General features: G+C 41.6%; 5 protein-coding genes and 1 long non-coding RNA gene across 13 annotated transcripts in view; 1 reads left to right on the forward strand and 5 right to left on the reverse strand.

The window, feature by feature from the left end:
* Nucleotides 1–11,139: 11,139 nt before the first annotated feature.
* ints2 (integrator complex subunit 2) lies at nucleotides 11,140–34,242 on the reverse strand. 2 transcript variants are annotated; one of them, XM_037748983.1, is made up of 25 exons: nucleotides 33,841–34,242; nucleotides 31,117–31,427; nucleotides 30,837–30,975; nucleotides 30,044–30,146; nucleotides 29,740–29,853; nucleotides 28,546–28,676; nucleotides 26,453–26,623; nucleotides 25,298–25,518; nucleotides 24,963–25,088; nucleotides 24,661–24,732; nucleotides 24,014–24,128; nucleotides 23,477–23,545; nucleotides 21,922–22,056; nucleotides 21,638–21,814; nucleotides 21,117–21,231; nucleotides 20,266–20,370; nucleotides 19,246–19,410; nucleotides 18,057–18,258; nucleotides 16,532–16,657; nucleotides 15,713–15,914; nucleotides 15,225–15,506; nucleotides 14,468–14,575; nucleotides 14,129–14,234; nucleotides 13,609–13,785; nucleotides 11,140–11,870 (listed from the first exon to the last, which is right to left on the reverse strand). In XM_037748983.1, exons 2-25 carry the CDS (start codon nucleotides 31,410–31,412, stop codon nucleotides 11,689–11,691), a joined length of 3,639 nt encoding a protein of 1,212 aa, XP_037604911.1. In that variant the 5' UTR covers nucleotides 31,413–31,427; nucleotides 33,841–34,242; the 3' UTR covers nucleotides 11,140–11,688. The 2 variants fall into 2 exon arrangements, with proteins under 2 accessions (XP_037604911.1, XP_037604910.1); XM_037748982.1 differs by having other exon boundaries at nucleotides 33,836–34,242.
* Nucleotides 34,243–36,529: 2,287 nt separating this feature from the next.
* On the reverse strand, nucleotides 36,530–131,144 carry med13a (mediator complex subunit 13a). 3 transcript variants are annotated; one of them, XM_037748102.1, is made up of 31 exons: nucleotides 130,707–131,144; nucleotides 130,482–130,591; nucleotides 121,511–121,745; nucleotides 105,874–106,042; nucleotides 83,619–83,764; nucleotides 76,157–76,357; nucleotides 75,857–76,051; nucleotides 75,585–75,747; nucleotides 73,771–73,881; nucleotides 70,315–71,067; nucleotides 66,355–66,571; nucleotides 62,821–62,851; nucleotides 62,103–62,224; nucleotides 61,690–61,780; nucleotides 59,531–59,739; nucleotides 58,795–58,991; nucleotides 52,593–53,515; nucleotides 51,499–51,666; nucleotides 50,022–50,245; nucleotides 49,596–49,785; nucleotides 48,628–49,054; nucleotides 48,250–48,481; nucleotides 45,859–46,050; nucleotides 44,787–45,010; nucleotides 43,066–43,208; nucleotides 42,789–42,947; nucleotides 40,583–40,771; nucleotides 39,917–40,059; nucleotides 39,532–39,696; nucleotides 38,514–38,614; nucleotides 37,518–37,650 (listed from the first exon to the last, which is right to left on the reverse strand). In XM_037748102.1, exons 2-31 carry the CDS (start codon nucleotides 130,545–130,547, stop codon nucleotides 37,518–37,520), a joined length of 6,519 nt encoding a protein of 2,172 aa, XP_037604030.1. In that variant the 5' UTR covers nucleotides 130,548–130,591; nucleotides 130,707–131,144. The 3 variants fall into 3 exon arrangements, with proteins under 3 accessions (XP_037604031.1, XP_037604030.1, XP_037604032.1); XM_037748103.1 differs by lacking the exon at nucleotides 130,707–131,144 and having other exon boundaries at nucleotides 36,530–37,650; nucleotides 130,482–130,547; XM_037748104.1 differs by having other exon boundaries at nucleotides 51,499–51,663; nucleotides 130,482–131,144.
* A 20,344-nt stretch (nucleotides 131,145–151,488) lies between these two features.
* Nucleotides 151,489–153,559, reverse strand: LOC119475360. The gene is made up of 3 exons (XR_005203774.1): nucleotides 153,403–153,559; nucleotides 153,030–153,120; nucleotides 151,489–151,863 (listed from the first exon to the last, which is right to left on the reverse strand). It is a non-coding gene; the product is annotated as an uncharacterized LOC119475360 (long non-coding RNA).
* A 22,676-nt stretch (nucleotides 153,560–176,235) lies between these two features.
* rnft1 (ring finger protein, transmembrane 1) lies at nucleotides 176,236–182,473 on the forward strand. Its single transcript, XM_037749226.1, has 9 exons — nucleotides 176,236–176,422; nucleotides 178,002–178,465; nucleotides 178,540–178,616; nucleotides 178,709–178,809; nucleotides 179,127–179,280; nucleotides 179,400–179,558; nucleotides 179,656–179,721; nucleotides 179,808–179,909; nucleotides 181,379–182,473. The coding sequence occupies exons 1-9, from the start codon at nucleotides 176,397–176,399 to the stop codon at nucleotides 181,511–181,513; spliced, it is 1,284 nt and encodes a 427-aa protein (XP_037605154.1). The 5' UTR covers nucleotides 176,236–176,396; the 3' UTR covers nucleotides 181,514–182,473.
* A 713-nt stretch (nucleotides 182,474–183,186) lies between these two features.
* rps6kb1a (ribosomal protein S6 kinase b, polypeptide 1a) lies at nucleotides 183,187–195,321 on the reverse strand. Of its 3 annotated transcripts, none has more exons than XM_037749250.1 (15): nucleotides 195,075–195,321; nucleotides 193,748–193,791; nucleotides 192,468–192,553; nucleotides 190,837–190,905; nucleotides 190,023–190,170; nucleotides 189,762–189,819; nucleotides 188,297–188,397; nucleotides 188,025–188,115; nucleotides 187,821–187,911; nucleotides 187,588–187,695; nucleotides 187,440–187,502; nucleotides 187,208–187,285; nucleotides 187,015–187,122; nucleotides 186,387–186,499; nucleotides 183,187–185,723 (listed from the first exon to the last, which is right to left on the reverse strand). In XM_037749250.1, the coding sequence occupies exons 4-15, from the start codon at nucleotides 190,852–190,854 to the stop codon at nucleotides 185,489–185,491; spliced, it is 1,212 nt and encodes a 403-aa protein (XP_037605178.1). In that variant the 5' UTR covers nucleotides 190,855–190,905; nucleotides 192,468–192,553; nucleotides 193,748–193,791; nucleotides 195,075–195,321; the 3' UTR covers nucleotides 183,187–185,488. The 3 variants fall into 3 exon arrangements, with proteins under 3 accessions (XP_037605178.1, XP_037605177.1, XP_037605176.1); XM_037749249.1 differs by having other exon boundaries at nucleotides 183,187–183,406; nucleotides 192,468–192,588; XM_037749248.1 differs by having other exon boundaries at nucleotides 192,468–192,588.
* Nucleotides 195,322–205,381: 10,060 nt separating this feature from the next.
* The window catches only part of LOC119475565 (vacuole membrane protein 1-like), a 66,582-nt gene continuing 59,596 nt past the window's right edge, over nucleotides 205,382–212,367 (reverse strand). For 2 of the 3 annotated variants that reach the window (XM_037748395.1, XM_037748396.1), the window contains exon 11: nucleotides 208,067–209,516. In XM_037748395.1, the coding sequence (XP_037604323.1) occupies nucleotides 209,228–209,516 (289 nt within the window). In that variant the 3' untranslated portion in view covers nucleotides 208,067–209,227. Of the gene's footprint in view, nucleotides 209,517–212,367 lie in introns of all 3 variants that reach the window. The other variant, XM_037748397.1, reaches the window with a different exon arrangement.

Raw genomic sequence — 212,367 nt, forward strand, 5'->3', positions numbered from 1 at the left:
CCTCTGGGTTATGTATCCCAGCACAGTGGCATGTCACCGTTCAGGCAAGCATCGTATGAGCCATAAAACTCCAGGCAAAGTGCTGCTCGCTTGCCCCCCTGGCAGTGTCGAGAGGTGTGGAAGAGCTATCTGTTCTCACAGGGGAAGCCACAGAGAAAATAGGGCACCGCTGTCAAGACATGGGAGAAGGCACAGAGGACCTGCGTAGGATTAGGCAAGCAGGCCTCAAGCTGCCAGACTGCACCAGCTATACTGTACATCGCAGACTGCACTTAAAAATGTGCTCAAACTACCTTGTAATGTTAACAGATGGCACCTTTTTGCCGTGCTTTCATTACATCTCAATTCAAATGTCCCCAGATGGAGCTTTTCAGCTCTGTGTTTGATTCATTTCCTCTGAGTGCTCTTACAAGACGACATTAGCACAGTCGTCTGGTAATGTGAGAAGTCAGCCATTTCGACTCGTGACAGCAGCGTACAGCCGTTGTACTGCCGTGTCAAGGGGTTTCTGATCCCTTCATTATTAGCTGCAGAACACAGAAGAAGGCACATGATTATACAGCTGCAGAGCAGAATGGCTTCACCTCACAACAGGAAGCACGTTTTTTTTAAGCCAAGGAAAAAAGCATTTCGCCATCCTGTCGGAGGACAGGGAAAGGAGCTGGCGGGATGGGGCGGAGGGAGCAGAAAAGATACAATTTCACAGCTGAGCACGCCCGCTTGGTTCTCCGGCATGAGCGGGGAAGGATTTCACACCTGAGGTAATAACGGAGCGGAGGTAGAAGATGGGATCAAATTTTTACACTGCTACCCGTCTGTTTCTCTTCATCAGGGAAGACGGTGTTGCCCTTTACAAAGTCTTAAAATAGCACATGCTTTAAAAGAGCAACACAGTGTCTTACATTCACTTAACTCCACTTGTGCTCATTTTTCTCCCTTTAGCCCTTATTCATCTGGTGAGATTACTGCGTGCAAGGGTGTTACAAGTATTGTTGTGTCACTCTAATAACTGAATTGAATACGTGTTGTGTTTCAGGGTTTTTTGTAATCACAGAAATTCTTTACCTTTAATAACCAGAGAAGCCTGAAGCTTGTTGGTTTCATCTGCTCTTTGTCACATAGCCTAGATGAACTGATCAGTAGAGATATTGTTCTCAAAATGACCAACAAGTGAGTTTACAGTCAAGAACAAAGTGGTGGTGGTGCTTAAAACACATCTTGTGGCTGCACTGCATGGCCTGTTGAGGCCATTGAAAACATTTGAGGCAAGAAATAGGCATTACAGTAACAGAATATTGATTCATATTTGATCAGCGCTGCCTAGTTTGACCGTTTGATCAGAGTTTGCGAGTGATTGACAGCCGGCTCTCATACACGGCAGCTGGACGGCCGACTCCAGCTCAGCTCTGACTGGTTGTTTTCCTCCGGTCTGTGAAAACTTGCAGATACAGAAGTTTTAGAAAAATAACTTTTTTTTAAATCATATTTGCTCCATTTCTACCCACCGCAGCTTTAAGGGACTGAAGGGATTGGCACCAGATGAGGACTTTTGGACATATCTCACTGTGAAAGTGATGCCTTCTGTGTTGTCCTCTAGCAATCTTATCTCTGGGAATAGGAAAGCAACAAAAAAAACACAATCCAACAACAAATGCAAAGTACATCCCCATCAACCGACCAACAGGTACAACTGTGACAGTAATAAATTGCTTTTGGGTGAATTTTCCTTTAGGATTCCAATCTTATATGCGAACAGATATTTCAGACTCAGAGATTTCCTCAGTTTAGTATTTCCACAATTGATGACCTGAAGCAAAGAAATGTACACAGACACACATACCTGAACATCCTTTCTCACCAACAATAACGCGCTCATGACCACTTTCATATTCTCCACTCTCATCCTTCCATGCTGCTCCCTTTCATCGTTATGCAGATACCATTTCAGCTCATTAAGTGTCAGTCAGTCAGGAGGCTAAACACAGTCCTCAGCTGAGGAATCAATCTGCCATCTCTACGGGCCCACCGGCGAAGCAACACACACCTTATAGCTGCAGCGGAGGATAATCAAAACCCATAATTGCTTTTTAAATCACAACGTTAATGACAAGATCTCTCGATTGTAATGCATTGTAATCACGCCATTAATATGGATACGACTGCAGCATTGGGAGCCATCTGTTTGGCTGAGGCAGCGCTGGACCTTTTCCAACAGACATACTCATTTCAAGGACTGTATTTTGGCCAGCGATCACAGGCAACATAATCAATGTGAATGCCGCCACCAGCGCTAGGAAACGAGGGACCCAAATTGATCCATCAATCACCTATTCAGACAATGTTTATTCAGCTTTGCCTCACTTCGCAGTTATTCACACTCGCAAATGAAAGCTCAAAAAAAGATGGCAAGGACTGGAGAGCAATAGCGCGGCACAAAAACAGGCGCTCTTTACACAGGGCTTTAGTGTTCGCTTTTGGTGGAGTAGGTGATTGCCTTGGGTTACCTCTGGGTGGAATCAATTATACAAGCTTTTTAAAAGGCCCTCTTTGGTCTTCACAGGAATGCGCGAAGCGAGCATGCTCCCGAGGTATCTAGCATTATTCCTTTTTATGTTCTTACATCAAACTTTCTCTTTCTTCTCAAACTTTTCCCGTACTTACTGCTAGAGTGGAAATGTGGGGCATTTGAGATGTTATTGCAAAACTTCAATTGCCCCCCTCCTTCCTTCCCTCCCTCTTCTTCCCCTTATGACTAATGTATTTCCAGTACAAAAGCATATGTTGCTTTTAAAGAAGCTCTGCGGCAACTCCTGCGTGCTGTCGCCGTGTTTGTGGTCGCTCGGGGGGAAGGGGGGCAGGAACAAAAATACTTTTTTATTTTGCCTTGGGGTGTTTCTGACAGCTTCACTTTGTGTTTTAGCATTAAAGGAATGAGAGAGCCAAACCCTTGCTTTGTTGTGACATGGGTCTCTCTGTGAAAGTCTGGGAAGGCCAGCGGCTGGAGAAACGGGCATATGGGTTATTATGGGAATCCCAAGGGGAAGAGAAAAAGTGGAGCCACATTTCACAAGTAGAGATGCTGGAGAAAAAAAAAGCATTTGCAATTTAAATTTAAGACTCTGCGGTTTAATCAAAAAAAGAAAAAAAGCATGCTCTCAAAGAAATCAACATATCAACAAGGACATTTTGCCAGGCACAGATGCTTCATTGCCTCATTTCTTTTACTGAATGTGTACAGTGTTTCCTTAATTCCAGTGATATAAATAGTCCAAGAGTCTAGACAGGGAAGACTGTGGGATGTCGATGTAACTGCTCCCTTGATGATGATGATGAATGCCAGACAGACTTTATGTGAGGGTGACTTCAAACACATTTTCCTGGTTCAGGCCTGTTAGTTATACATTGAAGAAAAGCTCATTTGACGATAAAAGCAGAAGCAATAGGGACCCTTAACTTATTGCATACAGCACTTACAGTTTATACCTTCCTGCACCCAATTTGCAATAGTTTCCTGGAGTTACAAAACTCTTGAAAGAGAACATTTTTGTTACATCTTCCTAGTACAGCTTGAAGCACAAGAGTATGCAAACCACATGCTACTGTCTGTCTGTTACATCTCCTGCCAGGCACTTTAAATTTGGGCCTTTTTTACCTGCTGAAACATGGGAGCTCTGGGTCTTTTTTAGTCTGTGGTTAATTGGAAGCCTGCCTACACTCCCTCAGAGCAGAAGACAGTCTGCAGGGAGGAGGGCAACCAACGCAACACATCTCATCTCTCTGCAGATTTCTTCATCTCTTGTAATTAATTGCATCTTTAAAAGAACAAAATGTAAATACGCCGCTGACATGCTGCCAATTAATTTTAAATCGCCGTCTTCCTGACGTTTTCTGCTCAACCGAGGGGGAAATCAAAAGTTTTAGGGGGTGTTACGAAAGCCTTAATAGTGTCCCTTTGTTCCTAGTGACACATTGTGAAAAATGCATTCAGGCCTGACAAAGTGCTCCTGCTCCGTGTAATCAATTCTGTCAGCTTCTACCAGCCGAAAAAAAAAGACGGGCGTAGGGAAGATCTGAGAGAAACCACCATCTCACTTGTCTCCCCTTGTTCTTTGATCAGGCAAAACAAGCTTCGTTCTTTTCACATCGAAGAAATGTAGATAAAGAGAAAACCACCTCATCTGCGCAGGACGAATATTCATTCACTTAGTTATGTAGTTGGTAATTAAAAGCCCAGTAATCATCGACCTCCAGTCTGTGTAATCACTGTAAGGTCAGCAGCCATTCCAACCAAACCAACTACCATGTTAATGTTTTTAATGCCTTAAATCATTGATACATAATGAGGTGATCACACAGACACACACACACACACTACTGTTGTGCACAGTTTTATAAGCTGGGCAGAAACCTATCCTACAGTCAGTACATTACTGTACAGGGGATAGTCAGCTCAAATGATACTGAAACACACTGAAAATGTCCTCATTTTAAACTCTCATAAATTACATATATAAATGTTTTCCTTCAGAGGTCTGCTGAAATTTTCAGTGTAATCCTGTTAAGGATGGCCCTGACTCTATGACCATGTCAAATCTGCAGTCATTTTACTATCTCATTCAAAACTAAATTGAAAAGTTGGCAGCCTTGCTTAACTTAGTACAGAAATCATGTCGTGTACAGCATATTACTACCAATAAGACACTATTCAAAATATAATAACCTGTAACCTTAAATGTTGTCAGCATGTAACCCTTTTAGAGCGGCGTACCTCACGCTCACACAAATACAACGTAATCTTTTACATCGGAAAACGCGGGATTCTGGCTGTGATCACATGTTTGGAAACTTTCATACAATGAAAACAAGAAGAAAAATGACGCAGTGGTCGATGTTGGATTTCTTTCGGTTGGATCCGGCCATGGTGGAAGTGCAGAGAAAGAAGGACAAATACACCAAATGGTGCAGTAAAAAATGTTTAGGTGCGGGTAAAAAAAAAATGGTGCATATAATTTTAAAAGTTGCATGCACCAGTACATGTACCTACGTAAACAGAGAAAAGTATTCCGAGCCCGGGTAGGAACAAGACTAAAGGCCCGCGGCCACGGCGGTTTCTGGCGCAACGTCACTCAGCTGCCACTTTGTTTTGTCAACAATACGCCAGCAGTGGTGTAAGTAGAAACACTGGTAAAGCAGTCTGCATTGATCTACAGTATATAATAAAATAGGTGATTCTTACAGTATCTGCTTTATACTGTTCGAAAAGCTTCTCCTTCAGTTCATTAAATTCCTGCAGAAGGCAGCAGGACAGATGTCATATATTATTCTTGTAATGCATCACAAAGCAAACCCTGCTGTGTCACATTTTAATATATGATGTACCCGTTTGCAACTTGAAATATAGTAGAACTATGACTAACTGAATATCATTGGATTGATGCGATCATATATACTGCTTCACCAAACTACTTTTCATTATTTGTTTCAATCATAAATTGTACTAATTAACTGTTAACACCATCTGCCTCTGGCTGCAGATTTGTGGTGCTGTGTGTTCACATCGTGCTGCTCTGCACCATCCAGACAACGGGAGTTGCCCAGTTCTTCGCTTGTTGAGCTGTCGTCGTCATGCGTCACTGTGATTGGCTCAGCTGTTTCACAGCGATGAGACGAGCGATGTCACTGGCTTAGAGCATATTTATAAATCAACACACCTTCAGATCTATATTCACCTTCATCTAGCCCTTTCCCACTTCCCGCTGCTGCACATACATGAACCAAAATAGCGCTTGGAGATGCCCAAACGGGCTTGGCACACGGTAGGGGCTTCAGTTGACTGCAATCTCCTCACCTCACCATTAGACACAGCCAAATCCTACACACTGGACCTTTAACACAAAGTACAGCCAGGAAAGTTCCAGTTTGGAAAAGACACAAGTGAGATATCTGGTGCTTTTCTCTCAGTATTGTAAAAAACACTGTACTGTATGAGGGACCTTCCTTCCAAATTCAAACACCAGGTTTGAAAAGTCAAATACCCAGAGAGCACTAGAGAGACAAACATTGTCCTTGTGGATGGCTTAGCAGTAGTCACAGCAGTGTGTGGGTGTTTTACTGCATTATACCTGAAGTGCCTTTCTCTCAAAGAGCCACTGAGGCCAACAGGGAAAGAATGCTCTGCTAACCTCAATGACTCTCGTAACAAGCTGAAGTGGGATTTTCTGCTCCCTCTCAAGGGCCCGTCTTTTATTGCTAGCAAGTAAACAGAAGCAAATAGACCTGTGGTGTGAATTTAAAAAGCTGGAGGTTGTGTACCTGGCTAAGTGCATTAAGAACACCATTTAAGTGCTTCCCTCTAGTGTTCTTGGGGAGATTTCTAAAGAGGTGGAGGCGTTGTTGTGAAACTCTTTTCAATAAGGTTGGCTGTTTACACATCCTTGGATAAAGTGCGAGGCCTGGGAAAGAAAGATACTACACTGCAAATAAGAGATTCAGCTCAAAGTCCACGGACCCTGTGCACCCCATCACACTGAATCCCAATAACCAGCATGTGTCTAAACAGAACTCTTAGCAAGATATGAACGTCTGATTACCTCTATGGCCATCAGATAACACAAGTCTGTTTTTATAATGAACAACAACAAATATTAATTCACCGTTTGATCACATTAGACATGCTTTATATCCCTGTAGAATATTATCAGATTATCAGAACAATGTCTTTGTCTTTTTCACTTCCTCCAAAGAGATTCTTCTAAGATTGCAACTCTAATCAGACTGTGTGATGCTGTAAACAAAAGAACCATTTCTGACATGATATCTTATTTTAATATGACAATAACGAGCTGATTAGCCTCCTCGTAAGCTGTGATCCTCTTAACGTCTTGTTCAAGAAGTCCTTTGTCAACATAAACTCAGCTATTACCTGATTAGTGTGTCATGTGTCTGACTTGAGGCCGTGCTTTTGTGTAAAAGCTTGCTGGATTTATAGATGTATCTGCTGCTTACATTGTATAGAAGACTGGAGCAGCTATGTTCCGTCTCACATTCACAACTTAATCAGCTCAGTCAGTTTGACATATTGGAATACCATCAACCCGTTAATGGACTTTGCAGCATGAGAGCTCGTGTCTAATTACAAAATGAATGCCATCAGCAGGTCTTTCCAAGGAAGCGAACAATCGCCGCAGCCATCACACAACGAGCTCAACACGCTTCGTTTAACTGGACAACCCTGGAGTTTCCCCTTGCCCTGTCTCAATACTGAACAGAGAATAAATACATCCCTCTCACTTCCCTCTGTCTGCTCCTTATCACCCTTTTTCTGCAGTTTGCAAGGGGGTCGTAGTTTGTGTGCTAGGTGTTGGAAGCACAGCGGCAACGCCAGTGAAAACAAAACTGCTCTGTGATTTCACCCTCACTTGCTTCAGGCATCTCTCACAGCACCGGGAAACTGCAGCAACACAACAAACTGCTGCAGAGTGCTTCATAAATGCCTCCACAACACAGACAGAGAGGAGGAACTTGACTATGTGGATGCAAGTCAAACTTCTTCATGTAAAAGATTACAAAACATACTATATATATCATCTAACAATTTGTATTGTATATACTATTACCTTTTAAAATGATAAAATGTATATCGTCCTGTGTAATTACGTTCTGGTTGTCCATATAGGAGAGAATTACTGTGTATGATAGCAGGCAGGGAAGTACCTTAAATGTGAATGTAAAAAATGATTTCCACTCGCATCATCTCATTATTCATTAACACTGCAAATCATAGGCCATTTTACACAGGAACGTCTATAAACAGTGATAGTTTTATATTTCAGCATAATGTGTGCAAACCTTGAAATCTATTCTCAGGTTCTTCACCGCTGACTAAAGATGGATTTAATTAATGGGTTCAGTCTGACAAGGTGGATCAGTTGTTTTTAGTGTGGCAAGACTGCCCTCTGGTGAATTACCAGGATATGTCTATTAGGATATGATGGCACAGCTGCAATAACATGGATTCATGTGTGGTAATAAGAGCAGCAAGTGAGTGGCATAAAAGAAAAGAAGGCAGTCGCTTCAGTTAGGCTCTATAACTGTCTGTTAACAGTCTGTTCCAGCAACCCTCTGTATTATTGACAGTGGGTATTAAATGTCAAATTCTAAAAGACAATGGCATTGAAAAGACTTTAGGCCCTTTAACAATCTCACAAAATGCAATACTAGCCACATGTATGAGTTATAGTCAGGGGTAAGTAATGTTACATTATAGAAAGCAATTGCAACAGATTGCTGTGTGGAAAAAAGATGCTTTTACCATGTAAGCCAAAAAGATAAAACCAACAGAGAGGCGCTGTATTTCAAGATGTTCATCTCGGCGCAGGCTCTGCTGCAACAAATCTGTTATGCATGTTTTTGTGTGGAATATGTTCAGACAGCGGACACAAATCTCCCTCCTCCCAAAGACTATCTATCTCTCCTGAATATGACTATGAGCCAAATCAGTGAATATCTGTTGGCAGGACTAGCAGGACTGTAGGCAAGTCGAGTCCAAGATTAACCACAGTCAAGCCAAGATCAAGGTTATTCAAGTTAGAGTTAAGTGTTATACAACCTAATGAACCACTCAGGACAATCCACTGGATTCAAATGATCATCAGGAAATCATCAGTGGAGTAGTTTACTCCAAAATATGGAGCAGCCTGTAAATAGATATTCGCTAATTCAGCTCTACTGCAAAACAGATTCTATTGATCCTCCAAATTATGGTGAGCATGCAGCATGGGCTGCCATCTGCAGACACAACGACTACAGAAAGTCATAAATGAACTACACCCATAAAAACAACAGACCACATCACACAGATTAGCAGAAATTTCACAGATTATCTGATCAAGGACATACAACTACAATATGACATTGCATCACACTTCAGGATACTACATGTATGTGCTTTCCCACACACATGTACACACTCCTCAGTCAGGGCAATATAGCTACCTATAAGGAAACAGAGTTTTTTCTGGGAATTTGGGAGTTTTGCAACCCAGGGGGAATTTACATTCTACCATGGAAAAACCTACATATTTAGGCTATGTATCTAGGTATTTAACTAGATCATTCCAGTAGTTTTGGACTGTATAATAAACCAATGAATTATGCAGTATTTCTCCACAAGCATTTTATCCCTGCTTGAGGGGGAAACATCTCTGAAACAGCATTTACAACTTCATGTTAGGAAATAAATTGGGGAAACATAATGGTACAGTTAACATGAGCAATCCAAATTGTTGTATATGCTCAGAGCAGAAATGCAGGAACAGCCAATCAGATGTGAAACTCACATGTTATTAACAACAATGTATTTGTAATACTTAAATATGAAAATAGGGATGATATAAAACAAAAAAAACATTCAAGCTACAGCAGGATTGAAATATGGTTACTAGTCATATGAGGAATTGCACAATAGACAACAGGAACCTTTCACAGCACACATTTTCACTTGACATAAGGTTAGTAGGAAAAACACACAGGTGTTACTAATTACTGACATTAACTATGCTAACCAGCTATTCAATGCATTTAAGAGACTCTGGAGCGCTTAAAGCATTCAGTCAAAAGTCATTTGATAAAAACGTTATTCTTAAGTTTGTAACTTTAAGTGGGAGTTGTTGGTTTTTACCTTTCAGTTCAGAATTTCACTTTCAGCAGTTCCTGGCCCTGCATGGTCTCCTCTGACGCACCTGCAGCAGTCTCTCCTCCTCCTCCTCCTCGTTAGCCTCTCAGCAAGTGTGGATAAGCTTTCACTGGCTTTTCATTCATGCATAACGTTTACAGTTACTCAAACTTTAGGCTTTGCCAGCTAACGTTAGTGGTAGCCAATTTAACACGTCCGAAATTCTCTCAAGTATCACAAACTTGCATCGTGAGAAGAGCGAGCGGGGGAAAACAAAACCCTGCACAAAAACGGGCGATGGAACCCGCAAGTTCCGAGATCTGGCAAAAACTCTCGCGAGACATTCTGCCCGACGACCTATCCTAACCTTAACCAATCAAATTCAATGCCTAACCTTAACCAAAGATACTCCACCTTTACTCACAGGCGCAGTTTGCGTTGGTTCAATGCATCTTTATGCATCTAGATGCATCTATATGCATCTATATATTATATTATACTTAGAACTAATAATTTAGTGTAATGATGAATAATATCAACCTTGTTCTGTCTTCATATTGACAGAATAAGAAACCAACAAGATAAGAAGATAGAAGTTGAAAGAAGATAGATTGTGGTATTTTTATTTACTTATAGCCTGATAACATTGGACACTCTCTGTCCACACCGTTAAATATGCACTTTCTGTTACGTCATGTAAACTACACGTCACGTAATGCGGTCGAGATCAGACTAGAAACACTTAAAAGATGGGTGAGTAGTAGGTTACTTGCTATCTTCCAACATTTGTGTTTTTTTAAACAGAAAACACAGCTTTTATACTGCGATATTTACTGAAAATGACTCCTGACGGTCTCCCTCCAGCCAGCTGTCACCTTCTTTAGGTGTTTGTAGTGAAATGAGGAGGTATCGTATCAGATAACTCCTCATTTCAACTTCACCAATCAGACGTTCCTCATCCGTTGGAATAAGGAATAAATAGAAACAGGACGTCTGACATAAGTTCAGCTGTGCAGCGCTTCGTCACTCTAATTAATTCCAATAGAAAACAATGCGATCAAACTGATTTTGCTACCGACGCTCGCGTCACATTCTGTTTGGAGGGTGTAATATGTAGGCTAAACGCATCCCAATACATTAGACCTCTCTGCGTTGTACACATTACATTCCTTCTAGATTTTTTTTGTGAACCCCAAACCTTAAAGTTCAAACTACGCCTATGCCTTTGCTATTTGAGATCAATGCCTAACCTTACCCATCTCACGAGTTTCCCAACTCGTGGGTTACCTTCTAGAAAGGACCAGGACCCACAAACTGTCAACAAACTCATCTGTCGGGCTGTGCGAGTCGGGGAAACCCACAAGACCAAGACAAGTTTAGATTTCCAACCAAGGAATAGATGGACACAACACAAACTCATGAACCAAAATGTTTCCCCAGGCTTTATCCCAAATAAACCTCATCAATGAAAGGGTTTCTTTGTTTTATTAAAAACAAACACAGTAGCCTACAAAAGCTCTGCATTATTATTTCAAGGCAACATTTTTCTTTTTTTCAGTTGCTGAGAAAAGGTCACTTACAGCTTAGAAAAATATGCCTATAGAGGTCAATAAAATGGACCCATTTAACATTTTCAGTATTTTACTTTCTACAAAAACTCTGACAGATCACATAAACATACATTTTCTAAATAAATTGCAAATCATGATATATTTACAGGGGGTGAAACGATATGGAGGATGGAGTTTTCAGTGCTTGACTTCAGTCCGGACTGAACAGACTAGAATGGATATGCAGTACAACATTTGCCATCGTGTGCACAGAATGAGAGTAACCCACAACCTTACAGTGTAGGTAAGCCAATGACAAAGGTGACATCGGTCTGAGTCCATTTGTTAAAGATGAACGGATGTGTATTGACAGTAGCCCTCTCAGGAGTATGATGTCTTTCAGAGGCAGTGTTTAGAGTTGTTGGTTTAAGTCCAGTCCCTCCTCTTCCTCTAGAATGTGTGTGTCTATAGTCCATGAAGGGTGGAGCTGATGATGTCCATGAAGGTGGCCTCTACACAGTAGCAGAGCTGGACATCAGGGTCAGCTCCACCAAGGTCCTCTGCTGTCCTCTGAGGTAAAGTCAGCTTGGAGGAGCCTCCCCCTGGAGCCGCAGACCCCTGAGGCTTCTCCTTCAGATACTGCAGGCCTGAGGCAGGAAAATGACATACTTCTTATTAATGTTATTACTTAAACACATTACTTACTCTTCTAGTCTCCATTACATTATTATAGTTATGACTGATCTACACTGCAGATTTGTTCGCAGTTTCTGACATGTACATATGTCACAGATCACTTCAAAATCTAAAAGCTATATATATATTATCTATAGTTAGAGTTGCCCCGAGTCAATCTGCAGGATCAGTATTTAAGGCTGATCAAGGCTGACTTTTTTTTTATTTGGATGCGATCTGGCACACTCAGGATAAGATCACCAGATGATATTAATTGGGGCACCTGGATGGAGCAGCCCAAAAAATACAAAACATGTCGCAACATTGCAGGGGCACAGGTTAAATCGTTGCCCGTGGTGCTTCCAGCCAGGTGGAAAACTACTCACAGTATTGTTAGAGTAGCAATCCAGTGGAAGATTGTGTTCTTTTTCCTTAACCATTGAAGGAAATGTTTAAAGGATGCAAATTTGTTAATTCAAAAATATTAAACTGTCAAAAATATTGATTTAATTTAGCTTTATCAAATCTAATGCGAGCCTACTTTAGGTAAAGTGTGCAGCTCCATTATGTAGTAAAATTGAAATATTGGATCGAGACTCTATTAAGTGACTAACGGTGCTTTCACAAGCCATAACCCATTTGGCTAGTCTGAATCAGAGTGGAATTGATACTTTTGGTTCGTTTTCTATTTAGTCTGGTTTGGGTTCATTAAAGTGGACCAAATAAAACAATTATTTTGCTAAGGGACGTGCACAAAGGAGCGCATTTATCTTCTTTGTCTCAAGAGCTGTTACTTATATGCAGGGAATTGCGGACTTTGAAATACTGCTGTCAAAGTTTTTCCACTTTGACTCTGCACTGATCGACTGTGCGCATGAATTCCTTCTCCAGTTTATCTCAAATGACTTTATAAACGTCACTGTTTTTGTGGACTTTATTGAGTGTGTTCTCTTCGGCCCAGATGTCAAGCAAACATCGGTCTTCTGCAGGGGTCCAGGTCAGTCCTCTCCCACTCATGCTAACCTGTCATTAACCTGTGTCCATCTTAACAGATGCCCGCGCAGGCAGCCTGCGTTTTGGTTCACTTGGAAACAGTCTGAGACCACCTCTCGCAAGCGGTCTCGGACCGGTTGTTTTGGTCCGCATCAGAGTACGATTAAATGCGTTCACAGCCACCCAAATGAGCCCCACCAGAGGTTGAACCATACCAGCGTTTGATTAAAACTTTGTGAAACGTTTTTTTTTTTTTTAAATCAGGACACTCCTATCTGTTTAATTTGGTCTAACCCCATGTGTAGGTAAAGGGCACAGCTAATTATAGAAAAAGTCAACCAATATTACTTAGTGACAGTCTCTGATCTAAAACTAAAAAGCCAAAAATGCTTTAGCTGTTTCATGTTGGTTGATCTCTCAATGTCTAATATGAATAAAGTCTTCAGGAGAGCGACTGTGTCTGTAAGTCCAAATTGTTTCCTGGTCAGTACTGACATCAAGTATACATAGAGGCAGCTCTAGGACACCAGAGTTTCTGTTAATCTGTATGGAAGAGGAACTTACCTAAACATCTGTCAGGAGGTCCCTACTTGATAACCTCAATGATGTACAGTATACTACATACATAGTGTTTCTACACTGGTGGTCACAGCAATGAAAAGGAATTTTTACAAATTGTGTACTGATGAAAAGCCACCCATGACCAACTATACTTACGGGCGATGAGAGGGTCGATGTCCCTGGCTTCGGTGGCAACATCGGAGGCACAAACCTGGCCCACTTGTACTAGCAGACCCGCGACTTCATCATAGAGCGGAGGGAAGGCCTGGCAGAAGGCCACCAGGCATGGCAGGATGGGCATGAAGAAGGAGAAGCGCTTCGCACGAGTCAGCACTAAAAAACAGAACGCACTTACAGTAATAAATACAGTGGTGATAGGCTGTTACACACTGTGCACATATGTAATGGAGAGAGAGAATGCTGCACTGGCAGCCAAAGGCCAGATGGTGGCAGCCAAATATAGGGATACAAATATCAAGACATACTGTATGACAACAGCTGATATAATGTATATAGGCTGAATTGTGAGTTACAGTAATACAGTGAGTCTGCTGGGAGCCAATTCAATGATGGAGATACAAAAGTATATAAAAAAGAAGTATGTGAGCAAAGGAGGCTACAACCAAAAGCATGAATGTATGAGATGTAAAGACAAGGAACAGTTCAGTTTACCGACCTGTGAGGAGGGTGCCCATGACACTGACGGCCAACCTGGCCACACTGAGGGACTTGGGTAGCGCGTACTGGGTGCACAAGTACGACAGCAACTGGATTGCAAAGATCTGTGTGGACACACACATTCAGAACGGCTACACATTTCCCCCCCACATATTTATGCTGCAAATATGCAAACACTCCGCAGAGAGCATCCAATAGAGCTGCTTTAAAAAAACACATGGAAGTGTAAGAGAGGCTCTGGCACAAGCCCAGGGCAAGTCTGGGATTTAAAGCCAGGAAAAAGAGGGAAGATGAGAGGGGAAGGGAGGGGAGGGGAGGGGAGGTTGGGAGGCCTCACCTGCTTTTCCAGCTGGGGCTGGGCCAGCAGCTCTGGGATGAAGTCCAGACAGATATGGATGGAGGGGATGCCTGCCACAGTTAGAGGCAGCAGAGCTTGAGGGTAACCCTGACAGACAGAGACGGAGAGAACAGGAAATATAAATCTTGTGATAAGAAAACAAGAATGACAAGGGAGGAATGAGGAATGCACAGTAAATTCAAATCAAATAGTCATTAAAGCACACAAGTACTTTTATATTAAACATGTGTATTTACACAAATGCAAACCGCAACTTCTACTTGGCAGTGTGGACAAGGGTGGATTAGTGTGACAGAGGGATGATTGGTTTGATGAAGTCCACCATATGGCTGTCTGCTACTCCTGGGAGTGCTGCAGTCACTTACCACTAATGCCATGGCAGAATGTGATGATGACTAATGGGGTCAACATGACTTGGCTCTTTTGAAAAACTGACTGGAAGGTATTTTCAGTAATATGGCACTATCCACTCAACTACTCACACAAAGGGTATTTGCGTGATAACATTAGTTTCTAATGGCAACATTTGGAGGGAAGCAAGACAATCTAGTCGTGCAGTAATATTAAGAAGCAGGAATCTGAACAACACACACCCTTGTTGGCCTTTGAATCTGTCCTGTTACAACACTCTCTTTTATGTTTGCGACTGTGTAAACCTGCCAGCCCTCCCACTGTCACAGTAAAAACAACAAACATCAACTGTACAGCCCACTTCATCTTCGTCTCATTGTGTTACCTGAAAGTGGACCAATTTGGCAATGTTAGGGTCGGCAATGAACATCTGATGCAGCAGACAACAGATGAGACATTGCACCTCCCTCAAGTCACTGAGCAGGCCTCCCTCTGGCTCGGCGTCCTCCACGCCCCCCCTGGCTCGCGGCCCCAGGCTTCCCTGTTTCGATTTCCCTGGCAAGGGGCCCCTAATGCTACTCAGCAGGCTCTCTGTGTTGGCCCCCAGCTGCTGCTCTTCGGAGGTTGGCAGACAAACTTCCAGGAGAATCTGGACTGCTGCGCTGTCCTGGGGTTAAACAGAAACAGGTGGTTACCATGGCTAAGTGTGAAAGGTCATCTCTTACATATTTTTTCATGCCACATTATCTCATGCCATATTATTTATGCATTCATGCTTTACCAAACCCCCATGACATGAAAATAAAACTAAGAGTCTTCTTTAAAAAAAGTGAAGTCTGAGTATGTGAAGGAGAAAAAGTGTGTTATAAATACCTGTGCAGCTAGAAGGGCGTTTTTCAGCTCCTCCCTGGTGACCTCGGGTGTATCTGGCTGTCCGGGCACGCCCAGGTTTGAGACCGTCTGGCTTTGCCGATCAAAGTCAGCCGTCTCCTTCAGGTGGCAGTGTAGGTAGGCTTTTGAGGCCAGCAGGTAGCCATTCAGCATGTGAAGCACAATGTCCATCACAGGAGGACACCTGGAAAAAAAATTAAAAGTTGAACCTGTTATTTAGTTTTTTTTATAGGGCTGTCAATCAATTCAAATATTTAATTGCCTTTAATCGCATGATTGTCCATAGTTAATTGCAAATTAATCACACTTTTTTTTCTTTTCAAATGTACCTTAAAGGTAGATTTGTCAAGTATTTAATACTCTTATCAACATGGGAGTGAGCAAATATGCTTGTTTTATGCAAATGTATGTATATATTTATTACTGGAAATGAATTAACAATACAAAACAATGACAAATGTTGTCCAGAAACCCTCACAGTTGCCCCAAACTGCATGTAATTATCATAAAGTGGGCATGTCTGTAAAGGGGAGACTCGTGCGTACCCACAGAAAACCATTTTCATTCACATATCTTCAGGTCAGGGGTCAAGGGACCCCTTTGATAATGGCCATGCCAGTTTTTCCTCGCCATACTATGCAATTTAGCGCAAGTTTGGAGCGTTATTTAGCCTCCTTCGTGACAACCTAGGTTGGTGCTAATTTCACAATGCATTAAAGAAATTGGTGGCATTAAAACGAATTTTACTGTAATGCGTTAATATCACGTTAAATTTGAATATATAATATGTCTTGTAGTTACCTGTACACCCGTTGATCACAGCGCAGCACAATGAGAGGGTCCACCATCAGGTCGTTCTGAGTGTACGTCTGCTGCCTGAGCAGCTTAGCTGAAGGTTGGAGGGCGTTTACGGTCATCACCCACAACCTGCAACACAGACATCAGTTTTAACTTTCACTCATATCACATTCAGTATTATGAAGTGGAGAAAATACGCAACCGTTTTTCTTTTCTTTTTTAGCCCAGTGTTTGGAGCTTCATAAGAAAGAATTTAATTTCAAATTGAGATGCCTAACATTTGAAAAGCCTGACAGCACATAAAGAGACATTGTGGCACTTTTCAAAGGATAATAGTAAAATTGCTGGTTGACAAAAATATCACACTTATCCAGATGAACTAGTCATGAACTGACCACCTTTTTTACAAATTGGATTCATTGTGTTTTAGAGGACAAATATTCTAAAATGTGAGACACACTTCAGTAGGAGTTTAATTCAGTTACTCACAAATTAGGCAGTGGCAGCTATTCACCCTCAATCTCTCTTATCAGACCGATGTTAAACTATGAACAGCAGGGTACTCTTGGAGCTCCATGCCTTCCTGCAGCTTGCGCACTGGCATCAATCAGTGAATCTGTGTGAAATCTGACACTACTGTCCTCCTGCTGGGTTCACCAGAACCCGGCCCTCTGTAACATTCAATACTATGAGAGGGAGTGAGGAAGAGAAGAGGGAGGGGGGAAACAATCCCTCACATCTCCCTCTTGGTGAATCTCCCTCAGTTTTCCTGCCCTGAGCTCTTCTTGTTACAGAGACCTTCTGGATCGATAGGATGTCTGCTCAGAGCTTTGGTAACTGTGCTCCTGTGGGCCCCGGGGCAGAGTGAGGGTCACCCTTTTCTGTCCAGAGAGTTCACGCAGGCTGACAGAGTTGTTTGGCTCAATACCTCTGATCTATTCACACAATAATCATTGAGCATCAGCCTGGGGTTAAGGGTTACAACTCTTGTTCCACCGGTCTCCCTTTATTCCATTTACAGAGTCTCACAGCAACTTTACACAGCCTTGGGAGAGACGACCCCAAGTCAAGTATTACTGTTAACCTTTTCTGAAAATACATACAATTATAAATCGAACCAGCAGGAAAAAAATAGCACTTAATCCGTGGATTCATATGTATTCTCTGTTTTTTTTTTATTTACTTTTTTCTTATGAAATTGAGCAAAAGATCCCAAATTCTAATTAGTGAAGATAAGATACTTATTTGGCCTCTGAAGGCCTTTGGCCTTGATTTTGAGCCCCAATACTCAAGTGATACCATTAATTTAAGGCATACTAATAATGCCTTAAGGCAGAAAATATACCATATGCAGTAGGCATAACAATTATCTGGATTCTTATGTGAAATTTAAACTTGCACAACGTAAACAAATTGAATTTTCCAATAACCACGATGTATTACTCCCATGTGGTTTTCTCACTTGAGGCTGTCACAGTAGCAATTTCTATCCTTTGTCACAACATGTAATCATGTCCAGAGCATATACCTGCGGGGCATCACAGTGTTGAGGCCCATCCAGAGCTTGTTAAGTGTCTGCAGTATTCGGCGAGGCACAGCGGGCTCCAGCAGCAGAGCCATGCTGGCTGTGAGGGCCTCTGCATACGGGATCAGGTCAGCGGGTGAAAGCAGCGTTAAATGCTCCAGGATCCGCATCAGCCTGGGACTGCTGGACGGTAACTTCTGGAAGGCTTGGGGGGGGATGACAAACAGCTGAATTTTAATACATTTTAACCAAATGTGCACACTGAAATTAATAGAAACCAAAAACCTCTGAAGCATTAAATAGACAGTAGCAACATCTGGAAACACATTTGTTTAGACTTAATGGTGGTCAGAAGAAAATAAAACTACAGTGGTATCATCCTTTAACCTTAATCCACAAAAAAAATGTTAATCAAAGGTGATAAGTGTCAAATCCACAGAATGAACACCAACCTGTTGAGTCTGTGTGTTCTAACTCAATTGAAACCCCTGTTCACCTCCTACCGCCAAGCCCTAAGAGGCAGAGCAGCTATTTCTCTATTCTTACCATACTTTCATAAATAATCCATCCATTGTCTTTCTTGTCACCATTATTCTGAAGAGGGTTGCAACGTAGAGGGAGCCTTAAACACACCCTGGATATGTTAAAACTACACAGTCGTGCACGGTTGCATAAAAACATAAAATATAAATTTGTAAAGGTACATATACATTAACCTGTATAATGGTGTGTAGAACTGATTATCTGTTACACTTTTGCATTTTGTCAAGGATCTCTGTCAAAGAAAAGCCAATTACAGCATAATCCTCTCAACCTTGAAGGATTAACTATTGAGATAAGATTCCAGTTGGATAACGGCTTATACCTGTCAATGTATTATACAATATTAGTGTCTCTTCCCTGTTCCACTCAAGACTGGCAACACTACTCTCTTACCTACATACACACTACCTACTGTACCTAGGTTACTATCACTGCTGTTTGGCTGGCTTTAATCTGAGGTTTATTATTTAATCTTTTCAATCCAAACAATGTCAGTTTACCTTTTAATTGTATCTAATCAACTCTTGTAGTGTTGTTTTGTTTCTATTTACCTTATGCCTATACAGTATGTGGCACTGATTGTTATAGGACTTTGATAACCTTCTGCCCCAACCCTGTTATTTTCATCCCTTATTCCTGTCCTCCTCACCCTGGTGGAGCTGGCTCTGAGTGTATCTGCAGGTGTTGCTGGGAAGCATCATCCTCCTCAGCAGGGGCAGCGTACCAGTCACCTCCTCTTCACACACCCAGTCCTCCACTAGACATAGGTGGGGGTAGTTGGTGGCCAGCAGCCTCAGCAGGGCAGAGTGCAGACCTGGGGAACAGGGAAAGAGAAAGGAAGGCTATTTGTAAGTTTATTAACCACAAGAATTTTGTGTATTTTGATTTTCTTTTTTGTGTGTTAGTAATAACGCGTTAACACAAATTTGTTTTAATGCAGCTCATTTCTTTAACGCATTTTGGCAAGGAAAAACTGGCATGGACATTTTCAAAAGGGGTCCCTTGACCTCTGACCTCAAGATATGTGAATGAAAATGGGTTCTATGGGTACCCACGAGTCTCCCCTTTACAGACATGTCAAGTCAGCACACAATGACACAATGACAGCTGTTGTTGTCTGTTGGGCTTGAGTTTGCCATGTTATGATCTGAGCATAATTCTTATGCTAAATGCAGTACCTGTGAGGGTTTCTGGACAATATTTGTCATTGTTTTGTGTTGGTAATTGATTTCCAATAATAAATATAAACATACATTTGCATAAAGCAAGCATATTTGCCCACTGCCATGTTGATAAGAGTATTAAATACTTGATAAATCTCCCTTTAAGGTACATTTTGAGCAGATAAAAAATGTGCGATTCATCGCAATTAACCATGGACAATCATGCAATTAATCACTTGTGTTGTTCCCTTTTTTCAAACATAAAAGCCTGATTTGTTTCCAACAAGGGATAATCGCTCACATCCTTTATCACTGCACAGACAAAAAATAGCTCATTTTGTTGAGGGAAAGACAAACAGATTGGAAGCTTTTCTGGTGGAGTAGTGATATTTACTGTGATATGTAATGCAGGGTTATTACCACAATCTTGGTATACAACTTGTGTGCTCCCAAGTATGTAATACCATATTAGCAAAATAAAACATGGCTATAAGTCAATGTCTCACCCCCTAGCTCCTGCTGCAGTCCCTGGGCCTGGGTAACCAAATACTTAATGGGGATCTGGTCCATCAAGGCTGCTGAGTAGGACTTTGGCTTCCTCTGCATCAGGGCTTTAAAAAAAGAGAGAAAAAGGGTGAGTGAAGCAAAGAAACTATAAGACAGGAAATAGAGAGGGTGATAACATAAAGCAAGAAAAGGACAAGACCGAGCATAAGTGTTTTATTTGGCAGTGTAAGGACGCCAGAGCCACTGTGCCGATGCGTTAGAGGAGCGGAGGTGATTTTTCATTGACGTGGGTTCATTACCACTGCTGATGGGCTTCATTACTCCTTCCTTGAAGGCTGCGGGAGCACTTGGGTAAACACAGCAATTAAAGAGATGGGCATAAACTCTCACATAAATCTGGCCTAATGAAGGGCAAGAGGAGAGCTCGTCATGGGAGAGAATAAACACTGACTAGGCTAACTGCTAATGCTCAATCTAACCTACAGCTGTCCTAGTTAGCTCAGCTCCCGCAGCCATTGTACTTGGCTCTTTGTCAGCCTTCCATTTATTCTCTATGAAGCAGCCAACATTCAGTGCCAAGAGAGAAAAGGATGAATGACTGCACATCCAGAGTGAGAGCATCTCCTACAACTTAACAGAGGACAAAAGCTGCCTTTCTCCTCTCACTGCCTGACAAATTCCCCCCATCTCACATACAATGCCTCCTTCAGCAGAGGAGATGACAACGGATGCACTTTAGACGGGCAGAAGACGAGAAAATAAGAAATGGAAAGGAAGTGAGCCAACATTACAGTGGGAAGTCAGGCACAGTGCTTTGTTCTATGGGACACGGTTATTGTCTTGTACATACCCAGTTGTTTGGTGCTCGCCAACAGGTTCTCCTCATAAGACAGGATGTAGTAGAGGATAAGGAGTTGGGTGGTGATGGAGTAGCGCTGCCGTCCTCCTCGACTGCCCTCCCCTTGCTAACCAATAGCAAAAAAAGAAGCAAAACAACAGCTACAGGTAAAGGACGGGCAGCAAAGTAGGGCTCTGCATTTTCAGAGAATGTGGGGATGGATACTTTCAAAAGATTCATCAGCAATATAAAACATGGAATGCTTGAAGCAACAAACAAGACTTGTTTTTAAATACAAAAGGGTTTTGAAGAAATAAAAAGATCTAATATTAAACATTCTGTAAAGTGATATCCAACTCCATTCACTCTGGGAACTCAAATGCTACGTTCAAATTCTCACAAATACTGTCAGATATCATCAAAATAAGATATGTAAAATAAAGAACACACCATAAAACAAACACAAACACCATTAACGGTTGGGTGCAGTTTAGGGTTTTTGCAGTTCTTGTGACGCCCGAGGGCTGACTCACCCCAGCAGAGCTCTGGAAGACATTAAGGATCTCCTGCTCCGTGATGGGCTGGTTGGTGGCCTCTGGATTGGCCTTTGATGCTGGAGTGAGGATGGAGTTGATATAGGCGTCAATTAGGGGAATCAGTTGGGTGTGGATGGGGGTGGTTGTCTCACAGAGCTGGCGATAGATCCAATCCTGGAAGATGCACACAAGGATAGCACCGGAGGGCAAAATTAATTTTTAAATAAGTCGAAACACTAGTCATGTAGTTGTGCATGAGCCATCGAGTGCACGTCTCCTACCTTGATGGACACTTTGTGCTTGGTGAAGGCTCGGCTACGGAGCAGCTGGTAGATACAGTGAATGGGGAGGAATCCTGTGATGGTGGCACTTAAGTTGTTGGTCACTGCAACCCTCACCGCATGTGCTGTAACCACCTACACATCAGAAATAAAAAATTATCTAAAAAGAAACAATGGAAAATAGACAAAGCACACCCACAAATCTTGTATAGTTCAACGTCACATTATAGTGAGAATGTTCACAACTTTGAATTTTATTTCTTTTTTATGGCTCCTTCACTAACAAGCTCCTTTCATTCTTCAACCCAAAGTATGGTAATGTGAACACTCTTGATTGCTAATTACGATTAGCAACATACGTGCGAGCAAACATCACTTACTGCATCATACATCAAGTACAGACTCAGATGTAGGACTGGGCCATATGATGATTGTACGCAGTGGAACGAGAGAAATTTGTCCAAGATCTTGTTACACTGAGGTATCTTTATCTTTACCAAAAACTTCTGGCTAGTGTTAAATAATGTACATTAAAGTGATTTATGGCCACTTTTAGAGGGACTTTTTATTTCATTTTGACAAGTTGTTAAATCAAAACCTTCTACATTCCTGAGTTTATAGTAGCTCTGGGTGGGGAAAATAAATGAGAGACGATGAGAATAAAATACTGAAGCCCTGACAGGTAAGGGAGAAAATTTCTAAGTCTGATCCAAATTGTTTTCTCTCCTCTGTTTATAGCTAATAAGTGCTAAATACTAGATTGGGAGCATTTCTATTGCCTCTGCACAGCTCTCAACATGGCGACAGCTGAGCCGGCGGGGTCGTGTCTAGATGGGAGCCTGAAAACCGTGAAATCTGATCTAAGATCTGCAAAAACATGCAAAAACTCTTGCGGGACGACAGCTTATCCTAACCGTAACTCTTCGAGGTCAATGCCTAACTTTAACTATTCAAGGTCAATGCCTAACCTTAACTATTCCAGGTCAATGCCTAACTTTAACTATTCAAGGTCAATGCCTAACCTTAACTATTAGATGTCAATGCCTAACCTTAACTATTAGAGGTCAATGCCTAACCTTAACTATTCAACAATAAATGCCTTCACGAGAGATTCCCTAGTTTGCAGGCTCCCTTCTAGCCACTACCAGCCGGCGGCTGGCATGCACGGCCGGACCGTTTATGTCAACAAAGGAGAATCTCTGATTACTCAGGTAGATTACTCCACTATATCTTTACATAGCAAATAGGTGTTTGATGCTATATAATGCTCTGGATATCGTACAGCACCATTAAGAACAGGTGAAAAAATGGTTTGCCAGGATATTTTGTCTAAGTTCCTTTTTTTTTTTTTTACATTTGTGAAACAGGTGGTTTGCCAGGTGGGGGAAAAAAAGTTTTGCCTTTTTTTCCCCCATCTGTGGAAACAGGTGAATTTTTTTTGTCAGGATAATTTTTTCTAACTTCCGTACTAAAAGCCTAAACAAATAAATCATTGAAAACTGGAATTAGCAGGGAGAAAATGTGCATAAGGATTAAAGGATTACAATGCATGTACCTGTTCTGTGAAGATCTCCTGTGTGAAGATTGTCTTCATCTTGCTTAGAGAGCTGGGCTTGATGGCAATCTGTTGAAAATTGGCACAAAAAAAGAGAACATCAACAATGGTAGGTTTACTGTGAGTGAAAACAACCTGCAGGCAACAGTGCTGGTATTTTGTAATTCCCTCCTTTCATATTTCATAAGAAGAATTCTACATGGCAGGCGCAGCATTGAATTGAGAGGTTTGCCCTCGGGGTGGAAACAAACAGGCTCTAAATCCAATTACATTACACATCTTAGTGGAAAATACACTGAGACAGGAAAACTACTTAGCACACAGGCAGGAAACAATAGTGCACTTAATAAGTAATAAAACAGCAAATTGGCCACAGGGTACAGAGTGTCTTGGTAGATATGTGTATGCTGCAAGTGTTTCATCAGTGATATAGTCTTTCTATGCACCAGTGCTGCAGTGGAGGAGTGGATTGGGGCCAGTAGCTGGTCAGCCAGACTGATGTATTGATCACTGCCTCCCTCCCACCTACCACCTTACCTTCATCCCCAAAGTAGAGCACACCAACTCAATAATGGAGCTGAGCTGGTTGCTATGGAAATACATGGCAACCAGTAATAGCATCTCTCCAAAAGAAGCAGATACGCCTGCAGCACTGTAAGGAGGAGGACACACATATGCATGAGAGGCAAGTGAGAAAAGACACTCAGACTTGTCGTTAATCCTGCATCTTACAGGACAGAATTTTAATAAACTGATTAAGCTTGTTGCATCAACCCACACACACCACATTCACTCACACACAGACACACACACCTTCTTCTCTCAGTCTGCATCCCCTTAGTTGCCCCTAAAATCACTTAAAACTCTGATGATTTATACTTTATAGACTAGAGTCACAAACAAATACACATTCATATGCACTGCTGCAGTTATTATTTGTTGTTAAGACAGGCCATATTAACATACAAATAAAAGCTTTGCTGAGTTTATCAGGAAATAATACATTTTATAGGCCTACAGAAAAAACAAACATTTGTGTATGTACTTAGGAAGTGGATGTGTGAGAGAGGAAAGATGCATACAGTGGCACGGCATTATGTAAAAAACGTTATGTAACTTAACATTAAAATATATTGAAAACAACAGCCTCATTATCATAAAAACTGTAAAGAGATTCTCTTTACCTCTCAAAGTATTCCTCCTCTTTGATCATCCAGCTGAGCCACATGACCATCAGCTGTTCCTGCTCTGGAGTGCTGGACACAAACACACACACAGATGACAATACTTAAACTCCATATAACAAAGTGACAATCAATTCCAAAAGATGCAGAGAGGACTTCTGGCAGGCAGCATGCATTGGCAGAAAATCAAAACTTGAAGAGAAAATTGAATAGAGTATGTGATCCCAACCTAATGTGTTTGTGTTTGCTGAATAAAACAAAGACTTATAAAAGTAAGAGTCAATAACACTAGCTTTATGTACCTGACCAGAGTAGGGAAGGCCAGCAGCTTGCAGAAGGACAGAGAGACGAAGCGGACGCCAGCAGGAGTGGCCGGGGGGCGGCTGGTCATCAACTGCAAGAGCTGCTCTGCCTCTTCATCTGTGGGTCTGTAGCGGGATCACATTGAGTATATTATCTCTAAGACATGAATGTTTTAGAATTAAGCCAATTCTTTAAAAAAAATTCACTGACTGTGGAACATTTCTAATATATGCTGGAATAAATAAAGCATTCAGAGTTAAAAACAACAGGCAAAACACTTCTTTTCAAATCTCAAAATCAAACTTTAAAAACAATCAAATCCTCTTTGACCTACCTGAGGCCCGCAATGCCCATGAGAGCACAGTAGAGTCGGAGCAGAGCGCTGGCCTTCACCACATGCTCCTCTCTGAGGCCAGAGTACCCTGAGCTGGCCTCCTCTCCCATATCACCGTCGTTGGGCACGTGGGTGCTGCGTGAGCGTGGCAGGATGGCGACCAGCTCCAGCAGCAGCTGTCTGCGCATCTGCCACAGCACAGAGCTGCTTTCTCTCTTTCGCTGGCAGTACAAAGAGAATGACATGAGTTAACTGCTGTGGCTCCAACCAGTGAATGTTTGGCATTTTTCTTATGATAATAAACAATTAATAGATTAACAAAAATTGTCGACAATGAATTTTCTGTCAATCAATTAATTGACTAATCATCTGAGTTGTAATGTATAACACAGAGAAAGCTAAATATAGAACATTTCGATACATTTCCCCAGCGGAGAGGCTTTTCTACAGAGCTGAGGGAGAGCCTTATTGTCTAAAAAGAAATTTAAAAAAACATTTCAAGGGAAACAAACAAATGATTGCATTTGCAATGAAAGGCTGACTGTGAACTGTCTCCATGAACTGCCAGAAATACCAGCAGATGGAAAGATACATGATTCCATTTATATCTTTTGTTATATTAAACATTGGCTTAAATTTAGGACAATTTAATAGAAGATATGACAATTGAGAAAGACAGACAAACAAAGGTCCCATGCTGGGCTGGAGAATGCATTAATGAGGGCATAGAAAAAGAAACGTGTGTGTTTGAGAATGTGTCCATAGTTTTTACACGTTCATACAGGATGATTACATGACATGCACATTAAAAACCTGTCTAATCAAAGTTAAATCATAAATCATGAGCTAGTTTAACTTGACCCCATTTCATCCAGTAGACTCAGATGAGGTGTCCGCTCTAACATGGTGAGACTCTTGTAATGTTCTCCATGAGTACAACACAACATCTTGTCTTGTCACCTCACAGAGTACTTTTGCCTCTGCTCAACATGATGAGACAAAATGATCACACTGCATTACAATCTTCTCTATGTTAACTCACCAAACTACATCTGCAACCAGTTTTGTTTCTACTTGAACAAACTAGAGTGAGTGTGTGTGTGCGCCTATTTAAACAACATTAAATGCAATACAGAATAAAGCCTGGCCCCTCACCTGTTGTCCGTTGCGAATGAACATGCTGAACCAGGTACGGACTTTGCTATTGGTACCCAGTAGTAGACCGCTGACATAAGAGACTAGGGGACTGACTGCCTCATCTGGTGTATCTGGCCTGTAGTCCAGAGTCAGAGCCACACCCAGACCAGGCAGGTGACACTCCTCCACCTGGGAATACACAGAATAAACAACACAGTCAATTACATTATTATATTATTCTGATGGCATAAGATTTTGTTGAAAAAAACTAACAAAAAGACACTCCACACTGAAATTTGGTGGTGTCTATGTGTTTTGTTCTACAACCCATTACTTTACTTACTTGTTTATGTCTTCTAGTATATTCAGAAATTCAAATAATACATCATGTTTGAGTTATTTCACAAAAATGACACCTAATTCTATGGTGAACAACAACAGTCCCAAACCATAAAATATTCAATTTACAATGATGTAAAACAGATAAAAGAGAAGCAAATATTTTGGCATCTTTGCTTGAAAAATGACTAATTAATTGATTATCAAGACAGCTGCTGATTAATTTTCTGTTGATTGACTAATCGTTTTAGCTTGATCAATAACTGATCTTGTGCTGTAACCTTCTTAAGAATGTGTGGGGGGGCAAGAAGAAAAAATTCTCCCAAAGTGTATCACAACATAAATCAGTAAAGACAAATATCTTTCTAACTTTTATGAAGTGTTTGTGTGAAATAACTAGAGAATATAATGTTCCTGGCTAAACAAAGCCCGTCTCTAGTTGATTCAATTTACCAATGAATCTGCATATTATTTTCTTGATTAATCGATTAGTTGTTTGGTCTATAAAATGGCAGAAAATTGAATGTCCCTCTTAATTTCATGAAGCCTAGCGTGAAGATGTCTTGTGTTGTCCCACTAATTGTTCAAAACCCAAATATATTCAGTTTTTTCTATCACAATAGACAAATAAAAGTAGCAAATCCTCACAATTAAGATGCTAGAACCAGAGAATATTTGGCATTTTTTGCTTGGAAAAAAGGCTGAAATCATTATTCGACAACATAGTTGTCTATTAATTTTCTGAAGATTGACTAATCGATTAACTGACAAATAGTTTCAGCTCTATTTTGGTTTCAAAACATTGCCTTTTGTGTGTAAGAGGCCTGTTGTTCACAAATAAAAGCTCAAAGTGTATTTGTTGGCAAATCATTCCTAACTAACAAAGCTTTATAACACATGGCATGCAATGATTATATAGAATATATTTTGATTCTAACATTAAGAAGATCAGCTTTACGACACCACTTAACCTAAACCTGCAATAACTGATTTTTGGGCCACTTGGGGGCAACAACATTGACATATCATCACTTGTTGAGTTCATCTGGTTAACTTGTTTGCAAATAATTGGTTATACACACATCCAGCAGTTACGGAGCAACATTATTGATTGATTTTTAGTGAATTTTTTTCAGTGAAAACAGCTGCAGAACGAAGCTATGAGAGCGGTGTGAGTGTACAAAACATAGTTTTGAGTCGGACAGCTAAAATATTTGCTGAAAGTCACATTAAAGCTGGAAGCTGTAGATTCAGGTGATTATTCTCGGTAGGTTCATCACTACCAGTGATCCCATTCACATTGTCACAGTTTTGACATTTTAATTTGATACATCGTTATCATAAAAATATCAATTATAGTCGCTTTAAAGCCATTATGTTTAGAATTTGAATATTCATGACCTTTAAAGGAGGCATAAACGGATAAGGCATGGCTGCAATGAGGCCTTATATTTCCTAAGTGTTAACAGAAACTGCAAAATCATTTAAGACGTGTTGCTACAGTAAATACTTATGTCGAGATCATACTTAATTTTTTATGCAACCATGTTTCTGCAAATAATTGGCAAAATTCTCCACACAAATCATGAAGGCGTATCATACAAACTGACGAGATGCTGAAAATTGTGCTTTTGGTTTACACATGCATAATTAACATGAGAAAACTCAGAATATAGCAGAATAAATTCAGCACAAATGCATCTCCATCTGAATAAAGCAGCTGTGATGATTCATTATAATTATTAGTTAATTATATTAAAAGTGTAACTCACCACCATAGCTCTGATGTTGAGGGCCTGTGAGGGGTTCATCTGACAGAGCTGCCTGAGGGCTTCAGTCCTGCGTCGACCACCCACACTCTCCTCATCCTGACGCTCTCCATTCTTGATCAAACCTCGACAGACTGCAAAGACAGAGGTGCACATTTAAGTCAACAAGCAGGATATAACACCCTTAAAAAAACACAAGTTGGACTTTTGAATTCGCTCAAATTTTACATTTTGATTTTTTGTATCAGGTGATTTGCTGCCTGTTAGCAACATGCTCACTGAATGTTATTTTAGTAAGGGTAATACTATACAATCAATACATTGTAATGTTGTATGTCATGTTTGCTTAATAATGTGATCCTTGTCTAAAGGTCTCCACAGTAAGACTCATTTCTCCAATGTCATGGCCAAGTCATGTTCCTCCATAAATGCCCTAAACCATAGAATCATGACTCATTTATTTGCCTGTAAATAAGATTTAACGGCCATCACAAGACAGCATTTCATCTCATTTTTCCTTGTATTTTTCCACAGTGACAGTTTGAAAGGCAAACGGTTTATGGTTGGCTGAGACTGTGGCAATGCACTGAAATGATATTAGTTTCCATCTCTGCCACTTCTGGATTATTTCATATGCCATAAAGGAGCCAGTGGAGTTAGGTCTGTTTACCAGCTTGTGTTCAACATGACAAACCTTGATGCTTCTAGACAGAGCTATTTCCTATACTTCCCCCTTAGATCAATTCATTTTAGTGAAACAAAGCATTTTCCTGTAACAAAGGATTCCTTAATGTTGACTGCTATATAACACACAAAAGCTATTGACTTATAGACCTGACCCTCTGTGTGTTAAGGAGGCACTGGAGACGATGGGCATCTTCTTATAATGTGTCTCTCAAAGCACACTCTGTGAGCCAGAGCAAGACAATAATGTTCATCAATCAAAGACAAATACAAACACCCTCAGGTCAGTGGCATGGCTAGAATCGAAAGAAAATGTGTGATGGCAAATCAATAGCAATCTGCCTATAATTATAATGAAGCTATCACTTCTAATGTAATGTTAAGTAAAGCCGTATTTTCGCCACAGCAGATACACTCACTAACCATATGAAGCTAGTACTGACAATTAAACAGCCACTCTATCTCACATTATCAGCTGACAGCATGTGCAGTGTTGTGAGACAGATGAATTACCTTCATTGAAGCTGTCAGGGACATTGGCAACCAACAGACACAGAAACCAGTCTCCATTGCGGACATGAAGCAAAGCCTCTGCCACATCCACGATGGGGAGCAGGGAAGGCAGCTCTGAGAAAAAGAAAAAATAATCACTGAGGTCATATTTTCAGGCTGGCTTTACTATTAGGTCGTTTTTTTTCCTAATATACAGCTAATGTTTGATTATATATGTGTGTACAAAAGCCATTGTATTCAGCACCATCCCACTTCCACAGCACCTTTAGGTAAAAGTATTAAGAAGATGAAAGGAGTAGGGTACCTGCTTGTAAAATGCAGAGGACATCGGCGACCTCGTCCAAGTAAACAGGGCTTTCAAAGAGTTCAGAGGACTTCAAGAAAAACTCTCCATTTGAGTCGACCACCTGAGAAACAACAAGGGAAAGGGAAACACAGTGTGGATCAATCACCCAAGGCCTCCTATTAGGTGAAGATGCAAGCGCTGAAGGGAAATTGTAGTACAAAGAAATATATAATTTGTGAGTCAATGTGAGAGCAGCTGCTAGAAATTTGGGAATCATTTCTGATACCAACTTCAGCTTTGATGAACAAGTAAAGGAAGCTGTGTAATCTTGTTTCTTTCATCCAAGGCTCATTTCCACAAGTAATATATTTTCAATCATTCAGTATTTTGTACTAAATCATTCATGCTTTAATTTCTTTAGATATAGACAACTCTGTCTCTCTATATTCAAGCATGAAAGATCTGTCTCTTCCACATCTCTAGATTATACCAAAGCCAGCAGCTCGGACTAAGGCCACTGAAATCACCAAAATACCCCATTTCTGCAGTGTCTTGTCCGGGTAGTTGTGGGTGGCATAACAAGTGCTAGCTTTAAAACCAATTATTAAGTACCTTTATAAATTTCATGTATACGTTTTATTTCTCAGATGTAATTGAGCATCATTTAGCACATATCCTTGTCTTTTCTTATCATGGTTCATCATTCGTTTCATAAAAAAAATACTCTCACCATGTTTACCATTCAAGCGAACTGCATTAATGTTGTCAATGTCCTTTGATTTACTGAATCATGTGGGGACTCTGACTGTACCTTATTCATGATAGCCAACAGTTCACTGAGGGTCAGACGGAGTCTCCTGAGGGGATCACTGTGTTCAAACTCCAGGGTCAGGCCATGCTGTAGCTGTGACACCAGGATGCTTTCTCCGTTAGAGCCACCTGCCTTGTGCCTGGCGGAAAAGACAGCACATTGTGTATCCTGGTAAAAATGACCTTCCCGTGGATTTTTGGAAAACATTGATCAGTTGTATGGAGTTTCTTATGAAAAAAACAATGTTATGTATGAAAAAACAGAGGAAAGTCAGATATACCTAAGCTGCTGCTCCTTTCGTGCATCCTGCTCCAAGGCATGAAAGTCAACAGACAAAAGCGCTACAATGGAGTTGACAGCTTCCACTCCAGAGAGCAGGCGGAGGATCAGCTTCTTGTCCTGTGCCCAGGACTGGCTCTGATCAGCTGGAGCACATAAAGCCATCCTCACCAGGCAGGGCAGCAGCAGCCTCAGCTCAGGGTCACTCAGAGCGGCCAGGCGTCCCACATCCACCTTCTGCATGGCTTCAAAAGCATAGGAGCTGACAAATTGCAGCCCTGCACTGTCTGCCATCATCTCTGCAACTAAACCCTGAAGGAACAGGCAAAAGAGGGGGCAACATAGAATTCATCTCTTAAGCAAACTGAATTTCTTCTCAGTCAGTCCCGTAATCCTCTGTCATTTTTATCAGTCTTTCATTGAGAGTCTCCTTTGTTTTTCTTTTATCTGTTGGTTTCACAGTTAAAGGCAGAAACAGTCTCAACAGTATTGTTAAAATCTGTTCTAAGATTATTGGTGTGAATCAGAGAGACTTGAATTTCTTTTTGAAACCAGCAGATCCTCCGTAAGGCGGAAGGTATTTTAGCATCTTCTGGTCATGTGCTTTTCAGTGAATTTTCTCTGTTGCCATCAAGACGTCGTTATGGTCTGTAAAACTAACCGTTATCTTAGATAGTTTATCCCATCTGCAATCAGATTATTGAATGCTCCTTACATTTTATATTTCTTATGGACTTTTATCCTTTTGCCGTCACAGATCCTTTTATCCTTTATTAGACTGATCCTTCTGTTGTTCTTGTTCAGTCGGTTTATTTATTAGTATGTCTAATTTACATCAGTAATTGTTTTGGGTCCTGTTTTATATATTTTTTAGCTTACTTATATTGTTGTTGTTGTTGTTGTGTGTCACTATGTTTTATTTATTGTTTTTTATGTACAAGCTGCTCCAAACTAATTGCCCCTAGAGGGATTAATAAAGTTGTTTGAATTGAATTGAAACAGACAATTTAAAGGGGCTGCATCTGATGTCATCTGAAGCAAATCAAAATGGACAGTCTTCTAGTCTAGGCATCATGTGTGATAGGAGCAGATGCACTGATATATAAGGGTTTAGCAAACACTACAGAAACTCTATAAATAGTCAGGCAAGTAGAGTTCAGCTGACATAAGTTAACTTTGTCACAAATACTAATGCATTAATTTCTCCATAGATCTTGAATTAACCAGATCATTAGCAACTTAATGTGTTTAATAGTTTAATTTGCCCTGCGGTTCCGTAATTTGCCACAAAAATGTTAAGGTTGTTAATATCATTACAACGTGGCTAACGGCAACACTTATTTAAAACCGCAATAATTATGTTCCAAATATCAATATTCAAAAAATGTTTTGTGACAGGGAGGGGCGGTTATAATTTAAGAGGAAAATTTAATTTTAAAAAGCATTGTTTTCGTACAAGAAAGAAGAGTATGTGTATTTCAGTCTGTGGGGTTGATTTGTGGGATGGGTTAGGTGATGGGTTGAAGAGGAGCACAAATATAAATCACTTTAAAAAGTTATACAAAAAAGATATTTTTGGGAGTTATATGGATGAGGAAGAGTTGTGATAAGGGTTGTGTTAATGGTTGTGTTAAGGGTTGGTTTATATCTACTTTTTAACTCCGGGTGGATATGTGGGTTGTAAATAAACTTGGGATGCTGTTCATATATTAATTTTGGGATGTAAATAAATCTGGGATAGTTTATATATTATATTATATTATATTATATTATATTATCATTCTATGATATATGAGTTATTAGAGGAGAAGTGAGAAATGGGTATAGGGAAATATAAGTTTTACTTCTACCTACTCCTTTTTGGACACTATTACTCTTGTTTAGTTTGTTATTATTTTTTTATCTGTTTTTACTTATTTTTATGTTCGAAATAAAGTCTTTCATTCATTCAAATATAAATCAATTTAAAAAGCTATTCAAAAAATATATTTTTGGGGAGGTATATGGATGAGGAAGAGTTGTGATAATAAGGGTTGTGTGTTAATGGTTGGTTTATATCTACTTTTTAACTCTGGATGGATATGTGGGTTGTAAATAAACTTGGGATGCTGTTCATATATTTAATTTGGGATGTAAATAAATATGGGATAGTTTATATATATTATATTATCATACTATTGAGTTATTAGAGGAGAAGTGAGAAAGGGGGTAGGAAAATATAAGTTTTACTTCTACCTACTCCTTTTCGGACACTATTACTCTTGTTTTGTTTGTTATTTTGTTTTTATTTCTTATTATTTTGTCTTTTATTCTAACAAAACAAGGTAAAGGCTATCTATCACTGATAACTGATGCTGATAGTGGTGCTAATGCTAGCCAGCTAATACTGGGAAGATCAGCTACACTTTAACTGGAATGTACCTACACAAAGTCAACACATTATCACGATTCATGCATAGCACTTAAACATGTTAAATATGTCTTCTTAAAGCCCAAACAACACCGTAAAGATACAGCCAACTCCAACTATTAACGTTAGCTAACAGCTAACTAGCAGTAGCTACCTTCTATTGGTTACTGAGCAACGCTTAGCATGCTACTAGCCAGCTAGCAGCTAGGCTAACAGCTAGGCTAACTGGCTCATACTACTGCTGTCTGGTAGGTCTCTTACCGTGTAAACAGTCAATGTAAATACAATAATTGGAAGATCATAATCTTACCTCACTTCTTAGGATGATACTTGGACTTCTTTTTAAAAAGAGAAATATCCCCGCGGAGGCCTTCAGACCTCGGTCTGTGTTGTTGTGTTGTCCGTCAGCCTCTAACGGTATAGGGGGAGTCCAGAGCCAGTGACAGAGAGAGAGAGAAGTTGGTCCTAGTAGCTGCTCCGGTAGCTTTATGGAGAGAAATGTCTTTGTATTTTGTAAACGCTCTGTCTATTTATGGTTCCCGCATTTCCTTACTTGGGTCTTTACCTGTATCTACAGTGATTACTGTGTCAGTGTGACAGTAAGGCAACCAGCCGGTCTAGTCAGCACCGACTGACTGACTGCAGTAGCACACTGTCAGTGACTGGAGGCAGTCACATTACCACACTACCAGTCCTGCCCTGACTGCAGCCACTGCTGTGATGAACATGGGTTAGGCAATGTTGACACATTATACCAGTATAATGGGAAACTTATTGCATTTGCAGAACAAAGCAGTGGCTCAAGTAGATTTTTTTAGAATAGTTAGTAGAATAAAGATAATAATGCACTATACTCACTTTTAACTTAGTCTCTTCTGCACTATATTCACCTTTTTAATAGTCGTGTATCTCAGTTGTTACCCTGCACTATATTCAGTTTTAACAGTTTTCTTCATCTCCTTGTATTTTTATATCTGGTATATTTTTTTGTACTTTGTACTTTGCACTAGTAACTTTTTTACTGCCTTTTTACTAACATGTTTTGCACTATGGAACTGTGATGCTGGAAACTTGAATTTCCCTCGGGATCAATAAAGTTACTATCTATCTATCTATCTATCTAGAATAGTTTTAGCAACCAAAAATCCCTTAATAACCTTCCAGCATATTGTAATTCAAGTGTTCTGAGAGAAAACTAGACTTCTGCATCTCCTCATGGCTCTGTTTTCAGACTTTAAAAAATCTAGCCAGTGACAGGAGATATTGACCATCACAGGTCATTTCAGAGAGAGAGCGTTCCTATTGGCCGTTCATTCAACGGAGGCAGCTGTCAATCACTCCCAAACTCCGATCAAACGGTCAAACTAGGCAGCGCTGTTCAAATATGAATCAATATTCTGTTACTGTAATGCCTATTTCTCACCTCAAATGTTTTCAGAAACATCTTGTAGTGTACTGTTTTGCTGTAAAATGATAAAGTTTGGGATCTGGCCGCCATGTTGAGATCAGTTGAGGAAATACCAAGCACTGCTCACCAGCCGGAGCAAACTTTCTAATTTTACAGCTAAACAGTATACTACAAGATGTTTCTGAAAACATTTACATGAAAACATGAAATAGACATTACATTAACAGAATATTGATTCACATTTGATTGGCGCTGCCTAGTTTGACCGTTTGATCGGAGTTCGCAAGTGATTGACAGCTGCTCAGAGACGGCAAGGCTCCAGCTCGGCTCTGATTGGTTGTTTCCCTCCGATCTGCGAAATCTTGCAGATGCCATTAGGAGCACCGGGGGACACCGGAGGACAGAGAGGCACATGATTTTTTTCAGATTACCTGTCTCACTTCTGTCAGCATATAGTGACCATGATATAAAAATAACTTTTTTTTTATCCTATTTGCTCCAATTCTACCTACTGCTGCTTTAATGCGACATGGTATACAGTACTTTTACAGTTACATGCGAGACTAAACAGCTAGCTCCAAGTCTCTCTCGATTTGTAACTATTTAGATTTCTCTCTTACATTCTGTAGACTTTTACCTTCCCAGTCATTGACATGTTGGTGTAAATTCCACTACATTTCCAAGGGCACATTGACAGCAGTTGCTGACGGATGAAGGAAAACAGAGCAGGACCTCTGTGTATTGAAATGCTGCTGACAGCAAGGAAAAAATGCAGCAAATTCTCAAAAGAATGAATTGCCAGCTGCTACTACACGACCTCGAGGCAATTCAGCAATTTACAAGTAAGATATCTGACTCGATTTATTATGCAGGGTTATTCCAATGCCTTCTTTCCCACTTGTGAATATAGTGTGTGTGGTAACAAGCTTGCAGACCTACTGTATAGTAGAATCAGACGGTGACTGCAAACTACCATGATTTCCCAAAAAGAAAACATGGCACGGGACTGAAAATAATTTTTCAGGGTTTTATTAAATATTGAATGTATTTTCTACACTCAAAAGACCACATACATTTGATGGTCAAATCTTTATAGCCAACAAATGTCGGCAAATATGCAAGGTTAAGAGAGCAATACCAATGGATTTTTCCAATAGTCAAAGTGGTTTCCCTCTGAACAGGAGAAATCCAGACAGTAGATGTTCCTCTGTGCACAAACACTGCATATCCACTGGGCAGCCATCCATAACTGGTTAAAGTTCATTTACACCACACATTTACTTTCACATTGAAGTAAAATGGGACTGGTCTAAATGTATCCATAACCAATCAGAAGTGGTGCCAAAAGACCTCAGCCAATCAGAGTAAAGGAGAGGTATGGTAAGCTAAAGGGATGTGCTGAAAAGGACACTGCATGTCTACATGTGCTCACATTCTAGCTTTCATTTTCTGTCTCCCCTAAAATAAAGGTCAAACCTGAGGTCAGCTACCTCCAAGAGATGCCAATAGTTCTCCTTCCACTCCACTATTGGTGTCCTTTGTCCAATTGCACATCACAGTCCCCCTCCCCAAAGCAATAATCACAAGCACAGGAAAATAAGTTGACGCACTTTATTCCTAAAACAGAAGCCACACCACCAACTGCTGGCATGGCATTCATATATAATTATTTATATATATTGCCGTTTGGTTTTTGTGTCTAAATGTGTGGTATAAAATACTATATACAACAATGTACCTCTTTATTTGAACACAGTGAAGTTCATTGCTGTACAAGTCCTCTGTAGCTACAGCTTTGCTGTAAGTCGTCCATGCTCAAAGGCATGGAACATAATTCTCCACTCTAATTCTTCTGTACATTGTGACAATACAAATATTCTGTCTCCATTACAAAAAATAATACTCTAAAAGCAACCTACTGGGACTTTATTTAATTTTTATGGGATTTTTTTTCCTGGTTGTTTTTTTAATTAAGACGATTACATATATCTTAGACCAATTGCTTTAAAGCAGGAAGGTGATATAAACCTTCTCCATTTTTTATATATAAAAGAGGTTAAGAAATAAGACAAATTATACATTTAAAAACTTACAATAAATAAGATAGATGCAGGCATTTCATTTGGATACTATTTCATCCAAAGGAATAAAAAGGAATTTCAGGTTTTAAAACCAAAGATCCATTCTTGAGTTTTTTTCCTTGATCAAATATGTCCCTTTTCTTCCAATAACTTTACAGATAGACTTGTCTCTCCAATACAGACTGGCCAGTGACTGTGCTGCCATGCTACATACCATGACAACCAATCTGTCATTCTCTCACGTTCATTAATTTGCGACTCAACTTCTGGTTTCCCCCCTCATATTTATTCCCTTGTCTCTATGTGCATGTCTTTGAATCACAGGGACAGGGCTGTCTCAACCAGTAACAGCCGTCTAATCCCATCTCGGTGCAGGATCCAGCTCCGTACGTTGGTCTGGTTCTTGCCGTTTTCTTCAGTCTTGATGACACTCTTTTCTAGAGTCGTCGCTTTCCTCTTCTTTGAAATGTTTCCCCTACATCCCGCCTGTAACAGGCTGTTGGCTACAACATGTTCATGATGAAGTTGTACATCTGGTTGAGCACCACAAAGTGAATGGGTAGACATGATCGTCGGTCCTGTGTAGCCGGGTCACACGTCAGCCAGGAGAGGGCGTTGTACTGCTCCAGCACAAATCTGTTCAGACATATAAAAGAAATGCAGTTACTCTTTAATTTGGAGTTACGTATAGGGTGACACACTGGAGTTAAAAATATAAAGAAATAAAATAAGAAAATAATTAACAAAATAAAATAATTTATTTTTCAAAATTATCCTGTGCTATAATTAACCCAAATGCATAAAAACCTAAAAAAATATATTTTAATGTAATTTCAATGCTCATGTATATCGTCAATTCATCATCAATCAATATTGATATTTTTAAACGTAAACTAAAAGCCCATCAATTTAGTCTGGCTTTTATGTAGTGTTTTATGGTTTTATAATTTAATGGTTTTTATTGTTAATACTTATTTTATTATCATCATCATCATTATAGTGTTTATTTTACTCTATTTTATTTAATCAACATTTTATTGCTGATCATTATTATCTCTTTTATTCTATTTTATTATCATTTTATTATCTTAATACAATCTGCTTATTTTGTGTAGTTTCATCATTTTTATTTATTTATTTTATTGTTATTTTTATTTCCTTGTATTTTATTTATCTTTTATTATCTTAAATACCCATCTCTTATTGCTTTCTTATTCAATGAACTTTTATATTGGTTGTTTTGGTGTGCATTAGTCTCTAAATCCATTTTTAACACACAATATTTTTGTCAATCGTCTGTCCAGCACTTTGAAATGCATTTGACTTGTTTGAAAGGTGCTATATAAATAAAGTTTGATTGATTGATTGATTGATTGATCATTTGTATCCAAAAAACAACTTCAGTCTGAATAAAACCTGCCTGAAAACACAATCAGCTGGGTGGTTAATAGTATTTTGTGCATCTGACTTGCAGCAAAGTGTGTTCCGGTGTTGTTTACCTGAGTACATCTGAGGTCTGATTGGAGTCGAGGGGGTGGGAGTGTTTGCTGTGCAGTAGTTCATCTGATTGCACTGAAGACACATGGAGGTGCAAAGAGGCCTGAGAGAGGGAGCACAGGGAAAGAGGTGGTGTCAATGGCATTATAATGAAGTTATTAACCTTTTATTACATCTCATCTAAATAATTACAGTTATTTTCACACAGCGGTGACAGCAGCAGCGAGTCTGTGGCTCATTCTAGAAGCAAGGGGGACATCTGTGCAAATCAAAAAGTTTTCTTGTATCTACCATGTTTGGTTACACACAAGGGTTCAGTTACTGCAAAAACACTTGCTGGGGCAGAGTTACAAAATGCTTCAGAACAGATTAGAAGTTCATTAATGGCCTATATATTAATAACTGCATTTTTAAAGTTGTGGTTTTATAGGGATTTGCGTGCTTGACTATTTCTTGGCCGGGAGCAGTGGCTTCCTTGAGTCTTTTTGTCACAGTGTGGTTTCCCGGCAAGGAAGTTACTCCAGGAAGTTACTGCACCTGGCCAAGAAATAGTCCACCATAAGATCCCTTATAAAACCATGTGTCATTTTTACACTTTTGTTTTTATACAAATTAAAGATATAACAAGTTAATTAGTTAATTAGAGGTGCTGATAGGTGGATTTTGTTATCTTTAGACAGAGCCAGGCTAGCTTTTTCCCCATTTCCAGTCTTTATGCTAAGCTAAGCTAAACAGATACAAGCTGTAGCTTCATATTTAATGCATGAGAGTGATATCAATCCTCTCATCTAACTCACAGCAAGAAAGCATATATTCCCCAAAATGTCAAATTATTCCTTTAAGGAAAAGTGATGAATTCCCTACAGTTTGTTTTTATTACCCCTAATGCCCCATTACCTACCTTAATTGTTCCACTAAGTTGTCTTTAGTTTCATATATTTTTCACCGTTCAGTTGTGCAAAAAGGCAGCACTAAAAGAAGCCTATTATATAAACATGTGAGAGCGGCAGAGCCTGGTACCTTGAGGAAGAGTGGACACTGGTTCTGAGCCTGCGGACAGGCTGACCAGAACCAGTCAGGTAGTGGGCCGGCTTTAGCCGTGGAGACAAAGTAGCCAAGTGCCAGGGGCTGCTGCAGGAGGTTAGGAACCTCTTCATGAGACTCCATACGGTCCGTACTCTGGCCCTGCAACGAGACAGAAACTCAAGGTTAGCTTTGTTTCCATGTGGCATATCACACGTTGTGCTCTACGTTGTACTATCAGATGTTGTTATATTCTGACTCATTTAACAACGTACGGAGGAATGGGAGACACAAGGTGCGACATCAATCCAAGGCTACTTTCAACAATGCAACAGAAGTATATGATACACAATGGCCTGTGTGCATGTACAGGTTGACTCACCTTACTGCCATCCCCTCCGTGGTGGTAATGAGAGCCAGGGGAGTGTACTGGTGAAGTGGTGGGCGAGATGTTGATGATGTCTGGGTCCACCAACTCGTTCTCCTGGTCCAGCAGGTCAAAGATCCCGATAGCATCGGACCCATCTGAGGAGAACAGGAGAATAATTCAACAGGTCTGCAGGTGATGATAATTTTAAACTAAATTATTACACCCCATGTGTCTCTGAAAGTATCTAAAATACTTATTTTTTGTGGCAATATACATTTCAGAAAATATTATTTGGACATTGGCTTTTACCTTCAGTGTCATTATGGGGTTAATTCTGCTAATTTTAGTATAGAGTATGGAATGTGAGTGAACAGGTTTGATATTTCTGACAATTAATATATTTGCAAAAAGGAAATCAGCTGAAGACGCTTGAGGGTGCTGTAGATGCACAAAGAATGTAAGCACACACTACAACGAAACAGACTGGAAAAGTAAACAGGAAGGATTTGGAAACAAACAGTGCAGATTAAAGGGGAAACGCAGTAATTGCTGCATTTCCCTTTGACATCTGTGACTTCGTTTAAGGTCCAGCAAAAAGGATGAGACACACTGAAATATTAAAAAACACAAGAGATTCCCAGAGAATGACTGCAAGACAGATGAAGGAGCGCGACTGACCAGTGGTGGCGTTTAGGATGTCGATGTTGGGGTCGATGTTGGTGTAATTGGAGCTGGCCACTTGGACGAAGGCGGATGTGGGGAAGACCAGGATGTGGGTGCAGGAGGTGTCCTGTGGGGTGCTCAGCTGGGACGTCTGCATGTTCAAGGTGGTGCTGCGGCCAAACACTGAGCCCGTCGACACGGAGTCTGATGGGAAGCAAGAGAGTGGCGGGTCAATAAACAGTGCAGCTAAGAAGAATCAAACAAAATGGGAATCATGTAACAGTCCCAATATCTAGTATGGGTTAAATCCTTTAACTGGTCTGGGCAGACCAAATTCTCAATGTATGAGCCAAGGACGTCATATAACCCACAACAGAATATAACATTCTCGGTAGCATTCAAGCATCAAACAGGAAACCGATGAGTACTGACAAACAAATCACTGAAATGTTACCTTTTATCAATTTATATAGAATTGGTTGTAATAACTGTTGGTGCTCGGTTCTATAGCCCTTGTGATGTGTTTAGTTTACATCTACATAAGTGATATCATGGCATCTACTGTACTGTGTATCAGGAGGTAAGGTCCTTTCACCGATTTTAATTGATTCAATTTCATTGCTACATACTAATGAGTATGTTAATAGTAATAATATTCAGAAGCTGAAGCGTTCAGCAGTCTTATGGCCTATGGGATGAAGCTGTCCCTGAGCCTGGTTGAGCAGAACCGGATGCTACGGTACCGTCAGGCTGAACAGTTTGTGGCCGGGTGGTTGGGGTCTTTAATAATCCTGTTCTTCAACTGAGCACAAAGTAAAAGCTTTACAATTGTGATTGAAATAGTCATTTTCAACTACAGCATTAAAATTGAATGAAATGACATATCGAAATGACTGAAATGAAGTATTAATGTCTTGATTTTACAATTCACAGTGGTAGGTTTCCGCATGTGTATTTCATATTCATAAAAGAAACTGGATTAAAAATATCAGAACAGCTGTTATGTCTAGTGCCAACAACTCTCTTAAGTTTAAATTCTATGTTTCAGTGATGTAAAAAAAACCCTAGTCCTAGCCATCTGAGGCTAACACAGCCTTGCTAATCTCTTTCAGCTTCAAGAGCTTTTTAGGAAGGAGATGTCCTCAGCCCAGCATCGCTCAACACAGTCCTGGTATGATGCACCGACAATCCCCCCACTCGTCTCCCAAAATAAACCCATTGATCTGGCTCTCCATCACACCGCATTGAGATCAATGGGCATCTGAGAGGTAGTGCTTTATGAGCGAAAGGTACATGATCTTCCCTGCCATCAATCTGATCTGGACAAGGAGGGGACACGCATTGTGATATGCTGCTGCCATCCATCACACCCAACACTCACACACACACATACACACTCAAACAGACATGAACACACCTCAGCGCAGCCTTTCTTGGTAGAGTAATGCGACTCAGATGAGACGTGTATGTTAAAACTAGGGCTGTCAAAAGATTAATCGCAAATAATCGTCATAATCATTTTTCATCTGTTCAAAATGTACCTTAAAGGGAGATTTGTCAAGTATTTAATACTCTTATCAACATGGGGGTGGGCAAATATGCTTGCTTTATGCAAATGTATGTATATATTTATTATTAGAAATCTATTTACAACACAAAACAATGACATATTTTGTCCAGAAACCCTCACAGGTACTGCATTTAGCATAAAAAAATATGCTCAAATCATAACATGGCAAACTGCAGCCCAACAGGCAACAACAGCTGTCAGTGTGTCAGTGTGCTGACTTGACTATGACTTGCCCAAAACTGCATGTGATTATCATAAAGTGGGCATGTCTGTAAAGGGGAGCCTCGTGGGTACCCATAGAACCCATTTTCATTCACTTATCTTGGGGTCAGAGGTAAAATGACCCCTTTGAAAATGGCCATGCCAGTTTTTCCTCGCCAAAATTTAGTTTGGTGTGTTATTTAGACTCCTTTAGTACGACATGGTTGGTACCAGTTTTCTAGTTTCATATGATGCCAGTATCTTTACTCTAGCATTAAAACTGAGCCAGCTATAACCTCAGAATGATCGATTGCCTTAATGCGTTAAAGAAATTAGTGGTGTTAAAAGGAATTTGCTTTAACACATTATTATCGCGTTAACGTTGACAGCTCTAGTTAAAACACATAGCAAGTGTATTGCTAATCTTTGTCATGTGCACACACACTGTACCTGGCATGATGATAAATGATCCCTGGGGCTCCATGGCAACCAAGCACACGCTGAGGATGCTGGGAGTATCTGAGGATGAGATGCCACACATCCGACACATTTCCTTCAGCCGGCGACTCAGTGACTGGAGGTTTCTCCTGCTCAGCAGAATACTCCAGTCTGGAACATCAAGAGAGGAGAGCAACACGGATGAATGAACATGAAAAACACTTGAATGCCTCGAATATTTTTTTGTCATGAAAAGATATTTTAACATGATTAAACTAGTCCTCCTTACCTTTTAACTCTCCGTGTCCTATCCTGCCCAGTCGGCCAATCACCACCCTCCAGGGGACTGATGTCATCTGCACCAGTCCCAAGCACCAATCCCACAGCTTCTGCAGGCCGAGCCGCCGAACAGAGCCTTTTTTCCTCCTTGCCCTGCGGAACATGCATTGACACGCATGTTAAAACCACTTCTCAAAGTATTCAGAACAAACATTAAAAGACACGCAAACCAGGAAGTCAAGTGTACATACTGTATAGTGTGCCCAGCTCTTAGTCAAAAGAGCTGCATTAACATTTTTTGAGCCTGAGCTCTTCAAGTAGGTGAAGGTGAACCTCCTGAATGTGTGGGCCTGTGCAGACCATGCTTGATTGACAGCTGTGTGCTTTTCCCTCTCAAGCCTAATTTACACCTAAGTGAAAAATGTCAATTGACAGCTGGCATGACACAATTGTTGCAAAAAAAAAAAATCACAGTTTTCATATCGAGCAGACACATTTGAAGTGTCGGTGACAGCTGCCGTGTACCTTTTGTAAGGTCACACACATCTGTTGTGCAGCTGGGACTGAATGTGGGATATTCACCGTGAAAAATGAACCGGTCGAGAATGTGGAGGATGAAGGCAAGACGCTTTCAAACATATACAATGCTGGTGTTGGTGCTATAGTGTTCAGACAAATGCGATGGACCAGATTGTTTACTATTCACAATAATTGCACTATAAACAAAAACATTACGTGGCATGTTTTTTGTCAGCTGTCACTTTATTACATGACAACTGTACATTATTTTTCTTAGTTGTGTCACACCTGTTAAACGCACAATATGTAATTTTCTGCCGCTAGAGGTCTTTCAATCAAAACACTAGCAAAAGACAGAGTTTGGTGACGTCATGAAGTAGCGTGGGATAATGGGAGTTGACGTCTTCACCACAATTGTCGTCCTTGCAGTCAGTTTCTCCCAGTTGGGATTCCTTTAGTGTTCATCTTTCAGGAGGTTTTTACCGAGAGCCGAATTATCCGCAGAGGTCTCCTCCTCTCCAAAACAAACGGACACGGTGATTAAAACCGGTAAAAACACAGAATGACGCAGTTTCATGTTAAAAATCAGGATTTCGTCGATGCTGTTTTGTGGAAACGGGACGTCTCGGTGGGGCTGCGAGCCAAGTTGCCGCTAACGTTTGCTCAGCTTGTTTCTCTGATAACTTAAGATCCAGACGTTCGATGACTGAAATCCCTTATCCGTTTAAAATATATAAATAAGAATGACCAAGATCTAAAAAGTGTATCGTAAAAATGTGGCTTACAACTGGATAAAAAGTAAATTTATGACAGCTTCTGGCAGAGAACCACAACGCTGACGCATGCGCATTGGGATATAACGCCATTGACAGGAGACCAAATGAAACGCCCCGCTACTTTGATTATAATTACAGATTTCTCTGGGTTTTTGAAAATTGTTGGAAACATTTGGGATAATGTTAGTACACAACTCAACAAAATATATAACATAGGTCTAGTCGTTTTTAGACATTTTAATGTGAATACATATTTTACCTTTAAGGCAAAGACAACTTATAACTCTTTCTGTACTTCTTCTAGTACACAGAGTTTGATAAGTGTGTGATGAGTGTGGGGAACAGTTCAGTGGCGTCGAGTGATTCCTTTTGATGGTAATAAAGACTGTGAAGCTGGTAGGTTTTAATATCATGCAGATGGTGGTGGTAGTCGTACCTGTTGGGCACATCTATGTTGATGATGCAGGTCTCTAGGAGTTCCCCATACAGGTCAGTGCATGTCGCCAGGAGCCAGCGTTGGTCGTGGGACAGACAGTATCCCACAAACAGCACGTTGTATTTCTGCGATGCCTCCCCGAACGTCTCCCCAAGCTCCGTCTGCTTGTCCTTTACCGGTGCTAGAATGAACGGAGGTGTATAAAGACGTAGACACTCCGGCCTCTGCAGATTGGGAGATGAAGATGTAAGGATAAATGTTCAGACCCTTTACACAAATGGATAACAAAATGGACATTCTCCTGATATGTTAAGTTTGTGCATGCATGATTGGCTGCTGGACTTTCACAGCCATAGGACATCCTCTCTTTCAATCCTAATTCCTGCTGAATTCACATTCTAGGCATCTTTACAAGAAAAAATGTCCCTTGTGACACTCCAATTGTCTCATCCGTATCCCAGTTCTCCCAGCAAGACAGCTCAAGGTGTGCCAGCGTGTTAAAGGGAAAGGGTAGCGCTGACCGTTAGGAAGGAAGTCCACTGAATTAGGTCCTGATCTGAAGTGCCCCTTTGTCTAAACCTGGAGTCGAGATCCCATTATGGAGGTCTCAGGGAGCTAGCCAAGCAGATAATGGAAAGAAAACTCTGGCGTAGCATAGGGTTACAAGTTCCCTTGGTCCAGTTCCAGAAGAAAAAACTGCGAGGATGGTTAGCACTAAAAACTCTATATCTCGTTGCCTTCTTTCTTTCCTGTGGCAAACTGAACACAGCCGGGGCAGAAGGCTGGGTCATATCAGGTCGGGTTCATTATTGGCAGGAGGGCTGAAAGCAACTGAAATGCTGCTGTTAGGGCCACAGTGTCAGCCTCTGTTTGCTTGCCTATCGATCAGAGGACATTGCTAGCATGTTAATGCTAAAGCACACAGCCAACAGAGTATGTTACTGATCAGCTAAAGAGCTGAACTGCAACTTCACGCTATAACGACACCTTTCTTTCTTTCTCTTTACAGATGGATTATGTCAAAACAATTACAGAGCAACTGCTACGACTTGACTACTATTGTTGCATTTACCTCCGGGCTCTTCAGCGCGGTGTCGATGGCCAGGCCCGGGCCGAAGCCCGTCAGTGACTTCACGTTGGTGGAGGTGGGCAGTGGCCGTCTGCACTGAGCGAAGACGGAGAAGGCGAGAGATTTGAGGTGCTGGGCGTAGATGTGACGGTCTTCTCCTCGTACTGGCTGAAGCAGGTACTGGCAGGGGACAATCTGAAGTAAAAACAAGACAAGTTGTTAGACATAAGCAACACGTGTAACACTCTCTCTACACTCTCTCCAACAATGCTTCTAGAAATGCAATATCTTGTTACTAGTTACTACTACTACTAGTTACTACTCCTTATAGAAAAGTGGCAAATGAGCATAAAAGAGTAAGAAAATTTTTTTTTAACTCACTTTATTTTCAGTTGTGTAACTTACAATACATTAATAATTTGCATTAACGTACAAACTTAGTGACCAATATATAAAAGCTCTGTGTAAATTAGGGCTACCCCCTAATGTTGATGAATTGAATAATCGGTCGAGAAGTTGAGTGAGCTGAACCTCTTTCTTGTCAGTCGAATCACTGCACTTTTTCTTTGTTTTAGCTGCGTCATTGTACAGAATAATGCAGCACGACAGGCTGTGAACTGACTCAAAATTACTACAAAACTAACTGTGATGGAAACAGAGAGGAGTGATGGACATGGAGGGGAAAGTGACACAGAGCAGTGTGACTCATTTCTGTTCTGTGTGGAAACATGATGTGTTTTTCACACCACAGATGATGAATGAAGGCATCAAAACGTGAGTCTTACAGATAAAACATGTGTAGGAGTTCAATGTGGTGGGGCAGGCTGAACTGCACCGTGACTGGGCAGAGGCAGTGAATAATATATCTCTAGGTAAAAAATATGTAATAATTAAGTATTTATATAAAGGAATAAGTATCTATTGATACAAAAAAAGAGGAACCAAAAGCACATGATAAATGTGCTCCCCTCTCAAAGCGCGGTAAAAGAAGGCTGGTGTAGAAGTGTTGGATTGCATTAGGCTTCCTGACATTTCATCGGGGTATACAGTATATGGCGGACAATATTGGTATAAAAAAAAATAAATGTAAAAGCTGAGCTGCTGGCGATAGAAGTCATTGTAGCATGTATGATATTTTCTAGCCTACAATGCTGTGTGTCTAATGCAATTAGCCTCCCTTACTCTTGCTGGGCTTAAATACTTATGGCCCATAAAATAATGAATAGTTAGGAAATAATCATCCTTCTTCCATAGATTCTTGCCGCAGCGAATACCGACACATAAGTGGGCTGAACTCAAATTTAACACTTTAAAGTTTCTTTAAATATTATTACTTTTCGAAATCCACATGAACCACTCTTCACATCGGCATAAATTAGACCCACCGCATAGCACATATTTAAAAAGAAAATATGTCACTTTTAAAGCTGGTTCGGCAGTGGGGAAGAACACCAGGAGACAAATGCTAGGAGTTGAGTTTTTATTTAAACTAAATTATGACTGATGTGTTCGCTGCATGCCAAATTAATCAGAGCGCACAAGGTCAAATTGCCTCGTCAGTTACTATATAACCGCTTCCTGACAAGCAATGTAGAATTTAAAAGGCTATTTTTTTTTTTAACGGAGTCTGGCGCAGTGCTCACTCCACATAAAACACACCGGGCTTCATTATATCACTTTCAGCAAACTTCACAGAGAACAGTGAGGGCAAAACAGCCCCACTGATCTGTTTTAACTGAATATTCTCTGATCTAGCGCAGCTAAAAAACACCAAATCTGTCAGCAAGACAGCGTGTCGTTCACAACCGAGCCGGTTTGTAACCGGTACTGACAGCGTTATCTTCACTTCACCTGTTTCTCCTCTGCTCAGCTCCGTAAGTGTGTGGAGAGGCTAAGCTCCACTATCCACAGAGCAGAGGATATTAATGAGCGGTGTGCCGCTGCAGAATGAATATAGGGGAAACACTGGGCTAATAAACCGCTTTTGTAGTTGGAAAAAGTCCTCTCAAGATAAAGTTATATGTGGCATTGGCAAGAGCGTCAGAGCACAGCCTTAAAAGCGTACCATAGAACTCTATATACAAACATGTAGAGTTTTTTAAGTAAGGTAGTATTTATTGCTATTGTATTGCATTACATTGTTTGTTTCTGCCGTTTCTATTTTTCTGGCCACTCAGGGTACACTCATGAACAATTTACTGCTTCTGATGATGATGGATATGTCATCAATGATGCCATTGAGCATAATCTGTTAAACATTAAGGAGCAATTGACACACTGACATTGCATATACAATTAATGTATTTTCACTCATGCAATTGCCTTCATGATAATGAAATACAATATGGTCAGCAATAAAACTGTAGCTGTGGCTCTCCCGGGAACTTCACTTACCTGTACAGAAATAGAATTGCGGATGTGTGGGGGCAGGAACTGAAGCATCTCAAGGTAGCAGCGTAGCAAACCCAGCGTCCACACACTGGAGTGGGCCGGCACTGGCCCCGGGCCGCCGTCGGCCTCCTCGTAGCTGAAGGGGTCCACGATGTAAACAACGATGGCAGGCGGATACGTGATGGCGTGGGACTCCCCGTCCGTGGGCACGCCTACCTTCTCTCGTTCCAAAGTGCTGATGGGGGAGCACAGGAAGATCACACGCACAGTATTATCAAACCAATCTTGTACAATCTTGTAACTTCTTGTCACTTATGTACAGCTCAAATACATTCTGCTTTTTTGAGTTGATGGTGTGCAGGCTTGTGTGTACTGCAGTACCTTTCAGGAGGCTCCGTGGGCCCCTGGGCCTGGCTGCTGGAGTTGTCCCCTGAGGTGCCAGTGTTCTGGGTACTAGCCTGCTGTCCCAGCTGTCCACTCTGGGGGCCACCTCCCTGGCCCTGGGTGCCTATGCTCCCAAAGGGGGGAAAAGAGCTGGGCTTGGCAGACGGCATCCCGCTGCCAGGCTGGCCTGAGGATGTCACCAGACTGTTGGATGACGCCGAGCCATTCCCGGACCCACCGTTGTTGCTGCTGTTGTTGTTGTTGTTGGGAACGGAGGAGCCCGCAGAGTTCGTCGAGCCCTGCTGGCCGACCGAGCTGGAGGCAGAGCTAGACAGTTGTGTGGATGACGACTGGCTGGACGAGGGCGGGGGACTGGGCTGTGTGAGGAGGGAACTGTCCAATGGCTGTGATGAGAGGTATGGAGCTAAAGGGAGAAAGCACAGCATCGGATTTCCATTAATAACACCAATCATAAAATAAAATAAAAATATACTCCGTTTACTCCATATCAACTTGACCTCCTTCTTCACTGACTTCAAGCTCTCTTTCAAACAGTCAAGGCTTTCCAGCTTGCCTTTTTATAACTAAACCAAGTGGTGTCCAAGGTGGAAATTCTGCAACAAAGAGCTGACTGAGCCGAGCATCGAGGAACAGAAGAATCAGGGACCATGCAGAATCAAAGATGCAGCAGTAACCTGGCAGCCTGTAAATGACTACGGTTGTGTATTGGCATCTGGCGATACGATAGGTATCATGATACAGGGGTAACGATTCAATATATTGCGATACTGTACGAAAGGTGATATATTGCGGGGTTTTTTCCAAATCAAATTTTAGGAAAACTGTCATTTCATAAAGAAAAAATCTATACAGCATTTCGGAGAATTGATACAGTATCGCAAAACATAATATTGCAATACTCAAGTGTATCGATATTTTCTTACACCCATATAAATGACACGTACCGAGGTTGTGGCGGCACACTTGTGCATAGAGTTTGAGCTTAGTGAAGGCGTCGTTGTTGCTGCTGGCAGCCTTGAGGAACCAGTCGCTGACCGGCTGATCCATGAGGTTCTTGGCTCCGTTGCCGCCGACAAGGACAAGGCCATCGGGGTAGCCTTTGGAAATGGGTCGGTGCTGGCCCAGTCGACATGACTAGAAAAATACAGACAAAAATGACAAACACCATGAGTGTGTGAACTGGTACATAACAATAGTTAACGAAAGGAGGCTGCAGTGTAGTTAAAGTTGTTCCAATAGAAAGTGATCCTGAATTATCTTAGATAATTATTCTATCTGCACAATTAACTGCCAAACCTGCGGTGGAGAGACATAAAGCACTGTTACATTTAGACACTGTTAACACTGAAGTGTTTCTTCAGAGTCCCTACCTCGTAGACGGCGGTGAGGTCTCGGAAGAAGCTCTTGGCGCCGCTGAGCAAGGCCTCGTTGTCAGGACAAACCACCAGGTACCCAATGTCCCGCTGGGAGCCAAAGGGATCCAGCAACAGTTTCTCCCAGTAGGGCAGACCGAACGGTGACAGCACCACAAAGTCATACTCATAACCCACCAGGAAGGTGGGGATGGGTAGGGGCTCTGGGGACTCGTCTGTGCCTGTGGTGGTGGTGAGGTGGAAGGAGGAGGAGAAAGAGGGGGGAAACCAAGTGTGGAAGGAGGTCGAAAGAGAAAGAAAGAACAGTGAGCGCGTGCTGTTTACAGGTAAGGTGTCAGCTCCCCTGCCTCCTCTGTGCATCAGAATGTGATGTCGCCCAACGATGTGACAGCTCCTCCCAACAGAGCTGACATCTGGACCACACTGCCTATTGACCTGACAACATCCAGAGTTTTTCTACCCAAAGACACACACATTCCAAATGTCACACTCACAGACACCAAACGCTGTCATCACCCTCTCACAGTTTCTCCCAGAATCTGAGTCTGAAACCGCCATCGTACATGTGGTGGAAAACACTAATTCACTAATATCTGATATTAATCAGGGGTGGGCGATATATCGAATATACTCAATGTATTGCTGCTTGTTCTACGTGAGATGTAGTAAATGACTATATCGCCAACATTGAGTATAAACATTGTCCTTTTTTTAAGACGGCATGAGACTCGCTTTGCATTTCGCCTCTCCCGCGGCTCTCTTCTTCCCACACAGACACACTCTCCTGGGCGAGTGTGTGTGGTGTATGAGCATGGATGTGCATATGGGGCATGTGCTTTTGTATCTGGAGGGAAGCAGGGAACTAGGAAAGAGCCTGAAGTGAAAGAATTGAAGCACCAATCCAACTTTATACGCGTTGAGGTCGGAAAAGGTGATGCCAGCCTCCGCTTCAAAAAAAGACTACCGTTTTTTTAATAATTGCCACTGTCTTTGAACATATGAGACATATTGGTTCTGAACTGCCCGTGGGAAGAATGAGCATGTAAGAGTCTGTCAATTCTGGATAAAAAGCTCTGTTTTTGCTGTACTTTTCTGTTTTTAGAGAACACCACTTATTTCTGCGAGTGTTGTCTTTCGTCTCGTCGAGTACTCGCTGAGTAGCATCACATGAGAAGATTTACAATGCATGTAATTGGTCTGTGAGTTTCCCGGGCCACTAAACCAGTGCCGTAAAGGATAGAAAACCTATGCCATGTAATGCAATTTTTCAAAATGTAACAATCTTAAATAATTTATCAGTTATAGGTCTGATAGATATTGTGTATCACAATATAGCCTAAAAATATTGAGATATTATTTATAAACCATATCGCCCAGCCCTAATTTTAATACAACTGAAGTGGATGGTAGGAAAGCATCAGTCAGAACAGTGTATCAAGTGGATAAACTTCCAGAGTTTTTCCCCAAGCTTTACCGTAAGAGCCCCGTCCAGCCATCTTGTGGAACTGCTGCCAGGTGAGGGGACCCTGAACGCCCCACGACCTTACTGTCCTCTTCTTCTGGATCGCGTCCTGGAGTACGGGCTGCAGGGACATCAGCACCCGCAGCACATCCTGAGAGCACAGCGTACTCACGTCCACTGCTGGACAACGGATGAGTAAAGGGGAAGCTTATCATTAACCAAAACATGAGAAACTCAACACATTAAAAAAGGTCTAGAGTAGACATGTCAGTGAGCGTCTCAACAAATCTGTTTGTTCTAAATTTAGTTATATTTAATTGTACCAATTTGTAACTTTTTGACTATGTAACTTACAGGTGTATGGGTTTGCCTTGCGTGAATAATAAGCATTTATGTTTCTCAACTCGTCATAAGTGAAAATACTAAACTACTATATATTACCCCAATGTCTACAAGCATTACAAATTAAAAATGACGGCATAAAAAACATTATCAACTTTAGTTTAGTTTTGTCTGTCCAACACTTGGATAACTGTCTTTTCCAGTTATGTTTTCATTTTTGCTTGTTTGCTTACTTGTTTCCTCGTTGAGAATAATACACATAAATACATGCATGTCATACATGTACATAATATACCATATGTCGATCTTAGTATATTTCAGATGTATACATACGTATATGTTATGTATACTATTTCTGTGGATATGATCATGGACGATGGAGGAAATTGGCATAACTATCTAATTCCTTTGAGTCTGACTGCTGTTGGTTTAAGTCTATAATGATCAAGTGATTCCTGGGTAGCAGGAAAGATGGGGTTCGTACTGTCTACAAACAAAACAATTGAAGGTTGACTATTTGCACCACCAAAACAAAATATTTCATAATTTGTTGGAAACATTTTGCCATATGAACCCTGATAAACACATTTCTATTCTAATGAGGTTTTGCTTTTGTGTTGAATAAATGATTTGGATTCATGTTTATTTGTAGACTCCTTCAACTTTCTTAGGGTTAAACAAAAACATGCTAAAAAAGCAACATAATTTGGTGTCCAAGTGAGCCAATTTTGCCATGCATGTAAATCCAGAGAGGTGTTTCTCACCGTTTTGTTTGGCCCAGTGGTGCAGGCACGTGCTCTTGACCAGCGCCTCGTCCACCTTGCCACCTGACATGTTGTCCATGAACTGCCTGCCGTGCTCCAGCGCCATGTAGCAATCGCTGTGGTAGTCCCTCTCCTCCACCCTCACGCAGGGCGGCACAGGGGCCCCGCTTGGCCCCCGTGTCACGATGTCGTGCTCTAGGACTGAAATGGGTGAAAAAGGGTTGGTGCACTGGTCCTGTAGGAGGAGAATCACCTCATCTGGGACACGGTCGCCCCTCCCCACTCCAGTTCTTTCCAGCGAGGAGAGTCGTAGAGCCTCAAAGCGCTTTTCTGCCTCTCTGCTGACGTCCGAGCCGCGGCCGATGATATCCAGCTCGTCCTCCAGGAAGAGGCCCGAGCCGTTGCCGTAGCGGCGATTGACCACGGCGCTGAAGCCGCAGCTGCAGGGTTCCTGAGCCTCGCCGACGGGGTCGCTCAGGTACACGCCCACGTCGGCTCCTTTTATGTTCATGTTGCACACGCAGATGCCACAGCTGTCGAAGTTGCAGTCCTTGAAGAGGTTCATGACCGACTCGGAGAGGATGAGGGTGACGTAGAGGCTGTGGGCCTCGGGGATGGAGGGTACGGTGGCCGGCTCTACCGAGTTCAGCGGTCGGCACGTGGAAGGGGTGGACGCTGGCGAGTACAGGTCCGAGTTCTCGTACTTGAGCGAGCCCTGGACGCTGGAGGGGCCTCGAGGTGTGCGTGGGGTGCGTGGCGTACGTGGGGTGGGGGCGGAGAAACGCGGGGTGGCGGGTGAAGGCAGGATGCCAGCGCCACTGTTACTTGGTGGAGCGCTGTTTGACATAAAAGGCGTGTGGGTCTGAGGGGTGTAGGACTGGCTGTAGTCCTGGTCCATGGTGCTGCCCACACTGGGGATGTTACTGAGGGCAGAAAGACAAAAGGACATGAATTAGGAATGGCGTGGGAACTACAAGAAGGCTCTACGGTATATCTGACAGTGGCACATTTTAGGATTTTAAATGGGGCCAGGGGTCCTTAACCCCCGGAGAGCGCGGGATTAGGTCCCTAAACAGTCTTGGAATCACATAAATTGGGTATCACTGTAAAGCTGGGATGATCTGATCTGAGATCTTGTTGATCCAATGAGCCCAATCGTATTCAAGTGTGATGATGTTAGTCCCCATTGTAGCCATTTCTTTGTAGTGAGACCATTTTCTTTTCTTTCTTTTTTTTAAACTTGACCTCACTGTATAAAATGACCTGTGGTGACCTCTAGGATAATCACAGCCTCATGAATATATTACAGCCACAAACTAGAGACCTAGAGCATTCAGAGGATGGATGGCGTTCCTAGGTAGATGGACAATAAGGGGGTTTCTGAGCAGTTTCCACAACAGAAGCGCTCGCCATCCAATCTCTGAAAAATGCAATTCTTGCAGAAATCTCTAAATGTCAAAAGGTTTTGAAACCAAATCACAGCATGGCTTTTTCTATGGGGTTCCTCAAGGTCTTGGTGTCTTAATGTGGTATTTTGGAGGGATTATTGATCATTTTGATCAATTCTTGATAGGTAAAGAAATTGTTAAAATTAGCTCCAAATCTGTGGAACAAATGATATCAAACTTATGAGACATAATAGAGCATGGGAATGGCCATCACAAACTTATATCATCATGTTCTACGCTCTTATACACTCTCACAATTTATTTCAATTAATTAATGTTTATTTCTGATTAATGACTAGAACAAGTTGACACACAGTGCTGAGCTGCATCTCAAGTTAATCTTCAGGTTCCCAGCTTTCAGATGATGTGCACCACTTCTATGTGATATCTAGTGCTGACCTGCTATCTCCCCCTAAAGACCCCCTGTGCACCCCTAAAAAAAAAAAAAAACAGGTCTATTGTGGGTCTGAGGGATAAGAGGATCCTGTGATACCCAACAAAACCTTGTGACAATTAAATGATCCCTACTAGACAATGAATGAGAATAACTCTTCTAATCACAGCTTCCAATATCAACGCTATTAATTTCCCATCACAGTAAAAAAGGAAAATCTCATATAAAATCTCCCTGTGGTCCCGATGTACTGTACATCTAATTGTGGCATGAAAATGGAAGCACTAGTACACAGAACATTCTTGTTTTCCCCCGGTCTTTTTTTAAAACCAGAACGGCGATGTTCAGTACATTGCTTCAAACAACAAAATACCGTTATCCAACTGTCTCACGGCATTTGTGAAGATAGTTTGAGTAATATGGCAGTAGGGCACGACAACATTCAGCGATGCCGAGCGAGCTTAGACTGCACACATGTTTACACATGAGAGAACAAGACTGCAGGAGAGAGAGAGAGAGAGGGAGAGAGAATGAGAAACGGGTAGCGAGAAAGAAGCAGAGGGAGGGAGAAAGACATTCAATAAACATTTCAACGAGTGTCCCTCTGAGGTGAGGTTTATTTTTGGGGCTGGCAAGCAACAGTGAGGAAGCAGGGAGAGAGAGAGAGAGAGAGAGAGAGGGAGTGAGAGAGAGGGAGTGTGAGAGTGTAGGAGAGAGGGAGGGTGAGCACATCATGTCCCTAGCTGTATGTGGGGAACAACTCCTGGCACAGACCCATTAGAAGGAAGTCCCAACACCTCTCTCTCTCTCTCTCACACACACACACACACACACAGACGCGAGGGCAGCAGCACCAGCACCACATTATAAGATCTTTACTGATGACTCTTTGGACATCTGCCGAGCTTAGCCAAGTGCAGACACCTCTCCCTGCCCGCATAACCAGACTTAGCACTCCAATAACACACTTTAAAAAAGGAAGGTAACAATTTATATTTAACCATCATGTATAAATGGTAAATTAATAGTGAATTAATCTTAGTTAATAGTTATTTTACTGTTAACAAACAACAAAATTATAATTCATATTTACTTTACTAATTACTATACTTATTTACTACATTTTGTGATATTTTAACAGTTTATTGTTGCACACATTATAACATTATATATACTATATATATAGAGTATATATATATAAGTATTTGTTAATAATTAAGATATTATTTGTAAACCTTAAAGAAATTGTTTGTAAAACATCTATAAACATTACATAGACAGATATTTGGAACACTTTGTTAATGATTAATAACTGGTTTGTAAAAGGTCTATAAAGATTATTTGGAAGGCTATTATAAAGTTGCAACTAATCATTAAAATACCTTGTTAAATGGTTAATAAATACTTTCTAAATCTATAAACATTATTTAGATAGTTAATACTTTGTCAGTGGTTACTAATTGTTTTCTGCTCCATCCATCTATGTAATGTTTATAGATGTTTTACAAACAATTTCTTGAAAGTTTACAAATCATTTGGTAATCAAATACTTAATATAGTATATCAAATGTTATAATGTGTACAACAATAAACTGTTAATACTTTAATGTAATTCTTATCATCTCTTATCTGCTATGACACAATATGGAATAAACTAATTATTTCTTATTACACAAACTAATGATAAAATAACATAACTAATAATTAGTAAACATTATTAATTATCATTTCATTGTTTGTAAAATAACTATTAACTAAGTTTAAGTAACAATCAATTTACCATTTATGATTATTATAAAGTGTTACCAAAAGGAAATAATGAGCCCATCTCATATTTATTTTTATTATAATTTGACCACCTTTGTTGCTTGTTCAGCTCTACATTTCCTGCCATGCTCTGGTGTACTTTAATAAAAGTGAAATGTTCTAAATAATAATCATCAGGCAAAAGTATAACCCCAAAAATGCAATTAGCTCTGCTGCAAAAAGAATTAACCTGCTAAATAAACTGCATGCTGACAGGTCACTCTTCAGTTAGAAGCAACGTGTCTCGCCTTTCTTATAAGTCCAAACATTTTTCAATCACAATCACACCTGAGGAAATACCTGTCTATTAGTTTACGGGGCTTTGTTTGTTCAAAACTGAATGGTTTTGTTGTGCATTTTATGCAATGAAACTCAGCCAAGCACACAAAGTAAGGTTGACTTTGTTAAAAGCTGAAATAAGAAGTGCATCATGGTGAATGTTTCTGCTCAGAGTAGCTAGATTAGACATAGATCAGTGAACCCCTAAAGTTAGGGGAGCCTGACAGATTTTATGTTCCCGGGTCAACGAAACACACAGGTACAATACACTTAAGTCCATACAAATGTAATAAGAGTCTACTCTACTGCCCTTATTACAGAAAAAAGTGCAAAATCAATGGAACAAAACCAGGTTTGTTTGGGGATAAACATGCAGATAAGAAATCCTCTATGTGTGTGGAAAGTAGAAGAGGTGTAGCTGTGTCAGTGACAGATATACGAGAGACTCCAAGCTGCTCTGAGCAGTGAGGTGGCATGGAGCCGCTGTGGGGGGCCACTCCAGTGATAATCCTCATCTTCAACCAAGACGGCATTTTACACTCATTTCCCTGCTCTGCCTGAGGCAGCCATGCATGGGAAATTGAGCAGCCTGCTAAGGGAGGTGTCCGGGGAGAGACCAGAGGGTGTGTGGACAGAAACCGAGCGGAGTAGGAGTATATGCTTCTGTGCACACAAAATGCAAAAAAAAAGCCAGCAGTGCAGCACAGCCTTGGCATTTCTTCAGCAAGTCTAAATGAGAGTGCTTCAGTAACCTTCTGCCCAGGTCGTCATGATAATGTACAGCGAGCCGGTCATCGTTGTGAAATAAACCCCAACAGGGCGGTCCGCCTAACGCGAAGAGAAAGGGTGGAGCCGTCTTGCATCCGCCTGAAGGGGTTTATTTCACAACAATGACCCGCTAGCTGTACATTATCCCGCTTATTACACGGCTGCTTACTAAAGAAATCAGTAATTTGACACAAAAATGGTCCGCCAGAGGCCGAGATCAAAACTGCGTCCATAGCAATGGTATGTTATACATAGCAACGGTCTGCTATAAAGAAATAATAGAACGTTGTGACTGACCAATCAGAATCGAGTGTTCAACAAAGCCATGTTATATGCAGATATAAGGCATGTAGAAGAGTGTCAGTAAGGCCTGGCATTGATAACACTGGAGTGACTTGTTATGCTTCTGTTAAACTGTAATTTAATTGCATCATTTCACTAGTTGTATGGTACTGCCTACCCACAGCTGTGTTGTTACTCTCATATTAAAGCAGGGTTTTTTCCTGCATAGACAATTTCGTCCGCCTCCAGCTCAACAAATCTCTGATAGGTGTCTTCAAAGGAAACACTATTTTCTAACAAGCGTTGCACTTGGTGGATTTCTGTCATTTGTAACTGCAATTGCTGCATTACGCCGATGTGTTGGCGCTGTATCGTAATCAGCATACTGAACCGGGAAAAGCGCTGCCTCAACCGCCAAAGAGGAAGAAAGGAGCCGTCTGTTTTTGGACCGCCGTGGATGTATAGTGCGGCAAAGCAGGAGCCAGCCCCACTGACTGACTCGCTGAGTGACTGATGAAATTACACCATCGGTCATTGCACTTTCAAATAGGCGCCACAGTGTTTCCACTGGAAAGGTCGTTGCCACCAGAGCAAAGAAAAAAAAAAAACACTCAAGAAAAGAAAATATTCCACGATCAACCAACATGGAAGCTCATGAGGTCATTATTAGCCTCCTATTCCCTGCCATTTGATGTTTTAGTATAGTTTTATATTGTCAGCTGGCGATGAACGCAGCTCAATACGCCTCCACACGTGTGCCTGAACGGCGTCTTGTGCTGCGACCATACAACGCCAGTGTGAATCTGTTTACACCGGTGACATGTAAGGAATTGTTTTTAACCGACAGCTGAGAACATGTCTACCACAAATAGGCTAAAATAGGAAGTAAAATAATCCAAATAAATTTTTAAAAAGGACAGGCTGTCTTATAAAAGTGTTTTGTAAAAGTGTGTGAGGGGGGGATTATTTAAAATATAATTATCTTTTTTTAATTAATTTTTCATTGAATTTTTTTTGTTTTGTACATAATATTTTACAATATATTTAGTATATCAGTATTTGTAGTAATATTATCAGTCTCAAACATAGCTAAACCATGTCACATTATATGCTACTTCAGTACAGTAAGCAGGAACAAATATTACTGGGACCACTTAATATGCAGGGATTAACAATAACACAATAACAATTTGAAACCTCACTGAACAGCACTACAGCGACATACCTGTCCTTGTTGAGGAAGTTCATGACAGGCACGGGGTTGAGCATCTCCCTGCCCATGGTCCAGCTCGGTCGATAGATGCAGTCCTCTGGTATTTTGACGGGCGGGAGACACTGGCTGGGTAACGTCTTCAGAGGAGCGAACATGGAGCAGCCTACGAACGGCTGGCACAGGTCTGGCTTGTACACGAATGAATAGTCCTACAAGATGGACAGAAAATAGGGCGTAGTGAGCCAGAGAAATAATGATGTCTTCACAGATCCTTGAAGAGGAAATCTGTTTTTGTTTTGCTGTCCTCTATGAAGGGAAGGGCACGGGGAGATATGCAGAACGACAACCTCAGAAATGTGAATACCAGATTGAAAACAGGATGAACAAACAAAACGTACAAAAGATAAATCATCAGGGCATTCCTGGCTGAGACTTTGCTACCTTAAACATAACATCTGCGACAGCTTCTTCTCAGTAACTACAGAACTGGGATTGTTGCTTGTGGGAGCTTCAGCTAGGCACATAATGTTGACACGGCGAATGAACTCTAATTTGAAGAGCAGCCTCTGACCATGTGGCCACCCAGCTGCTTCAAAATGAGCATGGTGCAGAAAACCTATCCATCAACAATCATCCACTTTGACTTATGACACCTACTGGTTCCCGCAGTAAATCCAAGCTATTGGCTCAGTCAGTTGTAATTGGACACCGCAATAATACCTGACAGATTTACTGAGTGGAGACCCACCTTGATCTCAGATGGCTTGGGACTGCAGAAGCTCTCCTCCACCTCGATCTTGAAGTGGCCTCCCAGAGCCGAGCCGTCCAGCGAGGTCATGCCCGTGTTGCCCTCCATGCTGCCGTACTCTTTGCTGCACATGTTCATGGGTGAGTAGCCCATGATGTGCTGCTCTAAGGAGGGAGGTGTGGGGAACATCTGGTGCAGGTCTGCTGAGCCTGGTGGGAGAGGAGAACAAGGAGCCATCAAAATAGGACTTGGATTATAACTTTAGGTTAAATAACGCTGCAAACGTACGCTAAATTTTTGCGAGGAAAAACTGGCATGGCCATTTTCAAAAGGGTCCCTTGACCTCTGACCTCCAGATATGCAAATGAAAATAGGTTCTACGGGTACCCACGAGTCTCCCCTTTACAGACATGCTCACTTTATGATAATCACATGCAGTTTGGGACAAGTCATAGTCAAGTCAGCACACTGACACACTGACAGCTGTTGTTGTCTGTTGGGCTTGAGTTATGATTTGATCGTATTTCTTATGCTAAATGCAGTACCTGTGAGGGTTTCTGGACAATATTTGTCATTGTTTTGTGTTGTTAATTGATTTACAATAATAAATATTTACATACATTGGCATAAAGCAAGCACATTTGCCCACTCCCATGTTGATAAGAGTATTAAATACTTGTCAAATTTCCCTTTAAGGTACATTTAGAATATATAAAAAATGTGATTAATTTGTAATTAATTGTGATTAACTATGGACCGCGATGAAATATTTAATGTATTAAATAAATACTTATATTTAATTGACAGCCCTAATTATAATGTGTTTGAAGAGGAACGAGTGTAGAAAGTGTATCAAAAATCTATTCCAACACTGTTTCCCATATCACACAGCTTACACTGCTAAACATGCTGATAATGAGATAAACTTAATTATATTCTCTTTCCAGTATCTTAATTCCTCTACAAACAGCACTTTTTCTTTAGATAACAATGTGGATGACTTAACAATGTAAGGTGTGTAATCTTAAACTGACTCTGCTGTTTGTTACTACGATCAAGATGCTTGCATTGTTGTAAGTTTTCTTCTTCTGCAACCAGCTATGACAAGCAGCTGTTGTTATAGGCTGCTACCACGTGAATACAAAACAGATGAATACTTATTAGACACGCTTTAAGTCTGACAGGCATCTCTCGCCCACGACTGATGACATGTTTACATAGTTTGTCACAGTTACACTGGCGTGTTCGTTCGCTTGTTTTTTTACTTTATATATTAGCGAGAATATTTACAGGATCCGGCAGAGCTGTTTATGCAAAGTTGAAAGGTGGGTAAAAGCAGGAGCGCCTTCTGTTTACACTGCTTTCATTTCAATAAGAAAAGTCTTGCTCCCTGCTAGAGTTATATACAGTATATCGCCGTGTAAAGATGGCCAGAGACTATGTGGGGAATATCTAAGGCCTAAAACTCACAAACCATTTTTATAATTGAGAGATGCTTCCAGGGGGCTAACAAACACAATTCATGGTAAATGGGCAAAGTCTAATACTGTACAGCATCTGTTCATAAAACTAAAGCAAAATGGCTGATCTGAGACCAATTTGCTTCACCGTAATATATAGAGTGTCCTTAAATTCTCTTCAGCTCCACATTAGTGTCCCTGAGCTCAAACATACGAATAAATAACTAAATGAAAATACAGTTTGGTACAGTTGTAATCAATTTAACTTAAGACAAGACTGGTGTTCGCATAGAAAGCCTGCAGTACAGTAACAAAGGAAACAGCAAGACAGCAGGTAAAGGGAGACTCTAGTAAACACTGATGCACTGTAAAGTCAATTACAGACATATTATCCACCACTAGGTGGCAAAGCCAAGGATGAGCATCACTGATGCTTGAGTAGTAATTTTATTTAGTGGATTAAAAGGATATGATGCAGTTTCACTTAGCTGAAAATCTGAGCAGAGGGAATACTACGTTTTAAACTGAAGTGGCTTCTGGCGAAATCTCAGTGTACCAATTCTTAATTTTCAAGGGGCTCACGGGTATGACGAATCTGATTTTAGATTAACATTTGAGGTAAATCCATCCTTGTGCATTAAGGAGACATGGAGTTCAGGGAAAAGAGAGAGAGAGAGAAACAGATGTAGAGATACATACTAATGCAGGAGACGGGGTCCAAAGTGGATGGCTTTGGTTCCTTGTTGCCAAATTTGTCATCCGTTCCATTCACTGTGCGCCTGGATCCAGGCTGTGGACAAAAAAAAGTATTTTAGCACCTGACCATTTTGGTATCTCGAAGTGTTAGCAGTTAATAACACTGCTCTAAATTTACAGTTCTCACAACTGTGGGGCCTGCAAGTCAGAATCACACATGACATCTTCTTAGAGCAACTGGTAAGTGGGCAGTGAGAATTATCAGCTATCAGCTGATGGGCAGCGTGAGGACACCGCTCTGGCACATGCATGCCAGTGGAAACACACACTCATACACACACACAAACACTGTGCCAGACCACGCTTTGTGTAATGAGATAATTCACTGCAGTGTGTGCCAAGGATCTCCCACTGACCGCTAGATCATCCTCGTCCGAGTTGAAGAGGTTGTCCAGGTCGTTGATGGACACCACCAGGTCCGTCTCGTGGATCAGGCTGGTGGAAGCCATGCGGTTGTGAGCGGCCGCCCGCTGAGCATCTGCATAAACAAACATATACCCGCTGTTAATACTGAAATATTAATGTCCACATGTAGATATTGGGTGCTTGAGAACGTGATGAAAAGCGGCTTTGAGCTATGATGGTTTATGCTAACTGACTACCCGCGTTGGCCTCAATTTACTCTCTATTCAATCAATTAAAATAGATTTTCGATCAATTCTGTTATTGAAATGCTTGACGGATCTGTTATATGAAAATTATAACTTTTTTTTTTTTACACACATTTCTGCTTTAACAAATATTGTGATTTTCACAAATACTGCCATTTGAAAATTGCAGTAGGCAATGAATACAATTTTGATTAATTGTGCAGCCCTAGAATGATCCTTATTTTGTGAATGTATGCAGTTTCTATTGACACATTGGAAAGACTGAATTGAAAGTTTTATTCAGGATGCCAAGTCCCCAGATCAGAATGGAAACTAAAATGCTAAATGCACCCTTTGGCCTCACCGTCTAGGTCTTCTGAGGGTGGCAGTATGACTACAGTATATACTGACTATAGATGTGACAGCAGCCAAGTCATAGAAAAGGCAGCCAAAGAGGTTGTAAAGTAATAAAGAGGCTCCTTACCGTCTGACGGACCAGCTCCTCCATCTTCACCCTGTGAGGAAAAAGAAAGACGGGAGGTTTAGATGGAAGGATGAAAAAAAAAACATACTGTCTAGCCATGCAACCAGACAGATCCATCAAACAGTGAATATTTGATTTAACAATGCTCAGACAGATACATTTTTTATAATAATATAACACTAATTCTATGTCAATGCTTTTTCTTATACTTAATGAGGACCCGTGGCTGAGCAGTCTGCTCCACTATGGTGTTAAAATGTGGGTGTGTGAAATCCTTTGAGCCCATAACTGTGATTAAGAACTATACAAATACATCTGACTGGACCTGAGCTGGGATAAATCACAAAAATAGAATAACCCAGGAGGGAATTCCTTTCGCCAATCAAGGCAAAAATAATAATAACATAAAAGAAATAATAATAGCAATAACAAAAGAGAAAATTGGAGAGAAACAGAGGAACGGAGAAAAGGGACTGCTTGCCTCCCTCTGCTGTGGCAAATCAGATTTCCAGTGTGGATCAGAGCGAAATCATGATCCAAGGAATGGCCTCTTAGGCTCCCACCCAGACATCAATATCTGGGAGGGCTGGCCTTCTGTGTGTGTGTGTGTGTGTGTGCTCTTATGACGGGTTGTGTGTACACTGTGTGCTGAGCAGTTCTAGCCGGGGAACAGGAATGTTATGTCCCAGCCATTGATTTCATTACGCTCCAGGGCTTTTCTCTGAGTAACGCAGGCTTTAATCTGTCTCCCTTAAAGGACCAATCCACAGCAGCGCACAACATCTGCACCAAGGCCACAATCTATAGGTGGTGATGACGCCTTAACCCCGTATCAATAACCTGGCCTTGGGTGGGAGAGTGTGGAGTCTTTACATATTGCAAAAGCTTGTCCGACTCCAAGGCTGCCTGCATGAAAGCATCCCATCCACCCCTTTCCTCTACCTCACTTGCTTCCCTCATTTATCTGAGGCTTTATTTCCTGTGCATGTATCTTATACTTCAAAATTCAATAGGCTCTGACATAAGGTGTACCACTTGTGTGCAGCTGTATGATGATCAGAAGACGGTTCATTACAGTACGTGTGTCACATGGACTGTAGCAGAGTTAATGACTCTACAGTTTGAAGATTTCATGGTCTGAAGGCTGGAGACGCTCATGTACAGTTCACACAAGGTGTCTGACTATTAAAAGACCCGTGGTTTAATAGTCTGATGAGCAACAGCTTGTCGAGCTTCAAACTCACTCACAAAAAGGGGTAAAATGGTTAGGAATAATTACTGGAACCCCAAACTTTTACCTTAATATACTAAATTTAGGATTGTCCCGAATACCATTTTTTGGGCTCCGAAGCTTCGGTAGTAATCAACAGCGAATATTCAAAGCTTTGGCTCATCATGAAAATGTGTCATGACGAGTCCCCGAGTGCTGTTTTTACGCCTCGTGTGGACAGCACACTCCCTCTTCCGAGGGGTTAAAAAACAACAACAAATATCCGAATACCAAAATTGAATACCTACTCAACGAACAAATAACTGAAAAGTCGAATATTCGGGTCCAGCCCTAACTAAATTATATAGGAAAACCTCTTGGTCCTCCAGGTTTATATTCCACATTAGCCAGGTACAAAGAATGAAAAAGATGCTTAAGGAAAAGGGCCCTAACACTATGGTTTCATCTAAAGTAAAAAGTTGGAGGGGTACAGCCACACGCATGTGGTGGATATACACACACACCACATGAAGCAGACAGTGGAAGGGCTCCGCTGCACACACTGCTCTTCGGGGACTCCCCACTCCACTGAGAGCTGCCTTCACCCTCACATTCCAGCACAGACCGAGGGGACAGACGAGAAAGGAAATATTTGAGTGTGCTTTTTAAGCTTAATGGCTCAGTGAGCCAGGTTCGTTGCCGTGGTTAGACTCCAGGCTCTGTGAAGCTTGCTGCAAACATGCAGCCAAGGAATGAACACACGCACACACAACACACACACACACACACACACACACACACATACACACACACATCGAATCTCTCTTTCAATGCTGGGGGCGATCCACAGCTAACAGGTGGCCCTTGTCTGGAGCCGGAGCCAACAACCCCAGAGGCAGAGGAGAGGAACACGGTGGGAAGGGGAAGGCGGAAGAAGGCAGATCAAATAGGAAAAACATAACAACTTAGAGGAAATTGGACATGCTAACTATTTGGTGTTCCTCTGGGCGCGACAAACAATGGAGATTCAGGGATAGCTTCCTGTTCAGTTAGACTTGGGCAGTGAAAGCGGATGTATGCAGAAAGCAGTCGGATCGTTATTTTTAGTGCAGTATCGCAGAGGATGCTGATGGCCTATTTTCTACCTCGCCTGCTCCCTGATCTTAAAATCAGCCCTCTTGGGAGCACTCTGCTAGCTCACCTGGTAGAGCGGGCGCCCCATGTACTAAGGCTGAGACCTTCCTGTAGTGGCCCGGGTTCAAACACGACCTGCAGCCCTTTGCTGCATGTCATCCCCCACCCAAAAAAAGAAATCATCCCTGTTGTACCTTTTATAACCCGGGCAACTAGTGAGGAAGAAGTGAATAAAGTGGCAACTCTCTGCTGCCTTTTAGGAAGGCTTTACACCGCTACGATGCCGCTGCCTTTTTTGCATTAAATCCAATGGTGTGTGGCTGCAAACTGTAAATTGAAGTTAACCAACTTGGAAAAGGAACTGTGAGCGGCATATATGTAGGCAGCGCCGAGTTTGACGTGGAATGCTTTACAGGTCAACTAGTCTCAATACAGAAATGACAGGGTGTTAAATAGAAAAGTTTATGACAGGAACCACCAGCGTTACAAGTGGCAGTAGAGCTTTATAAATATCCCACCATAATACTAGCTACACTATTAGGTGATTAATCTAAGCTGACTCATGATGCTTAAATATCTTTGAGATAATCTCCCCTTAATTGGGGTATTTACGGTCTTAAGAATGACTTTTTATCATAAATTGTTCTTGCGTTGCAGAGCCTAGAACACATGAATACCGTGTGGCATGTTTGTCACTGTGACCGTGGCTCAGTTCAGTTGTCATTTAAACTGTAAAAACTACATTTAAAATTAAAGAACATTTTCAGAGAATGGCATCAATACAAAAAAGAAATGAAACGTCTAAAATATGTCCGTGCATCAAAACCTGAGTGCAATAAAAGATTTGGGTATGTTCAAATGTTGGTGTGGAGCTGCAAATGTTGTGGGAGATGCAGTTGAATGTTTGAGAGTTGTACTAAGGTACCAATACAGAAAGGTACTGTACTGCAGTTTGTTGTTATGGAAACAGGTTGCAAGTCCTGTTTTCAATTTATCTGTTGACCATTTAGTTGGTAATACACATGTAGGAGAAAGTGTAATAGTTGCAGCATGGACTCTATCTGATGCTCTTGTCCAGAGCAACAACAAACAAGAGGGAGGTACAATAGATCCATTAAATGCTGCGAGGCTTTGACAAGTGACACTCCAGGTCAGAAACACTCCTCACCGCTCCACTTGGCTCGCCTTACCTTATGTTTCTTGCCCGGCTCCCGCTCCCCGCCTGCCTTATCCTTCTTGTTGGAGAACGTGAACTTGACATCTCCTTCCTCGAAGGCGTAAGGGTCCACCTCCGGCTCGTGATCTCCGTCTGTGATGGCGGCCGATAGGTACTGGTTCCTCCTGGCTCGATACATCTGAATGCGCTCTTCAGACACCTTCAGGGGCCATTTACATGTGGACATCACCCTGGGAAGGTGGAAACACAACAGTGTGAGGACTCAGGAGTTAGGTTAAGATGACCATCAGAGATATTTACAATTCACAGGCAACAGATATCACCTAGTCATTCCAAATATACACTCTAAGAGCTAAATTTCAATCATTTATTGGAATCACCAACCCCTATTACAGATCATTTTAAATAGAGATGCACTGATCGATCGGCCATGACTGCTGATCAGTCTCATTTATCCAAAGTTTTTGCCAGAAAAATTTACTTATGTATGTGTTCTTGTAAATAGATACTGATTCATAAATAAATTTGTGTAAATAAATACAGATTTTTAGACAGATAATAAATAGGCTAGTTGTCTGTCTATAATAGCCCTAAATACACAGTATAAAATATTTTTTTTTCGATTCTTCTCATATGTATGAACATGCAATTGAATTTTCCATTAAAGAAAAGTTATAAAAAATGTTGTGTATCTGTCATTTATAGTTTTTAGAAAAGTCAGACTTTTAAAACAAATCAGAATCAGCCAAGAAAATGAAATCAGTGCATCTCTAATTTTAAAAGAGCAGTCCGATCAGTTACCACATAATAGAAAGAAGAGTTGTATGTCAGTAGAGAAGTAGTTAACTAACTACTTCAAAATGATACTGGGTTTGAAACAGCATATATAGATTGTGTATGGAATGTATGACATTCAATTTAAGATAACTGGAAGGAAAGAGAGAAGTGTACTGGTCTAAATGGTCTAAAAACTATATTAAATGCAACTGTGAAACATAAAAATGAACATGAATGAAAATGTGTCATTCAGTTACTAACAACCCCTACAGTATGTACAGTACATCATCATCGAGTGACCTAATGTTTACTGTGTTACAAAAGGGAAAAAATAAAGTATAAAAAGAACAATGGGAACATTTCCTCTGCTGCTCTGTTTTGGCCTCATGTTGCCGGATATCATATGTCGGAGCTGCTACCATGTTTATCTGCACAAACAGAAATGGCAGTGATTGCAAACAACTCTGACAGCTGTCAGGCAGCAGAGCTGGATGCATCATGTTTGTTGTCAGACAATTACATTTGTAGCAGATTTATGGAGACGTGGTGACTGCAGCACTGACTGCTCATACACTTACAGACAGACACATTTATCACTTGTTACTGTGACTTGGCTCATCAAAATCTCTAATGTCGCTCTGACTGTGGCCTACTTGTTCCGTATGTGTAACAGGACAGGGAGGGAGGGAGGGGGGAGAAGAAAACTACTGGCTGCTCTGACCCAACTTATGTGTTGTTCCTCCCTTTCGCTGCCTCCTATATTTCTCTGCTCCTCTGTCCTCTCGTCATGCCTGTCCGGCTCTGATGTGAGGTGATGGTGCGCAGTGGCCTGGGCCAGAGATTAGCCGCCATTCAGAGCTGTGGCTGGGAGGATTACAGCTCACTAGAATAGCCATTCCAAGCGGCTGGCCCCCTTGGGATTGCATAACCCCGCCGATAATTCCCACTCCGGCCACCCTACGGCCTGCTGGTCACTCTGCATGCCTTCACACTGGACGAGCCCCCTTGCCCTGTCCATCTGTGATCCTCTTCCTCACTACAGTGGAAAGCGCTTATAGTGATCACGGTTAAAGTGATCACCCGTTTTATATGGATCAAAAAGCTTGGGACAGAATCATTCCTATTAGGGCTGTCACAGTGATAATGACGCATTAACGCAACTTGTGATTTTTAGATTGTAATGGGCTACGTTTTAAAGCTAGAGTGAAGATACTGGCATCATATTAAACTAGAAAACGTAATGAATGCATTGGTACCAAGCATGTCAATGTAAATTTTAGCGATGAAAAACTGGCATGGCCATTTTCAAAGGGGTCACTTGACCTCTGACCTCAAGATATGTGAATGAAAATGGGTTCTATGGGTACCCACGAGTCTCCCCTTTACAGACATGCCCACTTTATGATAATCACATGCAGTTCTGGGGCAAATCAGAGTCAAGTCAGCACACTGACACACTGACAGCTGTTGTTGCCTGTTGGGTTTGAGTTATGATTTGAGCATATTTTTTTATGCTAAATGCAGTACCTGTGAGGGTTTCTGGACAATATTTGTCATTGTTTTATGTTGTTAATTGATTTCCAATAATAAATATATACACACATTTGCATAAAGCAGCATATGTGCCCACGCCCATGTTGATAAGAGTATTAAATACTTTGCAAATCTCCCTTTACGGTACACTTTGAACAGATAAAAAATGTGCGATTAATTTGCCATTAATCCCGATTAACTAAGGAGAATCATGCGATTAATTGTGATTAAATATTTTAATTGATTGACAGCCCTTTTTAAATAATTGGATTATAGTAATCAATTCATTTTGGGTCTGACAAATTGAAAAAATGTAAAACTACGGTAATTCTGTATAGGCTATTTCTTGTACCAGACCGCAGCTCATCTTTTTTTCTTTGTCTCACCGCTCGTGATAACCCGTCTGCATTCCAGCTGACTACCTGAAGCTGGTGGTGCATGCACATTGAAATCATGACGGGAAAAATATTTTTTTATCAATGAAACGAGATGCAGGAGAGAAACTTGGTGTTCCTCGGGCTACCTTACAGAAAACGAATGCGCACGGGGAAAGCACCTGTTAGAAGTTGCCCTCGTCAAGTGGATTGATAATGCCTGGTAACGCAATGCCTCCTTAAAGTGAAACTCTGCCGGCTCTGCACCACCACAGCGTGGGCAGCACATGCAGGCGAACGGCAACCGACCCCCCCCCCCTTCATGCCGCCTGGAGCTCACCGGTCTTTTTGCCGACGGGTGAGCGAGGAGCCCCAGCAAAGGAGTGCCGTTCATCTGCATGCACCGCCTGCGGGTCAGACTGCCAGCTGAAAAATGGCAAAGCCTCACACCAAGCGGGCCCTTGGTGAAGGAAAAGGCAGAAGAATTGGCAGCCAGTAAATAGCGAAGCTGTTCATTACTTTATATCCATGTCATAAATGTCAATTAGATGGTAATCTGCATGACAAATTAAGAAAAAGAAAAAAATTGTTATAATAATCATCCGCTTATTGTGATCAATTCGATTTCAGATGTGACCACTAGAAGAAGTTTCCACTGCTTCTTCTTGGTGCAAGTCTCCCTCCACTGCCTGCCAAACTGATAGCCAGCAGACAGTTTTTATTTCATCTTCAACTGTATTACAACAGCGGGTTTATCTTTATCTAACCCTACCATTACTCTTCCTCTCTCCGAGCTCTGGTATGTGTGTGTACGAATCGATGAGTAGTGCTGGCCCTGCACATTGGTGATGTATGATGTCAAAAGGGCACATAGCAAGAGATTAACATGCTGTATGCAGCTAAGCGCTGTACCGAACATTCTGAAGCTGAGGGATGAGGGAGGGGGAGTGAGGTGGGGGAATCTGAGGGAGAGAGAATGAGAAAGAGGGAGAAGGTGAGTTTTTGCATCATTACTCTTTCAAAACATTTTTTTCTGGACTATTGAAAGTGCTCCAAAGCGGCCTGGGGCCACTCTGTAACAAGGGGAAAGGTGGGAAATGGAGGGTTTGGATGCCTAACTGCTTAGTCAGTCCGGGAAGGGCTGAAGCCTTTATCACCCTGGGTGTGTGTGTGTGTGTGTGTGTGTGTGTGTGTGTGTGTGTGTGTGTGTGTGTGTGTGTGTGTGTGTGTGTGTGTGTGTGACAGAGAGGGCATCTAGTAGTGATTGTTAATTGGCAGGTGTCACTCACTCTGTGACCGACACCACGTCCTGTGACGCCGAGGCTTCGTCCCTCAGCTTGTCCCCCGGCAGCAGCGGCGTGGGCAGCTCGGCTTCTTTCCTGCGGGGCATGTTGAATAACCTCCATGGTGCGTGGGAGTTGTCATCCTCCAAGTTGACCGCCGAGCCCACGTACACGGTGGGCTCGGGAGGCTCGGAGTAGGTCGAAGCCCCGGGGTGGGAATGGGGGTGATGGGAGTGGAAGTGCTGATTCAGGCCCTCTGGCCCTCCGGGTTCCTCGCCGCCGCCCTTCGCCCCGACCAGGCAGGGCTCCGGGGGCGGCTGGTAAAAGTGTTGGCTGTTGGGGGTTGAAGGGTTCTTCATGCCCTCCCCTGATTCCTCGCCACGCTCGCAGGGGTGGGGGCTAAGTGGTGGGGGTTGGGGGGAGTTGGCCTGTTCCGACGGCCCAGCGTTGACCCCCCCACTGTGAAGCTGGGGGGCTTTTTGGATGCCGGACACATCCGTTGAGCGTATACTAGGGAATCTCCCTCCGTCCTGGCCCCTCATGGCTAACCTTTGGCCGGCCGTTGCCTCGACCTCTATTGAAACATCATCGCAGGTCAGGCTGCGATGATGGAACGGCGTCTGGGGTCTTTTCTGCTGCTTGTCACCCTTCTCTGGCTTCTCTCCCCCAGCTTTGTGTTTGGTAGGAGTCTGGGTGAGCTGGCCCGCTGACGGAGTTTGTCCTGGGGTGCTGCCTGTTCGCTGCTTCACTGACTTGTATCTGAAGGAGAAGACAAACAGGGAAATATGGTGAGACCGTGAAGCACCGGTGACACTGAGCAAAACGGCAGCAGAGACAGAGATAATCTACCAAAACATGAAGCTGCGTAATGAGAATCTTTCATTGTCACGATGCACAGAGATCTTGTGCAGCTTATGTATAATCTCCCTCTAAATGCTCACATCTGCTTCTTCTAGAAAACAACAAGTCACTCAATTCCTCTCACCTGCACTGTGGCAGCCCCACTAATTCATTTCAAATGTATTAGCAAAAACACCTAATTTCGTCAATTAAATTCTAACATTTAATCCACAATTGCTATTGCACATTCATTTTTTTTTATTATTCAGACTCATGACAGGAACAAAATGCATCTCCTAAAAGCTGATACATTATCTTTTTACAAAACATCCAAAAAGAAAATCAATAAAGCAAATAACCCGAGTGCTAACAGTAGAAAAGAAATAATATCTCACTCAGCTCTACTGCCTATTTGGCTAGTTCAAATGAGGCTGATCAAATGATTCATTACACCGGAATACACCATATCAAGGCTTCACCACTGTGGTCATCAGGATCTGTTGGTTGCCCTGTGGACTACCTGATCTGTTGTAGCTGCTCTTCCTTTTCTTTGTGGTACTTTCCATCATATTCCACCTAAACCTGCATAGCTTGTGACTTTGCGGTGACTCTCAATTTACCCCGTTGGGCATAGTGTAGCAAAGACAGTGAACTGTTAACCTGCACTTGACCCACGTGTGCGCAGTTTGACAGCAAACAGCCTTGTAATGACAGCCTGCCCTGCTTTCTTCACAGCCATTAGATAAAACCCAGATTTTAAAAAAATCGTCTGTCCTGCAGTGGTTTGATTTTTGAAAACTAGAGAAAATGTGGGACATCGTCTCAATATGTGGGAGGTGGGACAAGGGATAAAAATGCTGTGCAGTCCTTCGTAAAGTGGGACATCTGGTCACCCTACTTGCCAACAGCCAACCAAGCCAATTCGCTCACCTTCTCTCACCACTACCACTGTCTGTCTCTCGGGTCAGCATCAGTGTTTCTTTAGCCTCTCCGTCACTGCGTCACCACTCAGCCAGCTGCTGCGGCTGTACATTAGGGTGTTGACGAGGAAGCTGTGTCTCTTTTGCGGCCAGGGTACTGGCGTGTGCTGACAATTAGATGTCAAGATAAGCAGGCACACGGAAGGCTTCAATCTACAAAACAAAGCTAATGGCCAATAAAACTGGCATCGCACAGAGCTTCCCATATCTGTGTCGCCAAAGTGCTGGGTGGCTTCCAACAAATTAGCATGCTCCAGCTGACTGTCCCAATCCACTCTGCTCTTGTCTGCGGCCCAAAGCCGGCTCTCCTCTCCCTCGGCGGGAAAAAAAAAAGCCTAATGCAAAGGATTCCCCAATGGAAGTGTGCCCACACAAGGTATCAACCAATCAACGCACACACAGAATTCAGTTTAGATAGCACTTGCTCATTAACCATGAATCTGAACTGTCTTTCAATCTATTGGACTGGTTCAGACTTCCCCTGTGGAAGCCAGTCAAGCATACAGTACAGTACAGACATCCAGCTTACTGATTGGACCTGCAGTCTGCGGTGGATGGCACAAGCTTGTGTTTACATGTACCCTTGTGAGTAAAGCAGCTGCTTGCAACTGTGGTTGGCCGGAAAAGATGATAAGCTGAAGACTGAAGGATGCAGGGGACAGCTGATTTGCTGTTTCATTAAAGTCGAGATGAAATGAAAAAAATGCTGTTTTAACCCTTTTAGATCAGATCTGTGGTCATGTTGTGCTGCTATTAACAATATATGCAATTTTTTTTTACAAAAAATCCATTTCTTTCTCATATTCTAATATCAAAATCCAATCATCTTTTCTTCCTCTAAAACAAATTATATATATATATAAATATATAATTTGACATCTCATATCATGACATCCATTCATCAATCAATCTGCAACTTTAAGCAACAAGGGAGGTGTGTGTGCAGCCACAGTCCTCTGTCGCTCCGTATCGCGCTTCATTCTAAGCCCGTCCACTTTTTAGTGGTCCTATGAAATGCAAAGTATTCGATTTAAATCCCGGTCGTAACCGTACACCGCTCAAATGTTCCGTTTCACTCAGGAATACGTCACAGCACAGAAGCTAAAGATGCTACGACTTCTGCTTCACTGGGACTTTAAAGAATAAGGCCCCAAAGACAAGTCATTAAATCAAAAATGTAATGAACAAGAAAAACATATTACTGAGATCAAGCTTTTGCAAGAATGAGGCTGAATTCAGAAAATAGTCAAGAATGACTACAGGTGTCAAGGTATAAACATTACCTCCACAGTATGCCTTAAGTGCTCCATCAGAGGTCAAGCTATTCTTTCTCCGTCAAATTATTCCCATCAATGCGTGAATAAAAATATCTGACTTACAGAAACAGGGAGCCCAGCAGAGGTTTCAACCCCGGCAAGGCTGTCAGTTAGACAAAATAGTGATGAATTGAAAAATATGAAGAATAATATGCTTGTCAAAGTCTAGACGTGGATAGAACCTGCAGATATTTTGCTGACTGTGGCCCTCTGTGCCGGCGTTCAAAGCTCCATAGACCCTGTATAACCTCTTTGAAATGTCTTTGAGCACTCATATGAGTGATACCTGCACATACGGTACAATGTCCACATGGGAAGTGACTGACCTGGAACAGCTGCAGTATGACCTCTGTGAATGCTCTACAAAATCCCAGGCTCCCGCTTTCTCACTCAGCTCTTCCTCACAGGTACCGTTGGTTGCGGCTGAGAACTTCCGCCTGAGGAGGGAGGAAAAAAAAAACACAACTTTCAAACACAGTTCTACTAATGGCTAATTTCCACTCTGAGTACTTAAGCTCTTTTTGATGTAGCGTTATTCATGTGAACAGACCCATCCTTTTTTTTTCATAGAATTTTTTAAACAAAATTGTGACACATAATCCTAAAAGGTGCACGGCCCTTTCTGATGATCCTTTGGTATACAGTGGCGATTGGTAAGAGCTTTGTGCTGAGGCTGATTCCATCGCCTTGCTAGGAGCGATAATATTTTGGCTGACGAGCCCAACAGCTAACTCCAGCCGACATTCTGTGCTTGGTCAAGGGGCAGCAGATCCCGGGTTGCTCCCAATGTGTCATACTCACTGAAGCTGAATAATACAACAGACCGTGTGACAAAAAACTGTAACCCTTACTTTAATTACTAGAGATTATCATTTCCATCTAGGTTTCTGTGGTATTTTTGTATGGTTTATGTATGAATAGTAAAATATTATGGAAAAACATGTCAATGTGATGTATATATGATTTAGGATTGTAGTGGTATACTGGTATCAAGGTATACCGTGGTATGAAAGTTGACGGTTATCATACCATATATCATATTATCATACACTGACACACTGACAGCTGTTGTTGCATGTTGGGCTTGAGTTTCCCATATTATGATTTGAGCATAATTGTTATGCTAAATGCAGTACTTGTGAGGGTTTCTGGACAATGTTTGTCATTGTTTTGTGTTGTTAATTGATTTACAATAATAAATATAAACATACATTTGCATAAAGCAAGCACATTTGTCCACTACCATGTTGATTAGAGTATTAAATACTTGACAAATCTCCTTTTATGGTACATTTTAAACAGATAAAAAATGTGAGATTAATCATGATTAACTTTGGACAACCATGCGATTAATCACGATTAAATATTTTAATCGATTGACAGCCCTAAACACTGCATATGACAGATGTGCAGTCAGAGGGGGCAGGAACACCAAAAGACTGTCTGGCACACGGCCAGTGAAAGAAGCCGTGCAGATTTAAAAAATAAAATGAAATAAAAATAAGGGAATGTTCAAGTGTTGATTAGCTTCACTTCAATGTGAATCACACCTCATTCAATGTGTATTTAGAGTTAATTAACCAGGCATGGCATCTGGGCTTGTGAAGAACCTTGAACCAGTTCAAGTAGTTGGGTTAATTGTATTGTTTTAAACTGAAAATGAGATTTCCAACTTTCCAAGAGTACTTGAACACTGCAGCACCACCGCGCTCTGCTTTACTCGGCTTGTTACACCAATAACTTGTGAGTGCTCATAAAAAACAAGTAGCGTCAGGAGAGGCTGACTGGTTCTCTCTACTGAGGTGAAAGAGCCAGCAAATGGTTTGAACACACTGTTGAAGAATTTACAGAGCGCCAATTAAGTAGGAAGACGGGTGTGTAGACGTTCTGATAGAGGTTGTTTTGGTATCGTATGCTTGTGTGCTTAATTTACATTAACTATAATCCTCCCACATCATTTTTCAAACTCTCAATCATTGTTCACTTTCTGATGTTTTTCCCCAGAGACAGGGAACTCTCACAGTCTTCTTAATCTACTGCTGCCCCAATCAATACTCAAAGAAAATCCTTTGGGTTCAACTTTCATTAATAGCATAGCTGATCAGTCTGCGCTTCTTCCTTGAGACAAAAACAGACGTACTTGTTCTGGGCTCGGTTGATATTGCACTCTTGCCAGACGCGCTCCACCACCTGACTGGCTAGCCGGCGTGGAACCTTGCCTCCGTGGTGACTTGTTCTGTCCACACTGAACGCATCGGATGACGAAGGCATCTTAACCCACTTCTGGGCCGAGTGAGAGTCCACTGGGGAGGGAGAGAGCGAGGTTAATGGTGCAGATCAATTCAAAAGCGAGCCTCACCCTTGAGAAGTAACTGAAGTCTTTATAAAGTTACACTGTGTTTATCCCACTACCTGTCTGAGCCTCCTCAGGCGATGTGGGAGGGGTGAGGGTCACCAAAGACATGGCGGGCTCTCGCTGGGAAGCAGGCACTTGGTGGCCAGCCGAGTAGACGGCAGTGCAGTGGGAGGACCCCACAGGGGCCACAACGGGGATGTCTGACTGGGGTACCAGCACTAGGCAGGCTGGGTACACCATCCGCACACCACCTGCACACACACACAGAGAGATGTTCACGAATCAAACCAGTCAGCTCTACATTTGAAACAGGGTCATCTCACGAAAGATTAATCACATATAGTTCCAAAACTGACCTACGAGGACCTCCACGGAGGCCAGAGAGTCATCCTCCCAGTCCATGTCCTCCGTTTTGTCTTCCGACACACCCCCTTTGGCGCTGGGGCTGATGGGATAGAACTGGTTCCACTCTTCAATCAGCTTCTGGGTGGGTGGGTCTGACATCTTGAACGACTGGCCGGTCAGTGTCCCGTTCAGGCCAAAAGGACTCAGGATCACTAATCAGGAGGAAAGGATGGGGAGAAGAGAGGAGAGAAAGACAAGACAATGTTAGCCAATGTGAGGACATCTTCAACTCTGCATCATTCTCACAAGACATTTTTCATTATCCAAAGCGAGGGTCTAAGGACAGAGGGTGTCGTATGCTGCTCAGATTGTAAAGCCTTGAGGCAAATTTGTGATGTGTGATATTAGGTTATATACATAAAACTGACTAGACAAATCCTCCCTCCATCTTCTTTTCTTCACCTCTGTATCCTTTACTGCACTTCTCTTTTCACGTTCTTACTTTCTTTATTACTTCTATCTTTCTTCTCTTCTTTGTTTCTCCTTCCAGATTTATTTTTTTAAATCCTCCAACATTGGTTCCACATTTTTCTCTAATTTTTTGAACGTTTCAGATAGTCCTCATTCTTTCTTCTTCCATCCCTTCTTTTGTCTCCTCTTCAACAAACTTTATTTCTACCCCTTTCACTCTTTGCTTCCTTCTCTTTCCATCTCTCATCCCCTTGTCCTCCTCCTATCTTGTCCTAATTCCTTTCTGTCATTAGTCCTTCCTTATGCCCTCTCCCTAAGTTTCAGGGCCTTCAACTCATACCTTCCCTCACTGCCTTCCTATTTTTATATATTTTTCTTCCCACTTCTCACTCTTGCAACAATCTAATTCGTATCTTGATCACCCGTCCCTTCTTTCTTCTTCCATATGCTTTCCTTTCCCTGTCATTCTGCCGTCTCCGGCCCGAATCAGCGGCGCTCTGACCTTTTCAGAGCACCGCTGGACCCAGCTGGTCCCGTCTGACTCGCCAAATACTTACAGAGCTATCCAGACGCCAATTATTGGCAAGCGGTGGCCTCTCAGAGCCCATAAACAGAGGCTTATAAAAAGGGCCACTCCTCGGCAAACACACTTGACTGCACAGAAGTATGAGAGTCACACAGAGAGCCCATCAGTCTGCTCATAGAACAGACCTACAGCCGTCAAGAGAATGCAGATAGTACTACATGCATAATGCATACATATGAGCACGGAAACCATATGCATATCAACGTTAGAGACATAAACATATACATAGACACACACACACACACACAGCCTGTCAGCTTGTTATGCATCCATTCTCTGTATCACACATATGAGTGTGGAGAGGAGGCTGAAATGGTTCTACTGTACGAACAGACTGGCTGGGTGGCTGGGTGTGTGAGTGAGCATTAGTTAACGTCCCTCCGTGCTGCTTTTCTAGTGTGTCATTACTAGGCTGGATGGCCTCTGTCCCCAGGTATTGATCCTGCGGCTGGACCAAAGAACAGCTCCCAGGATGGGAAAATGGCGGGAGACACGAGGAGCACAAGGGAATCACAGGGGATCAATCCAGCGCAACTGTATCTCATTGAAATCAGCCTCAATGTTTACTGTTCACGCTCTCTGCACCATATCAGAGTTGTATTATTAAAGCAAACCAATTACTTCCTATTACTACTGCTTCACATGAAAAACATTCAACTGGCAAAACAGGGGATGGCTTTTATTGTGAAGCAGGCACAGGAAACAATGTATTAATCACCACTTACGGCACTGAGCGCTATCGTTCATCAAAAATGCATCTACAAAACAAGATGAGTCATTTTTGGCATTTTCTTTGTCAGCGGATCTGTTTGAGTTTTTTGCAAGGTAGTAATGAAGAGGGAGCTGTTTGAGAGAGCCTGCAAACCTCCAACTCCTCTGCAAGGTGACCAACTTCACTATGTCCTGCTGTCCATGTGCAGCATGAAATCAGATGGTGATTACAATTACTATTGACTGACTTTAAAGCTACTATGAGGAACTTTCATTTTGTGTTGATTTTGACGGGCCTTGTGGACAAAAGCAGTAGCGTGTCCAAGCACTAGAGTCCATTTAGGAAACCTCTCATTTTACTGCAGCAGGGTTCGACAGTCTGCGCCGCGCAGTCCTGGTTCTCCCGTGCCTCTCTTCCCTCCAGTGCGCCCAACAATACGGCCTGGGCCTCCAGCAGCTTGGTGTAAGTGCCGGAAGCGAAGCTCTCCACCTCCCGCTGGAGATCCGACGGCAAGTGGAAGGCGGCAGCGAAGCCGGATCTGGGTGTGTCTGCAGTGGGCCGGTCGCTGCCGGAGGCCCAGCTGGAGCCTGAGCTGAAGGAGTTTCTGGTGAACCTGCATGATTGCGGCATATTTTGTGCGGAATCCGACCCGGAGTCAGCGATGACGAGCATTAAGAGTAACTATATAGAATTGCCATCTTCTCGCTGATGGTCTCGTTTGCTTATGTAGGTCATGTAGAAGCATCAGTATTGAATTGAGATGGTTTCATAACTAGTAAAGTAACTTTAAAACAAGCTGAGTTTGTTTGACTGCACTGTAAATAAATACACCACCAGCTGCTATTCTGGACCAATTTCAGAAATTGTTGTTCCCATTAGTCAGTTAGACAGAAAAACATGGGAAAATAGGGTCCAGGTTGAGTTAACGTTTAATGTAGTGAGTGGCAGGTGTAATAAGGTAGTGGTGTAATAAGGTAGTGGAGTAAGAGCACTGTGGAGCATCACCAGGCAAAGTTTGGTACTTAGAGTTACTACAGCATGTTGTCTAGACACAATGTATCCTGGATGTGGTTTCACCCTTGCCTACAGAACATACTACATCAGCAAAAACAGCTGCGCAGAGGGAAGAACAAAAGGTTATGTTGCGGTACACAACAACATCCAGCTATGGTCGATCATATTAACCTTAATTAAATTCAACCCCACTCCTTTTCCCTTTCATTTCTGCATTTCTTGCTGCACACACACACTCCTCAGACCTGAGGCCAGTTGTGGAAGAGAGATCAAATTCAGCACAATTATGGAAATGGTTTACCGTTTTCCCCCATCACCACCCCACCACATCCCTCCTGCCTCTCTCTCTCTTTCTCTCTCTGACTGGAAGCCTATCTCTGGCTCCCTGAAGACATGTCAAATGTGCTCAGATCAGTGTAATGGGCTGAGAGTTCATTACATTCACTCTGCGCCCTTTTATGAGGTCACATCCTGGAGAGGTCTGCCTGCCGGAGCGCTCTGCCGCACAGTAAACCAAGCTCGGCAGAGGTGGTGGAGTGGGGGGGAGGAGATGGATGGATGAGGGGGGATGGAAGTCAGCCCTTCCTTGACGCTATGCTTGGTTAGCCAGGAGGAGATGCACTGCGGCGGTGAAAACACACACCTGCGTATAGACACGCCGTACTCAAAGACAAAACACACAGCCTGTGCTGATCGTAAAATACAAACACACAATAGAGACACATGTCTGCTTCACTTGGGGCCACATAAATCAGTTATTCTCAACATGGGGGTATCTCCAGGGGTGCTTCAGGGCGTTACGGTGCAGCCCATCAAATCCAAATTTATATCATTTTATAATTTTAATAGTTCAATTACAAGATAATGCACAAGAATTCAAGCAATTCAACTGAGGCAATGTCGTACAATGGACTAAGAGGAGGTGTGTGTGTGTCTGTGTGGAGGATCTTGACATGATGGTTTTAAAAGGCAAAAGGACAGTCATTCATTGACCAATAAAAGGAGTCATGAGTAACTATCTACTAGTTGGCAGCTAGGGAGCAATATGATCATCCTAAATGACTAGGAAACCCCATCACCATCCTTAGAGCAATCCATACACCACGTTCCAATAATGATTTTATTTTTATCCTTTAACTAGACGGGACATTATCACGTCCCTTCAGGAGAGCTCTAGACACAGTGAAGGGGTGGGCTATAGAGGAATTACTGTGGTGAATGGAGGGAGAGATCACTATTATTAGTCTGGAGGAGGCGTATGGAGAAGGGAGGCCTGAATCACATCTATCTAACTGGAGATGAGAAGGTAAAAGAGGAACACTTCTCCTCATGTGTCGCTCAACTTACATTTTTTTGTATAAAAAGGAATTTATAAGTGCTCCTTCGTCCGTTTTCTGGGCAGCACTCATTTCTAATGGGAACCGCATGGGGTTTAAAATGTGTCTATAATCTCGAGTCTGGTCCAGGTGGCGTGTTGTTGTTAAAGAAATACTTCACCCACGAAATGACCATTTGTATATCAATAACTGACCCCGTGTTACCTTGAATTCTTGAAGAAAACTTTGTTTTTCTCGCATGTGTCCACGGCCAACACAGGTAAATGTTAAATGGACTTGCATTTATATAGTGCTTTTCTAGTCTTCCGACCACTCAAAGCGCTCTACACCACATGTCAGCATTCACCCATTCACACACACATTCATACACTGATGGCAGACGCTGCTAAAGTGCCAACTTTGCCCATCAGGATCTAATCTAAATACTCATTCACACACCGATGGCTATGCCTTCGGGAGCAATTTGGGGTTAAGAGTCTTGCTCAAGGACACATCGACATATGACCCGGAGCAGCCGGGGATCGAACCACCGACCTTCCGATTGGTGGACGACCTGCTCTACCCTCTGAGCCCTATATAAAGTCTTGATGAATTGAAATAAACCAAGCAGGTTTAGGGCTGTTGCCAGAACCGCAAACCGCAGGGGATGGCAAATAAAAGCAACAACCGCTATGTTTTACATTTTTTTAATTCTTTGCAATGAGAGCTCTGCGTATTTACACTATGCTACAAACGTCAGCAGCGTGACGATTTGCTGAGCGTCTATTCCGCGCTGAGCGCTGCACGTTTGGTGTTTTTTCTGATCCTCAACAGCTGAAACACTTTCAAATTTGGGTAAAACGCTGCACTTGTCACTGTCACTTTTTATCCAGCTGTCCATTCACAAGGGGCAGGTCAAATATCAACAGTCACATCCTAACAAGTGCTGTTCTGCATTTATTTAGTTTTTTTTTTATATTTGCAAAAAAAAATAATTTAATAATACCACATTGTTGAGTCACTGCAGGGGAAATTCCTTTACCGCGACAGCCCTATCTAGTTAAAAAAGTATGTTCATTACTTGGGCATGGATGAGTAGCGTGCCTGCACAAGTGTGAGACTGTTTATGTGGAAGTGTTATAAATAATAAGGTTTTGGCAGAGGAGCATTAGTGAGCATACAACTGGAGAAATGAGACTTGGAGAGTTTGTAAACGGATGTTTATATATAGTTTTGCTGTTGTTAAACGCAGCCCCCCATTTACTTCTATTCATCAAGGATTTACTCCGTTTTTGGATTCACACCCTGGAGGCATGCGAGAAAAACTAGAATTCAAGGCAACACGGGGGAGAGTAATTGACATACAAATGGTCATTTTGTGGGTGAAGTATTACTTAAGTCAATGACAGAGTCCATTTATGTGACATCTGCTGGAGAGGGAAGGATCAGGGGAAGTCGTGTCAGTTACAAATACAAACAGGATGAGTGTGTGACACTTTCATTTTCACTCTAATAGTGTAGTTCGGAAAGCCAACTATCTCCTTCCCTTCACAACGTAAATATAAATATTACATTAATATTTCTCCGTGTGAGTGAAAATGCTAGCAAACAATGGTTTTGGGATTATAGAGTGTTTGGCTTAGGGTGGGGTAGTGAATTTAGAGCCAATGATGGAATATCATTAGAGCCACACATTTTATAGCTACACTTCACTATAATTTAAAAGGGACTACAGAGGCTTTTCTTCTTTCTTTAACTGGCAGCAAGCCAATCTGTAATGAAAGACAGCCTGACACAAGATTGTAGATGCATTATCTTGGCAACGGCACCCACCACAGCACACACACAACACACACACAGCACACACACAGCTTACTAATATATTTCATTAAAAAAAAACTACACTTGCACTAAGCATCTAACGTTTACAAGAAAATATATATTAAAAAAAAGCTTGTGAAAGCATAATTCCCTTATCTACTCTAGTATACTCCACCTTATCTCCTTGGGCCAACGGGATGTGTGCTTTGGTAAATAACAGCCTAAAGTTATTTGGAGCTAAGTGGGGTCCCTGAATCCTGAAGATTAACTTGTGTTTTAGTAGATGTTATTTCTTAGATTAATCGCAAGCAGTAATGTGTGTACAAAAACATTTTTAGTTTTTTTCCGTGGTTAAATTGGCTTCCCTGGAAGTGAAAGTAGCTGCAGCATGTCCACAAGATGTAAGAACATGATATTTATATATCTGATTATTATTAGGCTTGTTGTTTCTTTGGCTTTTCTTTCATAAATGGGACCAAAGAAAGCCATGACTCCTTACGTTGGTCCATTTTTTATTTACCCTTGACAGCAGAGATGGAACCACTCATGATTCAAGAATGCATTTCAGCCTTTTTCAAGGGAAACTTTTACAAGTTTTGCAACTTTGTGAGTGTGAAAACAAAAACTCTTAGCCAACAATACAGCATTATTCCTATTTTTTTTTTCTTCCAAATTCACAGTTTTGAGTCCGACTGGGCCATTCTGCACAGTCTGGTTAATTTTTTAGTTTTGGTCAAAATAAATAAATAATATTAACATTTAATTATCACAAAATGTATTATTACTAGGCTGTAATGTGTGAAAAATCCTCAGCAGCTGCCCTTACATTTTGGATAAAATTGCAATGCAAGAAAACAAATAGGCTACCAGTCTTTCTGGCATGGCATGCGTAAAATATGCAGCCAGAGGGCTTCTGCTGGATTCTGTCAGCTGATTACGGCTTCTTGATTTGGATTGAGGAATTCCAAGGCAGTCAGCAAAGAATTAAAGAGAGAACAAAAAGCAAGACATACCGTAGAAGCAGTATTTATTTCCTCCCTTCAAAATCGCTCCCTGTTTATTCATCTGTCACATGCATACTTGGAGGGTAATGATGTGTCTCACCATAACTGTGTGGCACTCCACTTGAGGGTCAAATCAAAGTGACACTTTATAACACAGCACTGTTCATTTGTTTATCCAGGTACTGATCAGATTTTTAAGAAACATGGGTATGATGTAACCTGACCCGTCAGATGGTTTGTTACACGGAACCATCTGAGAAGCCGTCATTGGAAATTGTTTGGAAAGGGCCAGGCACTTTCAAAAATACTTGGCAGGTGACTGAATGAACCATCTGTCAATCAAACTCTTGCCGGAGCCAGTCGGGAGTAGAGTGAAAACATCTTTTTTCTCTCATCTTTGCTCTTTTTTCAATGAAGAAAAAGTTTGTGTTTGCTGTTGCTGTGTAACACGTTCGCTTTCAATATTTTAGCTCAGTGCGTTTGAACTTTTCCTAGTGCATTCTGAGCTGCTCACAAAGTAATAGCAGTGTTAGCGGACTGGAAACCCACCTTGGAAGGGGCTGGACGCTTGCTGAGCCAGAGTGAGGTGCTCCTCCGTCAGATGGTAGACGGGTTGGTGCTGGTTGATCTCCACACTGGTGCACACGTTGCTCTCGCCGTGCAAGAAGAAGGTGAAGGCGCAGGATAGGTGCTCACTGTGAGGAAGAAGAGAGAGAGAGACATGAGTCATTTTGGATCACGCTACTTTAATATGCACCTTTGAAAAGAATTACTATGTGCAATGATTAACTCCAATAGAGTGACTGCTGTGGGGAAAAGAGAGCGGATCAGATAGTCTAGTTCATGTTGCTGCTCACGGGGAGAGAAAAAGAGTTGGCAGTGAGAGGAGAGGTAGAGACAGAAAATATGATATAAAAGCCTGTATTTTTTTTGTCAAAGGCTACAATGGAATCTCTCCTCTGTCTCATATTCTGCTTCAATGTGACAGAGACTCTTGATAGGAAAGATAAAGCCAGAGATAGATACAAGGGAGTAAAAGAAGACGCTGCTAATCGGTGTACCCTGTGGTGATACAAAGATGCCTTATAAGCCTGTATCAAATTGTCAAAAAGTCTATAATCTGATATTGCTACAGACAACAACGACGTGTCTACATCCTTCCAGTGCAATGTTAAATGGTAATCCCCTCAATAAATGGCATATATGGGTGGGAAATTTGAATTTAGGGACTTAAAGCGTGCACTACTGTCAGGATATAGTGACCGTTTCATAAAAATAACTTTTTTTAAAATCACATTTGCTCCAACTTGCCTACTTCAGCTTTAAACGGCCCACATAAAGGTCAAGTAAGTCAAACCAGCGGTGCTCACAGGTGGTATGTGTGTGCGAGTGTAGCGCTGTGGGTAAAACAAAGGGGCAAGCCCTGACTAACCCTGGCTTTCCAGCCAATACGCTCAGCTACAACAGTACCTTCTCTCTCTCTCTGCTTACAACAACGCCTGCCTGTGCCAGTCTGACCTCAACAGCACACAACAAAAGTGACGAGATGAAGAAGAAACGGAAAGCGAGGACGAGGCAGACGGAAGGAGAGAGGGGCAGAGCAAAACGCAAGCCATTGTCTGCAGGCTTTCCTCTCTCTTTCAGCCCGGTCTCGTCCATCATACACACACACACACGCAAACACGCACACAAATCACACTGATGCAGAGAGCGCGAGAGACAGTGCAAGTGACGGATGACCAAATGAAAGTGGACGCTGTGAATTTGGAAGTGGATCAAAGAGGGCTGCCTCCTCCGAGGATTTGGTTAAGCAAATATCAGTCTTCTCTCCCCGTCTCTCTCTCTCTGGCACACCTACTCTGCAGAGGATTAAAGAGAAGGAGCAGAGTGGGAGAGCGAGGCAGATGGAGATATGGAGAGAGAGAGAGAGAGAGCGCACTTCAATAAGATAATACCACCTACGTAGTGGAGAGATGCCCTAAGCCCCACAGAGCTCCACATTCATCTTACACTGCTTTTTTTTCCTGTGAAAATGAGGTGGTGCTAGTTAGTGAATGGCTACGAATGTATGATATGCATATATGACAGCTGAAGCAAGTAGGCTAATGAAGGTGAGTCAGAGCGAGAGGGAGGATTAGATATGCACCTATTCATGTATTGGACTGCTACTGCCACAAAATTTAAGGACAGGTTCAGATTTCTTTCTAGTCTGTCAGGATACAATATTTACATGCCTATATGTACACTGATAGCAAAATCCACACTCCATATCCTGTAAAACGAGACATAAAACAGCCCGCCGTTCTGTTGGTTGGCAGAAGCGAATATGAGGCTTCTGCAGTCTGAATTAAACAAATCAAGTGGGGCTCTTCCAAAGTTATGGTGTTTTTAGTATTTAATTCCCTCTTTAGGTTTACACAGTGTTTCCTTGCTCAGCTGCACATAAAGGGAACACACAAAGGGAACTTCACACTAAAAAGACTAACTATGGAAGATGTCCACGTAATTTGTCTAAGGGCTGCATTTGGATGACATTAGCACTGCATGAAGAAACACAGCCACTTCATTCATTTGAATGAGTCCACTCTGTTGATGATGCAGCTGCAAATAATGCAGGGTCACCCAGCAGAAAAGTTGGACCTGACTCAACTTTTGCCAGACCTCAATGCGACATCCGGCAAGGCCCTGTGTTGTCCAATCAAATACATGTTAAGCGCACATTCCTGGTAGATTACTTTATAACATGGACGTCGTATTTCTGCTGTTTACCTCGCTATCTGCAGGATGAAAGATAAAATGATTGCTGCCGTGATAGAACGTTCCAGAGTTGCAAAAGCCAGTCTCATAATTTTATAAACTGCTCTGCAGTGTCTTGGCATCTGATAAGCTTTCAAACTCAGGTACGCACGCCCACCAACACACCAACTTGCATCTTCTTTTAATGCAGGGCTGTTTTTGGTCTGAACGCCCTCTGACTCGGACTGCTGAAGCCTCACATCAGCCTGACATCAACATTTTTGCACAGAACAAGAACTGTGGAAATTAGGCTGTGGAGCAAACTACTGCATCAGATGTCTTGCCTTCTCCAGACATATTTATAACTGCTCTTTCCAGCCAATTTACAGTAGAATCCAAATGCATTATATTTGTGCCAAAAAGATAATATCAAGTAATAATGTTTTCATTCAAACAAAGACAATTTAGGCTAGACTGATAAATGTGATCTGCACATGACAAATATCAGCACATTGTTTTAACGGACCAATATTCGTAGTACAAAGACTGAGGCTTCAGTCGAAAATTCCCAGTCAAACAAATATTAATTTCAGTTCAAAAGAAAGTGGATATATCATAACTTAGTTGGACATGCAAGTCTTATTGTGTGACAGTTTATGCTTCCTAAAGCAAATTACTAAGAAATAACAAAATACCTGATGGAAAAAAAAGTTTATAAAAGGTGGTTAAAGCTGCAGTTGATAAAAATGGGGCAAATATGATTTTAAAAAGTTATTTTTATAAAACGGTCACTATATCCTGACAGTAGTACATGAGACAGGTAATCTGAAAAAAAAAAATCATGTGCCTCTGTGTTCTTTGGTGCGCCGAACAGCTGTCAATCACTTGCAAACTCCAACCAAACGGTCAAACTAGGCAGCGCTGATTAAGTATGAATCAATATTCTGTTACTGTAATGCCTATTTCTCGCATCACAGCCAGAGAGGAACGCTCTCTGAGGAGAAGCAGAAGTCTAGTTTTCTCTCAGAACACTTGAATTACAATTTGCTGAAAGGTTATTATGGAATTTTTGCCCAGTGATGCCAAAATGTCTCTGCCTACTGATGCTTTCAGTATTATTTTGGGCCTCATTTAAAAGAAAATGTTGCTCACCCTTTAAAAAAAATGAGGGTGTGTATTTATGTTTGTAGAGTGTGTGTGTTTTCTGTTTTACATACAAACAGGTAACACTGAGAGCTTTGTTTGGGACGTGTGTCACGACTGCTCCGGTGCTGAGGTAGTAAACGGCACCAGGCTCCTGCGGTGTACGTCTAGGGTGTGTGTTGTGTAAAACACCCTCCAGTCCTGGGGCAGGGCACGTCACCCAACCACCTGGAGTGTGTGTGTGATAAACAGCAGGTAGGAAAATAAAGATGGAGGTAAGAATGGCATGAGTCTTCCTCATTAGCGCAGCATGGAGCCGAATACTAGAAGCAGTGGCAAACGTGGAATGAAACGGGCTAAAAGGGGCTTTTTGAGGCTCACTTGAAAGGAATAAACCTTTTTTTGGGGTGAGGGATGGATGAACTGGTTACCCTTTGAAGCAATGTTGCCACTATAATAATGTATAAGCTGACCAACAGGCCATTCTGCTAACACTGTGGTGTATTTATGTACAGGGAGGAAAAGAGGGCAAATAGCCTGGAGAACGACAAGGGGAGGAAAGGAAAAGCAAGTGACACACTGACTACAACAGAGGGAGACAAAATGTGTTGTTGCATTCTGCAGACATCAACAGAACTGCAGTCTACCATTCTCCTCTCGCGCGCAAAGAAAACCTGACACTACACATTCACACACATTTGCGTTTGCAGGGCACTTGTGAGCTTGAGGTGGAGGGCTGCCATCTGTGGCTCAGCAGGCAGAAGTACAACCCGACTCTCACACACACAGAGCACAATCATTCATCATGTACATTTGTTAGGAATTGATTTCAATCTGGTATGATGCTGTCGTGTGGCGTGAGCTGATTGGTTAAGAAGATTAGCAGACATGCCAGCTGTTGACATTAAGACTGTCACATGCTAAATGATCACATTACTATCCATCCAGTCGTGATTAGAGGACGACACGTTCTACATGAAAATATCACTTTACATATCTAAATGTCACTTCATGATTCTGAAAATCTGTTTGTCTACTTGTAAACATCTAATATGCATTTGAGAGTTTCAGTGATTTTACTTTTTTGCTTATGTAACTTTAAATATTTCAGGTCACATGAACGCTGGACATAATCCTGTATGCCAGCCTCATTAAATGTTGTGGTGGTGTACACTAACTAGACACTTAGACCACTATGTTGCAGAGTGATTGCCGACAGAGGGGGTGGTTCAAATGTCAACAGGTGCTCGGTTAGCACTTGGCCGGGTAAGCGCCAAAACATCAACAAAAAAACATGACGCATTTCCTCACCACTGCGTCTCTCACTGACACACAAAAGGAGAAGGATTTAGTAAAGCTTGCGCTGTGACAAAATGCAGCACAAGCCCTATTGCATGTGTCAATCTGTCCGTGTACAGGAGTGTTCACCGTGCTGTCCACACGTGGTGTGACACACGCAAACATGCAGCATTGTGCTTAATTCAATTCTTCTGCAAACATCCACGGCCTGCTGGTGAGGCAAACACAATAACACACACCACAGCATGTGGGCCGCACATACACCGGCAAACAACAGCTGGTGAGCACGGCGGGAAAGTGTGTGTGTGGTAGCTGAGATCAGGTGAGCAGGTCAAGTGTACGTATGCGGAAGCCCAAACACTGATTTAACAAGTATTTTCATTTATATGATAACAGACCGAAGAGACTATTTCAGTGATTTCCAAAGATTTCTATATTCAGGCCCTAAAACAGAAAATAAAAAAGTACATATTTGTTTGTAGATCATTTAGCAATACACTCACTTGTTATGTAGGTAAAGTGAAATCTCAAAGGAATAATTCAACATTTTGGGGAATAAACTCATTTGCTTTCTTGCTTAGTTAGTTTATTATCCTTCCGGAAATTCCCTGTGTATCTCTGGCAAACGTCACACAAATCCAACCATAACAAAACAGACTTTAAACAGCAGAGTGCTCCACAACAACATCACCAGCAATCAAGAACTAAATACAACTAAATGCAAGTGACACTCCTATCATATCACAGGGATTTGTTAGAGACATATCGGAAGGTATGAAGGATCACAGAGCACGGGTAGTCCGCAAAGGCGGCACCCTGTACCTCCGTCCTGATGGTAACAGCTCATATTCAACATAGAGAAAGTGTGACACCTCACTGAGCATTGCCTGCCCTTCCCTCACCACTCGGGACTCACAAAGCCGTGTTAAGTCAGATTGTCCCATCGTCATCCTGTGAGATTGCCACTACTATTAATAATCATCATTTAATAGGCCTAAATTAATGGGAAAACTAGCCAAATAGCCTATCATCTTGGCATCGGCTTTTAGCGATCGTTCTGACCATCGTCGATCCCCGAGATCATGCTCTATCAGCAAAACGCTTTCATGCTGTTGCTGTAGGCCTGCAATCTTTCTAGACATATCAACATTAAGTTTGTTCACGTTAACTACAGACAGTGAGAAATACCAAGCAATAATGTAGAAAGTTAGAATACTCTCCAGAAATGATCGGTATAAGAGAACCGGTATCTGTCTTTCCACTCCAAACTGTCAAGGCGTACGCATGAAGTATAGTAGTTGTAATCCCTTTCTGTAAATAACACCTGTGTTTAAGCCCAGACAGTTTTACATCAATTACTGGCTCGCTAGATATTTATTTTCATTTGCAACTTCAATACAGTCACCCTTAATAACTACTTGTTGGTGCATCGCCCTGCTTGCTCTGAAATCAAAGATAATTTCCTTAGTTTTCTTGCTATTTAGCTGAAGAAAACTGGCCCGACTCCAACCAACGAACTCATCCACAATAATTCATCTTCAGTGATCAAACTAACAATCTCCATGTCATCAGCAAATTCAACATTGAAAAGAGAGAGTTAGATGCTGAGAGTTAGATGAGGAGATCGACACCACTCATGCCTGAGCAGTAACTATGTAGCTACAGCGAGCAGCCATGTGCAGTGACGTCCTGCACTATTCCTTGAAATGAATGTGACATGCCTGTAACGCTCCCCGTCTGCCTTTAACTCCAAATGAAATCGTAATTTCATTACGATTTCATTTAAAAACTATTTCTTACTTTGCCAAAAGGTCCCCAGGAACCCCCTGAGGGACCCCTCGGGGGCCCTTCTCCATGACACATTGTGCCTGTTAAAGTGTGTCGAACCTGCCTCAAGACTCAGGTTCTCGGGGATTTTAGAATGTCATCTCCCCTGCAGCGAGATACTGCTTGCACTTCAAAAAAAGAAAAAAAGGGCCAAAACCCAAGGCCAGTGTTGAGCACCACAGAAAACTGTGTTTGAAACACCACCTGTCAGCAGCACACTCGCTGTGCATGAGCTAACGGACAGACGCAGAAATCCCTCTTTAAACAACTAAATATGTCTCATCTCGTTTGTTTGCTCTGTTATTAGAGGAGTTAAATACATCATTTTAATGATGGGAGAGGAAAATATGAGATACAGCAGGCTGCAGTGTACCCAAAGTACTCAGTTAAACAGCCTTCAAAACAACTAGATACTTGTCGGTATAGTGTTCATTAAAGAGAATCACATTGTTATCTCTCTCTCAGTCATGTTGAGAGAGAATATGAAGGAGGGAGGGTTACCGCTGTAGCCTGACAAAAAGCCACAAGATCTTTTAATCATCTTTTCTCTCTCTGCCGCCACCTTTCCTCCCACTCCCCTCTCCTCTGCTCTTCATCTATTAACTGCCAACAGACTGGGCCGCTCTCTGATCTGCTCTCCTTTTTCCTCTCCTCGCCGTCACACACACAGCGTACGCTCTCGCTCACACGCCGCTGCGAGTCCACACAGGGCACTCCCCGCTCCACCTCTCAGATGCAAATGGCCGGTGGCCTTTGGCTCGGCGAGGAGACAGTAAGATAATCCAGTGAGGATTTGGAGCGGGGCCCACATACAAAGGAGGGCAGGTGGGCACATTTGCCTTCAGCTGGCATGCCATGGAAATGAGGTGCCAAAGGCCAGCGGCGACCTGTGCGGCGGCAGGGAGCGAGGGAGGGAGCCGCACGGGACTGACAGCCTCCATCAGTGTTACGTGGACGGTCTGCTGTGTAGCACACAAACAGATGATCAGCCGTTTAACCATCCCAAAGTTTTGATATGGCATTTATTTACAGAAAGGTACTTTCTTGTTTCTTGGCAGTACATAGAATAGGCCTTTTGACATTTCATCTGAGAGCTTATTCACTGTACCAACTGACAAAAATTCCGACTGCTTTTTAGTCCTCAAATATTTGTAAATTGCACTGGACAATATATTGCATTTATTCCATTGTTTGCCACAAATATATTTTCATTAACAATTGATTTGCCGATATTTATTCTCGATCCAACTACTCGTATACTAAAAGAATGTTGTCTCTGGCTGGTAATATTACATCAGACCCATCACACATCATGAAAACCAAGCACCGCCCACTGGCCGGAGCAAACTTTCTCATTTTACAGCAAACCAGAAAACCTGCAAGATGTTCCTGAAAACATTTGAGGCGAGAAATAGTTTGATCGGAGTTCACAAGCAGTGACCGACAGCTGCTCAGAGTCTCCTCGGCTCTGATTGGTTGTTTTCCTTCGAGCAAGTTGAAATCTTGCAAATGCCATCAGGAACGCAGGAGGAGGCAGAGGAACATGTCATGCACTACTGTCAGGATATAGTGATCGTTTTATAAAAATAACTTCTCATCATATTTACTCAAAGTTACCAAGTGCAGCTTAACCGTGTACGTTTTGGGCCACAAGACAATTTACGGAAAATATATTCTGATAATAAAGTGAAATCAAATCAAATTAATGAATGCATAAAATGTTCCCAAAAAAGTTAAAAAAAAATTGCCTTTGCAATTTCAAAGATGTCAATGAAAATATTCAGTTTGCAGTGATGTTAAAAAGGGAAATGCAGCAAATCATCACAATAGAAGAGCAGGAACTACTGAATCTTTGTCATTTTGCTTTGAAAAACGACAAGCTTTACTATATCTATCGATTATCAGAACAATCGTCGAATAATTTTCTGAAGATCAATTTATCAATTAAGCCAACTTAAATGAAGCTAGTTGATCGGCTTTTAATAATTAAGTTATATTCACTCTAACGTTCGTTCTTGAAAGAATTATTTTTTATCTACTGAAAAACTTTTTATTATTTGACAAACGGTGGACAACTGCAATGATGAAAAGAGACAGGATTGTTCTGTCTGAATAGAACAATGACTCCATCTCATTATGTTCTGTGAGTGATCTGTACCGGAGCTTGCCAGCAGATGAATTTGTGGCTTGTTGTTGCAGCAAATGGCAGCAAAAGCAGTTGCCCATGTAAATCTACAGGGACAGGGCATCCCAATTCATTCCTTTTACTGTCTGAGCTGCTATAAATCAATGCGCACTGTAATTTTTTATATCACAGGATTATGATGTTCCTGCCAATTCTTCATGCATTAGTGGCCTTTTCATGGAGTTTTATTTCCCCAAGTTCTGTAAAGTTATGTCGGTGCTGTTCTTTGTTACCCAACATAATTGTGCCCCAGCTTGACAGGATTTTTTGGTTGTCTTCTTGTGTTTGCTTCACGGTAAATAGTTTTACAAGCCTCTCGGAGATTATTAACTAATGGACATTTTTTCCTGACACAATCACTTAAAGGAATTGTGTCTGTATTTTATTGCTGCAGTTCTGTTAGAGTTTTATATTGTTGCAGTGAAATTTAAGACTGTGAAAGATGACAGAACTGACCATTAGCTTAGTATCAGATAAATGCATAGGCACACTCTCTCACACACACACACACACACACACAGTTACAAAGGCAATGTGAAACTTGATTTAAGCTGAATCGAAACCGTGGAGTTTGAGGTGAAAAGGACGGTTAGTGGAAGATATGAAGATAGAGAAGGGAAAAGGAAGGAGGCTGCAGAGCTGTAACATTCCACAGATGTTTGTTGGGTATGGCTGGCCGCGCTCTAAGAACTGAGCTTCCGTTTAGCTGCCGTACACTTCCTCAGCACAACAACAACAGAACCAGCAGCAGCAGCAGCAAGTGTCCTTACTACCTTCCATCTCTGGCCATTTTGCATGGCTGGACACAGCAGCCAGTCACCTCTGATCTGTTGTGAACATGGATATTTGCCATGTGCAGCAGCTTGTTGTTACGATCTGAGGCGTGTAAACATGTTTTGACTGGTCGTGTGCCGCAGCAGTGACAGGACATGCTGGCAGGGACACAGTTTCTGGCACAATATTACCAAACAATGTTTCTGGAATTAAAGCTTACAATAACAATCAGCCACCATGTGAACAAGGATGAATTGTTTTGACTATCAGTGACTGGGATAACAGAGACCGTGGTTAGTTATCAAAGGAGGCAGTGGTACTAGGGAGTTTGCATTACAGTGGAAACTGCTTATAATGATCATGTCTGTCCGGGTCAAATTGATCACTATAAGCGGATTATTATAACCAAATTGTTTTGTTTCTCTTTATTTCTTGTGCAGATTACCATCTAATCAACATTTTTATATTTATTACATTAATGCAAAGTAATAAAAAGACATTTTCGCTATTTACTGGCTGTCAATCCTTCTGATTTTTTTCCTTTCACCATGGGGTGAGGCTTTGTCGTTTTTCGGCCGGCACCGTGACACTGCAGCGCAGGCCGTGCATGCAGATGAACGGCTGCTCTTTGCCGGGGCTCCTTGCAAAAGTCCTTTTGCCGGAAGGTGAGCTCCGGATGCTGGTGGCATGAAGGGAGGCGGGCGCCATTCATCCGAGGTATCAGTTTCACTTTAAGGGGGCATTACGTGACCGGGCATTATCAATCCACTTGACGAGGGCGGCTTCAACCACAGGTGCTTTCCCAGTGTGCATTTGTTTTCTGCAAGGTAGCCTGAGAAACACCAAGTTTCTCTGCTGCATCTCGTTTCATAGACAGAACATGACTATTTATCCTGTCATGATTTCAATGTGCATGCAGCACCGGCCTCGGGTAGCCAGCTGGAATGCAGACGGGTTACCACGAGAGCCGCAAGGGAAAGTATCAAGTGAGTAAAGTAAAAAAAAAAAAATGTATATAATGTATATAGAATTACCGTAGTTTTAAAAATTGTTCCATATGTTGTTATGAAAAGACCTAAAATGAACACTGTAATTGGACTACTTGATTACTATAAGTGAATTATTTAAACAGCATTTGTATAGGAATGATTCGGTCACAAGCTTTTTGATCCAATTAAGCGGTTGATTACTGTAACTGTGATCACTATAAGCGGTTTCTACTGTATTGTTTAAATGATTCATGAGCCATAATCATCTGTCAACAGAATATCTGAAGACCGTGCAAATCAAAGCCACATTATGAATTGACATGGGACAAAAAAATGGGGATTTTTTCAGCCGATACCGATAATTACCTGCTTCTCATGGCTGATACCAATAAGATAACCGATAATTTCCCATTTTTGTATTTTTAAAAAGAAGTTCATAACCTGTAGTTTATTATGCAAACTTGGGGGTAAGAGTGGCTAAAATGTAGTGAGCACAGATGGATGGTACTTTCCCATAGCTCTAACTGACATCACTACTATTAACAACAACAAAAACAAAAGAACACTTCTGACTCTTCAAATGTTGATTACATACTTTTTAAACTTTTTTTATAGAGAATTTTGCCTAAGAATTATAATTAAATGCTTTGACATGTAATCTGTCAAATCAGACATGTCTATGTATACTCGATGCATGTTTATTGGCGGATTACAGACCAACTTTACAAACCGCCACCTATTGTATCGGAGTGTGTAGATGCTGCGCTTGTTAAGTCAATGAAAGCAATTTGGCTTGGTATTATCAGCTAATAATTTATCAGCTTTACCTTAACTATTGGAATAATATGGCCCGATATATATCATGCATCCCTACAAGAAACGCGCAAATTCATAAGAATGGTGCATATTTTCATTAAATAACGAGGTGGCATTTTATTCAGGAGTAACAAATAAGCAAGGAGAGAGGGAAAAAGAAGAATGACGGTGGTAAATAGCAATGAAGTAGAGGACACATTTCCAGGGTGATATTATCTTCCCTACTGTCTAGCCACCTGACCACTGGGAAACAACAACACTGGCTGCTGCCAAAGTAACACAAGCACACAAACACACGGAGAGCCCTGTGAGACGCTCCAGCCCCGGCTGTGGCGCACAGTTCACACAGGAGACGAGGCGCTAGAGAAAACACTAAACTAAAACTCTCGAGGCCCGCACATTCACTTACACACACTCAGAGCTCTATTACTTTGAATTGATTTCCCTCTGCCACAAATGGAGAAGGGGGTGAGCCTCTTTATATATGTCAGATTAAACTTGCAAAGAGATAGAACGACAAGTGCATAAAAAGAGGAGAGATCCGATCCTCTGCAAGTCTATCATACCCAAACGCAGATACAGCCGGCTAAAGATAATACTGACATAACCCTGGCAACAAGTCAGGTTCCAGCTCCCTCCCGGTTTAGGATGTATCACACGCAAATGCAGACACACCCCGGGGGTTCCTCTAATACACCTGCTGTCAGCTAAAAAGCAACTGTCGCTGTCTGAGCCAGATACCTTTGAAAAAATATATTCAGTAATTATGCTCATCAACAGGTTCGCATAACCACTTTGCAACTGCATCGTGATTGTGATGCCACATCTGTTGCTTCTGGTGAAAGAGGCACTTAGTGTATCACTGCAGTGGGGTATGCATTTAACAGCCAAAATAATGCACTCAAAGAACATAACATACTTGCAAACAATCTCTAACTGTGTAGCATAACACATCCGATAAACCTGTCGGTGATGTGACTTATGGTAGTATGTGACAGAGATGGAATTTTAAGCCGTGCTCACGATGAGTCATTAGGCCATCATGCCCTTAGTAATATGAAATGTGCAGTTGTAATAATAAAAGGTTCATTACCCAGAGCCATGGCCAATTAGTCAGCCTCATCCTGGATTAAAGCTGGGCTTCTGCAGCTAACCCACAAAAGGCGAGGCCTACTTTTACCCTTTTACTTTTAAATTAGATGAAGCGCTTTTTGAAAATCACGTTATACTGTAGTTACTGTGGTTTAAAGATTGACCACCAGCTGTGACACGGAAACTAAATGCCATAACTGAATTGTTGGGTTTTCCTAACAGTATCCCAGAGAAACGAGGAAAGGTTAACAGGGCGACATAATCTCTTTGTTTTACTGAACAAATTAACTTGCAGAATGTCAGAATAAATACCAGAGGTGGTGACTCTGTGTAGTGAAATTAGACGTCAACATCAGGTTAACAGCTCACGGTGCATGTAAACATTTACTCAATTGATGATTAAATGTCTCGAAAAAGACCAAGAATCAGATGTGGTTCATTTTGACTCCCCAAATTTAAAGCTTGATTTAAGTAGTCAGATTTGTTTTTATGCCAAATTAAGAGGAGATAAAACTCAGTATCTGACCTTATACTTTCTGGCAACATTAGCTCCAGTGGATAAGACTATGCAAGTTTTTCTAAGTAAATCAGCTATGTGTGTGTTGGCCTCAGTACAATGCAAAAAAGGCGACTAATCAACTAAGTGTCAACTTAGTGCCAATTTTGGGGCCGATTCCCCCCCTTCTGACAAAGATCAGCAAAGCCCTGACTTTTTGATGGTTCTAAAGATTATCTTTCTAGATATTCCTGTGGTTTGAGGTATGTTAAAAGTGTTTTTTACATCCCCCGATCGGCTCGGAAGTCCATCCTGACGATGATGCAGTCACGTGGGAAAGAACAACAGCCAATTGGGAACCAAGCTGACTGAAGCGGAACGACAACAACTGCCGTCATGGCGGCCGCGGCTAATGCTTGAGCTAATGCAAAACGCGAAGCATAAGGTAGTAGTAAGATGGACCTCAGAAATAGTGGACCATTTGTTGTGTTTATTTAACATGTTTCCATGACTTCATCCATTATTTTTCTTTTCTCTTTGTGAAATTTCAGTACAAAAACTAACAACACTAGTTCTTCCTGCCCGTCATCCGCCATGATTGTTCACGTTTGATGGCGAGAGATTGTTTTGAGTCTGGACTCTTGTTGTTCATGATTGAAATCTGTTAGAGTGTGGTGTGCTGTTTTGGCCAAATCGTTGCTCTCCACACACACACACACACACACACACACACACACACACACACACACACACACACACACACACACACACACACACACACACACACACACACACACACACACACACACACACACACACACACACACACACACACACACACACACACACACACACACACACACACACACACACACACACACACACACACACACACACACACACACACACACACACACACAACATAACATGTCGTTATGCGTGGGGTCTCTCACATCTTCAACATCTGTTAAGATTTGAAAAATCTTTTACTGAGGGCCTGCCTTTAGTGGAAAAATAAACTGTTCTTTGTGCTCTGTGCATGGCAGTGGAAGTTTGCTTGTTGATGCTTTGAAAACAAGTGTGTGTGTGTGTGTGTGTGTGTTAGAGGTAACAACAACAGCTTTACAATCAAACAGCGCATTCAGCAGCACATCAGAACAAACTATTAACAGTATTTTATGTTGTAATGTCTAGTTCTATTAATGAAGCTGGAAAACATGTGTGCAATGACCTCAACTCAAGCTGAGCAGTTTGAAACCACAACGTTGTATTCCAACCGGCTTGGTATTAAAATGCATTTTGCCTCACTCCACTTCTCCACTTAAACTGCATAACATTCCCTACTACTTAGATATTATTTCAAATTACACACACACAAAAAAATATGGCAATGGTATCAATCTCAATGCACTTTTATAATCACTGAAAATGAATCCCTGAATTGTTAAATCAATGAGCTTTGAATAAAGAGGATGCACTAGGAGTTGTTTCTACTGATGGCTGCGCAGACAGTGTTGTCTCTAAACAGTGAGAAGAAACATAAAGACAGGATCACTTACAGCCCCCTGATCCTGGGCTCTAAATCAGGATTATGTGTTCTGCAACCCTCAAGTGTGTCTTAAGGACTCTTTAGTTACATTATTAGTGCGGTGAATCCAAACTGAAACCAAAATTTGGCTAGCACACATCTGCTTGGAGTAACTCTGTTTCAAGGTCTCTCTGGCGTTCGCCGTACCCTGTGGCGAGGCTCCTGTAGATCTGTAAATACAATGCAGCCACCTTGTAGTCTACAGTGATGAGGTGAAAGGTCTAACACCATATAAGGGATTAGCTTTAAATGTGGCCATCTGTCTGAACCTCTGGATTAAAGACAGCACCACAGCAATCACAGTTACTTAGAATAGGACAGAGAGAAAGGGAGAGGGAGGGACGCCTGACGGATTAACTATGACGACTTCTTCAGACCTCCGCTTGGCCCCTGCTCTGCCACAGCCTCCGGTCACATAGGAGGACGGGAGGAATGGGAGGAATGCGGCGACCGTGGAGACAGGAGGGTGTGAAGAACAGAGAGGGAGCAGAGGAAACGTAAGGACACAGGATTCCCTCCCTGAGCGGAGAAACGTGTCCCCGCTGCTACCCTTGAATTCCACTGCTGACACAACACGGGTTTCCTCAGTGGCACAACACATAAAAAGACGAGGACGCCTGCTCACTTTAGTAATGAGAGATAAATTCTTTGTTCTCTCAGGGCCTCCAGCTGGCATTAGAAGAAATGAGGCAGGCATTCAGGAGCGGAAATTGATGGGAAAATATTATAATAAAGGTGCTATGAGTTTCCTGACGGTGTCTTGTTTCTTCACACTACCTGAAACATTGTGAGCGTTTTGTTCACTGTGCACACCGTGTCAGGAGATACGCCAATGTCACATTGGCTTTTGGAAATGCTATACCTTGTTCACTATGATAGAAAGCCATATCCATCCTTGTCAACTGAGTGATACCAATTTTTTTTTTTTTTTTTTTTTTAAAAAGGGACTGTATACAAGTTTTTATACATATTAACATTTTTTTATAATTTTTTTATTGCGAGTGCCTTTATTTTCAGCTCAGCTTACAGGGCTAACAGAGTGCAACCATAGCTAACGTTCGGCTAAAAATGGAGTCCTCTAACGCCAACAAACAACCAGCCCCCACCACAACTCAGACTCCAACACAAACTCCACGGAAGCACAAACAAATCAAAGTTATATCTAGTGAAGCCCGTCTTGTAAAACAGGACTGTGACCAACGTCGGGCATAAACTAGTATTGTGGGAGTGGCGTAGGTCATTTTGTGGAATAGCAGTGCCAGTGTGAAGAGAGTGTGTGCACGTGGGAAGTGAGTGGTGAAGCAAGAGAGAGAGAGAGTGGCGGAGAGTGTGTGAGAAAACGAGCAAACAGTGGAGCAGAAGAGAGTTTAGCTTTGAGAATATCAACTGAATATACAGTGGAAGTTGCAGTTTGTGCAGAAATGCATCTTGTTTCCCGGCTGCTGAGTGGAGTGACGGGGAGTTAACTCCGGAGCGAGTAACATTATCGACTCCAGGCGGCCAAGAAGACCAAAACTACGGTGTCTTCCCTGCGCCTTCTGACCACCGTCGGGAGGCTGAAGCAGGAAAAGTTAACACTTAGATCAACATCAGCCAGGCTTTTGATTCATGGAGGGTCCTTTGTTTTGTTAAGCTAACATTACTGCAAAGCATATGAAATACATAGTGATATTGTGGTTTTAGTTGGCTAATGTTGCCAACGTTAATCAACATGATGCCTCACTCTTTTGACAGTTGCTCGCTCACGTCTATGTAGCGCAGACACAAGCGTGAGCAACAAGATGCTGACTGTCGTTGACTTAACAGCCACAGGTGTCACTGTTCACAAGCAATTTCTGATTCTTACATATAGCCCCTTTAATTTAAATATTTTTTCTACCGTTAGGATGAATATTTTTTCAACCAATGCAGTCACCATAAATACTATATTTTGCCTTGAGGCTGACAGTTCAAATGGGGGCATATGGTTCAAATAAGTATACTGGCAAATAGATACAAATTGTAGGGTCTTTGCAAGGTCAGCGATGCAAAAGACTTCGCTTTAAATTGTAACACTAAAGTCATGCAATGGGAAATGAACTATTAATAATGTATAATTGAGCAGCAATTAAGGAAATGACCCGTACCAATGAGAAACGCTGGTATTTTCCCTTTAAGAGCCATATTTATCTCGTGGACAGGATCTCTCCAGCAACATGATATATCCAGAGCGCCGGGTCACATGGTCCCACAGCCCAGCGAGTCTCCCTGGAGTTCCTGCTGCTAGAGAGACGATGATGATGAAGTCTAGGGAAGACCAGGGGGTAGGGGGTCGAGTGACGGGGGCGAGGTACTACTTAGGAGAGGTGATGAGTTGTCCTGTATACCTATATCAACAGTATTAGTCTGCATGCACACTACATGGTATAGATGCAGTGTTGTCTGGCTGCACTTCTTGTGTCTTACACCAATAATCCCATCGTGTGCCAACTCCTCGACTGCCCTCGGTGCGGACCGGCTCGCATGCCGACTGTTGACGAGCGTGTTTGTGTGGCCGTCTCCCTGTGTGTTTGTGTTGTGCTGGGAGCAGGGAGGGGATAAATTTAGCGCTTTAGCCCCAGACTGGAGGCAGTGGCCCTTTATCCTGCACTGTCCTACTTAACAGAGTGCTGCTCTCTGCTTCCGCCTGCCACAGCGCGCCAGGACTCACACATTCACCTCCCAACGTCGGGCCAAAACAATAGAAGAAGAATGTGCTCGGCGGCATAACACACAGTCATGCAGAAAAATGTTGCATGTGTTTCTGCAGTGTTATTGTATAACTATGGTTTGCATTCAATCATTATCATTCGCTGTAGTAATATGAGCTGCTGCACACTGGCCTCATTTCATAGCAGCTTGATTTGTTAGTGATGCTTTCAGTCGGACAACTAAATGCACAACCCACTACACATATTTAAATACAGTGGAGTAGTAATCTAACACTCTCCTGATTGCAGCGCAGTTGGACTACATTATAGGTCTCCTAATACAGACCGCATATCAAGCAGATAAAATAGAAATGATGTCCCGTCTGTCCTGATCAAATTGAAACATCAAAGCAGGCTGGATTTAACGTCGTTCTGAATTTTGGTAACGCAGCCAATTAGGAGCAAGTCAACGAGTTAGTCTGCCTTAAGCTGACCAATAGAGCACGAGCATCCCGCTTCACCTTGGAAACACACGATCCCATGGTGCATTTCCCTGCTGCCATGACAACCGAGAGGAGCTCTCCCTTGCTCGTTCCCTCACCCCCGTCCCTCCCTCCTTCCCTTGTACTCTCTCCCGCTCTCTCTGTTTCCTGAAGCCAGTCTACCTAGCAGCACAAGGTTCACACAGAAACAACCAGGCTGCACAACTTGGAGCCGCCTGCACTCCAGACAAAGAGAATTACTGTCAGCTGCATCAACACATACTGCTGCCATTTGCAGTTCATATATATATATATTTTTTTTTTATTTTTTAAAAAAAGGATTCAACCAATGCAGGTGCACTGATTTATTACATATAACATATATATAACATATATTAAAAATAGTTAGATTATTTTCAATATTACATTTCAACTTTAAGCTTAACATATTTTGTTTCCTTGTAGACTCAAAAATGGGAGTCTGAAAAAATATGGACATTTCTTAATAACTTCTTGATATGAAAACAAGACAATAGGAGGAACTGGAGGCACTAATAGAGGTTATCATTATCATTATGAGAGAGAGAGAGCGCGAGAGAGAGAGCGCGAGAGAGAGAGAGAGAGAGAGAGAGCGAGAGAGAGAGAGACAGAGATGATGTAAGCATTTCAACACAGGCTGAGGTCTGGGGTTGAGGTTCCGAACACTGTCAGCTGGCCACAGCCTCCACCAACTGGAGACTTTGGATGTTGCAGAGGAGTTGTGTGATGATCAGAGGGGTAGCCAGTGTTTCCCATAAGCACATTTGATTTGGACAGAAAATTAATCTGTAACTATTTTGGCAATCGATTAGGGCTGCTACTAAGGATTGTTTTCATAATTGATTAATCTGTCCATTATTCTTATTTAATTAATGTATTAATTGTTTGGACTATATAACATCAGAAAGCTGTTATTAATGCCTATCACAATTACCTAGAGCCCAAGGTGATGTCATCAAATGTCTTAAAGCAACAGTTCAAAACCCAGACAGATTCAATTTACTAGGGGTGTAAAACAAATATCGAGTATCGCGAGTGTATTAATTCTCAAAGACACTGTATTTGATTTTTAATGAATAGTTTACAAGTTGCAAAGATTAACTCACTCAGTACTTTGTTTCACTTGCAAAGAGATGCACCCTCTCAATGTATGTGCCCTCTGAAAGTAGTGTTATGATGCTGGATGTCACAGGGACTGTGATAAATGCATATGCAGATCCCTCTGTTCTGATAGTATAAAAAAGTTTCATTCTTTTATTCAGATTTTATACATATGGTGGTGTGTTGTATATACTATAACAGTTTTCCTAAAATTAGATATTTTAAACATCGCAATATATCGCCTTGCTTACAGTATCACAATATATTCAATCGTAACCCCCGTATCATGATACGCATGGTATCGCCAGATTCTTACCTATGCACCGCCCTACAATTTACTATAATGTTATAGATATATTATACAATTAATTAATTAATTGAGACTCTCTCCTCAAACAAAACGTTGGTCTTTTCCACCAGAACGTGAACAACCACTCGGTCCAAATTCTAAACTTTGGGAAATACAATTTTTTGACTACCAGCGATCTAATGATGAATATCACTCATCCTGCTGACAGGAATAACATATAGTCCTTAGTAAACTGTGTGCATTCCCCAATTCAAATGTTTGTCTTACTATGACCAGGTTACAGGTTATGCTCTAAAGATATATATCTATATAGATATAGATATATATATCTATATCTATATAGATATATATATACTGTATATGAGCATTTTGTTGTCACATATGTGTTTAAAGATTGTTGATTTCCCTTGCTGCAAATCCGTTTGTGGTTTAGAATAAGAGGCACTACTAACCAGTGCCTGACCTACTTCTCCATGAAAGGTGAACAAGGTGCTTTGAGGAGACTGACGAGGTGATAGCAAACACTGTCGACTAATCAGCTTAATGTGTGTTTCTCTATTAAGGGTGGAAGGAAAGACACCCAAGTGTGACGGGCGTGAAAACAATGTAGAGTTGAATACAGTTTTCACTGGACAATGAGAGTGGGAATTCCCTGGAAATGTTCAATCCCATTCCCTATGGAATCAGCAAGTCACGGAGAATGATGTAAGATGTGAGCGCTGATATAAAAAGCATTGCCATGCCAGCAGTCTCCCTAAGGAGTGAACACTCACTTCTCTATGGCAGTACTAGTAGGACAAACTTGAGCATCTTCATGTTGACAGGATGCATAAAAAAGGTAGAGGAGCTCTGGCTCACATGCAAGCATGAGAGAGCGGGACCCATCACTGTTCACTTTGTCACACAGAAACAACATGACTCAAGCGAGAGATTTAATAATTACAAATTCCACAGCTCGACATCAATAACAGCTCAGGAAATGTTTCGCTGACAGACCAGCTGGTCTGGGCGCAGTCGCGACATCAAGCAAAACACAAAAGGGGTCTTGTAAATTTCCGTCACAGTTTCGTGGCGCTTTGTTTGTCGATATCCCCGCGTGGCTGGAGCACGGCGGAACACACCAAAGGGAGAGGGAAAAACATCCTTGACGACAACTAAGATTCAGGGTGGTTGCACCACTATTTATAACCTGCCCAGCTTGCTCCGTGACAGCAGAGGGGGATGAAGGGAAGGGGAGAGAGAGGAGAGAGTAGAGAGAGAGAGAGAGAAGCAGACACACAGACAGACAGAGGGTGGCCTGTGAATTCCAGAGCAGAGGAAAAGACCATTGTTTTTTTTCTTTCCCTTGACTGGGGCCCTCTGTGATCAGCGTACTGGGTAAAGAGCTAAAAACAAGCCATGAATATCGCTTAAAAGAGAAGTGGCTTGTTCTTCAGTATTATTTTGTTAAACCTTTTGTCTATTATTCTGCCAGTTAAGTGGAAATCTATCACACTTGTCCTGACAGGTGAGAGCCATTGTCTACAGAAGCAAGGCCCTGAAAGAGTCTACATTAAAGCTGGCAACTCTGATCTGCCACTTCACATTGGGGCGATGATAAAGACAAGCTGACAGCACATAGCAGAGTTCTGGCCATTTCTATCCTGGACAGAGCAACTGGCCCGCAAACAAACACACACGTGTGTCTGTGCACACACAAGATTATGTCGCTGCGTGGCCCCCGTGGTCACCTGACTGGGGAATCTGGCAAAAACAATAACACGCCCACACATGAACACACATAATTGAGCTGGAGTATGAAAGCTATCAAATGCCTCTTTGATTCTAGAGCTTTTTTTTCACAATTTAGAAGCTGCTGTCTGCTTCCTCGTCCAACACTGCCCTGTAGGTGTTACTCGTGCAATAATAGAATCAGTCACACCTCACACTGCAATCATAATTTTTCAAAACCAAATTTAAAAAAACTTGAGCTGCCAAACAATAGCTGTGTGTTACATGTGGAGACAGGCTGAGGTAGGAAGAGAGTGCAGGGTAAAAACTGCTACGGTCATTTTCTCCTCACTACCCGCGTCTCCATCTCTTATCAATAAACCCAGACACCAAGGGCAAGAAATCCAGCTCAGCAGATAGCACAGAGGAGGTGGAGGATGTCTCAGTTGTACACAACAACACTACAGCAGCGAGAGGAGGGATAGGAGACAGACAGTGCTGGCACAACAGCACCTCTTTCAGTCTTTTTTTAAAACTCTCATATCACAACTGTAATGTAGTGCACAATGCAGGGAAGTCCTGAGCTGATCCGCAGGGTCGGGCCTGGGGCCAATCCAGACGTATATCCAGGCAAATGTTACATAAAGCCTGATCCATTTACAGTACGTTTCCTTTTTTTTTTTTTTTGCCTTTGGTACAGCAGCTGTCAGAAGTGCCCAATTGCTCTCCATTAAAAGACTAAATGCAAAGTAACCTGCAAGCAAGTGACCTGCAAGTTAACTGTGGGGCACACAAAATAAATAAACAGCAGCCAGCGGTTTCAACTGAACTAATAATATGGTGATGTGCAGGCAAGCTGAGCCGCTTAGGGTATAAAAACAAGCTCATTTTGCATATATTTAAGCAACAGGTGCAGGTGAGTGATTTAAAAAAAAAAAGAAAACAAACATTATATGGGTCTCCCATTCAATGTCTATGGAGCATCTCCAGACTTTATACCCTATGACATCAGAAGTTTGAGACTTACTTTGAGAAAGAGAAGCTCATGTTCACAAATATTGATTGAACTTTCCTAGTCTTAATTTAGGTGGTTCCCCTTTAAGGTTAAAGAAAAAACACAAATGTGATAAAATAAAGATTGCATTGGACTCATATCAGGTCCCAAGATACTTAAATCGAGATCAGAGGAAAATGAGCAGGAAATCCCTGGTACAATATGTGCTATTTAATATCTGCCTCTTTCCATATGAACACATATATTCAAGTATCAAGTGTTGCCAGTGGGATCAGAACCCCTAACCCTGGAAGTGTGGGTTCAACAGCCTACACATTGACCTCCACATAAAAACTGTGAACCCAGTGTCTGTTGGAGCGGTGCTCAGTCTGAGCTGCACCACACCACATCACAACCTAACAACAAGAGACATAACGTGCCTAAAAAGGGCAATGGTAAGAAAAAAAAACCAACATTTCCACAGTGCAGGTACATGTGCAGAGCGCTGCCATGAAGGTGGATAAGAACTCGTAGAACAAGTAGTACCAACGTACCTCTTGTTGATGGGCTTTTCATCCTTCTCGTAGGGTTTGACGAACCACTTGCCGATGCGAACGAAGCTGCGGTTCATGAGGCAGCGCTCCAACAAGTTGTGGATGGCTTTGAACAGCAGCGTGCGACACTCGTAGGAAAGCCCGTTCTCCCATAACCCATCATCCTCGGCTGGAAAAAAAGAAGAGAGAGACAAGACAGAAAAATGTGAGAAGAGTGGAAGGCTTTGAGAGTTTTGGTGCCATTTTTTACAAACCTGTAAGAACTCTCCAGGGCAAACAATGTCAATCTTGACAACACAAAAACTCCATTTACAATTACAGTGATGGGGCATGTCGCTGCTGGCTCTGGTGGAAGCGGAGCATAAAGCAGCCTTACGCATCAGATGGCAGTGTCACTAATAGGGACATTCATCAATGTTTACAAGATGAAGTATGGGAGCACCAACTGTCATACCAAACATATTGTCACATTACACTGTATCGCCAATATCACCCTTTCTTTCAGCTTTGCCTTGTTTAAGTAAAAAAAGGTCACTCATAAAAAGGTCTCACTGGCAAAAGTATTTTTTTTTGTTTTTTTTAAAAGGAACAGTGTGTCACATTTCAGGGATCTATTAAGAGAAATGGAATATAATATCAATAACTTTGTTTTCGTTAGTGTATAATCACCTGAAACTAAGAATTGTTGTGTTTTTGTTAGCATAAAATGAGCAGTTTATATCAACATAGGGAGCGGGTCCTCTTCATGGAGTCCGCCATGTTGCTCTGCCATGTTTCTACAGTAGCCCAGAACGGACAAACGAAAAGACTGGCTCTAGAGAGAACCTTTCACGTTTTTACGTTACCTGAAGGCCACTGTAGTTCTCCGACATGCTTGTGAAACTGTGGTAACGTGAGCTGCAGAGCGCTAAACCGTGGTACCACCAGATGCGTCTGAATTCCGTTGCTCCTAAAGTAGTGTATTTACGGTACTCAGCGGCTCACGTTACCGCAGTCTTGGAAAGGGAAGAGTGAATGGAGGGGTACTCAGATGGTTGCAATTTGCAACCAAAACACTAGATGCCGCCAATTCCTGCACACGTCGTTCGAGAGTATTTTTATACACTGTTTGTGTGAACAACATAAACTCTGAGCATTGTCTCACAATGACAATCTCACTGACTAAACACACTCAATGAATTCAGTCATACGGAATTATTATGAAACATCTTGCAATTCCAGTCTGACAAACTTCCTAATGAACACAGATGTAGCCGTGAGCGATTATGTTACCGATCAAACACGTAGGTAATTAACAATAGGATCTTATGCATTCACTTTTAAGGAGATTTTTCAAAGACCTGCCGGTTAACATTGGACACCTTGATACAGAAAGTGCACGTTTCCTGGAATGCAAAACAGCAAGTCATGTCTAAAGTGACATCTGGGAATCATATCACAAAAAGGTTGTAAGCAGGCCATGAAAATGCAAACAGGAGTTTTCTCACTGAGACAGAGGTTAAGTAGAAACCTGCTGCTGCCTGCTTTCATGTTGTGGAGGTTTCAGGTGCTTTCTGCTCCTCCGCACATTGAGTTTTGATACCAAGGTTCAAGAGTGTAACGGTACACAAAGTCACAGTTCAATAGTACCCCGGTTTTGTTTTCGGTCCAGCGGGGAAAACCAAGATTTCATTTCTTCTCACTTTGCTGTAAAAATTTACATACTTAAACATATAAAAATGGTCAAAAAATCATTTGGATTTCAGTGGGAAACCTCCGGGTCTGAAAAGTGAAGCCAATGCGGAAGTGCCTTAAACTTGCATTCTTTCTAATAGCCAGCAGGGGGCAAAACAGCAGTCCACAAACCAATGGATGACGTCACGGTGACTACGTCCACTTATTGTATACAGTCTATGTTGGAATTAAACAAAAAGCAATAGCTATGTGCGACAGATCTATGTGTACACTTTTGAGCATACAATACCATGTTTTCTACGAAACTGATGGTGGTAACATATCCGCTGTGTGTAACAGTGTGTCTCCTGCAATCATTGTTGCGGTTTCAGCGAGTTGCTGCTTAAACACCATGGGGGGAAAAGGACTCATACCAAGGTATGCTTTGAGTTACGCTTCGGTAACAGATCTACTCGGGTGATGCGGTCGCAAATGAGAGAACACGTTTGATGTAGCTACTTCCAGAAACGAAGACAATGTTATCGGACATTCAATTTATGCCCAATGTACTACTCATTGTCCAGTCATTCTATAATTTATTGGAAAACAATGATGTCTTTAAACAGGAAGTGATTTTGGATGGTTTTCACTGGTTATCCCAGCCTGTATAACAACGCAAAAAAAGAAGCCAAACTAGCACGGTTTAGCCAACACTCGAACTAGAACTTGCACTTCTGAGTTTCTGTCCCACACCTGCAAAGAGTTTGAGTGTAATTAGACTGTGTTAGGCTCACAGGATTATAATTATTTGGTTCATATGACGCGCCGAACCAAAACGAGTCACACACTGAACTGAGTGTCCTGTACCAAGCTGTTCAGGGTGAATAAATGTACCGTTACACCCATATCAGAGTTGCTTTCTGAATCACATTCTGCGCTGGCCTGAATGCTGCTCTAATCTCATTAACAGCCACTGCTCACATCATACAGCACTTAAGCTCCTTTCAGTCAAGTCTCCGGCAAACATCTCCCCAAGTGCGCCGTCTCTGCCGGAGCACAGACGAAATAAATACCGGGTGTGTGAGTGAGACCCACCCTTGGTGTCAGCTTGGCATGCACAAGGGAGGCCCGAGCCAGCCCAGAAGCAAGTTAATCGAAACATATTAAATTATTAAGTGAATCCTTGGCTTGCTGTTGTAATGTGAAGGTAGATATGAAGATATTTTAAATTTAGATGACTCAAAAGTTATCAAAATATTGGAAATTGCATTGATTTCCTTCCTTAAACAAGAGAGACGCCATGGGCCCTGTGCCAGTCTGGCAGGTCTGAAAAGCTTGTTTTAGAAGATACAGAGAGCTTTTATGCTTCTCCTGAGTCTGAGCAAACAGCCAGTTATGTTGCATGGATGCAATTATAAACATCTGCTGGAAAAATGTAAGGAGTGTCAATTCTAATTTCAAAAGGTATCCCGAACCCCCCCCATCAAATGCCACAGCTCTACTAGACACAGGGTGTTCAGCTAGCCTTTAAAACATTACATCCAACCAAGGGAAAAACAACCCCAGGCTAGCTGCCAAGCAAAGAGGGCTACGTGCCCGATGATTTTGAGAGCAACAAACCAATTCATCAGGTGCACACACATCTTGAGGGATAAGATCAAGAACACAGAAAAGCAGGGCAGAGGCAGGAAAAAGGAAGGAAAACGGCAATTTCCCATTAAAAATTAACAGCAACTGCGGAATAAAAATGAATCAACAACAGTATAAAGCAATTTCTCTACTTTGAGTGATTTGGCAGCTGGTCTGGCCGTCCTGAGAGCCATGGCAGGCAAGAGGGCAAAAAGTCAACAAGAAAAGAAAGCAGGACCACTGAGGCACTGGCGGGAGATTATGAGGAAAAAGAAATAATAGAAAGGATTTAGGCCAAACTGCTGGCTGAAGAGACAGGTCAGTGTGACTGAAAGACAGGGGGAAAATGAGGAGAGCAGCAGGGCTCAAAACTATGGCAAGAGAGACATCAGCCCAGCTTGCATTTTGCAGTTAAACCTTCAGTGCTACTTCAGTTCTCTTCTGCTGTTCTGTAAAAATATCTCCCTACACCTACTTTTACATCAACTGCCATGGCGATCCCATCTGCTTTCCTCTGCCAAGATCACATCTGCCCAGTGCCTCCTGCTTCTCCTCTCTGTCACTCGTTTCTCCTCAGTCTCTCCCTCGAGCGCTGCCGAGCAGCTCTAAAACAGGCGTCTGGTTTACATCAAGTGTTCCTAACGACCTCACGTTCATCACGCAACGCCTGCTGCAACACTCCCCTCTTCAGACAGACACAGAGACAAGAAATGTTGCAGTCCAAGTTCATGCAAGTCCGATGTAAACAATGTGATACTCACTCACTATAAATACCAATGCAACATCTTAAAGAAAAATATTTTCCAAACGAGTCCAAAAATCAAGGTCAGGTGTGACTGTCTGGTCTGGGATGGACAGCACTTGGCTTTGCCATTTTAATGGAGGAATCCCCATGACAGATGTCTCTGGAGTGGACTAGGGATGCAACTAACAATTATTTTCATTAAATTAATCTGTGGATTATTTTCTCGATTAATCGATTAGTTGTTTGGTCCATAAAAAATCGTGAAAGATGTCGATCAGTGTTTCCCAAAGCCCAAGATGAGTCCTCAAATGTCTTGTTTTGTCCAAAAATCAAAGATATTCAGTTTACTGTCATAGAGGAGTAAAGAAAGCAGAAAATACTCACATTTTAGAAGCTGTAATCAGAACATTTTCTTAAAAAATTACTCAAACCAATTAATCAATTATCAAAATAGTCGGTGATTAAGTTAATGGTTGACGATTAATCGATTAATCAATTAATTGTTGCAGCTCTACTCTGGAATCGACCTGCCACAACGACCGGATAACAACTCCAGAGTGGGGTTACAAAAAACATGTAAAAAATTTAAATCCTATCCCTATCCAATCACATCCCTGAACATGTCTGTTTGCTTTGTTGCACTTGTCACTTGGTTCTAATGTTATTTTTTGAATGAAACAATTAATTGGTGAAATAGTCTGCTAATTGTGTCAGCTCTAGTGAAAGAGGACATTAACGGTAACATTATCTAAACTGTCTGTAGTAACTGTGCTTTTTGCAGGGCAACCAGCTATTTAAATTCTCACCTAATGCACTTAACTGTTTTTGTGTGCCCATGCAGTTCTAAAGTGCAGTAGATGGTTATAATGAACACTTAAGGCACGAAAGATTTTTTATTTTTTTAATCTGTGACCCACAATTTCAGCTTGGTGACAGATCTGAGTGCGCATGTGGTGGGAGGGTGGGACATGGTGTGCCGGTGGTCAATGCACAAGGCGAAAGATGAGTGGCCTCATTTAGACAACGATTTATGAGCTCAGCTGATGGCTGGGACACTTTCATGTCTCTGCCTCCTGTGTAGCAGGCCCGGATGAGCTGACCTTTAGAAGAGCTCTTAAGAGGGTGCACAGTGGCTCTATTAAGAATGCTCACAAGCAAGGAAACACCTTATGACACACAAGCACACAACGCCTTTCCTATAACGTCGAGACACAATGCAGGATCAGTACTGCTTATCCCAAAACAAAATACACCTTAATGGCGCATGGGTGTTTCTGGGGTCCATATAAATGAACACTAAAGTTATGGAATTTATTAAAAGCTAAGGAAAAAATTGGAGCCCCCCCTCAAGTTGCTCGTCTGTGTATAAGCAATTAGAGCAGCAGTCGGTCATTAAACAGCAAGATTAATGCCTTGTGATCGACTGTGCTCAGGGGGATTCTACCAAGCCTGGCCAGAAGGTTTTCTCCTCTCCTCCACTTCCTCCTCCTCTTCCTCCTTATCTGCAAGGAAAGCGAGAGAGAACCAGTGGTGCTCTGTAAAAGCTCCATTACTAATTAATGAATATTTCCTGAGCAGAGAGGGAAAAGAGAGATGGATAGAGAGAGAAGAGAGGGAGACTGCACCCATGGGCCGGAGCTGCATGCATGCATGGCCGGGTCCCTGCGCTGTGCCAGTCAATGGAGATCTATCAGAGGGAGCGCGAGAGGGAGATGGAGCAGGAGGAAAAGAGGAAAGCGGAGGGTGGTTCACAGGCAGGAGATTAGCCCTGGAAAATTGATCCCCAAGCACAAAAGCCATCGGCCCCCTCTACTTTTTTCTCCTAAGAGCTGGTCTGGGTTTATCTATTCATCACTCTCTGCGTTTCACACTGAAGTTTAGAACCATCTTTGAAGGGGGAAAAAGAGAAAGCACCACAAATCCTGAGCCAAGGTTAACCACGAGTATCACTGACTAATTATCTTTGATACACATCCACGGCCTCTGTGTGACCGCAGCCACCCCAAAAACTTAGTATTTCCAGTGTTGTTTGGAAGTGATCAAATAGTGCTACGGTTGTCAATTGATTAAAATATTTAATCGCGATTAATCGCATAATGGTCCATAATTAATCATGATTAATCGCAAATTAATTGCACATTTTTTATCTGCCCAAAATGTACCTTAAAGGGAGATTTGTCAAGTATTTAATACTCTTATCAACATGGGAGTGGGAAAATATGTTTCCTTTATGCAAATGTATGTATGTATGTTTTCCTCAACAAAATTTAATGTAAGTTTGGAGCGTTATTTAGCCTCCTTCACGACAAGCTAGTATGACATGGTTGGTACCAATGGATTCCTTAGGTTTTCTAGTTTCATGTGATGACAATATTTTCATAACTTTTAAAACTGACCCCGCTACAACCTCCCAAAAATCAATTGCGTTGATATGTTAAAGAAATTAGTGCCGTTAAAATGAATTTGCGTTAGCGTGTTATTATCGTGTTAACTTTGACAGCCCTAAATAGTACAGAAAGTAAGAATATGCCATTTGCTGAGACTAATTAAAGAGAAAATACAGCTTTCATGGTATTAACAGGATGTTTAAATGTCATTCCAGAAAGTAATATTTCCTGTCGCAATAATGCATTCTAAGTCTTAATTAGTTTTAGCCATAGCCAGGACTTCATGACCCCAACACTTCACTGTCCACTTCAAAGCCTTTGGACTTTCTTTGTCCGTGTTTACAGGGAAAGTGTGGAGATTTCAAAATTCTGTTTGACTCTCCCCGGCTGTCCAAGTCAATAACATTTGGAAATTCTAAAGAGCGAGTGGCATTTCTCCTTCCTGAATCCTTGCCTGGGGCATCCGCTGGGCTGTGGTGTGTATACTATGGGCCTTACATCACTGTGGAACTGAATCTGTATCACATTCATATTTGTGTGTCATCGCTCCTGTCGCTATCCAAGACAGCAAATACACTATTACAATCTTTAAAATAGGATTGCAAGTGCAGAGTCAGACAGCCACATAACTGATGGCTTGACATTTTGCTGGAAGAATATGGCCCTGTAATAGACAAATATGATCCTACGTTTTCATACTGTCAAGATTTGTCAGGCCATAAAGATTAACACTGAAAACTACAGGCAACTTTATCAATGCAGACAAGTGGGGGGAAAAGCAGATACTACTGTAGTACTAATGGGCTTCAGGAAACAAGCAGCAGGAAACAAAAGAAAGAGTGGTTGGCTGCACGGCAGCAGCACCAATCAAATAACATTATTTACTTAATCTATTTCAACTGGTGTTTTATAAATCACAGCTGTTTAACGAAGATTACAAAAAAAAATGAATTTGAAGCCGACCACGTCCACTCAACCAATAAACCAGCCTGCTGAGTCATTTTAAAAAGGGAACACGTCAACGACTGTGCAGTACCTTAAACCGAACAAGATCTGTTTGCATTTCTAAATGCATTTTGGTGTTTGGTGTCACACAAACTTGGCAGCAGTTTCATCTGCGAGAGTTTTATTTTAGATTCTGAAACAGTTTCATGTATTGGATATGAGGCAGGAATAGTCTTGTGATCATATGGAGAGCAGGAAACAGATATTTTTCTTTTCAATAAAGGCTCACTGATGATCAATGAAAGATTGCGCCACAAAAGGTGTAAAGCTCAGAGCTCTCCGTAAGCGCCGGCTGCCGGCCAGACATTCTAATAAAATGGTTTTGATTAACAAGTTGCGATTCGCTGCGCGTCTGTACATTTTGCGACCACTAGCCTCCGCTTCAAAACAATGCCAGCATGATGATAGAGAAACCTGCCTGTCTGTTTGTATGAGTCCCGCCCCCACATGCTCTATATGACTGTGTGTGCGCGCTCAGCTGAGACGCTGTGTCCTGCCGAGTAGAGAGCGGAGAGTCCTCTTCAGTGTTTGACAAATATTAGCAAAATAACTGATGACAAAACACATTAAGAATCGCAGTGAATGCACAGACAGGGGAAATCCTCATTAGACGGGCTACTTTGAAAAACACAGGTGGCAGCAACTTGACGATTGTGCATTAAAGTTCACTGAAAGCGCTGCATTTTCCATACACGCCACACAGACATTTATGGGCTTAATGAATGAACTATTTTTAATTACATTGTGCTTTTTACAGCAGAGCAATAGCAATGTTGTCAAAGTAACCGGTCATGAGGGAAATGTAGGCTGTGCCTCAGCCTCACAATGTTAATTTTACAGTTTAAAATGCCCTAGAACACTTGACTTAATGTCAGCTCCCCCAAATCATGTTTTACAAATAAAATATGATGTAACGGAACTTTCTGCAGTAATATGATCAGTGGAGATGAAAGTGAAGACGAATAGGATTCGAAGTTGAGTTGATTCACTAGATCCACATGATTTGAGTCAAGTGATTCACATTTTGCTAATTTATGTATTTTTGGAATAGGTTTATTTTATAAATAATTTAATTTAAAACCATTAAAGACTAGATAAGACATAGGACCTTGTTTATTTTTGTTGAATAAGAGTGCATTTATGTTTCTAGTAAAACAATACATTAATCATCATTGCATGTCTTGATAACCCTTAGAGTGAAGGTTTCAATAAATAAATAAATAAATAAAAAATAATAAAAAAGGTCTAATGATTTTTAATTACAAATCAGTCCGGAATAGGCTGGTTTTAAATATTAATGGCTATTTACAGTAAGGGTTTAAGAAAATATTGAAAATATCAAGAATACTGATACTGTAAAGATTCTCAAAAACAGTATTAATTTTTAATCAATAGTTTACATGCAAAGATTAACTCAGTCAATACATAATTTAATTTGAAAAGAGATGCGCCCTCTCAGTGTATATGCCCTCTCAAAGTAGTGCTCTGATATTAGATGTCACAGGGACTGTAATAAATGCAAATGCAGATCCCTCTGTTCTGATTGCATAAGAAAGTAAACTTTTTTTTAACTCAGATTTTCTGCATATGGTGTCGTGTTCTTTATACTATGACAGTTTTCCTTAAAAAAAACCCGCAATATCGCCTTGCTTACAGTAACGCAGTTTATCGCAATGTATTGAATCGTAACCCCTGTATCATGATACGTATCGTATCGCCAGATTCTTGCCAATACACAGCCTTAATTTACAGACTGTGTAAAGAAGCCTAATTCTCCTTCACAATAATTCACTACATGGTTACTATCTGGTAGGCAAACTGCAATAATTAAAATTAGCGCATATAACAGAAAAAGGCTTCTGCATGCCCCGGGAACCCCCTACCTGGCTACTTTTTCCCACTTGCTGGTTACTCTATATCCTTGTGGAAAGCCCTGAATGCTGCCCGTATACTCCATACCCAAGAGCTTGAACTGTTGGATGGTCAAATACTTTTAACCCCCCTCTGTTTCCGTTCGTTATGCAAATATTTCTGTCACATTTAATGTGAACAACTGAATGCAACACTATGAATGTCTGACAGGAGAGACTGTCTGAAAATGTGCGCCGTTATCCCCGTATTTAAACGATGGCCGGCTTTTCCCTCCGCCTTCAACTGTGGTCATTTGGAACAGCTATAAACACTTCTGATTTCCAACGTGGTCGTACAAACTACTTTCCTAGCATGACCCTAAGGGTACCAACATGCCAATACCTTGGTTTTGCCCATGCCGTTTTTTCCACTAGTAAAAAGTGCAGACCATCAGCATCTTTTTGTGATTTAGGTTTTACACAAAAATCAACAGCAGATCAGATCTTTCACCAAAGTGCCTCATCACACAGTCATAAGTCCAAGGCACTGAAATAAAGAGCAGACATAATTTCAACAGATGTTTCGGTATTTGAATGCTGTGGAAATTTGTTGTCAACAAACATCTGTATTCTGCAGGTACGGCTTCAAACTGAGTATCTCTCGCAGATATGAGGGCAGCCCAATGATTTTGAAGCTATGAGCTCTTCACAGAAGACAGGAAAACAGGGAAACCTTCAGCCAACGGGGCCCTTGCAGACTACTGAAATATGCCCTTTGGAACTGGATATTCTGCCCTGAGGTGCAAAGCAGGGTTGTTTTTATTTCACCATTGATTCAAATAGGCACAGAGGAGACAGCTAAAACTAAAACAAAAAAAATCCTCTGAACTTGGCAGAATTACTGCATACCAAGCAAAAACAAAAAAACAATTGTCAGAAGATCATTGTGGAAAACAAGCTCACAGAGTTCTGTTATATTAAGCTTTTCTTCCCTCCATCATCGGATGGATTTCAAACAATGTGTTCATCAACTGGTGGAGGAGATGGACAATTTAAATGCAGTCTTCTTCTTCCCTCCCCCCACCATTTCCCTGTCTCTCTTTCTCTAGAGATCTGACCCAACGCCCAGTAATGAATAGATGTGTGAGCTCCAGGGACCAAGGAGGAGATGGCTCGCTGATATCCTGTGCTGGTCAGACTCAGCAGATAACCGTCTCTCCCTTCCAACCCATCCCATTAGCAACTAATAACCCCAGCCTTGCTGCTCAGATTGAGGGTTATGCATGGATGGATGTTTTACATACATACAAATACCAAAATTAAATGTACTCATCAAAACAGACATCGGCTAAATCCTCCTACATCTGTGTTCTTTCTTTGATACCAACCTCACACCAAACAACTTCTCAAACGATTTCACTGTTGCAGACATATTTCTATTGTTGCAATAAAACAGTTTCCCCGTGATCTCAATCGTTTAGTGCAAGGTGGTCATAAAACTCAGTCCAAGCTGTGTTAAGTCAGTGTTTTTCTCGTCTTGCTGTTCCGATAAAATCAAACAAGTTTAATGTTATCGTAAGTTCAATGACACAAACATTGTCAACAACCAATAGGTTCGCTCTCTCGCTTTCTCTCATATATACACGTGTCGATTTTATAAGATTGAAGCTAGCAAACTTCAGCTGAAACATACAGATAGCTCGTAGGTTAATAGCAAACACTCCAGTAGCTAGCTATAGTATACTCAGCGGGGATTTCAAGGGTGGCAGCAAATTCTGTCCACAGTTTTTCTTTTTGTAAATTTCAACCAGGAACAGGATGTGACATCATCCCAAAAGGAATCTAGTCTTGTAAATAGTGACCCTGAAAGATCCCCAGTCTTTGCAAAGCCTTACAGTCTGTGACTTAAGACACATTGTCTTTAGATGCGAGAGGGTGTTAGACTTCAGTCTTTTAAAAGTCTCCTAGTGTATGGTAGGCATGAGTTGTTTCCCTTCAACTTAATCAGACAGGTAAAGAATGACTGCAACGAGAAGCCCACCACTCTGGAGTCACACGCGGCGGAAGGAGCAGTGAACTGGGAAACACCCAAGAGGGAAACGTGGTGCCAGACTGCCAGCAGTGGAAGCCCCAGTGGGACAGGGGAAGGACGCTATGGAGGGTGGGAAAAGGGAGCGGGACAGACTAGTAAGAAATGTACCACGGAGCAATTACCCTCACAGACAGACATCCATTCCGAATTTCTATGCAAAAAAAAAAAGATCAGTGGGTCTCTGAGGGGAGGAAAAGGCAGCCATTTATCTTTCGCTTTGGACGCCCCTGGTCAGGAGATTCCACCAGCTTTTGAGGGGAGATGACGATGAAGAGAGCGTGTCATTTGCATAAGAATACATGCCTATACTCAACCAGTGGGAGTGGGGGAGGCAAGCCATTTAATTCAGCAATGGCGCTCACTTGTTGGGAATAATTTCTGTGCATGGCCAGGGGAAGATTAGAATTGGTTTTCTCGTCTTGTTAGTACGAGCAAGGCGGGTTGTCCAACAGTGTAGAGAAGGGGCTTGGTGGTTACCCTTACCCTTCCTTCAATGGTGATTAAGTGTCAGACATTAAAAGATCCCTCAAGTTTTCCGCCCTTCACTACTCTCATCTCTCCGGCTCACTCCTTCTCCCCTCATCTCCCTGGAGAGAAGGGATTACTGGCACACTGGTATACAGAAATGGCACTTGCTCAAAATTAAAAGACTTTCACAGGCCGCTAATCTAATGAGGGTGGAAGGGGGCGGGGGGGAGCGAGTAAGCGCCATTTCAGCTCGCCGAAATGAAAGGAAAAGAGCGGATTTTCATGTTTACCGCCAACATCGCACTAAGACTAAAAAGAGGCTGAAAACCCTAAAAGAAAAGAACGCGTTTTATTCCCAAGACGGGCTAGGACAAGAGGCAAAAAAAGCCCAGAAAAAACAGTGCGTAACAGTTCATAGGCGACAACAGTTGTGACATTCCATGCTCTGCCCTGCCAACGCTAGCTGGTGTTCGTCGATTCAAACCTCCTCAGGGAGCATAGCAGGCAGGCAGGAGAGTCCACAAACACAACAGACTGTCAATCATCATCCTACTTCTTGGGCTACATACACACAAACACTCTCAGGGATCTTCAATCCTGGTGCTCGGGACCAAGAAAACCTTCAAATATTCTATCAGCATTCACGTGACATCCCCTTAATCCCGATTAGATGGTCAGAGTGAAAACCAGCAGGAATCTGGGATCTTAGGAGAAGGACTGACTGCACTCCGCTGCATTAAGGGCCAAATTATGCAAGAAAAGAACTGGTTCGTAAGACGTGTTCTCCGACCAGGTCAGAAGGCAAAAGTGTTCATAACTCAGAACAGCCGCTCTCGAAGGCAGAGTGAACAGCTGATTGTCAGCGAGACGCAATATTTAAATACGAGGATAACGGCGCATATTTTCAGACAGTCTCTCCTGGAAGGCATTCATAGTGTTGCACTCAGTTGTTCACATGAAAAGTGACAGAAATAGGTGTGTAAAGAATGAAAAGGAAAGCTACAGAGAGGTTCAAACCGTGGCTCCTTTCTCACCTCCACACAGTTGGCCAATCACGGCGTGAAGTGGGTGTGAATGTCGGATTGACGGTTTGGGAAAGTTACAGAAATTGCCAGACACAGGATTCAATAAGCTATTCTACCATTAAGAGTATACTTGCGCCTTAAAAGCTCCAGAAGAGGAAAGTAGCATCCCTTCCCCAGCGGTACAAACAGGTGCACATACACAGGTAAAGTCATCCAGACAGAGGTCCTGACATTCCTCCATCCTGGTCTCAGCTGTGACATCAGGTCTCAGGACCCACCATCCCGAACAGACTGATCAGCAGCTGCAGATCGGAGGTTTGAGGAGAAAAAGCAGCCCTCTGGCTGACTTCAGATCCATCTAGAGGCTGCTCTGCTTCATTTCACCGGCGGAGCCCCACAGCAGCTACAGGAGGGGGAAAGGCTCAAGAAGCAGGAGGAAGACGTCTTCCACTACAGAGACGGGAGCAGCAGCTTCCACAACAGGAAACACGGATTACACCGCCCATCTGGGAACCATTCACACTGAAACACTGTTGTGTCAGGGTGCAAAACACTTGAGGAACACGGGGAGTGGGGAATGTGAAAAATCTCGTCAGGGGCTCGGGATGCACGTCTCTGTGAATGTCCACGTCAACATCATTCTCAGAGGGAATAGATGTGCTCTAGATGTGGAGTTTTAATAAAAATTCAAAGACCTGTCAAGAGTCCTGCCAAAACATGATTCATCGTTTTGTTTTAAAATACCTGGAAGGAAAATGCGGCGCAGATTTTTTCTGGTCAATATTCAATTATATAATTTCTATCTCCTGAAACACAAACAATATCATGTTTAATCTCCCCAAAGCCAGTGTAAGAACATGGCAGTGACTCCAACAATTTCCAAATATAGATTCTCCATACCACCCCCCTCCTACTTGAAATGTAGCACACTCTATTAGAGGGCCTGAGCCAGATGCTTCAGGTAATTACCAGGACCCGTTAGGCCTGAACGAGCTGCCCATCGTAGCCTTCAGCTCCCATTTTGAGTCCACTTCAGGCACAATGTCCCATAATGAAGGAGGGTCACAGACGGGCTGTGCTTGGCTCAGACTCCAAAGTTCAATCTACATGGCAGAGAGCATGAATAAAGATGGCCTTTTCAATCTTCCGCCGCTAAATGTTGCCGTTACTGAAGAGGGAAGAGAAGAGAGTGGGGGGTGGATGCATTTGCCTCGTTTCTGCATGGCTGCTCCGGCATGCTGCGTTTCTCACTCGAGTTAGAAATCGGACTGAGCTCAGCTTCCCATACCTTCTTCTTCCTCCTTTGTGGAATGGCGCCATGTGATTTAAGATTACTTCCGTCAAAAAAAAAAATGCAAGGTGCCGCTTCATCTGCTGAAGGGCAGCGTCCACTCCAATGTGCTAACCCTCTCTCAAACACGTATGAAGTAATGAGACAGCGTGATGCCCAGTGTCTCCAGGGAGAGGGAGTTGCCCTACAGGTGTTGGCACTACCAGCCTGGCTGGCTAGCTTATCAGTCAGGGGAGGGAGGGCAGCATTAGGGAGGTATCAGATTACACAGAATTTAACACTTCCCTGAGGCTCTTACTTACAGGGAACCTCCCCTGTGCCTACCTGACAATCAAGCAGTGAAATCTGTATCATTTTTCATTGTACAACCAATAACGTATCTTGACAGGGTGATCGATGTTCAAGTGCTTCTTTTACAAATGCTGCAAGCTCTCTACACTTCCCGTTATCTTTTACAGTCATCACTCTTTTTGCTTTATAACCTTGAATGAATCTAACAAAAAGGTGCATTGGTAGAGGCGGTGAATTTCATATTCATAGATTATTTTTCTTGCCAGAGCAGAGACTCAGACACAGGATAGCTGTCATCTCTCTCCTCACCTTTAATCATATAATTTGCCAAAGCAACTAGAAAAACTAACTTGGGTGACTACCTACCTAACTATCATGCATAGGGATGGGTACCGAAACACGGTATTAAAAGGGCACCGGAGCTAAATTATATAATTGATAAGCTCCGACTTTATCGGTACTTTTTAACGTTTTGGTGTAATTTATTATCACACTGTTTAGCTTAGTTTGACACGTATCTTAAAATTCTTGTAAACTAACTTATTTGCTGGCTGAGACAAAGCAGCCCCTCCTCCCTCTACCAGCGTTACCAGCAGGCAGTGAATCCCATCAGCAGAGGGAGGAGGACAGAAGGAAGGACTGATACTGACTGATGTCTGTGTTCTTCATTCTTTCTTAACTTCACTCAAGAATATTATTTATTTTATTGACATTCTAGATTAGTTTCCAGTAAGATATTATTGAGTTTATATAGTGATTTGCTGTTTTAAACTCTTGCTGCTCTAGAAACATTTAGTTATATTTAAAATATTAGTAAATTCCAATCCTGTTTTGAATTTATCCTTTTTTTAAATCATATATTAAAAAGCAATTATTTAGTTATGAAAAAGAACCGATAAGAGCATCGTTACGAAACACGAACCGATAAGGAGTATCGAAAAGAGTAGTAGTATCAATAAAATCCTAATGATACCCATCAATAATCATGCAGCAGCAGGGCAAATAAGCTGCTCCAAGAACCACCTGAGTCAAGAAGCACTCTCCCTGTTCCCTTGAATTCAATCACTGAATCCCTACAAGCACCCTGACCTCTGACTTCCACGTAGTGAGGAAGCAGCATAAAGAGGATGTACTTGCACAGCTTAATGAAACACACTGTTTTTTTCCCAATGACATGCCCCTTTTATGTGTATTCCCCCACCTGTGAGCTCGTGGTGGATGAGTTCGGCGAAGTTGGGGTCGTCCCCCCACCAGAAGAGCCAGAGCTCCCTCCGCCCCGGCCGCTGACTGCGCCGCCATACACTTAGCACGTCGGCCTTCAGGCAGCGGCTGAAGCTGCAAAGGATGGGGTCCTCCTCCGTCACCGGGAAGAGGATGGGTGCAGAGGTGGGACCCTGCCACACAAACCTCTTCCATTTGATCCCTGTTAAGTCAGCCTGCAAGACAAGGGAGGGGAGGGGGGGAGAGAGAAAGTAAGAGATTGTCAGTGTGCAGAGTCGCTGCTTCAGGATCCACTCAGCACCTCGGAGTAAACATGTGCTGAGCACAGTGTAAAGAGTGGGTATTAATCCTCTTTTATGGGGCAGTTCACCCACCAACTACTTCTGACAACAAGACACCTGGACTGCCAAAACTAGGGAAAAAAGGGGGAAGATTGAAAGATGGAAAGATGGAAAGATACATGACAAGAAAGCAGAACACCATTGTGTTGATAAAAATAGACGAATTACTCTTAAAAATTGGGACGTTTGTTTGTTTCTGCAAAGAACTGGTGCCTCAGGTGCTTTCAATATCACCATGAACAACATGTTCGAAACACAAATAGGAAAGAACTACTGCTGGTAAATGTGGTCTCACCACCTTAATCCTCATTATTGGTGAGTGCTGGGGGGGTGCTTTGCCTTTCTATAAACGCTGTCTGGCTTTTATGGAGAGAACAAAACACACAGGAAAAAGCTTCATAGGCAGTAAATCACTGGCGGGGTTATTAAGTGTTAAAGCAGGAACATTACGCTCCACTGCTAGCTAGCAGTGCTGCTAATCATCCGAGCGCCGACAGACTACCCATGTCTACCTAAACACATACACAGACTAACTACCCCAAAAAGCACACGCGGATGCCTCAGGCGTACATCCCCATTTCCGCTGGCAATCTTGGTCCTCCATCTATCCTTGTAGACATTTCAAGTAATCTGCACGAACATGGACTGTTCATTTTTATGCCGTTTAGTCCTATTCCGTTCAGGCTGAGTTGGCAAGCTGTCCCTCTGTATATTCACCCAATTAATCCATTACAATTCAGGGGATATCTTAACTCAAGTGCAGAGGCGCTGAGCCTGAACAAGTGATTACCCGTGGTGGTGGCGAAGCGGTGGTCTTTCGCCTGGCTAGGGATAAGCTGGGAGATTTGTGGTGTTAGTTGTGATGGTGGTGGTAGGGGGTGGGGGTGGGTTGGGGACTGTCAAAACAGAGCATTGTGTGGCGTCAGCTGGAGCGGAGCCGGATCACAACAACAAGTTAGGAAGCAATAAGACGCAGCGAGCACACACACAGGTGGACAAATCATTAAAAAACCTGGAGGTTACAAATAGTTTTGACTATATTTATGTCTCATGTACATGCCAAAGTAATACACCACAGCAGCATACAGGCAAGCTTGTTACTCCACAGTTATGAAGTATACACTGTATGCAACTATACATCATCAACAAACAGAAAGCATGTGTTTAATTTGTTCTCCACCACTAACTCAAAGGAAAAAGTGGCTGACAAGCATACAAAAGCCCAACGTGTTATCATAACTTAAAAGGGAGAATTTGCCACCTTTTATGTGGATGTCCAATCAATATAGATGATTGAAGCAATAAATTCCTCAGTGCGTGCTATATTGACCGAGAAAGCTGAGTTTACAGCAGGGCTGTCCTCGACCAAAGAATTTCAAAGTCAATTCAATTAGAATCAATTAGTTGATTTACTTCACATATCTGTGAAATGGAGTTTTTCCACAAAGAATCACACAAAAGCACCACTTTAAATCCTGTGTTTACCAGAGATGTGCTCATATGTTTCTTGGAAATAAGTCATTCAGCATGAAAAAGCGCAAAGAAATTACTATTCGACTAGAGAAATCGTACTCAAATTAACTAAGACTAAAATGTTGTCTTATCGACGAAGAGGGGGTAAGCCCTAGTTCGCAGCTGCAAAATCTTGTTCTTCCTGCATCCAGTGCCGTCATTTCACGTGACAGTGACGTAGTTGGAGGCGAGGAAGAACTACAGATTGCTATATCAGCTTAGATTTCTAGTTTCCTCCTCTGGGATATTCAGCCGTATTTTATTCCAGTCAGAGTATACCGCCGAAGAAATGCAGCGGAGAGAGGCCGAGGCTGTGCCTGCATGAGCCGTGCAAGAGGATATGGCCGGCGGGGACCCTCCGGGCACCAGAAGCTGGAAGCAGGAGAAGTCAGCTTTTTCGCTCAATATATCACGCACTGAGGAATTTATTGCTTCAATTGACTACATTTGCCAGCAACACTGATTGGACATCCACGTGAAAAGGTGGTGGTTTTTCCCTTTAACACAGCAGTTGTCGGAATGCGTGATCAAAACATCATGATCTCTGATGAACAATCTGGCTCCAGAGGAATTCAAAAAGCTGCTACACATGCTGGAGACGAGCTTCGAGGTGCAAACAGCAGAGCTAGGTCTGTGTGTAACGACAGAGCTGCAGCAGTTAGGCTGCTCCTTCCTGCTGGAGTGTGAGAAGAGGCACTACATTACACCTGCATCTTGCTAGGAAACATCTGTGCACACAATGCAAAGGAGAGGGGTGGGGGGGTGGGGACGACGGTTGACTGTGAAACCAGATCATAAGCAGTACAGATGAACACTCCTGTCATCTTACTACTGACCACGGGTAGTCTCCAATTGTATGGCGTGTTTCACCGTGTAAAAGGTTTTGTTCATAAGTGCCCTACAGATTATATTATGGGTCTCTCCTCCTCAGAGATATTAGTATCACCGTCTTGTATTTGCATCACAATTAAGTGAAAACCCCTTTCACATATAGACATAGAGGGTTAAAAGGCCTCTCAACCTAAACATTTCCTACTGTAGGTATCCTCTTCCATGTATATGTTACATTTACAAGAACAAATTAATTAATTGCAAATTAATCACATTTTTTAGCTGTTCAAAATGTACCTTAAAGGGAGATTTGTCAAATCTTATCAACATGGGAGTGGACAAATATTATTGCTTTATGCAAATGTATGTATATATTACTTATTAACAACACAAAACAATGACAGATATTGTCCAGAAACCCTCACAGGTACTGCATTTAGCATAAATAATACGCTCAAATCATAACATGGCAAACTCAAGCCCAACAGGCAACAACAGCTGTCAGTGTGTCAGTGTGCCAACTTGATTATGACTTGCCCAAAACTGCATGTGATTATCATAAAGTGGGCATGTCTGTAAAGGGGAGACTCGTGGGTACCCATAGAACCCATTTTCATTCACATATCTTGAGGTCAGAGGTCAAGGGACACCTTTGGAAATGGCTGTGCCAGTTTTTCCTCGACAAAATTGAATGTAAGTTTGGAGCGTTATTTAGCCTCCTTCCAAGCAAGCATGTAGACATGCTTGCTTGGAAGAAACTACATTTGATGATTACAGACTTTCTCAGCTGGTTTAATTGGTGTAAAAAGCAAACAAATCCAAGCAAACAAGCAGCACATGTGGTCAAGAGAAGGTTACAGTCAGCCTGGTATCAGGTGACTTTTAAACTGGCACGCAGAGAAAACACTGACATGCTTCTTGTTATTGACTAAAGTTACTGTGCTACAACAACTGTACACACGAGGCAAATCAAACCAATTGACCACATCCTGTGGGCACAGAAACTTTGACCTGGATCTGAGATTTAGCTACCGTAGTAGCAGCTGCAGCTAAAATACTGATTAATGCTGCTGCTGCTGCTGCGCTGTTAATGTGTGAATGAAATACAACAGCTTACAAGAGCAGAAGGCTAGACTATTCATCTTACATTACAGTTCTATTCATCACCTTTTCTGCGACTCTTTCTGTCACCATCAGGATGTTTGCATCTATGCTGCAGCTTCTCTGCCAACCAGGCAATTGAATACATTATGAATGAAACCAAATGTTGAGTGTTACTGTCAACAAGCAAATACCCTCAGTAATAAATGATTTATTGTGTTTATTATTTTAAGTCTATGTATGAAATCTCCACCCTCAATATCTTAACAGTATCATTAGCAGACGCTGCATTATTAAACTGTCAGCCACTTCAGTTCTTTAGAATCATTACTCTGCAATAAATGATCACTGCAGGTGCATCTCCCACAACACAGTTATTTCAAAGATACATTTAAATCACTAATGTTAACAGTATTCATTTTAGGGATGCACCGATACAAATGCTGGATCGGTACTGAAAAAGTCAGATCGTGCATCCCTAATTCTTTTCTTGACGGGGGCTTCAGTGTTGAAATTACAACATTATCATAGTTTAAGATAAATTGTTATTAAAATATGAAAATAATATTATGAAATGATTCAATATTGAAAACCACTAAGTGCTATCAGTGACATTAACTCTCATGTAAAACACTCAGTTTGATCAATATTTGGCTAGTACAAAGTCTTTCCTCCTGTAGTTTGATTACACTGAAGAAAAGAAGGTGCTGCAAACGTCTGTTACAGCGCATGGACAATTTATGTAATACATGATGTTGACCAGCTGCAGTGTGGAGTTGAAGAGTGTTCACTGACATTCAGAGCGGTCTGTCGTCTTCTGCACCGCTTGGATGCTGGTGAGCAAAAACGCCAACAAGTTTTACCTTGAGCCATCCTCACACTTCACGTGAGATGGTGAGCTTAATACTGTGTGGATGTAGTTGGAAACTGAAACTCTATCAAGTTTTAAAGTGACAACACAGTGGGGGTTTTGGTCAGTTGGTAGTCTTACACATTATACAATATGACCACACGTTTGAGTAACGTGAGAAAGAGAGGATCCCAAGCAGCTCTAGAGCCGGATGAGTTCACTTTAAAGACACACGTCTAAACCTGCTAAGCTTAATTGGTTGAATTAGACAAAAAAGGTTTGAAGTCACTTTCAATGAAACGGGTCTCTTCCCGCAAGACTTCATGCAGAATCGGTTTTGTTTACACAGGAAGTAAGCCAAGTATTTTGCACTGCTGATTCATAGTGGATGTAACTAATGATGAAGACTGGAAATGTGTCTGTGTAATCTATGATTCTATAAACAAGTGAATAAAACAAAATGTTCCTGTTAAAACACTTCACGTTTATCTTTGTACATGCCACATTATCAACTGGAGATGATTTGTTAAGGTTTGTGGGGCACTGCTGGGTGGCAACATTCTGGGTTTAAAACAGAAAAACAAAGACTGATTGCAAGCATTGTAAGAAACATCTGCCTTGCAATTAACTCCAGCAACACAATGCATCTTCTACAACTCTGTAACAATAAAAAACTACATTACAGCAGCAGTGGATAGAATTGAGCTAATATGATACAGTAGTGTATGAGACAGGTAGTCTGAAAAAGTTATGTGCCTCTGTGTCCTCCGGTGCTCTTACTGGCATCTGCAAGATTTCACCGACCGGAGGAAAATGACCAATCAGAGGTCAAACTAGGCAGCGCTGATTAAATATGAATCAATGTTCTGTTACTGTAATGCCTATTTCTCGCATCAAATGTTTTCAGAAACATCTTGTAGTTTGTTCGTTTGATCGGAGTTGGTGAGTGATTGACAGCTGCCTCCGTTGAATGAACAGCCAACAGGAACGCTCTCTCTCTGAAATGACCTGTGATTGGCCAAAGTCTCCCGTCACTTGCTAGATTTTTCTAAAGCCTGAAAACAGAGCCAAGAGGAGGTGCAGGAGTCTAGTTTTCTCTCAGAACACTTGAATTACAATATGCTGAAAGGTTATTATGGACTTTTTGCCCAATGATGCCAAAAATATTCTCCCCTACTGCAGGTTTAACTGATTTTTAGTTGAATGCTGTAAAACATTTAAATATGATTTCACTTCTTAAACAAGCAATCTGTCTAGTTGCACAGCATAGTAGACTGTATTATCAAACTGCCGTTAAACTGTATTTTCAATAGCACTAAAAAAAAAGTCATAAAAGGTTACGGTGTAGAATTATTAAGTCAAACTGCTTGTAGTTTGCCCCCCCTGTTCTGTTACCACATTTTCACAAAATACATGAGTGTGTATTAAACCAAACTGTGGACAACAGACAAAATGTTAACGTCTATTCCTTACATATTCCTGAGCTTGAAGAGGCACAGCTGAATAGCCCCTCTGCCAAAGACTGGACACGTCAGTACTCCACTCCTCATCAACAATATCCAAGAGGCACATTGCTCTATCAAGGATAAATGTGCCTCCTGCAGTTGTTCTGCCTGTCCTTTCAAAATAAATTAGTGGCAGTCGGCCTGTGTGCTGCCACAGATATCTGTGTATTTCCTTCCAACGTTCATGCTTTCCAGGCTGTGTGCCTCAAACACTTGATGTACTACTATGAATCTACAAGTTTTTCCACCTGCCTCTGTGTCTTAGCCTAAATGCTCAAGTATGTGAGCAACTGCTTATGGGTCATGAGTTTCTCTTTCATGTGCCAAAGCCAAAAAACCACACGGCTGCATTAGGAGGGAATCTAAGGCCAAAGGCACTGGATACGGGAGGGAAGTTTTTCTGAGGTGACGACCCCTGATTCTGCCAGCTGCTCACCTTCCCTCTGGCCACTTTAGGGTTCTGGATCTCAGTAGGGAACACTGTGTTCAAACAGCTGCCTTCCTGCCTTTCAATGTATGATACAAGCAACAGGTGAAGCTACTCAAATCATGCCACAGATGCTCCTCTTCTACCGAGCCTCTTTTCCTGTCTGTCACCTATCTCCCTCAGTTTACCCTGTCATCGTGTGAACATGAAACTAACAAGCGTGTGTTTGCTTTTTTGGTTGATTCAAATTCAACTTAATACACAGCTCTTGTTAATTTATTGTATGCCAAATTCAATGCAACCAAACAGAAGCTTTTTGCCAAGTGCTTATTTAAATCTTACAGCGCTGAAACACATGAAAGCTCCAACTATAAATGTCATAAAAAACTAGCTTAATATGCCCATAATTATTACAGAAATAGACCGACTGAATTTACACACCACGTTCATTCCAATAAGGCCACTTTAAATACAAAAAAAAGTATGCAACAAGTAGTACCCCACTCCGGAGAAGACTATCCACTGAAAAACGAAGAGGAAAAAAAGTCCCACAATGTATTCGCATTCTTTCACCATAAAACCACAAAGTGGAGTCTGTTCAGTGAGTGAGTCATAACAGCAGTGGTGTTATGCTTAGTCTCAGTGTGCAGGAAAATGTCAGCCAGACAGGCACAGCACCACAACTACCAGCCTCTGCCTCGGCTGTCCACTGTAGCCAACAACACTGCCTTCAAGTGCTGTCGTAAACATTGTAATTACGAGTTCAGCACACACAATCGACCCAACTAAGTAGTATTGAGAGAGTGGGGATTTTTCTGCAATGAAATGTTACCTTTAGGGGGGAGGACAGCTTTGAAGCTGTGTCAATTTGTGGCAGAAGCAGTGTAGTATTCCACTATGTTGTTATTGTACTACATCCTAAGTCAACATCACTATTCTCACTCCTCACTTAATAACATTATTTGCATACGCATATTAACTAATCAATCTAGGATCGATGCGCTTTGTGGTCTTTAAACCACAAAGTGGTTTCTGTGTCATTTAATCTATAACAAAACTGAACTTTTTCTGAGGGTTACATTTTAGCAAAACGCATCTCCAGCTTCCATCTGTGGAAGTTCAGAGGAGCTCACGGAGGCAGGCATTACACTCTTCAGCTAACCTACAAGTCAAAGTGTAGTTAAGCCTGCTGACAAGCCTATTAACTGCAACAACAAACACTTTCCAACCATGTTCTCGATTATCCAGCCAGAGGAGGAGCTGAGCACACACAAGCAACACCTTTCCACATGCTGTGGAGGTGAAGGCTGTGGACTACACATGGGATGCTCACTGCACTATTTATCTCTCAAGGGTGAACTCCAAAGTGGATAGGGAGCACAACCACAACTATTTAGGGTAATGTCAACTGGCCACAACGTGATATCACACATGATATGATGGAAACGACAGAGAAAGAATACATTATGTGCATCCTCCCCAATTTAAAAGTGAAAGTGTAGCTTAGATATGTAGTTACCTAGATGTTTGTAATGCCCAGGAATGCATGCCAGAGATTATATAATCAGCCTGGGGCCTGTGCCCTAGTTGGTGTGAATACTAGAAAATGAAGTCCAAGGAGATTAAAGCCACTGACAAACAAAAATGATGACATATTACATAAATAATAAACGTTTGCAAACAATGTTGTTGCATGCTTGTTTGTTACCAAAAAAAGGAGCAAAGAGCTTGTAGGTAAATCCTAATAAGGGGCGTGCTTTAATCGACAAGGTGTGCAAGTTCGGTTATTGACATTCGTCCCTGCAGGAGTTGTCAGTGTTCATGCAAAAAAACAGTTATTTTCAGTTTCATCAGTCTCTGCAGACACAACTTAAACGCTGCAAAACTGAAGTGCATGAGGTGTTTGCTTTACTCGATAAAAACAGTGGAAATGTAATGATAGCGAGTTAATAATAAACAAGGTAGTTGAGGCGAAAGTGCTCGCAAACAAACTCCCTCACAGTCTTTGGTGCTTTTGGCAGTAAAATGCACACAGCATTTATTTCCGTGCTCACATTGGAGATATGTTGACAAATAATGTAGTAAAATGAAGCTTTTAACAAGCGTTAACCTTGACTGTTTGCTTTGCGAGTAGAAAAATGGAAATGAAGCAGATATTATAATAGACAGGCTGTTAGAAGTAGTGACAAAGTGTTATTCAGAAGGAGACATTGTGGAGCTGGGATACCTTCTTGTTGCCCTGAGATGCTGAGAGCTTCGACAGGGCCGTAAAGCCTCTAGCTAAGCTCCTATCAACTGATGCCTGTGTGGCTAACGTTAGCTTAGCCCCCCCTGTTCAAGCTAGTTAAAAATGGCTGCTTTTCCTTTAGTTTTAAATCTCTTACCAGACAGAATAGATTGGAATGGCAATCCTCCAAGCTGGCCCCGTTTGGTACATAACAAGAACTCATCCTTCTTCTTCTTTCACTGCGAGATCGAGCGCTCCATCATTTCACTTCCCGGGAAAATAAAAGAAACAATGTTGCGAATGTTGTGTGAGCGTTCCAAAGGCTTAATGAGCGAGAGAGAGATTTTGTAACATTTGGCTGGAGGAGAGTTAATTCAACAACGTTCCAGAATGCAGTTCCAGCCAGGAGGAGCTAATAAAAGCGGATAAAAGAAGACTGTCTCCTTTATGTGGACATCTCAGAAAGCACACTGTTAAAAAACTAATTTAAAGGAAGCGACAAAATGTTCATAAAACAAAAAGAAAAGGAGAGCAACTCTCCCCCTCCCCCTTTAGCTCCTAAAAACGGTCTCTTGCTTTTAAAAAAAAATAATCCTCCTTTTACTCCTCCATCGCAAAAATTAGCCTAAAAACGAAACACATCCTGTGAAAAACCGCTCCAAATATGGCATCGGCCTATATTTTAACGATTATTTCGGTCATTATTTCAAGCCTCGGTTCCTGTTGGGTTTCCATTTGAATTCATGGATTCCTTTCTTTAATGGCGGCCACAGGGACAACTCTGCCTTCCACAGCCTATTGGCTCGTTCGTGGTCAAAGCGTTGACAAGGTAACCGAAGACACACAGACACACGTCACAAAGTGGGCAACGTTTCCGGCAAAGTAAAAGCATGTTATTATTTTTTGTGTGATATTATGACTAATGCTATGAATATTGCTTAAAGGTCCCATATTGTAAAAAAGTGAGATTTCCATGTTTTTTTTTATTATAAAGCAGGCTTAAGTCCTATATAAATACTGTGAAAGTATCAAAACGGTCAATCCATGGAGAAACACACACAACCCGTATTCAGAAATTGTGAGTTTGAAACAAGCCGTTAGGATTTCTGTCCATTTGTGATGTCACAAATATGCAATATTCAGACCATTTCACAATTTTAAACGTAAACATACTAAATGTGTCCCAGTTTATTTCCTGTTGCAGTGTATATGTGAATGACATCAGCTGACAGGATGTAAACATGGACCCAAGCTGTTGCCTAGCAACAGCAATTCCGTCGCCATTCCGTTGAAATGCGCTAAAACGGAGCGTTTCGGACAGAGCGTGAATACAGGTATGTTCAGGCAGACAGTGTGAGAAAAATAATGTGTTTTTTTGAACATTAAAGCATGTAAACATGTTCTAGTAGAAACCCAAAATACAAACATGAACCTGAAAATGAGCATATGTCCCCTTTAAGGAAAACTTGATGTTGTTATGTATATTCCACTACTGAATTATATATTTGACTTCCTCTAGCTAATTTGTGTCACACAAAAATGCTGCAACATTTTTTTTTGTTTGTTGTTTTTGTTGTTGTTGTTCTTTACATTTATCCTTTGATATTGCAATATATTGTTATTAATTTTTTTGTTTTTGTTTGTTTGTTTTATTGACACAACAAACATTAATTACTTCTTTATTGTTTTCTTCTATTTACATGCATGTTCTTTTTAAATATCTATATATTGTAATTTGCTTAATGAATTGTATATATGTATATATATGTTTTTGTTTTAATTTTGTTCTTTTTTATTTTTATTTATTATTTAATTGACGCTTTGGCAATATTGTTCACCTGGCAGTCATGCCAATAAAGCAAATTAAATTGAATTGAATTGCTGCAACATGCAACAAACGGTGCGTGTTTTATTTTGACAGTCCAGCCAAGGCTTCCGGTGTTGCAGCATGTCTGACTTGACACTGTCGTGGTCATGAGGGCTGTAATAACACAAGACTGATAGGTATTGCCGCTAGGCCAGCGCAAGTGGCGCTACTGAGCAACAGATTTTGTTACCAATGATCAAACCACATAAACTTGCTCACTTACACAGTGCACCACCTAGCGCATGTGATGTTGCACTTGCAATTGAAATGTGCAACCAAGATGCATTGATGCGCCCTTTGTTTTGTTTTTATTTCAATCAAATACATTCATTTGACCCCAATTCCACAGAGTGGGGCTTGAGTGAGATAAAGAAAAGCAGTGAAATCAAATATTTATTAGGTGCAGGGCTGCAGGAATAAAACAAGTGCATATTACTGAAGGAAATTTAAGAAGCAATTCAATCAAGAGGACAAACTGAGTTCAACACATAAATAAATAAAATGTGTTTGTTGACACATTTACTGAAAAGGGATGTATCAAAGCCTTGCAATAAAAACATCAAGTCAATTACAGTCAAAGGTAAATAAAATAATAAAAGGCAAGGTTATGAATTATACAAATACACAGAGAGAACAAAGTTAAAATATCTCGATAAGGGCAACACTTTTATATTAGCAAACAAAAGGGCAATTTTATTCTTGACAAATCAAAGCTCAAACAGCTTTTTACTGACTTTATCAGTTAGTTTGTCATAAATCATCAGTCTGACTGAAACACACACATTTACCCACCTCTTTATTTACATATTGATTTAGATAAGGACAAATAAAACCAATGCATTTCATAGTAACATCATAGTATTCTTTTCAGGTTACAACTCATCTATATTTTTACTGATGTTATGCACAACAGAAATCAAACTTGGTTACATTTACACAATAGTTTACACAATATATTATTTGTTTGTTTTTCATTATCTATTTTTTTTTTCTCACTACTGCCTTTAAGCAGCAAACATGCAACCAGCATGTTGCACAAGGACACTTTAACAGGATGGATGGTTGTCTTAATGATATTATCTGCATTTTATTATTTATTTTTTTGTGCAGGTTTTGGCTGCAGCCAGCATTTCCTTCTAAATATTTTCTGTTGTATATCAATAAATGCCATGTTTTTTTTTTGCTCTGGAATAAGCTCAGTTATACATATAATTGTTTTCAAAATAATATACAATTGAGAGCTGCACATCTGATCTCAAACAACCAGCATCCAAGCTGGTGTTGGGCCACACCAAAAAGCCTTCAATAACAGCTGCAAATTGTTGGAGAAATAAACCAAATACAATCTTTTAAGCTTTAAGCATTAAGCTTTAGGCTAACTGATTTTAGAGGGCCCCTGTGTCCAGTTGCGTTACCACTGGGTATAGGAGTTTTCCTCTGTAGGCTGTAGCATGCAAATACTTTTTACATTCAGTGCTATTAAAGCGGACATTTATAGCTCATTTCAACAATGAATAAAATCCCTAAACTGTGTTTAAAATATTATTACAAATTATATTGTACATACAAAATAGCCACCATTATCTCTTCTTTTTTATTTGCTTCAAATATACCGTTTTATACTATAAAATATTCAGGCAACCCAGGAATTTGAACTAAATTCAGCCAACAGAACTTTCCTTCCATTGTTACCCCAGGGCACACTCTCAGCCAGAATATTACTTCCTCTAATTCCTAGTGTGAGTGCTGTAGGTTTAATGAGTTTTTAGCGAGTCCTTGTCCCATCATCGTGCAATGCCTCCTAATTCTAATACAATGTAAGCTGTCTTTAGTCATGGTAGTTTCTTTTTGTAGAAATGAATGGCAACTGGTTGGCCAGCTAGCCCATAATTCATTCAGTTATAATGTGATTCACTAATGCATAATTACTCTCCCTTAAAGTGCAACTTTTATTTAGCAGTTTCTACTAATAATACCACTGTAATCCCCAGTGTTACAAAATGTCTCTGTTATCATAAGTGTTATTGCTGCCTTATAGTTTTTACATAAGTAAGTTATGAGCCCATAAATCAGAGCTGTACAACGATCTGTGACAGTTCTTTTCTATATAGATTCTATATAATTATACGATAATATAGAATCATAAGTGACATTTCCCGTTTGCGGGATACTGAAAGTGAGTGCTGGGAAAACCGGGCCATAAAGGTGGTGATGACAGCAGGTCCTGGGGGGCAGAGAACAGCTGGCTGCTCCTGAAACGCTGATGGAGTCATGGAGGTGTGGCAGCCCGAAGAGTGATAATACAGTATCAAACAGCAATTGCACTGAGAGGATACTTCACCAACACGACTTGCAGAGGATGAAAACACTATGGACACTTGAAGGCAACACTCTCCTAAACTATTTCTTTCATTGCCGACACACAGCCGACACAGCTCCTGAGCCAAGGAAGCCTCTGTCCCTCACATGAAAAAACATTCCAGATCAAAACGATATGATCCGGCATAGATATGCTAATTATGCCAGCACTTTAAACTAATTACCAATACAATGTATGACAAGAGTTTTGTGCTTGTATTGTGCAGTCTCCAAGGCCCTGCGACATAAGCTTGGTGTCTTTCATCTCATCCCAAAGGATCGAGCAGCTTTCTCAACCTTAAATCTCCCCATAGGAATGAATGATAATCTCACATTCTGTGCTTCCCACGCTTTATCACCACTCTCCTTGATACAAAAAAACAACAACAACAATTGTGGCATGATACCATCTGTATAAGATTGTTTAACAGAGAAAACATCTAATAGCACAGCCGATGAGCGCAGTTGTCATAGCGGGGTAACGAATGTGGATACCAGATTGCTATCGGATCTGGTGATGGTTTTCTCTCACTTATCTCCGACTCCCTCTTATCTAAGTCCCACAGAGACATTCTGTCATATGTATTCTATCCCAGCAGCACTCGAGAATATTGGGGGAATGAAAGTGTGAGATAGTTTGGAGTTGGCCCAACTGCTCTTTTGACATTTGATTTGACATGCTCTGTGGTCCCTGCCATTCTGCTGCTATAGGAGCATTTGCCAGAGAGCCCCGTCCCAGTGTTGTGTGACTAAATCCTGCATGAGAAAGTGAATAATAAATCTGAGATTTAGCCAGAAAGAGAACATGGGCTGACTTTAATGAGAGCCTGTGGTCAGATAGGACAGAAGAATATAAAAAAATTAGACGCTGTGTTCATTTAACATGCTCAAATATTAGAGCAGGAAACACTCAAGGTGAGATAACTAGGGCTGTCAAAGTTAACGCGATAATAAGGCAAATTCATTTTAACACCACTAATTTCTTTAACGCATTAACGCAACTTTTAGGTTGTAGCGGGCTCACTTCTAAAGCTAGAGTGACGATACTTAATCATATGAAACTAAATAACCTAAGGAATCCATTGGTACCAACTATGTCATACTAGCTTGTCGTGAAGGAGGCTTAAATTTATGCTAAATTTTGGCCATGAAAAACTGGCATGGCCATTTTCAAAGAGGTCCCTTGACCTCTGACCTCAAGATATGTGAATGAAAATGGGTTCTATGGGTACCCACGAGTCTCCCCTTTACAGACATGCCCACTTTATGATAATCACATGCAGTTTGGGGCAAGTCATAGTCAAGTCAGCAGTTTGCCATGTTATGTTTTGAGCATATTTTTTATGCTAAATGCAGTACCTGTGAGGGTTTCTGGACAATATTTGTCATTGTTTTGTGTTGTTAATTGATTTCCAATAATAAATATATCCATACATTTGCATAAAGCAAGCATATTTGCCCACTCCCATGTTGATAAGAGTATTAAATACTTTTTTGAATAGATACAAAATGTGTGATTAATCGCGATTAAATATCTTAATCGATTGACAGCCCTAGAGAACACAGTTTGAAGTAATGTGAGGCTTTTGTGTGTGTGGGTGTGTGTGTGTGTGTGTGTGTGTGTGTGTGTGTCTGGCGCGCACGTGTAGCTTTGTATGTCCTATGACCTTAGACGCAGGGCAAGAGACGGAGGAGAGGACGAACAGCGCTGCTACTGAAAGATCACACGTGACCTTTTTGAAAAGCTTTCTGCAAATCAATAAATTGACCACCCAGACAGGAAAGGTTTTTCCCTTCACTGGCAGACACAGCCGAGGCATCCAGCAGTTAAGAGCGTGACTCCGAGGTCCACAGTTCAACAGTGTAACTTGTGTTTACAGAGGCTAAGTGGTAATATCCCATTCTCGGCCTCTGCAGAGGAAGAATAGTTATGAAGAGGGTCAACAAGCGGGCCATGTTCAAATAAAGTAGCCCTCCTCCCAGCCCCCCCATCTTTAAGCACACAGAGATAATGTGCTCTTTGCTTTCTCCTCTCTCCTGCCCTCTGTCTCTCCCTCACACACACATACAAACATATACAATACACACTGCTTATTGAACACAAACCTGGTCTGCAAAGATGGATTGAGGAGAGCTTTTGAAAATAATGAGAACAAGCACTTGTTCCATTCATTTACTCACATAATGGCACTTGGCCCTGACTGCAAAGTTATTAAAATGTGGAATAAAAACATCTTGAGAGCTAAGGTTGAGCTTGAATTATAATGATATAATGTTTTAAGAGCCACGAGGCTGGTATGAAATATAAAAACACATGTACTATGGAGTACAGTACTTATTTTATTTGGCTCATAGTCTCTAGATGGCAATTATCCCTTTTGTAATCAGTAATAAAACATAAAATTAAATACATAAATATACAGTTTATTTCTGTAAAATAGCCACAATGTTTTATTGAATTCAAATTCACTTTGAAAGGGGGAAACGAAAAAGAAAAAAAAGCACCAGTTGTAGAGTCTGCTGATGGAGTTGCGTCTGGGAAAGAGTAGAGTAAATCTAACTCGTACTGTGACATAAAATATAATGACGCAGTTGGCTAGAAAGCCAGGCAATGGAAATAAAACTTGACCTGTGAACTGAGAACATCATGCAGAGCATTTAATTGGCTCTTGTTTGGCTCGAGTTCAGACATATGGCATTTTATTCTTTAAGTTTTAGTGAACATGTTTCCTGTCACCAGGAACAGAGCGTGGGATATTTCTGAAATTATTATTATTATGAAAATGGCATCGTTGCACTATTGCTAGGATGTCTTTTGGCATTGCATTGTGTTCACCATAAATACAGGTATTATTTTAGCTCACATTTATGTGAGAAATATGCACAAGAAGTGTAGAAATATTACCACTCGTACAAACCACAATAGGCAAATTCCACTTTTTTAGACATTTATAAAGATGCAAATTTGCTCGTTTTGAACGGCTTGCACACCTTGAAGTAGAAAATCCCATCAAGGAACCCTGTCTAGAAAGCTACTTATAATTTTTAGGGCTGTCAAAGTTAACGTGATAATAACACAGTTTGCGATTTTTAGATTGTAGCGGGCTCAGTTCTAAAGCTAGAGTGAATCCTGGCATCATATGAAACTACATAACCTAAGGAATCCATTGGTACCAACCATGTCATACTAGCTTGTCACGAAGGAGGCTTAATAACGCTCCAAATTTGTGCTAAATTTTGGCGATGAAAACCTGGCATGGCCATTTTCAAAGGGGTCCCTTGACCTCTTACCTCAAGATATGTGAATGAAAATTCTATGGGTACCCACGAGTCTCCCCTTTACAGACATGCCCACTTTATGATAATCACATGCAGTTTTGGGGCAAGTCATAGTCTGTGAGGGTTTCTGGACAATATTTGTGATTGTTTTGTGTTGTTAACACATTTGCCCACTCCCATGTTGATAAGAGTATTAAATACTTGACAAATCTCCCTTCAAGGTACATTTTGAACAGATAAAAAATTAGCAATTAATCACGATTAGCTATGGACAATCAAGCGATTAATTGAGATAAAATATTTGAATCGATTGTCAGCCCTAATAATTTCATAAATTAAATTGGTTATCCGGTGTGAGCTGGAAGTTGCTGGGATGGTCTGATCTCTGTCAGATGAAGTATGTGAGAGGGCAGCTGATCAGCAGGCGCTAAATGTGCAGAAAAAAAGGTTTTATGATGTTCTAAGGTTTGTAAGGCAACACCCATATCAGCAGGTTCTGAAGCATTACACCCCATTCTGCTGCCACCATAAAAAGAGTGAACACCACCCAAACGTGAATGGGAACCTCCCAGCCCCTCCCATGCACAGACACGAGCACAGAAATGGCGAGCCGAGAGTTCTTGGTATGACAAAGTGGGAGCAGCCCTCGTCATTAGCTTGAGAGGGCTGCAGAGTGCTGAGGATGCAGAGGGGCTGGCTGCGTGCCCTCAGCATCCATCTGAGCAGCCGGGCGGAGTGTGTAAAGGCTCGCTGAGTGAGGGGTCACACTGTGAACCAGAAGCGCTCTAACCCCCTAAAAAAAAAGCCTAGTCTCCTGGTACTTCTGCAGGTCAACGAGTCATTATAACATGAAAAAATAACGCTTGTAAACTGTCTTCACGAGGGATGGATAAACTTCAGCTCTTTGTCAGCTGACACCTGCTCAAATCCAACTCCACGGCCCGCTTTGTGACGGGACCACTGTGCTACAACACGAGTCTCTTCAGAACGACGTCAAACAGTGTTATTCAGAGGCAGTTAGGCAGAGAGCTGCCCTTTGTTGAGTCACTTCTGTAGTTAAATAGTGTGACGTGCTTGTCAGCTCAGTTGTTGCAACAATTCGTTGCCTCTCTATCTGGGGGTGAGGTCTGGCTGAGGTTAGCGCCATGTTTCCCTCCCTTGATGGAGCCGAGGGGTTAGTTGTTCGGGTGCTGCCCCTGTGCACACAGGAACATTCCAGGCGCGTAAATAAAGCCATAGCTGTGCCTTTGTTGCAGTGCTGACTAGACAAGAGCCTTTCTGCAGGGCTGCTGCCTTTAAAGAGACCAAGTCGTGCATCCCCGCTGGTAAATGATCTGACACACTTTTTTTCCCGCTGCAGTCTTTTCACAAGCCCTTGTTGTTAGGCTGTCGTTGTTATTCTCCCTCTCCCTTCCCGCCTTCTTGGTTCCTTCCCCTCCCTCCTCTCTTTCATACACTTTTGCACACACATTGCATGCAGATGGAGGAAAAGGTGACTATATCGAAGATATTCCCCCCCCCCCACCTTCTTAAGCAGCCTCCCTCCCTTGCAGAAGCAGCATGGGATTAATAAATTCAATATGAATTGAAAGCTAATGAAATGTGCGCCCCCACCTCTCCCTCCTGACTGCCAGCCGCCGGGAGGAAGGCTGAGCACAGAGCTCCTTGAGACCAGGCAGAGAATGAGATCATTGTCACAATTACACCATCAAAAGCAGCAGTCAGCAAAACCATAAAACTGGCCCGCTGTCAGGAGGCTGACCTGGGTGACTGGCTACAACATGCCCGGCATTCCTCTGTGACATGGTGCTTTGTCATTTTCTTCGCGGTGACACTGAGGGAGCGGGCCACATCCGAGGAAGCAGCGTTCACACTGTGTTTCAAGGTGGTGTAATTATTCAGGTTTACGACGTCTGCTTCTATGTGGAGGTATTTTTCCAGAACGTGATGAACATTTTTCATGATTGCTTGGAAAATAGTTCAATTTAAAATGACACATGCAAGAGGCTACACCCAGTGTCATGCAGAGTGTACACATGCATGCTAAGACATTGGTTGGGTGCAATCCTGAATCCTTACTCTTTGGATTATAGCAGCTTGTGGCATAATAAAGGACAAAGCAGCCACAGGAAATACACCCAGGTTTGCAGACACTGCAGTTTCCCCACCATCCATATGGACTGCTGCAATTAGATCAGAAACAGAAGCAGACAGAGAGAGACAAGCAGACAGAGAGAGTCAGAGAGAGAAGAAGAAGAAGGAGGGGGCAGCGAGACAGAGACAGAGAGAGAGCAAGGGGGATGTTAGAGTTCAACTGAAGGGCATGCTGAGTGGCATGGAGTGTGGTGGCCAAGGGGCTGCTGATGGAGCGGAGGCCCTTGTGCAACAGGACCGGCCATGTTTCCAATTAGAGCGATCTTGGCCCCTAATTGTTTAATTGGAGGCTGTGTGTGGGACGGAGGAGGCTCCAGTGTTCTCCTCTCCTCCTCAGCTGATTGATATAGAGGCCTGTTAACCACCCAGAAGGCCTCCAGTCCTCCTGATAGGATTGCCTTGCCCCATCAGCAGCATATCAGCCCCCCCCCCCAACAATCCCCCCTTCCAACCTCGCCCCTTAGCTTCCTGCATTAAGCTCATTACATTAGTTGATCATGCTGGAAAAAAAATGCAACACTTGCAGAAATGTGTAAATGAAAGTAGCACTGTGATTGATGGATATCGCCAGACCTTTAATTCAAACAACAACAGATGCGCCGACCCTTGTTTGAGGTCCAAATCTCAATTTAATTTCCAGCTCATAAATTTCAAAGTGTGAGCTCCAGTGTGACACCCAAGTGTGTCAAGTCAACTCATAGGTAGGTTGTGAAACAAGTGGGGTCAATATGTTGCATACATTTAGTTAGTGAGTTACATGTTTCATAAAAGGTTCAAAGCCCTCATACTTTGGTCACTAGGTAACATGCAAAGTGCGAGACTCTCGCAAGATGGTTAAGGTTAGGTATTGACCTCAAATAGTTCAGGTTAGGGGAGGTCGTTGGGTGGCAAGTATAGGAAGAGTTTTTGCAAGCTTTCGCACTTTGGGGGTTACCTTCTAGACACGACCCTCATACTATCATTAAAGCAGCAGTAGGTGGGATTGGAGCAAATATGATTAAAAAAAGTTATTTTTATAAAACGGTCACTATATCCTGACAGTACATGAGACAGGTAATCTGAAAAAAAATCATGTGCCTCTGTGTCATCCGGTGCGACTATGGCATCTGCAAGATTTCTCAGACTGGAGGAAAACAACTAATCAGAGCCGAGCAGGAGCCTTGCTGTCTCTGAGCAGCTGTCAATCACTCGCAAACCCCGATCAAACGGTCAAACTAGGCAGCGCTGATCAAATATGAATCAATATTCTGTTACTGTAATGCCTATTTCTCGCATTTAATTTTTTCAGAAACATATTTTAGTGTACTGTTTATCTGTAAAATTAGAAAGTTTGTTACCCAGCCGCCATGTTGAGATCAGTTGAGGAAATAATAGAAAACTTTCTCATTTTACAGCTAAACAACACACTACAAGATGTTTCTGAAAGCATTTGAGATGAGAAATAGGCATTACAGTAACATAATATTAATTAATATTGGATCAGTGCTGCCGAGTTTGACCGTTTGATCAGAGTTTGTGAGTGATTGACAGCTGCCTCTGTTGAATGAACAGCCAATAGGAACGCTCTCTCTCTGAAATGACCTGTGATTGGCCAAAGTCTCCTGTCACAGGCTAGATTTTCTAAATCCTCCTATATCTTACATATATATCTATGCAATATAACCCAGAAGATTCTATAAACCAGTTAATTTACACTAGAAATGAGAGGAATTTCTCAATTTGCTACCACTTTGTTTTTTATATCTGATTCATACATTTTCATACATTTATAATTGGACTCTCGTATTAAGGTTTAATTCAATTTTAGGGATTAGACGCATAATGACCTTTATTAAAGCTGTATTTGTGATAGCGGTTTAAGCAGTTTGCTTAGTTTAGTCACATTATGTTTGCTGTTGCAATGGTCTCAGTGAAATCTATGCTGCATTAATGGAATTCAGGGGACACTTCAGGATTCATTAGGTCTGTAAATGAAGATTGCACTTTTAATAAACATAAACTATTGAACCATTAAATGATTCATATAATGTGAAAAGAAATTAAGGTTTTTCAGACTGTCTCAAAATACTGTTGCTTGGGAAACAACTTCAAGGTTCTAATCATACGAAAAAAAACTATGACTAACTAAAATGATTGTTTTTATCTTTTCATTTGGGTAAAGAATGACTTCTAGACCATCTCCAGCAGACTGTAACATGCATGAAAATACATGGAAATAAATCCACCCATCCATGAATCTGCAGGGAAACAAACAAGAGCACACACCCAAGGATACCGCACAGCACACTCGTCAACATTTTATGAGATGTCGGTCAATATTCATGAGCAAGGTTTATTTGAACATACTACTTACTGGTCAATAAGTTTACCAAGTGCAGCAGCCAAGGCCTCTGTGAAAAAAATCTTTTCCCAACAGAGAATCCTGGCAGATACAGTATCCTCCTCTGCTCAGTGATCAATAGATGCACTACACTAAATCTGTTCTGGATGTAAAGAACAGCATAGTAATAACTTCTCATTACTAACACTGAACAGAACTGACAGTCTAGCGAGGACGGTAGTGTACATTTCTATTAACGCATGCGATAATGCAGTGTACATGTCATTACTTGCTCCGTGCAAAGCCAAGAAGGTAGTTTGATACGGGTTATAAGCTGCCAAGAAGACATCCTGTACTGCCAGCAGACACTAGTTTGTTCAGTGTGTGCGTCTGCAGCTGTGTGAACATCAGTGTACATGCAAATGAGTGAGTGTGTGTGCACATATGTGTGTTTTGAGTCATTATTCCCGGTGCAATATGCCATAAATACTCTCAACATTGCACGCTCGCATTGCAATGTGAACACTTGCTCAACACTCATGCATTATGCATGTCTGCATCTGTGTCTTACATTTACTGTGTGGAGTGTCTTGTTCTGAGGGGCAATATGGTCGGCATCGTGTAATGTGTGTGATCAGCTTGCACCATTTCCTGCACTGAATGGGATTAACTGAACAGAAACTCAGAGTCTCAGCTCTGGATGCGTTGCCTCTAGGGCTGTCAAAGTTAACGTGATAATAACGTGTTAACGCAAATATGTTTTAATGCCACTAATTTCTTTAACGCATTAAAGCAACTTGCAATTTTTAGGTTGCAGCAGGCTCAGTTTTAAAGCTAGGTTCTAAAACCTAACGAATCCATTGGCACCAACTACAGTATGTCATACTAGCTTTTCACGAAGGAGGCTAAATAACGCTACGAAGTTACGCTAAATTTTGGCGAGGAAAAACTGGCATGGCCATTTTCAAAGCGGTCCCTTGATCTCGGACCTCAAGATATGTGAATGAAAATGGGTTCTATGGGTACCCACGAGTCTCCCCTTTACAGACATGCCCACTTTACGATAATCACATGCAGTTTGGGGCAAGTCATAGTCAAGTCAGCACACTGACACACTGACAGCTGTTGTTGCCTGTTGGGCTTGAGTTTGCCATGTTATGATTTGAGCTAAATGTAGTACCTGTGAGGGTTTCTGGACAATACGGAAATACAAAAATGGACAATACGATTCAAATATTTAATCGCGATTAATCATTTTTTATCTGTTAAAACTGTATCTTAAAGGTAGATTTGTCAAGTATTTAATACTCTTATTAACATGGGAGTGGGCAAATGTGCTTGTTTTATGCAAATTGATGTATATATTCATTATTGGAAATCAATTAACAAAGGTACAAGTACCAAGCACCAATGGATTCCTTAGCTTTTCTAGTTTCATGTGATGCCAGTATCACTACAGCTTTAAAACTGAGCCCGCTACTTCTGGAAGATCAATTGCGTTAATGCGTTAAAGAAATTAGTGGCGTTAAAACTAATTTGCGTTAACGCGTTATTATTGGGTTCATTTTGACAGCCCTAAAATATATACATACATTTGCATTAAGCAAGCATATTTGAGATTTGTGATTAATCGCGATTAGCTATGGACAATCATGTGATTAATCACGATTAATCGATTGACAGCCCTAGTTGCCTCATATCAGTATTTTAATAATAACAGCGATCTGAAAAAAGGAAAGTTAATTTTAAGAATGCATGTTTTCAAATTGTCAGCCTTGATCATGTGAGCTTTCAATTTATGTACGAAAAAGCAAAGCATGGTGTTTACAGCAGCGACACTCTCTTTTTTAAAGCTTCCGTCACCCTGATCTCAAGACGCCTGCACATCGAATAGACATGTTTAACTTATCATTCTGTCAGTTTATCTGCAGCTTGTGGCAGCTGCGAAAAAGCCTGTATACACACTGTAAGTGATATAATTTAGTGTCAAATGCTTCTTTAATATACTCCACTCAACTCAAAGAGACCGTTTTGGCTGAGGGTATTTGGTTTGCAAATCAGATATGCCCTTACATGTTCGAGTGCTTTCATGATGCCACTTACAAAGCCTGGGGAAGGGCACAGCCGGCTGAGTTCGCTTCATCATCATCACCACAGCTCTGACTGGACCACTGCCACTGAAACTCAAAGCTACAGATCAGTTCTCTACTGCAGGTTTCACCCCGCACAACAGGTAGCGCAGACAACAACAGTATATTTACTGGAGCCACGCTGTAATAGATGACAGATGATAAGACTTTGCTGTAATCTCTTTGTGTTCATATTGATTAGAGATAAACATCTGCCCGGTAGTCTGCGCCACAGAGGCTCTGTGTTGATGTGGTTTTGAGGACATATTAAAACCTTATTGTACTCCTGGCACCTCTACCCACTGCCCACACACACACGCACAAACACACACACACACACCATTCACTCTACACGCCTTTTATCTAAGTTTGTATGTATGACATGGTTGGTATTGGTACCAATGGATTTCTTCCATTTCTAGTCTATGTATGCTATCCAAATGTAGTTGTAACTGCACAATGTGTAGAAAAGGAGAGCAGATATGTAAAATGAGCCACACTTACAAGAATTAAGTCACTTATTACATGGCATATCAAAAAAATAATGAAAAGCTTTTTTGGGCTTATCAAAATATGTTATGCACCACATATGGTGAGGATTGGAAGAAAGTTATTTTAGGCACTAAACAGTTGGGCTTTGCAGACGTTATGGGATCAGACCAACAGGGAGGATGAAGCAGCTCCCAGTGATGCAATTTTCATGTTTCTCTAACCAGCAGTAACAGCAGGGAGCCATGCAAACTGGATGCCCACTACCTGCGTAGCGTAGCTCGGGGTGAGCTCCAGCACTCAGCTCATGATTAACCCTTCACAGAACAGGAACTGGCATTGAGATGGAATTTAAATACCCTCGCTCACTGGCATTCTCACGCCTCTTTTGACAAGATCAGCGTGTTAAATCAGACCAGTACAGTACCTGCCTGCTTCCTCCTATCACTTTGAGAGATTTAAAAAAAAAAAAGATGTCCCAGTATCCCCAGCTTTGCCTTCTTAAGGATTTGCAAAGTAAGAGGAGGTAGACATCCTAAAGCAGAAAACATAGGGGTGCTGGAAGGCAAATACTGAAAGTAGGTGACTGTCTTAAAGCACCCATCCAGGAGATTTTAGTTGTGTTTCCTGTTAACACCTCTTCTCAGGACATTGTGTGGGCAGCCCAGTCGCACGAAAAGGCGTATGAATGACACGATAATGCACATGGCAAAAGTGCGCTATAAGAAGGCTGTTCTTGCTATTGGCGTGTCGTTTGAATGGTAAATGGACTTGCATTTATATAGCGCTTTTCTAGTCTTCCGACCACTCAAAGCGCTTTACACTACATGTCAGCATTCACCCATTCACACACATATTCAGACACTGATGGCAGAGGCTGCTAAGGTGCCAACTTTGCCCCAACAGGATCTAATTTAAATACTCATTCACACACCATTGGCTTTGCCTTCGGGAGCAATTTGGGGTTAAATGTCTTGCTCAGGGACACATCGACATGTGACCCGGAGCAGCCAGGGATCGAACCACTGACCTTCCGACTGCTCTACCCTCTGAGCCACAGCCCCCCATTTGTATGCCATGTAGTCTGTACTGACTGCAATGTAAAAGCTTCCGTATAAATATGCTACGCTCAGAGCTAGTGACGTAGAATAAAAAGTGAGAAAGACTGCTCATGCGGTATAGGGGAGGTGGACGGGTTCAACAAACACAGAACTTTTAACCAGGAAACTGCTGTTTTGTTTTGTAAATTACGTAAATAACGTTTGTGACGTGTTTTCCATAGTGTTGTTACGTTGTACTTAGTTTCGTACTTATTTTAAGGCCAACCATGACGTTTTTCCTAAACCTAAGTGAGTGGTTTTGTTGCCCCCTGCTGGTACTGCACCTGAACACCTCCCAGGTTGGTGTTGGAGTGCACATAGTGGGCTTGATTGACATCTCACTCAGTTCGGGCGCGAACTTACCCAGTTATCATTCTTATTAGTACATATAGTTTTGTGATGTCACATAGTTCCCTGGATGGCAGCACCTGACTTCAGCCTTCAACGCCTTTAAATAAGCCAATACGACTTATCCCTGCATTGCTTAAATGACAAATCCAGCTCTGTAGATATCTTTTTTTTAATAGATCATATACAACACTTAGCTGTCTACAGGGATATTAAATCTCTGCGTGTGTGTGGTGGGGCCGATGCATTTTAAATATTGGTTTATACTGTCAGCAGAATGTAGATTTTACATCCCTATAGAAATAGATGAAGGAACCTCAGAGGAGTGGAGTGAGTGCTAAATAATTTAGGGGAAAATGTTCTTAGCGTTCTATGAAGCTGTTTTTTTTTTAGGACAAGTGGACATTTTCTGACAATCTTGCATGCAATTACTGTTATAACTGCCAGTGAGTCAGACTGCAATCAAATCAATGCACAGTGCAGGAATCAAATGCATTCCAGCTTGCACTGGAAGTGATTACTGTAAACATAGGTTACCTTTTGGAGTGAACCCTGGAACAAAGTTCATGTAGTCAGCTCTCACGTGTTATTATATGCATGAGCAGAAAGTAACTTTTAAATGAACTCCAGCTTGTTCTGAATAATGATAACAAAACCATGCAGCTGGCAGTTAATGTAGATATTGAATAACATTTCAATACTTGGTATTTCCTTCAGGTTTTATTCCTCCTTGTATTTTGACTCAAAACAAATGGAAAACCTTGAAAACAAATACAGTTAAACAGTAGAATTCACTGATGAGAAGTCCCATGTGCAACACAAACAGTTTATAAATACTGTGAGTCTCCAAAGCTAAAAATATGCAGAATACATTATAGGCGACACATTTAATCAGCAATTAATCTCCTTCAGCACCAGTTTTTACGAGTTCTAGTGATACTGTAATTGACTATTATTATAACTTAATACATGTGGTGTGGATGTAATGCTTCTAAGTGCCTGACACCATAAAAATAAAGGAGCTGGAAAGGAACTGGAAATTTGCCTTTTCTAGTGCTGCTAAAAATATACCAGCGATTGAGTTTAATAGAAAGGAAACTGATTATGAATATAATCATTTCTATAAACTGTAGTCTGTAGTCTTAGTTTGTAGTTTTTAAAAACATTAATCTAACATTTAACCCAGTGACTTTCCACTCATTATCGCTGGCTTATGTTCTTCAGACATACTGTAGATCCTCATGCTGTGTCTGATAGCTTTAGTGTTAAAGGTACAGTGTGTAGGATTTGGCGGCATCTAGCGGTGTGGTTGCAGAATGCAACCAACTGAGTCGCCCTCCGCTCACTCCTCCCTTTCCAAGACTGCAGTAATGTGAGCCGCTAAGTGTAAAACCGTTTGCCTCGCTCAGAGGCCATCCTTACCATAATAACACTACTTTAGGAGCAACAGAAGTCAGATGATGGATGGCGGTACCACGGTTTTGCACTCTGCAGCTCACGTTACTGCAGTTTCACAAGCGTGTCGGAGAACTACAGAGGCCTTCAGTAAAAACGTAAAAACATGAAAGGCTATCGCTTGAACCAGTGTTATCCGTTCTGGGCTACTGTAGAAACATGGCGATGCAACATGGCGGACTATGTGAAGAGGACCAACTCCATGGATGTTTAAAGAGAACTGGATACAGCGTTGGAGGCAGGCTCCCAGTCATTCCTATGAAAGTTGCTCATTGGCGCATGAAGCCAAAATGGCTCGACTGCCGAGTGATATGATAAAGTACCCGGATCTTCCGGCGATCTTCCGCAGTCACTGGGCCCATAGAGCAGGTGCAGTAGTGTTTCCTTTAACCCCGCTGCCCAACCATTTGCTCCAGCCTCGGTCTGGGTTTCATTCACATGAACGGAGGAACGAAAATAACTCTGGATTCGCATTTTACAACTTTTAGGACCTACAGTAATGATTTAAATGAGGGATAATCAAGTGTTCGTAATAGTGAGTTGATTTTCCTCAACACAAAGAATGATCCGCTGAGTTACAGACGCCTCTTTCCCAATGTAAATCTATGGGGAAAAGTCTTTTTGGGCCCAATGGCATCATGTCACGGACACAGAAGTTGTAATTCCACCGTTTGGCCATTACAAAAATTTGCATCAAAGTCATTTTTTTGTAATTTACAGAGCAGACATATATGCTGTAGTAGCAGGTCAAACATTTGTCCAATACTTTAACGCTTTTGGTGAATCCAGTTTCTTTCTACCTTTGCAGAAATGCTCTATATTTTATCATTTACTAAAGACTGGACTTCAGCCTGTTGCTTTCAGCTGTCGTCTTACATGTAGGTGGACAGAGCAGAAGAGATGATGGTGAGAATTTGAGACTTTTTCAGTTGTGCCTGTAACTCAAAAGTCAACATGTCTTGTAGTTTTACTGCCTCCTGGGCTACTGAGACTACTGCTGGTGGAGAAATTAATTTCTGTGCATCCTCTATGACATATTCCTCTGTGCATGATTGTTGAATATTGATGCGAAATTATGAATCTGGAAGGAAGCCCAAGCTGTTTGAGTCAGAGGGATTAATCATAAATCTGTTAACTGTTAACACGTCTGTATGTCTTTAAAAGCCACTTGAAGTTTGCCCTTAGAAATACCTCTGTTACGAGTCATCGTAGCACCTCTGTGCTGTGTGAACAGGTAAATGAACACACACACTGACAGCCTCTCTGGAAATAGACTGTTAAGCCTACAAGTTCAATTCTGAATGCTATAATTAGGCTCCGATATTAATGAGTGTTAGCTGTGTAGCTATGTGTAATCTTAGCTGTCACACATGCTCCAGTTATTTCACTCCTGGAACAGTAGCTTCAGCTTCACTGGAAGGAATAAATCTAGAAGATCTGAAGTTGTATTAGGTTACCAAAGCTCCCATTCATATTTCAGGTTTTCTCATTGTTTACTTTCTGAATATTTAACAGTCGCATGTTTGATAAAAGCTACATTAACTGGTTTGTCGGCTCAGACAGCCTCTCCTGCCTTTGTTTCTTATTACTGTCAAACATATTCTCCTGTCTCTCTCTTCATGTCTCTCTCTCTCTTTGTGTCTTTCTCTCTTTCCACCCGCCTCCCTCACTCCCCCCATAGAGCTCGGAGGATACCAACTGAATGTCAGTTCAGGGAGTGTGTTTAGAGGGATTTCTGCTGAAGGAAATACATATTTAATGACAAATCTGCAACTGTGCCTCTTTCAACCTCACCCATTCAACCAGCTTCACCCCTCCTCCCCCCCATACGTCACCTCTCAGGGGCTAATGTCCCTTCCTATTCCTCTCTCCATTCCTCCATCACTTTACACTGAAACAAAGGGGGTAAAAACTCATGCTCATGCCTGTGCTTTAGCAGCAGGCAGGCTCACAGAATGCAGGAGCATACGTCCGGGCTAAATTAGATTTGCAGCGTGCCTTTATTTATTTATTTGCCTTTCAACAACTGATTAGTCTCCCATGGCCCCCGAGTTTCATGCTAGACTTAGCATTTCAATTCAGCACACATCTAGCTTTATCCTGGAGCCAAATAAGTGTCTGTCTCCAGTGGGAGTTTCAGCCCACAAGAGCGCAACCACTTCTGTGCGTGGTGGAGGGGTGCGTGAGGAAGGGAGGTGAGAGGGAGGGAGAAAAAAAAGGCACTGCACACTCACTCGCAAAGATAAAAAAAAAAAAATGACAATGAGTGATCACCGTGAGGGGAACGAGATCTTCTGGTGTAGACGGGCGATGCAATTACGGCAGACAAACTGGACAACACCTAATACCCTTCCTTTCTGTGTGAGGCAGCAAGGCTCCTCTCTTCTCTTCTTCCTCCACAACAACACAGACCCAGAAGCAGCAGCAGCAGCACAACTACTGAGGGGGCTGAGGGGGGCTATTTGTAACAGGAAAACACCTTACCAGTACATCTTAATGACAGGTGACAAATGAGCCTCAAGTTCGCCTGGGTTATTCCCAGTTCATAAATCAAGGCAAACTGCAGACAGGGGTGTATGTAAGAAGATTGGTTTACTCACTGCTCCAGAACAAACCTAAATGACACCAATGAAGCAAGCAATCTAGATCACAGATGTATGCAGGGGGAGGTAAAATTCTGCCTGTAAGCACTTTGTCACGCCGACAGTAGTTCACCTTTTACAACCCGTAGAGTGCAGGGCCGAGTAAAACACACTACATGACCACTGAAACGTTCTAATCACTGGATTGCTGTAGTCACGATTTCAGGCTTCTGTTCAAACCCCCATGTGGGAACTGGAATGTATTTCCAAGTTACAAGAATCCCTTCTGAATCACCGAAGAATTTCCCCTTTAAAAGTGGCAGTAGGCAGAATATTTTTGGCATCATTGGGCAAAAATTCCATAATAACCTTTCAGCATATTGTAATTCAAGTGTTCTGGGTGAAAACTAAACTTCTGCACCTCCTCATAGCTCTGTTTTCAGGCTTTAAAAACTCTAGCCTGTGACAGGAGATTTTGGCCAATCACAGGTCATTTCAGAGAGAGAGAGCGTTCTTATTGGCGGTTCATGCAACGGAGGCAGCTGTCAATCACTCGCAAACTCCAATCAAAGGCCAAACTAAGTAGCGCTGACCAAATATTAATCAATATTCTGTTACTGTAATGCCTATTTCTCTTGTAAAATGTTTCAGAAACATCTTGTAGTGTAATGATAAAGTTTGTCCGGCTGGTGGGCGGTGCTTGGTATTTCCTCAACTGACCTCAACATGGCGGCTGGGTCACAAACTTTCTTATTTTACAGCTAAACAGTACACTACAAGATGTTTCTGAAAACATTTTATGTGAGAAATAGGCATTACAGTAACAGAATATTGATTCATATTTGATCAGCGCTGCCTAGTTTGACCGTTTGATCGGAGTTCGAGAGTGATTGACAGCTGCTCAGAGACGGCAAGGCTCCAGTTCGGAACTGATTGGTTGTTTTCCTCCAGTTTGTGAAATCTTGCTGATGCCGTTAGGAGCACCGGAGGACACAGAGGCACATGATTTCTTTCAGATTACCTGTCTCATGCACTACTGTCAGGATATAGTGATCGTTTTATAAAAATAACTTTCTTTTAAATCATATTTGCTCCAACCTGCCTACTACAGCTTCAATCTCTGCATCCGTCCCTGCATCAAGAGGTTGTGGTCATGAACATCTGGAACAGGCACCTCTAATACTAATACTTCTAGACTCAATGGGCTAAAAACCTCTCTTGTTTGGCCATCTATCCTCCCAGAGCCCCATTTTTACTCCTCCCTTGTCCTCTTACTCCAGGCTGTGTTGGCTGAGACGGATGCTTTTGCCGGACTTTTCATTTGCCAGTGAGCTTGGCACAGGAATAATTACCTGTCTCTATGATCAATTACCTGATTACTCACCAGAGACGCACAAGATGTCTGAAGAGCAGAGCCTGGGATCTGTGCTGTAGTGGAGGACGGGCTTGCTGCACTGCCTGCACACACAGTACAGACACACAGAACACAAGCACAGACGCATAAAGAGATGTATATTAAGCATGCATACACACTCCATATAGATAGCTCTCTCCCTCTCTTGCAAACGCATCGCACACCCAGAGGATCATATTCTCCTTATGTTCTCCAGGCAGCTAAGCAGCTGACAGAGTCAAGGACACACTGACTGGTGGGCCATTGAGAACACCAGGAAGTCATTAAGAACGATCCTGACACACATCTCGGCGAGAAAGCATCCCTGTGTGGGGCAAAATAATCCCCCTAAACTGCCTTGTTATGATGAGAAATGTTTACCTGAGGGCAATACATGAGGAGAGAGTAAGCTGTAAAAAGGAAGCACTAGACGTTGTTATGTGATATTCAGATATTATCCCCACGGTATGAATAAACTCTTGAGTCAGATTATCATGTTGTGCAGTACCCCTCACGATATACAGCTTGACCTCTAAATAACACTTAGATATAGGCAGCCTCCCGATCTGCACAGTGATCATCCACACGCATAAACAATGCAGGAGGAATCACCCGGACATCCCCTCCATCCGCCGCCATGTCACATCTAATCCCACACAAGGCACACAGAAGAAGCTTGCCTCATGCTTGGCTGTGAAGTAATGTGTAAAGAGGCTTCCCCTGAAACCACTAAAGGGAGAATGTTTGTTTGTGCCCTGTGCGTATTATAGTTATCTTCTGCGCAGCATGTGACACACCACACAAATCTGTTTCTCTTAATCACACAATAAAAAATTAAACCCAATCTGACCAGTCTACACCTAGCCCTCCCAGGAATGTAGATTACACACCTGTGTATTAGCACACATATGTAAAGGCATTGTCAGGTGAAAGGTCAGGTCTTCAAAAAATGCTAACTTAATTGTTTTTAGTAAGGAAATTTAGTTCAAGGGTTTTTACACAACAACGATATGTAATGAGCATGTAGAGGGGGGTCACCACGACAGGGTGTTCTTGACATATTTCATCCACCTCCTCTGCATTGCGTGGACAAAATAACAGAAAAAATGACAATATACCAACGGCAAGTCAACAAAGACAGTGGTGTGCTCAGTGGGTACATCTTGAGATGCGCTCAACAAACACTCGGGGGTTAAAATCTTCAAATCAGAAGATAATAGCGGAGCCTGACCTTTTTAATGCAGTTGTTCAGGAATGTGTCCTGATTCTGATGAATGGGACAACAGGTTGGAGATAATTAGCAGCATTCAGAAGGTCCTTCCCTAAAAATCACAAACCAAAAAAGAAACATGGTTAAAACATACTGTACATGAGTTAGTCTGTGCTTCCTTAAAAGGTGCTCTAACCCAGTGCTTTTCAAAGTGGGGTCCGGGGACCCCCAGGGGTCCTTGAGGGGGTTGCAGGAGGTCCCCAGGCTAAAAGGGGAATCATTTATTTTCACTATAATTCCATCCATAATTAACACAAAGACAGAATGTATGACTATTTTGGTCACAGGTTTCATACACTTTGAACACTGATATATTACAAAAAAAAAGGCTTACAGGCAGTGAGAGTCCAGATGTCAGGCAGGTAACAAGCAGGTAGGCACAACAGGTGACAAAACCCCATACAGCAACGATGATGATCTGTCAACAGAGGTCTGGTGAGTGCAGGGCTAACGAGGGACAGGTGACACTAATCAAGGAGGCAGGAAACACGCTGGGGCAGGAACTGAAACGACAGAAGTTTTTCAAAATAAAACAGTACTAAACATGAGTGAAATGAAATGAAACAAGGAAAAACATAACCTCAGAGCAGAGCAGATTATGACACACGTTTAACAATATATTTTCATGTGGTCTTACTATTTTGTCCAGGCACTTCACATGTCACCACTACACAGTATAGGCCTCATACAAACATATATGAACAGACATAGACTGTAAACTGCGAGACCAGTTCCTGGGGAGTGAGCTCTTTCACTCAAAGAAAATTACAAAATCTTTCCAATCAATTTACTCCATTTCAGCCAGTAATGAGGATTGGCAGGCTTGTAGACAGCAGCTGCCTTCCAGTCACTGCTAAAGGAATAAAAATCTCAAGGTCTGCATGGGAAAGGTAGAGTAGCACTCTCAGGTCAGTCTGACTCCGAGGTGCTGGCTGTTCCAGCAGGGTCGTGCTTTGTCTCTCTTGCAGAGCTGAGTTAACATCACTCCCAATTCCTAAAAAGAATTACTAAAAATGAATGAATGATTTAAAATTCACACTCACACACAAAGTAAAAAAAAAAAAATCCCACAAATACAGCAATAGTCCTCACACATATTGCATCTTGCACGGTTTGGTAAGTCACTCACACAGTCTGCTCAGGGGCAATCAAAGCTATGAATAGCTCTGGTTAGCACACACAGAGAGCAAAAACCTTGAAGCTGACTGCTTTCATGAGATGCAGACTGAGTGGCAGGAAAACACAAATACTACTCCACAGTCCTTTCTTTTCTTCAAGCAGACAGCACATTAACATAATACAGCCTGCTTGGATTCCTTCGTCGCCACACAATTATGACTCCCCATTTAGACTCGTATATGCTAGTCTATAAATCCACGGAAGCGAATCACAGCAACTCTCTCTGGCCCATAGATATGCAGATGTTATGATCCAGAGGTTCTCTTATTCCCCTCTATGGAAGAAGCCATTGACCTTTTCCAATCTGTGCATGTGTCACTGCAAATAACAACAAAGCAGTAGCTTGGCAGAGAGGCACTGTGGCCCAGACATCATCATTCAGGTTACATACAAGAGTAGATCATAGAGGAATTCATTGCACAGGAACAGTAGGAACAGTTGGTAATGATGTTAAGTATATAAAAACAGTAGAGTTATTAAAGCGATATGAAAGATCACTGAGGTGGCTCTGGGTGAGCAAACACCAATACACCAGAATATAATGCAGTCCAATGCATTGGGAATGCTACAAATAAAATATTAAGCTTGTGAAGCATAAAGTAAAATGTTACATAAAACCGTCACTATATCCTGACAGTAGTGCATGAGATCTGAACCTGGCAACCCATGTTGTTCTTTTTAATAACTAATCTATGACATATAAATAAAATAATTTATCAACTATTAATGAAACCAGTAAGTAGTAAGGTAAGTAGTTATAAACTCTTAAAAAAAGAATGCCATATTAGAAAGCAGTATCTAAAAATGTAATGTATTTCAGGCATCTCTCCCTTCCTGTTTGTCTGAGGCCAACAGTGTGATGCATTACAGGAATTATACCAAGAATGCAGAGGCGGTTATCTCAACACCACACTTCTCCAATGTCCTACCCAGTTTATATTCACTGATAATTTGCAACTGGGCCTGGCCGAGTATATCTGAGCTCCTATAGGACTTGGATTAGAGAGCCATGTTATATAAAGAAATCCATGCTCCCCAGAGAGAGCTGTGTGGCTGTCAAAAGCCTGTAGAGTGGGAGGTTACCATTACTGTTCACTACACAGTAATTACAGATCTTTCATTACTAAGCTTCACTATATTCTACCTTTCTGTAGAGGGTGTACAGCTCTTATGATCACACAGCGCAGACACGCACTCATTGGACATTTTCTGTACGTAGGCTACTGTATCATTCAATTCCTATCTTGGCAGCACTGCTTATTTTCTAAATGTAAGCAGTGCTCTGTACGTCTGAAGTGGTTGAATGTTTGCTCTCATGTCAAGCTACACGGCACTGCCTCTTAACCAGCTTTTTATTCTTCACACGAACTTCAATAAGCGACCTCGCCGTGAGAGTGAATCGTGACAATCATCAGGATGGGTAGGCCTATTCTAATGGATGCTGTATCTGTGAACAGTGTGAGTCATTGCAGTTCCACGGTGAAGGTGGCGATGCTTAATTATACAGAGACCCAAGAAGTGGGTGGGTGGGGAGGGAGGGTGAGGGTAGGAGCTCGGCGCCTGTTACACAGCACGCCATATGCCTTCCTGGGAGCTTTCCGCCTGCTTTGATTCCTGACACTGCGAGATGCCAGCGAGAACCTGCCATCGGGAGACAGAAAGAGAGGAGGGGTCAGGAGAGAAGAGGGGCGGGGGGGGAGGAAATGTGAACAGAGAGAGCACGAGAGACGCGGGCAGGGAGGGCGAAGACAGGCAGGGATTAAAAAGAGCACCACCTTATACCTTGTGGCTCACTAATCACAGAGCTACTAGTGATCTAATTATCACAGACTTCATTTGAAAGATGTCAAAATGTCTCTGTGGAGAGCAGTGTCTGAAGCAAAAAGCAACTTAATCCTGCTTACGCTCGTCTCCGTTGGTGTTGCAACAGTGAATACATTTGATGTGCACAGTTAGCATCCCTGCTTCTATTCAGCCATGCTAGATGGCTCTAGGGATGGCAAGGTCGGCGTGTCAGTCGGTTGGTCCGCCGCTTTGGTCCAGACTGGATAAGTATTAGATAAATTGACATTATATATTGTACAGACATTCATGGTCGCCAAAGGATGAAGACTTATGTCTTTGATAATCCCCTGACTTTTCCTCCAGTGTCACCATGAGGTTCCAGGCTGCCTGGTTGTGGTTTAGAGTGAAATATCTCAACATCTGTAGGATAGACATTTAGGAACAGATATTCTAGGACCCTAGAGGATAAACTTGAATGAATTTTGTGATTCTCTTTTTCTCTACAGACACCAGCAGGTCAAATCTTTCTCTTATTCGGGAAAATATCTCAACATATACTAGATGGTTTGGCACTACAGACTACAAGAAGTGGACATAGTCAGCATGACGTCACCCACTGGTTTGTGGACTGCTATTTTAAAGCCTTGAGTTCGGCATTTTGATCGTCGCCAATCTTTTTTTCTTGTAACCAGAAGCGACATGGCAGTGACATCGATTGCCATAAAATTTGGTTAAGACATTCCCCAGAGGATGATTTGTGAAAGCTTTCACATGCTTCTCCCGTGTGCCAAGCGTGTAGGATAATTATCGTGGCCAAAGCGAAAACGTGAAAATGTAAAAGGGCCCTATCTAGAGTCAATGTTTGGTTTGCAAACATACCTATTAATATTATATTCCATTTCTGCCAATAAAGTGCTACAGGAATGAGTCCTAAAACCCTGAAATTAGTTGGCATTTTAGCACCTCTGGTTCCCTCGTGTAGAAGTCAATGGGTTTTTTGAATGAGTTTTTAGATAGATGCCTGAAATAAGGTCTGTGGTTAACACAAGCTGAAGAGATTCTAACGTTTTGTTCTATGATATAAAATACATCAATAAATACCCCAATTTTGAAGCTTTTATGTGTCTTAAAAAAGCAGTTGCCAACAAGTGATCCCCCTAAATGCTAGACTCTGTTCCTTTAAGGTCAATCTGGTCTCTCTCTTGGCCACTTCTCCTCCCGCTGTTACCTGACAAAGGTGTGACCCAACTTTGACTGCAAAAGTCTAGCAACTGGGCCAGTGGAGTGTTTGTATGGTACATGTTTGGGGTTTGGGGAGGTGGGTGAGTGCAGGGTGTAGTCGGGTGGAGAAGATAGAAGAGGGGGAAGTTGAGGAGGACTGATTGCACAAGCCAGCGATACAGGCAGCTGCACAGGCAGATTCCCCCCTGGCACTGTTGGTTCTGCCTGATTATTTAACAGGAGCAACTGGAAGTGGTTGACATGGTTTCATGGGCTTTGTGCAGTGCGCACTCCTCAATTATGGATGGGAAAAGTGACACTGTGACAGCTGTAGCTCTCAGGGGGTCGGAGGGAGGGAGGCAAAGTGAGAGACGGAGAGAGAGCATGCAAGGAGTAATTCTTTCCTCCTCGAGCGGGAAGATAGGAGACAGTCTCGGCGTAGACGTGACATACACACAAAGAGACATGCACAAATACACACACATACATGCGCGCGCACACACATGCACGCACACACACACACAAGGCCTCTTCTTGTTAAATTAAATATGCCCTGAAAATGACGGGAAGGGTGGGGGTAATGAGGAAATTATTCACAATCCTTGACATGCTTTAAATCAGATTATACTCTCCGCCTGCCTCAACGGGCCCAGTCTAAAGACACAGACCAATCCATTTCTTGCTTAAGGCACACCGCCTCCTACACACACTCAAGCACGCTGACACACACACACACACACACACACACACACACACACACAATGAGAGGTATAGAAAAGCTCATCTGCATCCATCTCAGTTACAGACAGGGGAGTGAGCTTTTTCTGTGGCTGGATGCAAAGTGGAAAGCGGGCTTGGACCTGCTGCCATCTCGGAGAATCATTACGTCCGATCCTGGAGGGAGTCACGCTGCGAGTGGCGGAGACGAGCCAAAAGAGCATGGTTCCCCCCAACAGCGGGCCGCCTAATGAAATGCATATTAACCAGTTGAGAGGGAGGGAGGCAGGGAACAGGAAAAAGGGGATTGACGGAGACATCACTGGCTCCAGCCCCCTTTTCACCAACTCACATGCCATTACATACCTCCACAGAGGAAACACAGGGCCCTTTGTTTAGCATTAAGGGCTCTTGTGCTAAGAGAGACATCCTCGTTGGTGCACCCTGCAATTATGTGGTAATGAGGTCCATGCATTTCACGTCTACTTGAGCGGTTAGAGCAGGTAGCGGGGAACGTGAAGGGGGTAGTAGCATATAGCGCTAGAGAGCGTCAGAAATCTCAGGCACTACCTCCTGAAATAAATCAAGGATATACTGTTGCAGCCATCATACATGCTATCCTCCCATTTAAATAGGATGGAGCGTTTCGGCGGTGACCTTGCAAGCAGCCTCGACATGTATGATCTATGGTAATGTATGTAAATTGAGACCAGTGATAGCATAAATTAGAGCTTAAGATGTGTGTTTAGAGATGCATGCATGTGTGTGTGTGTGCGTGTGTGTGTGTGTGCGTTTGATGTGGTGGGTCACGCAGCCTGCAGCAACTTGGGTTAAAGCCCACAGCTGGAGGCGCTGGAAGGGCCAGGTCTCAGAGGCAACAACATTCAGCTTACACAAACACAGCCGGGCGAGAGAAGTCAATCACATGCACACGCACACACAGGTGCAAAGACAAATGCCCGTGCACAAGTTCCCAGAAGCACACACACATCTAATTCGCTCAATTTTTTGCTGTGTGGGCTCATTTGCAAACACACACAACCTCTGACTAGAGCAGTGCAGCGATTCTGTATATAGCTGCATTCCTTTACACGACCAGTTCACCTGCATGGAAGAATTACCCTCACGCTTTAGATACTGGGATGCATTCCAAATCCATTCTAGTTAGTGTGATTCATCTCACAATATAAATACACTAAGTAGTCCTTATCTGTTACAGAGGTAAGCTCGACTAACAGGAATGTTTACCGTCCTGCTAGCCAGTGTTTTCCAGGCCAGGAGCATCAGTCTGTGTTTGTCCCTGAGGACGGAGGAGTAGAGACAGAGTAAGCTGTTATCTCAGAGATATCTGCCACCACAGCTGAGGCCAAGGGCAACAACAGCAATTATGATGGTATAGACATAGCGGGATTGAAGCATGGGGATAAACGGATGACATACACATAGAGAATGTAAAAGAGAGGGATACAGAGAGAGATGTTGGAAATGTCTGGCTTTAGTGGGTACAGTAACAAAGACTTCCCCCTGAGGTGACTGGCTGCCAGTGGATGTCCTGAGATAACCGCAAACACTCAAGGAGGACCGCAGGAAACAGATGCTGACGGCAGAGAGTTTTTAAAAAAATCATTACTAATCCACGACAACACGTGAAGACCTTGATAGCTGACCACATTTTTATTTGGCTTTAGATGATTTTACCAAGACAGAAATCATTTTCCTCCTGCGATAATGGTGAAAACATTTATTAAAAACACTTAAAAACTTAATCTGGTGTGTTAATTTATTGGATTCATTTAATTTGATTTCTTTATTATTATTATTATTATTATTATTATTATTATTATTATTATTATTGTCATTCATGATTTTTTTATTATTTATTTTATTTTATGATGAGTTTAATTGTATTACTATCTTTATTATTACTAATAGTATAAGTATAACAATAACAACAACAACAACAACAATAATTATTATTATTGTTAGCATTATTATTATTATTATTATTATTATTATTATTATTATTATTATAATATTTATTTATTTTTTCTCTTCCCTTGTTTTTGATTACTTTGTTTTTCAATTTACGGTTACTTTTTCTTATGTACATATTCTCTTATTTGTTATGGAGTAGGTTGTTATAGTCTCTCTTGTTTTTACGGAAGAAATAAAAAGCATGATTCAAAACACACTTCCTGAACCAGGATCATGTGTCATAGATCCTTGACGCCACGAAGGAAACGACTCACTGGTTTTTGAATTCTCTATCACTGACTTTACAACTTAACTGAGTTGAATTCACAAGGGCTGGCCATGGCTGCATCCTCTCCCTCCTTTTATTCTGTCCCTCGGTTTCATTTGCGATGAAACACGGCGATGTTTCTCGAGGTGCAGCTGCAGGTATGGCTGGAGGTCACTGCCAATACTGTCGTTTTGCCCGCCTGTGAGAACGACGTGGAGGAACATACTCTGCACAAGGACAGGATCATATTTTAGAGCTGACTCAACTTCTTGTGAAACATAAAAGGATGTTTTGCCTCAAACTGAGAGCTCAAATCACAAAGTGTTCTGCATTAAAGGCATATAGACCTTTAGAGGGACCTTTTTTTATTCTGACTTCTCTGTTTAACTTCAATGTTCAACAGCCACACTGCAAAATATAACAGTACCAAGACTCCTTGATGTCTATAATGTATGCTTTCAATAACCAGCAGCTGAGGGGAAAACTAGGTTTTTCCATCTGCAATATGCTCTCCTTGTGTCATGTTGTATCATACGACCTATACGGGTCATAAATAGTTGACGACACTGTTGTTGTATGATTCTTATTTTAGTCTCCCTGGGCACAAAGGCCCTGTAGGATCAGCTTATAAAAATACATTAGGATGCAAGGTCAATCAAGTTTGCACTGCTGACGAGCAGCAGTGAATAAAAAAAAAGCTATATGGCTTCCTTTTCTTCTGGAAATAATAAGTCATATTTATGAGGATCATAAAGAGAATGTGGATAGCAGAAGAGCAGCGCCGCTGCACTAAAAGCTCTTCAGCTCTACCTGGACGGCTGTTTTATTCTATACTGCACAGAAAAACTCCAGCATTGGCTATTGTAATTAGCTTTTGGCAATCAACATAAGATTATCTGCTTAATGACTGAGAAAAACAAATGGTATCCATCCTACCGGTGGAGGAGCTTCAGAGCGATCAAACGCACAACATCATTAAGACGCCTGCTTTACACTTCAAATTAGCATGAAACAGCTCGAAGATAATTAAAGCTGAGGTGGAGGTTAGGCCTACCGGAGATAGGAGATTTGTGAACAAATAATCACAGTCGCTTATTAATGAGGCATAAACAATCATCCAAAGTTGAATACATTTTTCACATACTAAGATGGGCTGTTCATGCTTGAGAGGTCGACTTGCCTTCGGCTACGAGCATTCAAATCCAATCAAGGACTCAGTCCAGGTAAAAGGCACATTCTCGCTATCTCAAGTGGTCGTTTCAGTCCTTCAACCTGATGAACTAGAAGTGCTCTGCTGTCTGTGATTCAATGATGAAGACAAGGAAAGGTGTCATGCATTACATTTTACAATCAATTATCATGTACTGGCAGGCCTGATTGGGGATTATATTGCAGCCCTGTCAGGCATTGTGACACTCATGATCTGCATGATCACAATGTGGTATCTCTCCCAGGTAATCTGCATGCCTATGGTGTAATAAAGTCACCATTTTTGCTGTGTGTGTGTGTGTGTGTGTGTGTGACAGCTGAGTGCTAAGCGCACCTTGTTATCATGATTTAAACAAAGGTGGAGGAGGGTGTGTGTACCCTCAGGACCTTGAGATAGATGGGACGAGAGACAGTGAGGGAGAGAGTGTGATAGTAAGAGATAGACTTAGTGCTTGGGTATACACGGAGAGTATATCAGAGAGAGAGCGGAGCCTCATTTGCATTCACTACAGACCGACAGCGGCGGCACACACCGAACCAAGCCCACCACCACCACCACCACCACCACCACCACCATCGTGCCCCAAGGGAGCTGCTGCTGCTATCGCCCAGAAAGAGGAGACGCCCGGCCTCCTCTGCTGATGAGCAAGCACGATTTTATTAAACAACAACAGAGCGATAGGGAGACAAATGAGAGACAGAGGGAGGGTGTCTGAGTGTGAATTTTGTGTTCCTTATTCTGAGGACATGAGCTCCTCTGGTAGCCAACCATCTGGATGTCTGGATGCAGGTTTTGTCACATGCACTCAAAATTGAGCACACACTTACAATAACAAACAGTATCTTTATGTGAACTTCTCTGTGCAATAATAATATTCATTGTATTCTACTTTCTATCGGCCAAAATATATTCTAATTATTTCTTTCAGCCTATAACCTGTGGAACAATTACTTTCTGACACAATATACGTTTCTTTTTTGGAGATCATGACCACGTTTGAACTTATTTTGTCATAGGGGTAGAGGATGAGGCAGGGTAAGAGGAAATATGGAGATGGACAAGGAGATGACAAATGCCTCCATGAAAGTAGTGGATTTAAATTAAGTTAAATACTTTTAACTTAAGGAAAAGTACCAACTAAACCAACTAAAAGTCCTACATTTAAATGATAATATGTATTATCTGCAAAATACAGTTAAAGTATCATAGTAAAAGTGGTCATTCTGCAGAAAACTAGCCCCTGTGTGACTCACATATTATACATTACATTTAGATTGTTAATAAGTTGTAGCTGATTGAGATTGACCTCGCTGTAATTACTTTATACATATACAGTTACTGTAGGTAGTTTAGTCAAGTGGTTCCCAAACTGGGGGTCGGGTACCTTTAAAGGGTTAAGAGATACATCTAAGAGGATTACTGAGGTAGGAACGAAGAACTTCTGCTTCACAGATTTTAATAATTTTTTCGGACTAATTTCAAATATTTGCTTTTTTGTTAAATATTTGCTAACTGCTCACAATTCATAGACATCTGACGAGTGACAATGGGCACCAATTAGACGCTTCTTTGCATGGGGTCACCGGCAAAAAAGCATAGGAAAGCACTGGTATAATCTTTAAAGGTGCTCTATGACATCCAGAGCATTAATATAGCAGCAAAAAACGATTTGCTATGTAAAGATATAGAGGAGTAATGTCTACCTGAGCAGAGTACAAAGTTTCCCTCTGAAATGTAGTGGAGTAGAAGTATAAAGTAGCGTAAAACGGAAATGCTCAAGTAAATTACCTCAAAACTATACTTATATACAGTACTTTGGTATATGTACTTAAACACGTGGTGGATTTGAATCCATGACATTGTGAGTGTATAATAGCCGACTGAACCAGCAGGACACACCTAATTCTTTTCAGTCCAATTCCTCCTTTCCATTTTAATAAACATATTCCAGGTCTTCGGCTACTGAGGTCAAATTGTTTGATACAGCGGGGTAAAGTTCTGTGGAACTTTACTAACACTCTCACAAACTTCAGACTGCGGTCTATTGGAGCTCAGTTCACCAGGTTAAACACTGGGATTCATGGTATTAAGGTAAAAAAAAGATCTGGCTACTTCTCTTAGACAGGAAGGCATTAAGTTAAGTCCTGGCTCTGACACACTGTGGGTAGAGGTGTCAGTGGACGCCAAGCACAGCCGTGGATCCTCCCATTCCTGCAGGCTCCTGCTGGGCCACACAGCATCCATCCACTGCAGTAATTAAACACAGCCCACAAGTATACACACTCTCTCACACACACATACACTAATTGCAGGCAGGAGGCATCCTACTCATTATAGGCCAAATTAAAGCAATCAATTGAAACTAGAGACCAGCAGAGAGGAATTCATTCATGGGGGCCTGATCTCCTCTATAAAGACCGCACAGGCTGCGTCAGCTACAAAATCGTGCCGATTGACCAGGGTCTGTCACACAATCAGTCTGTTAATCACCTTCGCAGTCAGCTAATAGGATGCACTTATAAAGAGATGCAAATACATTTCAGCTACTCCGTGTTGTATATGAAACCCTTCAACCCGTTTACGACGTAGAATTATGTTCTGCTCGGTGCCAACAAAAATCTCTTGGCTGACGCAAGTGGCTACATTGCTGCACACATCTGCAAGGCATTTCCTAGTCCAGTGCCTCCAAGTTTCTTCCTCTCTCTTCTTGCTTTTGCTTTCTCCAACACAAACACACACACCAGAGGGGATCAAAGTGTCGAACATTGTGGAAAAAAAAAGCACAAGTGTGGCAGGTAGGGTAATGCTTGCTGTTCATCTCTGTGTTAAGCACAGGACGCCGCCAAAATCATCTCCACACAAGCCCGCTTAAGGGAGGGCGCGAGTGTGAGCGTATCCAATTCCAACATTCCCAGTGTTTTTACAAACACATCATGCTCCTGTCACCAGGGAGCCCCCCCACCTTCCCTCTTCTCCTCTCCCTTCTCCACCAGCCAGGCCAACTGTTGCTCCATCTCCAGGGCAGATTAGGGGAAGTGCTGGCTCCTGAAGAATGCAGTCCTGCTGCTGCCGCCGCCACTCTCTGCTGAGGATTTATTAGGACTGGCATGGCGGCCCAGGCTTTTGGCCTCCAGCTAGCAGGGGAGAGAGGAGAGGAGGAGAGGGTGGTGGAGAAGGAGGACCTCTGCTGAGATATTACATGCCATCAATACAAAACATCATGGTGCCTCTTAAAGGACCACAACAGCTTTTTAACCTATGTTTTTGTTCAATGAGATGCTTTTTTAACATAGCTTTCACTTAAAGAGGATCTATAATGCTTATTTTCAGGTGCATACTTGTATTTTGGGTTTATACTAGAACATGTTTACATGCTTTAATGTTCAAAAAAGGCTTTACTTTTCTTATACTGGGTGTGCTGCAGCACCTCTTTTAACCCTCTGTCTGAAACGCTCTGTTTCAGCTTGGTTTCAGATTGGTCAGCTGGCCCACTGTTGTGATTGGTCAATCGAACCAAACTCTTCGGACTCTGCTCCAGCTCCACTCTAACTAGCTTACGGCAGAAAAGGCGGGATGTTTTTGTTTATGTGGGGAAGAGTAACTCCTTTTGGCCTGGGCTTTGTAACTTTGCAGACCTTTTACATGCACAAAAAAACTATAAAACACACCGAGGGAAAGGGAAAAAGCACAAAAGCATAATAGGTCCCCTTTAAAGATGCAATCGGTAACTTTGAGCAAATATGACAAAAAGTTATTTTTACAAAACTGTCAGTATATCCTCACCGTAGTGCATGAGACAGATAACCTCTGTGTCCTCCTGGTGCTCCCAATGACATTTGCAAGATTCTACCGGCTGGAGCAAACTTTCTCATTTTACAGCAAACAGTACATTAAAATATGTTTGTGAAAACATTTGAAGCAAGAAATAGGCATTACAGTAACAGAATCTTGATTCATATTTAATCAGCGCTGCCTAGTTTGACAGTTTGATCAGAGTTCGCGAGTTTTGCGAGCAGTGATTGACAGCTGCTGTAGAGACTCTGCAGCTCTGATTGGTTGTTTTTGTGGTGAAATCTTGCAAATGCCATTAGGAGCACAGGAGGACACAGAGGAACAGGATTGTTTTTCACAAATGATGTGTCTCATGCACTACTGTCAGGATAAAGTGGCTGTTTTATCAAAAAAAAAATCATCAATCAATCATATTTGCTCAAAGTTACCGACCGCAGCTTTAACTCTGACGGCCATGGGTGGTTATTAAATGCTTAGAGTTATGGAAGAAAATAAAAAGGTTGGTAAAACATGACCTCTAATTTGAGAAAATGCACACAATCAGCCTCCAACACAGAACAAAATCTATTTCAGCTACTCAATATCATGTATATTTAAGGTTAATAAACTCCATTTCACAAAGTGAAGGTAGATTGTTTGTAGGTGGATCCTCCATTGCGCCTCCGGTCGAGATGACATTAAACAAATGTCATGAACATTAAGCCGACCGGTGCTATGTGAACATTTAAATGGACACCGTGTTATACCCAGTCTGAGCCGCAATAACAAAACAATTACACCACAACAGCAACAAGATGTGAGCAGCGATGTGTATCCATGGTGAGTGGCTAGGAGCCTCCACAACTAATGCAGTGGCCTAGATCCAGGCTGCACACATCGATCAGATTGACAATTGAGAGGCCGTGTCGTGGCCGATAAGGCTGTTGGTTTTTTTTTTTCTATGGCGGCTATGAGGAAGCCCATCTATTAAGATGAAAGGGAAAAAGGACGAGAACTGAGCGGCCGTGCCAGTGGCATTGTAACAAACTGGTGTGAGTGGCTAACAGGCCTGGGGAGGAGGACAGGGGAGGTAGGGCATGTTCTGAATAAGCAGAGGCACACAGAGGTCACCGTGGAACGATTCTTTTCACCTTGGTGGCCACCGGTGTGCTGCGAGGATGCGCTAAGAGCACAGCACGACATAAATCTGCTCTTCGCATCTATCTGGAGGTAATATGGAGTGACGGCATGCGCTTCATTTGTTCATTAAACCAGTAAATTCAGATAATTTGTGATGGCTGATTAAAGACAGCCAATTATAAAGAAGAAACACCTGTGTTTGCGTCCCACATGTACAATACATCACAGTGTGGACCGTAATTAGTCTGGCTATTGTTAAGTATCAATTAGCAGCTTTTAAATCATTTACACTCATCATTTAGTATCCGCTGTGCATTACTGTGTACTACTGAAAGAATAATTCATCTGTGCTCAGATTAATCTTCCTCTCATCACTTATCATGCAGCACCACCTGCTGGATATTAAGGGGAATAGTGGTTAAACAAACTGGTGTAAAGTATCAGAGAGAAAAAAAAATCTGTCCTTCAGTGTCTTTGATGCTCTGCAGTTCTGTCTTTATGATGCATACATTATGGGTGGAAGGCCAGAGGTAATATCTGATGCCACTGCACACAGTGACACTGGCTTTTATGTTTGTATGGAAGTGAGTAATACTGTTGGCCTACCAGATAGTGCTGAATATGTACAACTATAATTCTGGGGTCAGTCCACTTTACTCATAGTTTATACACTAAGGCAAAACTGTTTCAAATAAATGTCTGTTTTAAATGGGTTGAGTTGAATAACTGTATATTTAAAGGATAGTTTCACTTTTTTTTTCAAGTCAATCTTAAAACAACATGCCTAAAAAGCTTTTAGCTGGGTTTCCACCAAAAGTTCCCAGGACTTTTAGCCCCTGGAACCATTTTTCAAGGAACTAAAAGGTTCCTTCAGCCCACTGGTGTCTGTCCGTCCACCACCGTCCACCCAGACCTGCGAAGATTAGGCAAATTAGTGACGGTCATCCCTGCAAACTCAATCCCTTTTTGGAGGGTAAAAAGGCCTCGTAAAATGTCACCCGGAACTTAATTTAGACCTTGGTCCCTGCAGTCGAAACGCAATGAGTTCCTCAAAAGGGTCTTAGTTCCGGGGGGAAGGTTCCTGCTGTGGAAACAGGGCTTACGTTTGCTGTAATTGGTTCTCCTGTTGATACTGGTCAAAACAAAAAGAGGTCAGGTAATGGGGGACAAAATCCACAGCCCTTGTTATGTCGAGTGAAAATCAAGTGGGTATCTACCAAACTCACACTCTTTTTAGTACCAATTTCCCTCTTTGTGTTACTATCCATCATCCAGGAAACAGTGCACATGGAAGCACAAAAAGGGAATTTCATACAGAATACAGAAACCAACAATCCACTTTATGTACATATGGGCATGTCAGTTTTGTTTTAGGAAAAAGTGTGAATCTACCCTTTAAAGGAAAGCTGGATTACAGTTTCTCTCATTTTATTTCTTAATCTGTTTAGTGCAGACACAAAACAAGCTGATGGGAAACTGTTGGGGGCCCCTAGAGATCACGCTATAAGCACCCAGAGCCCTAGTGGTCAGCTCATGCTTTCAGTGTGGAGGGGCCCAGGGGACCCTCATACTGTGTTCACACTTCCATTTTCAATGGAAGCCGGTGACATGAAGCTACAAAATGATGGCCAACACTTGTTGCTGCGAGACGGGTGTGACGCACTACAAATCAAAGTTGAGCTGGTCTCAACACTTTTCAGCGCTCCAATGGCACGGTGAAGCCTCAACCAATCATATGTATTTGTTTCACCCTGTTCCGTTCCCAGTGCTATTTAAAGACACAACTACGTCAACGAGCACTTGAGCAAAACTTCAGCGACGACTCGCCGACAATGTAGCTGGCCACGCTGGCCGTTTTGTTGCTTTTGTCGCTCGTAGTGTGAACCTAGAAGGTCAGCTCACTCTCACAAAAAGGGAATTTCACACAGAATACAGAACAACAATCCATTTAATATACGCTGCCGTTCAAAAGATGGGGTCTAGTCAGAAGGCTGAGAGGACTGCTCTATATTTCTAAATGGTCTTTCATGCCTTTAGGTTGTAGAAAGTCGTCTTTATAAATAGATGTCATTTTGTATGAAGGGTTTGTACATGGAGAACAAAATGCTGTACAATGGCTCAACCAGACTGACAAGTGAAAGGGCAGAAAGAGACAAAGATGCCTCTGAGCAACAGTTCAATAAGAATAGAAGAAATCACCAGTCACTGGTAAAATAAACTGGAAGCTTGGCATCAAAATGTGAGAATAAAGATTGCTGCACAAGATGAATAGTGATGAAAAAAGTTAATTTGCATTGGAAATTAGTGAACAATAATCAATCAAATAATCACCTTACTCCACTGGCTGATTTATGGTGGTGCACTCTATTCATTTTACATTTGTATGTGTGAAAAGATAATAAATACCTAATTGTCAAATTATCAAGTTTGCATGCACATATTCCTGGGCCTATACTCAGTATGATCCAGATGTAACAAGTAATGTAATGGTAGATGCCAAATGTCATAAAGAAATATAATCTAAAGCCAATCTAAAGGAAAGTTTGTCTATTAAGACCCTGTGTCATAATCCTAGATCAATTTGATATACACACTAAAATATTGCCATCATAAATACTTGTCTGACTGAAAGCAGTTAAACTCTATTATGCATACAGCATATAAAAGAGGCACTGTGGCAGAGCCGAGATTACTAGGATTTCTTCACTGCATCCAAACAGAAAATAATAACATTACCTCCGAATGTAATTTATTCAGAGACTAAGAACATGTTACCAGCTTTACAAATTCTATTGCTTGAGAAATCGACCCAACCCCGGCGTGACACATTTGGTTTCTAGACCAGGACACAGCACAGACACAAACACCAGACAGACTGCAGACTCCTCTGGGGACACACAGACATAAATCAAGGCTGCAGAGGAGAGAAATGTTCCTCCCACACATTCATTGTCTTCCCCATTGGCATAATGTCGACAATCCTGTGGAGGGGGTGATAATGTGTCTCTTTACAAAACAAATGTTTATGGACAGAGCATATGTGGCCTGTTGTTTTGTCAAATGTGTTATATAAAATCATTACAGTTTCAGACACATTATGGCACCTGTTTATCATGCGATCGGCAATGTTTTACTGTCAGGTAATTCTCTATGAGTCAGTTTTCTGCAAATTAGACTGTCATCAGGCCATTAAATGGGGCGTTATCAGTGGTTATAAGCCTCATAGATGTAGGTCAATAGGGCCCTGCTACACCCAATAGTAGGTTTTATCATCTATTCACATGGTCGATCACTGAAAGAAGGAATAAAAGAAGACGAGAGTCACCTCCAGTGACTGTAGTAATTATGACAGGAGCAAAAGCGAAATTTAAGCGCTGTTTTGAAACATCCCAGTGAGCATTTTTCCGTTGAAAAGACGTTTAAAAAACGATTATGGTCACCGGTGAAAAGACGTTCAAAATTGATTAAAGAATTAACGTTTTTTCACCGACTATTTGAAGATGTTGATGAACGTTCACATTTAAACCATATTTCACTGGGATTTGCAATAGTGAAATGTTTCATCCTCTACATTGTGCTGATAATATCATATCCTAATTTTGGAGCCTAATTAAGGAACCACATCCAAATCCAGGTGAAATATGGTCTAAATATGAACGTTTAATCAGCGTCTCCAACAGTTGCGGTTCTAGGAATTTTTAACCGGGGTGGCAAAGGGATGTTTAGAGGTAGCCACTCGGGATAGTTATCTTAAGCCAAACACAATGTTTTTCCCTAAACTTAACTGAGTGGGAATTGTTGCTGAAACCTAAAGAAAACAATTTTTTTGTGTTCAAAATGTAACGTTTCATACAGTTTTACAACATGTTAGAATGTGTTGCTTATATCTATGATGGTTATAGCGAGCAATAACGTACATTTAATGGCCTGATAACAGTTGAATGGGCAATTCTAAAGAGTAATAACCACCATAAGGAAGAGGTCACTGCTAGCTGCAATTGCCAACACGCTGTCCTGTTAATGCACTCTATGATGATGTAATGTATTTTGTCGTACCTATTGTTGCTGTTGTGATTCAATGTTTGTATGTTTTATGTGTTGGATGCTGCTATTTGACCCTGTCTTGGCTTGGTTTCACTTGTAAAAGAGGTTTTAATCTCAATGTGACTTCCTAGTTAAATAAATGTTATGATCTATGGATTCTGACTGATGGATTCTGGTCTCAATTGCATTAAATGTGAACAAAAAGGCCAGCCAATCCTCCTCTTCCCATCCCTCCAAATACCAAAAAATGAATAAAGACAAAGACAACAAAAAAAAACGAAGATACAGCGAGACATATTGAGTTATTGGTGAATAAAGCAACAGGTATTGAATAAGCTACAGCCATAAAACAAGCTAGTGCAATAACTAAACTTGCTTGTGTTATTAGAAATGTTATGATATAACAGATAACACCAACATGTTCACAGTAATGTCATCTTAAGAAACTCAATAGATCTTTTTCCTATTGTGGAAATTACTCTAGAAAAAAATACAATATGTACTCAGATTCGGACTATAAATGTCCTAAATAATAACGTAAGTGAACAGGCAGTTGAAAACCGTGAATCACCCTGATGTGTCTGCACCCACACACACACACACATGAATGTATACAAGACAGGACAGCACTACCATTGAATTTTTGGCAGCTCCAGCAAGACATCAGAGGAAGCAGCAGCTGGCACCGTGTACAGAGAAAGGAAGGGAGGAAGATGACGGGGGATATACGGAGTCTGTCAGAAGCAATGTCAGGTCACTGCTCTCCTCATCTGCTCTCTGGCGAGCTCCATTCATCTTGGCAGATAGCAATTTATATGTCAAGTTAACCTCCCTCCACAGACTTGGCTCCGATGTCTTGACTGGGGCAGTACAACTCCGCTGACAATTCTTCAATTCTAGTGCAATAACACAATTACAGGGCGCGGGATAGAGCTGGGGAACAGCTCTCGCAGCCGTAGTACATTAACCTCCTCTCACCACAATAGCTGACTTCATGCTCATACAGTGTCTGGGCAATGCAAAGGCAACATTAGAGAAAAGAGAAGCTCTTAAACAGAAGCAGGTCAAAGGACTACAGTTAAAAACCTTCAGATCCCATTCTGTGAAAAAGATACTGGTTATGTTTTATGATGTTATAGGTGGCGTTTCCTTGTTGGTATTGCAAGACAATTTTAATTAAAATTTCTTAGAGGGTAACTTCAGTATTTTTCAACCCCTATTTTCTCATGTTTTTGTGTCTATCTGACTAATAGGGACAATCATTTCTGAAATTGGTCCCGTATTGAGGGAGAGCGCTGTAGACGGCAGCTGCTCACAGGCTGCAATATGGTGCTATCGGGGCAAGCTGGCACCGTTATTTACGTCCACTAAATGTGCTTGTTTTTGCCATGACAGGCTCTGATTGTTACAATAAGTGTCTGACATTATGGAAACGGTGGAATAGTGGAATCCATCCATGGTGGAAACGTAAGTGCCAGCCGGGCAGAGTTTGTTGTGTTAGAGTACAGAAAGCGTAGCTTAGTGTTATCTAAAAAAATGTCAATGTCATGACTGAAATATTTAGATGAATTCCACAATGTTGATGAGAGTTTTGAATTCGATGGCTGTCCGTATTTATTTGAGTCAGAGTACACGGACAACTTATCTTCATACAACGGTTCGTATGATATCTTACGAAGAGTTATTCCTCATTTTTTGTGCATTTTCCTATGAATGTCCAGCAACACACTACAACAGACAGTCAGGACTGTAGAAACAAATCATTGGTGCCAGCCTGCCCTCCATGCAGGATTTATACATCTCCAGAGTCAGGAAACATCTCACCCTGGACGCAACCTGTTGCAGCTACTCCCCTCTGGTCGACGCTACAGAACAGTTCGCCAAAACGACCACACACAAGAGCTGTTTCTTCCCACAGGCCGTCACTCTGATGAGTACTGAATCCTGTAACACCAAACACTCACTGCACTTCACTGACCCTGTTAATTATATATGTTTTATAGTTTATCCTCAGAGTCAATATTATATATTATACAATATACAATATTATAAGCACGCTGTTTGCACTGTACATACTACCAATCCAACTACCTCATGTATATAAAGCAACCTGTTACATTAATAATTCCATTAATAATTTATTCCAGCACCCTTTGCACTCTGCACTATTGACTTACTGTCTACAAATTTCATTGTTTTTTTATATATATAAATACCTTTTATATATATTCATATCTGTACATAGTAGTCAATGTTCATGTTTACCTTGTTCAGCTTTGTTGTCCTTGTTTTTCAGCTGCTATGTCTATTTCTGTGCAAGTGCTTTGAACAAAAAAAGTCAAATTCCTTGTATGTGTTCTCACTTGGCCAATAAAGCTGATTCTGATCTTAAAGGTGCCTTTGTTATACTTCAAGTTAAATCCCATGGAGGGGCAGTAAGTGCACAGTATTAAGTCAATGAACCCCGTCTGTCACAGAGGAGATTATGGGAAGTTCAATAGCAGTTTCCCCCTCCTCTGCTTTGATTCTCCCAATTTATTAAACTGTGAGAGATCATATCAGCTGCCTTAAGCTGCAGCTGAGCACGAGCAGGCAGGCGGGCGGGCATGGCTGTTGGATGAAAAAACAGATGGCTGGCCAGGGACCCAGAGGCACCAGGCAGTAGAGGAAGACTAACAACATGTTCATACTGTAAGTTTGTTGGCTTGCTCTGCCCGACTGCAGGAAAAGAATCAAATAGCCTCATCACTGCATATTCCCCAAACTCCAGTTCAACTCACAGATGCAAACAAACCAACAAATCAAACAAACTCTTAAACTTTAGTTAAGAAATTCAGGGTGAACTCAGTGGAAAATTGGCAGACACATATGGAACTTTATCTACTGTATGCATAATAAATATTACTGATCACCACCGTTTGACCAGTTGGAACGTTTCTATGGGTTTACTGGAAATGTCTTTCATGCAGAGAAATCATATAACCTATGGCCAAAAGTATGTATAAGTATATGTGTATGCCTGAACATTACACCCATATGTGATTGTTGAACATCTCCTTCCAAAATCATGGGCATTAAAATGGGCACTCCACAGATTTTACACAAAGATTAGTTTACTCACCATGGTTGAGTGGTTTTTAGCCTGTGATAGCAGTTGTATATTGTCTTCTGTCTTGGTCTGATAACGTAACCCTGATGATGTCATCATGTTGACTTGGACTTGGAGACTGCAAATGTATACAAAAATCCTGTGTTACACACTGGGGGTAAAATGTGGCATAATAAAGCAGTTATGAAGTTACATCATGGGAATTGTAGGCTCCAGCTTTTGGCACTGAGCAGTTTTAAACACTAAAAGTGCCTCAATTTCGATTATTATTTTTTCTTCTGGGAAGACTTTCCACAAGATTTTATAACATATATACCCACAAGGGTTTGCTCCAAGCCAGCCATAAGAGCATCGGTGACTTCGGCCACTGATGTTGGGTAGTAACGCCTGGCATCCCAGTTCACGGTGATGGATTGGGTTGAGATCGGGGCTCTGTTCTTCCACACCAAACTCTGAAAAAACATTTCATTTGCTTTAAGATTTCCCCACACACTATAGCTTCCTTGCTTTTTCTACTTGGCTCTCCGTGTTGCACCCAATCAACAAGTTATCATCTTTCAGCACTCTCACATACTTTATTTCACCAACCTGTGCTCTCATTATTTTTGTGAGTTTTAGTAGGTCCATTTTCATTGCAGCACTTTCCCCCTCAAACTTCACCACTACATGCAAATGTCCCCACTGTTGGACTAATAAGGGAATATCTTATCTTATCTTTTTATGGAGGACTATCTCTACAAACGTCCCTCCTTCCCTACCATGGTGCAGCAACCAACAGGAAGCAGCGTAAAAGAGAGATAACAATTTTCTGATTCTGATTATGAAATAACTATGATAATGTCAACAGGCTTGGGAAATACAAATTAAGAAAGACTGTGTGTTACAAACTGGATACGAGGACATTTACAGTGCGAAGTCTTACAAAAGAGGGGATACGAGGTGGAGTTTGACCTCCTCATATTTGCCAAAAATGTAATTCCTGCTATTTCCTGTACTTTCAGTGTCAAGTAATTATTTTTGTAGTTCAGTCACATCAATTGGCAAACATGATCCAAAATCAAGGATCACATTCAGAGGGATATCTGTGTGTTTTTGTTAAGTGATGTTTCATCCAAACTCTTGCATGAACAAATATGTCTTTATCAGAAACAATATTACTAAAATTAAAAAAAATACTATTATCAAGCCTTTGTCAAGTGTACATTTCTGCTCTAGCTACATGGTTCATTTGATTCCCTCCTGCTTTTAGTCTTTAATAATAATAATAATTGTATTATTAGGGTGTATAGCAGTATAATAGTATTATTGCAGTCAACAGTGACACATATGTCAGTGCTATGTGTGTGTTTAAATTGTGTTAATTTCCCTTATTACTTACAGCAGTGGTTCTCAAACTATGGTACGTGTACCACAGATGGTACGTGTGCTCCCTCTAGTGGGACGTGGAGGAATCTCTGAAATATTAAAAAATAAATGAAATATAATTATTAAAAAACATATAATACTATCAAAACACTACTACAATTGAAAATACAATACAATACACCATCCTGAAAACAAGATATATTTAGATAGGTATTGTGTTACAGCAGCAAGTTATACAGTAATACACAGTAAATATACATATCAACACAAGAAATATATATCTATAGAATACACAATATAAATAATATATTAAAATACACCAGAAATATACCAGACTACTACAACTAACATGGAAAATATAAACATAGAATAACATGCTATATGCATTAGCAAAGAGTGCAATAACACACTATATATATAGGCTAGAGTACAGTCATTAAAAATGAAAGCTATTCCTACTATTCCTAACTATTCCTGAGCAGCTCGAGACCTATTTTAAAACAAATTCTCAGGTCCATTCTTACTCTACCCGTCAATCTCTAGATCTTCATCCCCCTTAATTCCTCACTAGTAGAGGTCAATTTCCGATAAGATTTAGGGGAACCAAATTATGGATTAGCTTTTCACATCTATCAATAAACTGTTCATCTGTCAAATGTTTCAAAAGTCACTTAAAGGGTCATTTAATTGCTGTCTTTTAATTGCTTTCCCCCATGTTTTCCATGTATCTGTTTTTATGTTTTTCATTTTTTCCCACTCACAATGTTGTTTGGTTACGATTACCAAGAAGTCATTATAGATATTTAAATCAATATCCTCCTCACAAACAATAACCATACACTTCCACGCAACACACACACACACACACTTGTCTTTTTTGATGTATTTACTGTATTGTTATTGTTGTTATTATATATATATTGTCCTAATTGTTTGTTATCACTATTATGTAGTCATATTATTTCTTTATATTAATCTTGTCTCTAGGTGGAGGCTTCAGATAAGCTCAGTGGGTTTTTTTCGCCTTTTCCTGCACTGTATATTATTCATTTATTAATTTTGTTATGTTATATAGTCTTAAATTGTGCAAAATAAATAAACAAACAATAAACAAGCTGCAATACCACCACTATCCTAAAGATATAACATATATATATATATATAAATTACATATTACATTTTATTTTATGCTTTTTTCTGTATGTGGATGAAAATTCTTATATTTTGTGAGGTGGTACTTGATGTAAAGGTTTGAGAATCACTGCCTTACAGTATTATAACCTGTGGAGTGTCATGTGAAGAATCCTCCACTAGGTGGCGACATTGTATCATCTCACATCCGACGCGCCGTAAATATCCAACTAGAAGAAGTTTGCGACGTCTGGTGTCGTAAACCATATGGCCTATGTCGTGAAACAACGTAAACGAGCAGCTTATGGCTTAGCCTGAAAACAACAGCTCACTTTTGTTTTTTGGTTTTTACTTTTGCTTATGTTTCGTTTGGCGACGTGGACATTTGTATTAGATGGAGACCGATAGCTTACCATGAAACTCCGGGTGCAGAATGACAGGTGAGATGAAGCTTTTATTACCAACAGGCTGATAGGAAACATCTGTTAGCTGCTAATGCTAATGCTAACGGCAGAACCAGCTCTCTGTGGAGGAGACGAACAGCTGGCTTCTTGTTGTTATCACTACTTCTGGGGTTATTGGCCAGACATTACTGATGTAACTGACGTATAGTTCAGCTAAAGTTAATTATCTTTCACTCATAGCCTGAGTGAGATGTTCTGGATGAACAATACACTGCTGGCCAATATAAGTTAGTAAACACAAGCACTTTAGACTAAGCTGCTGGAGTTACCCTGCACCATACTCAGTCTTAACAGCTTTCTTCATCTCATGGTATTTCTATATCTGGTAGATTGTTTTTGCACTTTGCACTACTAACTTTTTTTTTACTAACATGTTTTGCACTATGGAACTGTGATGCTGGAAACTTGAATTTCCCTCAGGATCAATAAAGTTACTATCCATCTACCTATCTACCTATCTACCTATCTACCTATCTACCTATCTACCTATCTACCTATCTATCTATCTACCTATCTATCTATCTACCTATCTACCTATCTACCTATCTATCTATCTATCTACCTATCTATCTATCTATCTATCTATCTATCTATCTATCTATCTACCTACCTACCTACCTACCTACCTACCTACCTATCTACCTATCTATCTATCTATCTATCTATCTACCTATCTATCTATCTCTCTATCTATCTATGTTAATAGAAACATAAAATACTGTTGTCTTCATTTGTTAGCTTTTAAACATTCTACAAGTTAATACTCCTGCAAAATAACATCTATATCCCTGTGATCACAAGGTTATCTTATTATTGTCACCTATTTAAGACACTTGTTTGCTGGGAGCCTCCTATTCAAAGATAAATGCAAAGTCCTGCAATAAAACATAGTGCTATACAATCTCTATATGAACTATGCAACTTCTATTAATTATTATACAACTTGTTAATGCAGCTATGATCACAGTTGATGCTGGACACATTGTAACTGAGGCTGCAAAGCAGTGGTGGAAAGTAATAAAGTACATTAAGTACAATTTTGAGGTACTTTTACTTTACTTGAGTATTCCATTTTATTTTTACATTATACTTCTACTCCAATACATCTCACTACATGTATTTTACGGCTTTGACTTTACAAACAAAACATATGATCAACTTATTAGATATGATGCATTGCTATATATTAAAGGCCCACATCCCCCAGAGAGCCCCTAAAGTCCCCTCAAATTATTATTTTTTTTAAATCTTGTAGCACACGATAATAACTTTCAACTTTAAATATTAAGATAAAAAATATTGACTTTTTCAGGACCTTGTAGTTTCCTTGATTAAACATCTGAAAGGGGTAATTTTGCATATTGAGGACTTTTACTTTTGCTACCTTAAGTACATTTTGCTGGTAGTACTTTAGTCAAGTAGAATTTTGAATGCAGGTCTTTTACTTGTAACAGAGTATTTTTACAGTGTGGTATTGTTACCTTTACTTCAGTAAAGGATCTGAGTACTTTTTCCACCACTGCTACCGTACAACAGTTTCTCTTTTATGTCAAAGGAGTGATTCCAGAAGAGCACTGAAACTGAGGGAGTCTCCTGCTGTAATGCAGCCTGATTCAAGCGAGCTGGGCGCTCATGAAGGAAACGGTTTATCCCTAACTCTGCAACCAGAGCTGACCAGGACACCAGGCCCTGGTGCTGCTGCTGCTGCTGCTACCAACCCTGAATGCAACGAGGTGCGGGTAACCATGACCAACAAGCCTGGCGAGTCCAGTGGAGGCGCATCATCCAGGAGGTCCAGAGTCAACTCCCACAGCCACACCCATGCTCAGCCACACGCACACAATCGGGTGCCGCACCACTCGAATACGGAGCCTGAGCTTGACCCGCCTGACTCTGATCTAGACTCTGGAGAACCGAGCACTTCCATGTCCGAGCTTCGCTGTCTCTTCCGCTGGCTCCAAAAGAGTCTTCCTTTCCTCATCATACTGTGTGCTAAACTGGTCATCCAACATGCTCTTGGTGAGTATGCAAACACCATTATTGCAACTGTGAACACAAGACAATGTGTAATACTCTTTCTCTCCATTCACCAGGTCTAGCAGTTGGGGTTGGCCTCTTCACAACTTTTCTATATGTGAATAAAAACATTCAAACTCAAGTCTTTCTTCAGGTAAGTTAAGAACACAAAACATTAGTTGATTCCTTATGTATTTCATTGCTATTAGATTCCTAAACCGTGTTTTTGCCTGCGTGTTCCCTCAGGATCGTCACTCAAAGCTGCAGTGTGTATGGCTGCTACTATTCCTGATCTCCTCCACCCTCCTGCTTTACTACACCTTTCTCACTGAGACACTTCACCATTGGTAAGAGTGAATGCATCGTCTCACGTTATTAGTTAACCCAAACAACAAGACTGTGAGGCTGTTTCCCGTAGCCAGTTACCTCCAGAACACACTGTGGTCATTTCTTTATACTCTGGCTGACTTGACTACAGCTCTTTCATCCATCAGAGCTCCTGACTTAAACATCACAATACATTCTTTACTAGTACAAATTGAAGAGTAAAATCTATATTGTGGCAGATAGAGCAGTGTATGTTCATATTGCCCACCTGTGCTGTAGTTCAGTAAACAGCTAAACCTTAACGTGCCACTTAACCTGAATGTCCATCTCCTTCCAGCCTCATCTTCCTCAGCCCAACCATTGAGCCGCTGGGTTTCTGGGAGGTTCTGTGGGTTGTCGGCATCACCAACTTCATAATAAAGTTTCTCTTTATGGGGATTAAGTGCCTTATTCTGCTGCTGCCATCCTCTCTGGTGACCTACAAAACCCAGGTGAGAGTGGTGGATTTCTCCTTAGGATTGTTGGTTAAGAAGAAAATATCACTCTATCTAATGTTATGTCTTGGTGGAGCTGGTTCAGTTGTTACTATTCAGTGTGTTTATGTCTCCAGGGGAGGTGGGTGATGCTGACTGAGGAGCTGGGTCAGGTCCACCAGTCCACAGCTCCCGTTCCACTGTGGTTCCGCTACCTGGTCACGTACCAGGAGGTTGACGGCACCCCTGGACTCACACTGGGGGTCCTGCTGGCTTTGCTCTACCTCATACTGAAGGTGTGATCCGTCAAACTAACCAACAATAGTGTGTGTTTCATAATGTTAAAAACTAAAAGTCAAAGTTTACTTTTCTCTCTCTCTCTCTCTCTCTCAGCTTTTAGGATTGTACGGACAGTGGACGTCTTTACTGAAAACTGTGAGGATATTTGTAAAGGGCGAGGTCAGTGGTAAACAACTTCTTTGTTAAATATCTAGTGGTCACATTCAGTAACCATCTATTTTGAGATGTTTTGTTCTGTTTCTCAGCACACAGGCTCAGCAGCCATTAGGAGTCAGTGCAGCGAGGCCGGAGACGTCTGTCCAATCTGTCAAGGAGAGTACAGGGAGCCTCGGGTTCTACTCTGTCAGGTAAAACCACACAAGTGTGTCATACCATACCATTGGTCAGGGTTTGTTATTATTGTAGTTGCAGTATTTTTAATTGAATTTATTAATTAGCTTTTACTGTGCCGTGTGGGCATCGATAGGCAAATTAGGATCCTTAAGGCGTCTGTCACACACATCCTTCCTCTTCAATTCTATGTTATCAAACTTTATCACAGTATACAGCAGTTGCGGATATCATGCGCTTTAGATCACAACTTCGTATTCACTTATTACTTAAAGGATAACTTTGGTATTTTTCAACCTGGACCCTATTTTCCCATGTTTTTCTGTCAAGTGACTTTTGTGGACAACAAAAATTGACCACTAATTGACCGCTAAACGAACTGTAATGTAATTTGGGGCAACCTGGGGCCTGTACTACGAAGCGAGTTCAACATAACCAGAGTACCAACTGGCAAAAGAAAAAAAAATTCCAATGCGTAAATTAGCAGATATATTAATTTAACGGAATACTAAAAAGTCAGACATAGTCGTCCAGATGGGGCAGTGATATTATAAGTAGCTTTCAGAAGTGTAATGGAGGAATAGACTACACTTCATTATGGCCTTTGACAAAGTTTTGGCGTGTATGACTATTTCAGCCTTCTTTCAGCATGTGAAATGGACTTGAGAGCAAGTAATATAATAAAAAAGATGATATAATAAAAAGATGATTCAAAGCGGTAAGCATCCACAGCACACAGCCGGCTGTCCTCTCTGCATTTGTCAGTTTAAACTGTGTTGATTTCAGCCTGAATTAGGATTTAAACGTCTTTGTCTTTGTGTAATATTATCATACGCACCGAGCTTTGATTGGTCAGTAGGTGGTGCTTTTATACCAGTTGATCTCTTATCTGGAACATAACCTGCTCCGGAGCAGGTTAGATGTTCAGCATAAGTTACCATGGCGATCACCCCGGTAAGAAGTGAACCACCTTTGTAGGACAAAAAACCCAGGGTTAAACCTGAAGTTACCTCGCTAACCGCAGATCCTGCTTCGTAGTACAGGCCTCTGGTACCGTCAGTTTACGTCCACTAAAAGTGCTTGTTTTTGCCACTGTTACTTTAAGTGTATGACAACTTTATGGAAAGGACCCTCGAGAGTAATAATACCTTTTTCTTACCTTTTGCTTGATCCGGTCTGTTTGTTATTGTGGGTCTCACTCGGAGTAGCCTCGCTCTGAAAAATAACAAAGCTATCCTTTAAGAGAGAAACTCTGTAATATTATGAAAATTTAAAATCTAAATCCGAATTTTCATACAGTTTCACACTCGCAATTTTCTTTTTATTCACCACCCTGCTCACTTATTTGCTACTGGAATAATAACCCCTGTTTTTCTTTTGGTATTATATTAATTTTCTCTGACCCCCTTATGTTTTCCTGAATCAGATCAGTTCTGTAGATAAGTGCGGGACATGCTGACATGCTGTTGTTTTTTCTGCCGTGCAGCACATATTCTGTGATGAATGCATCGCTCTGTGGTTTAACCGGGAGAAGAGCTGCCCTCTCTGCCGCACCGTGATCACGGAGAAGGTTTACAAGTGGAGGGACGGAGCCACATCTCCACACCTGCAGATTTATTGATTGATACGGTATAGGTGAAGGGCTTTTGGGTGTGGGACGTTGGTATTAGGTGTATTTCAAATGTGATTTTCCGTGGCTGTCAAACCCCGTTGACGAGTAATGTTGTACACACTGTTTGTTTAATCAGCTAAGGGCTGTGCCTCCTGCGGGCCGAGGTCAGTAAAGACACGTTTCTGGCTTATTTACCAGTCCGTCCCTACTCGTCACTCACAGACGATTGAAAGTTGATTATTTTCATGCCCCCATGTGATCTTTGATTTTTCTATTTTAAGTTGTTTCCTCTTGTTTTGTGTTGCTTTTATTCACCTTGAATCTTAATATAAACTTTCCTCACGGGGCAGCAAATTGTTCTACTTGTACATATGGGAACATCAGAGAAATATATAAAAAAAAGTATTTTAAACAGATTTTTCCTTTATCACGCATTTCAAAACAACATGCAACATACAGTATGAACCCTCTCTTATCCAGTGTTTCCAAATTTGTAGAAGCGACTTCTGATATGTCACAATAACCGTGTAGATTTAAGCAGCTGCATACCTCGACGCAGGAGCGCTTGCTGAATTCTGCTTTAGCTGTATCTTTGAGTTTGAACAGGACTGCAGAGGCTTTTTGGAAGCCCAGTTCACAGTAACATCACAGGGTCCATGAGACCTTTGCCAGCCTGCATCCAGGCACTGAAGACGTACATGGCAGACTAAAAAATAATAAGTTTGTTATGGATAAAGTTTTGCTTTTTGTGATTATTCTTTTCTGTTTGTCTGATACAAAGGATGCAACTGAGCTTGTGAGATCGATTTACAAGTAAATTATTTTTCTATAGAGGTGACATAGCCTCGCTTTTATAAAAACCAAAGACTGGGAGAAACATCTATTTTATTATGTACAAAAATCATTTCACTGTGTTATTTTTATCCATTTAGATGCATAAGCTTTCTGAATAAAGATCTACCATTTGAATTGTGTTTGTGACTTGTTTTAGTTAGCAAACTAAGAATCACTTATTTGCTATAACTGTCTTAGACCATCATTGAAGTCTAAATAATATTCAGACTGGTGTCCAGAGGTTGAGTAGAGCTTGCTTCAGTTTTAAAGGTACAGTATGTAGAATTTGGCGACATCTAGTGGTGTGGTTGCAGATTGCAACCAACTGTGTACCCTTCCGCTCACTCCTCCCTTTCCAAGACTGTGATAACGTGAGCCACACAGTGCAAAACTGTTGTAACGCCGCTCCCCTCGCTCAGAGGCCATCCATACCATAATAACACCACTTAAGGAGCAACGAAAGTCAGACGGCGGCTGGTGACGCCACGGTTTTGCACTCTGCGGATCATGTTACTGCAGTTTCACAAGTGTGTTGGAGAACTACGGTGGCCTTCAGGTCACGAAAAAATGTGAAAGGTTATCTCTGGAGCCAGTGTTTGGTTTGTCCGCTCTGGGCTACTGTAGAAACATGGCAGACTACATGTAGAGGACCCGCTCTCTATGTAGATATGAAGGGCTCATTCTAAGCTAACGAAAACACAATGATTTAGTTTCAGGTGATTATACACAGCATTATAAACATGGTTATGAACATTATATTCCAGTTCTGCTAATAGATCCCTGAAATGTTACACACTAATTTTAAGAGATGTAATGAATCCCTAAAGTGTCACAAGATAGAGACAATACCCGTTATTTTTTTTTATTTTGACTTTGTTATGTACATGATACATATTAACTTTCCCCATCTGAAGGGGCAGATCTAGGGGTGACAAACCAGGAATAATGTTATTCAATAACCACCAGTGATTAAAACACCCATTCTACTCAAAGATGGTGTTTCTCACCTGAAGTAAACTTGACAAGATGATTCTCAAACATCTCAGTGTGGAGGAAACTCAAGCACACCTGAACAGAAGCAAAGTAGCATTTTTAGTTTCTCCACACACACACACAGAAATTATCCCACTCAGATCATATATGAAGCAAAGAAATTATCATTGGTTTTTGCATCAGTCCCCCCCCCCACACACACACACACACAATATCTGCCCTTGCTTTAAGCACTGCAAAAAGACAAACTGAAGTTCAAGTTTTCAGCAAGGAAAGTCTTAAGATATTAAAATGTTTTCTGAAAATCCCCCGTCAATATGATACTATGCCACACAATAAATACTGTAAGACTTTAGGACACTGTCCTCAGTTTTGAAAAAAAAAAAAAAAGCTGCATCTGAGAATGCTGTAAGACATGTTCTGTGGAAATTAAATCATACTGTACATGCTTATTATTATTATGATAGAAATCGGTCTTTGACAAAAAAAACAAATTATCACACATTCTGCTGCCTTATCTAAATAATACTACATAATAAATACATAGTTTGCATAGTGTGAACAATGCAGTGGAAACACAAATGGCACTTAAAATAAATATTGTAACAAAGTTTTAGTGGAGTGACTGGTCTTTAAACATAATTGTTGTACTGGAATGGTAGAAGAAGAAGAAGAAGAAAATCAATGGGCTCAGCCTGACTCTGATCGATATTAGATCCTCGATCTAAGCTGGCTAGAGCACCTAGGTTATACATTACAGGAACGTATTAAACTGCCTCTGCGAGCATCACTGTGGAGAACAAAGTCAGTATGATCAAAAAGGACATTATGAACAAAACGTGTTTGTTCTTACAACAAACCAGCGACACACTTCTACAGCTGTTGTCCAGGGTTTGTTAGTTTACCAGCAAAAAAGAAAATCATTTGGTTCATTGAAACAGTGTTCTTGGTCAATTCATTAAACACTAAGTGTTTTGATAGCAAAAAAACACCAGGGAGCCATTCAAACCGAAGCTAGTTTTCATCCATTCAGCATCATGAGAATCTGCATTGAATGGCATGGTCAGTTTTAAGGTGAGGAGTTTGGAATGGCTTGACTCCAGAGGCTCATATAGCAGCTTCACATCACACAAACAGGCCATACATCTCAGCTCAAACAGGGTTTAGTAGAGCCCCATTACTGTAAATGCACAAAAAGCATATAAGACATACACACTGCCTGAATCAATAAAGTGCAGTGATATCAATTTGGCTGTGTATTTTGGGTCGACCTGTTTGTTGGGCTCCAACCATGACAGTGGCAATGAGACTGCATGAATAGAGGAGTTAAGAATAACGCTGCAGGGGTCATTAGAGCTGAGCGCAGGAGATTTACGCAAAAAAAAAAGGCATTTAGAATCTGTTTACATTCAACACAAAGAAACCGAACGGTGCTTCTGTACAGAAAGCACTCCAGACAGACGAGTAAAGCAGTGCCGGCATTTGGTATTGATTGTGGTGGAAGTGATGCTTTCGGCTGAAATTTCACTTCTATCTTTTTATAGCTGCTTTTCCGTAAGTCATGCTCCACCTACTCCTCGCTCCAGTGACAAAGGCAATGTGATTGTTTTCCTCCAACATAAAGGAATACTGTGTTCATTGTGGAATTGCTATCCGATAATTCTACCTACTGACAGTATAACCTGCAAGTTCCTATCACAAGATGTCCGTTAAACAAAAAACAAAAGCCTGGCGTATTGAGGGAGAAATAAATGCCCCTCGTTACCAAATTCTCTCACTGTGATGAGGCAATGAGCCGTTAACACTAAAAGTAACAATGTCCAGAGTTGAGGATAAAAGAGCACCAGTAAATCATATGATAATGCCAGTTGAGGAGGCATTAACCAGCCAACAAGCAAGTCAACTTTCATTGAGGAGCACCTCTCACACAACTCCCCCAACTGACCACACATCTCCAACTGCTGATTATCTGCGTCAGGCTGAGGAGGCCAGGCTGAGTCAGGAAGGATGGGAAGGCGCTGCTGGAAGAGCTGGTGATCAGCACTGACATTGTCAGTCAATTTGAAAAAAATTCTACAAGTCTCTTTGACAGAAAACAACAACAGGGAAGAGGATGAGGAATTGGAAGAGTCCTAGTGTTCGTAGGCGAGCCGAGCGTCATAGGTTCATTCGTAGATGTTCGGGCCGCTTGGAGTTCATGGGGTAGGCCTGCTTTTTGTAGGGTCCCGCATGGATGCCTGAAGGGCGTCTGATGGGAAGTGGCGCGGAGGCCTCGGAGGCGCCGCCGCCGCTGCCGCTCGTGTCCATTTGCTCCTCCATGGGTTGCTCCAAGGTGCGGCCAGTCAGCGTGGGTCCCCGGGGCCAGAAGTCCCCTCCTACGAACTTCACCGGACTGTGGAAGAGGGATATATGAGACACTATAGCTGGGTTTCCACTGGGACTTTTAGTCTCAGAAACTACTTTTCAAGGAACTACAAGGTTCCTTCAGCTCAGTGTTGTCTGTGTTTCCACCGCGGTCTAAAAGACCTGTGAAGATTAGGCAAATTAGTCTGCTGACGTATGAAAAAGCATCATGACATGATACGAGGGCTGCTGCTGATCACAGCGGTAATCACACTCTGCAGCCTGACGTTCAGTGTGCCCGCCTGTTACATCTAAAAAGCACACTGGGAAGAAAAAAAAAACCTCTCTTCTCCAGAGGAGGTATGATTTCAATAGACACCACTGTTCAAGTAGTAAGCAGATATTCAGACATAAGTTTATCATTTTCCTTTATCTGCCTGACAAGCAAGTTCAACTTCAGGTTTACACAACTGAACCCTACTGATCTAACCAATAATGAACAACTATTTCCGTGCCCTGAGATGATTCCTGTTGTGCCATTGGAAAGGAACTTTTATTTACCCTTCTAATGAAGACTTTGCTTAGGTCAAGCAGTCTACATTTACAAGGTCAGCAAATGAGTAATTGATGTGGAAAAGACTTCCTGTGGGTAAAATCTGTAAATAACAGATGGAATTCAATGCAACCAGAGACAAAAACAACTCGCTGTTACCTCACAGGTGTTCTTGGGCTTCCTGGGAACTTCCGTGGTGAGCGCACCTTTGGCTCGAAAGCGCCCTTCTCTTTGACGTTTTCAAGCACAGATGGGGCTACATATGTGAAACCCTGGGGAGGAGGGGGGACAAAAACAGAGAGAGAGGTCTGAGTCCACCTCTTCAAAGACCATCTTTCCAAAAACAACCCACAGCTGATGATGAGCAATGAAACGCTGAGTAAACCATATCATGCAATGTGGTGGAACAGTGACTGAAGCTTCCAGGAAAGCCAACAGGACTACACCAGATGGGATGCATTAACCGATTCTCGTAAGAGCAACTTGTTGAAAAGGAAATAAAAAGACATTTTGTCCAGAGCTGGCTTCTGTTTCTCTGTTTGTTCGCAGACAACACAGAAACAATAAAAGGGCAAGAGGAAATGCCACAGAGTTCTATTAAAAACCCCGTCTTTCCTTTTAATCCAAAAATTCGCTTGAGTCATGAGTTATTTTTGTACGTTTTATCATGGATTATTCCCTACGTAATTCATAATCAAGTTATAAAACATTCTGGAAAGTCCAGAAACTGAGACGGAAGGGCAGAAAGGTCCTTTGTTTGCTGGAAGGAACGGCACCAGTTACCCACCAGGAAGACTTGATTGGCACTCTCGCTGAGCGTGGAGTCGTCGGGGCTGTCCACTGGAGTCTGGCTGGTGAACTTGGAGTCAAACTGGCTGACGTCATCGGCCGATTGCTGCCAAAAGACGCAGGTCAGTTAATCATCTCGCAAGGACATAAGACGGGTCACAGAAGAAGTTGCTGTGTAAAAAAGAACTCACCAGGTATGGTTTAAATGGAGGCTCTACTTTGCGAGCGAGGAGGTCATCCCAGTTTATATGACGGAAGAATGGGTGAGCCTTGGATACACAATGACAGCAACGGGTTTTTTTATTATTTCATGACAACTACAAAGCATTCTCATTTTCTGAGTTATTGTATTAAGCCCCAGATCAATACGTTAACACACTGCATGCATACTACCGTGACTCTACTTTCGACGGGTGTATTTACCTGGATCTCAGCAGCATCTCCCGGTCCAGCGCCGAGTCGTAACGAGGCATTTCGTTTCAGCAGCTGAAAGAGAAAGTTTTGTCATCCCAAATGTTTCAGCAGAGCCAACACGTCCTGTAAAGCATGAGGCAGGAAGGAAACGGCTCACCTTTTTCAGGAGGTCCCTGGCTTCTTGTGTGAGGTAAGGTGGAAGGCTGAGTTTGCATTTCAAGATTTTGTCGATCGTCTTCTTTCGGTTTTCACCGGTGAATGGAGGCTGTGAAAAAGTAGTAGGACAGAAAACAACAGTTAGCAATAGTAGCAAATGTTCCAACATGAAGTTACTTCACAGCTTTATTTTCTTTAGCAATGCTACTATGGGATGGATTCGAGTGCACTTACTGCTCCTGTCAGCATGTCATACATGAGAGCTCCCAAACTCCACCAGTCCACTGCTCGGTTATGTCCGCTCCTCATTAGGATCTCTGGAGCCCTGGGGAAGGAGAAGGGAAGGACCAAGATGATACAGCAGATGCACTACACTGTGTAAGAAATATGTCTACAAAAATATATCTACAAAATCTGCGTGGTGATTGTGTGACGTACATGTATTCGATTGTACCACAGAAGGTGTGGGTGACCGTTCCGTCATGGATGGACTCTTTGCATAGACCAAAGTCTGTCAACTTCACATGTCCTGAAAGAAAACGAAACCAAAGCAAGAACATGAGAGAAGCTAGACAATAGATCAGATTGGTATCAGTATAGTATCAGATTACCTCGGAACAAAAGGTCATATGTAGAAAGGACATGTATCTAGGTGCATGTTTTTTTTCTAATCTGCCTTTTGTTGTCAGGGAAACTTCAGTTTTGCGTACCGTTGTTGTTGAGCATGATGTTCTCAGGCTTCAGGTCTCTATAGATGATGCCTTTCTGGTGCAGGTGACCCAGCGCCATCGAGATCTCAGCCAGGTAGAAACTGTCAGCAGAAAGAAAAAAGTAAGACGCAGGTATTGACATCAAGTGAATGTGTTTTTCTCCATTACCCATCACTGATTATGTATATTTATAAATGTTCACCATGCTCCTCAGTGATCTGCAGTTGTTATTCTCAATGTCATTTAGGTTATTCTGGGAATATTACACACCCTTATTTGTTCAGCAGCTTGGTTCATGTAATCACTGTTTTCATCTACAGGCTGTGTTTATAAAACAGATCAGCAGATGCTGCAAGTGTTTTGTCCCCGTTCCAAGTGACCTTCACACCGCCTCAGAAACAGTGTCACATATCTGCCTGATTTCACAAAACTGAACGCTTCCCATTTCAAATTCCCCTAAAAGAGTTTAATTGCTAGCATTAGTCTACCAGAGTCAACAGATCATATTGACATTCAGACATCATCTGGCATTCCTGATCCTGCTGTACATCATGAATCAGCAAAAAAAAGATCTTTAAGGGCGCTTTCACAAGCCAACATTTAGTCCGCTTTAATCGAACTCTGGTGAGGTGCGTTTGTGAACGCAGTAATAGTACTCTGGAGCGGACCAGAACAACCGGACTGAGACCGTTTGCGAGAGGTGGTCTCAGACTGTTTCCAAGCGAACCAAAACGCAGGCTGCCTGTGCAGGCATTTGTTGAGATGGACACAGGTAAATGATACATTAGCACGAGTGGGAGAGGACTGACCTGGACTCCTGCAGATGTTTGCTTGACATCTGGGCCGAAGAGAACATACAAAATATGCTCAATAAGGTCCACAAAAACAGTGACGTTTATGAAGTCATTCGGGATAAACTGGAGGAGAAGGGATTCGTGTGCACAGCAGATCAGTGCATCAAAGTCTGCGATTCCCTGCATAGAAGCAGCAGCTCTCGAGAGGAAAAAGATAATCTTGCTCTGTACACGCCCCTCAGCAAATTTGTTTTTTATTTATTTTTGGTCTGCTTTGATTTGTGCACTGTGAAACTGAACCAGACTAAATAGAAAATGCACCAAAAGAATCCATTTAACTCTGATTGGGATAAATGGACTATGGCTTGTGAAAGCGCCCTGAGAGACAACTGGCCACACTGAGCGTTTATTAAGATGCCCATGCTGTTGCCATTAAGAGATTGGTTTCATATTGTAAATAACGTGGGTGATCTTTAACCAAATAAGTTTACAAACGTGACGTGAATGGGAAAAGGGGATGAAAAGATTCTGAGATTTAGATTTGACATGAAACAACAGGATAATTTCAAAAACAAGGATAAACTCCCTTTGACCACGAGAAACACTGTAAATGAGTTACGTGGTTATCCCAGGTGGTCAAGGCTTTACCAGCGACAGATAAACTAACTCACCATGCTGTGTCTTCCATGAAGATGCCCTCTCTTTCCAGTTGCATAAACAGCTCCCCTCCTGCAGTCACCACATACAAAATCAGTCAAATGTATTCACAGTGGAAATAGAGACCCACATTTTCACTTTATTGAAAGAAAACGCTCATCCAATGTCCGGTGCACACACAAAGTCACATCCTCATAAAATTACACATTTACGACAATTAAGAGTGTAGGGGTTTGTACTGTAGTATGTGTTTGATTGGGCATCACTATGCTCACCGCTCAGATACTCCAGGATGAGGTACAACTTTCCCCCTGTCTGGAAGGCATAGATGAGGTCCACTATGAAGGGATGCTTCACCTCCTCCAGAATGTTCCTCTCGGCTTTGGTGTGCGCCGTGTCCTTTGCATTACGCACAATCATGGCCTGGCAAGGGGACAGACAAGCACAGAGTCAGGGAGTGAAACTATTCAGGCAACAACTTTAACCCCGTCAGCTAGGGTCAAAGCTTCAACATCAGCTGCAGAGGCAGAGCAGGAATCCGGATACCATGTCGGTAGCTACAGTCAAGTCTCATTAAGCCAATAAACATAGTCATTAACCAAAACCTCAAGCTTCGGGGAATATGAGCTGGCTTTTCAAGCAGAGCCTGGCACCGGCTCTGTGTCAGCTGCAGAGAGGAGGCCAGGCTGAACAGGAACAGCAGATCTGAGGTTTCATGGGAAAAAGCCTTCTGCCATTATTTTGGGTGGTCTACCTTTAGCTTTGGCTTCATAGCTGAATGCACCAGCATGTCACCAGAAAAGGCACACAGTGTCATACAGTATTTATGAAACACAGCTAAGCTGCACTGGGCTAACTCCCCTAACTCCCCATAGGTTACTTGTGTTAACTTACATATGGATTAGATAATGCCAATGTTATCCTTCTCACACTACACTATTCTGTATGTACACTAGGGGGCAGTTAGGCCCCATCTTTAATTGGTGATTGAAAGGCAATGACCATAACGGAGTTACTCACTAAAATCAATGAGATAATGCTCCTCAATTAAAACCTTCAGCCAAAGCTGAGACAGGCAGATTCACTCACCTTCTTCAAAACCTTCATAGCGAATATCTTCCCGGAGGTGGCACCTGCTACCTTCCGAACTTGAAACACCTGTAAAAAAAAAATGTACATCATATTTCATCAAGCAAAATCCACAGACATTTACAAAGGTTTCTGTTGGTTCACCAAGTTAAATTTAAGACTTTTAAGACATTTTAATACCACATAGAATATAATTGAATACCTGTTTCACAAAAACAGTATGGCCTAGATTTGCTGAATATGATATCACATTTTCCAGTACTTCCAAGCAATGAATAATTCCTGATGATATAATTAATTTAACTAATGTGACCAGGACCTGGATAATCAGCAGTGCTAAGTATTTGAATTCTACATATTGTGTTATAAATATGCATGGTTGAAACCCAGCTATTTCAATTGAATGATAGACAATATTTGTCACCGTTTTGTGTTGTTAATTGATTTCCAATAATAACTATATACTTACATTTGCATAGAGCAGCATATTTATCCACTCCCATGTTGATAAGAGTATTAAACACTTGACAAATCTCCCTTTAAAGTACATTTTGTATAGATAAAAAATGTGCAATTAATTTGCGATTGATTGTGATTAACTATGGACAATGATACAATTAATCCTGGTTAATATTTGAATCGATTGACAGCCCTAGAAAACATATTTATCCATATTATATTCCATTTCTCCCAATAGATCCCCCCTACATGCTACACACTGTCCCTTTAAGGCCACGGTAGTGGTGCCTTGAATCTATGCCAAAATATATACTGGTGTAACTACACAAGAATATCAAAACAAATGACAGTGCGTTTTAAAAAAATGGAATGACTTTACTTTGTAATGCTGAGAAATTCCCAAGCTGCAGAAAACGACTTCTTAGTCATCATACACAAAACCACTTCAAGAAAGAATAAGTCATACATCTGCTTGCTGAGTGAAGTGTTTCCAAAGTAACCAATGTGCACTTTCATTGTCATGCTAAGAAAAGACAATGTCAGTAAAATTGACCAAAATATAACCATAAAAACAAGACAGATTGCCTATTGATTACAATTCTGCATTATGTTGAGGTGAGTAAAGCAGGAGATAGTTCTGGGACGCCAGATCTTACATTTAAAAAGGTGCAATAGGATTTGTTTTTTACTTTCCCACAGCTAAAAGACACTGCGACCTGTCTCTGGGAATTGAAAAGTCTGTTGATAAACAGACGTGACAATGAACAAAACTGCTGTGATTTCTAGCATGCACAACTTATTTTCCAGCCGCTTTGTTGAAAAAGTCCCCACCCATTGGAATTTCAAGACAAATGCAACGTCCTCCCCCATATACTGGCAATGTGATGGCAGGTCCCAAGCCAAAAAAGCAAATGACAAAATGGCATTTTCCACACTTTTAAAAGCTAATTTTCCAGGATATTTCAACGACAATAACACTCATGTTACAGTGCCCACTGAGAATTAAACACCCAACGGTACAGCTCTTTGCTCAATGCTTAAGTTTCTGGCAACCTGCATTGAGAATAAATGGTTCCAACCTTCAAAATTTCAACATTTCAAGTCATGTTACATCACAAAGAGTCAAATTCACAAGTTAGTACATTTTCATGCCAGACAATGAGATGCCTCACCTTTCCATAGCCACCTTTTCCCAAAACTTTCAGCAGCTCAAAGCATTCAGGCCTGATCTGCTCTGTTCCCTTGTTCACACTGTTCTCTGAAATTTCAAACTTCTCACAGTCATCCATGTTACTGGCAAAAAAAAAAAAAATGAAGAAAGTAAAGAAAACAAAATTCACATTTGAAACATTCACTCAACATTGTGTTTACAATTTCAAAGACACAGCAGTATATTATTAATGTGGGTTGCAAGTATTTGGGCCTAAACATGAATCCACATTAGTGCAGTTACCCCCCAATAGAGAGGCGCTTGTGATGGTCCAACACACACTTTCTGTTCCCCTCCTTAAAGGGACTGTTTGTAACTTCTTACACGTATAACTCACCCGGACCGGTCCCATGCGCGCTCGCATAGGCGCGTGCTTGCGTGTGGCTACGCTGTTCAGACAAGACTCCAACACAAACTACACGGAAGCACCAAAATCGCAAAGTTATATCTAGTGAAGCCCGTCTGATAAACAGTGTTGGCCGCGGTCGCAGTACGCGGGGGAGACCGTAGCTTTGGTCTCCAGGGCCGGAGTCTCTGCTGTACTCTGCTCCTCTACCTGCCTGCTTGCCTTCACAGCTCGCTCCACCTCACGTGCATGCGCGCACACTACACACTGCAGAAGACTTCGTAGCTCTGAGAATATCTAGTGAATGTACAGTTGACGTTTGTGCAGATATAAATGCTGCAGCTCCTCCGGACCACGTGACGGGGCTCCGCAGCGAGAAACGTTATCGTCTCCGACCGTGTGCCAGTGTCTCCCTCCGGCCGCGGTCAAGAGGCTGAGGCAGGAAAAGCCAACACTAGGATCAGCAATGATTCATGGAGAGACCTTTGTCTGGTCAGCTAACATTACTGCGAAGCAGCTGAAATATAGAGTGATATTGTGGTTTTAGCTGACGTGTGTGAGTGATGCTCGTTCATGTCTATGTAGAGCGAGCAAGCGCGAGCCCGACACTGACTTTCGTTGACTTAGCGGCCACAGGTGTCACTGTTATCAAGCATTTCTGATTCTTACAAACAGTCCCTTTAAGTTGTCACCCATCTCTAATTTCTTATGGTTTGGCAGTTTGCTTAGTACTTATACTGTAAAAAAAAAAAGAAAAGGCATTAACACAGAAGCAATCAAAGCAATAAAAGTTATTTACAACTCCTTCAGGATAACTTCCAGTCAGCCAAATAAAAATGTATGACTCTGTTGCCCCTTTCGGGACCACAGTGAGTTACAGTTTTGCTTGTACTTACAATTCAAAGCCAGTGCACTGGTCCATATATTCACCGAGCTGGCCCTGAAGACAAGAGACAGGACAGGACAGCAAATGCAAAAGGGAGGAATATTAGCCAACCTGAGCTTTGTTTGTAGAGACAATATGGACGTTACATTGTTCATACTAAAGAGTGTTAAAGAGCTTATTTCATTGCCAAGTTAAATAAAGGCAAGGCAGCTTTATTTGTATAGCACATTTCAGCAACAGGGCAATTCAAAGTGCTTTATATAAACATTAAGACATAATTAAAACAGTTATAAAAACATTAAATATTAGAAAATAGAAACAAGCTAAAAAGAAATAGAAGCTAAAATAGAATATAACACAGAAGAGTAAAAGCTCTAGTGCAGTATATAAGACCATTATCTGGTTTAATAAAAGGCAGCAAACAGGAAAGTGTTAAGCTTTGATTTAAAAGAGTTGGAGGTCCTGCAGGTTTCTGGGAGCTTGTTCCAGATATTTGGTGCATAAAAAGTGAAGTTTGCTTCTGCATGTTTAGTTGTGACTCTGGGGACACTAAGCAGACCTGGTCCAGATGACCTGAGAGTCTGGATGCTTCACAACACAGCAGAAGATCAGACATGTATTCTGGCCCTAAACCATTTAGTGCTTTGTAAACCAGCAGCAGTATTTAAGTTACTGACTAAGTAGTTACGGCTGGTTAAACAGACACACACCTCTTTAACTACAAACATGTTTGCTGTAAGAAAGAGCTATTAAACCACTGACCAAAGTAAGTTAGCATCTGATACATAACTACTAACTCAGCTGGGAAGCTAACAAACATTTGGGGTCTTTTTAGCTTGCTACACCTACAGTATTGGTAGTATTTCAAGCCTGTTGTTGCTGTGAGTTCATTAACCCCACTTTATTAACATTGCCAATGTAATAAGCAAACAATACATTCATGTAACTAACCTACACGGTGATGAACATCCCTACAATACACGAATGTTGTTAATAAGACCGCTAATTCCATTCTCGGACACGTGGCTATGGCTAACGCCGGTTGGGAAACGCCAACTTGTCCGCCGGCAACACTTCTACTTATACGGATGTTTTTGACCGGTTGGTGAAACAAAACTGTCTCAGGGCATCATTTTAAATTCAGAAAATGCCAATAGATGTTTCTACTTTCTACTAGTTTAAAGGGGCACTTCTAGAATCCGCGGGAAAAAGGGCGAACGAGGACATGTCCGATAACGGATGCCGCTGGTGTTAGCACCGCAGGCCTGTTAGCTGCGTGCTAAGCTAGGTGGCTAACAGCGTTGGTGTGTTAGCCTCAACGTTAACGTGAAACTCACCGCGTCCTCCAGTTCGTCGTCAGAGACATTCTCATCCGGTTGATCCAAATCGATGTCGAAAACCCCGGCCATGACCACGGTGCTTCACTCGGTGAGTTTAGTCAGAAAACACAGACCCGCTCCTCCGCCCGCCTTCCTTATGGGAGAGCCATCACCATCAGTGATACACATACAGCCGGCTCCAGCAGACAGCATGGGGATAGCATCCGGCTACATCCAGCTAACCACAACACGGAGTGAGCTGAGGCAGCAGAGGAAGCCTCTAGTGTCGGCCACCGGCACTACTCGGCTCAGGTCGGCTCCGGGACATTAACAATATGTATTTAAGAAGAAGTGAGGACTTGGAATAAAAACTTTTTTTTTTTTTCACTCAAAGTCTTTTTATTGCTATTCTGTAAAAAATCCAATAAATCACATAAATAATTGTATAAACAAATCATATCCCCCATCCCTATAACAATATTACTGCACCATTACATAAGCTGAGTTAATTGCATAAACAATTACATTTATACATATAAATGAATTAAATCCGATAGAAACATAAACTAAACAAAAAAAAAAAAGAAGGAAAAAGGAAAGGACCAAAAAACAGAAAGATAAATAAACACTACAAATATTTGACAGCTTTATTTACTAGTTACTTTACAAATGATTATGTTTTTGCATTCAAAACATATAAAGAGTGTTTAAAAATATGATGTTTTTTTGTGAATTAAGGTCCAGCTGAAATGATTATTTGATCAGAGACGAGATTCAATCAATCAAGAAAATAATCAGCAGATCAATACATAATAAAAAAAACATAATCATTATTTGCAATCCCATGCAATTAGCTCCACCTCAACCAGAAGTGACAACTTCTGATTCACATGTGATATAAAAAATAAAAAAATAAAAATTTTCCTCACTCAGAAAACTGGCTAAGCAAGTCAACCTTGCACTGTTGAAATGTATAGCAACAATTTACCTAGTGGTGAAATGTAACTAAGTACAGTTACTCAAGATCAATCGAGAAAATAATCAGCAGATCAATACATAATAATAATAATAATAATAATAATAATAATAATAATAAAAAACAACATTATTTGCAATCCTAACTAAGTACAGTTACTCAAGTACTTTGAGGTACTTGTACACTACATTTCAGAGGGAAATATTGTAATTTCGACTTCACTATAAATATTTGACGCTTTGGTTACTAGTTACTTTACAAATTAATATTTTTTTGCATTCAAAACATATAAAGAGTGTTTGAAAATATGATGTTTCCTTATGAATTAAGTATATACAAGTGCATCTGAAACTATTATTTGATTAGAGATGGCATTCAATCAATCGAGAAAATAATCAGCAGATCAATACATAATAATAATTTAAAAAATCATTATTTGCAATCCTAACTAAGTACAGCTACTCAAATACTCTGAGGTACTTTACTTTACTTGAGTCTTTTCTTTTCATGACACTTTCTATTTACCCCACTACACTTCAGAGGGAAATATTGTAATTTTTACTTCACTTCAAATATTTGAGAGCTTTAGTTACTTTTCAAATTATTATTATTTTTTTGCATTCAAAACATATATATATATATATAAAGAGAGAGAGAGAGAGAGAGAGAGAGAGAGTTATATAGAGATATATAGGAGTTTTAAAATATGAGGTTTTCTTGTGAATTAAGGTCCAACAGTATACAAGTACAGCTGAAACGATTATTTCATTAGAGACGGCATTCGATCAATCGAGAAAATAATCAGCAGATCAATACATAATAATTTTAAAAAATCATTATTTGCAATCCTATACAAAATAGTAAAAAAATTAGCTCCACCTCAACCAACTACAAAGAGTAATAACCTAATGATAAAATACATAATAATATAGCAGTCACAGGAGCCATTTTTCAGCATTTAGTACTTTTAATACTTAAAGTACATTTCTTAATTATACCTACATACTCTTACCTAAGTTACATTTCAAGTTACAATGCAGGACTTGTACTTGTAATCGTCCCTTTACACAGCAGCCACTTTGACATGTCACTGCAGGGTAAACACAGATGTCATTAATAACATTAATTATGGGCCTGTTCCTGTCAGGTGGGCCGGGGCCCTGGTATTGTACATGCTGGTTTACTGGAATGACTGTGACACACTAGATAGGATGGGAGCGTAATTCATTTGATCAATTACACCTGTGTTTACTTTATGCTATGACATGTCAAAACGGCTGCTGTTTTACTGAAGTAAAGGATCTGGATACTTCCTCCGCCACTGGCATTACCATCGTTTTCTATAACAAGTGTGTGAATGAGTAATTCTCCATCCAAACAGTGGAACACATTACTCTGTGATGTCACAAAGTAATCTTGTGTGACAGCATTTAGGATAGTTTCCGCATTACACACCTCCAGATGATTTTTTTTTATCATTTAAAGCTGGTGGTTTATGCACTTCATCACTGAGCCAAGAGGTTATTGGCTTAAACCTTCCATTCACAAATGTAGAGCTCGCTTCCCAGAAATCATCATTTAATGTGCCTCCTCCTACCAGAGGTCTCACTTGCTTCCTCTGGTTTCTTCTTCCACCTACAATATAGACGGTCAGCCAAGTCGTAATCTGATAACCTATACGGGATTATCTGTGGTTATGCGGTTAGTGGTCTAACCTGGTGCTGTTTTGGGGCAAAATAGTCAGTTTCCTCTCATTCTTAATGTTGAAATCATTATATGTAGATGAAGTCTTGTCCCAGATCATCACAGAAACACAGGTGAATTTAATTAGTTTGAATATTTCTTTGTTGATCCCTGGACCTCAGTCATATTTTTCTTTATTAAGCCAGGCATTTTGGACTATTTCCTGTCACGAAACTAAATTAATTTGAAAATGATTGTTAGTTGCAGGCCCAAATTCATCAGGACTAAGATGTATAGTGTCAACAGCTAATTTTCTCCAGTTCAGTGTTGATAAAGTGTTGGAACTTTAAAGCCAGCTGTGATCTGGTGTCATAATTACCGGCTGTGGATAAAAAAAGGCCTTATAAATGATACGCAGCTGCTTACTAAATGTCTGACATGGAACATGGCCGTCAGCAATGTTGGATAAATGCACTGGAAAAATTGTGCAACGCTTTATCTGGAATAAAACTACTTGTTTTATATTGGAACTGAGGACGTCCTGCCAGTTCATTTAGTTAAATATTATTATTTTTGTCTAGTATTTCTGACACAGACTGCTGAGCCGTGATATCCAAAGCAAGAACAACAGCAGCAAAGTATTGTCATTATGGTATTTGTTATGTATATTTAGCATGAATTAGTTTTAATGGTCTTGCTGGTATGCATGCTGGCTCACCGTCACACTATGATGGGACACTTGGATAGAACAGAGCAATCGTTAAGGTTATTAATAACACCTGTGTGTTTCTGCTGTGAAAAATACTTATTTTTGGCTATACACTATAAGAAGTTAAGACTCAGGCTGAAGTGGGTTCTACCCAGTCATAATCACATTATATCAGTGTAATTCACTGCAGGGTCTCTCTACTACAACCCCTCTTTCTAACCAGTAGGTGGCAGCGAGGAAAAGGGAATCCTTTTCAGGGTGTGAGAGACATTTTTCATTCATCCCAATATCTGCCTGTATAGCTACACTTCAGTCCAATCTAAGATCCAAAGACAGAATGCCTATATATCAGTAAACTTACCCCATTTGTAGCAGCCTTCTAGTGTCAAACTCTGCACAGTAAAACATCCAAGTGAAGTAACAATAAGCAGAACACATTTTTAAGTGATGGGGGACTTTAAAAAGTAAATTCAGTAGCCTACAGATTGGACACACTCATATCTAATAACAGCAGATGACTTGCTGTGACAGCACAACGATGGATTATAGGATTTTTACAATGAAATGGGGGAAACAGTTCCTCTCTTTAGGTCAGTTCCTTTCTGAATTTAAGGGTACGATTACTCATAATGATAATGGGGTAAACAGGAAAGCCTGTTGGAAGTGCATATTAAATAAATTTAATCTTCAGCAGTCTTCCTGCTGCTTTCCTTCAACACAGCTGAAGTGAGAGCAGCCAGCAGCGTGTCCCAGCTGCAGAAAGTATTGATGAGATTTTCCTAGAAGAGTCTTTGAACGGTTAAACTATATTTGATCTCCACCATAATTCAGTAAAAGTGACAATAATTACAGATGCAATCCCCACTAGGTCCTCCGTCTAAGGAGCCAGAAGGTCAATCTTTACCACAGCTTCTTTTATTGTGGGGGTCCCTCTCTCCCTAGAGGCTCAGGACGGGCCCCCTGCAGGGCGGCGTTACTGCCTCAATTCCATCTGATAGTTTGTTTTACTTTGATTGCCCGGTGATCAGAACCAGCTGCACTGGGTAAGAAAATATGTTTTCTGTGTGTGTTCCCTGTTTTGTTTAGCTTTGTTTATGTTTACAAAAGAACAGACTAGACACTGTTAGAAAGTCTCTGGGCTCTGTTGTGGGTCCGTGTGATGACTTGAGGTCGACATTGTGTTCATTCAAAATCACTTTGCATATCGACCGAGTGCGTTGCGTTCTCGTGTTTGGACTTTGTCAATGTGGAAGGTCATTAATTTAGAACGGAGGGTGAAAGCTGTCAGCATCTTGATGTGATTTTTTCCCTTTTTTTCTTACTTGCATAAGCCTGCATGGTGTTTACTGCAGGACAAAGACTTGTGTAATGTGAATGTTCTTTATGTGAAACTCCAGAAAACAGTATCTGCCTTTATGATGCTCAGCTGCCCTGTAAATACTACTAAACTGTTAACATGGCAGGTGTTCTGCTTTAACTGTACAGCAGCCTGTAATTGGCACAAATTATCCTAATAGACGGGTAGCTATCTGATCAGAGCTGAGACCCAACAGCAACATGTAGTGAAAATGTGACAGAGATTATGGGCTGTCAAGTGAGTTTTGAAAGCATCTAATCATCCGATAAAGTAGTGCATATTATGTATATTTTGTGCAAAGGGCCACTAGTCTCATGGGCTCAGACAAAATGTATACGTCAGGTCAGCTGTGTTGGATTTTGGCCATTTTAAACCATTTAAACCATTTAAACCATGCTTTCGAAACGTCTAAACCAACACAATGCCTCAAATTATGGGGAGGTGAATAAATTGTGCAGCAGAACTGGAACTGAAGCTCACAGGCAAAACCATAAACTGTATATATATAGTATATAAATGTATATACGTTGATATAAAATAGAAAATGTTGTAGCTTTTTTGACATTGATTTCTTAACAAGAGTTTGGAATTACAGAATAATTTTAAAAGATGAAAGGTCATTTAAAGATGATGTCTAGCGGATTTCTGATTGTAAATGTCCGCTGGTAATAGGTCCCGCTATGGAAGCCCATTTCTGACGAAAAAAATATATCAAAAAAGTAAAAAAAACAAAAAAACTTTACTACCTTACTTAAATTATGAGAATTGTCATAATTAAAATAAAATACTCATGATAACACGTGAATTTTTATTGCAACTAACTTTTCCTCTATTTTCTTTTCTTGTAACTTAACTTCTTTGAACAGAAAAAGAAAGGGGAGGACGTAAATGTTTAATTGCTTTCAAGGAATTTATTTTCCTTGAAGATACTGATTGGATTATGAAACAAAGTCAAGCACAGATGTACTATGATAATTGAGGACTTCCAGAAAGATTTTTTCTTATAAAATCCTGTTAGTGTGTGGTGGGACTAATACATTGTCCTGTCTCGTCTTAAACAAGTTCCCCTTTTTGGTGTTGAAAGGATGTTGGTTCTGTGGAGGTAAAAGATAGACATGGTGAGAATCACAGATGCTGCTCAACTGTTGGCAGCGATCAAAGCTGTAACATAAATAGAGGGAGTATGTATTTTTTTTGGGGCGGGGGGGGCTCAGGTGAGGTTGTTAACGCAGTAAAAGTCTTTTAGTACTTTGGTGGAATATCACTGCAGGAAAGCCGGTCCAGATGAGCTGGGAGCACAGTGTGTTTGCTGTGTAGTCTGGCATGGATGCGTCTGGTTTTGTTTGCTCTTTGTGGTCGTTTGCAGCACGTTGATGGGCACGCTGCATACAACCGCGCTGCATGCGGTAAACAGACCTCATGCAGAGTATGTGGACAGGACTAAAATTAGCTCTGATTGCGATGCCATAAAGGCTGAGAGCTTAAGTTGGTAATAGTAATGTCATATGTTTTTGATGCCGGTATATAGACACAGAGTCAGACTATATTTTGCTCAACATCAGGACAAAATGTTAAAGGAACACTGTGTAACATTTCAGGGGATCTATTAGCAGAAATGGAATATAATATCTATAACTATGTTTTCATTATAATCACCTGAAACTAAGAATCGTCATGTTTTTGTTAACTTAGAGTCAGCTCTTTAGTGAGCAAGTCCTCTTCTTGGATGTTTCTACAGTAGCCCAGAACGGAAAGCCCAAAATGTCAAATTTGTTTCTTTAACATGCGCTTTAAAATGCTAACTGTGCGTGCTAACAGTAATAGCATTCATAGTCCGAAGGGCAATAATCCTACTGATTTTGGTGATCCCCTGACTACTTCTCTAGTGCCAGCATGAGGTTGACAGTTTGGGTTTTTAGTGAACTGTCTCAACCACTACTGAGTGGATTGCCACAGCATTGGGTAAAGATATTCATGGTCCCTAGAGGAAGAATCCTACTGACTTGGACGCCACCAGCAGGATAACATTTGTGGTTCTATTTAACTGAATCTGGAACGTGACTATTCCCATTAGCATTTCCCACACCCTTCAATAAATCAATGTGTCTCCAGTGCACCTAGTAACCTTAAACCTTTATGCAAATATTCATCATTCCAGTAAATTGTAGTGTTCCCTAATTTGCATGTACGACATGAAAGGCAGACCACACATTCCCAGCACTGGTATGCTTGGAAGGCAATGTGAGACATTCTTAAGTAATATTTCTGAGATGGCATCATGTCATGACACAGAAACCTGCATTGACATGTAAAAGCTGTGCTTAAGCTGCACTCAGTGCCCCCAGGATAAAATGTGCTGCGGAGGAGAGTCCATACCGTCAGATTTCTGGCATTCCAAAGGTTTACTCAGTGACGTCCTCTCACATCAAAGGGTCGGTTCTGACTCTGTGTGTGTGTGTGTGTGTTGGAGCATTAGGTACATTTCTAAAATGTTACGCCCACTCTTCTCTCAGGCATGCTGCTGCTTTATTGTGCTTACTAGTCTTACCACTGCAGTTACGTCCCCTGGGATTTTTATGACACCTGAATGACGCAGTTTGCCTGGCAAAACGCGTGGGACACAAAAGGTAGAGAATGGAGAAATGGAGGAACACGATGAGCCGATATGCAGGTCTATTGCTCCTCTCTGTGTTGCTATGACACAGAAAAAGAAAAACATTGTCTGTATTCGACCCATGACAGAAGTCATACAACCCATTTGTGAATCAGCCGATTACACTGTTGTCAGGCTATTAAACAGGCGTTATCAGTCGCTGTAAGCACCATAGATGTGGGTCAATAGGGGCCTACTATACCCTCTAGTAGGTTTTATCATCTATTCACATGGTAGATTACCGAAGGAAGGTATATAAAAGAACACAACAGCGACCTCTAGCAACCGTATTAATTATGACAGGAGCAGAAGCGGAAGTCAGGTGCTGTAGTATAGACTAAGTACTATAGGGGTAGAGGTCGGAGTTTGCATCCGGTGTTAAACCAACAATGTGTAGTTGTCTTTGTGTTGGTAGTTACTTTAACTCAAAACACAGTGTTTTTCCATAAACTTAACTTTATTGCTTTTTTTTTTTTTCTGCCTGAACCTAAAGAAGTTGTAGTTTTGTTGCCTAAATCTAAAGAAGCCTTTTTGTTTGTGTTCAGAACGTACCGTTCCATTCAGTTTTACAACATGTTGCTTTTAAGTTTCACTTTTACAAAGTAGTGGGCATAGTAGACCCCTAATGACCCACATCTATGGTGCTTTTAGGGACTGATAACGCCTATGTAATGGCCCAATAACAGTCAAATCGGGTGTGTGAATGTAGCACAGAATCAAATTGTGATTTGTTTAAAAGTGAGTGATATTTTCGTCTGAAAGCTTCTTCCCTACAAACTAACAAAACTGGACGAATCTTAAAGACAATTATTGATTTATGTTGCTGTTGTAGAATTCTTCACGGCCTTTGAACGTTCAACCACAAATACACACCCTGACTTGGATCGGAGTGTTAACTCCTTGAGCGAAAGGCGGAAGTGCTACAGATGTGTGTGTGTTGTCACGGTGCCCTGGCATCACCACCTGGCACCAGCCATTAGGCTGTCTGCCATTTTGGCGCTGTGTGGGCAGGAACGGCAGATGCTCCTGCCCTAACTATGCTCTGTTAAAATACCCACACATCATTTACTTTCACTCAGCGCCGCGGAGATGCGTTTTTGTTGTGTCACGTTCAATCTGAGGAGCAGCATATCGTTAGATAGTGACGGTTCGAATTGTATATTTAAATCATTGTAAATCACACGACAACAGAGGCCGGCCAAGAGGCTGTTGACGGGTTTAGTTAAGACACTCAATCTTTCTGAATCGACCTAGTGATCTACTTCAAATGAGACCAATAACAACTCTCCTCTCAGATGGAGTGAATTATGAAGAAGCCGCTGATAAGCGTGTTTGATCTTGGCATGCCAAAGCCACAATAAAGGAAACAAAGGCTTTTGGAGCTGGGTTTTTACAGTAACCACAGTTATGATGTGTGTGCACATATAAACATGTGTGTATGAAAAGATACGCACACACATAAAGCTGACATTCAATTGTATGCTCCTCATTGCTTTACTGTTTTATTCTGTTAAACTTTTGAATTAGTTTTGTAATCAAACTACAGTTAACTTTTCATCAGATTGATATCATACTGTACGGTGCTGTATCTTCTCTCATTCTAAAAATGGTGCCCTTAAATAAACTAACTTTCCTTTGGTAAGCATCTTTCTCTGCACCATTCCTGCTCACTCCACTGTGGTCCCATATGACCCCCCCTGACTGCTACTTACAAAAACAAAAGGACCTTAATGTGATTTTGAATAAAAACGGAAAGGAACAAAAATGCACTTGGTCAGCATAATGTAATGAGACAGAGTGTGAAAAGAACTAAGTGGATAACCAAATGCAGAGTGGGCTTGTGGGTGGGTGGGTGGTGGATGAAGTCAGTGATATTTCAGCATCCCTTGGTGGTTAGCCTGCTGACAGGGAGGGGGAAAAAACAGTGTGTGAGTGACAGTGAGGGGGGTGGGTGGGTGGGTCAATGTGGCAGAAATGAAACCAGCGCCACCGGATTCAACTGTAGTATGTGTAGAGCATATGGAGAGATCGGAGAGATCAGAGAGAGAGAGAGCGGAAGGACAAAAGCAGTGTCATTATTTGAATATCAGTCCCCCAGCCTGTTTGGACAGGCAGGATTTGCATGTTGGGTTTTCAGCCGGAGCCCCGGGGTAGGGTGGGGTGGGGTGGAGTGGGTGGAAATAGTCGTCTTCGTGGTGCTCAGGGCGTGGCAGCTCTGGGAACAGGACTTCTCTCAACAGGGGTCTCTTAGCACAGGTCACACATCTGACCTCAGGACACGAGACCACATGGTAATCGCACACACCGACGTCAGGTTCCTGTTTTTATTCTTTTTTTTTTATTTAATGAGACCTGAATCATATCATCATAAAATCAATATAAACAACTGTATATAGTGTATAATGTACAACACATGAGTTTGACTGATTCATGTATGAATTTGCATAAATGCTTGTGAAACACTAACAAAACCTTATTTAAATTATTTCGTTATCATTTATTTTATAGCAAGTTACCCAGATTTAGGTCATAGTGAACATTTTGTATAATAAGATTTTTTCAAATGTTACACTTTGTGCATCAAATAATGTTTCATATTATGATTTACTAGTACTAGTACACATTCTAGTTCATGGTAAAGAGGGTTGAGTGTTATAAATATGACTTCAGTTTGTCACAAGAGCATAGGTGTAGCTATATTCACAACTCACAGCAAAGGCTTAACATGGAATCTGAAATGGAGATGATGTCAGAGTGGAGATAGCAAATCAGTAATGTGATAACCGTTTGGATGTGAAACATTAGACGGGGAAATCGGAGTTGTGATGGACTCGGTATCCTTCTTGACCCTCTTTCTCGGCTGACATGTGAGATTCTTAGGAGGCCCGAGGGTCAACACCGGCCCAGTGTGGTCGAGACTTATCACATAATGAACAGAACACCAATCCTCTTTTCAACAGACTTTATTTATAGTGAAAGCACATGAAAAATACACTGCATACATAGCTTTAAAATAACCCGGGTACAGACGTATATTAGACAAGAAATAGAGGCACTTACACATCGAAATATAAACAGAATTTCTAGACAAACATGCGCACACACACACACACACACACACACACATTCAGACAGGCATGCCAAAAGGGGGCTCCCTTATGGAACAGGACATCCTGAAACTGCCAAGAAAAACACTCTGTAAGCCAGCGAGCCATTCCAGTGTTATCCAATGATTTTGCTTTTATGACCAGGAAAAAGTTTTGCTCTGTTCTAGAAAAAAAAAAGAAGAATCTAAAATAAAACTGAGGCTTTGCGGCAAAAGTATCCGCTGGTCAAGCAATGATTTTCAGCTTTGTATAATTACCAATTTGTGGCCCTTAGAAAAACACCCCCTCAAGAGAGTTGTTCCAATAAAATGCAGCCTCCTACAAAAAAAAAAGTGCGTATTGAGCAATAGAAGAAAGTTCTCAGTAAGAGAAGAGGGAAGTGTAAAAGGGAAGGGGAGAGCTGGGTGAGCACTGCGTGTACTATACCTAGGACTGGGTGTCACAATGTGATGTGTTGCAATAAGGTGTGTACTGTCTGGATTCTCTGGAAATTCAAGAGGACAGAGCCAACTCACACACACACACGTACACAAATACAGAAGTACACTACAGACAACACTACATCTGCATTTGCAAACATGCAAAAACGCAGTTCCCCCACATAAAACCACACGAAAAACCTCACAGACGTCAGCATGGAGGAAATAAACAATAAACCCACGTTTCTGACGCTTCACAAGCGGTTGGGATAAAGGGAAGTGACATCGCAGCACACACCTCTAAATGGGAACTGATGCTAACTGAGACAATGACAATAACAGAAAAGGAGGACAAAACAGGATGCTGGTCAGATGAAAGAGCCCGAAATGTCAGACAGCCTACAGACTGTTGTCGCCTTGCAATCTTAACAGCCAACACCAGTCTGATAAGCTATCTGACAGGCCGAGAGAGTGACGGACATGCCTGAGACGTACGCATGTACAGAGACGACAATAATGAAAAAAAAAAAAAAAAGAATCCTGATCCGACTTACCATGACAGGAGAAAAAGAGATGTGAATGTTCTGACTAGAGCTGGTGCAGAGCGCTGGGTTCAGCCCGCTCAACAGTGCCCCTCTGTTTTGAATCTACTCGAGTGATTCGTCTCCTGGCTCCGTGACTGGGGCAGTGCAACGGGTTCATTCGAAGGTTCAGCTGAGGTAACGGCACAGACGCTTTTCACTGTGCGCTTGAGGCTTTTTTTTTTTTCCCTCTCTCTCCTGCTTGCTCTAGCGCCCACTGTGCTCAGTCCAGCGTAGCACAGCGGCGGTACAGAGAGGGAGAAGAAAATAGCACATTTCTCCGGCAATTATGAAAAAAAGAGAAGGTACCGCATATACCGAGAGCCAGCTGACGTTATCCACTGAGCAAAAAAATGAACACCGATCATATAAAATGCAGAGTTTGGTTTTAGGAGATGCTCGTGTAATGTCAAACATGAGCTTGCTGAGGATACAAAAAAAGAGGACAAGTGAAGACAAAGAAAAACACTTACCACGACACAGACTGTCTCTAAGTTAAAGGAACAGCTACTGTCTGCTATACTAAGACTTCCAGGCAGCTCTAGTCTATTAGTGGAGCCAATCTGCTTTAATCCATAAAAGATAAAAGGGAGAGCAACAAATGTGGCAGCCACGCAAACGCAAAGCCTACTATCTCCCTCTCGCTCCCCGTCTCACACACCAGGCACGCGCACACACTGTCGTAGATCTGATTCAATATATGGCTGCATCTGGTAAAGTAGCCCCGGGCTGACTCATGTGCTCTCTTCCTGGAAGCAGAACAATAAGGGCAGACAAAGAGACCGGCAGGGTGATTCATGGCCGATTTATCATTTCTCATCCAAAGGTACCTTGATGAGCTTTACTGCGCACACAAAAGAAGTGGTCGTCTAAAGCACCACGGACAGTTTGAAACATTAACATCTATACGACAACTGACTGAGAGCTCTACAATATGTAGAAATGAGTGGACACAATCATTTACATGTCTTATCTAACCACAGCCAATACTGCACAACAACTCTACAGTACAGTAATAAATACATCTTCTTAATAAACCAGCAAATATAGATAATAAATAATTAAGTTATTGACAGAACGCCACAGAATCAAAAGTAACAATCCTAGCTTATTGAAATAAAGTGAATTCAAGTGACTCTAATAAGACTTCTTCTAACAAACAGTGCAGCTTAAGGCCTCACTGAGGAGAATTATGGCAAGCAGCTTCTTCTCACGTGCTCAAGAGGAGCTGCTAAAAGCACCGACATGAACCCAACACAACACAACAGCTCACTCACACGCATCCCAACAAGCACCTACCTTACTTACAGAGAACAAAATCACTACCAAATGCAAAAGCCTTCAAAAGCACGTAAATGGAAGTCCGAGTTCAAAATAAACATGTTGCTACAATAACGAGAGAGAAACCAGATGGAGGCTGATATTTTTGCTTCAGATAATGGTGTGTTATCAGCCAGCAGGGAGAGCAAAGGGATTGGTGGGACCTCTGACGTTGATGGTTTCGCCGTGATCGCTATCTGGCCTTCACTCCGTTTTGCCCTCCGAGAGCTTCTCCTGCTGCTTGCGCTTGCCGTAGCTCTGGGCCATGGAGTTGACAATGGAGCAGACAAAGAAGCATACCATGATGACCACAACCTTCTCAAAGAGCCACGGCAGCCAGCTCTCCTCCTGCCAGGAACCACAGTAAGAACAGAGAGAGAGAGGAGAGGAGCTCGGTCAGTAAGTTGAGGGCCACCCCCATCACCCCTCCCCACACACACTTCACCCCACACCCTGCTTTCCCCTCTGCTCCTGATGCTGTAGGCTAGGTGGGGATCCAGCTCCATGTGCAGGACAGATAGAGATCAGGGGTAATAAAACACGCGGCAGCCCCCACCGTCCTCCCTCCTAACGCCCCCACTGACCCCAGCCTGCAGCCTGCCTCCACCAAGTTAAATTGCCTCGCTTCTCTCCTGTAACTGCAGGAGGCTCAAGTTACAAGAAAAAAGGAACATTGTTCTAGAAAATGCCTTAATCTGTCCTTGTGTAACTCAAAGTTTATCCTTTTTTTTCTTCTCCTTCCTAGTACGCGCATAAAAAAAAGGGGAGAATTTTCAATGAATCACTTAGGACAAGAGAGAGAAAAGAGGGAGTGAGAAAGAAGAGAGGAGGGGGAAAAAAGCTTTGAAAGAGAAATAGGCTACAGCTACAACTGGCTCTTTTTGTTCTAGACAGGGGGTTTTGATGGATTGTCACTGGCGAAGGGGGGGGCCCCCGCCGCCCCGGTCTACAGTCAGTGCTGAGTTCAGGCGGGGCACCGAGTGCAAGTGTGTGTGTGACACATAGGGGAGTGACCACACTCACACACACTCCCAATTGGTAAGATGGAGCATGAGTCAGCACGCCCCGCGCTACAGTAGTACAGTTCAATACAGCGAGCGGAGCCAGACCCCACACTGGCCCCTCTCCTCCTCCTCCTCCTCCCTCCTCGTTCTCCTCCCTCCCCTCCAGCCCGCCCAGTGCAGCACTAACCTACTCTGTCATTCTGGCCCTAAACAAGCCTCTGTAATCTACTGTATCACTACAGGTTATAGCAAAGTCTACAACATACCACTTATAAACATGAAATTAGGTTTAAAAAAAAAAAAAAAACTCTGAAAGAAATTAAAATTTTGAACTGAAAGCAAACAGGTAAAGAGGGTGAAATTCATGAGAGAAAATGGGTCAGAGATATAAAAGGAAGGCTTAGATAAAGAGAAGAAAGGGACAAAAAAAAAAAGTGGAGGGAGAAGGAGTGAAAGAGGCAAAAGTAAGGGGGCTGCATTCTTTTCTTGGCGCGCACACGTGAATGAATAGAGGCTGTGAGCTGGGGGGCTGAGGCCCCTGTACTTACAGTTGGGATCCCCTCTCCAGCGTGATGGTGCAGCTTGGCCTTCTGGGCCTCCAAGTACTCCCTGAAGGGCTTCTGCAGTGCCGCACCCAGCAGTGGAACAGCTCTGCCTCAACCAACAGAGAGAGAGAGAGAGAGAGAGAGGGATGGGGGGGGAGGAAGAGAGGAAAAGGAGGGAAAGAGGGAGGGAAGGAAGAAGAGAGAAAGAGAGAGGAGGGTGGAGGAGGGGGGGGCACAAATCACGTCACGTCATTGTTACTCACCAGCCCAAGGGCAGCAACAAAGGGAGGCATGCTGTCCTGTGTCCTGTACAGTGTCGGTCTCCCCTGCTTCCTCTCTCCGGGGAGAGAGAAAGACGGAGAGGGCAACGAGTGCGATCCCTTCACTGCTCATCCCCACAAACACATAAACACACACACACACACACACACACACACACACACACATACAGAGAAAAGTACAGACTGTACCACAGCTATAGGAAATAGTGCTGCTGAAAAACAAAAAAAAAAAAAAAGTAAAAAGAAAATTAAAAAAAAGGAATAAATAAAAGTTGGCCGGTCCTCATACAGCAGCAGCCGCGGCAGCAGTAGTCACCCACATTCTCCCGCTCTGTTCTCCTCTCCTCTCCTCTCCTCTCACACACATACTCGGCTTCCTCTCCCTCACTCCCTCACTCTCACACACACACAACGGTGAACTCGTTCAACTCCCCTGCAGTGCCTCCTCTGCCGCTGCAGCGAGGAGAAATGAATGACTTCTCAGAACTCTCACATTTATCACAGGCGTGTTCCTGTAAGAACTGGTTTCAGCCCATTAATGAGGAAGTGAGTCGTACCCGAGCTGTGTCATCACTGGCTGAGATCTGGGGGGGGATGGCCCACAGGGGGAGGGCGCTCCTCCTGTAAGACGCCCATATTAGGAAACCCTTTACAAGATTTAGCCACCAACTACAAGCATACTACCGAACCCCCCCTCTCACACACACACACACACACACACACACACACACACACACACACACACATACTCAAAGAAAAAAGACACGAGAGACTGCAGAGAATGCCCTAGAATAGCGAATCAGTGGCCCATCCCTAGGCTGAAGTTAGTGATTAATCACTAAACAAATACATACTAAAGACCTTCACTTATTCTCTGTTGTGGCTATACACAGTCAATTACATCCCCTGAGCTATTGTTGCAGAACATTCCTTATGTTCCACTTATACGTCTTTTTGTTCACGTTGGGGAGGCATCATCAAAGCTCAGAGACACATCAAAGATTGTAAGGCAGGTCTGCGTGGGCAGTCATGTCACATACGGTTGAGTTTATAGCTGATAACTTTCTCTGAGGGAGGCAAGTCATTTCCTCCCCACCTCCACACACACCTATGTTATGGTGAGAAAAAAAAAATAGATTGTGTTAAAAGATTATTACGAGGAAGCCTTTTAGTAATGATTAACTTTATACTAAGTAATGGATATCCTACATGTGAATGGGGGAAAAGCAGACAGGAAGTCTAACAGATGGATCACGCTTTAAATTACACAATAGAAAATGGTTAGGAAACACGGTATCAAAAATCAAGCTTGGATTTTTTTTTTTTTTTTTGGAGGGAAACAAAGCCTCTCCTATTCCCATCCCCCACGTCAAAAAAACATCTACACGTACAGAAACTTACCAAACTAATTAGAAATATATATATATATATATATATAACCTGGATGAATATGAGTTTGCATAAGAAAAGGACATTAGAAAACACAGGGGAAATATACAAGTTCAGCAGATAAAAAGTAAACAGGCAAGGACAAAGAGTGAGAAACGGTTTTCAGAAATGGCGGGCGAATCATCTCCTACACGATGAGCAATACTGAGTCATGAGCCTGGGCAAATCCACCAACAAAGAAGCCCAAAGCTAGCAGTCTAAAACACGTTTTTAATGCCTCACAGTCAGGACCGTCTCCAGGTCTTTCCATTAAAAGAAATGGTGATTTTGAGCTTTTTGGGGATATATTTTGACTTTCCGCAGAAGGTGTTGTGAAATTGATGGATTTAAGAATTTCTACTGTAAGTGTGTTCATAATTTTACCAGTGAGTACCTGTGCTGAACATGTTTCTGTGAGAGAAGATCAGAAGTTTATCTTTCTTAGTGTTGAGATCAAATTTACTTCTGACTAGAATTTAATGAGAAGTTTGTGTAACTTTTGCATGCATTAAATCTATGTAATACATAGTGTAATGATGTACAGTAACTGTTGTAAAAGTTGATTTTAATGTGAAGTAAAAGTTTGGAAATTTAAAATAGAGTTTTTTTCTGATTTGGGTGGAGGCGAGGGAGGGAAAAACTGAAGAAGCTGAAATTTACAACAGCCATAAGATATAATTTGGTAAACAATAAGCCTGAACTATTTACTCAGTAGCTACTGAACAAACATTAACAACTGGTTTGTTAAAATCCTGTGCTTTAAGTGAGACTAACAGAAAACTCCTCATTCGTATCTGTTTTCATAGGTGAGGCTCTAAAACACTATGGCCTCGAGAAAGAGGGAATAAATCTGTTGGAATAAAACTATTTACAGCACTGTTTAAAAAGCAGAAAGTCTGATCTTTACACTATATAATCTCTGGCCAAATTGCTGTTTTAACTATAAATTCTTATTTATAACAAAAAAATGATCATGTCTCAATTTATGGTGAGCATAATTTGGTAATAAGATGAGCATGCATGTTAGTTCTAATTTATTTCTAAATTAAATGTATAAAATGCAGAACTAGTCATCATAGTCTTGAATTTTATTTAATCGGCTGAAACAGCTGTTACATAAATGTGCCTAAAATTACATTCAATTTATTGTTTTTGTCTTCTGCTCATCATTTAATAAGGCAGTAAAGGACAGAAAACGTATATTAATTAAAATAATTAATTGACATGAATAATTCTTCTGTGTATTTC

This window comes from Sebastes umbrosus, chromosome 17 (genome assembly GCF_015220745.1).
Source record: "Sebastes umbrosus isolate fSebUmb1 chromosome 17, fSebUmb1.pri, whole genome shotgun sequence".
Taxonomy (NCBI): domain Eukaryota; kingdom Metazoa; phylum Chordata; class Actinopteri; order Perciformes; family Sebastidae; genus Sebastes; species Sebastes umbrosus.

Bases quoted from the DNA above. Each gene is read 5' to 3' on its own strand.
- rnft1 (XM_037749226.1), top strand. From the start codon at position 176,397: ATGAAACTCCGGGTGCAGAATGACAG. The intron at 176,423-178,001 runs GTGAGATGAAGC...TTTATGTCAAAG, and splicing joins CTCCGGGTGCAGAATGACAG to GAGTGATTCCAGAAGAGCAC. The intron at 178,466-178,539 runs GTGAGTATGCAA...TCCATTCACCAG, and splicing joins GGTCATCCAACATGCTCTTG to GTCTAGCAGTTGGGGTTGGC.
- ints2 (XM_037748983.1), bottom strand. From the start codon at position 31,412: ATGATGGCAGACAGTGCAGGGCTGCAATTTGTCAGCTCCTATGCTTTT. The intron at 26,624-28,545 runs GTGAGTTACACT...GTGTATTCCCAG, and splicing joins TCAACATCAGAGCTATGGTG to GTGGAGGAGTGTCACCTGCC. The intron at 21,815-21,921 runs GTAGGAGACGTG...TGCATCTTCCAG, and splicing joins AGCACAAAGTGTCCATCAAG to GATTGGATCTATCGCCAGCT.
- rps6kb1a (XM_037749248.1), bottom strand. From the start codon at position 195,146: ATGGCCGGGGTTTTCGACATCGATTTGGATCAACCGGATGAGAATGTC. The intron at 187,503-187,587 runs GTGAGCCGTTTC...TTTCTCTTTCAG, and splicing joins CCAGGGACCTCCTGAAAAAG to CTGCTGAAACGAAATGCCTC. The intron at 187,286-187,439 runs GTAAATACACCC...TGTGTATCCAAG, and splicing joins GAGATGCTGCTGAGATCCAG to GCTCACCCATTCTTCCGTCA.
- med13a (XM_037748103.1), bottom strand. From the start codon at position 130,547: ATGAGTTCTTGTTATGTACCAAACGGGGCCAGCTTGGAGGATTGCCAT. The intron at 62,225-62,820 runs GTAAGGAGCCTC...TTGTTTATGCAG, and splicing joins AGGAGCTGGTCCGTCAGACG to ATGCTCAGCGGGCGGCCGCT. The intron at 61,781-62,102 runs GTCAGTGGGAGA...TTTTGTCCACAG, and splicing joins CGGACGAGGATGATCTAGCG to CCTGGATCCAGGCGCACAGT.